Source organism: Ostrinia nubilalis, chromosome 8 (assembly GCF_963855985.1).
Source record: "Ostrinia nubilalis chromosome 8, ilOstNubi1.1, whole genome shotgun sequence".
Classification (NCBI taxonomy): Eukaryota; Metazoa; Arthropoda; class Insecta; order Lepidoptera; family Crambidae; genus Ostrinia; species Ostrinia nubilalis.
Window position 1 is genome coordinate 4,117,299 of NC_087095.1, and position 288,358 is coordinate 4,405,656.

Here is a 288,358-nt window from a genome sequence, read left to right on the forward strand (position 1 = left end):
GAAACCTAAAGAACATAAACCCAAAATTCTTTAGCCTTACGTAAAATTAAAATTGTTTCGTTTTACAGCCAAACAAGTCACTGAAGTCGTAGCTAGAGCTATCGGTAGCAGAGATTGTAGCGCTTGGGCTCGCTAACTAGTAATGCTTGGCTTCTAACCAGGTATTTCGAGAATGTCTATTAAAACGTTTTGTACTTTATTAATAATATATTACAAGTACAACAGACCATTACCATCAGTCTGCAGGGGTAATTTCTAAGGAAATATAAACTAAACGTATTGCTTCAAATTGATAGTTCCTTTTTATTTACAAACAAAATACAAAGGTGATCTCAATCCATTAATCTTTGACTAATACAAACTACTATTATTATAGTTACATCAAACTTTAGTCTCCGCACAATCTTCGTTGATTTATTTAATAAAATGGATGACCTTACAACTGTCTGAAATTGATGATACATACAAGACCCCCCACGATTATTTTGTATTAAACCGGGTCTCAAGTGAAATAAAACGTTCAGGAAGATCTTGATACTTAACATTAGGACAAGGGTCTAGTAATACATTACTAGTAAGCGAGGGAGGCTGCTCAGATGCAAACACACACATCTATTGACGTAGCTGCTCATGTTTTGTAGGGAACCGGTTACAGAATTAAACAGAGAGAAATAGAAATAAATTGAGCTTGGAACGTAATAATTAACTAATTAGAAAGTAATTAAGTTTAGTATTAGGCTCGGTTTCCACCGAGGTGGAGCGGAGCGGAGAAATGTTTTAAATAACCAATTTTCATTCAATCTGAATGACATTCGATTGGTCGTTCAAAACATTTCTCCGCTGTGTCTTGGTGGAACCCTAGCCTTCGTGATCACACGAGGGTTACATGCTGAAGGCATCATGCGAGATTGAAGCGGGAAGTAACAGCAGAGTAAATACAAATGAGTAGGTCATCTTCATAGAAACGCACCGAGCGCGGTTTGTATGTGAGCGCGCTAATATACGTATGCAGCGCGCACGCACACACTGACAAAATTCGGCGCAACCACGACTGGCTCCCCGCTAATCCCCGCTAGTCAGTGTGTGCGTGCGCGCGGCATACGTGTTGGCGCGCTCACATGCAAACCGCGCCCGTGCGTTTCTATGAAGATGACCTACTCATTTGTGTTTACTCTGTTAACAGGGTGGGTGCACCGGCCACAAGCAGCTATGTTGTATGCGGCGCTCAGTCGATGTACTGCGCGAGCCAGCGGAAGCCCTCGCCGTAGCCCTGGCGCTTCAGCACCGAGCACATGAACAGCTCCAGCGGCCGCCCGGGCAGCTCCGACCGGGACACCTTGCCCTGCAATAAGGAAAGAGATCGATTCATTTTTTGTTGAGTTTGAAGGTTCGTTCGTTTCAGCCGAAAGACGTCCACTGCTGGACAAAGGCCTCCTCCAAGGATTTCCACAAAGACCGGTCCTGCGCCGCTCGCATCCAGGCGCCTCCCGCGACCTTCACCAGATCGTCGGTCCACCTATTGGGAGGCCTGCCCACGCTACGTCTTCCGGCTCGTGGTCGCCACTCAATAACTTTCCTGCCCCAGCGGCCGTCAGCTCTACGAGAGTTTAAAGGTAAATTGGCAAAAAATGCCTTGTGGTATTAAGTTCGCCTTATGTACCAATTTATATGGCATTATTAAATAAATAAGTCGAGGTTCTAAAGTGGTAAGTTCTAACGAGAGACGAGACTCAACAAATATCTACGCGAGGCGCGACCTACTTATACGTCGCATCCTATTGGATTGTTATTGCACAAATTACTAATAGTCCCGTTAGCCCCTCATACTAAGCTAAATATGCTTGTGTCACGAGTGAGCTCACCACAATAGTCGAGCGGCGGCGGGGACCGAATCCGCGTTTCCCGGATCACGAGTCACGACCAATGGTCCCTTTCACCGCTCGGTTATCGTGGCTCTATTTTTGGGGGAGGCTTTTGTCTAGCAGTGGCCGTCATATGGCTGGCTAACGATGACAGTTATGAATAATTTCTGACCTTTCCAGTGGTCTGCTGGTAGAGGTTGAAGAACTGCCGCAGCTCGTCCTCGCTGGCGGCGCCGGGCTTGTCGATCTTGTTGCCGAGGATCAGCACGGGGCAGTTGCTGAGCGTCTCGTCTGTCAGCAGCGAGTCCAGCTCGGCCTTGGTAGAAAAGGTAGTTTTATCACAAACATGCTAATATCATCAGACCCTGTTCTCAGTGAGGGAACATTTTTAAAGTTGGTGGTAGAGCTTATTGCACCTAGATAGTCATCATAATAAAAATAGAAACAGGTGCCAGACCCAGAGGTCCCAGATTCTATTCTCAGTGAGGGCAACATTTTTGAAAGCTATTGGTGGCAGTTTTAAATTCAGGCTAATTTAGCTAGTTAGCTACCAATGTAAGGAGCATTGTTGTTTCGCTAGTTGGGAGGTAGGATAGCCAGTTCTTCTATGATTAAGAATTCCACCTTATGCCTAATTATCACTTTCCATCAGGTGAGATAGGGTAAGCAAGAGCTTCTCTGTTGTGGGAAAAAAAGGTACATAATGTCAAACAGTAGCACAAGAACGTAAAAAAGTGGCAATAATTCGACAAAGACTAATACTTTTGTTTTCGAATTGAAACGCTTTACTACAGCTTCCTGGTTTCGCATGATGCACCTACGCTACAATATAAAAACGTACCTTGGACTCGTGCAAGCGCGGACGGTCGCAGGCATCGACCAGGAACACGATGGCGTCGACGGCGGGAAAGTAGTCGCGCCACACGCGGCGCGCCTGTTGATGCCCGCCCAGGTCGAACGTCGTGAACCGCATACTGCCTATAGACAGCTCCTCCGATGCTGTGGACAATGCCAAGTACTATTGTTTACTTTGTTACAGTCAAAACAAAACAAAAATGTTTATTTGTGAATAGGTAGCAAATATGTAGGTGTTAGAATTTCTAACACCTACATATTGCCTAATTTCTAACTTAGAAATTAGGCAGGTGGTATCACTGTTTGGCCCAAGGTTGGAGTGCAAATTTGGCATATTGAGAAAAATTATTAAAATACATAATGTCATAAGTCATTTGACTTCTTTTCACATTTCTCGAGGGAATCGCCTCCCTCAAAAATTTCCACAACAAACAGTCCTGTGCTGCCTGCATCCAGTTTATTGTTTACTTGTTGTTAACTTAGCTGGTAGAAACCATGTAAAAGGACAAGAACATGTGAGGCAATTTAACTGCAGTGATGAATCCACAAATAGAGTGAGTGAGCCTTTAATGCCCATAATATTCCAACGTGGGTAACGTCAATTTTACAAAATAGTTAATATGTTGTATGTTAATTTCATCAATAAATAAAACTCATTGTATCAGTGAGATAAAGTGTTGTCAGATGTAGATAAAATCACCATCTATTAGAGTAATATAAGCGTTAAATTATGTAGATGCATGTGTGTTATCACATAAGTGGGCAATATTATGACACAAGGATGTTGTTCCAAATCATGAAAAATGGTGCTGGGTTATATTTAGTTTAACAGTATAGAATATTTTTTTAAACAAAAATAAAATATAAATATACAGAGCTGAGGAAAGTATAAAAATACATGCCATAATAATAAAAACAGTGTGATTGCTTTCAGAGTGCTAAAGTGGTTATCAGTTTTATTTATGACTACTGAAATAAACATAATGATAAAAGTAATGCTTCAAAATCATGTCAAGGTGGTACTGACATGTTTAACCCGAACAGATCTCAGAATAACTTATAGGGGGGGTCAAATGTCAAAAATAGAGGATCCAACATCGTTTTTTCATCACTTATCAATAAGAAAAACATTGTAAATTATTTTTGAGAATTCAGACTAAAACTTTTATTTTACTCTCAAATTCCCTGCTCAAAGACAGACCATCAATCATCAATAGGCCAGGGAAAAACCAACACCATGCAAACAGTTACCCTGTTTGTCCCCATATTTTTTGTAGATGTTATATTGGTATACGAATAATATCGAAATAAGATTTATACTCACTGGGATGCAGTGTTGGCACGTGCTGCGCTAATCTGTCATCCTTCAACATATGCAGCAGAGTGGTCTTGCCCGCATTGTCTAGGCCCAGGAACAATAGTTTACCTGATTTCTTCCACAAACCTGGGCAAACACAGATTGTAAAGATGAATTTCACAAAGATACCAGTAAATAATTTTGACATTATTCTAATCAGATTATCTTTGAGATAAATCTGAACAACAATTTCCAAGTTGAATTAAATTGTAATGATGACAGACAAATGCTACATAAAACTGGTAATGATAATACACATGGGTAATTGTATAAAATTATACAGCCAAATATGGATTACTCATGCCTCCAAAGGTCAGATTCAAATTTTGGTTCCTAGTTTGGACATACTCATCTTCAAATTAAAGTTCATCAATTGGGCACATCACAATAGATGAATACTCACCAAGGAAGCCGAGGACACCAGTGAACCAATCCAAGATAAACATATTGAATCTGAAATTGATGAATGTGTAATAAATAATCAGTTCATCTTCACAAAGAAATAGTTGCTAAATAATGACTTGCAAAAGTCTTTGTTATCTACTCCGATTTGTCTGGCAACGAACACCAGACACCCGAGTTATAAGACAATGTAAATATATTACGATCTTGCAAGATTACACCAAAAACGTAGTAAGAATGTGATATCGAATTGAGTAACATGAATGACAGAACGTCATTCGAGTACATGCAACTTTGATCCACAAATTCTATTTGTTCGCAGTAAAATTACTCACTTATTAAAATTGAACTAGATTAACTAATACTAGGAGAAGTTTATCACAATATTTCGCACTTATTTGCAATATGTTACGCCGCTAAAACCGACGATTTTTCTCAGCAATGTAAATGCGATGGAAATATGAATCTGTTGGCAATGACGTATACTACTTCCGGAAGTTGTCACTGTGAATAAAGCTGCGTCCACAGTACCACGCCTTTCATGTTGTTGAGCTCATAGCTCAATGTCTACAATGAAACTACATTCACCCTATTTCAAGGAAGGTGACCATAACCATAAATAACTTTGACATGGGACATCTAGCAAAACAAGATGCGGTATTTTAAATATTTATAAGATATTTAAACTCAGTTGAATTTTTAAAGTACTTAGGAAATAAACTACGACTTATAAGGTACCGGTTCATTTACTTTAATATACCTTGTGTATTATTCCTTTACGTTCCTCATGAAATTCTCAATAATGCTTTTGGTTTCTTTGACTTTCTCTGACTTTTTGGATGCTAAATCATCATTTAAAGTATTTAAAAATGTATTTTTATGGTAGAATTTAATGTGCTTACTGCTGAATGGTAACAAAAGGAAGTATATTATTCCTATTCATAAGTCTAGTAAATAACCGTGGCATTATTTTCATGCTCTACAAAAACCGGTTTTAATAAAGTATGGCAACATTGTACAGTTTGGAATATTATTGACATTTCGACTTCCGGTAGTTCTTTCTAGTTTTGACAGCTTTCAAAAGCAAAGGTATTACGGATTTTTGTAAAAAGTGAATGCAAAAGTGTGTTAATTGATGAAATATATTGTGTAAATCGTGTATTATTGTACACATAACCTGCTTGAATGATTTTTAGACAAACTCTTTGAGGATTCACTTGATTTTTGTAGGTTACAATAGTGCTCAGTAGTGTTGTCGTTTTCAGGCTGAACCATGGCTCCCAGGAAAAACAAAGTTGCAAAAGAGGAGGTCCAAGTGACCCTTGGTCCCCAGCACTTGGTCGGCGAGACAGTGTTTGGAGTCGCCCACATTTTTGCTTCCTTCAATGACACATTCGTGCATGTCACCGACTTGTCTGGTCGGGAGACCATCGCCAGAGTCACCGGTGGCATGAAAGTCAAAGCTGATCGTGATGAAGCTTCACCCTACGCCGCTATGTTGGCCGCTCAGGTACTTGCATCACTTTGTTTACACTTAGAAACTTGCGAATTATAAAGAGTTGTTGTACTTTGAGGTTATGTTTTGATGGTGTTTTTAGGCTGTATTGTCTTTGAAATTCAAACTTAAAACCTACAAATAACATAAATTATTACATACATCACTTTGATGCTTTTCATCTAAACCCTATAATCTATTTATTGTGTGTTTAAATCTGAAACTAAAAAATACCATTACATAGTTGAATATAACCCTAACTTCTGTGATTTTATGTAGATAATGTAGAATAACTTATGTTTTTCATCAACTTACTTGAGGCTTGGCATTAATTACCATGTTTAACTGTTTCCAGGATGTTGCTGAAAAATGCAAAACTCTTGGCATCACAGCCCTCCACATTAAGCTGCGTGCTACTGGAGGCAACAAGACCAAGACCCCCGGGCCCGGAGCCCAGTCGGCCCTGCGAGCGCTGGCCCGTTCCAGCATGAAGATCGGCCGCATTGAAGATGTGACCCCCGTGCCCTCAGACTCTACCCGCAGGAAGGGAGGTAGACGAGGACGCAGGCTGTAAATCTTTAGCTTTAAGCAACTGTGGACTTCAATAAATAAGTTTACGGTTACATTGTCTTTTTATTTTATCTTTATATCAATATGTTTCCTGCTTATCCTTCCTGCTTGCTACCTATTTTATTCAAGTAAAAAATACTGATTTAGATCATCTTTGCACTGTTTTTGGCCACCCTATAATTTATGCTAAAATGTATGTAAAGAATGCTCTATGATGGAATTAAAACATATATTTTTAAATTAGGTACTATGAATTTTCAATATTACATTATTTTTGATACTCATTAAATTTCAACCTAAGTGGTGGTGATTTGTGATGGCACAAACAGTCTTCCTTTATGTTAAAATAATGCGCACGCATACGATGCGATGGGTCCCTCCCAGATCACGCGGGACGTGGGATGCCTAAAATGACAGTGCTAATTCCGGAGACTGCTTGCTTGCCGAGATGCAGGCTTTCTCTTCACTCAAGAACTCGTTCCAGCCGGTAATGCTGCTGACATTAAAAAAAAAATAATCCTAATAAAAGTTTAACAGCAATAAAACTATGTTGTTGTATTGCTCCTTATTTTTATACAGGATTTACCTATTTATAAATCCTTGAGAGAAAATATGTGCCGATTTTAAACTATGGACCACACAAAGAGAGAATATAAAATAAGGGCTATCTTACTAATATTATAATTGCGAAAGTTTGTGTGAATGCGTATGTTGCGCTTTCACACAAACACTGAACGGATTTTGATGAAACTTTTTGTTTATTATATCGATATGTGACAAGCTAAATTTTTTATATGTGCGAAGCCGTGGGCATAAGCTAGTTCAAAATAAAAATACCATGTGCTGTGCTTTTGAACTTTGTTGTTGTACATTGGTCTTGGACCGCGATACTTTCAAATATGATCCAAAACTAATTATATCATTTTGATAATACAGGGTGACTGGAACTGAACCCGCCATAGCTAATACGCGTATAGAGGAGGTCATTTGCTAATTATTGAACCTTACTTTCTATGGCTAAAGTTTTATAATTTAGGAGATATGTCAATTTTTATACTTTTTTCAGATTTTTCCGAAATTAGACCTAAAAACAATTCTTCTTTCCAATGATATATCACACGTTGTAATTAGATATTGAAATTCGTCAAAAAATCAAAGTTTATGGAAGAAAATGGAGTAATAATACAAAAATTATCCATACAAAGTTGATTTAGAATTTTTTTAAAGCTCTTTTCTTCATAATATGATTATTATTTTTAAATTCATTTTTCAAAAAACATACAAAAATAGTTATGAAAAGGAGTATAGCAGAAAATATGAGATGTTTGAAGAAACTTTGTATGGATAATTTTCGTATTATTACTCCATTTTCTTCCATAAACTTTGAATTTTTAATAATTTTCAATATCTAATTACTACGTGTGATATATCATTGGAAAGAAGAGAAGCTAGAGATATTTTTAAGATTATTGGCAATCCATTATCACCATTAGTTTTTTTTTTAAATCGAATTCGAACTTGAATTTTTTATCGTGGTTTGTACTTTTGTTGAACTTTGGCGGCTCGTAACTAGTTCTAGATCTGAAATTTATTTTATTTGACTAAAGGTTTATTCGATATTAGTATCAAGTAAAAAAATCGGTTAAAATCATGCGAAAAAAAATAATTAAGCAGTCTTTAGCAGGCCTGGCTCACTCCGCGCGGTACATCCGATAATTACCTACAGCGAAGCGCCCCGCCGGCGGGTATTATATCAGTCGAGTGTCACGCGCGCGCCCGTCAGGACGCTGGCGTGCGTTGTAGTATGATTATAATTCTATGATCGAAGTATTATTTAAAAATGGAGCTAAAGAGAAAGAAATATTGTGCGGCGTTCGGGTGTTTAAATTCGAAAAGAAATCTACCGGATTTATCTTTTTTTTTCGCTTCCCAAAGATGCTGAAAGGTATGTTGGCTATGTAGGTAATCAATAATTCTTAGGATAGTATAGGTACCTAACCTACTATGACTACTGCTCAGAATGCGTTCGTTCGTTTTAGCCAAATGACGTCCACTGCTGGACAAAGGCCTCTCCCAAGGTTTTCCATAATGAATGCATACTTACCTACTTACGTACCTCATTACAAATAAGTAGATTAATTATTTTTTCACTAGACAGCAACCCTAACAGTGTAAGAAGAGTTCAGAGGCACGCGATAGAAAGAGACAAAACTTGTAGGTGAATAAAATTGTAGGTACGTAGTGCTGTGCGAGCTGAATTCCACTGTATCGCGTCGTAGCAAGACTCGCATTTATTTAAATCGTCTTGCGGAGTAATCCTTCTGTACCTGTACTATTACTTATTCTGTGTCTTTAGGTCAAATTTCGGAAAAATCTGAAAAAGTATAAAAATTGACATATCTTCTAAACTATAAAACTTTAGTCATAGAAAGTACGGTTCAATAATTAGCAAATGACCTCCTCTATACGCGTATTAGCTATGGCGGGTTCAGTTCCAGTCACCCTGTATAATAATGTAGAATAAATTATTTTTCCGTTATCCTACTAATATTATAAATGCGAATGTTTGGATGTCTAGATGTTTGTTACTCTTTAACGCAAAAACTACTAAACGGATTTTGATTAAATTTACAGTATTATTGTTTATAACCCATAATAACATATAGGCTATAAATAATTTATGACGATCTGTGACAAACTAAATTTCACGTGGGTGAAACCGCGGGCAAAAGCTAGTGGTATCTAAAATCATAAAGTATTGCATTAATGAAATAAATGAAAATGATTATTAATTTAGTCATTACCATAGGTACAAAGTTATTAGAGGCAAGTTCCGCTATAATCTACCGTATGGTCATACGAATTTTTAGACAAGTTCCACAAATATTTAGGTGTGACGCAAGTAAAGCAATAGAAGGTTGGGAAATAGGTATTCAATTAAAGATAAAGGAAACACAAATTATACTAATTAAATTTTAATTATAGGAAAATAATGCAATAAAAATACTAATGTATAGAAAATTTCTAAGTAATAATTTTACAAACAACACCATGTCAAAACTCTTTGTGAAAATAATATTGAGTCAGTTTTAGTGCAAAGGTATGGGAATGCTTCAATAAATAAATCAAACAGGAAAGCAACGAACTAACGTAAATGAAACATTGCATTACAAAACTAATGATCGATTACTATAAAATGTGTCTGAAAATGAGTTATTTACAATCTGCCAGCTATGATATTGCACATCAACACTTAAAATTAAATATAATATTGCATGAATTCATAACATTGGTAGATGGCAACCTGTATTAATATAACAAAATTCCTTGTGCTATCAAATTACACATTTTCATAACACCTAATACATTTCTCTACGTCCAGATCTTACAGGCTTCCTACTTCTTTTTCTTACATTTTTCATTATAAATTCCTTTAACAACATTCGTCCTACACGCAATGATACGACGGTTCATGGTACGACTGGAACCGTCCGCTCCGCCGTATGGCTCCTACACGACACGCATGTAACACGCGACGCTATGTGAGGTAATATCACATTGGGGACTATATACTTTTATCATTATTAAATAAATTATTATACTAACTAATTTATCGCGTACGATTTCATTCTCGGTCTTATACTATTACTTATACTTGAGTTTATAAATATAAATGATTTAATATGGACAGATTATAGGTATCATGTTATCGAAGCGAGTTCCGTGTGCGGTCGGAGCATGAAATCGCACGCGGCTGTCGTACGAGCTAGGGAGTGTATCGTCGTGGTCGAGCGAAGGCGCGCTGTGGTGTTCCGTAGACCTAACCTACGATACTATACAGACGTACAAAACGGCTCAGGCACAACGTGGCATCAAGTTATGTTTCAAACGCTAATAGTAAGTGCTACGCGTACTAAATGCAAACTCAGCTATTTGGTAACTTAACCTAACATTTCATCACTGTTGAGATTTTCATAGCGATATACTATTAACATACCGTATCGATACATAAATTCAGGAGAAACGGTAGCTTAGATAAAAATCATTTAGAGAAAAATATATTACATCAATAATATTAATAAAAATCGTCAATGGAAAACAGTAGCGAGAACGAAGGCGTTTCAATACATCAAAACTTTAAATTAAAACTATGTCTATGTAGTATACATGAAAACGTACACATCTAAAACATTAATATTCAGTAACAACAATGATTTATATATTTCAGATATTATTTACAAATGTGTTCAATTTTTCTTAAATCTATTGATTACTAAAAAAGAAATAGAAAAATTATAGTTAATTGGGTACTATCAGTAAAACTTTTGATATTGTCTTATTGATAGATAATCACACGTCAGCTCTAAATTATTCGTCCACTTATATTACATGTTGAAAATCACTTTGGTACGTAAAACTAGGTATCATAGCCTTTTCTATTCTACAAACGAATGGCATAAGAAAATACTTGCTCACTAGCTTTGTAGGCCCTTATCCCGCTGGCGTTCGAAACTTGGGAAGTTGTACGAAAAACGTCGCGAGGGTTTCGGATCATAATCTTTGTGTTCCGAACGAAAGCGAGATGAGGTTTCGGAGTATAGTTCAGTGCTGTGTTTGACCCCGGAAGATGGCTCCCCGCTGGTCTGGTGCTTAGTTCATCCACTTGCGGCAGTTGGGCGCTCCGCACATGCACATAATCTTGTGTGCGTCGTCTTCAATGTCGAATTTGTAGTCGTATGCCAGCTGCGAGAGGAAAAAATGTTATCATAAATTGAGATTTATAACAAAAGAACATCGTGCGACTCCTGCCGTATAACATAACGAGTGATGTTTGTCAAAGTCATCGTTTATGAAAAGTAGCAAGGCATTATGTGGGTGGCACGTGTCTCGAAGATTTCATCTCCTATTGTAAATGAATATTTACACCATCAATTATGAAAGCAGTAAGCTAACTCGCGCATGACACTAAAAGCTTTACTCATACATGATATCATAATGTACGAGGCACGCCCCTTGATGTCAAATGATCTTTAAGACTCTCCAAATACAGACAGCTATTAGTCGGCTGATACCAAATCGGTGTAGTATGCGTACTTCCATTTCTTGATAGCGATTAACAGCCCAACCAAACTACCAATGACAAAAAGTCTGTGTGTAGCCTGCGGGGTGTCTTCGCGTTCTCTCAAGATACCCATGAATGAATAACAAAACGACGGGCTGGAAAACGTAACGTGGGTAGGCCTCCTACTAGGTGGTATAGGTCGCGGGAAGAGCCTGGATACGGGCAGCGCAGGACCGTTCATTGTGGAAAACCTTGGGGGAGGCCTTTGTCCAGCAGTGGACGTCATTTAAAGCCTGGTCCGTGAGCACGTAGAATTGTGTCCAATGGCCCCAAGCAACCCGTCCTTATCGCTCGCGCGTAATTATGTTGCTGTCGCGCTCGCACACTCACTACGGGCGCCCGTCGCACAGTCGCGACAGCAATGAGGGCTATCGTTTTTATACTTAACAGTTGGCACCCCTGGCGATTGACAGGACCTTACTCTACAGTGGCGCCATCTTGATGAGTGCAAATGCGATAGTCCTCCTACCACTTTAGCGCTCACAAGTTGGCGCCACTGTCTTCGCTACTAGCAAGTGACAGGACCTTACTCTACAGTGACGCTAACTGGTGAGCGCTAAAACGATAGCCCTCATTACGCGTGAGCGATAAGTAAATTAAAGAGTCGAGAGCTATCTACTGTAATAATTTTGGTGCTCACGGACCAGGCTTTAGCTGAAACGAACGAATAACAAAGGAAAGCATCAGCTCACCTCCTCCCCCCTGGCGATGCGTCGCTTGGCGAAGATGACGATGCGGAGGTGGCGGTCTACCTCCACAGTCTCGGCCACGCAGTTGGGCTGGCACGAGTGGTTGATGTAGCGCGCCAGCCCGCCGCTCAGCGTGGCGTCGATCACGCGCCGCTCGTCCAGCCGGAACATGTAGATGCCTCGGTTCTGGGGGCATATAACGTGTGAATAAAACTTAGACTGAGTTGCACCAAAACGTCAAATCTGTCAAGCTCCATACAAAAAATACCGGTTGTGGTTATAGTTACGACGGTTAAAGGTGGTGCCTCTAGTCAACCGAAAACTATAGATACTGTCGTCTGTGATCTGGAAAAACGCTGTTTCTAAAGAGTATTTGTGTGGAAATATGTACGTTTGAAGTCACTAAACATAGGAAGTTTTAGTAAACTGAATGAAAATCTAAAAAACAGTTGGCTTTTCACGCATAATTTAAAAAATCGTTTATAAAGTTAGTTCATGGTACTACTTTTGGTTACAATTTTCGGGTCTAAATTGATGTGAGAGTTTCCTTTTTTCTCAGGAAGCTGCCAACATTTTGAGACGCGTGACATACTAGATCACGTAACAAAAACAAAAGATCTTAATTTTTTTTGGACTAGCACAATTTATAAACATTTACAACAACACGAAAAGAATAAAAGAAAATTAATGGGCCACTGCACCAATAGGCTCCCGGATCCCGCTCAGCATTTATCTTGACATGCTCGAAAGGGTATGTCTAGATAAATGCTGTAATTCTTAATGCTATGGCCTATGACTCACCTTGGCTTCGTATTGCTTCTCCCGGATCTCCGAGAGCTCGGAGCGGATGATCTCGCCGATATACTCGATGACCATGGTGTGCTTCTCGAGGTCGCGGGCTGCGTACAGTCCGAGCCCTTGGATTTTAGACCTGGAAGAGATTTGGGATTTATAGAAGCCGTTTGTGAGAGAGGTTGAGGAGTGTTTTATAAAATTATTGTTAGTAATTTATGCACGAGATGATGAAACGTAATTTTCCAATATAATGTTATATTCTAATTTTAGAACAGCGATTTAAAATTTAATAAAATATTCCTAGAGTACTTGAGTGTTAAGAGGGGATTTAAAACTGAAAATGTCTTTGGGGAAATCTAATAATTAGGTTAGTTATATTTACATTGGTAGGTATGTATTAACTAGGTATTGATGAAACAGCTTAGGTTAGGTTAGGTTTTACGCGAATGACATCATGGTTGTACTATTGATATAGCTAGATGTTTATATGTATTGTTTCCAAATAAGCTAAAAAGATAGAAATCAGCTCTCTAATGCTGAAATATTAACCAAACCTGCGCAACATCTATTTGCCTAAAGTCCGGTCGCCGAGCAGATAGAATTTCGTCCAATGACCCCAAGCTACCCATCCTTATCGTTCGCGCATAATTATAATATTACTGTGCGACCGGCGGCTGCAGTGAATGTGCGAGCGTGATAGCAATATAATGTCCTAGCTTGGGGTAATTGGACGAAATTTTATGTGCTCGGCGACCGGATTTTAGCTACAGCGCGTGCCCTAACTCAGCCTACCGCCATACCTGGCCAGATACACGTTGTTCCGCCACTCGAGCTTCATCTTCTTGTACTGGCTGCTCTTGGTGTGCACGAACTGCTTGGAGTAGGGGCAGGCGGGGTGGTCGGAGGGCGAGGGCGGCGCGGGCGTGGGCGTGGCCGGCACGAGCGAGCGCGTCACGCGGCGCCACGCCCCTTTACAGCGAGGCTCGCTTCGAGCACAGCCCGATGGGTTCACGCAGAGACCGCCTTCGAGTAGCGCGGAACGACCGAACTTGAATCGGTAGTCCGTCAGCGTTTCAATGCCTGCGAACGCGAAACGGTTCGAGCGCGGGTGTTTTGTTTTACGGGAGATTTGTAGTCAAATGACATGGGAACAAGACTAAAGTATGTAAATAAAGATACTCTGGAATATTGTCTGACTATCGAAAAGTTTTAAAGATACGCATGATATTCTAATGTTAGTAAATGAGCTGATGAATTCGAATGAAACAAAACAATTTTGAAAAATAAATATTAAAGTATGTAAAATACAATTTTAATCATTTTTTAATTCGTTAAACATTGCTAAGTTTGAACGAAGATGGTAATGTAGTTTTAGAATTTATAATTCAACTAACCTGGCAAGCTTTCTAGCACCCTGACGACGGCCGGCTCGGTGAGGCCGAATAGATCTTCTCCCGTAACGTAGTTGGGCCACAGCTTCAGCACTCCGTCTTCGCCGCGGTTTTCTCGTAACGCCGCTACTGCATCCAGAACCTAAATCACCAAAAATTACAATTAATCTCCAGCTTTTACCTAGATAGGCGGCTCGCGTTTTAGTGTGATCTGGATGGGTTGGAGTAAAAAGATAATTACAAATCAAGCGCGAACGCGAACGAGGAAAGCACGAGTTTTTGTGACGTCAAACGTCAACGAGACTTCAGATGTGCTTCAGACTTGTATGATTTGTCACGTCTATGTCACCGCTGTGCCGCTCTTATCGGCACTTAGAGGCGACCTGCCCTGCTGTGCCACATGTGGCCCACTGACCTCGGCCCAGGCGGCGCGCGGCGTGGCGGCGGCGCGCTCGGTGCGCGGCTCGTCCTGCGCGCGCACGTGGAAGCGCGGCCGGCCCTCGTCCTCCGAGATCCAGCACAGGTAGCGGCAGCGGCTGTTGGCGCGGCACATCGACCAGTAGAAGCGGACCTGCGGACATAGTCAACCTTTGTAATGCGCTAAGGAAAGCTAAGTAAGCGTTCGGACATTTTGAAGTTCACTCTAGCTAGTCATTTTAGGCCGTTTTCTGATTTGTCAGCGCGGCAGCGTCACGACATCTGCACGCTCGGCATACGCAATACCGAAAGCTTACCCAGCGCCTATATTTCAATGGAGCGTTCTTGATTGGCGCGGCACAGACTCAACCAGGAACGCTCCCTTGAAATATAGGCGCTTGGTAAGCCTCAGAGTATAATTATTTTAGTAAGCTGTCTGTATCGCGTATTCCGAGCGTGCTGAAAAAGAAAAAAAAGTAATATCGCTGTTAGCCATAGACGGCTTCCGCAGCTTCACCGGTCCAAAATGATTGCAGTAGATAGCTCTCGACTCTTAATTTAGTACCTATTTGCTCCGCTCTGGTTTTTGTTAGACACTATAGTCTGGTCCGGGAGCACGTAGAATTTTGTCCAATGACCCCAAGCTACCCATCCTTATCGCTCGCGCGTAATTGCTGTCGCGACTGTGCGACGGGCGCCCGTAGTGAGTGTGCAAGCGCGACAGCAACATAATTACGCGCGAGCGATAAGCATGAGTAGCTTGGGGTCATTGGACAAAATCCTACGTGCTCCCGGACCAGACTATAGCTAGTCTAACTCTAAACTAATGTAATGCGTCACGAGTACTCACGATCTTGTACCCCACAGGGTAGATGTAGTTGGGCGTGTGGAAGGCGTGCAGCTGGTGCGGCGCTCGCACACTCACTACGGGCGCCCGTCGCACAGTCGCGACAGCAATATAATTACGCGCGAGCGATAAGGATGGGTAGCTTGGGGTCATTGGACAAAATCCTACGTGCTCCCGGACCAGACTATAGCTAGTCTAAACTAATGTAATGCGTCACGAGTACTCACGATCTTGTACCCCACAGGGTAGATGTAGTTGGGCGTGTGGAAGGCGTGCAGCTGGTGCGGCGCTCGCACACTCACTGCGGGCGCGCGTCGCACAGTCGCGACAGCAATATAATTACTCGCGAGCGATAAGGATGGGTAGCTTGGGGTCATTGGACAAAATCCTACGTGCTCCCGGACCAGGCTTTAGGCTAAACTAATGTAATAGTACTCACGATCTTGTACCCCACAGGGTAGATGTAGTTGGGCGTGTGGAAGGCGTGCAGCTGGTGCGGCAGCAGGTGGCCGGGGCTGAGGAAGATGAGCCCGCCCACGCGGATGAGGTGGTTGGTGTCGGAGTGAAGCATCACAGACGCCACCTGCCGCTGCTCGTCGCGGGAGACATACACGCGACGTTGGACGCTTAGTGTGGTCAGCTCGTTGTCTTTTTCATTCTGTTGGGATGTACAGGGTACATTTTATTGACCTTCTAGAACGTAAATGAGTCTAAAGTACGGTCGCCGAGCACGTAGAACTTCGTCCAATGACCCCGTAATTATATTGCTGTCGCGACTGTGCGACGGGCGGCCGCAGTCAGCCCGACAGCAATATAATTACGCGCGAGCGATAAGGATGGGTAGCTCGGGGTCATTGGACGAAATTCTACGTGCTCGGCGGTCGGACTTTAAAAATAACAATGGATTCGACAATTTGGCTATTTAACTAACTCAAATAAATATTAGTTTACTTGAAGACTTGTGTGAGATATTATTTATATTATAACATCTTTTCTTTCGAGTTTAACTTCGAACTCCTACGTTCTTCTGATTATTTTCGTTGCGGATGAAATGACAGTTTAATTTTTCCCCAGAACAAACTTGACCTTCACTGTTTGAGTTTTTATTGGCGATCAAGCTGTAAATCCTGGCTACACAGGAGTTGAAGCGGTGGGAACAAGTGGTGGAAAGAGTCCCGTTTTTCGAGTTTAATCATAAGGTGCTCGAGTAAAACATGAGACACAAAAATATAAAAACCATAAAATAGTCATTTTTATTACCTTGGGTGCATGGGAAGAGCAGAAGGCAGTCTTGTTCTTGTAGAAAACACAGCTGTCCTTGACCGCACACCCCAGATGGTAGACGCTGCCGCAGCGCACCTTGAAGCACCTCACAGTCGCGCCCAGTCTCCTGCAAACGGCGCAGGCGGCCGTGGACCCGTTAGCAAGAGCAGTCTCAACGTTCATCAGAGCCCCGCTAACAGTCTCGTACACGCCTTCTGACCACAGCGCACAGTTCAAGTGCACCCATCTATCTACGTCACAGTTCAGTAACCTCGACACTCCGTCCGCCACGCCGTCACCCTGTATACCGCACAGTTCACACTTCCTAGTATCTTCGTTAGTCACCGGCATTATAGCAACGCCTGTCCTGAACACTAGCTCGGTCAACTCCCTATCGGTGGGACGCTTGTATTTCGCGGGCGGCCCGATGCAACCGGGCGACCACGCCTTGTATCGTATCCCCCGGTACTTTTCGGGCTCGGTGCTCTGGTTACTCTTCTCGTCATGTTCCACGCTCTTCAAATCCTCGTCTAACGCGCTGACGTCGTCGCCCACTTCCTTCATCAGTTCGTCGTTGTCTAAAGAATCCATGAATGATAAATCCATCTTCTCGTCTTTGATGTCAGGCTTGATATCCAAATCGTCGGTCTCCATGCTCTCGGTAGACGCGGTGTCGAAATCGTCGCGGTCTTTCGATAGATTGGTTTCGACGTCAGACTTCCTATCCTCTTTGACGGTGGTCTTCGATTTACCATCGAGGATTATGTTGGTGGGACGCCAGGCGAATCTTTGGTAGCATTGCGTGCTGCAGAAATATAGCTCGGAATCGCTGTCGCACAGGATTTCACCAGCGTTTCCTTTGTTAGCCGACAATAGAGGGAATTCGGATGCCTTTGCTCGGACGACTGAATCTAAAATTACGACATCGCAGTGTCGGCAGAACTTAGCAGCACCATTCAGAATGCTTTGAATGTCGATTGGTGTTCCCTCTTTGCCGTCTTTTCCCTTTGATCTGTACAATCCCAGCTTATGTGATGGGGGCGTGGCAGTTCTTTCTATTATCTGGTACGCGGTAGGCGGAGGTATGTGTAATATTCCGGCGAGTTCTTTCAGCACTCCCAGTATATCTTCAGCGGCACCGGAGGTTAAAGTGAGCGTAACAGTGACGTTTTCATTACTTTCTGTACTACCCGGAGAATCTACCATCTTTGGTTTGGCAGGAGATTCCGTTTCGAGGCATTTCAGAGGCTTCTGGACTTCTTCCTCCTCTTTGAGCTGATATAATGACACGGGTTTGATTCTGATCGGGACCGGCGCGATGAGAGGTATCACAGGAGACACGCGACCCGAAGCAGAATCACTATCATCGTCTTCTTCGTCGTCTTCGATAAGTTTGAGCCCAGGAAACCGATTTGCAGATTCGATGTCGAGGCATTCAGGACTAGAACAGCTAACAATACTGTCAGGTGTATCTGTGTCTCTTTCTTTGCATATGAAGTCCAGCTTTTTGTCTTCTGGATCGTCATCAAACATAATGGGCTGGAATTCTTGGTCATAAAAGCCTCTCTGTGTCGACGCAGCCTGTTTTTCAGGCAGCGGTTCCTCATCCCCGAAAGGTTTTGTGTTGTAATAATCGGCAACATTCGGTATTTTGGCGTTACCAAACTCCCCCAGAAGGTCACCTTTCAGAATGTCATAATCTTTATTTTTAAGTTTAGTCAAGTCACCCGAACCAAACAGTGGGCACACTGCGAAGTTGGTCGTCAAAGTGGGCTCTTGTATTTGCATCTGAGGAAGTAAGCGCAGCTGAGTCATCAAGTTATCAATAAAAGTGTCATAATCTTCTTCGTATCTGGAGCCTTTTCGAGGCCTCTTTTTAGCGTTGGCCGCGTTCAAATTGTTTTCCGCAGCCGCTTTCATGTTCAGTTGCATCTGCTTTCGTTTCTTTTGTTGGTACTCTCGACGTTTGCGCTTCTTAGCTTCAGATGGCGTTTCAGGTGCGTTGACCTCCGACGAAGGATCCATGTTAACGGTTTCTGGAAATTCTTCTTTCATCGGTTGATCTAACTTGCCCTGATCTGACGCAGTTGAAATGCCAGAGGTTGCGGATTGCTGCGAGCTCTCATCTAGTAGTTCTTTTTTAACATCTAACGGAGTAAAGGGTCTATGCACAGGACTCTGCATTGGAGGAGCGATCTCTTTCTTTATAGCTTGTTGAAGCTGTTGATTTTCGACGCTCATTGGGTACATGGGCAGTGTTTTCATCGTCGGCGAACTCTCTGGAAGCGGCGTAGTCTCCTCCTTCGTCATTATCTTCATAGGCAGTTTTCTAACATCCATCAAAGATTGCGTCGAGGTGTGCATCAACGGTGATATAGATGAAGTGGGTATCGATGTTTGCATGGGTCGAGATGTGAACGGTGAATTTACTGTGGTATGTATATGCCTAGGAGAGTTCTTTGGAATTTCCACTTCTTGTGTTAAAGCTAGCGTAGGTGGAGGTATAGGCGGTCTAGCGAGCTGCGCTTCGAGCGATGGGATCGTGCCTAGCGCGGGCGCCGTCCTCTGTATAGTCATGGTGCGTTGAGGAACAACATTCGCGGCGGTAGTCGTAGTTTGTAAAAGTTGCTTCAGCAATACATTTTGCGACTCGTCATTTCTTTGGTTTGCAGAGTTCTGCTGTAGAATTTTACTCGCGTCAGTGTTTGCGGCAGACGTATTCGGATCGTCAGTCTCCATGGGTTCCGATTTGACAACGACAGCTTCTACGCTGTGCCTTTTTGTAGGCTGAATATGGCCGACGATAACTTCACTTTTAGGTTCGTCTGTCGACTTGGATCGTTTCAACGGCGACGTTAGCTGTGTGTGTAATAATTTTGACGACGTTATAAAATTGATTGGTCCCGTGCTCGTTTTAGCTTGCATTTGCCCCATTCCGGGGCTCGCGATATGCGTCCTAACTGTAACATTAGGCGGCGGTTCCTTATTACCCATCAATGGCCTCGAAGTCATCACTAGTGCCGGGGGCTGACTAGAGCTTATACTCTGTTGACTAAAAGGCAAATTATTGGTATTTATTTGTCTACTCGGCTGAAGCAGCGTGTGGCCCAATATACTCGTCGGCAAAGGCGGCTTTTGATAACCACAGACGCTCGTGGTGATTGTCGTATTATTACTCGAGTGAATCATGGAGGGCGGAGTGCTACTGTGTATTTTTGATAAAGCAGGCATTTGTATTATTTGCGAAGACACAGTTGACACGGTTATTATATCTTCGGGTTGGCTGAAAGCTTGATTTGATATTAGCGGAGACTGCGCAGGAGATTTCATCATCGTATTCTGCATGCTCACGGGGGAATTTATCGGTGAAACAGTCGGCGATTTTCTAAGCTGAGTCATCGAAGATAGAGTATTGACTCGCGAACCGATGACTTGAGCTGCACTCATGGGCATACTCTCCGATGATGGCAGAGATGTCATAGGCTTTTCTATTCTTTGAACTGGTGAGGGCCTAGACGCAGCCACTTCTACTTTGGACGAAGGCAACAAGTTTTCGAAATTCACTTGGGTAGGAGTCGTCGCATCACTGTTTTTACGTATCATAGACATTGTTTGAGATTCTACTTTGGAATTGTTGGTGTTCAGCGATGACATTATTGTACGAAGTTGTTGCGAAACGTTAGCCATATTAGACGTCAGTTCCGCGGGTTGTGACAACGGGGACAGCTGAGGCACTGTCGCCGATTGTATATTTAGTCTTTCAGTTTCTCTCTTGGGGAATGTCATTTGCTCCTGAGTTTCTTTATTGTCACTCTTCGCTGGTATATTCACGGGAGGGTTAGGCGGTTTTTGATTCGTTTGCTTCATTCCATACGTTTTGGTGTCTGTATCCGTGATGTTTTCAAACATACAGAGCATATCTTCAAACTCGACGTGTTTCGAGTTTCCTTCCACGGCCTCCTGATGTTCTTGCATCGTAATATCATTGAGGTATCTCTCCTGCGATGGAGTCGGTGACGGTATAGATATCTGAACCGACTCCTGCGAAATGTCAGAAGCTATTTGCATATTCGAGTCTATGACTTGATTGGCTATAGCTTTGATGGTTTTGACAACGTTTTCCTCAGGTTTAGTCTCCGGCAACGGTGGATTCTGCGCCGCCTGCTGCTGCTCGGTAATGCTTTTACTGTAGGAGAGCAGTAAATTGCTCTGAATGTTGTCCTCGGGCTTATCTTCATCGTCGCCCTCCATAATGTTATCGGGTATCTTCTCGGGAATCGGGTCCGGACTCTTTATATCCGCCTTCCCCAGAAGCAGAGGCGTTCGGTCAGTAATACACAACGTGTGGGGAAGCTCCGTCTGCTGACTGATCTCCGTCTCGATATCTATGTCCTTGTTCGGCTCCTTGATGATGGGCGCCGGGCGGTGGTCGTGAGACGTGCCCTGAGAGGACATCGAAAGCATGTGGTGCGACGACGACGAAGATATTTGACTCTGCAGCTCTTTCTCGGTATTGCTTTCCGGGGGGACCGTGCTGTCCGGCGACGCGGCCTCGTCCTGGAATATCTTCGCGGGAAGAGTCGCGTCGTGCGTGACGGACAAGCTCGAGAGTTTGGTGTTGGAGAGCGACAGCGCCATGGGCTTCTCGATGGTCTTGACGATCTTCTGCTTGACCTGGTGCTGCGTGAGGATGGAGACGGGCACGCGCGCGCCGGCGGCGGAGGTGACGATGACGGGGTTGACGGGCGAGGGCTTGGGCACGTTGGAGGAGATGACGCTGATGACGGGGCCGGGCAGCGCGGGCGCGAGCGGCTTCTTGAGCGCGGGCTTGGGCGCGCCGGCGTGCAGCGGCACGGCCAGGCTCTTGAGCACCGGCACGGAGATGGTCTGGTTGGCGATGGACACGGAGGCGACGGTGGCCTGCGAGACCTCGTCGAGGATCTTGTTGGACTGCTGCAGCACGGCGGCGCTGAGCACGGGCAGGCGCGCGAGCGAGTACTGCTGCAGCGCGGGCTGCTTGGTGGACAGGCTGATGACGGCGACGGTCTTGGTGGCGGTCTCGGTGCGCGTGGCGGGCGCGTCGTCGTCGGGCTCGTCGTCGGGCTTGCCGCCGTCGATGAGCTCCTCGAAGTCCTCCTCGGTGGCGATGCGCTCCTGCGGCGAGGCGGCGCCGGGCTCCACCAGCACGATGTCGTCGTCGTCCAGCGGCGCCAGCGCGTCGTCGCGGAACTCGCCGTCCTGCGAGTACAGCACGTAGTCCTCCGCGCCCGCCGCCGGGGCCAGCGGCGCCGCCGACAGACGCGGCCGCGGCGGCGTTCGCCGCTTTAGGATCGACACCTGACAACAAATGTTCAGTTATAGTCTAAAGCACGTAATTATCTTGCTGTCGCGCTCGCACACTCACTGCGGGCGCCCGTCGCACAGACGCGACAGCAATTTAATTAACGCACAAGCGATAAGGATGGGTAGCTTGGGGTCATTGGACAAAATTCTACGTGCTCACAGACCAGACTATAGTCCAGTACCATATCTTCCAACTGTTACGCTCTAGTACCTTCGCGGACAGTAATATGACAAAACGTTTGCTAACGTCACAGTCCATAGCACATATTTCTCGTGACGCATTTTGCCCACACCCATAACGCAACACATGTGGACAATAATACGTATATCAATTTGGCTAAGAATTTCATTTTTTTATTCATCAACTCTTGACATACCTTGGCCAGGTGATGCAGGCGGTCTTTAGCAGGCCAGACGGGCGCGCCGCCCATTAATCCAGGCTTGGTGTACCGGTAGCCGGGCGGGAAGGGCGCGGCGTGGTGCGGGCCGCCGCCGTGGTCGTGGTGCGGCGCGGGCGAGGCGTGCGACGAGCGAGAGAGAGATGGCGAGTATGAGGCCCCACCCATTTATTAAACTTTGTCTACATACCTTAGCCAAGTGATGCGGGCGGTCCTTAGCAGGCCAGACGGGCGCGCCGCCCATTAATCCAGGCTTGGTGTACCGGTAGCCGGGCGGGAAGGGCGCGGCGTGGTGCGGGCCGCCGCCGTGCTCATGATGCGGCGAGCGGGTGAGCTACTGAAAGGACGATGTCTCGCCCATACATTATCTTTAGTCTACATACCTTGGCCAGGTGATGCGGGCGGTCCTTAGCCGGCCAGACGGGCGCGCCGCCCATCAGCCCGGGCTTGGTATACCGGCAGCCGGGCGGGAAGGGCGCGGCGTGGTGCGGGCCGCCGCCGTGGTCGTGGAACCGAGCGAGCGACGCATGCGGCGAGCGAGAGAGAGATGGCGAGTATGAGGCCTCGCCCATTCGTTACGTCGACGTACCTTGGCCAGGTGATGCGGGCGGTCCTTAGCAGGCCAGACAGGCGCGCCGCCCATCAACCCAGGCTTGGTATACCGGTAGCCGGGCGGGAAGGGCGCGGCGTGGTGCGGACCGCCGCCGTGCTCGTGGTGCGGCGCGGGCGAGGCGGCGGGCGAGGCGTGCGGCGTGGGCGTGCGGGCCACGTGCGGCGAGCGCGAGAGCGACGGGGAAGATGGCGCCCCGCCCATAGGGCTGTATTGCTGGCGTTGGAGCATTTGCTGACGCTAAAACAAAAGATACACTGTCAGCATCATCAAAGTATAAAAAATCCTATAAAGCCTGGTCCGTGAGCACGTAGAATTTTGTCCAATGACACCAATCTACCCATCCTTATCCTTATCGCTCGCGCGTAATTATATTGCTGTCGCGACTGTGCGACGGGCGCCCGCAGTGAGTGTGCGAGCGCGCGTAATTACGCGCGAGCGATAAGGATGGGTAGCTTGGGGTCATTGGACAAAATTCTACATGCTCACGGACCAGGCTTTAGACTAATAAATAGTGCTTAAAACCGTCAATCAGGTCATTTGGTCTCCGGATTCACTTCATAGACACGACCCTGTATAATTTAATAGAAATGGGGGATCGAGCCTACACTTCCCACACTACCCAGACTGGAGATGCCTAGTTCAGATTATCACATTACTTTAGTGACGGTATCAAATCTTCCAAAGCTTTTCTTTACCAAAATAATACCAAGGTTACAGATACTTGCTACGTTAGAACATGAAATGAGAAATGGGACACTCATTTCAGTTAGTATTGACGCGCAACATTTATGACGTCAAACTCGGCAAAATAATACCTAAAATTCAATAAAATTATGTTCTGCCAATAGGAAACTACTTGAAAGTGATATGAGAATGATAATTAAATTATACAAAATAACAAGTAAAAAGTACTTACCGCAATCTCGGAAGCCGGGTTGCCGGGTGACGGCAATGGCTGCGGACTGCCGAGTGGAGACGTTTGCTGGCGGCTGCCAAAAGGCACGCCCACCCTCATTCCTACAACGAATTGGACACATGAAATATCTTCTCCACAGAAAGAAACTGATTTCGATCACCAAAACATATTTGAGGCTGAGTTGCATAATCTTACTTTAACTTTAACAAACGTCAAAAGTCTGTCAAACTCCATATAAAAACACCGTTGACGATTATAGACACAGTTAAAATAAGGTGGTGCAACTCGTTCGTTCGTTTCAGCCAAATGACGTCCACTGCTGGACAAAGGCCTCCCCCAAGGTTTTCCACAATGCACGGCCCTGCGCTGCCCGCATCCAGGCTTTTCCTGCGACCTTTACCAGATCGTCGGTCCACCCAGTAGGAGGCCTGCCCACGCTACGTCTTCCAGCCCGTGGTCGCCACTCGAGAACTTTTCTGCCCCAATGGCCATCGTCTCTACGAGCTATGGTGCAACTCAGCATTAGTGTATATTTACATATAAAATGCTGTCTAATGTTACCTTGCTGATGATGCGGCGGCCTGGCGAACCGCGTCGGCAGGGGCGAGCATCCAGGTGCCGGCCGAGGGAACCTACCCGTTGCGTAGTCACTCTGCTATAAAATGTAAAAAGATCCCAGTCAAATATTGATGAATATTTCAGGTAAATTATCACTATCACGGGATTTGACAACAAAACACTTTTTCATTTTAGGTAGTATACAATTAGTTAATTACAGCTTTCTAGACTCTAGTTTTGGCTATGGCATAGAACTTACGTTTTGTAATTGAGGCGAGTGCGACGCTACAGGACTTTGGATTTGTGACTGTTGATAAATCTGTAAAGAACGATTAATTAATTTAATATTTTAAAGGGAAAGGGACTGTTATTCACATATTTAAGACCTATAGAGAAATGGGAATGGCTGAAAATTCCTGAGTATTCTCAGACAGCATTAGCTGAGCCACCTCCAATTGCTTTCTTATATTATGTCAATCAATCAACAATAAATAATTATAAAACTAGCTAAGTAAGTTGTGGAAGCAATAAATACATTTATTATTATTATTATTTATATTCACAAACAAACCTGTGGACTCCTACTGGGAGTAGGCAACTGCGGACTAGTCCTCTGCGCTTGGAATTGTTGCAGGAAATGTTGCGGCGACATCGACGACTGCATCGGGCTCTGTTGCGTGTGCATCGGGCTCTGCTGCATATGCATCGGAGACTGCTGCGAGTGCATCGGCGACTGTTGCGAATGCATCGGCGATTGTTGCGGGTGCATCGGCGAGTGCTGCGTTGACATTTGGCCCTGCTGATGCATCGGACTTTGTTGCGGATGCATCGGGCTCTGGTGATTGAAATAAGATGCATAAATCTCTAAGATCTGCTTTTCAATAAATTGACAAATCTTTAGGGTGATATCAATATGCACTTGAATATTGATTCCTAAAATCATGTTGTATTTCAGAAAGACATGTTATTATGAAGAAACTGCATAAGATTGGTAATTCATTTATCATAAAGACTGCAAACCCTTGAAAAGGAGGCTGCTTCTTCCCAGCACTGGCCCATTTATTGTCTCGAAGCAGTGGTAAGGTTAATAATAATAAGTAAGGGACGTGTAAAAGTGCTTTTTAAAAGCCTACTTGCAAAAATAAATGACTTTTATGAGTTTTTTTTTAAAGATGAACAATTCTACATTATGTTAGCATGCGGTAAAGATGTTTCAACGCTTACCTGGTGCATCGGCGACTGCTGCGGATGCATAGGCGATTGTTGCGGGTGTAGAGGCGACTGCTGAGGATGCATTGGCGACTGCGGCACGTTAGACTGGGAGTGGAGCGGCGACTGTTGCGCGTGCAACGGCGACTGCTGCGAGTGCAGCGGCGACTGCGCCGAGTGCAGCGGCGACTGCATTGGCGACGTCAGATGGTGCAATGGCGACTGCGGCGCAAGAGGATGATGCGGCGACTGAGAATGCGGCGATTGCACGTGTAGCGGAGACATCGCGGGTCGCGCTCCCGGCGGCCGCGGCGTTTGATTTCCCGCTTGCATCGCATTTCTAACTCCGGTTATCTGCTGCTGACCGAATTGAACTATGCCGCCGACAGACTGCGGTCTCTCTTGCACGCCTAACTGCCTCACTAGCTGCTGCTGAGGAGCCCCGGTCTGCTCTATGACCAATGTCCGCCCGCTTTGTAAAATCCTTCCTTGGGTATTGAGTGGCGACGTGACCAATCCTATCCTCTGCTGTGTCATCGGTTGGCCGTCGGAGTTCAAAACTGTTTGCTGAGTTCGGATCAAAGTCTGTTGCTGTTGCAAAGACCCCTGCAGTCCCAGCTGCATCGGTCTGTTAATCGTCTGCTGCTGCATTTGCTGTCCTTGTCCCATGTTTTGGTTTTGTGCGAACACCGTCTGGTTCGACGAAATCTGTTGCTGATTCATCACGTTTTGTTGAGCTAACTGCGGATTTTGTTGCCTCTGCTTTGTCTCATATTCCTGAAACGTACAACTGTTTTACGGACCGGAACTTTCAAAATTGGAATAGTTCTTTGAGTACATTTTATCAACCAAGCTGGCTCAAATATTACGTTTCATAATATCATTAACTACACCTTTATTGCTAGACTACGTCAATATATTGTATGAACGTTGTCCCCAGAACGGTAGCACTTTAATACCTACCTTATCCTACTAATATTATAAATGCGAAAGTTTGGATGTCTGGATGTTTGTTACTCTTTCATGCCAAAACTACTGAGCGGATTTTGATGAAAGTTTGCAGTATTATTGTTTATAACCCAGAATAACATATAGGCTATAATTAATGACGATCTGTGACAGACGAAATTTCACGCGGGTGAAGCCGCGGGCAAAAGCTAGTAATAATATAAGATAGGTATCAAAGTGCTACAGTTCTGGGGACGTTTCGTCCCATTGTTCTTAACCAATTTCCTACGCCATACCTGTATCAGCATGGTGTGTTGCCGCGCCTGCTTGCGCGCGGCGTCCAGGTGCTTCTGCAGCGCCTGCTGCTCCGTAGACACGCGCTGCAGCTCAGCCGCGTCGTTGGGCTGCAGCTCGTTGCCCGACTTGCGCAGCTGCCGCTGCTTACTGTTCAGCGACTGCAAAACCATCAGGGTCTCGGAGACTGGCAAACGGGACGAGCGACAGAAAAGCTCCCGGGAGGCGGAGGGGGGCGCGCTACGCTACAACTGCTACAAGCCCACGAACACGAAAGCGTCTACGGCTCACCTTGCGCATCTTGCGGAGCTTCTGGACCTCGACCTCGTAGTAGGTCTGCTGGTCGGCGGCGTAGGCGGCGAAGCGTTTGAGCCACTGCTCGTAGAGGAGGCGCGCGTGGTGGTCGGCGTCGGAGAGCGGCCGGTCGGGCGGCGGTGGCGGCGCGGCCGGCGGCGGCGCGGCGTACAGCGGCAGCGTCGGCGCCGGCGGCGCGGCGGGCGCGGGCGGCGGCGCCGGCGCGCCCCACTCGCCGCCCTCGCGCTCCTGCTCCCGCTTCTCCTGCTCCAGGAGCTCCTCCAGAAGCAACGGTTGCTCCTGGTTTACGTTCTGACGGTTAAACGGCAATGCCAGATTTTGTATGGAATGTGGCGTCTTTTTTTTTTCGCGCGGCCATCGACCAAACTTTGTTTTTTGATTACAAAATAGTGTAATAAACCAAACTTACTATGGCATGTATACCTCTTAACTCAGTCTGAACTGAGTTACGAGCATTAGAAGTTTGATGATTTTCATAATAGATTTGCTTTTTGCGCGCAAGTTTTGTAAGAAATTGCAACAAAATATTGCGCTATTTTTTATTGCGCTGATTCTGCTGCATACTGATGTCTGGAGCCTTTAATGGGTGGTATTGTTTGTTCACACATACAATGTCATTATTTTGTTGCAATTTCTTACAAAACTTGCGCGCAAAAAGCAAATCTAGTATGAAAATCATCAAACTTCTGATGCTCGTAACTCAGTTCAGACTGAGTTTAGAGGTATACATGTCATAGTAAGTTTGGTTTATTACACTATTTTGTAATCAGAAAACAAGGTATGGTCGATGGCCGCGCGAAAAAAAAAAGACGCCAATTTCCGGCATTGTCTTTTAGCCTTTTGACGTCGCGGCCGCGGCGACGTCGTCCGCCGCCTTCGACCGTTGGCCGGCCGACCGATCGAAGCGACGATACGTTGTTTGCTACTTTTTGTTTCTATTCATGTGCCTGTCTCATCTAGGGTCGAGTGATTTTAATTTATTGATCTTGGAGAACGTTCATTCGAATTTTACTGATCGACCTTAACTAACTTTTACTGTCTAGCAAAATAAATACTGACATAGATTTACGAAATAATAAGAGATTTTACGTAATAATTAAACTAATTACAATATTTATAGTAAGTGACGATAGCGATAGAAATATCTAATAGAAGTGTGCATAAACTATGAAGACTTAGGCGGAAACAATTAGCTACAGTAAAGGTGCCCAAATTAATTTCTACATTCCGCTGCAGAGATAACTCATGTCCATAGCAAAATAACTGACTACAATAATCGAAGAGACTAACTTTACAGGATGAATTATTCATGTGTGCATGGTTGGCTAAATACCAAACTGTAAGAAAAAGCGAAAAATGGTCAAATGTTCTGAAGGTCGTTATTGATAGACTAACTGAATTCAATAAATAGAAACACCATGCCTGTTTGTCAACAATATCGCTATTACTGACTGGGTATTTTTAGAAATACGGCAAACTAAAAGAAAACATGGATTTTTACAGTAATTATTTTTCAAGTTTTCATACAGTACATGCAAGCATATTCTGCATTTAGCATCACACTTAACAGCATACGTTCTAAATGTTTGATAAGTCAAAAGTGAACACAAATTGGTGATTCGTAACTCGAATATTATAGATATTAACTCGCTTTTTCATTATGTTTCGTATTCTGCCAACCAGGCATTCTAGTGAATTTCAATCTGTATAATAAATGTGCTTGTGTCTGGCTAAATGTATATTACACGGGCATTTCTTTATTCTCTAAACAGTGTACATTTTGTTGCTATCAATGGCTTGTCTTGGAGATTAAAACTACACATAGAATAGTGATAAATAAGCATACACCAAACTAATTTGTTTTCGTGTCACTTACATTTGTATTGTTCAACTTTTTACATCAATTGTACCACCACCTCCTTCAATAATATGATACCATCGACTATACAAATCTTAACATTCTCAGCGTTGTCCTCATCCCTTTTAAAGCCATTCATTTATTAAATGTCTGACATCACAAGAGTCCATAACCAATGAGTATCTCCACCACCATGACACTCCAAGATGAGACAGGCAATTCTAAACTTTAATCTTAGTTTATTGAGGTAGATAATAAAATAACGGTTGATTGTTTAATTTATTTATGTTTAGTGCTATTACATCGTTAGCTATAGTTAGTGTAGTGTTAGGAAAGATGCTGAAAAGGATCAATGGTTAGTCAGTAGGCATGCGTGCGAAGCGAGCAAAGTAAAAAGCTGTAACGGACACGTAAATGTTAGCGGTGACGAGGCCCTCTATGTCGACACAACGCTACAACTTCTCTGATTGTTTCCAAAAGACAATCAGAATTTGATCAGGTCAAGTTGGTAGCACTGTCATCGCGAACGTCATCTAGGCTATGGAAGGTCGGTAAAGGTTTGTGATGCAGACAGGATAGGATAGATGGAGATATAGAAACTTTTTAGCATATGTTATTTATTTTTGAAGTAGAGTGTTTTTAATAACACAGTTTTGGATGCTACATTATACTAGTAGATACGGTAGGTTGACGATTGCTTTATATTTTAGATAACTATTGTTTTGCTTTTTATCTCAAAATTTTTTAAAGTAGGTATCATAAAAAGAAAGTAATTTATATTTACACCATAGTTCTACAGGAACAGGTTTCTATAGGAAACAAAGAACAGCATGTCAAGGTTGAAATCCAGTCGTTTGAACAGAGAGGAGAACATTCAGACAAGGACGACATTTGAAGTTAATCCTTGGGCTGTAGGTAGATATCGTGAAGGAAGCAGTAGAGGTGTTCGGGTGCAGGCATTCTATTTGAGTGATTAGCCGAATCGACCTATTTTAACTAGAATTGTTAAGGCAATACAAATCAAGTACTTTTCGCAATGTGATAATACTATAATGGCCTCTTTTAAAGCCCGATGTCCACCAAGGCGGAGCGGAGAGGACAAGTGTTTTAAATAACCAATCAGATTTCATTATTCAGGAAACTAAGAAATCTGATCGACCGATTTCTTAGGTTCTTGAATAATGAAAACTCGGTTTAATTGCAATTTGCATTTTTTTCTTGATTCTTTGCTTTCACGTCTCTGTTACTCACACCACAGAAACTCGCATAAGTGACACATAATTGAATAGCGTCGAAATCATTTTACGTTTACGCATAGCTTGAAAACTTAACGACCATAGCTAGTCGTATAAGATCATAAATCATGTCATGAGATCTCATCGGCACATCACTATTTACGGTGGTACTATAGGGGGGAGGGGGGGTGGGCTGTGTCTGACCTGGAGCAGCAAGGGGCGGCGGTGCAGCCAGTCGCCCCAGTCGGCCGCGTCATAGGCCTGCCGCGCCAACAACCAATCACCGACATGCAAACAACACGCCTGTACTCCGCCGTCATAGAACCTACAGCGATCTGGCTAATGTGCGTACGAGTTGGTTTGTTAGATGTTGTTAAAGGTAATTTAATTGGTAAACCAGATATGTATGTGTATATATTTTTATTTGGGTCTTGGATTACTTATAACAATTATTACTTTTTTTATTTACAACGACGAAGCTCTTAACCCGCATCTCACATAATGTCTCACATAGTGTTGATTAAAGCCACATTTGTTTCCTTATTTATAAAATCAGTATTTAGAAGAATTGGTATTTAATTGACAAGTAAGTATACTAAAATCAATTACAAGTTAATATAAGTTTGTTTCATTACAACCTTCTGTAACTTTGATTGCGCGATTGATTTTAATTTGCGTTATATGAAAGGTATCGGTTGATTCATTTCATTACTCAAGTGAGGGTTATGGTCTAGATTCTAGAAAAATGTATTTCATGGTTTTGGCTAATTTTGTATCAAGGCTTAAATATCTGGAATACCATTTACCGAAAGCACTATTTACAGTGTCAATTATTGAATTACATATAACTCGTACGCTGTTGAAGCCAAATCCCTTATACCCATGCAATATTAGTCTTCTAAGCTTGTCATTAATGATACAAGCATCTTTGAATCGATTGTGTATTTACACTTGAACGGACCTCCACCAAAATTTTGTCGATAAAACAATATTGCCATGGATATGGTTACGTAAATAAACTCACATTGTCTGCGATGCGATAAAACTGAAGCAGTATGAACGACATAATGGGTTCACATTTAAGGACCATATAAGTCACAAAAATGCGAACCCAAGCTTTTACGGCATACACTTAAAGCTGGAATTCGCTTTGACAAAATCAACGCGAATTCGTACAAAACATGTAGATAAAAAATATTACTGCATGCACGACAATGTATCGAAAAATTCTCCAAGACAAATTAATAATATGTAAAACTATCAACAGTGATTGATCGTTACTTATTAGTATTTCGCTTTATTTCATTCTTTGTAAGTAAATTATTTGATGATTATACTTTTGAGATTACTTGATTTTCTTGAAATCAGAACGAATATTGTATCTTTCAGGCGATTCTATAAAAGTAAACCAATTAAGTAGTAATATTAAAATTCATGTAAATGCAATAAAGATTTGTTTCCCGCAACAGTAATGCAACTTATGTATCTATCTATAATAAAAAGTACTTGGCAGTGGTTGACCTAATATAAGATGCCCATTATTATGTAATGCAGATGTCATTTATTGTAACATGTGATTTACTCGAAATAAATATTTGGTCTCGATAATTATCTTCAAAGTTCTTAGCACTATCCCCCTACAATACTAGTCTTGTTTAGTTTACAACGGAATGAAAAGGTTCGTCAGTTTTCAAATTGATTCCTTCAACGAATCGCGAGCACATATTACCTTTTGAAACTATGTTACAGAATAATCTCGAGTTAGAGAAAATAATCTTTAACTGTTCGTCAGTAAAGTTCAAAATTATTCAGATCAAAGTTGTTTGACGATTTATCTTGTCAAGAAGATTATTATGATTGATAAACTAAAACCTTCTTGTTGGTTCAACCTGCCATTATTATTTCTTATAAAATAAAATAAAACTATTGTCAATTGGTCAATGTCATCATTGCATTGCACTGATGGGATAGAAAAATAAACAAGCAAAACCTTATTCGTTAGCAAACGTCATATTTATTTAAATGTTAGCAGCACTGTTTCTTGCACTGTTATGTTGGCAGGTTTGACTCTTACAGTACCTACCTAGTGCAAGCGAAAACCGACACTAAGGTGACGAACCTTTTCATTCCGCGACTGTACACAAAATACTCCGCATTATAAGTTGCATGACCGCAGCGGTAGTGATGTGACGCGCGACCGTCGTTACCTGCGGGTAGGGCGGCGGCGGCTGGGCGGGCGGCGCGGGCGCGCGGAGGGTCCCGGGGTAGGGCGGCGGGGGCGGGGCGCGGCCGGCCACGCCCACGTTCACGCCCACTGCTGCTGAGGGGTAGCGGACTAACGGTGAGGTTGATAGCTTGGTACCGTTCGAATTGTTTAGTTGTAACCATAAAGTTAATATTAAATAATATAAAAAGAGTAACAACCACAAGTTGTTAAACGGAACCGATTTTGGATGACTTTTGATGTCATTTGTGTGTCAGTGATCAGGATTATTTCACTGTTTTGTACAATAAATCAATCACTGAACCAGTCACCACGTTTCTGACGCATCCACGATTTCACTCACGTAAAAATCTGTAAATATCTCAGTTCAAATTTTCAGCGCGCCACTAAGTGCCTCTGAACTGTCAAATAGTTGCAAAAAAGGTTCTGTTTGACGTGACGGCATCACGCATCTCTTTTCATCACGCAAGTGTTGCTGCTAATGACATCTCGCTCGCTCAGTTCTTTGTTGCTCTATGTCGCCAGGTATATTAAGTTTATAATTGCTGCTAGTGACATCTTGCTCGCTCAGTTCTTCTTTATTGCTCTATTCCCCTAGGTATATTAACTTTATGGTTGTAACATGTTTTGCCCGTATTTCTCTGGTATTTTTTCTCAGACAAGCTTTTTTTACGCTATGAATCACTGCAGCTGTTTGTAAAGGTTACTATCCCACAAAACACATTAGATATAAGCTTCCTCCATTTTTTTACAGCAGCTCGCAGTCCTGTAAAGTGCTCACGATTGGCGGAGTCACTATGCTCTGCGTGTGATTTGAGTTCGTACTCAAAACTGAGTCAGTCAGAGATGACTCACCGCTAGCAGAGTGCGGCAGCGTAGCGAGCGCGACGGTGCGGTCCTGCCTCACGACGCCCACGGCTCCGTCGAGGCCGACGAGGCGGGTGCCCGGCTGGATGGTGCGGCCGGCCGCTAGCGCCGCGTTCACTTGAGCGGTCATCGCGTTCACTATATTCAAAACTGAGTCAGTCAGAGATGACTCACCGTTAGCAGAGTGCGGCAGCGTAGCGAGCGCGACGGTGCGGTCTTGCCTCACGACGCCCACGGCTCCGTCGAGGCGGGTGCCCGGCTGGATGGTGCGACCGGCCGCTAGCGCTGCGTTCACTTGAGCCGTCATTGCGTTCACTATAGTCAAAACTGAGTCAGTCAGAGATGACTCACCGTTAGCGGAGTGCGGCAGCGTAGCGAGCGCGACGGTGCGGTCCTGCCTCACGACGCCCACGGCTCCGTCGAGGCGGGTGCCCGGCTGGATGGTGCGACCGGCCGCTAGCGCTGCGTTCACTTGAGCGGTAATAGCGTTTACTATGCTCTGAGTGTGAGTTGAGTTCGTACTCAAAACTGAGTCAGTCAGAGACGACTCACCGTTAGCAGAGTGCGGCAGCGTAGCGAGCGCGACGGTGCGGTCCTGCCTCACGACGCCCACGGCTCCGTCGAGGCCGACGAGGCGGGTGCCCGGCTGGATGGTGCGGCCGGCCGCTAACGCCGCGGTCACTTGCGCTGTCATAGCGTTCACTATAGTCAAAACTGAGTTAGTCAGAGATGACTCACCGTTAGCAGAGTGCGGCAGCGTAGCGAGCGCGACGGTGCGGTCCTGCCTCACGACGCCCACGGCTTCGTCGAGGCGGGTGCCCGGCTGGATGGTGCGGCCGGCCGCTAGCGCCGCGTTCACTTGAGCGGTCATAGCGTTCACAATAGTCAAAACTGAGTCAGCCAGAGATGACTCACCGTTAGCAGAGTGCGGCAGCGTAGCGAGCGCGACGGTGCGGTCCTGCCTCACGACGCCCACGGCTTCGTCGAGGCGGGTGCCCGGCTGGATGGTGCGGCCGGCCGCTGGCGCCGCGTTCACTTGCGCGGTCATAGCGTTCACTATAGTCAAAACTGAGTCAGTCAGAGATGACTCACCGTTAGCAGAGTGCGGCAGCGTAGCGAGCGCGACGGTGCGGTCCTGCCTCACGACGCCCACGGCGCCGTCGAGGCCGACGAGGCGGGTGCCCGGCTGGATGGTGCGGCCGGCCGCTAGCGCCGCGTTCACTTGAGCGGTCATAGCGTTTACTATGCTCTGCGTGTGCGCTGAGTTTGCGCCACCCTAGGAAAGGTGATGTGAGAGTTAAGGTAACAGTTGTAACTGGTTCATAGATTTATAAGTGATTTGCAGCTGTGTTTTTCCTAAATAAGATAATTTATATAACTGTAACTTTACCTATTAAGAAATTAATAAATAAACTCAAATTTTTATTCGTTATCTTGGGGGTCACAACCTTGAATCTTGATTCAAAGTCTAAATCATCTTTATCAAGTACATAATATCAGTCTGGAAATTGAGTCTTGATGGGAAGTAAAATAATAACGCAGCAAAGTGTAACAACTATAGGAGTAAACTTCAGGGTTAAGACAGAGGATATTTAATAACGAAGACTGATGAGGGAAACATCACCAAAACTAACGTAATAAATTGCTACGTCACTATTCGCTGGGTGCGAAGTACTAGGTGGGGGTAACATAATCTATCGCAGCGCTCATGGTGGTCAAAAGTAGAAATAATGTAAGCTCTGTCATCAGATGTATCTGTCAATGGCAAAGCGATTCTACATAATACATTTTAATATCATTAATTAATCGCATGAAAAGAGTCCTACTGGGAACTTAAATAAAAGAGTGGACTGTATTTCGATAGGGCTGGTTTAATAGCCGTTTACAATTTGGAAATAACTAGACTATACAACGTGGTAGTACAAAAATGAGTCACAGTAGTTGTTGTGCACAAATGTTTGCCTTATAATGAGAGCGTGAATTATTGAACTCTGCCCTTGTTTTGTTCTCAATTCTTCTACATCTCGAACTTGTCCAGCCAATACCAACAACTTTCCTTTAAATACGGTTTGTGGTTGGAATTTGATATTGTAACACTCACAAATCAGGTCTTCAAAACAATACTCATTTCGATCTGAAAACGATATTTAATTTATTACTAGCGATACAGGAACATTCAAATACATTTACTGTTATATAATGAAACCGTTAAAGTAGCTTTTTCTTTTTGTTTTACTGTAAAACTACAACTATAAATAAAGTAAACAAACCCTGACACAATCAAAATTAAACACACTTTTTGGACTTACCTCATTTGATTTGAATGACCAAAATGATTTCAAAACCTTTTTTCCACCCAAATCGTGGTATCACAACAATTTATTAGTCGAAAATATTTGTTATTTTTTCATTTCGATATTTTTTCACAAATATACGACCTAAATGTCAATGTGACAGAACCCACAAAGTTGTGGACGCTAGTTGGCGCTGTAATCGTGCACAGAGCCAATAGTCTGGTCCGTGAGCACGTAGAATTTTGTCCAATGACCCCTAGCTACCCATCCTTATCGCTCGCGGGTAATTATGTTGCTATCGCGCTCGCACACTCACTGCGGGTGCCAGTCGCACAGTCGCGACAGCAATATGTCGCGCGAGCGATAAGGATGGGTAGCAAGGGGTCATTGGACAAAATTCTACGTGCTCACGGACCGGGCTTTAGTGTAACATAATAGTTGTCATCAAACCTGGAAGTGCATGGGGTGCTGCGCGGTGAACTGCACCTGAGGCCGCTGCACTGGCTGCGTTTGCTGACCAAGCTGCTGCTGCTGCTGCTGCTGCCCGTATTGCGCCCACTACGAGGAACAATATCACATCGTACAAAAGCTAAACACTGCGACATTTTATGTATTTAGGAATAAGTGCTATTTTGCAAAATAAATATTTTTAATGTAATGTGCCGACGACTGTAAATTGTGCTGATATAAACAGTTTTAGATGACTATTGTAACTCGGATTTTTTGCGTAAAACCATAGTACAGCACTAAAGCCCGGTCTGTGAGCACGTAGAATTTTGTCCAATGACCCCAAGCGACCCATCCTTATCGCACGCGCGTAATTATATTGCTGTCGCGACTGTGCCACGGGCGCCTGCAGTGAGTGTGCGACCGCGACAGCAACATAATTAAGCGCAAGCGATACGGATGGGTAGCTTGGGGTCATTGGACAAAATTCTACGTGCTCACAGACCAGACTATAGTTGTAGCAAGAATAACAACGAATAAAATGAATATGATCATTGAAAGTAAGTAATCGTAACAATGATACAATAAGATTATTTATATCGATATTTCCCCATCACAAGGAGTTATCGACTATTATAGGCTTTTGTATTATACCTGCACAGGTATCTTGATCCGCTGCTGCGCAAACATTTGCTGCGGGGGCCGCTGCGGCGATTGCACGGCGTTTCGCAGCGCTTCGTTTTTGTCTTCGCCTTCGAGTTTCACCTCCGCCTTGATCGCCTGCATTGCCGACTGTATGAAAAAAATCATATTTAATAAATACTGACATTCACGCTGATCTAAAAAATCGTCTTGTATTGAATTAGTTCAAGGAATTATTCGTGAAAGCTCGTCCGGTCATGTATTGTTAATCTTTGATGCGAATCTAATAATCCCCTTACACTACCGCGCGCGTCATAAATCTGTGCCAGGTTTTTACCTTAGGCTGGTTTTAGAATCACGCTGACGCACGCTGACCGTCAGCGCTGATAGCCGAAATTTATGGAGCGTCGGCGCCGAGCGATCAGCGTCACTCAGAAACGTTCCCTTCAATTACATACATTTTGATTTGTCAGCGCCGACGATCAGCGAGCGGTCAGCGCGATTCTAAAATCAGTCTAAGTACTTGAGTCACAGCGCACACGAGGGCCTTTTGGCAATGTAACCAAGGCTTACTTAAGCTCACGTGTATAACTAACCTGTAGCGCCATCTGCTGATTAGTGCTAATGATCCTCTGTACGCCGTCGGAGAACATCTGCGTGACAGTTTGCTGCGGACCGCCCTCGACTTTCACTTCGCCCTCTTGTTTCACGTCCTCCAATTCCGATTTCACCTCCTTCGTGGCTTCAATGTTTTTGACTGCTTTTTGGAGTTCCGTATCCATTTTTGTGTCCGGCTTCTGGTCCATATCATCCCTATAACAATAATATTTATATCAGTACTAGCTTTCCGCCCGCGGCTTCGCCCGCGTTTTTGTCTGTCACAGAAAAACCTTATCGCGCTCGTCCCTGTTTCAAAGACCGGGATAAAAACTATCCTATGTCCGTTCCCGGGACTCAAACAATCTCTATGCCAAATTTCATCAAAATCGCTTCAGTGGTTTAGGCGTGAACAGACAGACAGACAGACAGACAGACAGACAGACAGACAGAGTTACTTTCGCATTTATAATATTACTATAGATATCACATAATAATGAGTTATGTGCACCTTGAATTAATCGATTAGTCCTCGAGTGGTGACATCGTCTTCTGATCAAAGACTTAATTAGGCAGGCCTCCCACTCTATGGATTATTCGATTTAGTGAAGATAGGACCTGGATACGGGTAGCACAAGTTCAAAAGTCATGAAAATCCTTGTGGAAAGCCTTGTTCAGCAGTGGACGACCTTTGATTAAAACGAAATATGTATAAAATATGACTCACTCTGGATGTATCTTGGCGTGCCTCTCCGCCATTCCATCCTCAGCCAACTCCAGGCCATCCAGGATGTGTTCCGCATCATTGAGCGCTGCCAGCTCGGGATCAGCGTACTCCAAGATGTTGAACTGCTCGCCGATTTCCGCCGTCAGCGACTCTAAGAGTTCCTCATCATCCTCACCCCCTAGACCCGTTAGGATGTCCACCTGGGTACAAAACAATTAGGTGGTTAAAGTAAAATAGTAAGACATGGGTCTTAACGCGACGTTTATTAATTGTTTATAATTAATTATTACTTGAAATGGAACGCGAAAGTTTAAAATCTTATATTATACGTGGTTAAAGTAAGCCTGTATAATAAGTAAGTAGTCCTATCCCACTTTTGCCATTTGGCTAAGCAAAGCCTACTTGTAGACTGATATCAAAAATTCATTATTGCAAGAAAATAGTCTTAGAGGATAAATGGAAAAGAAGGAAGACATGAAGATGTTATGAATAATATGATACTAAAAACGAGAGTACTTACTTCGCCAATATTCCCAGTATCCTGTTCCAGTTTATCCATGTCTCCCATATCCATTTCGTCAGTCCCTTGGTCTTGATTGGATTCTTGTTTGGTCTCGCCTCCTTGACCTGTACAGAAATTGTCTATTATAAAGAAATAAGACTTTACAAGTTAAATTAAACATTATCAGCTTAAAAATGTAAGGAACAATTATTAAATTCGCATCACGGAAACGAGAAAATCTCATTGGAAGCGAACTTCTTATTAAACATTTCTGAATTCTGTACTCCACCATTAAAGCAAGCTGACAATGCCTTGTATCAACTTGTAGAACGAAATGGAGATCGCAATTTTCTAATATTGTATCAGAAAATATGTGTTTAATTATTGTCTGATGCATGTTGATTTGCCACTTTGAGTCATTGCTACATGAAAGTAAATAGAAAAATAAGTTACCTCCTTGCTGTGACATGACATTCTGTTTGTTCTGTTCCATTTGCTGCTGCGCAGCTGCGTTCGCGGCATTCTGTTGCATTTGGGCGTTATCCGCTGCCACTAAGCGTTGTTGCATTAGTACTGTGAACAAATAAAAACACTTGAGTATTAATACTCAACTTTAAGTGCATTGTAATAAGGTTCAAAACTTACTCTGATGGTCCGGCCTTTGTCCAGGTTGCAAAGGTGTTCTTGGGCGTAAGCCTACTGGCAGAGGATGCCTAAACGGTTGTCCTTCTACATTAATGCCTTGTATTGAACCTTCTTCGTTGTTAGCTTCTGTTGAACAAATAAACACATACATTAGCATTTTATTGTATTTTACAAATGAGTGTCTGCTAATAAGCTCATTATCTAATTTGGTAAATCAGCACTTTGTAATAGTTGAGCGAGCATACAATACTCGAAGCGATTTACAATTATTGTGAGAGCGTATTACTAAATCTCGTCGCTAGTTTTAAAAACATGTTTATTAAAGTTTAATGAAAAATAAGTGTATCATCACTTACGCGGCGGCCACATCTTGTCCGGATGCCGCTGCAGCAAGTCCCTAAGTTGTCTATTGATGTCTTCATTGTTGGTGTAGTGTAGCGGGAAGCGTTGCGCGGGGAAGGCACTTCTCGGCGCCTCAGCCGTGGGCCCGGGGGGCGCGCCGGGGCCCGCAGGGGACGCCCCACCTGGCGTGGGCGGGGCCCCGGGCCCTGCTGCTGCTGGCGACACGCTGCCGTCCGGCGCTCGTAGCCTCTGAATAGCTGCTTTCGGGAAGCAAAAAGGAAATAGGTTAGTCATGTCAGATGATGAATGAAATGTATCATCTCATCAAGACAGGCACTGTGTGGCATATTGTAATAGGTGCTATTTAGCAATATTTTTATTAAGGTAAACAAACAGTTGCATAATAAAAATTACAATTCAAACCTTATGTAAACAGTTTAAGTAATTATACAACCAACACCGTTATACACAAGAGGACTGTAGGTATAATGTCTTTTTCCCTTTGTAGGAGAGCAGTACCTACTAGTATAAGGGCACTAGCAGCTAACGCCACTGATTTCACTAGCTGGCGTCAATACGCTATTATCATTGACGTAGATTGTGCCATAGAGTTATCTACATGATGCGCAAACGCATGTACACGAACTAATTGTGTAAGATTTGCTTCGCCGTCTTTACCGGACCCCATAAAGTAGATATAAAAATTGTTCACTCACACGTACCGTGCATCCGCTGGTCGTGGATGATCTGCTGCTGCTGCTGCGTCTGCTGCTGGCGCTGCTGCTGCAAGTGCTTCCACTGGCGCTCCTGCTCGGCCTCGCGCGCGCTGCGCTGCTGCCCGCAAGTTCGCTCCTGCTCCTACGTCACAACCGACACGTCATCGTCTGCGCTACGCTGGGGTATCACGAGACGTTGGCTGAGCCGTACACTACCCCGAGTAATCTAATGTGCGACTTGATAACTGCTAGGTATATTTTTGTCATTGTCAATGCCAAATACAGTCTAGAAACATCATACTTAAGTAATAATGAATACTACTCATTTTAAATTGAAAAAGCAGTAAAAAAAGTAATTGAAAAGGCACACAATTTAAGACTGCTATTATTAATAAGTATGTGATTCGTCTATTTGATATACGTCTAAGCCAAAGTGTCGTTCTCAGTATTTTTAGAGCATTAGGCATGCTGTAGCTTCGCATGCATATTTATTTTATTTCAATTTGTACAATTGATATTTTACCACAAAACTTATACCGTTACTGTGCCTACATTTGTACAGTTTGTTAGTAAATCAACTCTAAGTATACCAAAATTATATCATCTGAATTAAAAACGACAAAATTACAACAGGTCCCGCATTATAAAACGACACTTAAGTATGAAACCGCACCTCAGAATAAATTGAAGGCTGTGTTTGGCTCAAAATCAAATAATGAAATCCAATTTAATCACAGTCCTGAATCTACGCCTAGGTTTCATTTTAAGGTTCGTCTCATAACAGGAGCCTAGGTGACTAATTCACTATTGTGAATACATTGGAAATAATTATAAAGTCTAACTAAATACCTGCCCTCTTATTGAAACTTCTCACATGCGAAAAAACTACATTAAGTAAATATTGAAGTGTTTGAATATTTACACTATATCTGGTATACAGTTTTTATACAGTGAATGAGTACTATTCTAATATTATTACTTTTTACCTTCCGACTCCACTCATGCTTGATATTTATGTTATTGCTAACTTAACTTCATACCATTTTTTCAAGTAACTTTCATAATCTTTAGAAATTAAAAAACCAAACCAATACAGATAGATAAATTAATGAAATCTTTAGTATGACATCTTGTTAAAACATCTTTGTTAATATTTTTACACATTTTAATTAAGAACGCATAAAATTTTATTCTTGCAATGATTATTCTTGTTGTAGTTATACTTAAATATACTTATTAATATAAATATTATGATACAACTTAGTAAAGACGAACAACATTACCTGCAAACTTACAACTAACATTAAGAAGCTGTGTACACCAGCGTAACAACGCAAATGAACCAACTACACTGATCAATGTTAGAATTGTTAGCACACCAAACCAGCCACCGAATGCGTCGTTAAAGCCAACACTACCAAGGCGAAGCGAAAATAAAAAAAATATCAACATTACGGAAACAGAGGACACGAGTCCGGGAGGCGCATTTGTTTTCGAGAGATGTCTTGTTTAAAAAAAAGAAGCTGAACGAAAAATAAAAAATAATCACACAGCTTACAACGCCATCGAACAGCCAAAAAGTTTCGTCGGGTGACGGGAAATTTGGAGCTAAGCCGATCGCGAGGGAGCGCGGGTCACCCGACGCGAGACTCGCGTACACACCGCGTGCGGGGCCGTGCCGACGTCTCGGGTCACAACAGTGCGGGACGTGCTGATTTTACATTATTATCATCAAACGTATCATTTTTAATGTGTCAATGTTATTAATTAATGCACGAGACAAGCACACGAGAAGCGCGAAAGAAAAAGTATGTCGCTGATATAAATTATAACAGACAAAATCGTTTTCAATATGGAAGGCAAAAGAAAAATGAAACGATCTGCGGAAGGAGTGAAACAACTGAAACGGCGGTCCGCCGCGAAACGCTCGGGAGGGTAATAGGCGGTGTGTAGGCGAGCACGCAGCGCGCGGTACCGTGTGGCGGTCGTGCACGAGGCGCGGCAGCGTGCGCATGATCTCGGAGGGGGTGAGCACGCGGATGTGCGCGTCGGCCTCCAGGAGCCCGGCCGCCGTCACCGTGACGTTGGGCGCGCGCACCGCCGGGCCGCCCGCGACCGCCGACCCGCCCGCCGTCCCACCCGCCCCCGCCGGCGGCGTCGTCGGCGCCCTGCAGCTCTCCGCCTCGCTCGCCGCCGCCGCCGCTCCGCCGCTCGTCTATCGTAACCGTTCGCTTAACAATGGCCGGGGCCGAACCGCAACGCGTTGCGAATCATCCCACATCGCTGTCGCAGTTTGCGCGCCGAATGCAGAATATAATATACTTGTGTAAACGAGGCAAGTGTCTGGTTGGACGCGTCACTTGTTTTGTTGTCGAATGTAGACTTTTTTCATTTAGTGGTGGGTATAAAGATCAATCATTCTACATCGCTATCTCACGATATCTAGTTAGCGATATGTGATTCAGACAGGATAAATTAACTAGCTTGCGTCATCTATTTAAATACATATTTCTGGAATCAACACACATTAAAGCGAGCCACATGTGTAACAGACCGCAACACACAGATTGTCTTACTTTTTCTACTTTTTCGCAAAATAGTGTAGACAATTTAAAATCTATGTCTTGCGGTTCATTGCAAAGCGGCTCTAATGTGCACGAAATAGTTCACCACACACGACTAGTCACTAACCGCCGCCGCCGTAGACAGGACGCCAAAAAGCAAATTTTATCGATGCAGTTTCACCCTAGCAATCCCTACCCCTAACTTTAAACTTCGCGGAATACTAAAATGTATTGGGAATTTAAGTTATTTACAGCTGTGCTAAGTTTAGCGGTTAAAATCTACAGCACCTGTGCAATCTATTGGCACTTAAAACATCGAATTTAAAGTGAGCCCACTCGAATGTCACTTGTAGCACGGTGCATATGAACTGTACAAACAGTAAAATTGTCCCAGCGATTAGCAATCTAAACAAATATGGCGACGGAGACAAGGACTCATCTTGACATACCGAGACAGTGCGGGCAGCGTGCGACTGGTCGTCGCAACTCGTGCGTAGCGTGGTTTACGGACATGAGGCGTTGCTTATGTAATTAAAACTAGCTGGTACTTTAAATGTTCCATTAAAATAATTTGGAGTGAAAACCTTTTGTTCAATATTTAGGTTAATATCAAAAGTAAATGTTATTCAAGCGAAACGATATGCGTAAGTCACGATCATCGTCTGCGTACTTCAAATTTATTTTACTCAAATAGTAATGAAGACATTTGGAATGTTTTAGAGATAGAGCTATTTTCGTCAATATAGTTAGTCAGATGATTGACTTCCGCACATCTCGCTACTCACTGAGTCAACACTTCAACAGCGTTATGGAATTCACTCCAAAACTGTAAGTGTGGATGACACACAGTATAACACAGTGGTAGGTGAGTCGGGTTAGCACACACCACATCATATAAACCAAACGCCTTACCTGCTGGGCTTTCTTCATGCGGATCGCGCTGCGGTTGTCTCTAGCGCGCTGGAGATAAGGTGCTTTTTGCTCTGAAGGCAACGCGCGCCACTTCTTCAAGATTTGCTTGCAGCGGTCCACCCAGTTGGGGAACTCGGTTTTCCATTCCGGGTGGTTGGTGTTGGCGTATAGAACGGCAGATATTGTCGCCGCTGACCCTAAGCCTAGTGAAAGTAGTGAAAATGGAAATGTTTTATTAGATTATGCTTGTAATATATTGCATGGTGATTAAAAAAAAAATAACAAAAAGTATCGCTGTTTAAATTTGTTGAAAAGCCAAGATAATTTTAATGTGTCCCCCACTGGCAAAAAGTAAATCAAACAAAATATACTTCATTTACCAATGTAGACTTATTTGAAACAGGGGTGTTAAGGATATGAAGTTTTGGTTATGGATACGTATACCGAGGTTACGGATATGAAAACATTTCGGATTATCCGAGTTTCGGATAATTTCGGTTACGAATATTAGAATTTAAAAAATGTAAAATTCAAATAGCAAGATGCTGCGCATAGCCACTTTATGTACCTACTATAGCGACACCTATGATAAAGGTAAAACAGGCGGGGATATTAGATGGTGCCAAGGAATGCCAGACAAGTAGGTGACAAATATTAAAAAATATTTAGATCTAAACTCCGCCTTTATCCGAAACTATCCGTAACTTTTGAAACGGTTTCGGTTATGATTACGGATTTTTTTTATTTCGGATATCCGATAGTTTCGGTTACGGTAACGGATAGCTATAACATCCCTGATTTGAAATTCCCGTTTTCCCTTCGAGCGAAGTTAAACATTAGGTTTTTGCTTGTCGACCCCTGAATATTGAGCCATTGGAGCAGCATCCTTATTTAATTACTAAATACTTACTCTCGTCAGCGCGCATCTTATCGGCGCTCCGCTGGTTGTAGGACGGCGGCGGCGCGGGCGGCTGCTCGGGCCAGGCGGCGGGCCCCGGCGTGCCCGGCGTGGCGCTCCCGGGCGTAGCCGCGCCCGCGCCCTCCGAGAATAGCGGGCTTAGGGCGCTGTTGCTACGGAAACATTAGAATGAGGGCTATCGTTTTTATACTTAACAGTTGGCACCCCTGGCGATTGACAGGACCTTACTCTACAGTGGCGCCATCTTGATGAGTGCAAAATTGCAAATACGATAGTCTTCCTACCACTTTCGCGCTCACCAGTTGGTGCCACTGTCTTCGCTACTAGCAAGTGACAGGACCTTACTCTACAGTGGCGCTAACTGGTGAGCGCTAAAACGATATCCCTCATTGGATTAGCTCTGCAATATTATAATATTGCCGTGTGGAGCCGTGTGGTGACGGCAGAGTAGAATACATTTGTCACCAACCCCTACTCTTCCCGCGGGTGTCGTAAGAGGCGACTTAGGGACTACACTTCAAACAGAGAACGGGCAGCAGCGCTCTCTGACAAACATCAATCTTTTAAACTGCGATCTCCAACCCGCCTGCCAAGCGTGGGGATTATGGCAAAACCCTCCACTATAGTGGAGGAAGCTCATGGTCCAGCAGTGGACTGTAAAGGGCTGTTGATTATAATATTGTGATGCGTCTACCTCAAACCTCTGCAAGTCGAAACTTCTATTGGCACAGTACACTATGCGGGAAATTGGCAGAGACGAAGCGCGAGTACGCACAACGAAGTATGGGTGACGCACGGCGAAACTAACTGAAGTGCATGTTTACACAATGCCTCCATCAATTTCCCGCATAGTTTAACTGCGCCATATAATTCGAATTTTTTGGTGTCTCCCTTCAAGTTCAACTAAGGCGGCGGCGTCGTGTGCAGGAGCGCTTACAGAGGTTCTACTGTATTTGCAACAAGACGACGATTTGGCGTGGTGGTTAAACTCAGTCCACGTGGTCCCCACTGACTATTAATGCATTACAAAACATAAAGTAGCCGTAACGAATGGAACAAAAGGTAAATATGTGCTACGTAACGTAAATAAGACATAATACGTCGTTTTTAGGGTTCCGTACCTCAAAAGGAAAAAACGGAACCCTTATAGGATCACTTTGTTGTCCGTCCGTCCTTCTGTCAAGACCCTTTATCTCAAGAACGCGTGAACGTATCAAGCTGAAATTCACATGAAATACTCAAGTCTATTGTCCCTTTAAGCTGTGAAAATATCAAACTTCTAAGCCAAGCCAATCAAAAGATACAGCCGATTATGTCGATATTTTCAACAAATTTTCGACACTCGCAAAGGAATCAAAACCTACAGGATACTTCCCGTAAACTCAGAATCTTGAAATTTGGCATAAAGCATTGTCATATAATGCAAATATAGGAAAAATTGCGAAAATTACATTTTTTTAGTTATATAATATAATAAAAATATTTTAATAAAATGAAACTTACTACCTTATTTCTCACGAACGAATAAAGGTATCAAATTGAAATTTATACCAAATACCTAGATCTATTGTCCCTTTAAGAAGTAAAAAAATCAAACTTCTAAGTTAACGCGATCAAAAGATACAGCAGTTTATACCGACACCTTAGACGAATTTCCGTCACACGCTAGGGAATCAAAACCTACAAGGTACTTCCTGTGAACTCAGAATCTTGAAATTCGGCACGAAGCAACGTTATATATAGTACAGATAAAGGAAAAATTGCGAAAATGATAAATTTGAAGTTATATAAAATTTAAAATATTATTTTTGCTTACATGACATAAAATATTTTTTTAATAATTATAAACTTACTACCTACCCTTTTTCACATGAACGCGTAGAGATATTAAAGTTGAAATTCATATCAAACACTTCTTAAATCTAATTGCCTCTAAACTGTGAGAAATTCTAAATCAACGCAAAAATTCAAAACGCTGAGGTAGGTACCTACCTATAATGCAAATATAGGAAAAATAAATAAATAAAAAATAATCATACCGCATATTTTTTTTTTATAAAACTCCGGACTTTGACGTAATTTTGGTTTAAGTGAAATGAATGGTGTCCATTGGCATAGCTACAGGTTTTACCTTAGAATACTTGTTTTATATTTGTAGGTAGTTACCCTGCCTAAAAAAAAACCCTAGCTACGCCAAAGCTAGCGTTATTTGATAAGGATCAGATATAAACACAAAATAATCTTGCGTGCATACCAATGTTATTTATACCATTTTGCAAGGGGAAAGAGATTTGTGGTTAGCCCTGACTACTTAAGGACAGGAAAAAATCAAATGATACCGCGAGCTAACTACGAACAGCGCCATCTATTGACAACCGTGCGAACTACGTAGTGTCGTTGCTCGGTGATAGGTGTTGCTGATTGCAGCTCATTGTTACAATACTTTTTATTAAAATCGGATTTTATTCCGGAGGTTTTACAATTTCTTACTACTTTCGCAATAGTAGGGAATTTAGTGCAATGATTTGTATGGAGACCCCTCCACTTTGGTATAGAAGGCTCATTTTTGCACCAGTTGTTCTTTGGGTGCTCCTGAGTAGATTTCCGTCGGTAGACATCGGGAGCCCCCCCTGTGGTAGCAGGGGGAGGGGGGGCAAGTTTCCTTCTGCCGCGCTTCATTTTAAGGCCCATATCTTCAAAACTATGAGTATTAGGGCAAGTGTGGTGTCATTTTCGGATAATTAAAGGATGGCGAATTCATTTCTAGAACAAACTTTTTGCCTTTTCATACAAAAAAATAGAAATATGGAGTAAAATTCACAAAAACCAAAAAGTATGCTGAATGGGAAAGCTCCAACGATATAAGCCTCTCCAAATCATTCCTAAAGGGAAATACAGGGTCATGAAGAAAACTTTTCAAAGGTATGCCCAAGCAATTACAGGTACGCAAACTGGGCATTATGGAACGAACCACATGTCCCACAAAATGGGCCTAACAACAGAAGCTCTCGAGCATGTGGAATACAATGTGGAGTCCATGAAACACTTAATACTGTAAGGATGGGTCTGCTTGGGTCAGCATATCCGGCATCAGAAGACTTTTAGGTGGCTTTCACTCAAACGCTTAATTCACTTAACTAATGGATAGGATTTTTTTGTGATGATAGGGAATAAAAAAGGGAGAATAAAGATCCTAATGGGTCGCTGTGGACTACGCTTAGATGTGACCCTACATAAAATAACCCAGACAGCTTTGTATCAGCATTGGCTACTGGCAGTATATCAAGGAGTTCGCGTATAGGATCAGTTGCAAGCAACCGACTCAGTCTTCCCTTTATCCGACTGGTTAGGTGTGGACCAGAGTCGATAGCAACATGGAGCCTACATGGACCGATTTGCCCGTAGCTGCCGAAGCTTGCCTGGAAATGGTGAGATGTAAGTGCAAGAAGTAGTGCAGAAGCTGGTGCTGTCTGAAAAAACAACTATAATGGTCACAGCCGTAGCCTTTGTGTTAAAAATAATCTCCCGTACTATGATAATATCAATCCTCACTTTCCTCACACTTACCTTTCCGTTATCACTGGTACAATAGTATATGTAGAAATAAAAATGTTAATTAAAATAATAATAATAATCATTAGACGTTTAGACAAATTCAAGTTCTTTATTTAGTGCTTTCTTCTTATGATATTTTCAATAATACAATGCATTTAAACTATTTTCAACCTTATGTCTTACACATAGAGTTCAAAATTAATTGAAGAAAAAATACAAATCATGGTAGCATGATGTGCCAGGAACTCTAAATAAATTCTAAAATAATAATCTTTACTTGCTTATGAACCAAATAGTATGAATTCATGGATAAAATAAAGTTTTTTTTCCGACGCGCATTAAAATTCGCCCGCTGTGTCCTGAAGAAAGATTTTTTTTCACCTACTTTTTTCAAAAAAAGTACCAAACAATGGTATATATTTATAATCCTGATAAATGTAGCTTTCAGTACATATTTTTCTTATTAGATTATCTCCAATGGTTTAAAAGTAAACGACGTTTATTTAAAAAAATACTTTTTGGTTTTTGTGAATTTTACTCCATATTTCTATTTTTTTGTATGAAAAGGCAAAAAGTTTGTTCTAGAAATGAATTCGCCATCTTTCAATTATCCGAAAATGACACCACACTTGCCCTAATACTCATAGTTTTGAAGATATGGGCCTTAAAGTGAAGCGCGGCAGAAGGAAACTTGCCCCCCCTCCCCCTGGTACCACAGGGGGGGCTCCCGATGTCTACCGACGGAAATCTACTCAGGAGCACCCAAAGAACAACTGGTGCAAAAATGAGCCTTCTATACCAAAGTGGAGGGGTTCTTGCACTAAATTCCCTACTACAAATCATTACAAATGAAGAAAGGAATTTACGGTGTGGTACCCTCAATGTACAATTAGATTTCGAGCGATACCACTTTTGGGCATTCTCCTTTTAAGTAGTTACTTTCCCCATTGTAATGTTATGAATTTCATTTTGCAATAAAAATACCATAGTTATGACTCGATTGTCGTAATGAACGAACTTTGTAAACCTTGCAGGTTTGTACGGAACCCTCGGTGCGCGAGTCCGACTCGCACTTGGCCGGTTTTTTATTAGTTACAAGAAAGCACTTTTATACGAAGTGTTGTGAAGAACGAAGTGTTTACATATTTCAATTCAAGACAACAACATCAAAACATACCTGCTTCCAAATTCAGTGTGATGGTAAGGCGAGGCGTACTCCATAGGGCTCTGCAACTGCTGCCGCTGCTGCGAGTACGGCGTGCCCGCCATCGAGTTCACGTACGATACTGACGACTCCTGGGACTCCTGGAACAAAGATTAAGCATCAACCTATTGAACTCACATACTTCATTTTGAATAATTGATCTAAACTGAACGGAAACGCAAATGGCCGACATAAAAGACGCATAACGGCCGTTGTTTATTAATCTATGGCACGTAAAATCAATCTTCAAAAAAATAATTAAAATCGAAACAAAAGAAAGATGTCATAAAATACAAACGGAAACTACTGGCACAAAATACGTTTATAAAAAGAGTTTATATGCGTCAAAAAAGCAATACTCAAAATACCCGGAAAAAAAATAGTGACGGAGACACGTTTCCCTACCAATTTGAGAGAGGGCTAAATACAATAAGTCATCAGATTACTGACAGGCGCGGTCTACTTAAATTGGATAAATACCTGCGAGTCATCAGTGAGCACGCCCTTGAATATCTCGTCGACGTCGTTGCTGTCCATATCGGGAAGCGAATCCCGCACCATGGCGTCTAGGTTCACGCCGAGCAGTAGGTCATCTTTGGGAGATATGGTGGACGCTTGCGATGACCCGCCCGTTTCTGTGAAAGAAGGTGCTCTTTATACTAGTCGGACACGTAACCACTATTTACTATTAAATGATCGACGGAAGTCTTCACAGTCACATTTTAGCCCGAATTGGAATGATAAAAATATGATAGAAGAAATTAGAACACACCATGTATGTGGCAATAAATCAACTATAGCCTGACCAGGAACATAAAAACCCTGGCATAGAGGCGCGTCAATTGCATTTGATAGTGCAACACTGAGTACAGTCGTACCTGTGTTAAATTAATAGGCTAACTTTATGTATCAGGATTCAGGATTACGGGCTAATTTGATATTTTCATAAATTAACGAAAAAATATTAAGATAGGTAACCTGATTTAAATAAATTAAATGAAACCATCAATCGAGCTAGTAGAATTTATTTTATTATTCATCAATAATCAAATTCAGAACTTGAATATTCAACTGCAATGTCTGCTGATGAACGCTTCAAACTCAGTACTTCTTTCCCAATCCCATAAAATTCAACACTTAGAAAGTGACAAAAAATTTTAAAATAGGTAGTTGAAACAAACCCCAGCTAATTTTCATAGTGGACTGTACTATACGATAAACATGTCAGTCAATTTGACAACCTTTGTCGGAAACATTATTCAATGAAAATATTGTCCGAACCCTTAGTATTTCTCTTCGACAAATACTTTAACACATTGTGAACCACTTTTCTTTCACGACTATAAAAATATTTTAGTAATTTAATTCATAAAACCAATGGACAACACGCATAAGTTGTAATATTAAGTTAAATTATGACTTAATTTAAAGTTTAGATCACACACATTACACTAGTTTTTATTTCACCTCAATCCATCCAGTATTACCGAAGATAGAGCCTCGAGAAGTTTACGGACTTTTTAAAATTTTCAAAAATTTCCAATACTCGCGCGTGACGTCACAACATGATTTTGCAGCCCCCGCACGTTAACCCATTTACCACTTTTTGCCTTTTTCCAACTAAAATAAAATTTTACCTAACTGACAACTGTTGTTAGTTGTCATCGTTCAATCACATTTCAAACTAGGCGCTAAAAAAGTAACCATTATTATGCCACCTATTGCCAATTTTGTGCAATATGAAGCCATTTTTACATTTATGCACTTAAATATAAATTTTCTGGAAAAATAATTAAGTTTGTTTCTCTGTGCTCAACAACGAGTAAATAGTCCAGTTATTTGTTAATTTTACTTGGAAAGTTTTCCGGAATTTTTGAAAATTGGTGAATAAATAGATTTCGCTATGTTCTTTCCGAATTTTGTGACCTCGTTTATAGCCGCGCGCGTGCCCGCCTTATTAAAAAATATCCGCCTTAAAAAAGGTTTTTGACAACTACTTTTTTCATTTTATAATTTTTGAGACATAGACAAGCTAAGAAGCTTTGACAAATGTGATAAATTTCATGTAATGTAAGTTAAATAGATTTAGAGTTGTGAAACAGTCAAATTAATGTACCTGCTAAATTGCGAGTTCTTTTTTCTTTGATCATGGCAGGACACGCTGCCGGGTGTCCTAAATATGCTGAAGTATAAAAAAATTCGCGTTGCTGAAGTATACATTTTTTTTGTCTTGTTTGTTTCTACATTACATAATTGTATCCTACTAATATTATAGGTAAATGCGAAAGTTTGGATGTCTAGAAGTTTAAAATAAAGTAAAGTAATGTTTATTTCTCACCAACATAACAGATAATATTATGATAACAAACAATCAGGAAAAACAAAAAGTAAGAATGTTGGTGGGTTGATACCTGAATTAGGAAGATTCCTGTGTCTCAGGTTTGTTACTCTTTCACGCAAAAAGCACTCAACGGATTTTGTTGAAACTGTACAATATTATTGTTTGCAACCCAGATTAACATATAGGCTATAATTTATGCCGATCTGTGACACTAAATTTCACGCGGGTGAAGCCGCAGGCAAAAGCTAGTCGTGAAATAAATAGGAAAGTTTAAGGTTCTGAAACGTGGTCGCTTACTATGGGCCTCATAAGAAGGCTCAAGGTCACCCAAAGGGTGATGGAGCGGGCTATGCTCGGGGTTTCCCTGCGTGATCGAATCAGAAATGAGGAGATCCGCAGGAGAACCAAAGTGACCGATATAGCACGCAGAATTGCTAAAATCAAGTGGCAGTGGGCGGGACACATAGCTCGTAGAGACGATGGCCATTGGGCAGAAAATTTCTTGAGTGGCGACCACGGGCTGGAAGACGTAGCGTGGGCAGGCCTCCTACTAGGTGGACCGACGATCTGGTAAAGGTCGCAGGAAGAACCTGAATGCGGGCAGCGCAGGACTGTTCATTATGAAAAACCTATGGAAAACCCAAAGGATTCTCGCCTTTGTCCAGCAGTGAACGTCATTTGGCTGTAACGACGAAATAGGAAAGAATGTAACTATCAAAAATCTTCTCTAAGGCAGCATTTTTCCAATTTCGCAACGAGCGCGGCAATCACACTTAACTAACAGACTAACAGAGAGCATAGCGAAATCTATTTTAATCACCAATTTTCAAAACTCCCGGAACACTTTCCAGGTAACCACGTTAATTTGTACCAAACGACTGGACTATAATTTAATTGATATAAAAATTTGGGTACATCTTCTCAAAAACAAAAGAACTGGTGCTAAAAGGGTTAAGTGACGTTTTGACATTTGTAGAGGGCCTTGTAGAAGGGGAGGCTATGGTGCTGAATGTGGATTAACTCGAGTGTCATAGTAACTTATTAGACTGCTAAGCTTGATGATAAAAAGAAAAATATTTTATTCAATGTACATAGTCTGGTCATAAGTTCTGTCATATGATAATAACTTTTGAATTTTGAAAGAAGGTTTCAAAAACATTTTTTACTGAATTAGAATTAAAAAGAAAAAATGTGCGATAGTTCAAATTTTATTGTATGTGTAGTGGACGCATAAAGAAGTCCGAACTGCAGTTGTCACGTTGCATTGCTACGCGCCAAAGCTGATTTTCGTTGTGCTGAAAAAAATTTAGTTTATCTTTTCATTAAATGATAGGTATAGATGTACCAGAATCTCATGGCAAACAAAAATATTGGAAAAGTGTGTCTTTCATATGGCAAATGTCTATGGATTTATTGTCACCTATCAAAGTAAATCAAGTGAACTGTCAGTCGCTGCAGAAATGTAATCTCTTCATGCCTATTTGTTATTTTCGTGAAAAAGTCGAAAAAGCTCAAGCAAGTCATATTGTTTTCAATGTGTATTGTAAAATAAGGCATAATTTAAAGTCAATCTTTGATTTTAAAGCGCGTCGTTGAGTTGACAGTAAGTTGGAGTGAAATTTGATACATTTAGTTTATTACCTAACTGCGTCAGAAGGGTTTTTTTAATATTATTCTTATAATAGCTGCTTTATCGGGGGTTTCAGGTGTACCTCACAAATTGGTGCAGAGGAATGGTGAAAATGTTATGACCATGTAAATAAAATTGAAAAAGATTTCATCAAGTAAGATGTAAGATAGAATAACTGAAATGGTGGAAGAGCAATTTATAATTAATACCTCTTTATCTTGATCATCTATTGAAGAAAAGTGGAATCCTTGGAATCGTTTTCTAGTTCTGAATGAAGTGATTAGTTATAAGTATGATACATAATAAAATTAGTTACATAAAGTAATATACGATTTACTTATTTTTCAAGACATTTTCCTATTATTATTACTGACGGGATTGCTACCATGTACCTTAGTTTTGAGTTTCCAATATTTCGGCACTGTTGCAAGCGCTATGGTCACGGAGTAACTGAAGAAATTAAAACCAGACATCGTTCAGATGTGCGTTCAAAAGACCTGAGATTTAAAAAAATCCCACGTTTTGTTTTACAGTAAGCAAAAAAAAAGTGACTTGAAAATGGAATACAAAATGATAAGGTATGGTAAATGGATAAGTCTTTATCAATGAAAAAGCAGAAGTTCAATTTCATGTGTCCTCCATCTAGGCTAGTTTCCATCGTCACTCAAAGTTTGGCTGCGGTCTCAAATTTGGGCTTAATTGAGGTATTTTTTGGGTGAGAGGCATAAGAACTAATGCCGTTTTATATCAAAAATTCATACTTAGAGGTAATCAACCAGGTACAAAGTATTTCCTTGTATGTTAGTCTGCCACTCTTTAGTAAGTCCCGAAATCCCCGCTTCGGCTCCCCTACTAACCATTCTAACCATTGTACACAGATAATATCTTACATGCAGCTTTTCATGTTACTACGTCACATTTTCAAAATCCGCGCGGAAAATCGCTCCTAGCGGAAGAGCGCACTTTGAGCTTGAATATTTCAGTCATTTTTAAAGATATCAAAAAAGTAAAAATACAGTATTCATTCTAATTTTTTGTAGTTTTTTTTGGCATCTTCAACAAAAATTGTGCGCCATGTCCATTGCGCACATTTAAAATAAAGTTTGTTTACACTTTGACAGCAATAGACTGACATGCAAGGTGACATGTCAATGAAGTTTTCAGTTACTGTTGCCATTAAAAGAAATTAGTACCATTAGTTTTCCGCAACATGGCGAGGGTTTTTAAGTTCCTGGTCAGGCTATAATGAAGATATCCTAACTTTTAGGAATGGACGTGGAATAATAACAAAGTGTTGCATAATTTGCCCGATTGAAACGTGTTTTCCTAGTTCTCGGGCCTTCTCTCACCAAATTAATTCAGTACAGTGAAACAAATCTTTACTCTAACTTACCGCTGCTAACAGGCTCAGTCTTCGTAGTATGCACGGCGGGTATCGCCTCAGGCGGCGCGGGCGCTTCTTCTGGCTGAGGGCCAAGTATAGCGTTCTTCAACGCTGTCGAGTCTTCCGTATGCTTTAGGTTCCCGTCTTCAGTCTCAGTCTTGATCTTGACTGTGCCGTCTGAGTTGGTGGCGGTTGAGTCGTCCTTTTCTTCTTTTGGTTTGAGAGAGTTGAGGAGCTCGATTTCATCCTGCAGCAATAATGATGATGATAAAATGTATTGAATTGACCGCTACCTACTGTTGTATGATACAGTAATAGAAGTTATATCTGAAGTTCTGAGCATCAGATTCAAGAAGTAGAACAAGTTATTTTTCTGAAAGTAATTGAAATCATAAATATAAAATAAAACCAGTGACGAACTACATACCGCATTTAGCATAATGACAACCGACTGGTCCAAGTCATTCACAGCATTCAGCATAGAAACAAAGTCTTCCTCATCGGAATCAGAGTTTTCTAGATCCAGTTTGAAGTCCCGAAGTTCACGGTATCCCTCTGGAGTGCCACCGCGCACCGATCCTCCGGGACTTTCAGATGGGTTACCTAAAATTACACACACTCGTATAAACACTTTAATTCATAACATCGAAAATGAATGGAGTATAAAACAATGTAGAAACAATACCTGTAGACGTGACTGTAGGCTTGCTGGGTTCCAAAAGCTCTTTCCCAAAAAACGCTTCTTGCATGTATGAAGGAAACTGCTCCATCAGTTTTGATCGTGGCTTTCTTCGTGGTTTGCGTTTATTGCCCGGCGACTCTACAAAAACAACATACATTGTCGAGAGAATTCATAAGGTTAAGTTTTAGAAGAATGCATTATTAAACTGTGCTTTTTAACACTCCAGAGTTAAAGTCGTTATTGGTTAACGATCTGCAGTCTTTTTTACTCATATGATACGCCTAAAAATGATCTCACTTGCAACATAACACTTGATTTTCCACAACAAAACGCCCAACTCACCTCCTTGCGTGCCGTCTCCCTCCTTCTCATCCTCGGCTTGCGCTTTCAACGTCGCCTGTCTCATTCGCACCACAAAACCCCCGATCCCCAGCTTGTTGAGGTTTCTCTGGCGTTTCCGTCGCAGGATAGTAAGGCCGGCGTCGTTGGTGCATATCGTGAAGCCCTCTGGGGGCGGGCCGTCGGTCGCAACGTTCCAGATTATACCCTCTTTCAGGCTGGCGCTTGATGGTATACCTAAATTGAAAAAGACAATGCCGGAAATTGGGGTTTTTGTTTTTTCGCGCGGCCATCGACTAAACTTTGTTTTTTGATTACATTATAAAAAAAAATAAAACCGCCTCCAAAAAACCTACACTAAAAAGTAGAAAAATAATTACTAATTACCTACTTATTTATTAGGACGAATTATTAATATTTATGTAGGTACTAGCTTTCCGCCCGCGGCTTCGCCCGCGTGGAATTTTGTATGTCACAGAAAAACTTTATCGCGCGCGTCCCTGTTTCAAAAACCGGGATAAAAACTATCCTATGTTCTTTCCCGGGACTCAAACTATCTCTATGCCAAATTTCATCAAAATCGGTTGCGAGGTTTAAGCGGGAAAGCGTAACAGACAGACAGACAGACAGACAGACAGACAGACAGACAGACAGACAGACAGACAGACAGACAGACAGAGTTACTTTCGCATTTATAATATTAGTTGGGATACCATGATTGATACTTCTGGAGTCGGTGCCAAGATTATGAAACATGTAAAGTTTGCCTGCACCGACTCCAAAAGTATCAATCATGGTATACCTACATAAATATTAATAATTCGTCCTAATAAATAAGTAGGTAATTAGTAATTATTTTTCTACTTTTTAGTGTAGGTTTTTTGGAGGCGGTTTTTTTTTTTTTATAAAATTTTACTTATTTCTTGCTTTTTAGTTAACTAATTATTACCTTGATGTTACCACTGAAGGTAGGCAGTACATTGAGACCATATTCTTAATGTATATTATAAAAAAGTTCATCCCCAAATTTCCACCCTTGGGGGTGAAATATTTTCTTCAAATTCGCATGAAACCACCCTTTTGATAATACCTATTCAACAAAAAAGTAATCGTTCTAATTTATTTATAATCGGCGGAGATATTGCGTATAAACAAGTTCATCCCCAACTTTCCACCCTTGGGGGTTGTTTTTTTTATTATTAAATTTAAATGGGGTCCACCCTTGAAGTATTACCTATACGCTGAAAAAAGATTTGTTCAAATCGGTTCATAAATGGCGGAGTTATCGCGTAACAAACATAGAAAAAAAAAAAAAAAAAAAAAAACATACGGGTCGAATTGAGAACCTCCTCCTTTTTTGAAGTCGGTTGAAAATAGTGTAATAAACCAAACTTACTATGACATGTATACCTCTAAACTCAGTCTGAACTGAGTTATGAGCATTAGAAGTTTGATGATTTTCATACTAGATTTGCTTTTTGCGCGCAAAGTTTTGTAAGAAATTGCAACAAAATAGTGAGATTGTATGTGTAAACAAACAATACCATCCATTAAAGGCTCCAGACATCAGTATGGAGCAGAATCAGCGCAATAAAAAAATTGCGCAATATTTTGTTGCAATTTCTTACAAAACTTGCGCACAAAAAGCAAATCTTGTATGAAAATCATCAAACTTCTAATGCTCGTAACTCAGTTCAGACTGAGTTTAGAGGTATACATGCCATAGTAAGTTTGGTTTATTACACTATTTTGTAATCAAAAAACAAAGTTTGGTCGATGGCCGCGCGAAAAAAAAAAGACGCCACTTTCCATACAAAATCTGGCATTGCCATTTGGAATATTTATTGGAGGTCAGTGGTTTGAAATTGAGTGCACAGACCTTTATTGATGAATCATAAATTCGACGAAAAAGACAAGAGCCAGTGATTCTATCGAAGAGTTAAATAATAGTTTTCTTTATAAATCCACTAATGGCTCCTAAAGAAGTTATCTAGTGTGGTTTAAGTGTAGGTTTATGTCAGTCTGTTGTACTTTGTAGGTAGAATTGTTACGGTGAACACTCATAGAAAAGTACAATATAGGAAATGGTTTAAGGCACACAATTTCAACCTAATCTAAGGGAATTTAGAATGTTTGAGAGGTCCGGACTACATTATAAGGTTACTACAAATACAAATCACTTACCAGGTTCCTCTTTAACTTCCGCAGTGCTGTCTGGCTTCGAGTCGTCAGTCATCTCGACGTCGGCGTTCTGAACCACTGTTTCAATAGATGCCATTATTTCTAATCCGACATGACAGCGACAAACACAAAAAACTCGCATTAGAACATTGTGCTCACACAATATTGCTAACTACGCAAGCGGCGGTTAATTTACACGTGCAAAAGCATTTATAGCGACAAAAAAAATGTTTTAGGGAAGTAATGCGTTATGCTTTTGAAATAGTTTTTTACTTTACTATCTTTATCTGATAACAATAAGTCATTTAATTAACCTCTTACCTACGGCAGGCACCTATAGTTGCCAAGTCAAAAGTCACTCACGGTTTACGACAAAAAAACAATAAAATTGCAAATTAAGTGTAAAATGCGCTTGTAATTATGAAACTACATTAGTTGCAGACTATAATATTCCAAATTTCAATACCGTAAGTCTCATACTTTTTAAAATATGTTAATATAAAGTGGAGCAAACAATTTTATTGGTTAAAATACCCCGTATTGAGAGGCGACTTTGGTTTCCAAGGGCCCGTAGGTAAAGGGTTAATAGGAGAAAGTTTTAACAATTTTAATAAACTACCATTAAAAAAAAACCGTTTTGTAATTATGACTGTCAAATCATAGAATCAAAAGCCTTTTAGAATTAATTAACCCGTTAAAATGTAGCACTGAATATCACATTAGCCTTATAAAAACCGAAGCAAAGATCACCCAGTCAAACAGCACATCAAAATCCCACAACCACCCAAACACCCAACAAACCTGCGTCTTTCTCAGCGTTGTCATTCTTGAATCGCCTCTTCCTCCTCGTATGGGTTATTCCCAAGTCAGCTTCTAGTTGCTTCATATAGTGTGCGCCGTGTTGGGACAAGCAGACGTCGTCGACGTAATACTCGCCGCCCAAGCCGAGGGCTAGGGCAGGGCGAGGTGGGGGGCGCGGCGGCGGCGGCGCCGGCACGGGCGCCGATTCGATGGCGCGGGTTAAGTGCGGCGGCGGTAATTCGCGCCCGCGGCATACTATGCACTTGTACCTGGCGGAGATAACACTAGAGTAAATACAAATGTAGGTCATCTTCATAGAAACGCACGGGCGCGGTTTGTATGTGAGCGCGCCAACACGTATGCGGCGCGCACGCACACACTGGCAAAATTTAGCGGGGATTAGCGGGGAGCCAGTCGTGGTTGCGCCGAATTTTGTCAGTGTGTGCGTGCGCGCCGCATACGTATATTGGCGCGCTCACGTACAAACCGCGCTCGGTGCGTTTCTATGAAGATGACCTACTCATTTGTATTTACTCTGATAATACTGCTGTAGACTACTCTTCAACGACTTTGTACTAAACGGTCTCGATAACATTGTAAAATATAGAATAGATAACTAATTTCATACAGTCCACTTTTTTCATTTATAAACTTCCACTACACACACTATCGAAATAACATATTGGTCTATCGCTTAATTGAGTGCCTGAGGTATGGGTGTTTTTTGTATCGTCAAGTGTCAGCGAGACTTCAGATTCGTGTGCTCTCGTCACGTCATAATATGTTAATGTCACCCCTTCCGTGCATATCCCATACCTCAAGCACTGTCTTAGGCACAAGCTGTGAGAATTTACTCACAAGTAGTGATCCAATTCTTAGACTTCACAAATCAATGTGATCCACGCCCGTATACACAAATATTACTATGAGGTCTCACAGTGTGCGTGGACGCACAGGGTGACATATGAACCAATCGCAGAGCTCTATTCAATGCTGTGAATTTGATTTGCTGCTTCACTTAAGCAACCATCGTTTGTGAATACGGGCGTAAGTGTTTTCCTGTTTACTATGAAGATAAGCGTATGATTCATACATTTAATGGTCCTTCGAGCCGGATCGGAGACTATCCGTAATTCGCATTTTTTTTTTATCTGTAGGAACAACTGTACAAGAGTAACACCTCAAATACTGTTAAACTGTCAAGCTCACCCTGCTCGGCAGCACGTCTCGGCGTCGCCCTCGCTGCGGATGGAGTCGCAGGAGGCGTGCAGCCAGCGGTTGCAGGCCTCGCACTGGATGATCAGCTCGCCGTCCGAGTACGGCTCCGAGCACACGCAGCACATCACCAGAGACGCGCACGGGGCACACTCTGGGGGGAGACATTGGAAATTAGTACAAAAATATAGCTGGTTAACACTTTTCCGGATAGTACAAAGACAAAACAAAAGTTTATTTATTAAAAATGAAAGCTATAGCAGTTCACTGTCCGGGAAAGTGTTAAATATTGCGCCGCGTTTCGTCACGTAGTGCTCCTACGTCACAAATATTATCAACTTGCGCATGGGGAGCAGAACATGCCGAGGGGAGGCGGAGGGACACAGTGAGATAGTACGCGGGTTATTTGTGTGCCACGTGGTGGCGCGTCGTCAGCACTGACAAATTATTGTTTTGACGACTTGAGCCTTCGTCAATGTGGTTAACCCACTGCACGGCGCTTCCAACACAAATTCTAACTCACGCAGCGGCGGCAGCGCTCGCAGCGCCACGGGCCGCGCGGCACGTCGGCGAGCGGCGGCGCTAGCTAGTGACGTCACGTACCCGTGTAGTTGTCGCACCAGGCCAGCGTGTCGCGGGTGCCGCACACGAGGCAGCGGCGGCAGCGCTCGCAGCGCCACGGGCCGCGCGGCACGTCGGCGAGCGGCGGCGCTAGCTAGTGACGTCACGTACCCGTGTAGTTGTCGCACCAGGCCAGCGTGTCGCGGGTGCCGCACACGAGGCAGCGGCGGCAGCGCTCGCAGCGCCACGGGCCGCGCGGCACGTCGGCGAGCGGCGGCGCTAGCTAGTGACGTCACGTACCCGTGTAGTTGTCGCACCAGGCCAGCGTGTCGCGGGTGCCGCACACGAGGCAGCGGCGGCAGCGCTCGCAGCGCCACGGGCCGCGCGGCACGTCGGCGAGCGGCGGCGCTAGCTAGTGACGTCACGTACCCGTGTAGTTGTCGCACCAGGCCAGCGTGTCGCGGGTGCCGCACACGAGGCAGCGGCGGCAGCGCTCGCAGCGCCACGGGCCGCGCGGCACGTCGGCGAGCGGCGGCGCTAGCTAGTGACGTCACGTACCCGTGTAGTTGTCGCACCAGGCCAGCGTGTCGCGGGTGCCGCACACGAGGCAGCGGCGGCAGCGCTCGCAGCGCCACGGGCCGCGCGGCACGTCGGCGAGCGGCGGCGCTAGCTAGTGACGTCACGTACCCGTGTAGTTGTCGCACCAGGCCAGCGTGTCGCGGGTGCCGCACACGAGGCAGCGGCGGCAGCGCTCGCAGCGCCACGGGCCGCGCGGCACGTCGGCGAGCGGCGGCGCTAGCTAGTGACGTCACGTACCCGTGTAGTTGTCGCACCAGGCCAGCGTGTCGCGGGTGCCGCACACGAGGCAGCGGCGGCAGCGCTCGCAGCGCCACGGGCCGCGCGGCACGTCGGCGAGCGGCGGCGCTAGCTAGTGACGTCACGTACCCGTGTAGTTGTCGCACCAGGCCAGCGTGTCGCGGGTGCCGCACACGAGGCAGCGGCGGCAGCGCTCGCAGCGCCACGGGCCGCGCGGCACGTCGGCGAGCGGCGGCGCTAGCTAGTGACGTCACGTACCCGTGTAGTTGTCGCACCAGGCCAGCGTGTCGCGGGTGCCGCACACGAGGCAGCGGCGGCAGCGCTCGCAGCGCCACGGGCCGCGCGGCACGTCGGCGAGCGGCGGCGCTAGCTAGTGACGTCACGTACCCGTGTAGTTGTCGCACCAGGCCAGCGTGTCGCGGGTGCCGCACACGAGGCAGCGGCGGCAGCGCTCGCAGCGCCACGGGCCGCGCGGCACGTCGGCGAGCGGCGGCGCTAGCTAGTGACGTCACGTACCCGTGTAGTTGTCGCACCAGGCCAGCGTGTCGCGGGTGCCGCACACGAGGCAGCGGCGGCAGCGCTCGCAGCGCCACGGGCCGCGCGGCACGTCGGCGAGCGGCGGCGCTAGCTAGTGACGTCACGTACCCGTGTAGTTGTCGCACCAGGCCAGCGTGTCGCGGGTGCCGCACACGAGGCAGCGGCGGCAGCGCTCGCAGCGCCACGGGCCGCGCGGCACGTCGGCGAGCGGCGGCGCTAGCTAGTGACGTCACGTACCCGTGTAGTTGTCGCACCAGGCCAGCGTGTCGCGGGTGCCGCACACGAGGCAGCGGCGGCAGCGCTCGCAGCGCCACGGGCCGCGCGGCACGTCGGCGAGCGGCGGCGCTAGCTAGTGACGTCACGTACCCGTGTAGTTGTCGCACCAGGCCAGCGTGTCGCGGGTGCCGCACACGAGGCAGCGGCGGCAGCGCTCGCAGCGCCACGGGCCGCGCGGCACGTCGGCGAGCGGCGGCGCTAGCTAGTGACGTCACGTACCCGTGTAGTTGTCGCACCAGGCCAGCGTGTCGCGGGTGCCGCACACGAGGCAGCGGCGGCAGCGCTCGCAGCGCCACGGGCCGCGCGGCACGTCGGCGAGCGGCGGCGCTAGCTAGTGACGTCACGTACCCGTGTAGTTGTCGCACCAGGCCAGCGTGTCGCGGGTGCCGCACACGAGGCAGCGGCGGCAGCGCTCGCAGCGCCACGGGCCGCGCGGCACGTCGGCGAGCGGCGGGCGCGCGCAGTAGGTGTGCCACGTGGTGTCGCAGTCGTCGCACAGCAGCAGCAGGTTGTCGTCGCCGCGGCTGCCGCAGCCCTCGCACACCGTGCAGTCGAGGCAGCGCCAGCCCAACGTCACTATCACTTGGGACACCTGACAAAAAATATTTTTTAGGTTGGTTCTGTCGTTGCAATGAGGGTTTTCGCGATTGAAAAATCCGCCAGATGGCAATACGTAGACGCGGGGTCCAAATGCTGTATGATTGGTTATTTTTGACGTGACATTGACAGATATGTCAAAATCCACCAATCACGCAGCATTTGGACCTCGCGTCTACGTATTGCCATCTGGCGGATTTTTCAATCGCGAAAACCCTCATTGATAGCGCTCCAGCAAGCGCTGTTTGATCCAAAGGTACACACTAGCGTCTTTCGAGCGTTATCGTATTACCAGCGCCCGCGCAGCGTAATCGCGACGCTGGCTCAATGTCGCCGCGACACACGCAATGCTAAGCGGGGGGTTTACTTGTCCAAGAAAAAGTTGCGTTTTTGCGGCGCAGGCGCTGACGACGATCGAAAATCGCTAGTTTGGAAAGGCTAAAATCTATTACAATGAGAAGTATGGGGTTGTTTCATTGACGTTTTACTGTGCGCGTAAGCTCCATTTAAACACAATAGTTTCCGAGTGTTGACATCCCAATACATACCTTAATGTTAACGCAGTAAGGATGATACGTCTGTCCGCACTGCGCGCACGCAATGAGGCAGCCCTCGGAGTCGGTTCCGACGGCGCCGCACATCACGCACACGTCTTGCGTCAGCACGAACTTGTCTTTGCTCGAACAGAGCACCAGTTTGTTCTCCATTGCTGTAACATAAGAAAAAGTTATAGATGGATGCATAACATTTTAGAACATATTGACTCATGTTCACTACTATAGATCGTTTCATCCACGAAGACGCGCCCTACCACTTTTTGGGCGAGGGAAGCGCGGGAATTTCGTAATGTAATCTCTTCGTCGGAAATTTCAGTCACTGTACTTACAATATTCTGTGTTCGTGTAAGGCTGCCCTTCAGGGCTGCTCTAATTCGTTTTAATGAGGGTTTGACATATCTGTCAATGTCATGTCAAAAATAACCAATCATGCAGCATTTAGACCTCACGTCTACGTATTGCCATCTAGCAGATTTTTCATACGCGAAAACCCTCATTTATTTATTTATTTCCATGACCAACGTCGCCAATTAATAAGTCTTCGTGGATGAAACGATCTATAAAAACAATGGTCGATGACCCATACCTGGATCGTCTTCAGAAGTCTTATTGTCAGGCGCCTGCGGCCTTTGCAGCCCCAGGCCAGGCACTCCAAACACCCCCCTCATTTTAGGCTTGGATCCCCTCTTCCGGCCAAAATCGAGCACCGAGCGCTGTCGCTTCTGGAACCCGAGCTTGCCCGCGGGAGGGAACCCACCCTTCAACTTGTAACCACCAATTTTCTTCTTAGCTATCTTTGAGGACACTGAAAAAGGCTTGCCTTTTCCTAGACCCACGTCCGGCTGAAATAGAGAACATTTATTTTATACGCGTCGAAAATTTCCATAAAAAAGAAACTTCGTAAAAGGAGCTGTTACATACTTTAGGTTCAATAGCAAGGGGATCCGTTTCTTGCTGCGAATTTTCATCCCCAAATGAGGAGTCTTGGGATGTCGACGCTGCAGTGTCGTCGTCAAAGGCTGCAATAACACATTCAATGTTAAACTTGCTTCAAAACAAAAATTAAATATAGCCTGACCAGGAACATAAAAACCCTGGCATAGAGGCGCGTCAATTGCATTTGATAGTGCAACACTGAGTACAGTCGTACCTGTGTTAAATTAATAGGCTAACTTTATGTATCAGGATTCAGGACTACGTGCTAATTTGATATTTTCATAAATTAACGAAAAAATATTATTAAGGTAACCTGGTTTAAATAAATTAAATGAAACCATCAATCGAGCTAGTAGGATTTATTTTATTATTCATCAATAATCAAATTCAGAACTTGAATATTCAACTGCAATGTCTGCTCATGAACGCTTCAAACTCGGTACTTCTTTCCCAATTTCATAAAATTCAACACTTAGAAAGTGACAAAAATTTTTAAAATTGGTAGTTGAAACAAACCACAGCTAATTTTCATAGTGGACTGTACTATACGATAAACATGTCAGTCAATTTGACAACCTTTGTCGGAAACATTATTCAATGAAAATATTGTCCGAATCCTTAATATTTCTCTTCGACAAATACTTTAACACATTGTGAACCACTTTTCTTTCACGACTATAAAAAGATTTTAGCAATTTAATTCACAAAATCAATTGCGCACATTTAAAATAAAGTTTGTTTACACTTTGACAGCAATAGACTGACATGCAAGGTGACATGTCAATGAAGTTTTCAGTTACTGTTGCCATTAAAAGAAATTAGTACCATTAGTTTTCCGCAACATGGCGAGGGTTTTTATGTTCCTGGTCAGGCTATAAATAAGAAGTAAGGATAACTTACATCCGGATTTGACACTCGGCAGAGGCAGATGAGTTTTGCATATTGGACAGTTGTATTCATACAGAGGATTTTGATCCTTCTTGAGCTTGTGTTGCTGCGGTTCCGCTTCGGGGTCACACGTTCCGTGGACATACCTAAAATGACAAATGGGATGAAATCCTTTTTCGTAGTAAAGATAACAACAATAGGCTAGTTTCCTAAAAAAAAACTTTTGGTCCGTCAATAATAATATCGAAAAATATTAAACACGTATATTTTTATTTGTCAGTCAAACAGGCAATTACGAAGTTATGGTGCGTTAAAATTTCGCGAGACGGCACAAAGTGCTACATTATTAACCACGCTTTGCCGTCAGAGGCTCTTCTTTTGAACTTTGGTGAGCTTTAACTCTTGCAATTTTCATTACTTTAATAAAGTTAAAAATACGTGCAGAGTATTTTTTAATAAGTTAACTGATGGACTAATTCAAACTCTTGCTTTTTTACCCAGAAACATCACTATTAGAGGTTATAGCGCGTAACTATGTTTCTGTAGTAGAAGAGTGGTGCCAACCAAAGGGTGTTCTTGTCTTGTTACTCCAAAAGATCAGCGAGACTCCAGATGTGCTTCAGACACGAATGCTGTTACAGCTTGGATACGTTATGTCACATGGAATCACCACCACCGCACGACTTTACACGGCTAAGTAAACGGTAAACAGTAATCCTGCAGTACCCCTAGACAAGGTGTAAATTTTTCATCGCTCCAAAAATTTAATCGTTCACAAATCACAAATTTGTCGGCCGTTTGGTGTAGTGGTTCCAAACGGACTACTATTCCAGAGGTAGCGGGTTCGATTCCCGCACAGTACAAACATTTGTGTGCATGAACATATTTGTTTGTATTGGACTGGGTATTTTCTATGTATAATAAGTATGTATTTACAAAAAAAAGTATTTAAGTATGTTTATATCCGTTGTCTAGTACCCATAGTACAAGCTTTGCTTAGTTTGGGACTAGAAGCGAAGTGTAAAATGTCTAAGGATATTTATTTATTTATTTATAATCTCCGTAAGGCCATACAATAAATGCCGGAACGAAGGCCTTTCGAAATGACAACTGACACATTTTTCCATTTGTTTAGGAGGGGAGCTGTGTAGTGTTAGTTACCTCTTGCAAGTGATGCAGCGGATCATATCGCGGTAGGCGGCGGCGCGGTAGGCGCGGCGGCAGAGCGGGCAGCAGGAGCCCTTGTTGCGCTGCTGGTAGCACGAGTCGCAGACCGTGTAGTGCGCGTGCCAGCGCGACGACGGGCCCGCGCCGGGCGAGCGCGCGCCGCAGTCGGAACACACGCGGCAGCACTGCGGAATGTTAGGTGGTTTTGGTTTTCCACACAATAGTCAACGTTGGAAGATGTGTACCGGCCAAACGTTGCCCGGTTGGACGATGACGAACACTACCAGTCGCAACACAGTTTTTACTTAGCGGCGGGTAGGGGACGGAATCTGATACATTTTGCCACCCTCATTATTTGCTTATTCAATAGTACTTTTTACTGTTAATATAATTTATGTAAAACTAACTATGTGTAAACAATTAATGCAAACTTACTGATAAGTTATGTTTTTGTTGATTAGTTAGTAAGAATAATGGATGGCTCAATAAAAATATTTTTGATTTTGATTTGAACTTATGGACTTGATTTTTTACTATCAATACTCTTTTTTAAATGTGATCCGACGACCTAAATATGACAAGCGATAGAGAAGACAGGATCTAGTATCTAAGTTAAGAAAAGGTATTTTTATAAGGGACCTGACTGAAGATCATGGCTGTGGCGGATTTACCAGCAGGCTGAGTACGCTGAAGCCTAGGGTGGCAAATTTTAAATGGGCGGCAGATTTAGTTCGTAGGTAATTTATTTCGATTTACAAAATTAATAAAAAATACACACAAAACACAATTTCGGAAATGGGAGAGAAATTAAAATATTGTAAGGAACTGCCTGGCTACGTCATCAAACTACCGGGCGTCGTTTATAAAAACCAACGCCGCGTGTACCGGAGCCCATTTGCTTCTCGGCGCTCGGAACGGACGGTTGTCTGGAGGAATCTCTGTCGGTCGATTGAAGGTCACGTGAGCTATTTTTATTTATCTCTATTTCTTGTTAAATAAGTGTGCAATTGTTATTTTTATGTAATTAAAATTATTTTGAGTTGTTGCAAATAAATGTTTAAAATTAATAAACGGGTTTTCTATTGAATTTGTTTTTTTTTAATTAGTTTCCACTTTTGAATCTTATATCAGAAGTGGGATAAAGGACTACTTTCGCCCACCTGTACATGTAAATGATTTACTAAAGCTAATTATAAGAAAATCGTATCTGTTTTCAAGTAACAAAGCAATTGCAAGCTTATTAAACTACCTGCTTTTTGTTATTTTTTTTTGTTTTGTGAATTTTGTTCTGTGAGTGAGTGATACAATGGTGCGTACTGGATCCCGTAACCGTAAACGAAAGCATACTCGAGGTCGGTCGCGTAAGCGTCGTAACTCTCGAAGTAGGGAAGTCTCGCAGAGTAGGTCGCGTGATCGTAGTGATGGCGTTTCGCGACATAGCTCGAGTAGTGCACGGCATAATTCGCGGAGTGGCTCTCGTGTCCGAGATCGGCGTGATTCCTGTAGTGCCGAAAGACACCGTTCGCGCGGTAGGACTAGGCATCGCTCGCGTAGCGATTCGTATTCTCGTCGTCGGTGTCGCTCGCGATTTAGCCGTTGCAGGTCTAGGTCGTTGTCGTGTAGGAAATCACGTAAACGAAACCGAGATCGATCACAAAATTATAGCAGCGATAGATCGCCTCCTATTTCGCGTAATGTTTCGAATAACCATGAGCATCAAACGCGACCCGAACGCGATTCTACACCTAGGGAGCCAAGCCCGTGTGCACCGCATCGACAGGCCTCGCTAGGCTCGGGTGTCGCGTCCTCTGAGGCATCCACTCTTGCAAATGCTTTAATGCAAGCTATTAAAACCATGCAACCTTCGAAGTCACAAAGCTATTACGTGTCTAATTTCGATCCTCTGATAAATAACATTGAGGCATGGTGCGAAGAAGTGGATCGCGCCAGAGACGCGAACGGCTGGAACGATCACGAGTGCCTCTCGCGTGTGGCCTCATGTCTAAAGGGTGATGCCAAAGTGTGGCTGAGCGAGTGGGTTTCGAACGATAGAACATGGTCTAACTTCAAAAAGGAATTTGTGTCTCTTTGTCCCAATAAACTCGACTACGCTAACATTTTATTAGACGCCATGAACACGACGTCAGACAAATATTCGACTTAATTGCGGAATACGCGCGTCGCACTTTGTTACGCCTAAAAATAGTTCAAGGGTTAAGCGATGAGTTGAGGACACTCATTGTTATCCGTGGAATCGACAGTCCACAAGTACGTGCGGCAGCTGCTAATGCCAATCTGACGCCGGACACTATCGTTTCTTTTCTCTCAATTTATACCAAACCCAATACTGCGAAGCGAGATAACTCTACAAATGCTAAAAAACAAGCCCCGGCTCGACACAATAATCGGTTCGGTTTAAAGTGTTTTACTTGCAACCAACGGGGACACGTCAGTCGTGATTGCAAACGACCGAAATCCGATACGACATCAAGCGCGAAACCAGGTCCTAGTAATCTGTGCGCGTTTTGTAAGAAGCAGGGACATACTGAGGACAACTGCTTTGCCAAGGCACGATCGGAGCCGCGGAATCAGCGTAACGTAAACCTTTGCTCTCAAAGACCGGGATCTTTCCAAAACAATGATATTACTCCTGCGGTGGTAGATGGGGTACCGGTGGACGTACTTCTTGATAGTGGTGCTCTCGGTGTGTCTCTCATTTCTTCAGACGTTCTTAAATACATCTCATGCCAGCCTAAGCCGAAACGTTGTGTATTAAAGGGCTTGAGTGACAAAGAGTTAGTGACCACGTCATATGTCACAGTGACCGTAGAATTCAGTGACATATCAATTGAGGTAGATCTGTTGGTAGTCCCAGCATCTTTCATGAACGCCCCTATTATAATAGGCACCGACGTAATGAACCGCGACGGAATAACGTATGTGCGGACCAAGGATAGACAGTATCTTACGCGTAGCACCAGCTTCTCTGGTCAAATTAACTCCGTGAAAACAGAGGAAGTCAAAGTGAATACACCTCTTCAAGGTGACGAATTGGAAAGCCTTATGTCTGTCATCAATGAGTTTTCCAATTTCTTGATTTCGGGTACCGCCGCTACGACTGTGCAAACGGGCGAAATGGAGATAAAGCTTACCGATTCGACACCTGTGGTATATAGACCGTACAAGCTCTCGTATGATGAGAAACTTAAAGTTCGGGAGATCACCAAAGATCTTTTAGACAAAGGTGTCATTAGGCGTTCAAAATCGGAATTCGCCAGTCCGATTATACTCGTTAAGAAACGCGACGGTTCCGATAGGCTCTGCGTCGATTACCGAGCGCTCAATCGTATCACGGTAAAAGATCGCTACCCGCTTCCCCTAATAGAAGACCAGATTGATAGGTTGGGTGGTGCTAAATTCTTCTCAAGCCTGGACATGGCTACCGGCTTTCACCAAATCCCTCTTAAAGAAGAGAGTATTCCTCTAACTGGATTCGTGACGCCGGAAGACCATTTTGAATACGTAAAAATGCCATACGGCTTAGCCAATTCACCCATAGTGTACCAACGTATAATTAATGACACCTTACGCGAACATATTGACGCCGGGAACGTTCTTGTTTATGTCGATGATGTGCTCCTTTTAAGTGACACTGTAAATGAGGGGATCGAGCTATTACGTAAGGTACTTAAAACACTCACTACGGCCGGTTTCTCGATTAATCTTCGAAAATGCTCATTTCTCGTAACCGAAGTAGAGTATTTGGGAAAAGTTATTAGTCAGGGTCAGGTTAGACCGAGTCCGCGAAAAGTAGAAGCCTTAGCTAACACCACGCCACCAGAGAACGTAAAACAGGTTCGCCAATTACTTGGGCTAGCAGGCTACTTTAGGCGGTACATAAAAGACTACGCCACCAAAACTGCCCCCATTGCTCATTTGACCCGTAAGGACGTAAAGTTCGTTTGGACTCCTGAATGCGAGGCTATCCGGCAAGATCTTATAAAACATCTTACGAGTGAGCCAGTTCTCGCAATTTTTGACCCGAAACTTCCTACTGAAGTCCATACGGACGCTAGTAGCGCAGGTTATGGCGCTGTCCTCTTGCAAGTCCACCCAGATTCTAAAAAGCGCGTAGTAGCTTACTTTAGTCGATCTACTCAAGGGGCTGAGAGCAAATATCACTCCTACGAACTGGAGACCCTTGCCGTCGTTAAGGCTCTTCAAAACTTCCGGCACTATCTAGTTGGGTTAAAATTCGTAGTTGTCACTGATTGTAACGCGCTAAAATCCACCGAGCGAAAGAAAGATTTATTACCCAGAGTTGCCCGCTGGTGGATCTATCTCCAGGACTTCAACTTTTCTATCGAATACCGCAAAGGGGTAATGATGCCTCACGCTGACTATCTAAGTCGCAATCCTATAGCCAGCGTCAATCAAATCTCAAGGCCTCGCAATTGGGCACAAATAGCTCAGTCAGCTGATAACGAAACGCAAGACCTTATTCAAAAGCTTCAGGATGGCAGCTTAGATGCCACTAAATATTCCGTCCAAAATGGTGTCCTGTACTATAAGTATGTCCCGGTAGGTGAGCAGCCCCGACTGCTGTGTTACATTCCTAAAGGTCACCGACTCAGTCTCCTTAGAGTGTTTCACGATGAGCATGAGCACATTGGAGCGGAGAAAACTCTCGATCTTATTCTGAGACACTTCTGGTTCCCAGGCATCAGACAGTTTGTCGCCAAATACGTAGGTCATTGTGTCATATGTATTTCACAAAAAAGGGTGCCTCGTGCCCATTTGCAAAACATTACTTCATGGGAAAAACCAGATGCCCCTTTCCATACGGTGCATGTTGATGCACTAGGTCCCCTACCCGTATCCGAAGGATACAAATTTGTTCTCCTCATTAGGATACAAATTTGTTCTCCTCATTGTGGATGCTTTCACTAAGTATTCCCTTTTGTATCCCATCTACAAACAAGATGCTGTAGAGCTGAAACGTGTGGTCACACAAGCTATTTCGTTGTTTGGGGTGCCAAAGCTTATGATTACGGACAAAGGGCGGATGTTTGAGTCAAATGATTTCGTAACATGGATAAATGAGCTAGGTTGTAGTCTTCACTACATAACCCCCGAAATGCATCACGCTAATGGTCAAGCGGAGCGATATATGCGGACAGTACTTAACATGTTACGTATACAAGCGAACCACAAAAACGTACCGTGGTCCAGCACTTTGTGGAAACTTCAACTTGTGCTTAATATTACAAAGCAAAAAACCACACAAGTCTCTCCGTTAAATCTTCTGATCGGCACGGAGGCAACGACGCCTATTATTCGTGCATTGGTGCGCGATGTGGCTGTCGAAGGCTCGTCACCCAACCGGGAGGCCCTGCGGGAAATCACCAGGGACAGAGCTCGCCGGCTGTTAAGAAGCAACCAAGCTAAGCAAGACGAACAAGTTAACCGACGGCGTCGTCCACCTCGTCAGTTTAACCTTAATGATGTTGTGTTCGTCATAAAGTTTTCGCAGTCTACGGGGAAGCTTGATCCCGGCATGCGCGGCCCTTATAAAGTGGTTGACGTGCTGCCTAGCGGACGTTATACGCTTCGCTTGCTGAGCGGAGGCTACGGCAAGACTACGCAGGCAGCGGCGCAATATATGGTGCCGTGGCACGGCGAATGGTGCCCAGAAACGTGTGCTACATTTTTTGAGAGTAAGTTTTCTCATGGCATTTGTTGCTTGCAGGCTTTGGTCATATGGTGTAAGTGCTGATCGCTGTGGTATCAGACACTCAGGCGTGTGTCGCTTGGCGTTTGTCGCTGCACCATGATGTTGTGGATGGCTCTTGAATGGCTTCAAGTAGCTAGTTGTCATAAGTTCACCAGAATGGTCAACTTATGGTCCGAAAGGTCGGACGGCTCACACGTATGATTATGGTCTACGTGTTGGGCAGGCTCACGCGTATGAATACGGTCTGCGCGTTGGGCGGGTTTGCACGTACGAATACGGTCTGCGTGGCAAACGACTTGACGTATGATTATGGTCTGCGTCAAGTCATGTTACAGGAGCTGAGACTGCAGGCGGCCAGTTGGACGAGGGAGTCTTGCTGGAGAGACTACCTCAGTGTTGGAGAGCAGTCTGCATTGGGTTCGACTATTTTAAAGAGACGTCTCTGACTTACCTTTATGAAGATGGATGTATGAATGAGCGAACTAGAGGAGTGTTTATTAGATTGATGTTTGAATTAATTGACTGGTTGATCGAGTGAAAGACATACGAGGTCGTGTGTATTTAGTTGTCCTATGTACTGTTTCTCATACAAATGTCATTTCCAGACGAGAATTCTGAAGATGACGACACCACACCAGCAGCATCTACTCGTCCGGCTGACCCTTCGATGCCCCTGCTGGACGCTGACCCAGAACCTGAACAGTCGGCGCCAGGCGTAGCAGGTCCCAGTGGCACCACCCGAAGAACATGTGTCGAGGACGACACACAGTCAGGAGAGGCCGTGTAAGGAACTGCCTGGCTACGTCATCAAACTACCGGGCGTCGTTTATAAAAACCAACGCCGCGTGTACCGGAGCCCATTTGCTTCTCGGCGCTCGGAACGGACGGTTGTCTGGAGGAATCTCTGTCGGTCGATTGAAGGTCACGTGAGCTATTTTTATTTATCTCTATTTCTTGTTAAATAAGTGTGCAATTGTTATTTTTATGTAATTAAAATTATTTTGAGTTGTTGCAAATAAATGTTTAAAATTAATAAACGGGTTTTCTATTGAATTTGTTTTTTTTTAATTAGTTTCCACTTTTGAATCTTATAATATTACTAGCGGCCGCCCGCGACTTCGTACGCGTGGATCTCGTTTTACCCCCCCTTCATCTATCTTACGCGGTTCAGATTTTTTCATACAATTTTTTTTGCCCGCTAACTCCCGTTCCCGTGGGAATTTTGCAATATCCTGTTGTAACTAAGCTTTAAGTTTACTAAGGTACCTGCATGCCAAATTTTAAGCGTCTATCTTACGCGGTTTAGATTTTTTCACACAAATGTTTTTTCCCGCTAACTCCCGTTCCCGTGGGAATTTTGCAATATCCTGTTGCAACTAAGCTTTAAGTTTACTAAGGTACCTGCATGCCAAATTTCAAGTCTATCTTACGCGGTTTAGATTTTTTCATACAATTGTTTTTTCCCGCTAACTCCCGTTCCCGTGGGAATTTTGCAATATCCTGTTGTAACTAAGCTTTAAGTTTACTAAGGTACCTGCATACCAAATTTCAAGCGTCTATCTTACGCGGTTTAGATCTTTTCATACAAATGTTTTTTCCCACTAACTCCCGTTCCCGTGGGAATTTTGCAATATCCTGTTGTAACTAAGCTTTAAGTTTACTAAGGTACCTGCATGCCAAATTTCAAGCGTCTAACTTAAGCAGTTTAGATTTTTCATACAAAAGGATTTTCCCGCTAATTCCCGTTCCCGTGGGAATTCCTAAGTATCCTATAACCTGCCCAGGAGTATGAAGAATAATTGTACCAAGTTTCGTTAAAATCCGTCGAGTAGTTTTTGTTTCTATAAGGAACATACAGACAGACAGACAGACAGACAGACAGACAGACAGACAGACAGACAAAAATTTTACTGATTGCATTTTTGGCATCAGTATCGATCACTAATCACCCCCTGATAGTTATTTTGAAAATATATTACATGTACAGAATTGACCTCTCTACAGATTTATTATAAGTATAGATTATCATCAAAAATCGAACTGATTAGACTGGCCTAGAAAGCTTTATTCATATGTTATTCCCCCCTTGAACAGCTTACAGGCGGCAAATTTATAAATTCGCCACTATATTATCACATTCATTATGGCTTGAAGATTCATAAATTGCAGTGCAACGCATCAGCAGAGTGAAAAAGCGTTGCGTTGGTACCACGCGGACGTTAACCCGGCGCCGTCAACGCTGCACAGGCACTGATAAAACGACGAATTAGTGTGGGGGCTGTCTTACCTTGCACTTCCAGCCATATTTAGGCACAGTGGCCATAACGGGGCGCAGACACAGCGCGTGGTAACTTGTCGCAGAGCTCGTAAGCTCATGGCATAATTATCTTGGGCTATTTTTCAGGGGGGCAGCAGCGCGACCTAGCTCCTACTATACACACCTTGCACTTCCAGCCATATTTAGGCACAGTGGCCATAACGGGGCGCAGACACAACGCGTGGTAGCTGGTCGCAGAGCTCGTAAGCCCATGGCATAATTATCTTGGGCTATTTTTCAGGGGGGCAGCAGCACGACCTATCTCCTACTATACATACCTTACACTTCCAGCCATATTTAGGCACAGTAGCCATAACGGGGCGCAGACACAGCGCGTGGTAGCTTGTCACAGTTCTCGCAAGGCTAATGACGTATCTAGGGCTATTTTTCAGGGAAGCCGGCCCTTGACATAATGCAGCGGGCACGACCTAGCCCTCACTATACATACCTTGCACTTCCAGCCGTACTTGGGCACAGTAGCCATGACGGGGCGCAGACACAACGCGTGGTAGCTCGTCGCAGAGCTCGTAAGCCCATGGCATAATTATCTTGGGCTATTTTTCAGGGGGGCAGCAGCACGACCTAGCTCCTACTATACATACCTTACACTTCCAGCCATATTTAGGCACAGTGGCCATAACGGGGCGCAGACACAGCGCGTGGTAGAGCTTGTCGCAGAGCTCACAGACCCATTGGCGTGTCTAGGGCTATTTTCATAATGGCCTTGATATGAAGCGGCGCTCGTAAGCCCATGGCATAATTATCTTGGGCTATTTTTCAGGGGGGCAGCAGCGCGACCTAGCCCTCATTAAACATACCTTACACTTCCAGCCATATTTAGGCACAGTAGCCATAACGGGGCGCAGACACAACGCGTGGTAGCTCGTCGCAGAGCTCGTAAGCCCATGGCATAATTATCTTGGGCTATTTTTCAGGGGGGCAGCAGCACGACCTAGCTCCTACTATACATACCTTGCACTTCCAGCCATATTTAGGCACAGTGGCCATAACGGGGCGCAGACACAGCGCGTGGTAGAGCTTGTCGCAGTGCTCGCAGGCCACGGCGCGCGCGTCCGCTGGAGACGCCTCGCCGCGGCACACCTGGCACACGCGGCACATGCGGCAAGACCAGCCGGAACGCACCCCTGGCACATAACAATCGTCTTTATTAGGTCAAGTCAAAACTCAAGTACAGGAGGACGATTCTCTCTAATTTCTCAAAGGCAAAATCCTCCAGATGAGTTAGGCAAACCTGATGTTCGCATATTTCGTCGAGCGATAACATTTAATCTGGAATAACGATAACGTGGACGCCTCAAAATGACTACGACCGCTCTGCCAAGAGGGAAACGACTTAAAGGAAGAATCTCTTGGACCTTACAAATCGGCGCGCGAATAGTGACTATTCTCATCGCAAAACGAAATCGCATCGCCCTCTTGCACACGAACAGAAGGTTGTAAGACAACATTAACTGTATTGAAAATAATTATCAAAGCAGCAGCAATCCGATTTATCACACCCACACACCTTTTTAATGATGTCATAAAAAATAAAATATAATGAAACTTTTTTTTTATTAGGTGCGTAAACTGCTTAGTAAAGACCTAATGTACACTGTGAAATGCAATAAAGAATTGAGTATTGAGTATAAACCCCTTTACCAATCTCCATAACCCACATATCTATGGATTTCAATTCGGTCAAATAAAACCACTAACAAGTACCTATTCATGTTATCAACACAGTTCTGAAAGTCTAGTAATTTCCTGGGGTCATTGACCTAGTTGCTTTAAATTCCAATTTACAGCACCGGCGGTATTATGCGTCACGTTTAATTATTCTTACTGGAATCTTCCTCAGTAAAAGTGCCTTGAATATTACTAAAATATTTTTGGGCACAACTTTCCAAAGACATACACATATTAATTATCATCATTTATAAATAAATAAAGCCTTTTTTATATCTAATCATGTAACAGCCATAAAACGCCAAACAAAAAACAAATATGTACTACATATATCAATGGTGAGTAGTTTTTTGAAGCAGTAACAGAGGTCAAAACGATCATTTTTTTTTTGTTTTTTATTATTATTATAGCTTTATAAATCCACAGTTATTACAGTTTTATTTAAAATTAATTAAGTATTTCTCTTGATTGTGGCCCCACTTGGGTAAAAGAATTTTTTTTTGTTATTAAACTGAATCATACCTGGCAACTGGGCTAAGCCGACGCAAGTCCCGTGATAGTGCGCGCCACACGTCACGCATGTCATGAGGTTGGCTATATCGCCGATCGTCCTACACGTCCTGCAGTCGATATCAGCGGGACCTACCACAAAACCACCATGTTATCTACATATTTTCAATAAAAAAATAAAATATACGTGTGAAATAATACTCACAAACAAGTGGCACTTGATACAAATGGTCCTTGCAGAAAGAAGATTTCGTCTGGAAGTCCATGTAACCCCCAGACGCGAGAACACACGGTAGGTGGAAGTACTTACTGCAACTCATCTGCAAACAAATTCAAACAATATTATTATAAATCAGATAGGCTCTAAGGCCCGGTTTCCACCAAGGCAGTGCGGAGCGGAAAAGCGTTTTGAATAACTAATCGGATTTAATTATTTCCACATCTTTTCTCGGTGCCGCCGCCGCCGTTAAATTCTCTAGAAAAATTCCTTCTCCCGACACATCTACTCTCTGCTCCGCCTTATTGGAAACAGGGGTTTAACCTTCGAATAAGTTTTGTCATAGACCATCTAACCGTCTTACCTTACAAGGAATACTAGCACCATGTCGCGTACAAAAGGCACATTTCCTCGACAAGGCAGCAGTGACTATGCCCTTGACCCGGGCCTCCTCCAACTGATCTTTATCTTCGTCAGCGTTGGCGACCACTTGGTCGTGGAAGGGCGGGCTGAACTCAAGGCAGCATCGGTGCAGGTAGAAAGCCCCGGAGGACACTACCCCTGCTAATTCTAATGATTCTACATGTCCAATTATTGACAGTTCGTCAGTATGCTCCATGTTGTATAGAGGTGTTCTGAAACAAGGTGTTTTGTGTAGATTTTTTACATAAATTGACGGTTTGGAAAACAGAAACAGTAAGTCTAGGCGCAGACCACCGACTTTTAGTTGGCCGATAGTTGGGCCCGGTTTTAATTTGTATAAAGAATCGGCCAATGCATCGGTGTAGTGTGCGCACTTTCATACATGCCCATACTGATTAATAGCCCGACCCAACTATCGGCCAACTAAAAGTCGTGGTCTGCGCCTAGGCTTAAACAAAAGTATATAAAACGTTAATAAAGGAACATAATATTATGCCTCTTGTTACTCACTTGCATTTGGCGAAAGCCTTCTGCCGTCTGCTTAAAGGTAGTGCTGCCGGTTGTTGGGTAGGATCTACAAGTTCCGGGGGCGGGGAGGCCAGGCCGGGGGGCACTGGGGTGGACGGGGTGCTCGTGGGGGTCACCGCGCTGGTGGGGGTCGCGCCCCCAGAGTTGGACACTCCTGGCGTGGTGCTTCCATCTCCTTCATTGATGTTGCACAGAATCTGCCTCATTTCGCCTTGGCCCAGCTGACTGCGCTCGCTAAGGTTGCAAAGAGCGCACACTTTCCCTGGCCTAGAATAGAGAATGTGATGAGATTTTTTTTTTGTGATATAATGAATTTGAGAAGTAAGTGAAGTACCAACCATTTTTCAGGCATAAAAGGCGGTTCTTCCGGAGCTGGCATGGTAAAGTCGTCCTCTTCCATCCCTTCCTCGAGAACATCGTCGCGGCTGCCGCGGTGTCTCTTCGCCCCTCTCACAGAGCCAGGGTTTCTATACCTAAAAAATAATACTCATGAGACTTGTCCTTGTCATAAAAATCGTCTAATGAATTTGAGCAATAAATTCAAAGTATTTATTTAAAAAGAATTAATAAAACTTCAGCTGTGGCCTATTTTTCAACCGACTTCAAAAAAGGAGGAGGTTCTCAATTCGACCCGTATGTTTTTTTTTTTTTTTTTTTTCTATGTTTGTTACGCGATAACTCCGCCAATTATGAACCGATTTGAACAAATCTTTTTTCGGCGTATAGGTAATACCTCAAGGGTGGTCCCATTTAAATTTAATAATAGAAAAAACAACCCCTAAGGGTGGAAAATTGGGGATGAACTTTTTTATACCCAATATCTCCGCCGATTATAAATCAATTTGAACGATTATTTTTTGTTGAATAGGTATTATCAAAAGGGTGGTTTCATGGGAATTTGAAGAAAATATTTCACCCCCAAGGGTGGAAAATTGGGGATGAACTTTTTTATACGCAATATTTTTAATTTTTAGTTTTTTTTTGTGTTCACGCATTTGAAGTCGGTTTTATTTTTTTAAAAAGTTAATTATCTGATTTTAATTCGTATAAATCAACAAAAAAAACAGGGCAGGCTCTAGAACTCAGTTGCGTACTTTCAATCAGTGTACTTGTATGTGCCTGACACAGTCACACTCACTCACAGCTCACTATTATTGTTACTTACATTAACACACATAGCACTAAGGCCTGCTATACACGGACAGCTTAAAGCAGTTAGTGTCGGCAGCTTCAAGCTGCGACTGCATAGCAAACTACGGAAACAGTTGTAACTGCTCGAGCGGTTCCGTGTATGTGTGTACGTAGTGTACTGTAGTTTGCTATGCAGTCGCAGCTTGAAGATGTCGGATACTAGCTGCTTCAAGCTGTCCGTGTATGGCGAGGCTTAATGTAATCTATAAAAGAAGTAAAGTAAAAAAAAAAATAAAAGTTCCAGTCACCTCCTAACAATCTTGCCCTCTTTGACCAACTTGGGGCCTTCCTTGCGCGGCCTGCCGGGCCCCCGGCGGGCCGACGTGAAGAAGGGCCTCGCGTAGGGCTGGTGGTGGAAGAACGACGGCTGCGGCACCCCGCCGTGCGGCGACGCCGGTTCCTCGCCGCGCGGCGACGAAGCGCACGAGGTCGGCGTCGACCCCGGCCCTGCGTAGAAATCTGTCGAGGGGTTAACATGGGCTAAAGCCCGGTCAGTGAGCACGTAGAATTTTGTCCAATGACCCCAAGCTACCCATCCTTATCGCTCGCGCGTAATTATGTTGCTGTCGCGCTCGCACACTCACTGCGGGCGCCCGTTGCACAGTCGCGACAGCAATATAATTACGCGCGAGCGATAAGGATGGGTAGCTTGGGGTCATTGGACAAAATTCTACGTGCTCACAGACCAGACTATAGCTACGATAATTGACAAACACTACAGCTAATGATTTGATGTTTATTGTCCGTGGTGCATATCTTTTCATAAAGGTTACTAAACCTTTGTTTGTCACCTGACATCTGCTTTGCAATGGAGCTAAGTTGAACCTTAACTTCGAACTCATGCTAGGTTCTTCTGATTAATTTTGTTGTGGGTCCAATGACAGTTTAACTTTCTCCCGGGACAAACTTGACCTTCACTGGTTGGGTTTTTATTGGCAGTCAAGCTGTAGATCCTGGCTACATAGAAGTTGCAGCGGTGGGTACATATTTGTAATTTTTGTGTGGTGTGAACCCCGGCCCTGTGTAGTAATCTGACAGAAAGGTTCTTAGTGATAAGACTGCCTACCTAAATTGTTGTTTTAATTTACTGGAACTGTTGAGTATGGTTATACAAGTTGAGATATAGAAGGTTAGTTTGTTTCACCTAGGCTTACTATTTACACATAAAGTCAGAGCAGCATGCTCAATCAAAATATGGGAAAAACTATTCCCACCTCTCATTCCCACCACTGCAACTCCTGTGTAGCCAGGATCTACAGCTTGACCGCCAAAATATGGGAAAGTAAAAAGTTTGTTGTATGAAACATATTTTTTATATTATGATAGGTATAAGAATAAATAGATACAGGTACCTATCAGTTGTCTCAACACCCTGCCAACAGTTGCATCTAAACAACAATTTTACTAAGAAATTCATAAAAATCATTCAGACTTTTATTCAAGTCAGGAAGATACAATATTTATCATTTTAATTGATCATCTTTTGCACATAATCATTTCACAAGAGGTTTGGTAAGACTAAGACAGTGACCACATATTAATATTCGTAATCACCATTGGCTGAAATCCTAGGTACATAATTTTATTATTAATTCTTACGAGCTCCCCAAGATTATATCATTTAATATTAAATGTAGTTAATTATTTGTATAGAATGAGATCCAAAATTTCATAAAAACAAGGTACCTACATGGCTTTTACATCTATACATGACCTAAGATATACTTTGGACAACTACATATCTAATTCTTTCAGTACCTCATGATGACTTGGTGTGATTACAGTGATGACCTCATTTACAGCTAAACTCAAAAATATTGGAGTCCAAGGACATTAACAACATTGGACCACACAACTGAATATGACAAATTAATCTTCAAATAAGCATTTCCTCAGCATATTTTGATCTGGACATGTGAAAGAGGTGAAATAATGTAATGTCAAACAAGATAGTAAACAAAGTTGGTGGATTTTTCCACAAAATGTAATTAAAATATTCATCATCAAAATTCTTGACATGGGTATGATTATCATCAGTCACCCAAAGTTAAACAACCAAAGTGCTCAAATAAACAATAGATCAAGGGCTCAGGCGATAGGGAGTGGAGTTATCTGGCGTACCTGAAGACGGCGGGGCTTCGCCTTCATCCTCCGAGCCGTCGTCACCGAGGAGTTCTACATCCAGGACACCCTCATCCGGTACGTCCATCTACGACACAATTTCGCTTATAATACACAAAAACATACAAACACTACAAGTTTTTTGGTTATGACGAAATTATTTCCCAAAGCATCAAAGTAATGTAAATGAAGACCGCCATAGTGAACGACAAGTGGATTCCAAACTAAACTTTGTAACTCACCGCATACGATTGCGACGGACGCAAAATGAGTTAACTTCACGAAAATAAACTTGTTACAGAAGTAAAACGCATCGTTTAAATATATTTTACATTACAACACAAAAACTAATGAAAATAACGCGACATTCGTCGTGATTGCGAACGAAGCGCACAATATAATAGTGTTGTACCAAAATTATCTCATTATTGAAACGATTCGATTTTAAATCGATTAGAATAATTATTAGTTTTACGTGAAAACAAGGTAAAGATGTTTTGTTTATGAATAAATTTATTCATTCTTTATTGGAATCTTATAAAAATAATTTTAATTTTATTATTTATATAAGTTAGTACTTTGTGTTATTCGTAATAAATAAGACTAGTAGGAAACGGAACGTTGCTGGGATCGCTGACGTGTTCACGTTTCCCACCACAACAACAATGGTTTACTTTGATGTGTCAATGTGTGTGTAGTTTGAAGAGATTCAGTGAAATAAAAACGTGTCATTTTATAAGCTATAAGAATTAATTTTCTCGTATAAAACACAATGAATTATTTAATTTTTGTAACGCTTATAATATCTTTAATTACCCATAGTAAATGTACATTATTTGAGAGTGATTCTTGTTACTCATTTGGCAGTGGCAATGTTTTTCCCGGTGGAGCCAGAAAAATAGATCATAAACTTCAATTTACTAAAGCTATGAGTGAGTTATATTAAAAGGTTTATTTTTATGATAATATAAAATATGTACATGCAATTCTGAGTTATTTTTATTCTTGGTTCTCAACTTAAATAATGTTTTCTTTTATCTCAGTCTCAAAGCCGGCACCTGAGTGGGAGGCCACAGCAGTTATTGATGGGGAAATAAAACAATTATCTCTATCCAGTTTCAAAGGAAAATATTTAGTATTCTTCTTTTATCCTTTGGATTTGTAAGTATTTAGAAAAATACTTGTTCTAGTCAATACCATTGAATTGCATAGTATTAATCAAAGAGATAAAAATATTTTATCACAGTATAAGTAATTATATTTCATATTATCTGTTATCACAATAATTTTGATTATATAATTTCATTAACTTCCTTTTTTTCAGCACATTTGTGTGTCCTACTGAGATTCTCGCATTCTCAGAGAGAATTGAAGAGTTCAAAAAAATTAATACTGAAGTAGTAGCTTGTTCTGTTGATTCACATTTTACACATCTGGCTTGGATCAACACTCCTCGAAAAGAGGGTGGGCTTGGCAAAATAAATATTCCACTTTTAAGTGATCTTACTCATTCAATTGCTAAGGATTATGGAGTATATTTAGAAGATTTAGGGCACACATTGAGAGGTTTATTTATTATTGATGAAAAAGGCATTTTAAGACAAATAACCATGAATGATTTACCTGTTGGGCGTTCAGTAGATGAGACACTCAGATTAGTACAAGCTTTTCAATATACTGACAAGCATGGAGAAGTGTGCCCAGCAGGTTGGAAACCAGGACAAGACACGGTGAGAATCTCATATTATCTTAGTAATAAGTTTGCTATATCACATGGTAGGTACATAATACTAGCAGCAAATTAGCTCCATTAACTAATTTGGTATTCTACTAGCTACTTAAATGACTTCATGACTTTTCGTCAAATTAAATAGTGTTTGGTTAATAGTATGATGAATTCCTTATAATCTACACGATTTCTAAAATTAATTGTCAAAGGGAAGATTTATTTTAAAACATTTTTTTTTTTTCAGATAATTCCAAACCCTGATGAGAAAAAGAAGTATTTTGAAAAGGTGGCTAAAAATAAACAAGCCTAAGATTAAGTTCTAAATCTTTACCCACCCACATAGATTCATGATCGAAGCTGTTTTGACGAAAATGAAAAAGGGTTTGGGAAATTTAATTGGTATAATTAATTTTGTTCATACTTTGTATAAAATCAATCCAAACAAAAAATTACAGGATATTCCATATTTTAGCAGATTTTGGTCATAGAAACAAAATTAGAATTTTATTAGTCTTAACTTAACTATCCAGCATAAAAACATAAGTTATATATTTTTGAATGGGGTGTTTTGTCATGAGAGTTAAAAGGGCTCATAATAACGTAAAAAGGTGCTATACATTCTTTAAAAACATCACTGTTATTATCTTAGTATTTTTTAGACTATCAGTTTTTAGAAGTAAACTATACATAAGATTTTTTCTCTTGTTTATCGAGAGCTAATAGATCAAAATAAAACATTTCAATAAGACTGACTCCAATATTTTTTATTTTTGATACCATTGAGATTTAATAAAAATATAAAGTTGGAATACAGCTATTTATGGTTATTTGTTTTTAATCTCTAGTTACTTTTCTACCCAAATTATTTTATATTTTTACTATCATATAACTCATATTATAAATCGATTTCAACGATCATTCGTAAAACACGTATCGACTTTTATGGCACATCCCTAAAATGTCATGTTGTATTTTTTTTTATTACTTCACTGCCTTGGAAGTTACAGAAATGAGCAAAATGGGTGAGCTCCAGTGATAGCTCAGAAGCCTAGGCGCAGACCATCAAACTTTTAGTTGAGCCCGCTTTTAATTTGTATGAAGAATCGGCCAAATCAAATCGGTGTAATGTGCGCACTTCCATACATGCCCATACTGATTAACTGCCCGACTCAACTATCGGCTGATGAAAAATCTATGGTCTGCGTCTAGGCTAGTAATAATTGAGTCGTATAAAACCAAAGGCGGCCATCTGCAGTTTGACTCATTGTCGGCAAAATGAAAAAAACGTTGTATACGCTATATTTACTTTTTACAACAACAAGAACATTTTTAAAATATTGCATTTTCTACGAATATTCAATGACACAACGTAAATCACATAGAATATTATAATTATAGACAAAAATCGTAATTATTTAATTCAGATTGCCGCCTTTGTCATTGAAAAATGAAGATTGCCGTATTTGGTACTGAACTAAGAGCAGAATGCCGTTTTTGTTACGAAGTTTTAAATAGGCAGCCATTTTGAAAATAAATAATATGCAGGGTTGTCAATCAAACAAAGCAAGAAAAATAAACTCATTGTTTATTTAATAAAATAAAAATGTTTAGTCACATAAATGAGCCTCAAATTAGACTTTCTTAGAAACAGTAATAAATTACTTTTCTCATTACAAATTTACTTATGACCAGACGATTGTAACTGTGAGTCGTATTTTCAAATACGCAGTTCGCTAGTATCAGCCAATAACTCTTCACAGTAATTAGTTTCAGTAGATGGAGCTGAATACCTGTGGAGATTTTTATGAGTTCAAAAATAGCATGTAATTCATCAAAATAAAGCAAATAAATTATAGTTTCATAAAAATAAATAATACACTGTTAAAGATATTATATCGGACTTGTCAATTTAAACCAAACGAGCCAAAACTCAAAGGGATTAAGAAGAAAGCTCTTCTTCTTCTTCTTCTGAAAAGTTCCCCTTCTGGTTCCATGATTAGATCAGCTCGATTGTACCAAATTATTGTATTGTCATCCGATTTACATACGATCTCTAAGTTTCAAATCGATACGATAATTAGGAGTAAGTTATAATCGATTTCCTAGATTTGTTTACATACTTAGTTAGTTACTTACATACAACGGAATTATATAAGAGTCTTAAAAAGCCCAGTTGTACCAACACTAGCCCCCTAACGCGAATTTAAAATGGACAACCCTAGATTGAAACTAACCTCATTTTTTTGGCCACATTCTTCTTCCAGTTTTCTGTGTTTCTTCGCCGCTTTCTTGTGTATCTATTAGTCTCTGGTATTGGGTGACTCTCCATCTTCACTTTTATTATAAATTTAACTAAATGCAATGATTTAGACACCTATAATTCACTTTAAAAGGCACTGCAAATTAACGAACTTTCCGTAGATGCGCCATACTATGACGTGTAAATTGAGGGCTTCCTATTGGTTGAGAATACAATATTGCCATCTTTGTTTCTAAGTATCAGAAGATTGCCGGATTTGGTACTAAGGGCCATTTTAAACAGTTGTAACCATGGGAGATAGCCGTTTATGATTCCGAGAGAGTAGTTTATATAAATTTAATCAAGATTTCCAGTGTTGCCACTACCATAACTCAATTTTGACCAAAACGTCAGATTGCCACCTTTGGTTTTATACGACTCAATTAACATCGAAATTTAAATTTACAATAAAGACGGCCTATTTGAAATGGATAGTACAACTTGTAACTCTCGATACACGGTTGTAACTTGTCAGATGCTGCTTTATGTTACGGTCCCATTCAGTAAAATCAATAACTAACAACTCAGACACCCATTATTGATAGCAGCGCCCTCCTGTATTAGAAGTTGCCCAACGTGGCAAGAATCAGAACTAATAATCCAGAGCCCCGATTACGGTAACTTTTATAACGTCTACAATCCAGACGCGTTTCTGATTCTGCGATACGATTGGTCAAAACAGCTGACGTACGCTGTTGAACGACCAATCGTATCGCAGAATCGAGAAGCGTGTCTGGATTGTTGACGTTAAAAATTACCGTAATCGGGGCTCAGTATTGATCTAAGTATGGATAGTAGCGCCTGTGCACTGTGGTAGCGCTAGCGCCCTTGGGCTTGGGGCTTGGGGCTTATACCCACAGCCATTGTTTAAAAAAAAGTGACTGGTTGTCAAATTTTTGACAGACAGCCACAACAAGTGAATTCTTTGATTTGCATTTGAAACAAAACAAATCAAAATTCGTTTTTGGTTCATTTATATTTCCATAAATCTGTTTACTTACTACCTTATTTCTCTGCTTCCTTCCAAGTTTCTGGTATAATATTTATATTCTCTTTTTAGTTCCATAGGTGATTAGGGTGACTGACGAATAGTTATGCGAAAGTATTTTGTTTACATGATGGTCATGTCCCGTGCTGCAATTTATTCTGCGCAAGACACGTCAGCTTTAAAACGAGCTTTGAGCCTCATAGCAGACTCGGACAAAAGTACCATTTTTTACAGTATATAATTTATTTATATTAATTTATCAGTCTTTCCTACCTCTTCACTGTTTAACAATCATTGTTATCAACTATTTAATATAATAAATAAATTGTTATTTATTTGTATATAAATACATTTTGTGTATGGTCACTAAAAACATTTACAATATACCTAATTACTTACTGGAATTATTCTATCCTTCCAATTTATTTTAACATTGTTTGTTAATTTTATAGAGCTCAAAAAACCTGTACCGCCAGTATCTTTGACACAATTTTCAACAAATAATCAAACCCTAAATAAAATGGTTGATCCCAAAAGAGTTGTAGGCTATGAGGACATGTTGAAGGTTATTCACCAGCCTGAGAAAGTGATCATAGATGTCCGCAATCCTGATGAAGTTAACGAAACTGGAAAAATACCTTCGAGTATCAACATTCCATGTAATGTTTGAATTTGATCAAGGTTTACATTATGTAACATTTGTAAAATAGTATTCACTTATTCCCTTTTACTTTTCCAGTACATACTGTCCAGGATGTATTAACTAGCATGTCCGATGAACAGTTCAAGCAGCAATACCAACGCAACAAGCCATCATCATCCGATGAGCTCATATTTTATTGTAGATCTGGCCGTAGATCAACAGAAGCTTTGGATAAAGCTTTGAAACTTGGATACGCAAAGTATTACTCTCCATACTCATTATTATCAAAGTTTTACTAAATTATTTTCAATTTAAACTTACTTATTTTTATTTTACAGCTCTAAAACATATCTGGGAAGTTGGAATGATTGGTCCAGCAGACAAAAATGAGGCTGTGTTGTTGTGCAATAAAATCGTGATGTATAGTACATTGTTTCTGCATAATATTTCTGTAATAAATTTCTGGTTATATTACACTATTGTTATCTTTGTATTCAATAGAGCTGTTTGCAATATTTATTATACACGTCTATAGGTAAGTAGGTACCTACTAATGAAATTATGTTGCACCAAGGTTGAAACATAAAATTCTTTATTAGCAAAGGTATAAACTGATCATAAAATATATAATAATAAGCAAAGTTAACATTTCATAGTATCTGACAATGACTAGGGATATTCAATGTCCAAAGCTACAGCTAAATCTTATGCCATTGATATTTGTATTACTGCGACTTAGTTGCCCAATCGGTCCAACTGCCAAGATAGTTTTTAACACTGAAAAGAAAAAAAAGTTATTAAAATAATGTTAACATTTACAATGGTTTTATATTTCTCCAAAATGTTTAAAAACTACTTATAACTTACTTTTTATATCCTGCATTGATGGCATTATGCTGGGCCTTTCCAGATCTTTTTCCAATCATGCAGTAAAAAATGATCTGTGTGTCTTCAGATGGTTTTGGTCTCTTGTATCTTTGTTCAAAGTCCTTATCTGGCATTGTGCAAAGCACTGATGTGACGTCACCCACTACAATATTTTATAAACATTATTTTGATGATAAAGATGTTTTATCTGGGCTTTGTATGTTATTATGACATAAAAAATGATATAATAGAATGGTAGCCCCATCAAGCTTTGATACTAGCATTTATCCTTATCCCAAATATAGAACTGTTTATTTATATGCAAAGTAATTATGTTATAAAATGAAACTTACATGGAATGTTGATGCTGCTGGGAATCTTCCCGTGCTCTTTTACTTCATCTGGTTCTCTAACGTCTACAATTAAAATACTACTATCTGAAGTAGCTTTCTTTACATAATCAAAGTCCACAGTCATGTCTTCTGGATTTGTTTGTAGGGAGTACAGACGATGGTTAAGATTCCATGTAAAAGCCGAATATTCTGTAAGAGATAACCAATTTATTAAAAATACTTTTCTAGTGAAATTTAAACGAAAAGTAGATAAAATTCCAACTTACTAATATTTGAGTTGATAACAGATTTTGAAGTAGCCGCTAACGTTTGCGTTAATCTTAGTGCGGGTATAATTCCGCGAAAAGCAAACCTTGGTAACATGATGTTTTTTATGCCTGCCTTGAATACTGTTTACTTAGATTAATAAAACCTAGATAGATAGTCAGTGCACGAAAGGTGAGGCAGTTTTTAGGGAGCCGGCACGGCTCACCCGTAAACGTCACATGAACTGTCAAAGTGAAAAATTGGTAAACACGTCCGACGAATTTTAATTAATTAAAACGGTTTGTGCTGTGAAAGGGTGTCTAAAATACACCAGAAAAACGAAAGAAAGTGACCAGTGTTACATTTCATAAGTAAGTACTACAATTCGACGCGTATTTTGCTTGAATTTGGCTTTCAAAAATTAAATACGGGAATGATACCAGTAAGAAGAAAATTTATTTCCCAATTGTTCGCCGTACAAATACACTTCCTTTTTTTATGAAATCGAGACTTTTAAGTCGATTTATCTTATTGTTATTAGGTAGGTACTTTGAATTCAATAAATAAGTAAGTACATGACGCGTTTTGTTTTTGTTAATTATAAAATAATTAAAAACGTATTAAAAATTTCCCTACTTTCGGGAAAATCGCCTTCACTGTCTACACTCCCCAACAAAATTGACACTAATGACATAAGATTTTTGCCTCACTCTTGACGAAGCGTTTGTATGAAGACTATCCATCTAGGTTTTATTAATCTAAGACTGTTTAATATTCCTCGAACTTTATGCAAAAAATTAAATCTTCCCACAAAACAAAATGGGAAAGATTGATTTTTGAATGACAGACAGACAAATCACAAAACTGACAGATACGGTGAAAATTATTTGACCGAGTGGTTGGGTTAGTCGTATTGAGTATTGGGTTAGTCAGGATGGTAGCTCATATTATAGCTCACTTGTCGCACTGATATCAATTGGCAGTTTTGTAGACATCCAAGACAAAATATTTAAAAAAAAAATAAAAAAGTTAAAAAAAGTATACATCCATCATCCATCAAAAAAGTCAACCAGAAGAATTATTAGCAATTTTTCAATGTTTTTATAGAATAGGAAATGTGATACATCAATAATTTGATTACCTATTCGTTTCCATTAACTCCTGTTACATTGTAAGTAAGGATTATGTACAAATAATCCATCAAAATACCCATGAATCCCTCGTTCATGATTGCTTCAATGATGTCAAGACATAACATGCATTAAATTTGTTTGAATCCTGTAATAAAATGCTTGGTTTTGTCTTGTACATTTCTATTAAATGTGTCAATGCTTGTTTTAAATTTTCAGATGTGTAAAACTTTAACACAGGAACATCTATTATTGAGACATCAATGTGAGATGATTTCGTGTTGAGATCTGTCAGCAGACCAATATCAATAATGGGATCCATGCGACCTACTGGGAGGTTTCTATCCTTCACCAACAACATTCAAAGAACACAGAAACAATCTGGTATGTGTCCTATTTATTTGTAGTTGTGGTCAAGTTAAACCACATTCCATTGCTATGAATCATGTTGCAATGCAGTGCCCTTGTTAGACATCCTTGTTGCACACTGTGCAATACTTTGGAATTTGCATGCTTATTGCATTATTGTGTTGAAAAATTTGATGGTTACAATGTCTAGTCAAGTATAGCAGTTCATAATTTATGGATGATATAAAGCTATTTTACAATAAACGTTGTTAAAATTGAATTGAATGCCTGTCTCATGCAAGCCATGCAATATGTGTTAATATTAGCTTATGTAAACCTTCACCTGCTTTCTCCCTTAAAGTTAGGCTTATGTTTTAAAACATTTTCCTTTTCTTATTACAGTGCCTAGTGGATTTCCACAAAGCTTATCTGGCAGTGAGACTGATGTTTCTACGTCCAATGAAAATCTGTCTAGAGAAGAGCGGTATGTGGTGCGCCACACAGCCCGCGTGGAGCCCCAAGGGCAGGAGAACCAGAGTGAATCCAACAGCAGTAATAATAACAATCGAAACTCTTTGAAGGTGCCATGCATAAATTTAATTTCAGCGAATTTTATGAAGTAAAATAAAATGACAAAAAATTTTGAACACCTTTCATAGATGAAGTTGTTGTCTCAATTTTTTAAGTTGCTGTGTCTGATACTAATGTTGTATATGCATGAACAGATTTTTTTTTGTATATTAAATGAATTTTGCAGAACATGATTAGATTGATTGCCATTTGAATATGGAGGACTAAATTGAGCGTTAATATTTGTAGGAAAGTAACAGCAGCAATAGAAATTCACTCAAAGACTCTGTTGGTGGAGGCAACAGTAACAGGAGCTCTCTAGATGTATCATCTTCATCATACAACACACTTATCATCCACAACCAGGATGATTCCTGGCCTCCTCGACCCACTCCAATTCGGTTAGTATACCTTAACACATTTTATTAAGTAAAGTTTATTCTAAAGTCACTAAAGACTATTGGTACTACTAGGGAATATCTAATTGCTATCTATTTGACAGTAAAATATTGTATTTATATGTAATTTTATGAAGTTATTGAAAAACTAATTTTTTAGGCCATGAAAGTATGTAGTATTTTAATAATATTGCCATTCAGTAGCCTATTAAGCAATATCAATCTAATATTTAGAATTATTGTAGAGAACACGAACGAACAAGCAGTGAAGTGAAACACAACCCCACTCAGTCTTCTCCGTACCACACACTCAAGAAGAGCGAGGTTGGGAAGAAGCCCAGTGGTATTCCGTTGCCCAAAATGCACAAGGAGCAATCGGTGACTACGACAGCAAATTATATCGACATTGGGGGACAGCGGATATACACCAGCCCTCCTGATCATGGAGTTCAGGTAAGTTTGGTAGAGGTTACTGAAGATAAATAAATACATGATAATGTGTGTATATTCATAGAACTGATGCTCAGTAATTGCATCAACTTAGAAACTCCTCAAAATAAAATAGTAATTGCATACCCAATAGGGACCAGTAGGTCTCATATTATTTATTTGCTTTAAGGTTTTACAATAAATTGTTGAGCATGCAGATTGCAGAACTTAAAGATATACTGTCATCTTCTCTGATTCTTCATTTCATTTCTTCTAATTAAATAAATGCTAGGCGCAATAAGGATTACTGTGTTGGCACCAGTAGTAGCCACTGTAGAGAAAGATCTTGTCGCTCGTTAATCGCTAACAGCGCTTTTACATTAGGGCGTTAGTAGCGCGACAGCAGCGCGGCAGCGGCGTTTTTGTAATGTGAAGGGAGGCATCAGCTGTCACATAGTATGGAATTTTCGGCAGCGCGTCGGCCGCGCGTTTGTTGCGCTACTAAGGGTGACATCAGACGGACTGCATCGCAGCTACCTGTGGCTGTGATGGCGGCCTAAATCGCCTAATGTGAAAGCGACCTAAGACAGTAGCGCCAACTGATAAGTACCATTTTTTAATGCCAACATTTAAGAAAAAAACCTTTTTCTGTAACATGTAGGAAATAACCGAGATCCCAGACGACTTCCTAAACCAGTCGTCGGTGCTCAAACACCTGGCGAAGGAGGTGGCGCAGTCGCCGAGCCCGCGCGGGCCCACGCCGCCCGCGTCACCGCGCGCGCCTCCGCAGAAGCCTAAGGGCAAAGCCTCTAAAGCTAAGCTGAGCAAGGAGAAGCTTAACTTGTCGAGGTCCCAACCCGATCTGACTAGGTGAGTTACTTATGATCATTTCAGCTATAGGACGTCCACTGCTGAATGTAGGCTTCCCCCAATGATTTCCAGACTGGCTGGTTGCTACCGGCCTGTATCCAGCGCCTTCCTGCTACCTTTATGAGGTCGTCATTATTACAGAGCACCATTCAAAACTCTATTCAATCTCTGTCAGATTCTGATATGTTTAACCAATCAGAAGCTTCAATCCATGCTTGAATCAAGTTTAAAACAAGGGCACATCATTCTACGCCCCTTTGTTAATTATACAGTTAGATATTAATTACATAGTACAAGCTTTGCTTAGTTTGGGACTAGAGGCGCAGTGTAAAATGTCCAAGGATATTTATTTATATTATTTGCTTGGAAATCAATAAATAGTCAATTGAATTGGCAACCAAATGTCTCATTAAAATACAAACATATTGGCATAAAAAGGAAAATTCGCATTCCGCATAAACGTTTTTTTTTTGTAACGTAGCAGTTAGCAGCAACTGCTTCGTGCTTTTGATCTATCAGTAAATTCGAAACGCATGCAGAGGGAAGTAACATTCTGACCCACAATGTTTCCCAGTGTGGGCGTTCGCGCGGTCCCCGGCGGATCTGAATCAAGCGGCTGGTGCAGCGGCGGCGAGGGCTCGGCCGAGGAGCCCGACGATGCCTTCGCTGCAGTACTAGACGCCCTCGCGGCAGAGAACCACCAGCTCAAGCGACAGCTGGCCGACGCGTGCGAGCGGGTCGCCAAGACCACCAAGGTATGTGGTCATGACCATTAAGTCATTTCAGGTTCAGAGTCCAGCGGCGCCGAGGGTTCGGCCGAGGAGCCCGACGACGCCTTCGCTGCGGTACTTGACGCCTTCACTGCAGAGAACCACCAGCTCAAGCGACAGCTTCCCACCAAGGTATGTGGTCATGGCCATTAGATCCGGCTCAGAGTCCATAGGCTTGTCTAGTAGCGGCGAGGGCTCGGCCGAGGAGCCTGACGACGCCTTCGCTGCAGTACTAGACGCGCTCGCGGCAGAGAACCACCAGCTCAAGCGACAGCTGGCCGACGCTTGCGAGCGGGTCGCCAAGACCACCAAGGTATGTGGTCATGGCCATTAGATCCGGCTCATAGTCCATAGGCTGGTGTAGTAGCGGCTGAGGAGCTCGACGATGCCTTCGCTGCAGTACTAGACGCCCTTGCGGCTGAGAACCACCAGCTCAAGCGACAGCTGGCCGACGCTTGCGAGCGGGTCGCCAAGACCACCAAGGTATGTGGTCGTGGCCATTAGATCCGGCTCATAGTCCATAGGCTGGTGTAGTAGCGGCTGAGGAGCCAGACGACCCCTTCGCTGCCCTATTGGACGCTCTTGCGGCAGAGAACCACCAGCTCAAGCGACAGCTGGCCGACGCTTGCGAGCGGGTCGCCAAGACCACCAAGGTATGTGGTCGTGGCCATTAGATCCGGCTCATAGTCCATAGGCTGGTGTAGTAGCGGCTGAGGAGCCAGACGACCCCTTCGCTGCCCTATTGGACGCTCTTGCGGCAGAGAACCACCAGCTCAAGCGACAGCTGGCCGACGCTTGCGAGCGGGTCGCCAAGACCACCAAGGTATGTGGTCATGGCCATTAAGTCATTTCAGGTTCAGAGTCCAGCGGCGCCGAGGGCTCGGCCGAGGAGCCCGACGACGCCTTCGCTGCGGTACTTGACGCCTTCACTGCAGAGAACCACCAGCTCAAGCGACAGCTGGCCACCAAGGTATGTGGTCATGGTCATTAGATCCGGCTCAGAGTCCATAGGCTTGTGTAGTAGCGGCTGAGGAGCCCGACGACGACGCCTTTGCCGCAGTATTTGATGCGCTCGCGGCAGAGAACCATCAGCTCAAGCGACAGCTGGCCGATACTTGCGAGCGGGCGCCATGACCACCAAGGTATGTCATCATTACCATTAAACCTGTGATGGATAACAAGTGATGGAGTCCCGAAATAGCGTTATTAAATACGAAAAAAGCTATTTTTTTCATGTAATCCAGAATACTCACCATCTTCCTAAAAAACTGGATTAATTGAAGCTATGGTGAAGTCACATTTGATTCATCCATCAACTGCCACTCAATTCACATTAAACATTCGCTCTCATTACTACAACATCTAGAGACCAAAGCTTTAACCTTGACGTGTCCTTTTATACTGTTGCAGCTGGAAGAAGAAGTCGAGAAAGTTCGCACCGCCCACGAGGAGCTAGTTGGCTCCTGCGAACGTCGGGAGCGCCTGGAGAGGGCCGCGCGCGTGCGACTGCAGGCCGACTGCCGCCGTCTACATGACCTCAACCGCGCGCTCAAGCAGCAGGTAACAAATACTAGCGGCCAGCCGCGACTTCATCATCATCATCATCATGTCAGCCATAGGACGTCCACTGCTGAACATAGGCCTCCCCTAATGCTTTCCACGTTGATCGATTGGTAGCGGCCTGCGTCCAGCGCTTCCCTGCTACCTTTACGATGTCGTCGGTTCACCTTGTAGGTGGACGTCCCACGCTGCGCCTTCCGGTACGCGGTCTCCATTCCAGAACCTTGCTGCCCCATCGGCCGTCAGTTCTGAGTACTATGTGCCCTGCCCATTGCCACTTCAGCTTGCTAATCCGTCGGGCTATGTCAGCGACTTTAGTTCGTTTACGGATTTCCTCATTTCTGATTCGATCTCGCAAAGAAACACCAAGCATAGCCCTCTCCATAGCATGCTGTGCAACTTTGAGCTTCTGTATAAGGCCTATAGTAAGAGGCCACGTTTCCGAGCCATAAGTTATCACTGGTAACACACATTGATTGTAGACTTTCGTCTTCAGGCATTGGCCGCGACTTCGTACGCGTGAAAACATTATAGCACTTTCATTAAACTTCCAACCCCTGTTTTACCCCCTTAAGGCAGGCGCGGATCCAGCCGTCAAAAAAGGTTGTGGGCACAGCCACCAAAAATGAGCAAAGTGAGAGTTGGATCACTACATACCCGGACATACATGCATGCCTATCGATCTTATCAATAGATCATAATTAAAACAAGCAAATTAGGGTTGTGGGCATGCCCACAGTGCCCACAACGGTGGATCCGCGCCTGCCTTAAGGGTTGAATTTTGCAAAATCCCGTCTTAGTGAGCACCTACGTTCTAAAAGGAACCCCCATGCAAAATTTGAGACTCCTAGCACTTGTAATTTCTGTGTCAGTGACTTTTCGCTTTTATAAAAAGAAACTGGGGAAAGTCGCAGGCGCATTTGTTTGGAGAACCTCATAAAATGTTTCCACTGTTCATCTATTGATTCGCGCCCAAGAATGGATAATTTTTAGAAAGAAAATCACCACCTACAATGATATGACCCCAATCAAATAGGATACCCAGCATGTAACATGGAGCTGGTGAAAGGCAGGCGCATTTGCAATGTTCATTTATTGGGCTGCGTCCCTATTTCTTATAAAAATCGCTGCCTGTACGGCCCCAACCGCGCGCAGTAGCAACAGGTAACGGAGAGCTAAGTCTGCGCAGGCGCATTTACTTTGAAAATAACACAACACTACCACATTGATACCACAATTTTTATCTATTTGTACCGCGTCCGTATTCCATCTAAAAATCAATCGTCTGTCTATCTTCAGGTGGATCTCCTGTCGCAAGGCGTGCGCGCCGAAGGCGACAGCAATGCTGAAGCGCTGCGCAAGGAGCTACAAAATAGAGAAATGCTCATCGCCCAGCTCATCACACAAAGTAAGCATCTAGAATCATTGCTCGAGAGATTGGAGCGTTAGATTGAGGCATCTGACAACATTTAGGCTGGGTTGCACCAAACGTCAAAAATCTGTCAAACTCCATACAAAAAGCACCGGTTATCGTTATAGTTCCGGTTCAAGTTAGGTGGTGCAATTCAGCCTCAATTTATAGCTGTAGCGCTTAAGCGCCCCTGCACACGACGCCGCCGCCTCGCCTTTGCACTGTTTATACGCGCCGCATGAAGCCCGCTGCCGCGCCGCCGCCGCGCCTTTACAATGTTCATACGCGCCGCCGCCGCCGGCGAAATTATGCTTTGACGGTGCGATTGCGGTGCGGCGGCGGCGTCGTGTGCAGGAGCGCTAATTGAGTCAGTCATCGATCAGTGCCTAAGGCATGGGGGCGGCACGGGAGTATTTTTTGTTACATAAAAATTTCAGTGAGACTTCAGATTTGTATGCTCTGTCACGTCATAATATGTCAAAATCACCCCTCCCGTGCCGCTCCTATATCCCAGGCACTGTCTCAGTTAAGCGTTAGATCTATAAAATATAGCACCTCTTACTATAGTCTGGTCTGCGAGCACGTAGAATTTTGTCCAATGACCCCAAGCTACCCATCCTCATCGCTCGCGCATAATTATGTTGCTATCGCGCTCGCACACACTGCGGGCGCCCGTCGCACAGTCGCGACAGCAATATAATTACGCGCGAGCGATAAGGATGGGTAGCTTGGGATCATTGGACAAAATTCTACGTGCTCACAGACCGGGCTTTAGTATATAACATTCCGAAAAGAGTACTTAATACTAGTGACGTATCCACCACAGACAAGGAGCTGGCGTGCGCGAAAGAGCGGCAAGAAATCGAAATGTCTGCGCAGCGGGCAACACTGCAGGAACAGCGCACGCACATCGACATCCTCGACACCGCGCTCACCAACGCGCAGGCCAACGTCGTACGCCTCGAGGACGAGGTACGAAACTATTCCCACCTCTAGTTCCCACAGCTGCAACTCCTGTGTAGCCTGTACCTCTAGCATGAACAACTTTCGTCTTCGAATCGTTTGCGTATTCGACAAAATTCGATACTCAACTTTCGAATTAAACGATAATGTGACAATTTTGATTGTCAAAATAAGTTTCGTGCAACCATTTCTCATACTAAGTTCACTTTACGACACGTTTACAAGGGCTGTTGTAGTTTTCGTACTAAAAATTTCGTTCGGCGATTCGAATACGCAAACGATTCAAACTCGAAAGTTTTTCGTGCTAGCCGTACAGGATCTACAGCTTGACCAGCAATAAAACCCAAACAGTGAAGGTTAAGTTTGTCCCGAGAGAATGTTAAACTGTCATTGGACCCGCAACGAAATTAATCAGAAGAATATAGGAGTTCGAAGTTAAGGTTAGATTTCCCTCCAGTACAAAGCGGATGACAGGTGACAAAGCAAAGGTTGTACACACACGTGTAGTGTACTGCTGGTAGGCAGGAGCGAGATGGCACGCTGCAGGAAAGAAAGAAACATTTTTATTTGGTCCAAAACAATTATTAACAGGAGGCACTGTTTTACTCTAAATGCACTACTAGATAATGTCTACAATAGAAATTGTATCACAACGCGATGCTTTACTTGTCCCTGATTCTAGTATCCTTCGTATGTCAGATTTTTCAACAGAATAATTACTAATCTAGTGTCGTCACGCGAGCGGTTACGTGGAGCGCGTGATGGGCTTGCAGCGAGCGCTGGCGTCGTTGCAACAAGCGTCCGACCGTCGTGAGCACACCGAGAGGAAACTACGCGCGCAACTGGAGAAGGAGTTGCAGACTTTGAGGTAAGATCTTTAGTCAATATTAGCTATTGTATAAAACACGCATTTTGTGGCAAAATATTCATTTTCATCAAGGTATAATAAGTGTAAATGGACTACAGACGCAACCGCAGGCGACACAGCAGCTTGTTGCGGTTGACTACAGTGCTGCCTGAAGTCATGGTTGTTGCTTTTTATTCCAAGCGTGGCGTTATCCGCGACTGCACAATGCATGGATTGCAACAATGCCTCAGTTACTCCCATACTTATGCGTTGTACGTGTGAAGTGTGAACTCTTTGCGGTTGAATAGTTACTGGTGTTGCGGTCTGCGCTGGTCGGTGTTTCGATGCTTGAAATAAATTTCATAGTGACTGAGAAACCGTCGTTTTCAGTTTGCAGTCTTTGACTTGTACTATCGGCCACAGTTCTAGCTACCCATTTCTGTTTTTTCTTTCGCTCTCATCAGATGGTTATTCTTTGCGATAGAACGAGATGACATGACCAGAAATGGGTAGCTGTGTGTAGTGTGTACGCACCTACGTACGTGTACGCATCCTTTCCCTATATTAGGCATAAACCACTAGCTAGTATATAAACTTAGGATAATCTTCATCATATACCAGTGGTTCTTAACCTTTAAGTTATGATGAGGGACCATTTTACCAAATTTCTGTCTTGTCAGGGACCACCTTATAGGCGGTTAAAACCAGTTTGACTGCAAAATCAGTTAAAAGTGGTTTTGACCAAGGTGTGCAAGTGCACATCGTGGACCACTTGGAATGCCTCTTTGGTCCGCGGACCACTGGTTAAGAACCACTGTTCTATACGAATAAACCTACAGTGCTCACATCCAACTGTTTCATTGTGTCTCCCGATCGTCACACATTACATTGGAACTGACCGACAGTACCTTCATGTTTGTCTCTTAGGAAACGCGAGTGCTACTGCGGCGGGCCGGGCGCCGGCGGCGGGTCGGGCGGCGGCGACGAGGCCGAGCTGCGGCGGCTGCTGCGCGAGCGCGACGAGCGGCTGCTGGCGCTCGAGGGCGAGTGCGCCAAGTGGGAGCAGCGCTACCTCGAGGAGGCCGCGCTGCGCCAGGCCGCCGTGTCCGCCGCCTCCATCCCCAAGTGAGTGCAGTCGTCCAGGCTGCGGCGGCTGCGCGAGCGCGACGAGCGGCTGCTGGCGCTGGAGGGCGAGTGCGCCAAGTGGGAGCAGCGCTACCTCGAGGAGGCCGCGCTGCGCCAGGCCGCCGTGTCCGCCGCCTCCATCCCCAAGTGAGTGCAGTCGTCCAGGCTGCGGCGGCTGCGCGAGCGCGACGAGCGGCTGCTGGCGCTCGAGGGCGAGTGCGCCAAGTGGGAGCAGCGCTACCTCGAGGAGGCCGCGCTGCGCCAGGCCGCCGTGTCCGCCGCCTCCATCCCCAAGTGAGTGCAGTCGTCCAGGCTGCGGCGGCTGCGCGAGCGCGACGAGCGGCTGCTGGCGCTCGAGGGCGAGTGCGCCAAGTGGGAGCAGCGCTACCTCGAGGAGGCCGCGCTGCGCCAGGCCGCCGTGTCCGCCGCCTCCATCCCCAAGTGAGTGCAGTCGTCCAGGCTGCGGCGGCTGCGCGAGCGCGACGAGCGGCTGCTGGCGCTGGAGGGCGAGTGCGCCAAGTGGGAGCAGCGCTACCTCGAGGAGGCCGCGCTGCGCCAGGCCGCCGTGTCCGCCGCCTCCATCCCCAAGTGAGTGCAGTCGTCCAGGCTGCGGCGGCTGCGCGAGCGCGACGAGCGGCTGCTGGCGCTCGAGGGCGAGTGCGCCAAGTGGGAGCAGCGCTACCTCGAGGAGGCCGCGCTGCGCCAGGCCGCCGTGTCCGCCGCCTCCATCCCCAAGTGAGTGCAGTCGTCCAGGCTGCGGCGGCTGCGCGAGCGCGACGAGCGGCTGCTGGCGCTGGAGGGCGAGTGCGCCAAGTGGGAGCAGCGCTACCTCGAGGAGGCCGCGCTGCGCCAGGCCGCCGTGTCCGCCGCCTCCATCCCCAAGTGAGTGCAGTCGTCCAGGCTGCGGCGGCTGCGCGAGCGCGACGAGCGGCTGCTGGCGCTCGAGGGCGAGTGCGCCAAGTGGGAGCAGCGCTACCTCGAGGAGGCCGCGCTGCGCCAGGCCGCCGTGTCCGCCGCCTCCATCCCCAAGTGAGTGCAGTCGTCCAGGCTGCGGCGGCTGCGCGAGCGCGACGAGCGGCTGCTGGCGCTGGAGGGCGAGTGCGCCAAGTGGGAGCAGCGCTACCTCGAGGAGGCCGCGCTGCGCCAGGCCGCCGTGTCCGCCGCCTCCATCCCCAAGTGAGTGCAGTCGTCCAGGCTGCGGCGGCTGCGCGAGCGCGACGAGCGGCTGCTGGCGCTCGAGGGCGAGTGCGCCAAGTGGGAGCAGCGCTACCTCGAGGAGGCCGCGCTGCGCCAGGCCGCCGTGTCCGCCGCCTCCATCCCCAAGTGAGTGCAGTCGTCCAGGCTGCGGCGGCTGCGCGAGCGCGACGAGCGGCTGCTGGCGCTGGAGGGCGAGTGCGCCAAGTGGGAGCAGCGCTACCTCGAGGAGGCCGCGCTGCGCCAGGCCGCCGTGTCCGCCGCCTCCATCCCCAAGTGAGTGCAGTCGTCCAGGCTGCGGCGGCTGCGCGAGCGCGACGAGCGGCTGCTGGCGCTCGAGGGCGAGTGCGCCAAGTGGGAGCAGCGCTACCTCGAGGAGGCCGCGCTGCGCCAGGCCGCCGTGTCCGCCGCCTCCATCCCCAAGTGAGTGCAGTCGTCCAGGCTGCGGCGGCTGCGCGAGCGCGACGAGCGGCTGCTGGCGCTGGAGGGCGAGTGCGCCAAGTGGGAGCAGCGCTACCTCGAGGAGGCCGCGCTGCGCCAGGCCGCCGTGTCCGCCGCCTCCATCCCCAAGTGAGTGCAGTCGTCCAGGCTGCGGCGGCTGCGCGAGCGCGACGAGCGGCTGCTGGCGCTCGAGGGCGAGTGCGCCAAGTGGGAGCAGCGCTACCTCGAGGAGGCCGCGCTGCGCCAGGCCGCCGTGTCCGCCGCCTCCATCCCCAAGTGAGTGCAGTCGTCCAGGCTGCGGCGGCTGCGCGAGCGCGACGAGCGGCTGCTGGCGCTGGAGGGCGAGTGCGCCAAGTGGGAGCAGCGCTACCTCGAGGAGGCCGCGCTGCGCCAGGCCGCCGTGTCCGCCGCCTCCATCCCCAAGTGAGTGCAGTCGTCCAGGCTGCGGCGGCTGCGCGAGCGCGACGAGCGGCTGCTGGCGCTCGAGGGCGAGTGCGCCAAGTGGGAGCAGCGCTACCTCGAGGAGGCCGCGCTGCGCCAGGCCGCCGTGTCCGCCGCCTCCATCCCCAAGTGAGTGCAGTCGTCCAGGCTGCGGCGGCTGCGCGAGCGCGACGAGCGGCTGCTGGCGCTGGAGGGCGAGTGCGCCAAGTGGGAGCAGCGCTACCTCGAGGAGGCCGCGCTGCGCCAGGCCGCCGTGTCCGCCGCCTCCATCCCCAAGTGAGTGCAGTCGTCCAGGCTGCGGCGGCTGCGCGAGCGCGACGAGCGGCTGCTGGCGCTGGAGGGCGAGTGCGCCAAGTGGGAGCAGCGCTACCTCGAGGAGGCCGCGCTGCGCCAGGCCGCCGTGTCCGCCGCCTCCATCCCCAAGTGAGTGCAGTCGTCCAGGCTGCGGCGGCTGCGCGAGCGCGACGAGCGGCTGCTGGCGCTGGAGGGCGAGTGCGCCAAGTGGGAGCAGCGCTATAGTCTGGTCCGCGAGCACGTAGAATTTTGTCCAATGACCCTAAGCTACCCATCCTTATCGCTCGCGCGTAATTATGTTGCTGTCGAGTTCGCACACTTACTGCGGGCGCCCGTCGCACAGTTGCGTCCGCCGCCTCCATCCCCAAGTGAGTGCCACAAATAGATGAAAAAATGGTCCTTCGAGCCGAATTTTTTTTTATCCACAACGAGGAAGCTCTTGGCCTGTATCTCATCTGATGGTAAGTGATGATCAGGCCGAAGGTGGAAGCGAGCTTCACCCGGAATCCTCAACCACGGACGAACTGGCTATCTTACGTCTAACTGCCGGAACACAACAATGCTGTTAACATTGTTGTTATGGCGACAGACTTAGGTAAGATGGTGGTAGCTAGCCAGACAGAAAAATCTGCCCCCACTGGGAATCGAACCCGGGACCTCTGCGTCTGAAGCAGGTGGTCTTCTTACCACTAGACCACAGAGGCAGTTGGCGGCGGTTGGTTTCATAAGAGAATTTTAAAAAATACTAACATTACCGTCCAGCTATAAGCTAAATATAATGCTTGTGTTAGGAGTGGGTTTACGACAGTATTAGTACATCGAGCAGCGGAAAATGAACCAGTGTTCCTCGAATCTAAAATTTGCAGTCAGACACCAACAACGATGGACCTTATGGACAGATTGATTGAAAAGTAACGGGTGTACTTATCTTGTTTTCTTGTATCATATTGCTATGAACTGACGTATTGTTACATCAACAGGGACGCGAAGATAGCAGCTTTAGAGAAGACTTCAGCAGAATCGGAGCGTCTCATGGCGGAAGCGCGTAGCGAGAAGATCCGCCACATGGATGAACTACACCTCGCGCAGAAGAAAGTCGCCGACCTCGAAAGCAGGTAGGCGACAATGTTTCAAAAACCTTTCAACACTTTAAAAGAGCATGTGAAGGCGCTGTGATCGGCCACTTCAAATTCAAAGTACAAGGGCTTGATGTTTCTCCAACGCTTGTTTTGCCCTACACAATCAACAAAAACATGTAATTTTGTTAGTAAGTTAAGTTTTGATGATCTTTAATATCACTTTGCATCACACCGTAGTTTATTTTCTGAATCTGTTTCGAGAATAGGATAAGTGCGCCAATTTGTGCGTATTTCAGCTCTCCAAGTCTGATGACAAAAAATTAAAATCAAATAACATTTCACTACTGGACAAATGCCTTCCTCAAGTATTTCTACAACAACCGTTACCACAGTGCCCGTTTTCAGCTTGGTACTTTTCGTGACCTTTACTAGATCTTCGGTGAACGTAGAATTAATCTAAATTTAATGGCTATGTTATTTACAGAGTCAAAGAGCTGGAATCGAAGGTAGCAGAACGCGACGCGATGATCAAGGTGCTGCAGAAACACACCAGCTCCGCCTACGATAGCGGCGCGTCTCTCAGGAACAACTCTAGCAGGGAGGAACTAGGTAAGCGTAATATTAAAATAATATGAGTAATAATAAATAAATAAATAAATAATAAATATCCTTGGACATTTTACACTGCGCTTCTAGTCCCAAACTAAGCAAAGCTTGTACTATGGGTACTAGACAACGGATATTAACATGCTTAAATACTTTTTTTTGTAAATACATACTTATTATACATAGAATGAGAATAATCCTTAAAATTATTGTTGATCTTGTGCCCTGCCCACTGCCACTTCAGCTTGCCAATCCGTCGGGCTATGTCAGCGACTTAAGTTCGTTTACGGATCTCCTCATTTCGGATTTGATCTCGTAAAAAAACACCGAGCATAGCCCTCTCCGGCCCATGGGGCAGCAAGGTTCTGGAATGGAGGCTGCGTACCGGAAAACGCAGCGTGGGACGTCCACCCATAAGGTGGACCGACGACTTGATAAAGGTAGCAGGAAGGCGCTGGATGCAGGCCGCTACCAACCGTGCGATGTGGAAGTCATTGGGGGAGTCCTATGTTCAGCAGTGGACGTCCTATGGCTGAAATGATGATGATGATGATGATGACGTACTCTTCTTTCCAATCCGTCTAGCCAGCATAAGGAATGTAAAACAATCCGCTATTTGCCTGTGGTAGTAGATTAGAGAGACGTGCTTTTGCAGTGGAGACTAAATGACTTGATCATCATCATCATCATTTCAGCCACAGGACGTCCACTGCTGAACATAGGCCTCCCCCGCCTCCCCCAATGCTTTCCATGTTGATCGATTGGTGGCGGCCTGACTTATAATGACTTGATAATGATAATGAATTATATGACTGACGTACCCGTCTAGGTAGTGTGGGGAGTGTATACCAAATTCCTTACTTACCTTTGGTATCATGATGAGTCATAAGAGACGTCGTAAGAGAACGGGCAGCAGCGCTCTCTGTTAAACATTAGTGTTTTAAACTGCGATCTCCAACCCGCCTGCCAAGCGTGGAGATTATGACAAACCCCTCTAAGGCTCGTAGTCCAGCAGTGGATTGTAAAGGACTATTACTTGTACAGCCATAGGACGTCCACTGCTGAACATAGGCCTCCCCCAATGCTTTCCATGTTAATCGATTGGTAGCGGCCTGCGTCCAGCGCTTCCCTGCTACCTTTACGATGTCGTCGGTCCACCTTGTAGGTGGACGTCACACGCTGCGTTTTCCGGTACGCGGCCTCCATGATGATGATATACTTGCTATGCTCTTTATGTATGCATGTGATGACTGTACTACCCTACCATTTACACATGTAATGCAAATAAATGATTTGATTGCATGATCATATCAATGCGTTTGTTCCAGTGGGCTTGTCGTCAGGCGCGTCATTACTACCCTACCATTTACACATGTTCGTTCGTTCGTTTCAGCCGAAAGACGTCCACTGCTGGACAAAGGCCTCCCCCAAGGATTTCCACAAAGACCGGTCCTGCGCCGCTTGCATCGCGGTCGCAGGAGGTACCTGGGTACCTCCCGCGACCTTCACTAGATCGTCGGTCCACCTAGTGGGAGGCCTGCCCACGCTACGTCTTCCAGCTCGTGGTCGCCACTCAAGAACTTTCCTGCCCCAGCGGCCATCAGCTCTTCGAGCTATGTGCCCCGCCCACTGCCACTTGATTTTAGCGATTCTGCGGGCTATGTCAGTCACTCTGGTTCTCCTACGGATCTCCTCATTTCTGATTCGATCACGCACTTCGATTACACATGTAATGCAAATAAATGATTTGATTTCATGATCATGAATGACGTTTGTTCCAGTGGGCCTGTCGTCAGGCGCCTCATTCTCTAGCGCGGAAGGCGTGGGTGCGGGCGGCGTGGCGGGCCGCTACCGGCACCTGGCGCGCCGCAACTACTCGCCGCACAATGACAACTCTAGCGGTATGTACTTAAGGACCACTTTTGTTTGATAAGAGAAACGTTTGATTCAAATGTGTATATGTCACCGTAAAATTGTGAATTCCGTCAGATTACAATCTGACGTAGTTAAATTACAATCTAACCTAACCTAACCCACTGTTAGTTTACAATCTAACGCGTTATATTATAAACTGACAGAGTTCACAATTTCACGTTGACATACAAATTGTACCAGTAAACATGGGGGGCGTTTGGAGCAAAATAGCGCTAGCAAGTAAAATGGCGTCCTTTAAGCGGTAAGTGCTGTCACTTGTCAAAAAAATCTGTGGGAAACGTCACTTATGAAGTCTAGCAAACGTGTCCTAGCCAAAATCATGCTAGTTTTCGACGGTTCCCATGGCAATCGCCATTTTCGGCTGAACGCAGCTATAATCTCCCAATAGTTGTAGCGGGAAGAACCTGGATGCGGGCAGCGCAGGACCGCTCATTGTGGAAAACCTTGGGGGAGGCCTTTGTCTGAAACAAACGAAGTCGTAGCTGTAGTTCATCTATGCTTATGTAGTCCATGTATTCTTCCTTATATCCATTAATCTAATAAGTCCACAAGATTTGGGATTTATCAATTATTCTGCGATGAAAAACTATTCCCAATTTTTGTCGTCGTCGTTGTAACTCTTGTGTAGTGCTCAGCTACATATCAGCTCAGCAGATCGATCTACAGCTTGATCGTTAATAAAACCAGATGATAGAAGACTAAGGTAAAGTTGAATGATCATTGAATAAGTCTAATACGATCGCGACAGCTTCCAAAATTAATATCTTATTTGAAAAACTTGTATGACTTTCGCAAGCCGAACTCCCCTTATTGGACTATTTTTTTATTATGAGTTCTGCAACTTGGCAATCTGTGTTAACACAATAAGCCATTCAGATGAGGTATCTTGATCTTGTCTTGACAGCAGAAGGAATTCCTATGAATCCCTTTCATCTGGTATCCCCAAATCTCACTGTAAGTGTGTGGACACTATGCCGTTTCAATCTGGAGTGTTGGACTATTAACAGGCCTGTTCATCTCCGCGAGTTTACATCGAAAACAAAACACGCACGATGGCCCACCTACAGGATACTATTCGACAAGGCCTCATATAATACGAGCGAACATTGACTCACGCACGCGTATTCTTGTGTATGATGGAAGAAAATAAAGAAAATGGTGTACTAAATACTGTGCAGTATTTAACTGCCTAAATAATAATAAAAACACAGAATATACTTTTTTAAGTTGCCTCAAGACACTGAGAGGTAAATAAGTAGTTAAAATATTATTCATGATAATTCATGCTAAATCATGTATTTCCTCCGCCATTTTCCGCAGTTTGGCACCTCACGTCACATCATTTTACCGAAGTCAGCCCTATAGCTTCGGCGCAGTGCCGATCACTGACGTTTGTCAACAAAATGGTGCTTGACTCTTGAGACAGGCTAAATTACACCATATTGTTAATGACATTGAGCATGCATTTTTTTTAAATACCTTCGCGAAGTAAAACTTCTGAACGTAGTACATAATATTATTCTGTGCTATTAATAACTTTTGTTGAATTTGTCCCCAGGCTGCGGCTTCGACAGCTCATCCTTACGGCTGGACTCGCAGTTAGCTGCGCTGGAGTCGCGGCTGGAGCGGCCCGTGCCCGCCGTGAGTTACCCCGCCCCCCTCCCGCAGGGCCCGCCCCCGCCGCACTCCAGTCCCCGCCCACACGCCAGCTACTACTGAGCTGGCCAGTGTTTAGAGTAGGCGCACACCGTTGATTTTTAGTTGGCCGATATGAAGAATCGGCCGAATCGAATCGGCGTAGTGTGTGCACTCCCATACATGCCCATACTGATCAACTGAAAGAAAGAAAGAAAGATACGTTTATTACAATGGACATCACACAAATACAGGCAATTACATAGACATGACAGTGCCACATAATAATGGAAGAAGAAAAAATAAAAACAAGAGTAAACTGAGCAGTGCCACCCGACTAAACTATCGGCCGACGAAAAATCAACGGTGTGCGCCTACTCTTAACGATAAACTATCGACGGTAAAAGCAAAACTAATCGTATCGAGCCATAATGTGTCGATAGGTCATTTTGAGCAAAACTCTCGATAACGGAAATACTATCGATAGTTTTACGCCCTGTAGTATCGACAGTTTTTGATTATTTCTGTCAGTTTTTGAAATAATATGAATATTATAACACGTGGCGATATTATCGATAGCACTATCGATGTACTGAACACTTTCCGAATGAGGGTTTTCGCGTATGAAAGATCCGCTAGATGGCGGGACGTGGATGTGGGGTCTGACTGCTGCGTGATTGGTGGATTTTGACATATCTGTCAATGTCATGTCAAAAATAACCAATCATGCAGCATTTGGACCTGGCGGATTTTTCATACGCGAAAACCCACATTCAATTATCGATAGTGAAACTGTTGATGGTTCCGCAACACTAAATTGGGAGATTCTCATAGAAATCCAAATTCAAATTATTTGGAACAAGTGGCTATTGAGAAGGTCCCACTTGCACCCCAGCCCCCGCCAAGTAGTTGATAATATTATAATTCAGTAGTACTGCAGAATGGGGTCAGACAATAGGAACACTGACGGTTTGGCAAGGAGTGTAGATAGGCTCGAATTAAAAATAACACAACCTACTCACTCAAGACATGGCACGAATATTTTTGGGAAACAAAGACCTAATAAAATAAATGATGATTAAAATCACATAATATACAAATCTTACGAATTGAATTGCGAAAAACTATTAAATGAAACGAATATCTGTGCCTTACTGTAACTCTAAGCTCGACGTAATTTATTTGTATACTATACCTCTCGCTTGCACTTTTAGGGTAAAAGTGAGAGGCATGGTTATGCCTATATCCATTAACAAAACAATTTTTAATCTGCTCAATAACGATATTCTATAACTCTTCTAGAATCTACATTCTGTAGGATGTTAAAAACATTCCGAGTATATTCCGTTTCCTCTAACATTCCTTCGTCGATGTACAAACGAACAATCACAATAACGCTTAGTTTTTGTGTTTTGTGTGATTATAGTATGTGTGAAGTGATTTACGCCTAACAAAGCTTTCTAACCAAAACTGTATACGTTGCAATAATAGAGCTACATAACATAATTATTATACAAAATTGAGTACATAGATATTCTGAGAAGAAAATATATAAAACTTGTTTTTATTAAAAGTTTACTGGTGTCCGGGCATTGTCATTGGCTAAAAATATTTAAAAAATTGCTAAAAACTCCTCAACTACTTGTCATAGTGCCTTAATAGTGTCTTAAATAAAACACTTAATACTGATGGTGCCAATAAATAGTTACAGAAGTATATTTAGGAATCTCTAATTATGATATTCTATTGGATTTATTCTCCACTAGTTACGAACCTAGTCTAGTTAAGTGTATGGTAAGGTGCTTCTAGCGATATAGGCCAAAAATCGGAATAACCGTATTTAGTTGAGGGCGAAAAATAGTGTTCATTAAGTTTATGTTCATATTTAGGTTTTCTGTTAGCCGATGTAGAGTCGGCAGCTGAGTGAACCCAATTTGAACATAATCTTACTAAAAATCGCTTAGTATTATGGATGTGCCAATTTTATAAATAAAAAATGGCGATTGTGTTTGCGTCAGTTACTTTGTAACTATGATGTTGGAAGGTATTTTTCGTCACCAACTCGCAAATTTAGACACAGCTCCTTTGATATCCAAAGGAGTTCCATTCTTGCCTTCAATAATTCTCAGAAAATCAAGCACCTGATAAAATAACAGAGGCATGTGTCACAAAAGTATGCCAAAGTTAGAATAAACAATGTCTGGCCTTTTGTAAAAATGTTATTTATTATCGCGGTCATGATTTTTTGTATTATACAGTTTACTTGCGTGTAACAATTTTGTTTATTTTTCTATTTATTTTTTTAGGTTAAGCTATTAGTCGACAACATCAAATACTGTACTAAGAAAGTATTTTGATTGCAAATCGAATTATTGTTAGTACATATCCACATAAAATGTTATAGCCCTTGGAATTGTGTTATTTCTCTGTTATTTAACCTAATTTATCTTTAAAATGTTAAAGCTAAAATTATGGTGTTGTAACAACAAGTATTACACTAGCAGATATACATTATTCTATACACATGAGGCTTGGCTTACAATAAGGATATTTTAAGTAAAAATAACACTATTTTTGTAAGATGTATTCTGTGTGTATTTTCAGAAGCATGTTTAGAATAAAGATTATGTTTTGTTTGTCGTAGTTTTACTTGCTTTACCTAACCCTAAGCGAACTGAGTGTTTTGCGTGCTCACAAGAATTAAAAGTACATTTTTAACAGCGTTAGCAATGTAACAATTTTTGTTGGAGTGTGTCAATGATCCTGCTAAAGATGTTTATCACTCTAAAATCAGCACACTACCCATAATTTGATTAAAAAATATGTTTAATCAGTGTTTGTTTAAAATTTTAAGTTATTCAAAATTTTTAAAAACCTATAGTGCTTGTATTAGAGTGGTGTCGTTATACTTTCTTCGGGCGTCGACTTCCGTGCCAGGTAAGAACTAATATTGTTTGTATTGTTCATTGTGCCAGTTCATTAACTCGGTAACTGAGTAGTTGCTCAACACCTGTTTTACATATAACTACATTATGTGATTGTTATTGCTTTAATAAAACATTGAAATGTAGAGCAGACTTTTTGGATACATTGTTTACGAAGCACCCGTCTGGGTTACAGAATACAGGCATTAATTTCAACTGAAATTATTTATTACTCTTTTAATTGTTACTGTTTTTACCTTTTATAGTTACACTCGATGTAGTAATATTACAACAAACACAAACTGTACTTCGACGTAATCACGAAACTGTACATTTTTTCATAGTAGACAATACATTATTTACATATTTATTTTTCATAATTCCTCTGAATCGAATCAATATTTGGACTAGTCAGTAATTGTAAAGTTATGAACCAAGGAATGTAAATGTTTTATCACTTACACTTATATTACAAACATAAAATGCCACAGCGTGAATCTTGGTGTATTGTCTGAACAATTTACCTGTTTATAGCGAGGTCTCTGCTGCTTCCCCGGACTCAGTACGGTGGGGGCCCGCGGGGGCAGCGGGCGGGGGGAGGAGGCGCTGCTGCTGGAGCGCCAGGGCCGCGCCTCGCAGCAGACGCGCTCGTCCAGCCTGCCGCCGCCGCCCTCGGCGCTGCCTCGTCCGCCCAGGAAGCCGTCCGCTAGGAACACCAGATACGAACGCATGGAACACAGAGACGCACGAAAGGTAGGCTCATCCAGATTCGTTCGTTCGTTTCAGCCGAAAGACGTCCACTGCTGGACAAAGGCCTCCCTCAAGGATTTCCACAAAGGCCGGTCCTGCGCCGCTCGCATCCAGGCACCTCCCGCGACCTTCACCAGATCGTCGGTCCACCTAGTGAGAGGCCTGCCCACGCTACGTCTTCCGGCTCGTGGTCACTACTCGAGAACTTTCCTGCCCCAGCGGCCATCAGTTCTTACGAGCTATGTGCCCCGCCCACTGCCACTGTCAGTCACTTTGGTACGTTCAATACGAGCGCATGGAACACAGAGACGCACGAAAGGTAGGCTCATCCAGATTAGGGAAGCAAATCTAGCGTCTTGAATGACTCTGCCTGTCTGGGTGGAGTAGCCCCACAGATTCGTGTAATAAGGCTTTGCTAGTAAACACTCGTCCAGCCTGCCGCCGCCGCCCTCGGCGTTGCCCCGCCCGCCCAGGAAGCCGTCTGCTAGGAACACCAGATACGAGCGCATGGAACACAGAGACGCATGAAAGGTAGGCTCATCCAGATTATCGACAGCTTCAGGCTGCGACTGCATAGCAAACTACGAGTACATTATTCTACCTACTTACATACACGGAACCTTTTGAGCAGTTGTGACTGCTTAGAGAATCAAATCTAGTGTCTTGAATGACTCTGCCTGCCTGGGTGGAGTGCCCCACAGATTCGTGTAATAAGGCTTGGTAGTAAATGCTCGTCCAGCCTGCCGCCGCCGCCCTCGGCGCTGCCTCGCCCGCCCAGGAAGCCGTCCGCTAGGAACACCAGATACGAGCGCATGGAACACAGAGACGCACGAAAGGTAGGCTCATCCAGATTATCGACAACTTCAGGCTGCGACTGCATAGCAAACTACGAGTACATTATTCTACTTACATACACGGAACCTTTTGAGCAGTTGTGACTGCTTAGAGAATCAAATCTAGTGTCTTGAATGGTTCTGCCTGCTCGGGTGGAGTGCCCCACAGATTCGTGTAATAAGGCTTGGTAGTAAACGCTCGTCGCCCGTAGAATTTCAGGCTTGCCAGAGCCTCTGGGCAACTTTATGTCTGAGTTGTATTAAAAAGTTCAGTTTCATTATAATTTTCATTTTCTCTCGCAAAGAATTTTGGTACGAAATTTAATAGCTTTTATTTAAGCTAAATGTGCGTGTAACGTCTCTTATCTTACCTAATTATTATTTTATTTCGAAAAAAAATTTGGCACGAAAGTTGAAAGCTTATTTATTTATGCATAACGTGAATAACGTCTCTCTCTATCTTACCGTAGTTCGTGGTAGCTTTTGTTCTCTTTAACAAGAAAAAACAAACCTTTTGTCGGCAAGAATTGGAAGTTAATTACATCGCTCTGTTGGATTTTAACCTTACAAGTCAATTCCAACTTTTTATTGAGGTAAAACCATCAGGAAGTTAGTGCATTATGAATTATTCAATAGCATTTATTGAAACAATAATTGCATTTATTTTTTACTATATTTTTTGTTGTTTGTTTCATTATTACGATATTTTATACAGTCGCTATTGAATGATCGAAGATAGATTAATAAAACGTTAATTGATATTACGATTGCCTTTAATTATATTTTGGACATCGACGGAATCGATCTTCCTATTCTTGTTACAGGATTCCGATGGATCTGGGTCCATAGCGTCGAGCGCCTCCCGTAGCTCGCCGCTACCCTACGACACAGTGAGGAAACTGCCCTCGGTCCCGACTTCAGCGTCCCTTCCCGCGGCGGAATCCCGGGAGTCCCTCGTGCGGCCCCGGGACTCCAGCCTCCCTTCGCCCTCCAAGCTGGCGGTCTATGCCGCTGCTAGAAGGCGGTCGGCGGAATCTGCGAAGGACAACAAAAGAGGACATCACTACAGAATTCAGTTCTAAGCTTGTTGATTTAGCCAATGACAGATAAATTAACACACCCCCAGGTAAAAAGTAGTCTTCAAGTTTTTTCTAGAAAACTGTTTTCTTATGTGCAGTCCTTAGAAGCCAATAAAGTTTTTTTGAAGAAGTAACACTGATTCCCCCAGTGGTCAAAATTTTAAGAAGAAAAAGAAACTGGAAGCTCAATCCCCATGGCTAAGATAAATGGTGCCGAATATGTAAGTAAAACGACAAGTTGCGCTTTTCAGACTAAAGACAGCTTGGCTCGTGTTGGACGAGTTAAACGAGTTAGCCGCCTGTGGCCGGGCTACTTTTACTGCCTATCCGTTTAAAGAGCAGGTTCAGAGTGGAACACTTGCAAACTTCTTGACGAACAATGTATTGTGAGTAGATAAAATAACTTGACTTACATGTATATTCCAAGATACGGGGTAACTGCCCCTTTATTACTAAATTTTTCAGGAGCTATAATTTAGCTGTATTTATATCAAACAAATTAATTAAGTAGCACACAAAAGTGTCCACATTTAAGAAGGAAGCTGATAAAATAGTCAATGGTTATAGAACAATAGTAAGATGATGTGTTTTGACCAATCTTCATGCAACCTCGTTATGAATATTACGAGTAGAATATCCTAGAAAGTAAAGTAATACCACAAAATAGAAAAGTAGTGATACGTTTTGGGTATAAGTAAAAGTAAAATTAAATATTAACGTGTTTTTGCGTGTTTGTATAAAAATTACATCTATTTACTTTGTTAACAACAGGTCCTGCTAAAATTGGTTTTAATTCAGTTAGCAATGAACTGGTTTGGGTAGCATTTGAATTTGTAATGAGGATTTAAACACTTCTGGCCTGGTTAAAATTAGTCTAGTCATTAATACGTCCATAAAAACCTCGGATGTAAATCGGTTGTACTTAATTAATTAAAACTACTTTAAACTTACAAAATAGTAATTATTTAGATAAGTATGTAGAGGATATTTTGTTCAACAACCAAATAACAAAGTATATTTTATTATAACGCATTTAAATTGTCAAAATAGCTCAAATAATAATTAAGTTTACAACTATGGTATTATCAAATAAGACTTATGATGAGTTCGAAGATCGTTGCATCTATTTCGAAATGAAATTGTTTGTACTACGGTGATGGCTCTAACACCTTGACTTGTCTATATTCGCACTGTGTATATTCCCATAGTAAGTAAAGCTATGTAAATTAATTAAATATATTTCAGAGAAAATTAAAAAATACTTCAGAAAAAATATAATTTAAAATTGCTAAAGGAAAGAAGAACCACAAAATATCTTGTGTTAAACTGTCTGTTTCTGAAAATATGTAAGTTATATGATTTTTTATACAAATTTTAAACACATTGTGCGTCTATAGATAACGTCCTGACTGACAAGATATCTGTAAAATACTGAGCTCATTTTAATCATGTAGAGTTAATCATGCTGACTCTACATTTATCATACATAATTTATCAATTTGGTTGTTGTGAACTTCATTGTGTGGATTACATGTAATGTAATTATAATTTCATGTTTTTTCAAATTAGTTTGTTTCTCGTCCCACCTTTTTATGACAGAATGTGTGGTTTTATAACAAAATTTGTGTATTGCAAATAAATGAGACAATTGTGTTACGTAGTGTTTATTATTTTTAACAAATTTAATAAATTACGAATGCGAAAACGATAGATGTTATTTTTTTAATTTCTCAAAAAGGATACAGACGTGTGCACGAATGTCAGGTTTACGGCGTGCAAGGCAGCCTTGTAAGGCAACTCTCTCAAGAGAATGTGTCACGTTTTACCAACAATAAACTTTTGTTAAAAACATCAAACAATTTATTTAAAATCAAGAATGTAGTAGTTGAATAAACTGATCCGTTGCTATTCATAGTGGCCCCTCCGTTTTTGATTGAGCTGTAGTAGGGAGTTCATTCTGTGTATTCTTATGGTAATGATCTACAGCCTTGATCCTGACATTGCGCCTGCACGGCCTCGATCGCTCGCGCAAGGCAACGTGTCGTGGCAATATTTGCACAATTACTTATTTACGGCTAGAATAAACTGTATTAAAGAAACGTGCAATACATTGTTTCTAAAAATAAATAAAACGTAACGCTTGTTATGAATATACTACCTTTTGTTTAAGGCTGAGTTGCACCACCTAACTTTGACCGTAACTATAACGATAACCGGTGCTTTTTGTATGGAGTTTGACAGATTTCTGACGTTTGTCAAAAATAAAGTAAGATGGTGCAACCCAGCCTTTGTTGCGAAGTTAACAAGTTTCAAATCTTATTGGTTTCTGATTAGGGGTTTTCAATGAAATTGCTGAATAGATTTGGGTGGAACTTTTAAAGAGACTCAAAGCAGTCAAAAAAAGTAAACAATAGCTTCCGCAAATCTTACTTATCTCAAAACATTACGTACCTAGTGCTTAGGAATAATCTAATTAAAAATACTTATGATGTGAATAAGTTCAAGAATTTGAAGATTTTGGCAGTAGGTACTCCGTTAGTTGGTTACCATCCATTACATTTAATTTTAATCGGCTGAATCGGCAAAAAAGGATCGAAAATATTTGAACACCATGATAAAGATAAAATTCACCGGAATTTGGTCACATGTTATCAACGAATCTGGCGCATGTGTGGTCTTGCCCCGGGTTTATTTGTGTTCTGATATTTGGTCTGTCAAAATATTATTATCCGATAAAATGTTGTCGTAAATATTTACTTAAAATATTTAGTTTATTCTGTAAAACTGTATCGCCAGGGAGAAGCCTTTTCTTTGGTTTTTTGAACGCTTTCAGACTCGGTTAATCAAATTACGCAATAATCAAAGTAAAGTTAATATTAAATGGAATAGTAATAGTAAATCTAAGGATTGACCCGTATTTTAAAGAAATATGCATTTAGAAATACACAGCAGTAGAGCAGGCAAGGTAACATTTTCAACGTGTACCGTTAGCCTTATATTAAAAGTATGGTTTTACCAGTAATCAAGTGGACTGAACGTGTAATGGTAATTACAGACGATTCGAAAACACAAACAAGCTAAAACGTTCATAATTTCCGCGATACGAGAAAGAAAATAACGTCGGTACCTAATTACAGAGCTCTACCTATAGCGGCGAATGCTTCGCGCGCTCGACTTGGTGCCATAACACACTTTTTTCGAACACAAAGTTCGAATGCCGCTATTAAATTAACATTGTCGAATTACCTTTTAATAATTCGGTCTTTTAACTCAAAATTGCTGAAAATTCCCGGACCTTATCGTTTTATTATGTGGTGTGTAACTAGGTATGCGGTAAAGGCAAGAAACTGAAGCAGTTTGAGAGTGATTTTCAAACCATCAAATGGGTGGAAATCTGGATACAATCAGTTCTTAGGGGGTTAGTCTTGGAGACAAAATGACAACAAGAACAAAAACTAAATCTTCATCCAATCTGTGTAATTTTTTGAGAAATAAATTCAACAATATTTTTAAAAGTTTAGCTATTCTCACACATTCGCATGTTCAATGGCCTCTCCAAGTGTGTCGACACTGGCGACCTACGATTACTTCGGAACCGGCCAAGACCGGTTTTACGATTCGCAAATGACAGCATCGAATGCTTACTTCGTATGTACTTAGCTGAATAAACGCGTGATCATGACTGACTTTCAATAATTTTCCGCTGAAATAAACTCGTAATCCGTCAAAAACATGCAGCTAAGTTTATTAAAGTTTAACTAAAATACAAGATAGAGAAAGCAAGTATAACATCCGTTTTAAGCATCCAAAAATTCTGAAGAAAAGATGAACAGGTCTAAAAAGCTCAATATTTCAGCTATAAAAAACTTGATGGTAAGAACGCATAATTCTTTGAAGACATTAGTACCAACCTACAATTTAAGTTCTGTAGATGGCGCTCGCTATCGTACGCTTCGCTGTTCGTTCATTTCGATCGATGCTCGTGCAATTATTTGGTCAAGGGTCTCAACTTCGTTGAAACTTGAAAGTGCAGCATGACACTGACACCGAATAAAACCTTAATTGGGCAGAAGATGTTTCTAAAATGGGCTACTGTCATAACTCGCAGACCGCACAGATATAACGGCACGCAGACCAGTTTCTCTGACCAACTTTCACTCGCTGATGACGTGCTAATTCTCATGTGCACACTTAACTCTGCTGCAAGTGTTGCAACCTTCTAGCTACAAACTAAATAGACACGATTTTGCCATTCTTGTAAATCTACTCACAAATTCGTTATGGATCATTTATAACTTTTAGAAAGAATCTGAAGAGCGCCAAATGTTGTAACCGTCTTGAACTCTATCCTTTTACTTATGTGCTAAAAATTCCGTAAACGGAGAATTTGTCGGAAACTTAATCTAGATTTTAGTGGGAGATGATGATGTGTGGTTTCTAAGTTACCTAACTGCCAACTATGATTATTATAATTTAACTAAGGTAAAATTACAGTAGGTTCCAACATTGGTACCTTCTTCCCTTGCATTGTAAATTTTGAAAACTGGAACTGGAAAACTGGAAAGTCAATCATTGCAAAATAAAACGAGCAATTAGTTTGTAGTCTAAAATTATAACTAACAAGTATCTTCCTACGTTTAATTTTGCGTTCGAACTACGCGGTCACGATTAATTTCCTGTAATAAAGTCGATTTAATTGCAAAAGATGCATCCAGAGGAAATTATCTTACAGATTTCTCCATGGTAGGAGACAAACGAGTTGGGATATAAAATTAAATGCTCTCTGTATTTTTGAACTGTTTAAGAGTGGTTTTACTAGGCTCTATTTGTTTACATTTGCTAGCCACTTACCTCCAGTTATTCCCAGTTAATAAGGTCGGTGTTGTATAACGCGTCCGACAACTAGTGTGGTGATCGATTCCTCTTGACCCACATGCGGTGGGTCAAAGCCATGTCGCGGCGTCTCGGCGGCAGAATAACAATGATCATCTCGCACGCTTGGGCCTTTTCAATATGCCCTTTAAATAGCCCTATTATGTTTTTCCCTATTTATATTAATTACAGAGGATGGCAGTAGGATTAAAAGCCCTGTAAATCATTGTTGTCGTCACATTTTATCTAAAGGTGGACATACAACCGCATCGCTACAAATAATCTTATTTCTTCGAGAAGCTGAAAAATACATAATAACAGATTCAATCTTCTTTGACCTTAATACTATTTTCAATGATGCAGGGTGTTGTCAATCATAAAATGATATTTCATTCAATTTATACCTACTTAACTTTACCTACTTAATAAAGAGATAAACTGCGAAGTAAATTAAAATTGACCTCTAGATAAAGACTACGCAATCTACTATGAAATACGTAGGTAAGTGATATTATTTAATTTGTGAATAATAAGAATACAGGCTTTTTTCTTGGAACTCGCACAGATAGCGCAAAAGTTCGTAACCTACTTTAGGAACAGCGACTCTACCTGAAAAAAACTGAAAATTCTCTTTAATAATATCAAAAGCAAATAATCGTTTAACTGATTAACGATACCACCACCACCTCTGTAACATTATGGATGCAATAAAGAATTGAGAATTTAATTAACTAAAATTAACACCTTCCAGTCGCTATACCTGATTGACAATGTTTAATCTCTTCCGATATGCTACGAAACTACGAATTGCTACGAGCCTACGATCTGCTGAATTTGGATTATATAGCATAAATCACAACTAAGGATTTAAATGACATCACATTAGAAAATGGAACTCCGGATTGATCCGTATGTGCTACGTATGACTGCAAAATAATTAAGTAAGTACTCGTAGTGGTTCGAACTCAGGCAAGACAAATCTTCGCAGATTTCTTAGTTTCTTTGGAAACATTGGACTACGCACGTTCAATACTTATTCAATGTGACTTTATTTACTCAAGCGTGTGGAAATCTGCCAGTCTAGACGGGATTCTGTACGAAAATTATGTAGAGACGCTGCTCTCGCCTCACCACTGAAGCCGAAGTAATACGGTCGTAGAAGGACTTAAATGTACCTACCTTGTTTAGTTACTGTGTTACATAAGTTGTAAGAGTTAAGTGATTAGGTGGTTAAAGGGTGTCGTGACAATTGAGAAGTAATATACCGACATAACCGATTAATTAGTTAAATTCGCAAATCAGCTCGATACTTCTGGAAAGAGTAGTGACAGGGAAAATTGAAAGGGACCGATGCCCGTTTTCACCATCAATCCCTAATTTTTAAGTGACCCCTATTAAAACAAAATGCCTGTTATGTGTTACCATATGGGTCACTTAAAAATTAGGGATTGATAGTGAAAACGGGCATGAGACTTATAGAAATGGGCTGTCGAAGTATTGAAGAGGAGACTATCCTGAACACCGCAGCAGGATGAAGAAGTAACGAAACAGAGTGTAGATCTGGCCTAAACGGAAGTAAACAGTCGTAGATCAACGATAAGTAAGAGCGGGCAGACGCGGTGCCTCGCGCAGCTAACCCAATTCCGCGGTATCGGCTTTCACAACGCGTTGCATCACGCGGCACAACGGTACAATGGCGCTGGTACGCGTACGAACTTGAGCGGCGCGCGCGCATATCAATGTTGCCGAGAAAAGTTACTTTCGGTGGAGCTGCCACGGATTCAGTGAAAAATAGAAAACAATAGAGCCCAATTTAGGTATACATAATTCTACATTTAAATTGCGCGGTGAAAATTCATTCATAAAAATGAACTTCATACCTTACGCTACGCTGTTGTAAATGTTGTATTGTAATATATACAGTAGTTAATCATAATACCTACATGTTAAATATTATATTAATAACTACTTCTACTATTTTACGAAGTTTGTACTTGTTTGTTTAAATAAGCTTTTTGATTACCTAATCATGAGAAACCAACTCGTGACGAACTACTTCAAGTTAAGTAATAAGGGTTTATAAATCCAATTACAGACTTAATTGTTTTAATTAAGATTAATGAATCTTGGGGTATGGACGGACAATAAACAGTTATGCGCTAAATGTCGAATTTAAGGGATAAAAGCTCGACTCGTAAAATAGAGTTAAGAAAACTCAATGTGCGTAATATAAGTCGAAACTCGAACTACATTTCATTGGAAATTGGATGAATCATTAAGGGGCTGATCCCATCTTTTGCCTGGGGGTGCTTAGGCGTAAACAGAAATTGTAATTTCTTAAAATCTCAGACAGATTTAAGTCGATATAACCTATTGACCTTTTTGTGTATGGGTGTATTGAGTTCTAGAACATCAGTGGGCGGCAATTTTAATACCTTCAAGGGTCTTCGTTCATAATAGATATTTATAAGGACTTTTATTACTTAGAAAAATCAAATTTATGAGATCAAAGCTTTGGAAATATATAATTTAGGTATGCCGTGGTTTAGATTTTCGTGTCACCTGCTATGTATGTATAAGTAGAGACGTAGAGACTTTTACAAGTGGTCATCATTACACTTGTTCCTTCTGAATTTTCTGCAGTCATGACAAGCATATCTCCTAGACAAGACATTAGATAAATTTCAGTTGACTTACGACCAGGTTGATGCATGGTACTTTTATTCAGGACACTTAATATTATATTTATAATAGGTCATGTACTCATGATGTCCATGAGAGTGGAGATTATGGCAAACCCCCCCATTAAAGTGTAGAAGGCTCACGTCCAGCAGTGGACTGTAAAGTGTAAAGGGCTGATGATGATGATGGCATGGTGCCAAAATAAATTATGATCAAGCATGGTGTACAAAATCCCCCGGTTTCGGAATTGAGACTTAATTCAAAATCATTTCAGCAAAAGTACCTCGACTTCATGAGTTAAAAATAGGAGTCCTGAGGTGAATAGCTTAGACTTTCTAAGAAAACTACCCGCAGAAGCCTTATCTACTAACAATACTGAAGTAAATGAAACTTTAATGTAGGTAATTTCTTTAGTACCTACGTTAATAAATGCTCTACTTTAGCAATTGCAAGAAAGTAAGTAGGTACTTAAGTTGTTTTTATTCGTTCAAGTACGTCAGAAAAACTTATTTTTATGTAGAAATATCAATGACCTATTAGTTCAATGACATTCGTTAAACCTTTGACTTTCCGATTAGTTTGTCTCTTTCTTTTGAGGTGTTTTTTGGTAACGTGGTGTGGCTTTATACAGCTACTTTAATTCCTATATGTGTGCGTTATTTATTTTCTACAATAATGGCCCATGTTTTGTACCGATGGAAGATATAATTTAGATTTATGCAAATAGAACAACACTTTCTTTTGTACGTTTATATTTTTGTGTAAAATAGCATGTAGTATTTAAAATACTTGTAGTATGTTAAGATTGAAAGAAATATGACGCGTACTATATACGTACGACCTTGTCGTATAATTACTCAAGTTTCATGCCAATACAATGGTAAAATCGACAGTCAACGAAGATCGCTCCTAATAAGGCCACAGAGGCACTGTTAAATGGAGTTATAGCAGTTAGTATTTGCCTTCTTTGTTTCTCTTGCTACCTTTGAACTTAGTGATCTAATACAGTGTGATTTAAGAGTTAAGACTATTCTGGAGTTTCACTAGTCGTGAATTTTAATCATGAAAAGAAAACTATGAAAAACTTTCAGATTCCATATTACGTCCTTCTTCCGAATCTTTTCCTTTCACGCATATTGCTTTTGTTCCTCCTAACTCAATTTTATACCTAAAATGTATTAAAGTCCATATAATGAAAGTAAGTATTTATTAACCTGTAAATGTAGAGTGCTCTCACTCTATCAAACCCAATGGATAAGGAGCGGGAATAATCAATCAAACCGTATGTAGGCTACCTACTTAGTAGTAGGTAATCATAGAATGCTAAGGTCTTATTTATTCAGCTCAGAAAGTGCCAATACGAGGATAATATTATCAGCAATGGCCATTTCGTTGTTAGTATAGCTTTTTGTTTTAAACACAAAATTGTTTTACGGAGACTTGATGACGTTTCATCATCGAAAGATTTAAAATTAACTAGATACCTACTTAGGTATTTCATACATCTTGCAAATTGCATGTTTTATCTATCTCTACAGAATGTTATCAGTGTTGCATAAAGAATTATTGTTATGAGTTGATAATATATTACTCGTATGTATTGTAACATGTATGTATTTAGGTGTTATATTCACCAGTCACGTGTTCTACCATGCTGTACTAGCTATTTTGTTGTGGTAATACCTCACAGGTGATAGTGAGGATAGTATTACATTGTATGACGTAATCTACACATTCTGTCAATGTAGCGCATTAATGACAGGTGAGTGTAGAGTAACATTCCATTTTACAAGTGTAATTACTAATAATTAAGTACCTATACTAATATAACCTACGTGTGGTTTTGCATCGACAGAAAACTTCTAGCAATGGCACAGAACAAGTAGGTGCCAGGCGATGGTGAACTGTCATTAATTTTTGCGTGCGAGCGTGGAAGTTGTGTGATGTAAAAATGTAGAGCACTCGAATACATAAAATATTAATAAATTTTAAATCAATTTACCTTATGTATGTAGGTATTTACCTATTCATTACTCATTTATTTTGCTCGTGTTCATTCATTATTATTACGTGATTTCAGTTACAATTTTATTTAAGAATTATCTTCGGAAAAGTTACGTAACAGCTACAAGTAGGTACCTCCCCTAGATGAGAGTTTAGTTACTTTTTATTATGTAATTTTACCCAGACAAATTAAAAAAACCGGAATATTTAAAGTTCAAAGAATACCAAAAATAACTAACTTTAACATAGGTAAGTTAAGATAAATAAATTCTGTGGTAGGGGGTTGAACAAAGTGTTCCAACTCTTTACCAGAAATTATCGACAATGATGCAAAAATACGCAGAAAACGGCAACAAAAACACGATCTGTTAAATTGCATCGAATGTCAACACGGCACTTCGGAAAATGACATGGAAACACGGAACAAAAACGGCGAGTTCCCACGTGCGCGAGCGACCGCGAACAATCGCTCGGAAAGTTGTGCGAACCGCGCGATCTCGCGAAGAAAGTCCGGCGATCTTTGACGAGTAAGGGTTGGCTTGCATCTGACAGCAGAAGAAAACTTTCCCATTCTTATACTTCAAGTGTATGTATATGCGTTAGAGTTATAGGTATATTTTTGGCGAATTTGACATAGCTAGCTAGCATTCTCAAAGACTTGGGCAGATAGTTAGCCTGCTGTTTACCATGCGGAAACGTTTTGCAGTAGGTAAGTACATGCATTGGTATCGTAGGTAGAGTACCTATCAAGTGTCTGTGGGCAGGTTACTGAGTCATAAAAGAATGAATGGAGTTTCATAGAATAATATTATTTATTTCAAGAAGAATCTTAGTTCAATTAAGATCTTAGACCTCTTTACCTAAGTTGCATAAATTACCTACATAAGACTTATGATTCCCTACAAAATACATGCCACTATGTTGATTTGGGATAAGATTAGATCAGAGAGATACAGGAGAAGGTAATAATAAATTAAAAACTTCTTTACATATGTATGTTACTTTATCAGTTTTCCATCAACCTTTACGCTACAAGAACTCTCTAGATAGAGACAATGCTATAATAAACTCGTTAAGGTGTCCCGCTCTAATGTGCGGGAATAAAATAGCGTAGCAAGCAAATATCCCTATGCGGAACGCGAATCAACCGTGAACCGCGAAAAAAACGCGCGGAGAAATTTCCTTCGTGCGTTCATGTTTTTGTTGCGTGCGAGTGCCTTGCCTTCGTAACGGAGCCTTTTTTGCTCATCGATCGATATTAGTGAGCGCATGAATTCAATTGCTTTTAGATTTCTTGTTACGAGGCTTGCTCCATCCTTTAATATTGTAATTAGATTGCTGGTATGGAAGCAAACGTCCAGCGTGGTAGAGCCGTGTTTGCTATACTTTCTTTGTCACATTGCGAATCAAATCCTAGCTAAGAAATCAAGTTTTCAGTAACTTAGTAGGTATTTAATTTGCCAATTCGACGCCATCATCATCATCATCATTTAAGCCATAGAACGTCCACTGCTGAACATAGGCCTCCCCTAATGATTTCCACAATGGCAACCGGCCATTGTGGAAATCATTAGGGGAGGCCTATGTCATCATTAGGTGCCGACGAATTCGACGCCCTACTTATTTTTAATTTAGCTTTTCGGATTGAAATTTATTTTCTGTAAAAAAATTAAAGCAATGGCCCAGTATGCTGCCCTGTGGTACACCAGACAAATGTATATTACGACTGTACTAATTCGCTTATTGACTTAAATCTCTTCTCACAGTTAGCTTTTTCCTTAAATAAAGCGAGTACCTACATACAAACACATTAAATTATACCTACTTTCATGATAAAATTTTATATATTTCTGAATGTAGAGTCATTTTATTCGATTTATTAAACAGTAGGTACGTTGCCTATTCGTAAACTCGGCATATTATAGTCCATATTATCTCATTGGTTGGTTGATTAATATTTAATTAAATAAATGAATGTAAAAGTAATAACTTTGCATGTTATATTAGTTTCATTTACTAAACGATATCCTTGGACACAAGTAGGGTAAAGACCCCCTTTGTGGGCACTGTAATTTGTTTTTGACCTGTTAAGGTTGATTTACTATAAAAAATTCTGTAAAATGAAAATTATTTCATAAATAGTTAAAACTGGAGATTAATATTGGGTATACATAATTTTTGAAATTTTTCTTGTTGGAGAAAGATAAAGAACCTTTTGTTGGCTATGATGGCATGGAAAAATCTGTCCAATATTTTTTGTGTGAAGGAGGCCAACATTTATACTTCCTCGCAAACTTTTGCCTATGTTATTATAATATAAGAAGAGTAGGGTAGGTAGAATTTTTTTTGTAACTAAATATTTTCATTTTAAAAGATCTTCATTACAGAAAAGTAACCTGAGTGAGATAATGTGGGTAAAGCAAACTAGTTTCGATTACTACGTTTGTTATTTTTATGTAGAGTCCCTTGCGTAGCAGGTAGCCATGCACCGCCCGGCCGACGAGGGTGGACAGCCCTTAACTGCACGTGCAGAGTGCACCCTGCGATGTGAACTGTGAGTGATCACGAGAATAACTTCGCAGCTATTCGAGTGATACTCATACCCAAGCTCATACCGTAGCGTGATAGCGGGATTAGCGGGTGTTCTCGGTCACACTCGGATCCACTCGGCTGTCTTCGCGCCCCTACTCTATCGCTGTTACGAGAGTGCGAGAGCGAAAGAACGAGACCTCGTTCGTCCCCCTCTACTCTGCCGGGCCAGACTGTACGAACTCGACCAGTCTACCTCGAGCATTCGTAGGTGTACCCGCTGTCGATTGTCGGCGCGATTTCATCCGTCTTTTAATTCGTGTGTTCCTCGAAATTAACTTGTTATATCTCAAATATTTATACAAAAACAGTACTTTTATACCTTCAGTTCTGGACGTGACTGAAGCCAGTGAGTGTCAGATTGGTGATAGTGAAGTTGGGCTGGTCGCGCTACGTCGTCGTGCCTGAGTTGGCGTCGTCCCTCCGATTCTCGCGAGGTAAATGCCGAGACTCCTACGACGAGAGCGATCGCATACGTGGACAGAAACCGGATTGCGGTGTAGTGCTTATAATGCAATCTATTTTCTAATAACTGTGGAAACTAATTCGATTTGTCGACAAGAAGCGTCGTGCTAAGCGGAGTTGGAAAGAATTGCAAGTAGGTACCGTTAGCTGACGTCGCAGTCAGTGCTTGCTCGTGCTCGCAGAATTACTTTTTGAAACGCACAATTCTTTAACGTTAGTAAAGTTTTAACTTTTAGTTTTCCAACGAGCGCACTTGAATTGAAACTCATCGAAAATTACGGAAATCTCGACGCGCGTTAGCGAGTTTCATTGCCACAATCTTGATAAAAGCGGTTACGTATGCGGAAATAGAGACGCGCAACTTTATTGTTCCTCAATCACCGAGTGCCGGCCATCTGGCCTTTGTTTAAAAACTTTCAATGGCTCATTTTGTTCCATGTGACTTGCATATCGGAGTCGCTGCAGCAAAAGAGAGTTTTACTGATTCCTTGATTGCTGATCCTCCAATTAGGAATAATTGAATATTTAATTATGGGATGTTGATTAAAAACGCTCCAGCTTGTCTACGAGCGTACAAGGGCGTGGCAAGTGGCCAAGTGCTCCAAGGCTCACTGGGACCGCTTTTTCAATCGTGCTGCATGTGCCACTTGACAAATTTCGACATCGCCAGCGCTTGGGTCATATATTCAAACAGTTCTTTCCACTCTTCTTGTGGTCGGGACTTCGTGCTCAATCTGTTCAACATTACGGCGCAGGAACTGAAAAAGCTTCCAGATGGCATGACTTCACGATTTATGACTTCAAATAATATTCGAGAAGCGTCTAGTTGCGTGATTTTCAAAGTTGAAACTAGTTGTGGCTCAAACACCGATTCCAATTCGAAAAAAATAAGGTAGTGGGTGTAAATTTTCAGTTTTTTACATGTAGTGCATGCAGTTCGGCATTAGTATAATAGTTAAGTTTTAATTTAACTAAATATGGTGTTTTGCAAAAATGTAGAGCTGTGACCACAATTTTACAAAGCGAAGGTCCGTTATTTCAACGAAATTTTCCGTCGAAGAAGTTACAAAGAAAACATACATTCAGAGACTCTACATTCTCGTAATTAAATGAACCGAATGCTATCGCTCATGCTTTCTCAATATTGAATCTATAATTAGCCGTGCGATGGTGCCGCGCGGGGGCGACAACTAGGTCGCGATATTATTCGCGCTACCTGAGGACGTGCGCCGGAGATGCCTAGCTTCAATGCCAATTGGACGAAGGACTTGATAAACAGACATTGAACTGTTTTTGATGCTACCAAGTCAAAAAAACGATAAAACTTTTGATTCCGCTCATTTCAAAGCGACCCCGGACTGCGAAGGCATCTTCGAAGATGCACTCTTTGTAGCTTTCGAAGAATTCAAAATAAACAGGTCAAATACCCAGAATAGCATGAATCGTAAACGTGATTCACTGCATTCGCATTATTATTAAAATGCAGACGATAAACATCGAATTTACTGACTGATGTTGAACTCCGTGTAAAAAGAAATTTGTCGGCGATAATATGATTATGTTCAAAGTAGCAGTAGGAAAATCAGCAGGTGTAGAGCAAGCAATTAGCGGGGTCTGTTGAGTTCGCGCGGGGCCCTTCCACCGTGACGAAGGAAGGACGTAGACGTAGGCAGTGAACGACCGAAATATGGCGTGAAAGATAATTTCCCCGCAGTTGGGCGATGTCGTCAGCTGATAGCCGGGGTCAACGGCCGCGACTTTGTCTCGATGCCCGCGGCCCGCGGCTCGCTCACTTATCGTCCTATACGTTGCTAGGTCGAAGGGTTATCGCTATATTTTTCCAGATTAGATGTACGATTCATCTCGTACCTACATCGGTAAAAAATCTTTAATCCGCTTCTAAAAGTACCTACACTGCCATTCCAAAAAAATACATTCTAAATTATGAATCAAATCTTCAGTTCCAGGAAAAAATAAAATGAGAGAGATTTAAACCCAAGTGATTATCATGGCAATTTAATAAAACATAACAGTAAACAACAAAATTGAGTTGACGTAATTACTAATTATTATGAATAATAATAAAGAGTCCTGTAATGAGTGTAATAAAGACGAATGTTTTCCGGCAAAACATTAAGTGGAGGTATAATCATCCTCTCAAGTAAGAGTGCTTTGCTCAGGTAATGCCTATTAAGTTAATGATGTTTTATTTATTTACACTCGAAAGATATTGATTGATACGATTTTCTAGAAAAAAATACGACGATCATTGATCACTTAAATGATAATTTGCGAAATTGCTGCTTACTTTAGTGTGTGAGTGAGTGTTACTTAATTCTTTCAATATTTGTGTAAAACATGTTCTATACGTTCGTCGACAAACACTAACTCGAAGTGGAACCTCTTGCATGTGAAAAATAAACGACTGAACGTTTTTCCTAACCTCCTGCTCACGGACAGTAATTGACCAAGATTGGATGAGCGTCCGCGATTTATAATGCAAGGCGGGAATTGTCCGCCGCTTGATTTATGTCGGCTAATTCGCAACTCGTGGGCATCAGCGGCGTATCTCGTGAATAGCTGTATTGTACAAACCGGCCATTATGCCGAAATATTAAACTCTTACTTTATTTATTGATTATGTTAAAGTCACCTTGTAATCGACGAATAAGAATAGGCAACTTCTAAATGCTCGTGTAAATTATATTTCCATAAAAATTTGAAAATACATTCATAAAAGCTAAAGATATAAAATCTTTTATTTAACATTTTTGTCGCAAAATAGCGCCTATTACAACTAGGTACATCATAATTTAAGATGGCCGAAGTTTTATACGTTCACCTTAGTCGATATTTCAGACCGAACTTTCGTAGTTTCGGAAATTCAGATCAATGTCAGTAAGCGAAATTCCAATCCATTCTTACTTCATCAAAAGTTTTACCCACAAAGAAGTTTAAATCTAAAAATAAATTGCACGCATAAGTTATATTGAGAGCACGATAGTGAACAATAAGTATGACGTATTGTGAATGATAAGATATAAAATATAACGTTTTATTAACAATAATTTAAGAAGATACTACATAGAAAAACGATGCTGTAATCATCGGGCGCTACATAAAGATAAAAATGACTTGACTGATTCACAATAATACTATAAAATAAATAAATAAATTATAAAAGAGTTGCGGAATTTTTTGTAAGCAGCAAGTACTCACTAATTCGAGCTTGATAGACAAAGAGCGTTTCCCTTCGAAAAGTAAAGTTGTTGTATGTTACGTTCATTGATATCGTAAATGACATTATATTAAAGAAAATTGTGTTATGATACTTTGATGAGATACTGTAGGCTCACTTTGTACCGAGGAAAATGACATTATAAGGTACTGTAGTGTAGACAGCAGACCCTTCGAGGTAAAGCAATTAGTCTCGGGACTAAACGATGTTTGCGCTTTCCATTAGTGCGGGACTGATTGACTCTATAATGTACTATATTTTTTGCAACTTGTACATTATATCACCAAAATTGCTTTATCAAATCAATTTACTCTGAAAATCTAAATTGTCAACCCTAAATGATATATCATGGACAAATTAAAACAACTCTTATATGTTTTGATGAATATCAATGAGACTAAAATTGTTGAGTAATTTAGTACATGATATTAAAATAAAAGCTCTCATTAGGTTGGATGTAATGACTAGTGTACAAAATGCACTGAAATTGGAAAAACGAATGGAAAATAGATGAGGCGGAGTAGATGGTCGATATCTATTCCATCTATTCCTAGCGAATCATGAATAATTTGTATAAGAAATGTGACTTTACAATGCACGTTGTGATTTATTATTGACGCACATGCGCCGGTCAGCTAATGTATCAAAGAGTATTGTAATTTATTTGAAGTGTATAAAAACACGCCTTGAATTTATTGACTCTACATTATAATAATAACTGTACTACATATTTCTTTTTTGACCTCAACCTTTTATTTATTGTTAGCAGTCTGACACAGTATACTGTAAACGAGCAATTTTAAAGAGAAATCGTTAGTTGGGCATGACATAACGTTACTTATATATGAGATAATACACGCGGAAGAGCAGTTACAATAGCGTGTAAGCACAGTAGATAAATCAAACAGTACGGAAGCTTCATACAAACGCTCGAAATCAGACTCACGCACACAGACGCACGCTTTACACGAGCTCTAAGCGAACCTCGCAGTCCATCCGTCGCGAGTGTCGCGCGCGTTGTGGTTTTAATAATAATTTTATTGCATGCACTGTCTGCTGTATTTTTAAAAAACATGCCACGAGTGTATTGCGTAGTATACGGCTGCTTGAACTCGGCATCTTCAAAACCAGAACTTTCATTTTTTAAACTTCGTAATAATTAGGAATTGTAAAAATGATTAAATATTACTTTTTAAATAAAGTGCTTACATCTGATTTTGTAAAAGTTCTTTTTAAATTACGTAATTACGCTTTTTAACAATTTATGTGTTCTATTTGATAAAGTAATTTGCTCCGCGCGCTTTTGTACTAAGTGATGAAATGTATTTAAAATGAGGCAATAGCTATGTGAAAGTAAGTATCCGGTATTTTATTTATGAGAATCTACCGGCCTCTAATAGTACTTAATCAATTTATTCGATTATGTATTCGATCATTATAGAACCTAATTAACGTTTTATTTTTTTGTTAACTACTTAGTCAATTAATTTATTCCATTAGGTATTTGATAATTAAAAAACCTAAATAAACGTTTTAATAAATAAGTAAGTCAGAACCTTATTAATATTATAAAGATTAAGAGTGCCAACCCTAACACTCAGTTGAAGTGTAGGTATTTAACTCGCCGAAAGGGCTAAGTTTCCGTACTGCTTTAGCTCATATATCTACTGTGGTGTAAGTGCGTTGATTGCGCTACATCGCAGCATGCAACTCCGGATGTGCGGGCGCAGTTTGGAACAGCGGCTCTTTCGCGATCAGGGTCAACGGTATTTCGCTATATCATCTGATTTTTCTTATCCCAACTAATATTATAAATGCGAAAGTAACTCTGTCTGTCTGTCTGTCTGTCTGTCTGTCTGTCTGTCTGTCTGTCTGTCTGTTACGCTTTCCCGCTTAAACCTCGCAACCGATTTTGATGAAATTTGGCATAGAGATAGTTTGAGTCCCGGGAAAGAACATAGGATAGTTTTTATCCCGGTTTTTGAAACAGGGACGCGCGCGATAAAGTTTTTCTGTGACAGACAAAATTCCACGCGGGCGAAGCCGCGGGCGGAAAGCTAGTAAGAGTATATTTCATTGAAATCTGAAAAGATCCTTGCATTTACCATGCCTTGTTTTGTATAAGTTAGCAAACTTAGCAATATAAAGCCAAATACTGACACAAATACATTGCTTAAATAAGGCATAAATAAATTATCTCCCGTTATTGGGTGGTAGAGTTATTTCCAGAGGTCTGATTTCTTAGAACTCCAAATTACTGCTCTACATTTATATTTTACGAGTACTATTAACAATATCAACTCGTTATTATTAGGTCATGAATGTAGCGTCTGAGATTGATTGTAATGACAGTAGCAATTAATTAGGAAGTTTCTATTTCCTAGTATATGCATGTAAAGGCTGCACCGTGAGAAACTGTTGTGGTTATATGGAAGACTTCTATTCAGATTCTTGTGGGAAATTATATAATCGAAGTTGCGCAAATTATGCAATCAGACTTGATCTCGCGCCGCAGGTGGGCGAGGAGAATGTCATACATTCACTGCGTACAACTTGAAGTTAACTTAAAATATAGAAAGTGTGCTCAAGTTCTTCGTAAAATTAGTTTTTAAATTATGAATATATATTTTCATAGACTTTGTAGCAGATGTTGCTCATAGCAACCGAGATATTGTGAACTAATTTCGGAATAATTATAATCTTACTGAGCAGGTGTACTAGATTATAAAAATAAGAACAAAATAAAATGGCTTTCCGTCCCGTCCTGTCTCTACTTTCAATTAAATGTGGATAGTCAGTTACCATACACACATGCAGAAATTTCCATAAATTAATTAATTGATTGGGGCGGTTTACCTTATTCGATTTAATCGGGATGATGAATCGTTATTTCATAATTATTTCAGTATGGCCATCGAGAAGATGGTCTTTTCCCGCTACGTTTGTCCCCAGATTCACTACTGGTCAATTAAATATAATTTTCTCAGTGTCCGCCAGTTACAACGGGTTGTGCAAAGATTAGCGTCGTCCGCGCCGCCATCGGTACCGGCACTTTCACCGGCCGCGGCGGCCATGTTGTCGTGCGGTGCGCAAACGCCGCACATTGAAGAATTAGCACGCCTATTGTTATGCCGCTTTCTGACGTCACCGACAAGAGCTGTCCTATAACGGCTTTGTTTTTACCAAATGTTTTTGTAAAACTCATCAATGTAGTTGAAAATGAAGACCCAAATACATACATTCTATAACATTATTGGCGTTAGGACGGTAAAGTAAGAAAATATTTTAAAAATTATGAATATCTGAAAAGTCAGAAAACAACGGAAAAGAAACTATCCAATAAAACAGTCAGTAAAATTAGCACGCAAGAGTAAAGAGATTGCTCTCGAACAGTGATCCTAATTGCTGAACCAGGAAAATTCCCTCAGGGCCTCTTTAATCGCTATTAAGGCCACGAAAATGGCAAGAATCGTTCGTTATTGGTGCAAGATAACTTGACCTATTTTTTCACGAAAATGCAAGTGTGTAAAGTTAATTACAAATTAACTGAACGTGCAACAAGTTTTACAATTAAGTTGCGTTCCACGTTCCAACTAGACGTACGGCTGAGAGCGACTGCAGACAGCAAGGCCGATGGCGACATAGATTTCTTTGCGTTCGTGCTATTCTCATGCAGTTAGCATCTATTGTCTGGTCCAAGGACGCGAGATTTTTACAGTTTTGTAATTGTTTTACTAATTGAAATACTTTATGCTTATAACTCAGTCCAGCACCTTTAATCCTTGACAGCGGAATAGTTTATGAAGTCTTTGAATGTCACGTTCAAGCACGATCATTTTTGGCAATTAGGAAAATCTCCAGTTTCCAATTTTATTGATGTTAGTTTCGCTCAATCGTTGCGAAATAGAAACATGAAGTGTGTGCTGTTTTGTGTCATATTACTGTACACTGATCAATCTTCCCTTGTATCTCCGATGAAGTAGATTGATAATTTAAAGGTAATGTTCCGCTCTCCTGCGTCGACGCCCACAGCGCTGTTTATGAGGCCATTTAACCGATCTTAAATTTGCGGTTCGACGACCCATGTGGCCCCATGATTTGCATCGATGATCGATTACAAACCAACGTTTTTATAGTTTGTTGTACAAGTTTCACGACGACAAAAAAGGAGTTACGTTAAAATGAGGTCTCCTAACCTTCTGCATGAAGCTTAGAATATAACAATCATCATGATAATTTTAATTTCCAATGCCGTTGTTCTTTTTGTTACTACGCATACTAGTAGACCTGTCTCTACTATGTAGGTAGAGTATTGTAGATGACCTTGTAGACAAAGAAATCTGATTTAATGATGAAAACATCGTAGAAACGATACATTTGCCTTAAAATAGACTTATCGCTTTATAAGTAAAGTAAGTAACAAAGTATCTGTCTGTTGCAGGAAATGCGATCGGCCGCATAAAACAACGTCTCCCGAGTGCCGACCACAATAACGTAAGTATTTATTTGTGTGGGACGCCCACTTTCCTGGCTCTATGCCAACAAGTTTGAAAGTTTTAAGGAACTGTAATACTGTCCAAATAATTACCCGAAGGTTCATCACGCGTCTGTAGTACTAAATATAAACTTCTCAGCACGTTATAAGTTTATTTTAGAGTTAGCTTTTGCAACTACACACACCGGCAGATTTAGAGGAACGGAAAAAAAAGCATCAATATCATCATTATTTTAGGAAAAAAATGCCTAATTATGACATTATTTTTTAATTTAATTCTAAATATGAAAAAAATAATTGCCAACAGTATATTTTTTTAATTATTTTGTTTAAATTACCCCATCAACAGTTTCGTTGAGTGTTTTGAATTGAATGAAGCTTTTGCTAATTTGGATTTCTTTTACGTGAAAGATGTTTTTTTTCTGAGAATTTTGTTGTGTAAGCATTCAGTTACTTATAAGGGTTTATTATGCCCAGCTTAGCACCGTCAGAAATCATTAAGGCAGATGAAATGAGAAGTAACGGCCATGCATACAAATCGGCTGCCGTAAGACGTCGTTGATCAGTATCGACCACCCATGGCAGTAACCAACGGTACAGATTGATCATTTCTGTCGTTAGGAGGAGGGTTCAAGTCAGAAAAAGGCGTACTTCGCGACGGGATGACCGTTTTTTACAACTTCGAGTTTTCAGAAAGTCGCGGTTACCTGCTGTTCAAGCCAGAAATAACCTTAAAGACACTCGAGGAGTAAGAGTGACTGAGCCCACAGTTCACAGGAGATTTACTGAAGTTGGTATAGGGTCGTGCATACCCGAGAAAGCTCCAACTTGTGACACAGCACCGAAAAAACATATTGAACTTTTCACGTGAATATCGTGATTGGGTCTTGAACGACTGGAGGCATGATCTCTTCACTTATGAGTGCAGAGTTCTCTTAAACCAGATCGATGGAAGATAGCGAATATGGAGACACAAAGAGAACGTAACATTTAGTCTTCATTTTGAAAATATCGTGGTTTATGGAGGTAGCTTAATTCTGGTGTGGGGAAGGATTTGTTTGGGAGCTCGCACGGAGTTAGTGGTGGGTGATGGAGGAAATACGACTTCTGAATGGTACACTAGGAACATTTTAGAAGAACATGATGTGCCATTTACTCCATTTATTGTGGACTCCTTTAGTTTAATTCACGATAATGTTCGTTTTTACAGTGCTCGCTCAGTACAGGCACATCTAAACCATTTGGATATACCCATGATGCAGTGGCTGGCAAGATCCTTAGACAAGAATCCTATAGAGCATGTCTTGGACTTTCTTAAAAGATGTGTTAAATTCAGAATACCACCGGTGGTGTTGAGAAACGCGTTACTAGAGGAATGGCAGACATTGCCCCAAAATACCCTTCATAACATTAACTGCAGCATGCTCAGATGAATGGAAACCATCATCAGAGCAAGAGGGGGAAATACCCATCATTAATTAATTCATTTGGTTAGTGATAAGCTACCCTAATTTTTAATCTGGCCACAATTTCTAATTTTTGTTCAAAACTGAAAAATTGAAATTTCGTTTCGATGATTTTTTATTAAATAAAAACGACTAAATATTTAAAAAATCTATGTTATTTTATTTTATTTTAATTATCTCTTTATTTTGTATAATAAATATTTCATTGATCAGTAGTAATTTTCCTTATTTTCATACTTTTTTTTGCGTTCCGCTAAATCTGCCGGTGTGTGTATTCTGACGAAATATTTTAAGATCGATGTTATCTCATCTATCACCGATGATTCAGAACCAGTTTGAATAAAACATATCGTTGTAATGTAGTCTACAGCTAACCTCCTTAGAGCGAGATGTTCATTGTTCTATGATAATTGTTTGTGTGCAAATAAGTTTAGTAGAGAACACACGGGCGAAGTTCATGTTCGACGAACGGTACTTTTTGTTTTTTTCTGGCATAAATAATATTATTTGGGTTTTTATGACGTTTCTAGCTTACACGTGTTCATTGTCCTAATATTCATCCTTGACAAAAGCCGATTAGTTAGTGTCTCAAAGACATACTTAATGCATTTTAGCAGCTAAAAATTATTGCATACTTAGCATATTGCTATCCCATAATTTTCTTTAGAATTTTCATATCATTACTGACAAATATTGGCTCCCTACTCCAGATTGCTTTGTCTACCAGAATTACCAGGTACCTAGGTAGGTACTACTGTTTGATAAAATGGGTGAAGTTTTAGAAACTAACGTAAATCACCTCATTTTCAGGCGTTCTATTAATAACAAAGTTAGAAATAAATTGCTCTATGTTTTCAAAAATATCACTAGCGAAGACGTCAACGTTCGGCCTTCAAACTTCAAAGAACCCTGATCAAGCTTCAGAGAAGCGTGATTACTGGTTAGGTAGAGCTGGGATCCATTACTTATTGTGCCAGGACCACTGCCAACAAGGGTGTAGGGTTTTAACCCCAAACACAAAAGGGTAGTTTTCAAAGGGATATGTATTTACAGGCTTCTTGGGGCTAAGTCAACGCTCCTTTCTGCCATGAATAGGCTACCGGTAATTCCATGAAAGTTCTTAAATATTAAGTAACACAAAATTAAACGGTTGTGTAATGAAAATCCGTGGGAAAGCAATTGAATTTGTATTTAAGAAATGATTTGATAAATAAATTTATAATTCTCGATAAATTACTATCGATAAGCTGTATCGTCGTGTCGTAATTGGAACATTAATATTCAGCCTGCGCGCGCGCCTCTACCGGCCGGCAGATAGACGATAGTGGACGTAGCTGAGGAAACAACGGCAGATGTGTTGGCAGTGATTATAAAACGAGATTTTGTTAGTCCGACGATAGTTTTTTACCCCATCCCTTCGTTTTTTAAAAGGACGTTTTATTGTCCTTTGTTGTTAGTGGCCATTTTATGGTCTCATAGCCCTTCTCAACTATTATTTCTGAGACATTAAAGTCTGTTTATCACTACATTTTACAGACCGTAGGTACACAAAGTGCGTTGCGACTCGTCAAACTAAAACCTTATGCTAGAATTTTATTAAATAGTTAAAGAAACCGCGTCAATGCACATAAACGTAACAAGCATTAATGTAGTTTTTATCGCAGCTCTAACTAATCAATGTAACTAATTAATAAATTAAATAAAAATAAATCGTAACTTGTTTTGATAAAGCAAAAATAATTGTATTGGTATTGACGTTAGCGAGTTTTTCTCGAGCCCGACGAAGTACGAACGCCTACAGTTAAACCACCTACGGCCTGTCATTGACAAGCGTCGTCGCGTTAGTGTAGGTATTGTTAGCTGAGCGAAACAAATAAATCTCTTTAAAACTAAATACATAGGTATGTCTTTGTAGTAATCTGGTGTCGACATCAGACAAAACTCTACTGTCCATACCATACCAATAGACCTTGGCATTCTTGTGAAAATCTCCTAAAAAGATTGGAAGTTAAGAATCAAGTGATCTCAACGTAATTTCACCTTACAATCTTTGAGCAGTCATTCGTATCACCGAATAGAAAATTATAAGTCTATTACCAATTGTATGGGCGCGGACTTTAATCATTACCCAGTTTATATTTGGTTTGATTTATCGAATTGTACAAATATTTCCTTATTATTACTAACTTAGTTATTTTAATGTATTGAATGTTAATAAAAGAACAGTAACGACCTTTTTGCGACCGTTATTAACGTTCAGGGTCCGTTTTATTTCGGCTCCATGAAAATGTAGAGCAGTAGGCAACAATTAATAATTCCAGATCTTAATCCTTCAAGTCATTTGAAGTAGCTCGGCGTGGCGCGTCTATAAAAAACATCCCTCCGACTATTTATCTTTCAATAATGAACTTGACCCAGCGACTGGCCAAAAACGTGACGCCTGTCTGTGTCAGCCAGCGCGACCTTCGGGAACTTTGTTTTATTTGTTCTGTATTTCCAATAGGCAATTTTTGTTTCGACCTCATTCTGTTTCTCTTTTGTTTTAAAACCGATAAAAAGTTAATTTTCGGTTTTTAAATCAAAAGAGTTTTACTTTCAGGTTTACTTTCAAAATCATATCATCATCATTTCATTACAATCAGCATAAGCAGGAGCACTCTGCAAGTGTAGTCCCATTAAAGTTTTTCCCGCGTGAAATCGCGTACCTATGCGTTTTTTTACCCTGCCCTGGCAGAAGCAAGAGGTGCCTTGACAAAAGTCAGCTTTTAATACCTGAAACTTCTGAAAAAAAAACATTTAACTTTTATTTGCAAAACTTCTGATTCACAAATAACCTTACGTTAATAAAGTTTTATCCTCAGTCAGAGAGGCAGAGCAGGAAAAACTACAAGATTGGTTGCATACATTTTTCACGGCAGGAAATGTGTTATGCACAATGCTCTGTGCTTTGGTTATGCATATCCTTTGCCTTAGGAGAAAGCAAGACGTGACAAAATGTTACAGGTATAGGCTCTCTCAAAAACTTTTGGTGCTCCGTGCAAAAGCGTCTGATTCAGTGCAGCAATACAATGAAGTTACGGTTCGCGCGGGTGTCGCGCCAGGGCGAGGGGCGGGGGTGAGGTCAATGACGCGCCCGTCTGGGCCCCGCCCCGCCCGTCCCGGCTCGCCTGAACCAGTTCCCGGGCCGCCTGTAGCCTGTAGCTCACCATCTCTTCAGGGTTGCCAATCCAGGGGGTTTCCCTTCGATAAACAGGCAAATCAGACGATCCTCATAATACCGGTTATGTTTTGCATTTGGACAATACATTTAGCATGCCTAAATAAACAACATGTCCGATTGCCTTCGGGTCTTACCCAAACTTAATGAATCACCAGTCAAGTGAATGATGTTCTTTATGCATTATTTTAATAATATTGCAATTAATCTGCATTGAAGTGTAGAGTTGACACCCCTATTCTATCTCGTTTACTCTGGGATACTACAGGGATACTGTAGTTACCTGTCGAACATTCTTGTTAGGCTGCATTCTGCCGACGAAACAAGGGGAAACGGACTTATGCTCGAGCGACTCGAGAGGAAAATTATTACCAAAGTGTGTAAAAATAGATGTTTGATACGTATGAAGTAGATAAGTAACAGAAAAATCAATGAATCCCATACGAGTATTCTTTTTGCGAGTCCCACGCAGTAACGTCTCTACAATGTTTTGTGTAATTCATGTAGGCACTTACCTATTTATATTTTTTATAATTCAGCACATTTGTGTCGTCTATAATGACTAATACAATATCTACGTGTATTTGCTTAGGTTCAACGTGGTTCAACGCACTTTATGATTTCATAACACTGTTATTTATACCTACTTCGCTAATTTCGACGTATTTTTCACTTTTTTCCATGAAACACGTTTGTGAGGCTCGTGTCTGGCTACGTTTAGGGGACTCGCAAAATAGGCGTAATATTTCTTAAAATAACTATTTCAGAATTATTTTTTTATTTCTCGTTGAGAAGTAGAGCTCTCCTTAGTGAAAAAACAACGAAAAAGATATTAAAAGATGCTCATGAAAAGTAGAATGGGGAAATGTTTGACGAGATTAGTAAAGAAAGACTAAAGACACACACTACACTGAATTAACTTCATGCAAACTAATTTTCATATTGTGCCCGTAACATGCACAATTGGACTATCAATCAAGCCATGACGGACGTTTGCATAAGCGTCCTACGCTTTTTTTTTCATTATTTTTGGATGATTTTAATCCAAAACTCATTCGCAAACGAGTATGAACCCCTATAAATGTAGATTCGTGTGCGAATTACAATTCGAATGCTTTGAAAATCCGTCTCTACTTCTCGCGTGGCGCAACCATCGCTTTCGCAAGCGTGTTGTAACCACTGCTCAAAATAGTCGAAAGTTTTTTGGCCACGCATGGCATGGCTCGTTTACCGTCACTTCTCGTTCTTTTGCCACAAAAAAATTTTTAGCTAATGGCTGAAAATCACTTGAACTTGGAGAACACTTATTCTGGTCTTTCGTTGGTGTTATCACCTATCATATCAGCTATCATCTATCTATGTAGAGCACAGACACAGCATTAGAACCGTCGAATTTATAATGACCAGTGTACAAATCTCTTGATTTATCTTATTACATTAGACACTGAAAAAGCAATAGATACCCCTATGGTTATGTAGAAATAGGCCTACCTACACAACACTGTTGACCAAACTGGGATTCGAACTGAATAAATCATATTAAAATGTACTAGGTAGTCACACTGCGATCGCATTCAACGGACCGGAAAGGGTGGACATGATTCAGGGGCTTTCGCCCTACGGGCCACGAACAGACTTTGAATAAATAATTTTATGTATAACAACTTTAGTAACTAGGTCAGCTACTGCCTCTATGGACTTCACCTAAAAGTTATATGAGGTGGGTCTTGAGAATTAAAAGACTGTACCTTACAAGTTAGTATACTTACCTATTTATGGATTCTAGAGAGTGAAGTTCTAAAGATGTAGAGTTGAATTTTGATAATTAAATAACTTCAAGCCCTCTTCAAGTTTAATAAGGAAAAAGCTAAGAAATATGTTCTAGGATTGCTTAGTATGGTTTGTAGAAGTTGTCGTACTTGTAGTTAATTATAGATTTGACCTCAATTTAAGTTGAGGTCAGCGGGGGATACCAGGAAGGAAACTAGGCTGACCAAAAATTTGTGCCTTGTTTATTTAATTTTATCCTGTCACAAAATGTAGCCGCGTGATCTAAAAAGTTTCTACGTCTGCTGTACGAGTACATAACCAACCAACACTGTATCATAATAAGTTCTAAAGAAAAACGTACTTTTCCGTTGCGAACATCTAAGTAAATAGGTATCTACGAATATTCAATAATAATAAAAAAAAAGTTCAATCACACTGGAAATTAACGGCCGAATACTCTAGAATCAACTACGAAGATCCATCAACAAGTCAACATCTTTACTAAAGGTAAACAACTTATTCTAATTTACGATTTGTCTCTCCGCTTGACATCATCGCTTGTACACACAAACACGTTTATTGAAAAATTGTTGCATCGTTAATTTAATCATTTTATTTAGTTACTTAAGCTGTATTTTTGTCAGTAAAATAGTTATTTAAAGCGCTCGTTCCAGGAGAGAGGCGAGAGCTCGAGAAAACGCTTCAGGTTCGGATAATTGGACGGGCAGGTTCGTTAAAATAATTTTACTGAAATGGGCATGCGGCCTTTCGAAAGGCTAATTAATTTATAGTGCGTAATTACAGAGGTTGTCGTGCTCTCGTTCGGTGCATTATCCTGACGCGGATGTGAGGCTGAGGGGGTCAACGGTTCTCCTTGGCGGGGTGTTCACTGGCCGACCTCATTCGGCCACGTACGATACGCTAAAACGACTAAATAATGTGCTCACACAATACACACACCTTTTAATAGCCTCTGATTCAGGCCAGCTACAGGTTGATCATCATTTAAGTCGAACAATTGAAGAAGCACGATCATTTTAATGCGGGCGGAGCGACAACTAATATTACAGAAGATTATCAACTTAGTAAACAACTTAAAAATAATTGGATGATTAAATTACCTTAATGGTTAATCTTCTGCGTTCTACCAAGTTACTAGTTATTTCATTTTGAGTTACGAGAACGTTACGTCTACACTCGTATGTGTACTGTACAGTTCTAAAGATGTCGAGTGAAACTTCTAAATACGGGTCTAACTAAATTACGTTTGTCGCAAATATCCACAGTCGATCTAAATGACTCAGAATGGTATAGTTTTACTTGTAATAGCCGCGAGTGAGGCACCAAGCTTGTGATTACATCTTGTCGCGGCCCAGGGAGTTCCGTTCACATACTTAAACAGGAAAATTGTTTGTTTCGTCACGGTAATGGGTATAACTATTACTCGTAGACAAGTAGAACATAAATTGACTTTTTCAAAGAGTAACCTAGCCGATTGTAAAGTTACTTAAGTTAAATTATCTTCTATAGCTCTATGCTACAAAGTAGTGAGGATTTTCATCTGATTCGTTTATAACTTGGCTGCGATTACGATCTACAATCAAAGTCATCTTCAGGCACTGAAGTCTCAACTCAAAAAACATGTTTTATACTCTTTGAACAGAAGCTCTCCCTTTTTTCAGCGCTTTTGTGTGGTGAGAGAAATGTAGAGCTGAATATGTTGAAATATGGGGTAGAGAGACCAAAAATCTGGCTTAGTTCTTTCGGCTTTCGGGTACCTACAAACTATAACAAATAGAGACCACGTGCGCCCGAGCGTTGACACACTTGTTTGGAAACTATGCCGTGTTTACACGACTGAAACACTGCGCGTATTGAAGTTTTTACATTGTCATGCGGTTCATTAATACAGACTATTGTTTCTGGGCCGCTGAAATGGTTCAATCGCACAGTTTTTATTAATACATTATTTATATCTGCTCCAATTCGTGGTATTTAACTTATATTATTCGGCTGAAACGAACGAACGATCGAACCTATATTAAACTAGTTCTGAAATATTTAAAATAAGCAAATCAGGTATACAAAGATGTATGTAAATACAAAAATAGCTCAAAGGTTACTTACGCGACACTAAGATAGTAATCCGCCTTCGTAGTTTATTGACATTTTCAGGATAGGTTATAAAATAAATTTCCCGAACTGTTCGATCTTGAAAAACTTGATTTCTTTGCAAGGCGCGTTTAGTTGAAAACCTTGGAATAACCAATTCCGCGAATAAAGGTCACCGTGTGCAAATCGTGGATTATATTCAGATTTATGTCGGTATAACGACCTGCAGATAAAACAGTATCGGGCAGCGAGTGTACGATAACGTGCAGGTAAGCTGTCGATTGCTTTAGTTTAATGAATATTTATATTAATTTTCTTGTAGCGTTGGATTCCGTTGAAGGAATGTTTAAATTTTGAAGTACTTAGTTGAGTATAGCGTGGTCGCGCTCAAAGCAACCTTGCGCGCGCCAGGTCAGATTTTTCGAAGGTCGATGACTCGCGGCGGTAATCGCCACTACTTATTATTATTTGCCGCGCACCCCGCCCGCGCACGATGTTTCAAATAAGAATTTGCCTGACAGTCTCGATGCGCACGATTACTATTTGACTGATTTTATCCGACAATGTTGACATCCAATTTGGCATGTGGCTTTTCTTGTTTGATTCGAATCAGACATGTGAATCACATCCTAACGACTTAATTGAGGTCATTGTGGGCCTTTGGAATACCTATTTACATAGTCACTAAAGAAAATGTAAAAGTTAATTTTAAGATATAAAGAAAACTCAACTGTGTTATTGATGAACGACCATCACTGGGTAGGCGTAAATTTTAAGGTCACTCATAAGATTTCTTATTCAAATTCCACCCACCTCATTTACATGGCAAGTCTGTCTCAAAATTGTCTTCAAAAAACAAAAACCTTGCAACTTACATTTAAGCGCACAATGTAAGCTGCAAGTGTCAAATTCTCATACACTCATGATTTCAAATGCGTGGTGTAGGCAGGTCGAACGCGACGTCATCAGGCGACATTGTCCCGCTTGCGCAACATCTGGCCCATTCCGCGACAAAAAATTAGATGAATAGCTCCCAATGATCCGGCCCCACAAAGAATTGGGCAACGAGACGGTTTGTGTAACTTACTAGCTTTCAATACGAGCTGTCACGATCGTGTTGGTTGGTGGTTAAAGGCTTTTCATTATCAAAAAGCTTGATTATGTTGCTTGTTACGCTAAATTGTTGCTATAAACTACGAAGTCTACCAAAACTTGATTAACTTGCTTATTGAGTATTTTTATGAATGAGTAATTAAATATTTAATTGAGGTTGAAAAACGTCAGAGAATGAACTACTACTCGTATTAAAGTAAAACTATTTGGGTTGCACTCGTATTAATTGATTGTTGAACTAATTAGGTAATTTAGGCCAAAACGTAGTTTTACAACCGTTGTAAAAAGTATTGCTGCATTATAGGAGTTTTCGTTCGTTCGTTTCAGCCGAAAGACGTCCACTGCTGGACAAAGGCCTCCCCCAAGGATTTCCACAAAGACCGGTCCTGCGCCGCTTGCATCCAGGTACCTCCCGCGACCTTCACCAGATCGTCGGTCCACCTAGTGGGAGGCCTGCCCACGCTACGTCTTCCAGCTCGTGGTCGCCACTCAAGAACTTTCCTGCCCCATAGGAGTTATGGTGTATTCTTTTTTAATTTACAACGAGGAAGCTCTTGGCCTGTATCTCACCTGATGGTATGTGATGATCAGGCTGAAGGTGGAAGCGTGCTTCACCCGGATCCTCAACCACGAAGGAACTGGCTATCTTACCTCTTACTTACTTACATTTAGATAAATATTCAAAGCGTTTATTTTTGGTAGAGGTCATGAGTCAGGGTTTTAATAATACAACTTAGGATCGGTAGAGAGCACTAGAGAGAGACCACAGATCACGGAATAAAGGTTAGGTAGTTGCTTCTTTTTATTTTCTGAACAAATCCAAAATCACATTTTCCATAAATTTAATTTTTAATAAAAGATGAATAAATAAAATATAAATCTACGATCAAGAGCTCACGCGGACCGCGATTTTACGCTACGCGGAAGTCTGCGTTAAAAACTCGTGACTAAAATTTTTATGTGCGGTATGATTTATTACATCGTCTTAAATGTTATTACTTATTACATTGAGTGGTTATTATTTCTAGTCTATTTTGGTTTTGGGGAATTCCTCCTACAACTCCTCCTACTTGTCATCTTTATTTGTTTGTGTGCCTAGTCTTTAGTAATTAATTCCTACTTATAGTGGGAGGAATAGGGCACAATAGTTCGACTTTCATTTGTCATGTTTATTAGAATCATTCATGACTCTCACAAGTTAAGGGTCACATGCTTTAGTAAACTACGTTATCATGGTCTAAATTCTAATACACTTCTTATTGTAAATTACATACTACTACCCAATGTGAAAGTGTATCTGCTTCGCTTTATAGTACCTACCTTACGCAAGTCACCTTTTGAAAGAAAGGGCGGAACACGTGGAGAATTCTATAGATTTTTTTCAAGCAAAATAGTAGGGGAGAGGGGGGCAGCTTTGGACAGGGGCAGCTTAGAACAAATGAATTTAAAAATCACTGGTTTAGGCTACAATGGTATAAATCACAATTTATATTGCCAGCACTGATGCGCATAGCCGTCACATCTCATTTTTAATATTGTAAGTTAACCGGTAAAAGTGTTTTTTTGTTTTTGACTGCCAATTTCGCACTTTTTTATTTTGGCTCTAAGGATTTTGTGGACGTAGTTTTATAAAATAGTAAGTGGTTTGTTTACTATATGGAAGTTTAAATAGTTTCAATGGAGATTTAATAAGAAATTGCAATATAAAAGTATGTTTCGTTATTAAATTTATGTTTTTTTCTGGAGATATACCCATGGGGCAGCTTTGAACGAAATGGTTGGGGCACCTTTGAACTTTATTAATATTCTTTTTTAAGTGGTATTATGAAACCTTAAGTTTTCTAATACTTCGTAGAAGGTTCTTACACAAAAAATAAGCAGATTGCTTTACTGTGACAGATAAAATTTCAAGCTGGGTGAAGTCCGGGCAAAAGCTAGTTTTAGTAGTTGATTGATATTTTTAAATTATGCAGTTTTCTCTTTGATGTGTCATTAAACAGAAAGTTTATTAGTATTTAGTTAATTGATTTATCTTATATTTACTTTTTTTTAATAATATCCCTTAGTTTTGTGTTACTTTGTACAGAGTGATGTTAAATAAAATAAACATGTTAAATTGATCCCAAATGACACTGATCATTGAAAATTTTGTTTATTAATTATTTAAAAAATACACTTTCATAAATATTCAGTTTCATATCATTTTAAAAAATACTAATTCAAAACTGCCTCAGGCGTGTTCAAGGCTGCCCCGACTACGGGGCAGTTTTGAACGTTTACAGGTCTGTGCAAAAATCTAAATATCTTAATAAGCGTTCATGAATAATTAATAAGAACATCATTATTTTGTTGTGTGATAACCATGACCTCTATCTAGGAAGAAAAAATTAATGAAATTAGTCAAATTTCGAAGATATTTAATAAAGTATAAAAATTGTTCAAAGCTGCCCCCCTCTCCCCTACCCGTGACCAAATTCAAAGGGACAGAGTCAACTACCTGCGATTAGAAATAAATAACTCGTTGGATTTCAGATAAAAAAAATCTTGATGGATAAATTCAAAAACTATGAGTATACCTAGTGTGTAACTTTACATTTAATTCATATTTTTCATGTGATTCTGTTAATCTTAGCTTGAGCATTCTACTGAACGGATTCCTTTATTAAACTTAATCGTAGGAAATGAGAGGTCTTGGTTGACTGGATATCTGAATGGAAAACAATTTCCACATAAGTACATAAAAAGTTGCGGACACAAGTTATAAATAAAAATTGAGTATTGAAAAAAGGTCATGGTCATGCGCTTTGCAAAATTGAATTTAATAACAACGTTTTAATTGCATTATATCTTGCCAATCATGAAGGTTGATTGTCTGGTTGATTGTTGTGCTGCTACAAACAAATTGTAGAATCGTGTGCGAAGCGAAAAAAGCGCAAATTCGCTGACCCAGTGACCCAATTGCCGCGTCCACAGGCGAAGGTCAGGCCACTGCCGACTGCCGCTGGCGGTGCAACGTGGCCCGTGTCGTTCCAATGCCATTATAAAGCTATTATGAAACATATGTGACAATATCGGTAAAATAGAAGACATTGGGTCGATACAATCAAGCGGTGACGGTCAAAGTAGAGTACGGTGAGTTGGAGTAGACACTGCGCTCGCGACTCACGTAGCAAGATAATAGGTAATCGCAAATATTGTTCAATTCATTTACGATTGTATTATGTATAATTTGAAATAATAGCACAACTTACGTACGTAGTTATACTTATATTATCTGTGGTTATACCTACTTAATAACAACTCAGTAACCAAGAAAGCGTTCTCAGAACAGAATGTAAATTTTGAAGTAGGAATTACGATCAAACACCATAAGTTCGTAGACAACGAAAAGGAGTCTGAAATAGTTGAAGATTTATTTTGATATTGTTGATTAATAAATATTGTACTGATTAATGACGCATTTACGCATCGCAAAATAATAATTGGAAGAAATGAAAGATAATTATTTACCAATTTTTCCTATTGCTATAACTACGAGTATACACGGTATACGAGTATCAAAGCTAACGGATGTGAATTTAATGAACAAAAGAATAAGCAGAAGAGGATAGCAATTAGTTATTCTATTATTAGAAAGAAAATTCACGCCTGAAGAATTACTTACGAAGGATTACTCCTACATATTTTCGTATTTATCTTCGTTACATGATGCTATCTTAAAGATATTATAACATTTATTCATGTTATTATACATTAAACCTTATTCATATACAATTTTACTAATAGCCTGCAAATTGAAGTTACAAATCTGCTCTTAAAAATAAACCATAAACGGATTTTATATTCAGAAGAATTTGGATTCGATCCAAGCGCATAAAACGATATTGATTCCGGTCGAAACTTTAGTTTCACTGCTATCAAAACAATCCCGATGCCTTGTGGTCTGAAAATGATCGTGAATATTATTTTTCAGTGTGCTTTTAATCCAATTCTACAGATATTGGTCGTAATGAAAATTTTCAGAATTTTCTCTGTAGTTTCTTTGAGTTGTCACTAGCTAGGTAGGGTAAACCAGAGAGTGATTGCCCACTGGTAGTGATTGCCCGCTTTAAGCATAATATTGTGAGGTGCTGACTTTGAATCACTCTAGTTAGATTTGAATTTACTAAGTAGATGGCTCCGAGATCAATGTACAGTAGATTTAAAATTTACAATAGAAAACACAAAAAATATGGCGGATTTTGTCAAGACTGGTGAAAATGTTACTCAAACAGGTAAAGACTTTAACAATTTTACTAAGGAATTACTTGCTTAGAGGTTAAATTTTTTTTGCAAGTTATTTATTAATATTCAACTAATGGTGTATAGTCATGATGAAATTATAAGTGTTTTCTCCATTATCAATGAAAATAACTGATAAAATTTGATTTCTAACGGTCATTTTAACGGTGGGTAATCACTGCACGTAAATCTGTATATTTTTAGTTATTGCCCACCATCATTTCAGTTATTGCCATATGTTAATGTATAGTTATTGCCCAGGGCAATTATTATTAGAGTGTTGCCACCATGCAGTAGCAGTGTTTAAGTTGCTCATTGCTAGACTTGTTTTGCAATTTACAGGCATAAATATTGAAATGGCTTTTAATGTTTCACTTTCAGTATGCCAAAGACTCCAAAAGTTCAATATAGCATAGAAAATTTGCAAAAAGCGATCGAAGCTGTACAAGATGTATCCAACAATTTATCTACTGAAATTGCTGAAAAATATGGTTTGGCTTAAAAAAATTGATAAAAATTCAAACGCAAATACAAAAAATGAAAATCCTACGTTAAATCTACTAGTGAAAATGTTAATTGTAAGGAAATAGATACAACTTTAGGGAAGAATAACCAACAGCTAATTGAACATTCTGAGCAACCACTTGAACTGATATCAAAGAAGATAAAAAAATAAATACATATAAAATTCAAATTTTTGTGTCATCTATGTTTTGAAATAGATGATTCTGTCTCTACCGATTCTGACTCATCAACATCAGCTCAAGAAATATTTGATAATATAGTTAATAAGGCCAAACGCAATTTATTTTGTAATTTTGAAGTCTGTACTACTAGAATTTAAGTTTAATGTTTTGTTTTGTTTATTTAAAGCCAATTTTGTCATTTTAAAATTGATTATTTTGTTTTAAGATACTGGGCAATTACTGTGGTTTGATGTGGGCAATTAGTGTAAGTAATGGGCAATGACTGTACTTTTTGGAGGATTTTAAATTTATTTCAATATTTTCTAAGTTACGTAAGTTTTAACTAAAAACTGTTAATATTCTGTTTAACAGTTTATTGAGTTATAAGAAAAAAGTCATAAATGGTCGATAATTAAAATACTTTCTTTAATTTTTCATCTCAATGTGTTTGAAATCTTTAAGTGGGCAATAGCTATATAGATACGGTTTACCCTACGTGTATCTTTCCATAATAATTCCAAAAATTATTCGAGTAAGTAATAATACGAGAATATTTGTTAAGAAGCTTAAGTTCTTTGTAAAAACATACGAGAGTAGGTATTCGTTACGAAGCAAGTTGATTCTTGAGTTCTGGCGACTCTACATCGAAATCTCACGGTAAAACGCTTGATAATGCCAAAAATGCACAGTTTTAACTGTAACGCCAAATTCACCAGCTACGTGAATCACATACTGGTATATTCATTACGGTTTGAGCGGTGTGAATACGTAAAAGAGTTTTGTGGGCCGCGGGTTGGTCAGGCCGAGCGCTCGCGTAACGGACCGCGGCCACCGTTTCTGAACCGCTCTTATTCCACAGTAAGTAATCCAATTTCGGCCACTTGGGAAATACCGATTGTGCTTTTTTGCGGCAAGTGCCGTGATTACAGAAAAGAACTAGCATTTAACTCACTATAAATGTATACCTACTCCAGATTAATCCATCTGATTTTCGAATTATATTTTCAATGTAAGAGGATCCAATACCCTCCCACATCTCTTCATCCTAATTACTAATACCTGTGATTTTCTAATTCCATTTTCAATGATAAGAGGCTTCAACACCCACGTTATATTTTTTTGTAAGAAGCCTCGTGGAAATTTAGGTAATATTTTTGCAGAATAACATTAAAGCCTGTGTGGGCGACACGTTAAATCTTCTCGTGTAGGCAGGACTTCTATAAGTCTCGTTTGATTTCACCTTTGATTTTTTTAATAAGAGTATTCAATACCTAAAAGATTGGGTAAATAATCCGAGATCAAAATCCTTTGAAATACCATACCTTACCTGAAAAGCAGTCTATTGACTGCATGACAATGTAACTGAAGTTACTAATAGTTTCCCTTCCAGGCAAGATCTGCAGAATCGATACATAGGGGATGGAAACGTGTGCCAAACCAAAGTACCTACTTACTTGGTGACATGGAGTCGTGTAAAAAGAATCCCATCAAAAACAATAAGTACTTGTCAAAAAAACCAAGTCTCGCAACTCAGTTGTTCTACGGTAAAAAGTTGTGAGATCTATGTAATACCAAGTCCAGGCCAGAAAATCTTTAACGTTTTACATAAATTATTGACTTGGCCATCGCACTAAATAATTTAATTTACACGTGTTTTCATGTGATTTCGATTTATCTACATATCTCTTTCAGTGAAACCGTCTAGCCTCCCGAGATAAGAAATAGAGACAAGTATATAGACGAGTAGGTATTGAAAATAATCTTCTCTCAGACTACCTTGAGAATTAGCAGCGGCGTAAACAGAGGGTCATTACCTCTGATATTCGCCCTCCAGGACGACCGTCGCCTATTCACTTCGGTTCGACCTACAATGTATGGCTGCGACCCTCATTCGATCTCTAAACCACCCCTGTCTTATTTTTATACTGCAACCTTCAATAAATGACAAGGCCCTGTTCTTCTCTAAAAGCCTACTCGTGTCGTGTATTAGTTATTTTAGACACAAAATAACAAGCTCGGGTAAATTTTTCATAACTTGACTAGACTTTTCAATTTGGGCATGAATATTCTAGTCATAGTTCTTACTAATCTAGGTACATAGTTTGTATTTTGCTTTGTTTATTAATACATTATACTCGTATTACTCGTAAATCATCATAATGTGTAGAATCACAAGTAGAATATTCCGCAATACCTAAACAAAAGACGTGGTTAAATTGTGTTGACAATGTCAAACTTGTTGACAACACACAAATGAATACGCGCATTTACATAATATATTTGAAACAAGTGAAAACTGTTGCTAAATCGATGAATGATGAACTTTATGTTAAGCGCGACCTCGTTGCGCAAAAAAGGGGTAACGGTAGTGACGGTAGTCTGCGGGCTCCCAGCACCGCACCGCACGGACCAAACCAAACTCGTCGACTTCGGCTTGGAAAGTAATCGCTTGGAAACTGGCACTTTCTCTAGAACAGGTCCCAGTCTCGCCGGCCGCGGCAGAATGTGCGCACACGCCGCTGCAACGCGAACTCATTGCAAATAGCTCGAAAAATACACGGCCGGTACGTGACCAAACCGAGATGGTTGCGATCTTGGTCAAAGCGCGTACATGGCAACTTGAGTTCACCTTGTGTTTCGTTTAACCTTTTCATCAACAGTTTTGCAATCAGAGTAGCATCAGCGACTTCAATTGTGAGTTATTTTCATCAAATTCTCTTCATATTCCTCAACGTCTTTAACAATCGAATCTGATTGATAAATTTTACATCCCAACTTAATATTATAAATGCGAAAGTAACTCTGTCTGTCTGTCTGTCTGTCTGTCTGTCTGTTACGCTTTCCCGCTTAAACCTCGCAACCGATTTTGATGAAATTTGGCATAGAGATAGTTTGAGTCCCGGGAAAGAACATAGGATAGTTTTTATCCCGGTTTTTGAAACAGGGACGCGCGCGATAAAGTTTTTCTGTGACAGACAAAATTCCACGCGGGCGAAGCCGCGGGCGGAAAGCTAGTTTTTTTATAAATTTTGCAATTGCCTAGTCGATTGACGGTCATTCAGTGAAAGGTTCGGCAGTTTTGCCACGAGTTGTATGGCGGCCATTAAAAATAAAGAACTGGCAAGGCGATGACTTGGCGTAGGAATGAAAAAAAACTCGAACAAGCGCGCGTAAGCGAGATAGACTGACAACCAAACAAGTGCGTTACCCCCACGAAGATTATCCAAGTCTTTATTTTTATTTATTTATCGTCGATACGTAGCGGTTCGAGCTTCGGAGCAATATGGCACGGGTGAACCAATAATATGCATCACAATCACGATGTTTGTTAATCGAAATTATTTCGTTTAACTTTTTCTTCGTTCTCTACTTAGACTTACCTATCGTTTGTTAAAATATTATTTCTATTTTGTAGGATCATCATTACTTAATGATGATGTGCTATCAGCTAATGAGTATGCATCAGTCCTTGGTCATTGCGCTTATCATTCTGTACATTAGTTTTATCTCTATTAACTACTTCCTCAATATTTGTTTTTATTTTTATCTGGTTGGTTACAGAACTTACCGTTATGTTTATGTATTAATTAATTCCGTGTTAATACTGATCATTTCTTACTTACTCAACTTATTTGATATTCTTATGTCATATTCTTTGACATTGTCTGACATTCATTCTGAATAATTGTAGCCAATAATGTAAATAACTATCAACTAATTCACTAATCAAGCTTTATAACATTGGAATTAAACAAGGTAAATTAGACGAAAGCTGGTAGGTAATCTAAAAAAAGGTGTAACACATAGGCATATTATAGAAAAGAGAAAAGAAGAAGGAAGGACCTACGTAGGTACATTGTTTGTTATCAAAAGCATCCATCCATGTGTGTCTTTTCGCACAAAATTGGTGCGTTTCTTTCGTTATCTCATATTATCAAACATGGTTTATCTTCTTGTGGTCTTTTTAAGATATCTATCCTTATCTAAAAGGGCAAAACTTAGAATGATAAAGCATCAACATTGTATCAACTTCTGGCTATTAGAATTTGTCTGTTGATCAAAAAGGCACTCGCAATTCGATAAGCATTGTTGCTGCTAGCTGTAGCAACAGCGAGATGACCTTTACGCTCGAGCGCGTGGCCATGAGAACTCCTGAAGGTTGTGCCTACTTCTTGGATGCTCGCGCAGCCAATTCGCAATTGCACAGATCTATCCTTCCTTAAATGTAACACTACACTAGAACAGATTATTATAAATAGTAACAAAGTCACAGATACTAATTTTATTACCACAAAAACTTCTGCCGCTTTTAACAAAGACAAACTTTGTACATTAATGTCGCACAAAAACTGCCTACAATCTTCTGATACTGCGGTAGTGTGTGTGTCAAGTCAAGCTAATAGGTCGACCAACCAGTCGACCAGACGCTCTCCCTCCCTCTGTCCTCCGTCTGTCCCCTCCCCGGCTCCCCCATTGCGCCAACCAGAACCAGTCCGCGTTTCGTCGGCGAGCTGTTCGTACGTCTCGTGCTTCCGTTACTCGGCACTTCTTTACGTCATACTTCATTTTGTGCTCATTTCTAAATTCAAATGAGTTCTCAAGTCAAGTAGGTACTTTCGTGTTTTATCTTCTTGCATTCAATAACTAATATAAATGTGTTTTGTAATCTTCGTACAAGTCGTAAAACTTACTACCGCTTTGTCTTGTTACAGGTACCTAGTTGGAACTGGGTGTGAACCCAGATACGGTGTGTGGAGTTTTATGTAATCAGAATAATATTATTGAAGAAACTTTTAGTGAATAAATGACTTTAGTTGTGTGTGTGAACAACGGTAAATTTTAGTGAATTTATTTTACTGATTTAAATAGTGAAGTGGAACATCTCAGCTCCGACTGTTATTATGACCTAAAATTGTTCAGTGATCAGTGTTTTTCTTACTGGATTGTTGAAATTTGGATTAATCACTACTACATGGAAATTGTAAGTATTTTAATTTTTAACTTTACAGTTAGGAACTGAACCGTTCAATTTGAACATTCAGGTCATTAGATCGTCGAAACAGCATTATTGGATGGAAATGTAAAAGGACTAAAATCTTGAAAAACTTAATCACTCGAACATAAGCAAGAAGAAAATATTGCGATTTGAAATTCTTACGATTCTGTTACGACGAGAAAATGTTACAAGTAGAACAAACATTAATTCTCATAGTTTTTGTAAGGGACAGCAATCCGATTGTGATTCCAGAGTTGAAGCAGGTGCTTTTGAACATTCTGAGAATTCTCACGTCCCGCCAGAGATTATGTGCACACGCTTTGTTGGCCTTCTGTTTTATTTGCTATGTATTGTAGATAATAAATCGCTTATTGTGAATTGTTGAACAAGGTTGTGAAGCTAATGAGACGAGATCGCGATCATACGGGCGCCATCTTCACGAATTGACTGACGCGCATCACGACCTCGTGTGCAAGTTCACTAAATTTAGAACACGGTTGACATTTTGTGTTCTGTTGATTTAAATATTTGATCCGTGCTCGCGAATCTCGCATCCCGTTCGCGGTCTACGGTCGCTTTCTTTGTAGATTTTATGACATTTATTTTATAGTACCTAGTTAGTTCTTCTTTTAAACGGTGTAGTTAGTTTTGCTTACTATTTGATTTCCATTATTGCTTTATCTTTATCAGTAATTTTCAAGTAGTATTTTGTGATTGCTTGATTGAATAGTTCCCTGACGATGAAGATAACGATTATGACATCAGTGTGTTTATTAATTGCTTTATTCATGTGATTCAAGTTCGGTTGAAAAGAGTGTTTTGTTGTTGGTTCTTCCGTAAATTGATTCGTATTCCATCGAAGACAGTCGACGAAACACGAAACGATTGCATCGCGAACTTGCGTTACGGTTGCGAGAGCGCTCGAGCCTCGAGGTGGTGCCAAAGTGGGTCAAGGCACGCTTGCGGGCGGCCCGCGTTTCCTACTCGCCTCGCCGGCCGACGATATAAGGAAGACACTCGTTATTCATACCTAAGTCAAACTCTATTAAGACAAACTGCTTTTGAAAGACTTAACAGATAATCTCCGGTTATGGACGTTGCTGCAGTAATCCCATTTAATTGAAATTCTCAACTGAAATTCATGATTTTACTCGTATGTTTTGTTGATGGATGTTTAATGATGTGATGATCACGTATTATACTTCCTTTATTTAAAATGCTTTATTTGTCTGCTCTCTGACACTATTTATATGTAGGTAGCTAGTTCTTTACTTGAACGATAGAATTTTAGTCTTCCTTCCGACTGATAATATGTATCCATTGAACAAAACTAGGCCACTTTGTATTATCTATTCGTATAGATAGGTATTATTAGGTCAAGGATCCAAGATATTGGAAACTTAAGCGCGGTCCGTGGAATTGATGCTATTCACATAAATATCTAGTTGATTGTGAAATTTCATATCAAAGAAGCGAAAAAACTGGATTGATTTGGGGTTTTACGGCCAATCTAAGGTGTTTCGGGGAAAAGTCCAAAATTTGTCATGGAAAATAATAAATATCCTCTTTTTTGGATTCGGTCATTTGGTGTGGAATGTAAACAAACAAAACCAAGCTAAATACGCACACAGATAAGAACAGTTTGCTCTAGTTGTGATGTGCCTGAGCCGAGTACCGACCCACTTAGATACGACTATCACAAACACAGTTACGATAACGACCGACCACTTTCTCTAGCTCGTCCCATTTTCTGGAAATGTTCCTCGATGTTGATATTTATGTTACGGTCAAAGTGATAAATGTGAAAATTATGAATAATCGCCGGTTATTATGAATAATTACCGCATGATTTGGTAAATGTGATTAATATGAGGTCATTTAAGTGTGTATAAATCTAAATAGGCGGCTTAGGGGTGGCCCAAGGGCCACCCCCGCCGCACCCTAACCTATTTTTCACTTTAAATCAAAACATTATGTTATGGGCATCATAGAAAAGTAATATTATGCAAGAAACATTCCAAACTCATTATGCCAAATTATATTTATATATGATATCAAAACGTTCAAAAGTTTGGTTGTACACGAGCACGTACACAAGATGTTGCTCTCTTTTATTAAATTTGTTACCTACTAAGGTTGAATTATTAAATAATCACTGTTAAATGTGATTAATTTATCACTTTTACCGCGACTGTCGGTAATTATTCATAATAACCGGTTATTATTAATAATTTTCAATTTATCACATTAACCGTAACATTTATATGATTTACTGAGCTCCTTTCTGAAGCAACTGTTCCAAACCCACGAACTTACAAGCTACTACGACTAATCTGTTTATATGCAAGTTCATTTTTGATGTGAGCAGGAGATGACTAAGAGCCATCGAAAGAAATATTATTGTGACTCATTCCTTTGCCATCTCGACGCACTTACGCGAATAACTTTGAAACAATTCTGGGTATTATTTCGCAGGTAATCCTGCTTCGGATTAGGTTTGATATTTTTAACGTTAACATGGTATTTATTAGTACCTATATTTATTATTAGTATTTATTAGATGCTATTCGTAATATAAAACGTCCACATTGTTGTAATTACGTAATGAATATCATAGTTTAAAATGTTTGACCCGGTTACTGATGCTTGACGGTTGACTCCGCAAATTCCATAGCAGTAATATGTGTGAGGTGAGCGAGCGAGCGTCACGATCATCGAATATAACATTGACTTTCACATTTTGTGCCGCGGGTCGCTGATGTAACCGGTGCCCGCTGCGCCCGCGCCGCGATTAGGTAAACGTTGCGCGCGCCGCTTTCACCCCACTTTCACCTCCATTTCCGCGTTGCTTCTAACAGCTCATTCGTGATCATTTGCAAAAATCACAGCATTTTGCAACTTTAAAATCTTCAGCACTTGTGAATTAGTATTGGGATGTCCCTTCCTTTGTAAATAATGTGAAATCTGGCAAGTCTGAGCTCGCCCACAATTTTGTGGCTCGTGGCGCGTCTCTACTAGTTGATTTTATTAATACTTTTATTTGCTTAATTCTTCCTTACACAATTTTAGTTTACTAGAAACCCTTGATACTTTAAATCGATGTTATAATGAAATTAAGAGATATGTAATAGTTACTGCGGATACTCACTGTTAATGCGGAATAAGATTAGCCAGACTTAATTTATTTATTTGTATTATCATCAACAGATGGAACATCGTCTATTTGTATTTGCAGATACTTATCATAATATTCTGCGTTGTTTTTGTGACATAACTTCAGGGTAATGTCATGTGTCATAGAAGTTATCATATAGATAACACTTTGTGGCATCGCTTCCGAGTAACTTCGTGGTGATTTTAACTAGCTCACTGGCACAATAACCAGGCAAACTTGGCTGAGTTTTATACCGCTGCTATCTAACACATAAACTTGTTTCATACTGCGAAATTATATGTCACGGTCGTACAATTTGTGCGGGCTATTATCCTCTAACTTATGTTATGTGGTTTATTTTACACACGTTATTGTAGAACACACACAGACGCCATGATTAGCTGTTCGTAGAACCGACGACGTTGGGTTTAATTCCGACAACTTTGTAAGCGTGCTCATGAATCATCCATTTTTTGTTGCTAACCTTTACGAGAAATTCTGCTGTTGACTCTCGGGCATTCAATATCTTTCCCGATGACGTGGTCTACGATAACATTTTTAACGTCGTTTCAAGTCTAGTCGGTTGTTGGGTAAAGAATATTAAATAGTGTTTTGTTACAATTTAAAACATCGAATTTATTAATCTTTGTTTTGAAATGAAGAATGCAAATCGAATTTACAATGACGATGCATTGAACTTGAAATTGTTACAAATCTCGTATCGGGTGCGGAGTGAAGTTCGAAAGAGCGCAGGGGTCGGTAGTGAGCGTTGTGACATTGCCCTACTGACCCGATAAAATTGTTCTAGTCTGTCTGGTTCGCCATTCGTTTGTACAACTGCACTCCGTAACGCAATACGTTGTAAATTGTGTTCGTATGCCACTTCAGTTTCATTTATTGCAGTTGGACAGCGGTTTTAATTCATACCCATTACCTACCCATAGTACACATTTTAGGCCATGCTACGTGTATGACATCATATCCTTACAATGTGTTAGTTAGTACCCAACCTTCGTGGTTAATCGCTAGTTACAAATGCATATAATCAGAGCATGTCAGAGCATATACGGGAAGTCACGATAATATTCATATATGGATGCGTTGAGTTAGCAACAGCTATCTGATTAGCGACGTGCCTTATCTTATTGCATTGAATTAATTGAACATCAATGGGCAGATTGTTGATTATTATTATAACATGAATTCTTATAACAGTGTTGGTAAAAAGCCGTGTTCGCAACCGGTCCACGAGTTGTTTGCAAATTATCAGCTCGAGTCAGCTATTGACCTACTGACACACAATCAACTTGAAGGAAAACAACATAGGATTGCGTGTCTCAAACTCGGGCTTACACCAGATTTAGATTACTTTCGACTGCGAGCGGCCCATTAACAACATTCCTATTACCGTCATTACCGTGACCAATTAGATTCACGAAAATTACGTAGTTACAAGATTAACAAACTTGCAATTATTTGATTGGTGAAAATAACGACGTCAATTAATACAATTAAGAATTGTTAAGTTAATGATCCGATCATCTGACTTACCCCTTTAAAACGTTTTAATTCTCTGTTATTTATTTACAAATGGAAAAAGTGGAATCAGTGCTGAAGCCGAATGCTAAGCATGAACATTTTATGCGCAATGTAGGATGTTTTTTGTACCTATGAGCTCATGTTCTATCTGAACCAAACCGAATTATAGGCTGTGTTTGAACCAAATGTAGTTGAAATGCGGCCAAATAATTATTTAAATTTTATATTACTGTCGAAGACTGTTGATGTCGTCAGGCACCGTCGAATGAATTTTAAAGAGCAATAAAGTTGAGATAAAAACCAACATAGCGCTTCAGCGTCGCAATATAACTTACATTATGTTTTCGATTTCTTAACTTCTCCTTTTATATTCTCTTTTTTTCTTCTAAATCGAAAGCAGATAATAAGAATAGGTCAAATACAAAGTATATACCTAGTTCCTAGCACAATACTTATGGTGTCCCTCAAGGATCAATATTGGGGCTACATCTATTCCTTATTCCTTTCCTCGTGAATTATTTCAAAACGGACTAAGATCCTCATATTCCAATAAGTTTGGATGGTTTCATAAATCTTGACATATAATCGCTTAATGCATTTAAACTAAAATTGATAACAAAAGGGATGCCCAGGTTCATTTTCCAAGTAAACGTTGGAGACATTCCAATGAACGAGCTCTCGTTGTTACAGATCTCAAAATAGAACCAAATATATTATCGAGATCTATTTCTGCACAGCTGTTGAGTTTTTTACTACAGTAGAAGAATATATTATTTTCGAATTACTTACCTTTATTATCATAAATGTTAATTTTATTTGTTAATTTTGTAATATTTACTATTGGCTTTACCTAGCATTATGTTTGGGGTTTTTGTCTGTCCTGATATTTGGGATGTGTTGTTCATGTTTTTCCTTGAATGATTGTTTTGGAATTTCAGTAGTGTAAGGAAACTGCCTATTTATTTATTTTAGACTTGATTGTAAATAGTTTTATACGAACAATGTTCTTTGATGCATTAGAGCAATTTCCTCACCATCCAAAAGGAATTGAAGAACAAATACAGGAAGCTGGCCGTATCATGTTAGTCGGTCGTCGGCCATAAACAATGCGGATCTAATTATAGAGGGCGCTAGCCGATTGGAAATAGAACGCGAATGTGGGCCACAGCCGCGCCCGCGCATCACCGTCCTCTGGAATGAACCTAGCAGACGATGGGACGATGTATTCGGCATAACGTGCTGTTGGATTCATTGACATAAACAACACTCAAAATACTGACCCAGTTTCGTCTCAGAAGAGAAATGTTAATGGTTTCTCTCGATCTTATTTATGAATAGGGGTGGATATGGATGGATTCAATTTGTCACAATCAAACTTTTCTCAGGATTTCCCGAACTTAAGATTGTTTGTGTTTGAAGCTGATCTTGACGGCACGGTCACCCGCATCGCATGGCACTGACTATGAGCAAATCCCCGTAAAGGCTTTCTAGGCTTTTGATGTTTCTAACGAATGAGTACGACGACCTACCTCGTGAGTCACACACATCCATGGCATATTATTATAGTTTTATGAAGCTAGGGAAATATCTTGTGTAAAGAGAGTCCTTGTTCCAATTTAACCACATTAAAGAGGAGAGATAGAATTCCTGTTAAATCTCAATCAAGTCTGTTGATCATCATCACACACATGATCACACATCCATCATACATCATCGAGGCGGTGATTGTGATTGCCTTTGTTTGATCCTAGGGGATATTTGTTTAGTAAATCAATTACTGCGTGCCCACGACAGGTGCAATTCGCGTTAAACTGGAACTAGGGTGAGGGCGAAGCGGCATAATTTGGTTGCGCGCGCCCCCGACGCGGCGGCACGCGGCGTGAAGGGACACCGTTAAGGCCGGGTAGCAGAGAAAATGGCGAAAATGAGGTTTTCATTTTTCATTTTTGAGGTCCTAAACAGTAAAATTAAAGGCTAAGATTTTTTTTGGGCATAGTTGAGGATATTTTCTAGGGCTATTAACGGATGGAAACACGATTTGATGAAGTTGACTCGATAGAATAAATTCCCAAAGTTACCTCTATTCGTTTTCTATATATGGTTTTATTTTTAAAATAAGCGATTTGAGATTGTGAATCTTTTACTAAACTAAAGTTCAGAAATAACTTGAGGGCTTTTAACGGATGAAATTTTTATATTGCGTCTTATTTAGTTACTATGTTAAAAAATGTGGAAAAAATCGCCCATGACGGCTTGGACAATCTCAATCAGTCGCGCGGTGGCGCTTACGGAGGACGGACGTGTGTCAGTTTTTTGGCTGTGACAGTTCGCGATTTGTCAATATTTTTGACAATGATGACTTTGATGAGTCACAGTATAATAATATCAGTGTTACTGGAGAAAGTTAAAATTTTTGATAATTAAGAATTATGAATTTTGTCTACCTATTGAAATTTAAATCGTTGGCATCCCTTTAAACTAAGACTCTACTCATGATACATAGTACATTCCTCAAATATGAGACAAAACCAATGAGTTAAAATTACATTTTAATAGTACCTACCTAGATACACTCTTTAGAAGAGCACACTGACACAAATAAATAATAAAAAATTAGGTCAGTGGGTCAAATATAGGGGCAGCTGCACGTCACTGAAAGACGATTCTGTTTACTCGGCATCTGGGCTGGAGAATATGAATCCTTGCTTACAGATGCAGATGTAAATAGAGTTATAAATGGACAAATTTTACATGAAATGTTTAACAGAAATCAGTTAAAAGACACGTACATGGAATACCAATAAGGTTGCGGAGGGAAAGCTACCTATTATAAACTAGCGGCCGCCCGCGACTTCGTTCGCGTGGACCTCGTTTTGTCCCCGTTAGATATGATGTTTTACCTCGTTTTACCCATGTTGATAGATGGCGTTTCACGGCTTCTCCCGAATGAATATTTACGAACGTCTTACCGTAGTTTGTCCAGTGCTGTAGATTTTAACCAATGACGATAGATGGCGCTTTTTAGACACGTCTTATTTATTTATTGAACTTTATTTGCCACATATCGTCATAATGTTAATCTGGGTTATAAACAATAATACTGTAAAGTTTCAACAAAATCCGTTCAGTAGTTTTTGCGTGAAAGAGTAACAAACATCCAGACATCATGACATCCAGACATCCAAACTTTCGCCTTTATAATATTAGTAGAATATTTCACAATCCAAACTAATATTTACTATTTAGCATTTACTTACAGTAAATATTACTTTGGATTGTGAAAGATTTAAAATAAAAAAAGAATAAAACAAAATAGGGTTTCAAATTACCTATCTATATCTAATATTATAAAGAGGTAAAGTTTGTGTGTTTGTATATTATGTGTTAAATTGTAAGGGGTAATCTACTGAACTGATTTTAAAAAATCTTTCACCAATAGAAAGCCACATTATCTGAGTGTAATTGGTTATATAAAAACCGAAAAATTCCAGGCGGGCGAAGCGGCGGGCGGAAAGCTAGTTTATTTATAATATAATGTAAGAGCATAATTATTAAAGTCGAAGTCAAACATTCTTTATTTGTGTGGACCTATATTAACGAGAGATTACAAGGCGTCAAATATTTCAAGAAAAAAATTAAAAACAGACTATTATAAAGCTAAATTTTGCTCTCATGGAGCCTTTACCTACTCTGACAAATTAAGACTTAGAGAAGAAACTAATAATAAAACTATTTAACTGTCCTGCAATGAAAAGCTTGATCGGGTACAACACCTCAAGTTATTTCAGAACTTAATTTCATTAACAGACTCCGAATATCAAATCGCTTAGGTATCTAAAGTCAAACGTTTCTGAAATGTCAAGTGGCATAAAGTTGGGACTAATGAATAACCCATTAAGATAGTAGCGCCCTCCTGTCAATGACATACCTGGAACGATAGAGTATTGGACAACTAATAAAAATGCTTTGTCCTAAATGACTGACGGATATCGTAGAGACCTGAAAGTTGGAAGGTGTGTTCTTTGTATGACGTAGGCATCTCATAAGAAAAGATTTTCCGAAATGGGGTCATGAAATGAAGGGGGTGAAAAAAGGGGGCAAAGTTTGTATGGGACAAAGTGATTCCTTGGTTCAATGTACTTGAAATTTAGCTTAACAATTCCTTAAAAATTCATCAAAGACGTGTGGAACGGGTAGAAAGTAATTTTGGCAGTCATTTTCTTCGAAGTTGATATCAATACTACCTAGTTAGTGCCTTTGATTTAATTACTTTTTATTTTTACAAGTGTTTGAAAACTCCATGTCAGATTGTGTACAATGTCAAGTGAAATCTCAAATTGAAATGTCTCAATCTCAATGAGGAGACTCTGTATTTATTCCTAAAATTCCCCTAACACCCTTTCGAATTCAAGACAGTGCAGTTTCCCCATCAGTCTGCTTCGTAATGACTATAAACAAAGCACAAAGTCAAACTCTAGGGACCTCTGCTTAAACTCCCATGAGTGCACAGAGGTACGCAGGTAACCGCGTGTGATGCTCATAGTAATTTTCGATACAGAACCCCGTACATACGTCATACATATTATAGAAAGAAAACACCCAGACCAATACAAACAAATATGTTTCTGCAAAATTTTAGTATGATATTTTTATTTATTAATAAACAAAGAGACTGCACAAAATTGATGCGTGTACTGATTAATGTTATTAACCACATGCAAAGCTTCGTGAATTGCAACAACTATAATTTATTATCCAAGCTCCAAATAATCGCTACTAAGAGTAACTTATCATAAAATGTTTTTCCAATCGCTCAAGCTCCCAAGGGCCTACCGATAGATCGGGTGACGTAATCTTGAAATTCTTTAAGCCGGCGCAGTACTTCCAGAAGGTCGGGCGACGCCACGGCCCCTTTGAACCGTGTTTACTTCTGCAGTTATATTTTATATTTATTCGATTCTAGAATATTATATTCCCAAAAAGTCTGAAAGTTGTTTTAATTTGTATCACTTGGTGATGATTTGTATTAGAAAGTGTTGTGAGTGTGACGCTTGAAGGGAAGGAAGTCAACTTAACCTAACCAACTGCGTATTTCTATACTGTGTAGCTGGAAATTGTGGCGGGAGCTCTTTGGCGCGCTGTCTTCGGCGAAGAATTGCGCGCGCAGATTTTGACAGCGCGAAATACCTACTTTAGCAGAAATACCAAGCCTTAATGCCGCGGGAATGTTTTAGGGTTGCTATGTTCTTGTAGGTATTTACTCGTAAAATTTTTATCCAAGTATCTAAGATGAAACTAAACAGGGTCTGTCCCTTGCAGAACAGCGAAGTGATACGATCGCGAGTTGACAAAGCGTGGCTTCCTCATTAAATATGATACAAACAAACAGTATGTACTCAGTAGAAATAAATGTAAACAGCACGCAAAATACGAATTCTCTCTTCTTAGTCGGGCACTCTTGTCAGAGTGGTCGTGGTTGCGCTGACGAGGTACATGGTGGGGTGATATCATCTCCGAGGGTAGCTCTCCTGGCGATGTGCTTCCATTTATGACAGTTAGAGGCGTCGTGAGTACACTGGACCATGGTGGACTCAGTGGCCTTTGTGATGGCGTCTATCCAGCGGGTTGGCGATCGACCGCGTGCTCTCTTGCCTTCCACCTGGCACTGAATAACCAGTCTCTCCATCGAATTAAATCATACAATTATATTAAGCATGTATTTCATCCGAGAGCTAAAGTCTCAGCAATACCAAATCCTTCTGCGCCATTTTTATGCATTCCGGGATCATTTTTTATCTGGCAACCCTGAGTGCATGTTTGCAAAATGGGTTCAGAGCTGCAGGAAAGATTAATCGACTTTGAAATTGGTTCGTGTTTATTTCTCTACGAGCATGCGTGTCCCTGCATTAAAAGTGCTATATTTGATACAATAGGTATGGTTAGATCACTGACCCCATCGCAACTGTGGGGTGGTTTGGTCCTGTTACAAATATTCTAAGAAAGGCAATCATTGGTATACCGTACGTATTTATCGTGTTTTGTTTTCGTACTTACTCAATGTTACGCACTCAGTCTTGTATAAAATATACTGCATTATTGATATGTTATCATAATTTAAAACGGATGTAAAGAACCAGTTGAACCATTATTGTTAAATAATTTCGATACCTTTTGTAAAATTTAAAAAAACTTTATGTTAAGGTAAGGAGGATACAATACCATGGTACAATTACTTATTCTGTGACAATACCTAATACCTACTAATGAATAGTCAAACGGATACCTCTGACTTTACAATTTACCTAGAGCTACACCAACAATGATTGTAGGTAGTAACTTACTACCTACAATCATTGTTGGTGTACTTACCTTACTACTAGTAAGGTTCTGTACTTGTTGATGTTATTCAGTTATTGGATGTTATTGTTATATAAATTATAAATAAATAATACAATTGTTATCTACAACTACCTGTCTACACATTATGGTAGTTTATCTTTCTTATCGCATGAATAATTTCATTATTGGTAGCTTAAAAATGCACGATCATTTTGGCCCTGTTGTTGGACTCGGTTATTGACCTTTGCGTCATGAAAAATAACAAAACTATTCTTTTTACTCTTGATTAAAGTTCAAACACTGGACCTGCAGCTTATAGAGATATTAGATACCTGCTCTAGATGTTCTCACCATAGATTGATGATGTCATACGTTAGCAATTATTTGTAGAAGTTACGAAATACAATACATTGGAGTCGCATTACTTGGTGTCGCAGACAAAAAGTCAGTGCGGACATTGCGATTCACCTTGTTTCGCGAGTGGCGGCCATTGACCCGCGCCCCAGCTGTGCGCGTCTGTGTGTGTACAAATAGTTTGCACACGTGACCGCTTTGTGGGTGTGTGCCAACGAAAAACTAATCTCCTATTCCCTTCGCCAACACTATGCCCCGATGATTCGCTGCAAGTGGAAACAGTGTGCAAAGTGCAATACTATGCAAATTAGTTCCGGGTTGTTTATACACATTTTAATTATAGGTTTATTTTCGGTACCTTACTATGCTTAAATGTTTGGAAGGATAGTCAACAACATCAACATCACACTGTATTATTACATTCTTGTTTCAAATTGCTGTTTATCTTCAGTACCTTCCGTGGTAGGCAAAGTACTGTGTGGTTACCGTACACCTTTTAATTAACGCCACTCAACTCAAATAATCACATTAGGTTTAGGTAGTAACCTCCTATTACCAGAGCTATTACATATTCTGTGAAATACGATACTTTTAATACAACATTTTTTGTTATTTACACTGCTAAAAAGCACCTGTACTCGTCATTTTGCAAATATGTACAATTATACGGTCAGCAGTAACGTATTTTATTATGTAATCTATAATTCCTATACAGCTATTGCATAATAAAAGTAACCTACTTCCGTGAATATGCTTACTGTAGTAAAATGAAAACTGGTGATCCTAGAATACCTACATCGATAATTCGATACGTAACAGGTTAATATTATTGTTGTAACGATATGCTTCAAGTAAAAAAGAAAGTATATAGGTAGTCATGGAATTGCAAACTTTCAAAATGAAAGTTAACTATTCAAGTTGTTGTTATCACAAATAAATCAAACGCACTAATTTAGCAAAATTATAAAATGATGTTAATTAGTTTTATTAAAAATTAAGTTATAAATACTATTCTTATAATCGTAGTCTATTAAAGTATACATAATGTATGTTCAGTTCAATAATGCAGCCGTTTACGTAATCCAAACAAAACAGTGTGCGTCAACAACACAGCGGTCGCCTATTTTGTATATATTTTTATTCATCAAACGCAATTTAAAAGTCAATTCACATGATGTTCTGAATCGTTTGTCAACGGATGTCGAATCTGGGTCAATGTCCAAGCCTCGCGGTGCAATCATTCGTCAATCGTCATAGACCGTCATTCATTCATCACCCGAGATTTGATAAAATTGAAAGTACCAAAAAGTTATGTGATAAGGGTATTTTAACATGAAGAAAGAAAACTGCAAAATTACACGAGCACTGTCATATAAAAGTTTAAACGGAGATCGTTAATTTACAAGCACACGTAATTAATTGCAAGAATGCATTTGATCGAAGACAGATACAAATAAATAATTTAGAGTTAATTATGTAGAGAATAGAGAAATGTTCTTTCTCTACATACCAAGACCGTTTATAATTGATTTATCGTAATTCTATGTAGTTGATTCGAATGATAATGTTTTGCATTTATAATTCGCATAAGTATGCGTCTAACAAGTTTAACGCGAAGTTTCATAAATATTTTTTGTTCGCAGGTAGTAAATGCAGTAAAACCGGAGTCATGAACGCGAATAAAGGCTGTCACTCGCATCAAGCTGGGTAGCCGATGTCAAAAGTAAGTAATTTTAAACAGTAATTACTTTTTCCGACCAGAAGAAGACTTGCTACCTTCATTGTTTAAAAGAAAACCGTTATCGTTCCCAAAACCCAAATTGAGTTTTCATGTTCATTCTTTTCAAGCGATTTCTGTGTTAGAAGTTTGATAAATTCAGTCTTTGTTAATATTTAGGTACTACTTATCCATTATTAAAATTTATTTATTAGTCTTCGTCCTTAGAGCACTACTGCTCAACTTTCTCATTGAGTTGGTCCTTAGCTATTCTCTTCTAACAGCTACTTATCAGTCAAGTTGCGCATATTGCTGTTGTACTTCTTGCTTGAACACTTCATTCGGCCATGAACAACTCTTCGGAAATTCCCTATCAGTTCTATTGAAGATAATTATAACTAATCATCATAGAATTTACCTTGTCCCTCAGAAAAATTTCGAGCATAGCCTTTGTCGTAGGACGAAGTTACTCAAGATTTATCTTCGATCATCCGAATTTAATAGATCAAACAGAACAGACGCAGAAGGTCGTAAAACTTCGTAAGTACTTCTTGCTTAAGAGCGTAACACTTCATTTGGTAGTCGTGCGTGAACAACTCCTCAGCACTTCAGTTCAACGACGGATAGAACCGCCGCGTGTCCTTCAAATAATTCGAGCATAGCTTTACTCAAGATTTCGGCAAAATACTCCACATTTTGAAATCGTAAACCAAATTGAATAGCTGAAACAGATGCAAAGGGTCGTAAAACTGGGTAATGTACGGAACATAAACATTGCCATCGCTAAGTAGATTCAACCGGGGCTCTCGTAACGGCAGCCCCGCAAGTGCAGCACGGGTAATTGCATATTGCAACGCATGGATGCGCACTGCCAGCTATTTCATAAAAAAAACCCGCAGAAAACTACGCGCGGTGCGTCGCCGTATCGTATTCCGCACGCTATAAATGTGTGAATTTATGTCCCATTGTCCATGCAAAACTATTTTGATGTTTGTGGGAAAATAAATCCTGCATTGTAATGAGGCGGATCTAATTTTAAAAATAGCATGAACTTTTAAAACTTGGCCTGCTCTACACTTCTCGGATGAGCGTATCAAATTGTTATTTAGATCGTGTTATTACAAAATTAATTCAACCTTCTAATAGAAACTTGAAAGGTCATTTCAATATTTTTTATAATTTATGCTGACACTATTGTCCAATAAGGTCAGTAGTGACAAAAATCATAGCTTGGCTACGCAATGTGATTTTTACCTCTATTATACTCTCGCAGTGGTAGAAGGGGACTGACAATAAAAAAGATCAGGTAGCAAACACGCGATGTTAGTAAAAGAATATCAAGTAAGAAACGAAGGGATACATTTATTAGAAACAAGGACGGAAAAGCCGAAATGCTTAAACATTCTGCAAGATATTTAATTAACCGACTAAAAGTACATCAACAATAATTATTCCGAGTTGCGGTTTGACTGCATAATCAGTTTAATGATTCAAGGTTACACTAATGATAGTCGGCAGGAAATTCTTGTTTGGTCTTTAGTTTCGTATCTAAGTTACGCCGGCTGGCTCTGCGGCTCTGACAACAAATGATTCTATTGTTATTGTTACCTATTGCATAACTTTATTTATAGTGCATTGCAGCTAACAGCTTATTGAAATGTGTTTTTCTTTGCTGATTTTATTCAGCCAGTAGGTATTTGCGGTTGCAATTTATTAAATTGTTAGTTGTTACCTATTTTGTTTCCTCGATTTAACCACACGACAATAACAAAAACAGTGTTGTGGCTGGGGCTTAAGTTTTTTTTCCTGATGTTTATCAGGATCGATTTATGCAAGAATGTCAAAATGTATAAATTATAAAGAGTAGCGTGGCGGATTTTGTTCGAACTTCGAATACTTCGAACGTGTTGGCGTTGTGCCCAGCTGGGAAGGTATTGTTTCGTTCGGGCCCGCTATCTATTGCTCGGCGCATGTAAACATCTTACATTGTAGCACCTTATTGTGAACAGATAAGTGCATAGTTTCACATTTCCCTTCAACATAAATCAAATTGAATTACCTACCTACATTATTTAACAAGAAGTTATAATAGAAACACATGTTCATTATTAGGATAGGTACTACCTATTAGGTAGGTACCTCCTAGGAAGGAAGAAACGAAATGAACTAAAAATGATTGATTGTTGGAGATTCGACCAAAAAATGTATTTTCACAAGAACAATTTTAGGAAGTTTGATTTTCTGGATCATGAAAGAATATCATAATAAAATTTGATAAAATATATTAAAATGGCCACCCTACACATGTTTAGCGAGATGGAGCCGTCAATTCCGCGGCTCGGAATAGCACCAAATTGAATGGTGATGGGCGGGCGGTGCACGGGATCGATAACAGCCCGTTGCTCCGGAGACAGCGGCCCGGGACCGCCCACGAGTTGCACATCACCACGTGGGAGAGCTCTCCCCTACGCTACGCATCATACGTATACGCTACATACACTGTGATGTCTGGGAAATTATTGGCTTTCACTAATTTATTAACTTCAGCGTAGGAAAATCATTTGATTTTACTTTGGATTGAGTGTCTTATCTCGATCTTGGCGTCTACTATGTACCTGTAAATGAAGTACCTAACTATAAAATATGTTGCGACTTACAAAATAGGCATACCTACCTACTTATACAACTTCACATTCGTAGGTATGATTCTCAAAAAGGTTTAGCATTCAATCAAGTGAAGGTCAGCAAACTTTTTGGTAGCGTACGGAGCGTCACGCGGAAGTTCCTTTGTTGTGTGCGCGAGCCTGTGTGTGTGTTGGGGGCGAAGTACGCTCAAGGGCATCCGCCGGGTAACGACCCCACCACGCACCTTCGGCAACTTCGCGCTCGATACGATATCGCTCGCTCGTGTACACAAGATTGACGGCCTCTTGCGTTTGTTTGCTTTTTACGAGTACGTGCCTATCTTCCTACATTTTACGTAGATTACTACTTTAAATTATATACCTATTTAACCAGCATCATTTGTTTGTTTCAGGAGTTCACTGCAGACGGATATCATAGTATGGATGTCACTTTCAACAATGTACTGGAAGGGACGCGTCAGTACTTTTTGGGAGTGCCGAAGCCGGCTCAGCCAGAGGGCTCCGGACAGCCGGTGTGGCCCGCGGGCGCTCCGCCGCCCGAGGAGGGCGCGCCGGCCCAGTCGGGCGCCCCCGCGCCTTCCTCGCGGCCTCCCTCCGCTGCTGCCGCGCCACCGGCGGCTCCGCCGACTGTAATGGCGGCCGCCGTTCCGCCAAGACCACCTTCGGAGCCGATCGAACCCGAGCCGCACATCATTCACAAAGCGACAGTGATGAGAGAGGCCGCCGAGAAAAGGCGAGAAATGCCGGAGGTAGAAGACGAAGAGGACCCGATAGGAACGCTTTCACCTCCCTCGCATATTATTCGAAAGCCGCCTCGCACTTTGCCGTCGCCCGCTCCGGCGCCGGCCGTGCCTTGTCCTTCGCCGGCACGACCCCCGTCTGCCGCCCCTCTGCCTCCGGCGCCGGCTCCCGAAGCCCAGCTAGAGCCTCCACCGCAGTACCGTACGCCTCTGCATCGGGTGCCTACTCCTACAGCGAGGCCCCCCGATCATTATACTCCCGGTAGACCACCAGACCCGTATTCATCGTCGAGGCCGCCGGAATCCTACATGCGTTATCACTATGAAACGAATCTTCAGGATGGTGGAAGAAGTTCTCACGGAGCTCCAAATGCTTCTCCCCAGCCGACGCTGCCTGCACGACATAGTCCCCAGACGTATGCGCGGCTATCGGGTTCTTTGCCGCAACATTCGGCTTCAAGATTACGGGATACTGCTGCCCAAAGTCCACCCACACAGCGCTATGTGATGCCGGTACCGCAACCGCCACCGCCGCATAACGATCGGGTTCCGCCCATTCACCATCCACAGGCGGCACTTCCGCCGCAACGATTAGACGTGCGTTCTACGCAACCTTATTCTTCTTTACAACATCGACGAGAGCCGTCGCCTTATGGACGAGTCGCATCTCATTACGATAGACATCCAGCAGTACCTACACGTAAATACGACCCGCAACAAGCATATCCTGGCTATAGACCAGCACCTACGACATCGCAGTCAGTTCAAAACCATCGAATAGAACCCCATCATTCTGTAGCATACAAGCATCCCTCGTTGGATGTGATGAATGCTCACTATCCGACGAGACCTACTGATCGTATGCCTGCACAACCTCAGCTGCATTCACATGATAATGCACGACTGCCACCCAGGGCTGAATACCCGAGTATGAGTAGAACGGCAGACGTAAGGAGTGGATACCATTATTCGACTCCTTCGACGTCTACAGCTAGATATCCAACGAATGCTCAGGTACCTGTTGTTCAAAACACAACTCATCAATCGAGATCTGCGCACAGAGAAGGTGCAGCTCCGAAGACAAATTATGAGTACTCGACGTCGAGCTCCGTCCAAACTTCTCCTGCTCGCTCGGCGGTGAAACCGGGGTATGCGAATCAGCAGACACGTATGACTGTATCTGTGACTTCTATTGTAAATCAAATGAATCAAACCAAACAGAAACATGATACACCTGTTGCTGGACCCTCGAGCACGAGTCAAATCGGGCAACCAAAACAAAAGCGGGAATCACCCCTTGATTTGTCTGTCAAAACTGTTAAAAATTCTGCGGATTCTTCGACAACTCAAGATGATGTCATAGATTCAGCATCAATGGAAAATAAAACGTTACCATTACAAACACGACCAGCATCTAATAGTAGACAGATTGTTCCACCTACTCCTGGCTATATGTCATCACATAAGGTGGATTTTGCCCCTAATTTTACTCAGTATAGAGAACGAAGCGTTAGCCAAGCAAATATCAGCATGGCGGCACCAAGTAGTCATCCAGTGAGGTATAATGGTGCGTATGAGACTGCTAGGCGGCCAGTAGCTGAAACATATCCTGTTGAATCTCAACACCATACTTACCCTGAACGTAACAAATACGGAGTTCCTCCTGCAAGGCCTGACTACGTTCATAGAATAGACCTTACAAGACCTACCACTGAACAACGCCACGATGGTAGAATTCGTGATGATCGGCCCTATACTGATGAAAGAAAACGTCAGGCAGGACCTATTGTTAGTAACATTCCCGAAAAAATTGTCAGATACGAGACATGGACTTCCGACAGCCGGATAGAGCAGAATATGAATCAGTTGACTCGAGAACAAAATGAGTTAATTAGCCGTCCTGTATATAGCTATAGTAGTTATAAACAATTTGAAGCATACCAAAAAGAACAAAGGAGACCTGGTGCTCCTCATGCTTACCATGACCACCATAATAATGTTAACCACAGGTATCCCAATCAACCAGAGGCAATAAACCATGAAACTAGTGACTATCATGCTCATCATTATCACGACAGAAGCCTGCCTAATAGTAGCCGTCATCATGTTATACAAAAGATTCCGAACCATAGAGATATACACCCTCATCATTTAGAAACTCATAGTGGTGTTCCCGCTGATAAAAGAGTTCTAAGTATACTCAGAAACAGTTTGGAAACAAAGCAAACTGGGTATGCAGAGGCAGCAAAACCGCCTAAACCAATTTGTGATCTCATTATAATAGATGATGTAGATGACTCTGTGATAGAAATAACTGATCTAACAAAAGACACTGATTCTGACCCTAAAGGTGTTCTTAAAACCAGTCAAAGTCAGGTAGCTCCAAATATAAGCAATCACATTCAAATGCCTAGAGCTGTAGATTCAATTATAAGAGAACCTGACCATCAAAAACAGGAAAATATTGATTCTAAGAGTAAATCTCCCGAAAATGACGTTGCTTCTAGAATAAGAACAAAAGCTGAATTAAAAGTCATGCCTCCTTCACAAGATAATAATATCAAACCTGATGTAAAGCAAAATATATCATTTGAGAACGATAGAGCTAAACAACAGCCTAAATCCCAAAAGCAACATTTGTTTAATCAAATCCGCGAAGATAACCTCAGATTAGAGTCTGTCATAAAGAGTGAAAAGCCAACTGAAAACATTATCCCAGAAGTAAAATCAGAACCAATGAATATTGATGAAATCGAAAAAGATGCTGAGATACCAATTAAAACAGAAAATATCCTTGATGAATTAGAACCTCCAGCCAATGATGCACCCGTGGAAGATTTAGATTGGGCCAATGCTTGTGATAGTTTTATGGAACAACTTAAGGTTGGATGTCACAAAAAAAGGAATAAACGACGTAGAGATACCATGGACCATGAAAGTGAGCAAAAAACACCTAAAAATAAAATGGCATGCTCACCCAATGATAAACCCTCGGAGGAGATAGTGCCTAACATTGTTATTAAGCAAGAACCATTAGATTTGGATGAAAGTGAACCTTTAGCTACGATAGCACAAAGTAGTGCTTTACAGGATGTGACTGACAAATCTACTCTTATAGATCAGCAGCCGGAAATCATTACAAAAGAAAAGGAGGAAGATTCTATTCCTAAAGATAAAAAACAAGAAAGTAGTACAAAAGACATGAAACAAGATCCAAAGTTGAAAGATAAAAAGCAAGATTTGTCAACAAGAGACAAAAAGCAAGATTCTACGATGAAAGATAAAAAGCAAGATCCTACAATAAAAGATAAAAAACCAGATCCTACTGTAAAAGATAAGCAACAAGAATCTGTAAAAGATAAAACACATCTTGTCAAGGATAAGAAACAAGATTCACCTGTGAAAAACAAAATACAGTCAAGCATCAAAGAAAAGTCACAAGATGGTAGTTCGAAAAACAAAATACAAGAATCTAAAATAAAAGAAAAGGCAGAAATTAAAACAGAAAAAACAAAATACGAAAAGAAGAATAATAAAGACGGTGAAAAATCTCAGAAACTCAAATCTAAAACTAAGTCTAAATCTGAGAAAATTGATACAACAACTCCGATATCAGTGAAGAAGGAACCTAAAGAAAAGGAACCCATAAAAACGGTTATAAAGGAAGAAGCAGAATCCACAGATGATGATGAACCGCTCATCAAAAGTAAACTGCTCAAGGAAAAAGAAAAAAGTGATCAGTTGAAATATCAACTTTTAAAAGATTTGTCTGAAAAATCGGCTTATGTTAAATTAGAATGTTGTGATGTCGACGTGAACAAAAATACGAGGAAATCTCTCGATTCTTCAATCAAAGATAAAGAAGACAAATTAAGCAAAAACAAATTAAATAAACAAATCTTAAGATCAAAAGGAAAAGCTTCGTCGGTAGAGAACAACAAAGCTGAAAATGACAATGAAGAATTAAGTACTGATAGTGACGACGATGATCTAAGTGTAAGTGTAGCGAGTAGATTGCGTATGCGTAAAATTATTAAATCGGAGGATGGCAAGCCTAGTTCAGTAACGAAGACACCGGTCAAATCGTCTCCGCAGAAGAAGCAAGAAAACAATAACAATAATGCAAGTAGTAGTTCAACCCCGATTCGAAAACCAGGTTTTGGAGATGGTTCCGACTTCCATCCGGGTTGGGAAGAAGAATTATATCGTTACAAGCGTTCTCTGCGAATGCCCACTCGTCTTATTGCTATCCCTAGAGGGCGCTCGGGCGGACCGTTCCCCAAGGGATCCGGAGCTTTCTTTACTCGAGGTTCTACATCATTACCTGATCTCGATCCCGCTCCTCTTTCTCCGGCACCATCCTCTGCGCCATCGGCGGCCACGGACGATTTGTACGCGAGGCGTCCTGATAAACTTACGCTTGATAGTGACCTTGAATCAAATTCTAGTTCATCCGCTGCAAATAGGCTGCATTATGATTCAGAAGCATCTACATCGACTGTATTCTCGACATCTATAATTAAAAAGAAGAGCTCTATAGTGGACGTTCTAATACAAAAATGTGGCTCTAATCGAAAAGAAGATTCCAAAAAGAAATCAAAAGAGAATAAAGATGACAAAAACACTCCCAAAGTAATACCTAAAAGTACTAATCCATCTGAGCTATTACCGACACCTAGTTTGGGCCTTGTAAAAAATGGTAGCAAAGGAAATCTAAGTGCAAAGAAAGAGAAATTAATGGAAGACATTTTTTATTTGGGTGCATTTAGAAAAGAAACAGTATCAGCTTTTAGGAACGCCTTTATAAACAATACCGATGGCCTGATTGGTGCCACAGAAGAGTTTTCACCGGTGGTTTTGAAGTCTAGAACTCGAACTGAGAGCAGAGTATTAAAACAGAGAGCCACAATTAAAGAAGTATTTGGTGACGAAAGACCAGCATCGGCACCTCCTAGTTCGTGTCGCGAGGAAGAACCACAAGAGGAAGATAAGGACAAAGAAATTGAAATTAAAAAGGAACCAGACACTAAACCAAAGTTTAAACCCAAAAAAATTGTCAAAGACAAAATGAAACGCCGATCCAATTCGATAAGAGACGGTCTTAGAAGTACAAAGTCATTAAAAAGAAACGACGCTAAAGGTCGATTACTTCGTTTGAAAAAAAGAAATAGTTTGATGAAATCTTTGGCAACTAAGCGTATAAAAGACGGCTCTGGAAGCAAAATCAAAAAAGAGAACAGCCCGAATTTAGAAGATAAAGATAATAAAAAAGATGAAAGTACTTCTTTACCTAATGTAGACGGTACGAAAAGGCGTTTGAAACGTCTTTTTGGCAGAAGAAAGTTTAGTTCTGGATTTGATTACATAAGAAAGAAGAAAAAGATAATTCGTAGGGAGGATGCCAACAATACCAACAAAGTCCGTCGACTAGCAGCTAAGCCAAGTCCCGAATCCATACATGACATACATAAGGAAATCAAGAGTTGGTTTATTAACAAGAGCATTGGCGAGACTCATCTTCATCGTGCAGCTCGACTTGGTTACACGGTAAGATCAAAATCCAATGAGTAATTTATAAATGCTTTAACATTAAATTAAGGTATTAAAATATTGAATTGTCTTTCTAGGATTGTGTTGCATACTGCTTGGAGAAAATGGAGGCCGACCCATCGGCGAAGGATAACGCAGGATTCACACCTCTGCACGTAGCGGCTGCTAAAGGACACGTGAGGATCGCCCGACTTCTTCTGCAGTACGGGGCCAACGTGTCAGCGGCAGCCCAAGGAGGAATTAGGTAATATTTTTGAAATAAATGCCAAAATTGAAAAAATCATAGAAAAACTGGTTTGATACTTCTAAAACTGAAAGTGTTTCCAACAAGACAATCACCTAACGTAAGACGTAACTATCATTTCAGGCCTTTACACGAAGCTTGCGAGAACACCCATGTAGAAGTGATCCGTCTCCTGCTCTCTTACGGGGCGGATCCTCTGCTGGGAACATACGCGGGACAGACTCCGGAGGAGCTGGCAGAAGGCCCGGCGGCCATGCTTATCCGTCTACACCTATCTGACGTCCAGGGCCACGCTGTTGAACCCTGGAGATTCCCTCATCCTGCTGAGATCATCGGTAAGGAATCGATTCCCTTTCATTCATTCATCAGTAGTTAGTTTTTTGCAGGGCAATCGAAACTGCACTTAGCCTCTTGACTGGGCTATTTATTATGCACGGTCGTAGTATTAGTCCATTGCTGAATCTAGGTTTCCCGAAGTTCTCAGGATAATAAAAAGGAGACTCCCTTAATTAATGCTAGCCGCTTCTTATCGTACGAACTTATACCGTCACTTTATTTTACCAGAAGCTTCAAAATAACAACTGTGTATCGATCGAAGATGTCTCTTTTTTGCAGTATTTTATTAATGAACACTCATTCCATTTGTCATCAAACATTCCATACACTACACACAATAACAAATAACATATCTTGACGTAACACGTGTTTGGCTTTCGTGTTTACGACGCATTGCTTGGCTGTAGATTAGCGCTAGGTAGGTACCTATACTTACCGACCATCTTACGCATTGTTTCATGATATTGGTGCATCTATACGAAAATTATAATCGAGGGTGCCAAAAATTGAATTCATATTTGCATTGGCAAGCAAACTATGAGTCAACTAGTTTTGTACACTTGTTGTGTTTCAACCGTTATCTTCATAGTGAATGACTGATAACGATGTCTAGTCACAACAACATAATTTTCCTATTTAACCTAAAATTGACCTTTTCACCTTAATCCAATTTAGTACGTTTCAATAACATACGTGACTAATCAATGAGGGCTATCGTTTTTATACTTAACAGTTGGCACCCCTGGCGATTGACAGGACCTTACTCTACAGTGGCGCCATCTTGATGAGTGCAAATGCGATAGTCCTCCTACCACTTTAGCACTCACCAGTTGGAGTTGGTGCCACTGTCTTCGCTACTAGCAAGTGACAGGACCTTACTCATTACTCTACAGTGGCGCAAACTGGTGAGCGCTAAAACGATATTAGCCCTCATTAAGTACTGATGCGACAAGATAAATAATGTAGGTACCTACCTCTAAATATTATGTTGCTTGCAGACCGCGAAGAAATCGGCTGCGACCCGCTGTCGTCCCCGCCGCCGTGCTCGCCGCCGCCGCCGCCGCCGGACGCCACCATCGAGATCCAAACCACGGACGCGCCTCTTCCGCCATTCTACACGCTGCGCACCGCACCCGGCCAGCCCGGCGATGGCCTTTGGTGCCTGCTGCAGGATATCACCAACTTACTGCAGGTAGGTACAGTATCTGTAGAGGAAAAAAAATAGATTAACCATCTACAGTAATTAACTGAAAGATCACGATTATGCCCGAAACACTGGCAGGTGCGCGACGATTTCGACTTTAGTTTGGTCAAAGACTCAAAGTTATGTCTTCTGTACACTTCTTAATCTTATTGAAGCTTATTGTTTTTGGGATGTTGTGTCCGCTTTTACAAGCTATCATTGATTAAAAAACTAATTTGAAACATTTATCTTTACAGATAAAGTCAAAAGACAGCTTGCTTAAGCAGATCCACTGCGGCTCTGGGTCGCCCAAGGAGCTTCTGCGTGAGATCCGCACTCAGGAGTTCCTCGAGCGCGCGCAGTGCCAGCAGTTACTGTGCGCTGGAGAGAAGGTCAACGTGCGCGCCTCCAAGGTTGCGCTCGTGCGCGTCACCGACAAACTGCGCCAGCTGCTCAAGATTGAGACAGTGCTCGTCAGCTGACACTAACTACGCGAGCACCAGCCGTGTAACAAATTTTTAAAAAACGCCGTATAACGGCTGAGTGTGAATGAACGTCTAAAAACGTATAAAAACAAAAGATAGAGTCACACTTATTAGGGAGTGTCGCCACCGGAATGCTTTCGAATAAACGTCGCAACGGTTCTCTCGGGAAATATAACTCTGGTGGAGCCAGAACCCAGACAGAATAGATTTCTGTCTATACCTTCGGACCTGGTGTTTAAGGGGAACTGCCTGATAATGAACTTGAATTAATAAATGTGTTATTATGTCAGATATGCCTAGTTTTGAGGGTTTCGTATGGCACAATACATTTGAAGGATATCGGCTTCACGTATCGGTGACATCCACTCTCAATGAGCGTCGGATGACCCGCCAATGATTGAGTACTCAACCGTTTCACCTCTTGTAAGGTTGGTGGAACCGTTTTGATAATTTTATATGAGTAAATGGAAAAGAGTACTGATCGATGGGAGGTGCTATTTTATGAGTAGAATGCGTGTTATGAACGATTCAGATTTTAAATCCTTAATCTAAATGATGGCCTAAGTCAATTTGGATGTAACGTTGCGTCTTAAGTGATGCTTTATATTATGCTGAATAAGAATATGAGACAATTTTTATCGTGAAATGACAAATGGTGAGAAAAGATGTATACGGCAGACCGACGGCTCAACAACGAGATCTTATTACCTAGTTCGACTGATTATTGTAATCTAAACAAAAATGTATCTCATTTAAGAACAATGTAATAAATAAATATTCGTTTCATGAGACTGTTTATGTTAAGGCAGCCATTACATAATCGATTATTATCACAGCACTCGAGCGTCTGGGTGAAAGTTCTGTGTTCGAGTCTTTAATGTATTACTTGTATGAACAACTTTTGTAAATATTGTATATAGATTTATTATTGAGCACATTTTGCGTTTAATTCGCTTTAAGTGTATAATATTCTCATGGGTGCTATTTAACGTCGGTGTATGGTAAATTGGGTTAGATAGGAATAATTAGTCGAAGTGCGGAGCAGATTATGTTCAGTAGATTAAAAATATTAATAGGAAGTTTAATAACGAGATAAAGTTACCACATTGTAGTTTAAGAAGTTAGTAAATCATATATTGTGTGTGCAATAGAATATGAATGTGTTGTGTTGTAATTGTGCGCGTGTATGTTTGTAGTAGAAAGAAGCGATGGCAGGTGAAGGTATCAGACACAGGGTTGGACGATGCCTTAAGCACACAATTCCTGTACTTAACTCATCTTGCATGAATAAGTGCAATATTATCGTTATAAATTTAAATTGCTTCTCTTTAATATTATTCTACAAAAAGTCAATAGTTTGAGATTATCCTACTTATTCACCATTCGTCTTCATATACCTGCCTTAACTTTGTTTATTGTTATGTTTGATAATGTCTGCCCGAAATATTAAGTTTATTATTGTACAATAATTATTTTGCTTAATATTAAATCAAGTTATGTTTTTATTTATACACGATTGTATCAAATTAGTGAAATTTATGAAATCATATTATGCATATCGCAAAATTTTATTAAAATATTGTATATAAAAAATATGTAAACAAATTACTTATTTTATAAATTATTTTCAAGCTCTATCTTGTCTGAATGCCAATAAATTAGCTGATTACAAAATACAGGCATTTTGTTTGGTATAACAGTTCGTTTCAGCCAAATGACGTCCACTGCTATATGCAATGCTTGGTATAACAGTACCTGCAAGTATTTTTGAACATTGTATGATCCGTAGCAATTTTGATACATACTCTGTAATTTAGTCACGTTCCGCCCTATTTATATTATTACTTTGTGGAAACAAGTAACGAAGAAGTACATGAATAATCTGTGATGACATAAACTAGACGAATAATCTTGCTCGCGGAATATAGTGTGAAATTAAGGTGTAAATGGAACTGACAATTATACAGCATGTATACTTTTCTGAATGAGAATTCTTGTAATACCTATCTGTTATTAATTAGCAGTACCTACAATTAAGTATTATTATAATTATTGACACATTTCTTGTTGATAACAATGGAAAATAAAAAATGTGAACAAATCATCAGTTATTTTAATTAAATATCCTAACATCTTGCTTTAAAGACCTTCCGCTGCGTGCAGCTACGTCGTTATTCTTGGATAGTGTGTTTATTTTCTCCACCATGCTTAAATTAATCCCTTTTGATGCACTCATATTTTACTCTTTCTTTGACTGCACTGTTCTCCTGTTGCATCGTTTTGTGATAATGGTCATAATACCCGGAGCACGAATAAATATCATTCGTTCTTGGTATAGTTGAATTTTTTTTTTATTTACAAAACAAAACAGCGCGTCGCTATACGGTTCGTGCTCAAGGTACAGTGAAATATCGCTTCAAATTCTATCAAGAAGTCTGCGTGAGTTTTCAGTAAAGTTTCACATTATCATGATCTTCCAAAGAATTTGTTTTTATTTTATGTGCAAATCGTCGCACGCAGCCAGCCTGTGTAGCCAGCCCTATTGAAAAAAAAATCGTGCACAGACCTTTGCCCTCACACGACACGACACACCCAATAGATGAATCACAGAATGACGTTAACCGTAGCATTTTATTTCTGAACGAAATCATAAATGTCATTTTTGAATGGCATAGTTTTGTGACGGATTGGGCGAGGCTTTCTTTCGTTGAATTTGTTTGTGATGAAGTTATTTTCAAATTAAAAACAATTAATGTTCGCTATATTAAAGTATGTATCTCATAAATAAATGTGTCTAATATTTGTTATAAGTTACTATTAAAACTAACAACCAATCTTTTTTTTGCTTCTGAAACAGAAAATGAAATACTACTTGTTACTCCTGGCGGTAACGAGTTTCGCAGAGACTCAGGATCAGAACCAATTCAACCCCAACTATCCGCAGCCACAATACCCACCTGACGGCAGCCAGAATGGGTCGCAGTACCGGCCCAACCCACAAATTCCTTACGGCGCCTTCGCTGTCAACGGAAATGATTACAGCCAGGGACAAAGCTCGTTTTACCAATCGGCAGACGGTTACGGCTCTGACAATTTCAACTACGAGAATGAAGTAGACTCGCCAAACAGTGACGGATACGGTGGGTACGATTATGAGGAGCGATTCAGGTGTCCTCCCAATTGGATACGCTACAGAGAATCTTGTTACCGTTTTACGAAGTCTCCGAACCGTCCACGAAATGAGGCTCGTAAGATATGTCAAGCATATGAAGCAGATTTAGCAGCAATCAGTAGCCCGGAAGAACATGGGTTTATCATAACTAGTTTAATGAGGTTGGATCCCCAAAAAGGCTCATGGTATGTAGCAGGTCATCAGCAGTCTCCTGGATATTGGACTAATGATGTAGATGGTTCACAACTCACGGGACTAGATAATGCTTTCTTTGATGATAAGCGCCAGTTGATACAAACCAGTTACAATATATTGCCAAGGGATTATTTAATATACAGATTTTCTCATGAGGAAGGACGATGGGGCCTGTCTGCTGTAGAAGGTACGCAATATACTCATTTTATTTGTGAAGGTCAAATACAAAGGCTTCAATATCTTAGAGAAGAAGAAAGGTCCTTTACTTATGGGTTGGATACATATGACCCTGAAAAAATTCCACGTGGTCCCTTCTTCATCAAAGAACCAGTAGATATTATCTATGATCCGTTAAGAAATCATTATGTTCAGTTGACCTGCATAGCTGGTGGCTACCCATCCCCAGTTTACAAGTGGTACAGAGAAGACTATCAGGTGGATAACCCAGTTTATATTGAAATAAACCCGCTGAATGACACAAGGTTCATTTTGAGTGGTGGCACATTAATGATATACAATCCCGATGCAGATAAGGATAATGCTAAATATCATTGTACAGCTGCAAATAAATTTGGCTTGATCAGGTCAGAATCTGTTAGATTATCATTTGGTTTCATAAGAGAATTCAATCAAAAAAGACCTGTTGAAACTGGAAATCAATATTGGGGCAAAGTGATGTATTGCGATCCACCATCCTACTACCCTGCTGTCAATTTCTTATGGGCTCGTAATTATTTCCCCAATCTTGTTGAAGAGGACAAGCGAGTGTTTGTGTCTTATGATGGTGGCCTTTATTTCTCAGCATTAGAAACAATTGATAGAGGAAACTACAGTTGCAATGTTATGAGTAGGGTTTCAGATGCTGGACGTAATGGACCTTTTTTCTCACTATCTGTCTATCCCCATTCTGATTATCAGCAACTCAAATTTCCCAATAATTTCCCTAAAGTTTTTCCTGAAGCTCCTATTGTTGGTCAAGAAGTTAGATTAGAGTGTGTCTCCTTTGGTTACCCAGTTCCATCTTACAACTGGACCAGGAAAAATGCAAACATTCCTAGGAAAGCATTTCTGAGCAATTTTGACCGTGTTCTCACAATTCCTAATGTCGGAGTAGAAGATGAAGGAGAATATATTTGTGATGTCAAAAACGACCGAGCACGCATATCAAATAAGGTTTATTTAAAAGTTCAAGCAGAACCAAACTTCACTATACCATTATCAGACAAACATGTTGATAATAGAGGAGAATTGCATTGGAACTGTGAAGCATATGGTATCCCTGATGTAAATTACACTTGGTGGAAAAATGGCCAGAAGCTATCAATGAATACCTTGGAAAATGAGGATAGAGATAGATACATTATTCAAGATAATGTTTTAAAAATTAAACAATTGGATCCCCAAAGAGATCCAGGCATGTACCAATGTGAGGCAAAAAATCAACTGAAAGCTAGATATTCTACTGGCCAGTTACGTGTTTTGTCTTTGAAGCCATCCTTCAAAAAACGTCCTCTCGAATCTGAAACTTATGGGTCTGAAGGTGGAAATGTGACACTTAAATGTAACCCTGAAGCTGCTCCAAAGCCTACTTTCACTTGGAAGAAAGACAATATCATCATTGGTGCAGGTGGAAAAAGGTTTATCTCAGAAACTGGGAATCTCATAATTCGGCAGCTCTCTAGAGATGATGAGGGAGTTTACACTTGTGTAGCTAAGAATCAGTATGGATCAGATGAAAGTCGCGGTCGTCTCATAGTGTTACGGACTCCGCGGTTCCTAGAACGACTACCGCCGCGAATAACTACCCAAGTCAATGACGTAATCTTTTTACATTGTAATGCTGAAATTGATCCTATCCTAGATACCGCATACTTTTGGAATCACAATGGCATACGCATAAAAGATGCTTCTGATTATTATGCAGACAAAAGGATTAAGATGGATGGCGGTGAACTTACTATCTACAATGTGAGCCTTTCGGACGTAGGTGATTATGAATGTGTGGTTAAATCAGCTATTGGCCGCATCTCATCGCACACCCAGTTGCGTATTGAAGGCCCACCTGGTCCTCCGGGCGGCTTACAAGTCCTCAATATTCAGCGATCAGCCGTCACTCTCGAATGGACAGATAGCAATTCCAATGGGCGTCCTATCACTGGATACATAATCACAGGTCGTACAAATTGGAATTCAACATGGATTGTAATAAGCGACAATGTACCCAACGTTATAGAAGTCGATCGGTACAACGGACGCAAACGCGCTACCGTTACGGCCAACCTTTTGCCGTGGTCCGTGTACGAGTTTAGGGTCCAAGCAGTGAACTACTTGGGCGAAGGAAAACCTTCTGCGCCTAGTCCGCAATTTTCTACGTTGCCTGATAAACCGCACCGAGCTCCCGCAAACGTGGGCGGCGGTGGAGGAAAAATTGGGGACCTTACTATCACTTGGAATCCTTTGCCTCCATCTCTCCAAAACGGACCTGGAGTTCACTATAAAATATTTTGGCGTCGCAACGGAACCGAGGTCGAATATCAGTCGCTACTCCTCAAGGAGTACGGGAACGTGGGCATGCACGTTGTACACGTATCGTTGACGTATTTCTTTACGCCCTACGATGTTAAGGTCCAAGCTTTCAACGATTTAGGTGCAGGACCGGAGAGTGATGTCGTGAGCATCTACTCGGCCGAAGACATGCCGCAGGTGGCGCCTCAGCAGGTGTCCGCTCGCTCTTTCAACTCCACTTCTCTGAACGTGACGTGGAACCCGATAGACCAGTCGCGCGACAGACTCCGCGGCAAGCTGATCGGTCACAGGCTCAAATATTGGAAACAGGCGAACAAAGAAGAAGAATGCATCTACTACCTGTCGAGGACGACTAGGAACTGGGCGCTTATTGTGGGATTGCAGCCTGATACCTACTATTTTGTGAAGGTAATTTTGTTTTGGTATGAACAATAATGAACATCTTACATCACTATCATTACGTTTTCTATAATTGATCATTTGATCATTTCTAGGTAATGGCGTTCAACTCAGCCGGTGAAGGTCCTGAGAGCGAGCGCTTCTTAGAGCGAACGTTCCGCAAGGCGCCGCAGAAACCGCCGGCCTCCGTAAACGTGTGGGCCGTCAACCCGAGTACTGTACGCGTGGTGTGGCGCTACGTGCAGCCCACTGATGAGGAGGAGCCGCTCATTGGTTACAAGGTCAGTGTAATAATAACCTATTAAAGTGTAGTGACGATGATATAACTGCCTGTGAGTACCTTATGCGCGTCTATGTGTAAGTGTTTACAGTCAACCACTGGTTATAATCGGGACCTTATTCTCAGTGGTGACAACCGGGAATAGATGATGGAAATCTACACAATAACATTTTATCATCATCATCATTTCAGCCATAGGACGTCCACTGCTGAACATAGGCCTCCCCCAATGCTTTCCATGTTGATCGATTGGTAGCGGCCTGCGTCCAGCGCTTCCCTGCTACCTTTACGATGTCGTCGGTCCACCTTGTAGGTGGACGTCCCACGCTGCGTTTTCCGGTGCGCGGCCTCGGTTTCATCAAATAACATTTCGTTTATGGAAAATCTGAGATCTAAACCAAAAAAGTGTACCTACCTAACTTTTTGAAACAGTTTATTTAAGTTTCCGTACACTTACCTTGAAATAACTTGTAAGAAACCGGTTTCACTCGAACGATCACTAACACTGTGCACACAACCTGTCACTACCGCTGCACCGACAAGACTGCGCCGAAATCGAACGCCATTTTAGAAAGTTCGTTATTTAAAAAAACGAAACATTTTTTAAAGTTTTCAATTTGCACAACTTTATGTTACTTTGGACATTTATAAATTTTTCAAGTGCCTACTTGGTGGAGTTTTTTATTTTTAGGATTTTTTTATTTAAACGTCGCGGCGTATCTCTTGCAGTTTCGAATCCTTCTGATGATCCATAGCGAACATTACTAGGGTTGCGACAACAGGTCAAATTGTAATGATTTTACTGTTTCTACAGGTGAGAGTATGGGAAATAGATCAAGACATGAGCACAGCAAACGACACGATAGTGCCAGTGGAACACAATCTAGAAGCGTACGTGACTGCCCTCACTCCCGGCAAGACCTACAACCTTCGAGTCCTGGCGTACTCCAACGGAGGCGATGGCCGCATGTCCTCGCCCGCCATCACCTTCCAAATGGGAGACTACCACAGCGACTCCTATGGATATTACGTAAGAGGTTCGGCAAGCACAAATCGACTAGCCCTAGGAATTTTAATATTAATGGCAGCATCTCTATATTTGCAGATTTCGTGATATCTGTAACATCTTATGACAACATATCTATGTATTATATTTATTAAAGACAAATTATATTTTTACAATTATTTCGCGTTCGCTTTTTATACAATTGTTTCTGTATATTTTTGTACTATCGCATAGTTCGGTTGTGACGTTTTCCGGCCATTTATTTTCTTGCATTTTTTATTTATAAACCTAAGTACTGGAAGTTTTAGAAATGCTTTTTTATGTTAGATTAAGCTTAAGTTTAGCTGTTAATACATAGCTTTATCGATTTTCTACTTATAGATTTATTGATCTTCTAATTATAGATTTATGATCTATTTTTATATTATATTAATATAGTATGTACCGAATGTCAAATTTTGTTGACAATAATTAATTAAGTATGTTGTGATTTCACAATTTACATTATATTTTACGAAATTATTTCTTCACGTCCACTCCTCAGAATCTCGTAGTTTTAAGAATCTCTTCTCTGCTTATTTGTATATTTGGGATATACACCACCAATCCGAGCCATTTTCATGATGTAGTTTAGTATAAGATGACATTTTACATTTAAGTGGGCATATTTTTGATGTACAATGCAGAAATGCTATTTTCACGTATTGAACTATTTACCCTTACATCTACTGTGATTTGGGGCTGGTAGAGGTTCCAGGTTAACTCTTATAAATGTATTTCTTCTTAACTCCCTATTCGCCTTATTTCGATCGCTAGAATTACGAATGGTTCAGAAGCCGACTGGACCACAGTATGTGTAGACATTAATTTGCCATCATGCATACGTTTTTTTTTAATTTGATACTTGGCCTAGACCGAAAGACCGACTAGAAATATGCGTACAAACAAGTAATGTGAATTTATTTTATAAGCAAGTACCTACATTTAATTTTTATATTCAGTGTCATTAGCACATACGGCGGTCGACTTCCGAACGATATCTTTGTTGGGATACAATTATATGGGCGACAATATGTATATTAATATGGAAAATTGCCTTATAAATGTTATAAATCTTTGTACGTAACATAGTAATGTTATCAATAAAATGACCCACAAACTAAATTTTGTTTATTTCACACATTATAACGTTTCAAGGCTCAAATTAAGTGAATATAGAAAAGGCCCTAAAAAGACAAAATTAAATGAAGGTTAACTGGCACTCACCAGTTGGCGCGCCCAATGGCATTGACAGTGGGGCGCCACCGTCTATACCGGATCGCTAGTTCTGATTTTTGCCATGTTGGAAACCATATAATAGTTGAACGATGGTAGCGCCCCCCCTGTCATTGAGTTTGGTGGGACAGTTCAGCGTGGGTCATCTATACGCGCTGTACAATCCGTCATACATTTTTTGACGCGCTCACTAGTCGGCGCGTTTGATGAACTCACACTCAGCTCAGCCCTCTGTAAGCTTTGAAGCAGTGAGAGGACTATCGCATTACTTGCAATTTCTAGACTGGCTTGACGCAAAGTATAGGAGCTTACTCAACAGTGCGCCAACTAGTGAGCGCAATTAAGGAACTCACATTTAATTGAAACAAATGAATATTTACTTTAATTTATTTGAAATAATGATAAAACATCAGAATTTCTTATATTTCACCTTGCGTTTTAAACACTTCGCGTCACCGTTATCTAATAGGTCAACATCAATAGAGCTTTTTCGTTTTAGCAAGCTTGTGTCTTCGGACACCTGATCTTTTTTTAGCGGTAATAGTCCGACAGCGTAAGGTATATCTTCATCTAGAGTAGAATTTATATTCTCATCATTACATTGTTCATTCTCTTTGTCGTTTTCATTTATTAGTTCCCATTGATCGGGCTTAACGTTTGAATCGGTTAGGTCAATTACAGACTCGCCAAACCGATTCTCTGAAGTGATTGTATCTACATGATTATGCTGATTGCAGATTTCATCGTTTTCGATGTTTTCTTCATCACAATTATTGTCCTTACTGTTAATATCTATGTTATCCCACCGCAAACCGCTAGACGTTATGCTAGGAGATAAGTTTTCTGCGTCTTTGTCCTTCGTAGGGCTTGCTTCTGTTTCATTGTCAAGCCCTATATCTTTCAAGGAGTTCACATTGAAATCTTGAACCACATCATTAGAGTTTATATTATCATCAGTTTCAGTCTGATCATTAGCTTGTGATATATTCATTCGATTTTCTATATTCATTAGGTCTTTGATAATCTCATCCCTTTCTCGATTTGTCTTATCGTCTTCATCAGATTGTTTCGGAGTAGACATTAAGCAATCGAGAGCATCTTCTTTGAAATCCGTGGTTTGAGGTAATTGGAGACCAAAATCGTCTTCAGGGTTCAGTGGATTATACTGCTGATGTAGATTTTCATTAATGTCAGAAGTTTTAGTGTGTAGCAAAGACATGCTGAAGTTGGTGTCTAAAGAAGTGCTGACGGGACAAAGCTGCTCCATTACTCTAGCATCGTTGAGTTGTTGTTCCTCATAATATTTCTTAACATCGTCACTCATCGATTTGGTGAAAAACTGCATGTCGCTGTCAATTCCAGAAAAGTCGTGTGCGTTCGAATGATCATTGCCTTCTTGTAGACGAGGGTCTAGCACCACATAATTCTGTTGCTCCCCGAAAGATTCTAAAGTATCTGGAAGAATAGCATTTAAGCTATTGATCGCTTCTTCTTGTTGTTGACTGTATTGGCTATCGTCCTTTCCATAATTTGATGCAGAAGGGTAACTTTTGGATCCAAGCATCATTTCACCTCTTTCTATCGATTTAGAAAGATCATCGATGCTCTTAATTTCGCTTGGGTCAGCCACTTTTTCAATAATGTTCGGTTGCTCTATGACTTCGTATTGGATCTCACTGCTTTGGACCATGTCAAGAAGTACTTGTTCGTTGACGTTTATGTACGAACCGTCTCCGGATTCAAAGAGTATGGGTAGATCGGTGGGCAGTCCAGCGCTTTTGAGGGCGTTTACATACTGGGACATGGCTGTACCGATGCCGCCGTTGGAAGCATCGTTTCCAGAGCTGCAAATAGGGGTGTTGGAGTAGCTCGATGTTATGGTTTCGTTTCCAATGGAGTGTTCTTTGCTGTAGGAAATGGTGGGGTCAAGGACGTTCGAGGACACCGTCTGGTCCATGTACATCAGATCGTTGTCGATGTTCATGTAGTTGTGGCTGCTGGAGGTATCGGGGCCGCAGATGCTGTTCACTGCTTGCGACAACGTCACTCTGTCCATGTAATCCTGAAATAAAGAACAACAATTGGAATTATGATTGGATTATGGTTGAGGATTTTTTTATCAATTTCATATTATAACGTAGTTTGTCTACTATAGTTCATTCACCTGCATGTGTCGCGTCTGCAAGTGCTTCAGCTGATGGATGGCTTTCCGCGAGTCCTGCTCTCGCCGTAATAGAGCCCGTTCAGCCGCTCGCCCCAGCACGCCCGAGGTATCCCAGCCACCAGTGCGCTGTAATAAAAGTATCATCATTTTTTCGATCACTAGTTATTTCGGCGTTTACCCGTGGTCCCCCCAACATGTCCCCATCTATAATATTATAAAAAAATCTATAATTAATATAGAAAATAATTATAGGTAGGTACGGCACTATAATATCTTTATACTATCTTCACATCACACATGTGGGTTAAAGTCACTCATATCCTTCTCGGCGTTTGATATTTCATTCCAGACATAGGTGACATGCAATGTTTGCCACTTAGTGCGGTGGGACCATGGTTAAAATAAATTACCCGTAGATCCACTGGCAAACACTGCTCAGAACGGTGGGACAACGGGTAAAAAAAAATTACCCGTGGACCCACCAGGGGGACATGTTGGGGGGACCACGGGTAAACGCCGAGTTATTTACTACTGAACCTAAACGAGCAAATCAGTGCGCTTGTTTCATCTTCAAAAACTTCAGAGTCATGGTTCTACTCTTCGGACGGATATATTGCGTGGAAATTGAAATGGTGGAAGATGAAAGATGAAACGTGCTCATGGATGCTATTTAGTTGTCATTATATTATCTTTAACTGTGAGAATATCTACACAAACCACTCATGGGCTAAATCATTATTGAAATATCAGCTCGTCTAAGTATAACCCACCCTTACACTAGGACGGCCACGTCTGGGCTTGATGGCGCGCGGGCCATCGTAGTCAACTCCACCCGCGCCGTTACTGCCGTTCTCGATATCGAAGGGAATCCGCACCACCGTGTCCTGAAATATTCTGATCATTTCATTCTGGGAAAATAAATTTGTCTATTTTCTAAAGCATTTCATAAATATTTTAAATTAGTAAAATTTAAGCAAATAAGTTAGAAGTTGAACCTTGTTAGTCCTCGATAAAGAGTCGACTGAAGGAGTACACGTGCTGGTCTGCGGTGGCAACTGAGGTGGAGGAGGTTTCGGCTCGTCCTTTTTGGAAATCAACAGTTAGTATTTTCGTGAAAAATTTAAGTTATGTAAGTAAAATCGGCACTTTCCCCACCAATAGACACTAAAAAAATAGGAAAACCTATTTTTTTAGTGTCTATTTATCCCTTTATCGCTTAGATACGTATGAAATAAGAATAGGTAGATTCATCCTTAAAGATTAAAGAACATTTAAAGCGATCGTGTACCGTGTTAAGTAATAATGATTTCAACCAGGTACCAGGATCGCATAAAGATTAAGGAGGTAGTTATCTAATACTAATTCAGTAAGATGAAAAGGCATGAGTGTCACTCCATTGGAGAAAAAGAGATCGACTAAATACTTAATCGTAAAGAAAATGTGTAAACGAGATAAAAATATGTAGGATAAGGAAGGCTTAACGCTTTTGTCGTTTGTTAGAAAGAAACGGATAATTTATCAATGGGTGATGCGCTGCGCACAACCAGTAAATTTACTAATACCCACCACCATTCTACTTATGTTCTCCTGGTACTTGGTGCAAAGCAGTGCCTAGGTTGTTCGCTCGTTTGCGCTTTTACAATCAAAACTCCTACGCATTAAAGAAGCAGTAAAAGTAAAGAAGTGATTGCACAAAACTGCCGTATTAAAGTAATGAATTCAACCAAAGGTACCAGGATTACATAGAGAACGAGGAGGTATCTAATATTAAATGACAATTCGGTAAGATGAAAAGGCATGTGCGTCATTCATTGAAGAAAACGAGACGGATTGCTTGATCCTTCTAACGAAAATGACATGTGTAAATGGATGAAAGATAAGGAAGGCATAACACGTTTGTTGTTTGCTAGAAAGAGACGAACTATTACGGTGAAGCATATTATGTCTAAAACTAATTTTATACTAATACCCACCACCGTCAATATTATGTTCTCCTGGTACTTGGAGAACGAATTATTACAATCTGTCACAAGTAGTTGCGCTCGTTGGTAAGTCGTAGATCTTTAATAGTTTTGTGATTTTACTAAATTCGTAGAAAAATATTACCTGTGCATGTAAATCAATAAGCGACTGCGGTGGTCTATTGATTACCACAGGAGGGGTGAAAACCGGCAGTTCACCTACAATAAATTGTGCTTTCATTAAAATTAAAAAACTATCGAAAATAGTGGATAGGCATGTTTCGCATTATTTAAACATATTAATAATAACGAATTAGTTATGTACTTACTGTGGTTAGTAATCCCAAGACCTTCTTTCGTGACTTTGGACAGCCCTTTGATTTTAAGAAACTGAGCTGCAGATACAAGCTCGTCTAAATTTTCTTCCAAACATTGAGTTTTTCCACAATACATAAACTCTACGAGGCATTTCAGCACGCTGAATCGCATTTTCAGTATAATAAGTGGTTCGCCAGTTTGTTTTTGCAATACTTCCTGAGAAAGAAATCCAAAATTGGCTATTTCAGAAAAAAAGCTTTGTTAACACAAGTAACTTAGGTCGCACGTAAAACCTTTTAAATAAATTTACCTGAAAATAAGCGCTACTCGCGGCTAGCACTGCTTTGTGCACACGCAAAGTGTGCGAACTGCACATAAGTGTCATGTCCACCAGTGATTGCATTTGAAGCAATTTTCCAAACCTGGACATTAAGTGCTCAGAGTAATCCTCATAGTGGAGGCTATAACGTATTGGGGCCATGCCAAAGCAAAACCCTCCGGAAATATTTACATGCACGTAAAATGGCTCAACAAGTTCAACAATAAAAATATGACAGCCGTGTATAGGAACTTTGAGAGGTTAAAAACAAAAGAAAATCGAAATTCAATTTAATGTCACTTTTAAAAATATTTGAATTTATCACCAGCTCTTCATATTATCAATGAGTATCAATGTGAAATCTATGGTCTATGAAGATAAGAATGAACCATTCGAGCTTTTTTTTATTGAAGAACTAGCTGACCCGGCGAACTTTGTTCCGCCTTAATGGCAATAAATAAGCAGACTTTTTTTTAATTTCGAACGGGATAAAAAGTATCCTATGTCCTTCTCCTGGCTCTAAACTACCTCCCTGACAATTTTCAGCTAAATCGGTTCAGCCGTTCTTGAGTTATAAGTGGTGTAACTAACACGACTTTCTTTTATATAATAGATTTATAGATAGAAGAATCTTCATCCCTCAGGAACTGTTAAAAAACTGTAAATCACTGAAGGATTGAGTAGCCTACTAGAATGTTACGATTAAATCTGTAGTTCTAACATTGTTTTATCATTACAAATATCAATATTACATAATTTGGGAAAATAAAACGGTGGCTGTATTGGAGTCTTTTAATTCTTTAAAAATGCAGAAAAAAAAGTAAAATGTTAGAAAATGAATTTATTACAAATTTGTATTTATTGTAGATAACTATGTATTAACAGTAAGTCGTATATGATTAATAATACTAAAGCATGAAGAAGACAACAGACATAGACTGTAAAAACATACATATTCTATCACAGACTACTTAATTAACGAATTTAAGTACAGAAATACGTAATAGGCAGAATAATGAATCAATTAAATAAATATCATCATTTGAATTTGCCAGCTCATGTAGGTCTTTGTTATAAAATCCATGTTTTGATATTGAGTGGCATAATGTTGAAAACAAGTAAGATAGTTTAGTTTAATATACAGTTCGGAATGTGTTTAGGAATGCGATGAATTTTTCATAAGGCACTTGGAACAAATAGAATGAGGTCATGGTCAGAAGTTGTTATAATCAGACATAACACTGAAGTCACGATTAAAATTATTTATAGTTTAAGAGAGAACAAATTAATTACGCATATCCTGGAATTTTTTCTAAGATATAATTTACATTAACTACAAAACCATTAAATAGTTCCATAGAATCTAACCACACTTAGTTTAAAATTCATATTAACATTTATTTGAATCAATTTATTGTTCAAGGAAGATTAATAGGATAAATACATTTAGCTTCCAACATATTAAATGAATGCTTTCAAGAGTAATCAAATTTAAAAATACAAATTTGTAACATTTCCAATACTTTTAGTATCGTCTTAGAAGTCAGTTTTTTCTATACAATAGCCATTAGCTTTTACGTTTTACCCTTACCTCCCTACGACAAAGCTCATATACGCCGTGTCACAGCCGCATAGCTTTCGTGACACTGTCGCACGATTCACAAAAATACTGGAACACATTCTGAAAAATATCTGAGATAGAAATGCTATGTAACTATTATTCAATTTATTATACGAGTATGTACCACTGTGCGATGTACTTTTACATGTACTTTGTTTAAAAAAAAATGTCATAGACAAACCAAAAAAATAAAAAATTAGGCGGGAACGTAACATAAATTTTCATAATATTTATCTAACATCTATACAGCGTACTTTGACAGCGTTATCCACAATTATTTTAAATTTTAATACATGCACTACAATATTGTCACTAAGATAGATTCCATTAGTAAAAAAAATCCATCCCAGATATTACAGAACCCACATTTTTTATAACTGACAGCTGCGCTTATAAATTACGTACGGTATGTTATTTTTAATTCAGTTAGTTTTTGTTAATTCCAATATTTGTAGAAAAATATTCATCAGTGAATGTAATTTACGTAATATTTTAATAATCTGAAGAATTGGCAAGAAGTACTTATTCATAGGATTACAACTGTTTATTTAATGCTACTCTGTCACGCTGGGTGAACTGAACCAGTAGTAACCAGAGTATGCATTATTTCAACATTAATTAAGAGAAATCCTATGAAATAACTGCTTACCATTTTCATTGTTACCTTAAACAATTTGTATTCTGATTAGTTCGGTGTATCTGATAATTAATTTTAGTTGAAATATTGACACGTTAATTGACGACTATCTAAATTAATCATAAGAAAATGTTACAAAAGTTAAAAATAATAATCACTTGATTTGTTCAATATTGGCTTAAAATTATAAAAAATAGTTACTTAATCGTTAAATTGAAATAAAAAAGAAATGCTAAAGTAAATACTAAAGTAATCGTACATGAACACTTTACACAGGTATGAGTAAATTTGTACAATACATAGCATGTAGAAAAAATAGAGATTCATTTATAGAGATCATTCAGTGAAACGAGACCATTGCTAGTCACGTGGCGCGGGTCACGGGGCTGAGGGTTTTAAAATAAATATAAAATAGCAACAAAATCAACGTTGGAAAAAATCTATACCTAGGTTGGGCAAATACTTACGTATTCGGTTCGATCGCACAATCATGTTATGAGTATTCGCTCGACATCATCAACACGCGTCCCGTTTCCCAAACAATAAAAGATAAATTCATAAAAAAATATGTCCCCGGAAAGACTGAGGAATGGTCCGTTTCAGTGGCAGGTTACATTAGTCTTAATATAAAAAAGCAAATTACAATATTTACATCGCTCGACGCGCGACTCGCTCACAATATACACATCAACGGAGTCCTCGCCCGCGCTCAGTCGGGCAGCGCCGGGCAGGCGGGCGCGGGCGCGGGCTCGGCGGCGCTCGGGGCCGCGTGCTTCAGCTCGCCGAACGTGCAGGCGCCGCGCTGGCGGCCCGCCGGCGCCCAGCAGAAGGCCTGCCGCGGCTCCGCGCCCGCCGACATCGGCATCGCCAGCCGCACGCGCGAGCGGCACAGCTCGTTGTCGCTCAGCTGCCGCTTCAGCCGGCTCTTGCCCACCACGAGCTGGAAGCCGCGCACGGCGTCCGCGCCCAGCTCCGCCTCGCTCAGCTGGCGCCGCAGCGCCGCGCCCGCCGAGCTGCCCGACGAGCCGGCGTCGGAGGCGGCGGGCGCGTGCGGCCCGCGGCGCAGCGACTCGATGACGCTGTAGAAGTGGTCGAGCTCGGCGCTGCTGCCGCGGCGGCGGTGGTGGCGCGCGCGCGGCAGGTGCGGGTGCGAGGCCTGGCGCGCGACGGGCGGCGCGCGGCGCGGCATGCGGCACGAGGCGGGCGCGGGCGCGTCGTGCGCGACGTTCTCGTACACGTGCGCGTGGTCGTCGTCGGGCGCGATGAGGTTCTGGCGGCTGTCGGTGGTGTCGCGGCGCTGGCCGACCGAGTTGCTCTTGCGGTGGCCGGCGCGCAGCTTCACCTCGAGCGGCTTCCGGGCGAGCTTGCAGTCGCTGGCACTGCGCGGCAGCAGGTTGGCGTAGCCGTGGTCGCCGCCGTCGGGCGCCGGCGCCGCGTCCGGCTTCGGGAGGCCGGGCGCGGGGTTGTCGACCCTCGTCGAGTTGGAATTTTTCTGGTGCTTACTGGATGGACTGGATTTGGCGAGTTCCGCGGAGATGGTCTGCGCGGGCGGGGCTTCGTGACGCTTCCTGTCCACGTCGGGCTTGGAAGATTTGTCGAGGACCACTTTGGTTTTGTCGCTCTTGCAGATTTTGACACTGAACCGGAAGGGTGGCTTGAACACGACCTGCAGCCTCGCCTTCTCCCCCGTGAGGAGGTTCGTGGCGCTCTTCGAGGGCCGGGTTTTGCGCGTGCCCTTCTGCACCTGCCTGTGAGCGCGGTCGGTGAGGTTGACCGGGATGGACTTCGACTTGGGGATGACCGTCGGCTGCGGTGAGCTCAGTAACCATTTTTGCACCTTGGTCAGAGCTTCGGTGTCCTTCGTGGGGGACGAGGGATGCTTTTGCATGGAACTGTAGTCTATAGTCTCCTTTTTCATTTTCGTTTTCCGCTTTTTAACTTTGCCTTTGTGTTTGGATAATATCACGTGTTTCGGGGATTTGCCCTCTGCATTCGTTACGATTGCAGTACTTTCTTTAGTAACCTTATGGGTTTCTTCTTGTTTCGGTTGAGAAATTGGCTTCTGAAAAAATAAAGTTGTGTAAGTAACCAGTGTTATGTAACGTATTTAACTTATTGTAATATCTCTGTATATTTTCAAAACTTACTCTCTTTTTATTGGCACTGTGAGACGGAGACGCTTTGTCCCCTAATTTCTTGAGGTCCTTCTTGTTGCGATACGCGCGTGTGCGTAAGGCTACTTTCTTTTTAAGAGGAACTTTCGACCTGGAAAATATGAAATATAAAATTATAGTGCTGAATGGGGAAATAATCCAACTGTAGGTACGTACCAAATAACTACCTACGTTTTTTTGGTAAACCCAAACATTTGCTTACCTTACAGCTGTATGTACAATGAGGCCTTGGTCGGCCGCGTCGGGCAGGCGGACGGTTTCAGTGGTGGACGAATGTATGATGGTGACGGACTTGAGTTTCTTGCCGTGCCGGCCGAAGAAACGTGTGCTTGCAAACTGGAAACATATTACCTAGGTATTAGAATCTTCAATTTATTGTTTGTAATCGTAAATACGATGAAAGGAAATCAGATTTGAGGGTAGGAAGGATGAAGTTTTACTTGGGTTACCTACGATAGCGAGCGATATGTGTACATAACGATATTTTAGCAAGTGATTTTAATAACGTGTTAAAGTAACCTTTACATAGGCACATGATAATGAAGCGCTTTAATGAAGGATTTTTCAATGTAAAGGAACCAACTCTGAGCTTAACAATCGTGTCACACTTCAAGCTTACATTCGCGTCAAGTGTAATATACCTGTTAAACTAAAGACACTAATGTTTAGTGTCAATCTTTATGCCAGCGTCTAGGACGCAGCAGCAGCGCTAATAAAAAGAAAACAAAATTTTAAATAACATAAATTATTACATAACCTTCGCTTTCATCATGAATTCCCAAATCAAATTGTAGACAAAAAGGCGAAGTCCTTTTCCTTGTCACAAAAAAATACAGAAAAACGGGACGCGACAGCAACGTCGGAACGAGCCCGCTCCAACGGGGTTATTCCGAAAAACGCTATCCGAAGTTTGGATTGGAATATTTCTATCCCTCTCACGCAAAGCCAGAATGCCGGCATGAACAACAGTGAACGGGTCTATCACCCGTCCGTAACCGTGAGCAACGTTTTGGAGTAGCTCTCCAGCACTCACCAGCTGGATGTGACTTGATGCAGGCCGCCACCAACCGTGTGATGTGGAAGCCATTGGGGGAGACTAGGGATGTTATGGATATGTAGTTTCGGTTATGAATACGGTTACGGATATAGGAATAATATTATATCGGTTTCGGTTTCGGTTACGGTTACGGATATTTTTTTATTTCGGATATCCGAAAGTTTCGGTTACGGTTACGGGTATCTGTGCTTTAGAATGCAATTTGTAATAGTTGTCCAACACGATTCATTCATGGCCGCACACTTTACATCGAATAAAAGTAATAAAAATCGATACTAGATGGCATTATAAAGGTAAACCAGACTGTTATGCCTTTACATAAATAATGCTATACAAAAAACAATTTAAACTGCTTACATCCGAAACTATCCGAAACTTTTGAATCGGTTACGGTTTCGGATATTTTTTTATTTCGGATTTCCATAACATCCCTGGGGGAGACCTATGTACAGCAAGTTCTGTGGCTGAAAGGATGATGATGACTCACCAGCAGCGCGATGACGGCAAGCAGGATGAGCAGCACGGCGTACCAGTGGCGCAGCACCCAGCGCTTGAAGCCGGCGATGCTCTCGTCCGACAGCAGCAGCTTGCGCAGCGTGGCCAGCGGGCCCGACGGGTCCACCTCCCGGCAGCGCTGGAACACGTCGCAGTAGCTGCGGGGGATACGGACTTATTAGTTTTTGTCATAATTCTAATTCACAAATTGATATCGCGTTCAATAAAACCGAAAAAAAAATGATTATTAACGCCCGTTCCCTATATTCAATCCTTGTCCAAATCCGGATTACCTGTCAAATTGAATTCAGTTTTAGATTATATTTCCAAAATGTTCGATGCATTTACTTACACTTTAATATTGTTTAAGTCTTATAAATAATATAAAAATGTAAAAACATCAAAAACCGCAGATATTTTGGCCAAAAACATATTAAAATTTGACAGTTGACAATCCAAATCCGTCCAATTTGGATTAGGATTGAATATAGAAATCCAGCATAAGACATTGGCGCCAACTGGTGAACGTCAATTTGCATTTATATAGCAGGTTAGCGCTTACTTCGACCAGACCACCACCAGAGATACCTACCTCATTGAAATTCCACGTGAGATTATATAATAAAAATAACGACAGGTTCATCCAGTGTTTAAGGCGATTAGAGTCCTCAATCCGCGTCAAATGGGCATTTTGTAAAGCCTACTCCTCTTTTACTGCTGGACAGAAATAGTTGAAAAAAATATATGTTATACAACAGTTCAAGGACTACATTTGTGACGTTTGAATTTTCGCTACGTCTCTTTGTTTTGGATTAAAAAAATAAATACGGGACATCGATTTTTTACTTAAATTCCCTACTCCTCCAAAACGGCTATGTTAATTTAAAAGATTTTTGCACGAAATGATTAGGAATTCTTTAATCTTTAAATGACACGTTGCGTTTTTCAATCGAACATTACTTTCATTCATAAATTTTACTTTTGATAAATTCCGAACGTTTTGCTGTTGAGGGGGCCTTCGCGGGGTGCGGGCGGCAGTCGGCCGCTGGCCTTCAGACGGGGAGGTTGTGTCACTCGCTGCAAACTGACATTAGCGATCAAAATGAATTTTTTCTTTGGCTGAGTTGCACCACCTGACGTGACCTAACTTTGACCGTAGCTTTGGCGATAACCGGTGTTTTTTTGTATGGAGTTTGACAGATTTTTGACTTTTGTCAAATTTAAAATAAGATGGTACAACCTAGTCTTTGTTTGACAATAGTTTTTATGTCAGAGTTGTTCATAGAGCACGTTCAGTCAGACGATACGATTGAATTAAGGCATGCTCGGACGCTATTATCTACCTAAATAGAATCTATTAGTGTAAAAAAATCGACTCCAAAAAATAACGGCACTAGATAAGTAAAAGTTGAAAATATATTCCGTTATTTATTTAACTAGGCCTTTGCAATCAGTATCCAAATTAGGAGCGAGTCAGAATCAGTAACTTAATCGATTTACGTGAAGAAAACAATTTATATTGTTCATACTTAGGCTCGGCGCAAATGGGCCATAGAATTAGATTTTCAATATGTTTCTTCGCGAAAATACCACAGTTAAAAAAAATAAGATAAAGTGGTATTGTTAAATTGTTCTATAGAGCTTATTAAAAAATGTGGATACTGATTACAAATGCCCGTATATCATGATTGATATTTTCGGAGTCGGTGACAGCCTACCCTTTGGTGATTCGTTTTGAAGTTGGTTTTAATTTTTGGTGAAAATTAATTTATTTCATGGCTTTAGTAGACTATAGGTACTCAATAGACCTTGTTGTTGCCACTGAAGGTGCATAGGTACACAGTATATTGATACCAGATTTTTCATGTTAAGTGCAAATAAACTTTCCTAAATAACCTAACCATGAAACGTACCTATAGGCTATAATAATTAAAAAGTTTCGTCGATAAAAACTGAAATCCTCTTATAAGATGATGAATTTATGGGAGCATGTCATGAAACTAAAATTATTAGCATACAAAAACTTGTTTAAAAAAAAGGTTTTTTCTTTTAATTTGTTTTTTTATTTATGATGCGGAATTTGCTGCGGCGTAGTAGCAAAGATTTTTCGTTATGTAGCTCGTAATAATTTCGAAGAATAGGGATGTTTCCTGGGTAAAGCAAGAGTTTGAATTAGTCCGTCGGTCAACTTACCAAAAAATACTTTAAATGTATTTTTCACTTTTTTAAACTTATGAAAATTTAAGGAGATAAATCGCGCCAAAGTTCAGAAGAGGCCCATGACGTTAAGGCGTTCTTAAAATTGTTGCGATTTGTGACGTCACGCGGAATTTCATCGCATCATAACTTCGTAATTACTTGTTTGTTGACAAATAAAAATATCCCGTGTCCAATATTTTTTGATAGTGTAATTGACGGACTAAAAGTGTTTTTTTAAGAAACTAGCCTATTCCTACGGCCACATTCCAGCTCCATCATCAGACCCTGTTTGCCTTTGAGAATTGAAGTAGGTAGGTTCGTGATTTTTAAAGTAGCTTACATAATATTACTTACTTATATTTATATAAATAAATAAATACAAATCAAACGAGCCTAAACTCGATGGAATCGTTTAATCCCGGAGTTGCTATGGGGCCACTGGCATTCCAGCTCTATCATCAGATCGACTCCATGTCATCACAATATTGCATTGTCATCCGAATTACATGTATATCCAAAATTTTAACTCAATCAGCTGTTGAAGGATTTCTAATAAAAAGAAGAGATTAAACACATTTTCAGTTTATTCTTCATAAGTGACACAAAGAGAATGACAATAGACAAAAGAAGAAACATTTGCTTTTTTAAACCATAGATAGACAATACTACTATGTGTTCCAATACCGACAGTTGTCGTCAGGAAGTTGGTCTAACAAATTCAGCTTGCAAGATTCCACCCGAAGTTACTTACATATTACATGTGTTCAAATTTCGAGAACGGCTGAACAGACAAAAACATTAGAAAATTTACATAATTTTTTTATAAAATAAATAAAAAATATCCCGTACAAAATGTTCATGGATTGTGTTATTTTTATTAAATACCTTTACGCCTGAGTTAAATGACACCGACATCAAGGTTCATCAATTCAAGTTTAAAATAATAGGCAGTAATGTCATGGAAAAAGAGCTTCTATTCTGTATCTACCTATGCCCGTGTAATTTTGATCGGTGTCACATCGGAGTTTTCGTGCGGGGTGCGCGGGTGTTTCGCGCGGCGTGAAGGTCAAACGCCCAAGGTCATTGAGGACTCTAATCGCCTTAAGTAGCTCAGTTGGAAGAGCAGTCGCCCGGCAAGCGGCTTGCGGCAGCACGACTTCAGCCCAAATCCTATCACGCTCCGGCATTATCGTCAACACACCCTAATGATGATTTCAGTTAGAATAACTCTTAGCTGCACTCACCCGTTGTAATCGTTGCAAGGCGTGCCCGGTTTAGCATACATGTCGGGCACATCATAGGGCGGCGCGTTCCAGTGGAACGAGGAAAGGCAGGGCCCGCCCGGCTTGCGGCAGCATCAGTCCACTTCCCATTACGCTCCGGCGCTATCGTGAACACACCCTATAGAATACTTTCATCTCTTATTTGTACTCACCCGTTGTAATCGTTGCAAGGCGTGCCCGGTTTAGCATACATGTCGGGCACGTCATAGGGCGGCGCGTTCCAGTGGAAGGACGACAGGCAGGGCCCGCCCGGCTTGCGGCAGCAAAGTTCGCAGGCCGCTCGCGCGTCGTCCGCCCGGGCCGCGCATTGGCACGATTCCAGCCCGTACGCCAGGCAGATGGAGCCCGTGCACTCCTGTAAAGACAGATAAGAATGAGTTGCTTTGTTATAAGTCATCATCATCAAGTCATTTTAGTCTCAACAAGACAAAAGGATTTGGCCTACACTCCCCACGCTGGCCAGACGGGTTGTTATAAGTAACTGCAATTATTCTGTAGCAGTCTGGTATACGCAAACCGTAACAACAGTGACCCTCGTAAAAACGTTATCTGAAGAATGTTGCCATTCCCTCTCACGCAAAGCGAGTTGTCAGCGTGAGCGACTGTGACAGATGGACCCGAAACTGTTTAACGTAAGGTTTTGGAGTAGCCCTGCAGTCTCGTATCCGTTACGCAAAGCCTTTTTTATTACAATGTGATTGGTTAAAATATTTGTAACAAAGCATTTTAGCTTAGCTGCAGTAAACGAGTCCGTTAACAATATAGCGTATTTTTTTTATTAAGGTCCATTTAATTACTTTATGAATAGCTGATTGGTAAAACTTACTCCCATGTAGCAAACCAGCTCCTTGTCGCAGCGCGTGCGGTTGGGCTTGTGTCGGCTAGCGGGGCAGGCGGCGCGCTTGCCGTCGCAATGGGCGGCGTCGCGGCAGCCGTTGTCCGAGCGACACTTGTCGCCGAACTTGAGCGTGCAGGAGGCGGTGCAGCAAGGACCCTGGGAATGAGAAAATATTTAGCTGAAACTATGATAGGTAATCTTTAGGCAACATTATCCGAACAATTGACTTTTTACAGTTTTACACTAAAACCGCCCTGGGACGATGAATCGGCTGGTGCAGAGAATATGAAATCAACTCACTATGTCTTTGCGAACCCATGATCTCTCACCTAGATATTTCTACAGTCCCACCCACGTTATTGTCAGGCTCTGGTTAAGATCATCGGGATTAGTGGACACCACGATAAATAACCCCGCTCTGTTTCGGAAACCAGATCTGGATTAACAAGCGGCTAGAGCGAAACCGAAATGGGTGTATCTACTTCAGCCATGTCTCTGCTGTTTCCACAAAGGTAATCGTACCTTTCTAGGGCTGCAGACGCTGTGTTCAATAACCGTGCAGTACTTGTAGTTCAGTCCTCTAGAGCTCATCAAAAATGACTGACCACAATGATTCACAAAGGACCGTTCGCACCTGGCTAGGGTTGCAGACACTGTGTTCAATAAGCGTGCAGTACTTGTAGTCCAGTCGTCTAGAGCTCATCAAAAATGTCTGACCACAATGATCCACGAAGGATACGTTCGTACCTGGCTAGGGCTGCAGACGCTGTGTTCTGTAAGCGTGCAGGGCTTATAGTGGGGGCGCGGCGCCTGCGGCCGACAGCACACGTCCGTGCACTCGGAGGCCCAGCCGCAGTCGCACTCCTCGCCTTCCTCCACCACGCCGTTGCCGCAGATCGCTGGTTGAGGTTCTGGAAAGTGAAGATGACGTTATTTCTTCAACTATTTACGACGAAAGTAAACCTGTGTTCCACATGTGAATATGGAGAAGACCTGTATGTTCAACGTAAGAAAGAACTAAATATTGAAGCAAGAGATCTAGATCTAATTAATCTTTAGAATTCAGATGATGGGATCAACCATCACAAGTGGAAAATTTAGTTACGATACCTATCTAAGTATCGCCTCGCACCGGCTTGACTCTTTACAAGAAACACCCTGTATAAGCTGCTAAGAAAAAGAAGTCATTGTGTGAAGCCAAAGGTAACCAGTGAAGCAGCCTTTCAGTGAGCGCGCCTTGTTGTTACCATCCTCGCCTGTCACCGTTAGGTATATCAGTTTAGTATGACAAAAGGGTTAAGGTAACCTGTGAAGCAGCCTTTCGGAGAACGCGCCTTGTTGTTGAGCACCGGGTCTATAGCGCGGAGCGAGCAAGGCGAGAATTTGTTGTTGTTCTTCCGATCGCCGCTGGTGGCGCGTGCGAACATTATGTAGTTGCCGTCTTCGCCGAATGGCGTACACACCTCAGGGTCGTGCTGGAAAAAAAAACTTATTTAGCGCACAATCATGGAAAAAACATTCTTCTAATTCTAAAAAGAAGATTGTATTAGGATAATCTGTTATCTCAATGAAGTAGCATCTTGTCACATACAACATAATGGATGATCAGATCTTATAAGGTCACCATCAGGTTCACAAACCATACAAAACAGGCACGAGTCAGATCTAGGATACCTGCCCGCAGTTTGCGGTTGCCGTGCTTAGAGTAGCATAGTGGTTTGCCACCACACGTTAGGTAGTATTCGCGTCCACACTCGCCGCATGACAAATGCACAATCAATTACTGCGGGTTTTTGAGGTGGACTTTTGAATTCGAAATACATATTTTGCTAAACATGTTGTACTTAATTAGACAAATATAGGGGAAAGTAGTACGAGATGATCCCCTTAAGCGGGAATCGCTGTAAAATACATATTTTTCAAGATAAACCAAAAATAAAGACGATTACTACTAGTATATTTATCTATCCAACTTTCCTTATACTCAAAACCAGAAATTAATTGAGGTTTCATTAAAATATTTCATTTTTTGCAAAACCTTACAAAGTGATCATCTTGTACACCCCTGTGGGTAAGATGATCCCCCAGGTAAGGGTAAGATGATCCCTATGATTCTATTCTATGATCTATTCTTTTCTGGTTGTATTCCTTTCGGAGTACCTAATTATGCGAACAAATCGTTAAAAAGTTAGAAAAGAAAAACATTTACGAATTTAATAACGAAAATAAGTTATTCTTTCTTAGTACCTGCTAAAAAGCGTTTAAATAATTTAAACGCTTTTTGACTGAAGCTGTGTTGCATATATTACAAATAAATTCACCTGCTTCATCACCCTCTACCCCAGCACATGCTTTATGGCCCCATTTTCCACATGCATAACATTTTATCCATCCGTCACCCTTGGTATCGCTTGAAAATTTTTCTGTTCAGTACAGCCACTCAGAATCATCTTCTTCAGACTCAGGTGAGTTATATGAAGTTCTCTTTCTTTTATTTAACTTCCCTTTACCTACTCCATTGACTTTTTTGTTTTAATTCCCAGGGATCATCTCGTACATATAGGAAGGGATCATCTTGACCCAAGTCCCACTTTTTGTTAAATATTTGCTAAAATAATCTACAAGTACGCGGCCATGTTTTTATGGCCAAAATATTAAAATTAAACATAATAGAAAGCCTAAAGACAACAGTAATTACATTTAACTTTGTTTGAATAAAAGTAACATAAGCTCAAAGTCATGCCTATTTTAGATCAGAAGTACGCAATTTTTCTTTTTTTTCGTCAAATTCGATGTATCGCTCACGCCACCATTACGATTTGACTGAGGCGGGGAGGTGTCCAGAGCTATGTTTTACCAGTGAAAGAAACTAAATGACGTTAGTGGTTTCAGCACAATCGCGAAAGATCATCTTACCCCAGGGGATCAACTCGTACTACTTTCCCGAGTAGAAACTAGCTGTTCAGCAGCTTGTTACATTTGTTTGTTTTAAAAAAGTATCACCATCGTTTTCGTGTATAGCAGTCACGATCACGAACCACTACAACCTTGAAACATTTACAAACGTTTACTAAAAATATTTATGAAGATTTCTACTTTTGGGCCCGTGAGACAGTGCTCAAAAATCTATCAAAGACAGATTGAAGGCTTTCAGAATTGAATATAAAATATTTTGCGGTAAAATATTTTTGCCAATCACAGACTTTTCCTTGCTTGAACTTTGATTAAGAATTCGGGAATTTATTTTTATAATAATGGCCTAATAATGTTAACACAACTTTTTGGAGTAGGTAAACAACTACAATGAGTAATATAAACAAAACAAATTAAATACAGATCCGTACCGCATGTAACCAAACAACTAAATAAACAGAGAACGGGAAATATTTTCATTCCACGAATCCTTGCAGTTTTCAAACGAAAATAAAATGCGTCCCCTTTACAAACCTTTGCTTTGTCCGTGATGTTTCAATAGGAGTTATCCCTATCGTTTAATCCGGTAGATCAGATTTTATTCTTTTATTCCCTTTTATGGACACCTAAACGTGCAGTTTTTAATCCAATATTTTGTATTCACTGGTTATTGCTGTATAAAGTAGAATTGTTGAACAACCAACGCGTTTTTCATAATTTAATTTGAATATTGATAATGCCTTAAGAGAATTACTTCTTCATTATATGATGATGAAAGCTTTTTAAATGTCTTACCGGAGAACCGAAGTTGTGACCAATCTCGTGCGCGAGAGTGACGTGGGATACCGCTGGCGGGACATGTTTGCCGTAGTTTAGTAACGTCACTATGCCTGTGTTTAGCGACTTCATACTCCCTCGGTAGTGCTGTAATAATACAACAAACATCAAAAATGTTCAAAGTAATGAGGAGAGGAGAATCAAGAAGTTATAATCAAAAAGTAAACCCACCCCATTCTTTTCGCAGACGCCACCAGCATTCTTGAGATCGCCCGTCCAAGCCAGACCCAAAGTGCCCATCTCAAAATCTCTGTACGTGAACATGTATGCCAAACAAAATGCGTCGTAATCTTCTTCTGCAATAAACAAAACAACGGAGTTATTAAATTATAAAATAGGTATTTGCTTTTATGATATCAAAGTTCCTTCACCTCAAATCCTACGGGATAAGACGGTGGATCGAAGGTAACAGCTATTATATCAAAATAACTTTATTTAATAAGATCCAAGAAATTTCCACAATCTACATTTTAATTAGATACCGTGGAAAACTTCAATTACCTGTATTTATTACGGTAGTAGCTCAGTGAATAGGCCCCTAGTGGGTCGTTCGCTTCACTGATTGAATGATACCTCCCCATAAAGAAATTACTTACCTGAAAAAAGCTCTAAGTATTTCTCAACGCCGTAGTTGTTGGGAAACCTATACGAAGGCTCCTTTAATGCGTCTAACGTATGAACCTTTATTCTTTTGATCATAAAGGTTATGTTGTCGGGCTTGCCGTCTTGATTGAAGTCTAAAAGAAAAATTACGCTTTTAATAGATACGCCACTCACGCCATAATCGATTCTAAAGGTTAAGCGTAACAAGGCCTTACCCGTGACTTTGTATATCGCGTTGACTTTTTGTACATGTCGAGTCATGACTTCTATGCAGGCCTCCTCCGATCCGTAACGTTGAAAAAACATGTGGTCGGCTTGCAAGTACACTAAACAAGTTGTTTTCCTAGGGTCTACCGTGGCTCTCTTATTTACATGGCGGCCGTCGTCGGTCCCGTTGGCCGACAGCACTGTATATCCTACTGGCTCCTTCTTGACTATATCTTTACTGACTGTCACGACTCCTGCCTTCGTTTTGATCACTTCGACGTGCGTCTTTGGCTTGCTAGGTCTCGACTCTTCAGAATCGAGCCGCACCTTAGTTATGAGGTTACTTTTGTCGATTTTAGTTTTTGGTTTTCTCGTGCTGAACTTGTCAAAAGGATCACTATTACTGGTGTAAGGGACATCTAAATCTAAAGGTAATTCGGGGTTCTTCTTTGGCTCGTCATCTTGCATTTCGTCTTCGGGGAGCCATCTCTTTTTGCGTCTATGTATTTCACTATTCAGGTCTTCAGAGCGGTTGTGGGGCGACGATTCTTTATCTGGAAGGTTTGTGAAATTGAAAAGTTCTCCCTGACTCCCGAGAGTTCTTTTGACGTGCAGCAGGTGGGAAGCACAAGGCGTGGCTCCGCTTTCATGAGGATGATCAACATCCGACTTTCTGTATATGACGCTGTGCATGGAAGGATGGTCTACGTTGTAACGGGATAACGGTTCCACATAATACTCTTCTGTTGGTGTCCAGATAGTTCCATCGAAGAGACCTTCCGCTGTGATGACTCCATACACGTGTGAAGACTCATCATCTGGAACAAGTAAAATAAACTTACTCATCTAAACTTCAAAGTTGTTTGACGAAATCATAATTAATTAACTTATAAATTTGTTCAGTATATACTTTGCTGTAGACGTCCTACACTTAAATAAGCCTTTGAAATACAAACAACCCGGGAAGGTCTAATAAATGGCTGGCAATATTTTATGTAAACTAATTCGAGGTGCAAAGAGCCCGGGGACTGCGAATGAATTAAAATCACAACTTGCAGTCGCGCGGGTGGGGGATGAAAACCGCTCATAAATAACAGTGATTACCCACCTCGCCCTCCACCTTTCTTTCATTAATTCTCTGATAAAAGAAAATCAACTGCGGAAAATACGATCTATGCGCAGTCTGGGACAAAATACCTGACGAGCGATTTTAATGAGGTTTGACGTTTCTATAGACTCCCCGGAATGGCAGGTAACATCAAAGGAACGGAACGCTCGGCTGGATCGAGATTAAACAAATGACTTTTGATAATGGGCCCATGTGTAATTTGACGGAACCCTCCTCGTCATCCCCGATGGGATTTGATCTTTGTATGAATTTCATCTAAAGAAAAGCAAAACGTTATTAATGATGAAATGTGTGCTTTCGTAAATTTGGACCAACATTAATAAATAGCATTCTTGGTTATTAAATACAGACGATGCCAATGAAATAAAACAGGTAAACTACTTCGTAAATTTTCATCATAACTTATATCGTTACTCGTTAAATTACAATGAGGGAATGCGTTGAAATTACTTCGCATAGTCGGTAATTAATTCCTTTGATCAATATGTTTAAGTAGGGAGATAGGCTCTCGCATACATACAATACGAGTTAAACAAAACTCGAGACGTATACTCCATTAAACTTTTGTGAAGTAATTTCATCAAAATTCACTTTGTCGCCGTTCGTTCCAGCTGGGTCGCGGGACATAAATCCGTTTTATTAACTTAGTCACAGAATGTAAGACTTTCTTGGGCTCATGTTTAATTGCTTGTTTTAACGACGTGGAAAATAATCGCTTAGCCGGTGTAATGACGTAGGCGCGTAGAGCTGTAAAAAACGTGTTGCTGTCCATTGGGGAGACCAATAAACAATGGTAGAAGTTCATCTACGGAGAACTAGAATGTCAAGTAAGGTAAGTTGAGGAAATGGAATAGTTTGAAACAAACTACCAATTTGGCAGGTAGAGTCATATTTTATGCGCTTCCGAATATAAATAATATTATGTAACTGTAATTGCATTTTAATTGTATAAATACTTAACAGCTTATGTCATCCAAACAATCGTTATGAAACGAATAATGTATGCAGCCGTACGAAGACAAAGTTAAGCTATAATACTCGTAATTATAAAACAAAGGCGCGGGAATGGGGTGACACAGCGACACAAACGCTTAAGCGAAATGTGGGCTAGTTCCACACAATGAGCAAAACTAACAATTTAATTGCTTAATAACACTGTAGCGACTATGCTTGTCCGGAACATACTACACTTAACGGACTATAAAATATTTTCAAAGCAAATCAATATTTTAAATCATACTTAATTACTTATGTTTGTGGTTTTTTTTATATCTAATAGCTAGTGTAGCACTAGCTTTGCTTAACCGTTACACAATACGCGATAGAGCTGCGTTCTGCCGGCAACGACACATCCATTATAAACAGGTGATGTTTGAATAAAAAACCGTACCATAGAAACTGGGTCTAGGTACCTAGTACAGTCAGCGTCAAATAGTTTAGAAACCCAAAGTTGCCAAAAGGTGACAACACAACCTTATTCTAATTGTATCAAAGACGTGCAGTTGAGATTGCGAACTCTTTGGCTACTTTGGGTGTCACGAACTATTTAATGCTAACTATACCAAAAGTTAAATAACAATGCAGCCATGATTCAAGCAAATAGTTTTCTAAATAAAAAGACAATCTACACTTACAGTGTGCACTGAACTTTGCCGAGTTTAAATTGTTTTACCAACCGAAATAAACGGGAACACTTGCGTTCACACAATCCAATAACCCTTTTATTGGATTGTGTTTAACAAAATACAATTACGAAAGCTGCAAACATTTACAACCATCTGTTGAGCAAGCTATATATCTAGCTACACTATGTGACTTAAAATAGATATTCATACTGTACATACGAGTAGATGTAGAGATCGATCGATCGCTTAATAAGTTATGTATTGTTTATTCGCAAGCAAGAAAGCCTTCTGGTTATTGGGTTTTGGTTGCCTAAACGTGGTTAAGGTGATACAAGTAATTTTCCGAAACATAATTGCGCCCCAAACTTTGTGGGCCGCTTTGACCTTTTCTTTTGTTTTGAGACTTTGATAACAAAAAGTCTGATTCAACAGTATCTCCTCCCACAAAAAAAAATAAAACCGACTCCAAAAAACCTACACTAAAAAGTAGAATAATAATTACTAATTACCTACTTATTTATTAGGACGAATTATTAATATTTATGTAGGTATACCATGGTTGATACTTCTGGAGTCGGTGCCAAGATTATGAAACATGTAAAGTTTGCCTGCACCGACTCCAAAAGTATCAATCATGGTATACCTACATAAATATTAATAATTCGTCCTAATAAATAAGTAGGTAATTAGTAATTATTATTCTACTTTTTAGTGTAGGTTTTTTGGAGTCGGTTTTATTTTTTTTTATAAAATTTAACTTATTTCTTGCTTTTTAGTTAACTAATTATTACCTTGATGTTACCACTGAAGGTAGGCAGTACATTGAGACCATATTCTTAATGTATATTATAAAAAAGTTCATCCCCAATTTTCCACCCTTGGGGGTGAAATATTTTCTTCAAATTCGCATGAAACCACCCTTTTGATAATACCTATTCAACAAAAAAATAATCGTTCAAATTGGTTCATAATCGGCGGAGATATTGCGTATAAAAAAGTTCATCCCCAATTTTCCACCCTTGGGAGTGAAATATTTTCTTCAAATTCGCATGAAACCACCCTTTTGATAATACCTATTCAACAAAAAAGTAATCGTTCTAATTGGTTTATAATCGGCGGAGATATTGCGTATAAAAAAGTTCATCCCCAATTTTCCACCCTTGGGGGTTGTTTTTTTTATTATTAAATTTAAATGGGACCACCCTTGAGGTATTACCTATACGCTGAAAAAAGATTTGTTCAAATCGGTTCATAATTGGCGGAGTTATCGCGTAACAAACATAGAAAAAAAAAAAAAAAAAAAAAAAAAAAACAAACATACGGGTCGAATTGAGAACCTCCTCCTTTTTTTGAAGTCGGTTGAAAAAACATACGGGTCGAATTGAGAACCTCCTCCTTTTTTTGAAGTCGGTTGAAAACCAGTACAAAGGCAGAGTAAAGTAACCCTTTAAGGAAAACAATTTTTATCCGCGGCTCGAACAATTACCGAAATGGCCAACATAAAAACGGATTTTAGCAACTGTAATAATGGAGATTTACAAATCGCTCCGTTTGTTACCTTGTAATTTTTGCGACCAGTCGAATTACGGAGCGGGACCCCTGGAGAGGGAAACTTCAAAGGTTTTATTTTAAACGAATTGTTAATCGTAAAAGCACCTCACTCTTTCTAAAAAGAATGGTAATGTTTATTGAAACGTCAAAGTTGAATTGTTCTGAGGTTTACGTAGGTGGAAATTCTACAATATTTTTTGGCGATATTCATGTTTGTATCGTTCAAATTTATTGAAAACAAAAACTCTTCCTAAATTAATGCCTTTCTTCTTTTATTTAATATTCAACACATAATGTTGGGACTTGGGAACCTATTAGGTACTAGCACAGCTAGCTGTTAATGCTTTGAGATGGACTATCCGACCATGGTAATATAATATTCAGTATACCAATGTGAATGTGCACTGTGCTGTGCAGAATAGGAGAGTGCAGTGCATTTTGATAAAAAATGTATGGTGCCTACCAGGAGCACGGTGATTTATTGATGAAAATCAGTCCTTTAAGTATGTTAATTATGCTTTATTCGAAAAAAAAAAAGGAATAACAAAACACTGAATTTTTTTATGCAGGTATTTGTCTGTAATCGTACCTACCAGGTGTTAAGTAATCGAAATTAAATGTTCTTTCTTTTTTTATTCAATTTTGACTAAAAGTTGCATTTTAAGGCGAAAAATGTTAAGAAGAAATCACCGAAACAATTTGTTGCCTCGGATTGGTACAGAAGGCCGTCTACCACATCCTACGATATTATTCAACTAAATCTTCTCTGAGAATTCAATATAATATTAGGATTTATCCATCTTTATACTCGGTTGGTTCCATCTAGCCGACAAAAACAAAGCGTAACAGCCGACATTTCACTTATTATACGTGTAAGAATATACTGAAGAAGTAGAAGTTTCATTTGTCACTTTGTCGGCGGACATAACGATTCTGGACAATGGATTTAGGTTAAAAAGGACATGATAGCGTCTCCTGAGCGAAACTGAATTGATGTAATGAATTTGTCACTGGAGACATGGTTAGAACACTTTTTAAGCGAGTCGTTTCTACAGTGGAAAAACGCTTTTTAAAAGCTTATTTGCTGAAAATAAATCACTTTTATGACTACCTACTATTATTTGATTCCATTCTATTTCTTTCCAGAACATAAAAGCAAACACTTTGAAAGTATTGCAGTTGCACAACAATAAAATAACTGAAAATAATATTAATATAGGTAACTGAGTATAATTAGGAACCTGAAGGCGAATCACTTAATTATATCAGTTCTCTTTTATACTGGTATGTAAAAAGTAGAGCCGATTATCCTTTATATTTTTGCCATATTATGGTATAGTATCGCATACTTAGGGAAGATAGTTTTCTTCCACAATGATTACGAAGACTATATCGCCCAATCAGTCTGCAAACAAGTTGCTCAACCAGCGGTTATCCATCTGATGGTACCCACGAGGCGCGGACCATTATGTGAAGCTTCATTGTCTTCTATCTGTGTTTACGCGGTAATTATAATGCTCTTTCGTCATCCTACATCACTGCTGAGATTATACTTAATTAATAGTTTTATATAACACAGGAATCAATCCAACAGTTAAGAACGTAGCTATGTAGGTAATTAGATAATGTATAGCAAAAAGTTAGATCAGCGAATCTTTATTGAACTAATGTTCGAATAATTGTAGGTGTGTAATTCGATAATTACTATCGAGGATTTGTATCAGATATAATTACTATTACGTGACTTGGTAATGCTATTATGATACTACGTGTATTGAAGAGGTTCCAAACAAAAAAAGGTAATAATCGGTCGACCTTGCATACCGGCTAATGGTTTCACAACTTCATTTCTAAACTAAAGCTTCAATAGTCAAAGATTAAAGCATTAAAGCTCAAATCCTAACGAACACACTAGAAAATTATGTAGTATGCTAATAGTACCGATTAGTTGCCTGCGTGCGCCGTCGCGCCGTCCAAATATCGTTTAGTTAATTTTTTGTTATATTTAATCTAGTTGATGATAGACTAATTTATGAAATGACTACAACTATTATTTTTAAAGTCTGGAGGTTTTGTAACCTTTTGCGGTTTTAGGTTAAGATTTACAAAATCATAGCCCCTGGTGAGTTTGTGCAAACATATACGAAAATTTCTTCGCAGCGATTAAAAGAAAATAACTGAGGATCGAGCTTGATGGCGTGCGCATTGGATGTAGGTATAAACAGATTGTCCGAAAAAATTATCAAGCCAAAACCTAGAGGTAGAGCATCGCTAGGGCTACCCTAATCGCATAAATATGTACCCCATGTGTTCCGCGATTTTTGATAGTTTTTGAGTTATGACTTTATTAATTTCTCTTCTCTGAAAAACTTCTTATTTGTGTTTAGCTTGACGTGTCGTCTGTGCATATTGTTATGATGAATAAATTACTATCATTAGAAGTAAATTACAAGTGTAGTTACCTTCGAGCTTGCCCGAGTAGACCTGCGCGGTGTTGTAGTCGAGCGGGCCGGATGACGAGTGGAACTGCACGCCCTCCGCGTACACGGAGCTCGGGTCTGGCCGCAGCACCAGCTTGAATTCCCTGCGACAAGAATACATGAACGTTTACTCATCAAAAGATAAAGACAAAACACAGAATAAAATTAAGTATAGAAGACAAGGGCCACCGGCTCAGCGTAAACGGTAAGGCCAGTGCCAATCTTCTGCAGAGTACTTGATACAGTTTTACACAGATGAATTATATTGATGATTAATATTTAGGGGGCCTAATAGACTTCTCTGTCAACAAGGATGTATGGTACGAGTATACGGAAATTTGCTCCTGAAAATATTAATTTGTACGCCTTATTACCTACTTATAGCTATTTTTAAACCTACAGGTCATTACGACACACACAAACATTTTTGATGATAGTAGTACCCGTTACAGCTACATAAAATGTATGAGACAATATAATATCTTCAGAATATCTAATAAAATGAAATTAATCTGAACGAAATTTCAGCAAAAACATTGATTAAAGAAAACAAGAGAATCGGGAACAAAGCAGGTAAATAATTAAGCAACTGTCGCAACTGCTTGCCGAAAACTTTCTGAGACGTAGCGTGAGAGAGAAAATCATTAATGCGTTACGGGGCTAAGGTCGCTTTTCCACCGAAGATGTGCGAGGAAAATATGCGAAAGATGTGTAGCGGTGTGTAGCAGAGCAGCGAGGTTTCGTAACTGAAATTCAGCTGTGTACGATAAATACTATACCGTACATATCCTTCACACATTACTCATTCGCACCCTTCCCTGGTACACCTATTCCTCACTCGCATCTCTTGTACCTACGCATTTCTCACTTATTTTGTACTAGCTACCGCGGCTTCGCCCGCGTGGAATTTTGTCTGTAACAGAAAAACTTTATCGCGCGCGTAAAAACTATCCTATGTCCTTTCACGGGACTCAAACTCTATGCCAAACATTCAAATCGGTTCAGTAGTTTTGACGTGAAAGCGAGACAGACAGAGGTACTTTCCCATTTATAATATTAGTATGGATGGATGTTTCTTATAGGTCCATGGTTTCTTACATACAAAATTGAGGAATGCATAATGTGGCTACAATCAAACACAAAACATCCAGATTGATGCAAACTGATATTTTATGCATAAAAATTGTATTGTGATGGAATTGAACTTCTGACGTATGTTACATCGGTACACAAACCGCCGGGCCACTGCCAGTAAATAAATATAAATAATATTATCTTCCTAAAAAGTATTGCAAAATATTTCCCGCGTAGCAGGCACGTAGTGTAAACGCTTCCTAATTCTTGCGCTGTTACCTAACTAAAAACATTAAAGGTCACGTGGTCCCAGTATATCAGGGCTCCACATGTGATTTATCGGCCATTATATGGTGCTCTACTTTTTAATACCTAGAGTTTAGAACTCTTCGCTGTCGTAAATCATAATTAAGCCCCCGCCTGGGTGGCGCGATATATTTTTAGTACCATACAGTGATTACAATCACAAAGCACCCTGTACTGTAAATTGGTAACGTTTATTACTTTTTTATGACCACTTGAGCTTTCGGCTGATGAAATTGAAGTAAGTAGGTACTTATCGAGAGTTGTTACAGCAGTTTTATTGGAAAGATTTATTGTCTTGAAAATACAAAATGTCAACTGCAATTGCGCATTTACTTACGTCATGTGTCCTGGCGCATACGTATTTATCAATCTAAGTAGAGTTCCGTTTGTATCCTTCAAAAAGCCAATAATTCCATAACTGTATAGTGACGTCATGCAGGTGACGTCGCTAACTCTATAAAGCTCGGCCGATGTAGAGTGACGCTAACGAGCAAATCAAATGGCGATCGGATTGGCACCAACACCGCAAACGGCCTTTACTTCATTTGTCAGAAGAACTTCGTTATCGAGAAACAAAAGTATAACGATGTTATCTCCATTCTCTTATTTACCTGTTCCAGCCATTAATGTGTCAATGATATACATATTAAATAAGTCAGAAAGCACTTACACTACACTAGATAATAATACATAATTAGAGGCGAGTCTATAAATAACTTATTTATCGATTGTCTCTAACTTGAAGTAATAAAAAATAATTCAGTACCCTTTGTACTACTATCTGAACTCTACCAATCACTTCTTATTTTTGGAAATAGTTGCTTCGCTCCAAGAAGCTATGACGAGATTCACGCCCGTATTCACAAACGACGCTTGCTTAAGTGAAGAAGCAAATTGAACGCACAGCGTTGAATAGAGCTCTGTGATTGGTTCGTGTGTCAGCCTGTGTGTCCACGCGCACTGTGAGACCTCATAGTAATGTTTGTGAATACGGGCGTGAAGCAGTTACGAAAGTCTCTTTTTCTATGAAGGCTGTTGACAGACGTCACGTATATCCATAGGTGCCTGACGGGACCAGAGAGACACGGTTTGTAGCACGTAGCGCTCGAAGTAGGTATTTCATCGGAAAATCAAGTTGATTCGAGTCCTCAATAATAGACTGACTGACGTAATTCAATAATATCACAGATAAGTCGATAGACGAGGACAGTAACAAGCGGCGTGTGCCAGCAGACGCCGACTGTCCGCTACGAGTATTTGTAAGACGCCGACTGTCCGCCGTCCGCTATTTGCCCGCCGGAACTTCGTTAGGAACTTCGCCGATTCCTCCAATAAAGCCGATCATGCCTATTACTGTCGCTTGTCGTGTGTGATCATCATTGTCGGAATTTCGGTCGTACTTAACTTGCAATTTGACGTAAGCCCCCAAAATGCTTCGAAGCAAACTCAAATTGTGCCTGTATAATGTTGAATTAATTAATTTAAAATAATCAGGCGTGGCTACAATCCAGACGATGTCATGGAAGTCACAAAATTCAAATTTTTGTTACGAGTAATTTGGATTAATATGTTGCAATTTACTCTAAGTGCTGTGTATTCCGGGAAAAACTAAGACTGATGCGCGAAAACAGTTTTCCGAGATGAATAAAATCCCACGTTGGAGAAGCAATAGAATCACTGTATCTATCACTAACAAAAACTAAGCGTGTTCCACGTTGACTAGCATAATAATAATAATTGATTTTCAATTTACTAACAATTAATTAATGATAATTGATTCGAAATGAAAATCGACACCGACGGTAAATTAAGTGTTAGAAATAGTCGGGTCGTAATTAACTATCTGTATGCTTCATTACAAGTAAAATCGGCACATTGTTAATTAAGGTATAGAGAAGTAGGTAATTAATTATAATTACTTACTGGAATTTTTTGGTTTGTTCCCGGTTTGAACTCTGGGATCTCACAGGCTCGGTTGTTTGCCGGGTGGATTTCTAACTTGATTAGCGAATATTAATAGCCTGAGTAATGCCGTTGTACTCCCGGGTATTAACAGGTAGGTAATACGGCAAAGTTAAATATGACAAGGGCAAACATTGACAAGCAAAAACGAAGTTATAGGTGCTTGTAGTCTGAACAGAAACTGCTGACATGCTCAATTAGGAACTAATGTGTATGTATATTGTAGACGGAATCTACTTACATGTAGGTAGGTATAGTAGAGTTACGGTAATTGTAAGGTAAGTACCTAGTTACCGACTCAGAACACATGACAACTTGTCTATTAAAATAACCCATTCCAGTGCCTTGAAAAGTATAAATAGTACCTAATGACCGGAGCTTAACTTAAGTATAGGTTTGAGTCTTGGACGAATAAGGTTTGAGTATGTTATTTAAAAGGTGTCTTCAAGGATATACCTGAAATCTTCTTTTCAATGTTTTCTCGGTTCTTTCTTACTTTATTTCGTTACTTTAAGTATAATTAAAAGCTGCCATGCTGCTAAAACACCATGGTTGCAAGAACATTAAAATTATTTGTTTACAGAAATCCCAAAGTAACTCGATTAATCCCGTAAGTCTTTAGCAAACAAATCTATTTGAAAAAAGTAAATATTTGAAAGCTCGCAACGTTGACAAAATTCAACAATCGCCGACAGTGATTAATACGCGGTCCTTTAAATGAAAACAAAGTATCTGCTAAAACACGTTGAAGTTTTATTGCGAAGTTGGCCCATATCCGCGCTCGTCCATCCTTATTTGCCGGGGGTGAATCAGAGCTGAAAACTCTGTTAGAAGTTATTAGCGAACGCAATTTCCAGAAGCCATTACTCATTTTCTGGTGGCAAACACGGCGGTAGTTGTGAGCCGTGAATGTTGAGTAAGCGGCCGTGTCAGGGCGGTAGCTGAGAGCCGTGAATGTTGGGCGGCAAGCGACCGAGTCACGGGCCCGCACGCCTAATGGAGCGACGCGAGCGAGATTCGATTGGATCCCATAATTGTATACAGTGCCTCTACCGCTTATTATGAATTTATACGTGGTGCGTAGACACTAATTAAACAAAGGAATTAATATCCATGTCGTGTTAACTTTGGGGAATGTGGAGTCTGTTAAGCTCTTCTTTGGTTTACATAACAAAGCTTTTTTATGACGCAGTTAAATGGAATAATACTTGGTTTATCAATAAAAAAGTTTTCACAAAAGATTTTTAGGCGACCGTTTGATTGAAAGTCCAGACACAATCGTTCGCCCAAACAAAAGTTACCGATACAGACGATTGCGTTAATCCGACGTTTGACGAAACTTCGTGGGCGACATTGTTAAGAGTTTGGGATCGTCTTTTAGTCCGAAATGCAATTAAAGTTGTGGTCAGTTCGGAAGTCAAGCTAACCTTCGAGGGTCCCCGAAGACAGCGCACGAGCCGTTCTGCTATCCGCCTTCCAATTACTATCCGGAATTTTGGAGTACAAAAAGGCTACAAACATGCGAGTTGGTGGAATTTAGATTGTATGACAAATGCGCATGGTAAAATATTTGTCAATTATTTATCTAACAGATAAATTATGTGTATCACATGATTTCTCATACGTGACTAAACAATATGTATTCTTAATAACATATTCTACCCTACCTTATTTTCCATCTCTATTTAAGTATGCGAATATTGAAAATATCATAAAAAGGACCGACGTGGCATGAGGGACCCATGTCTTATTTTTCGAAGCAACATGAACGGTTTTCACTAGCATGAGGTGAGGGTGAGGCCATCATATCTATCGCCGTGGACGATCTATTAATCATTCGCTTCGGTTAAGCGTTAAAATATTATTTTACCCGACAAAAACATGAATGTCAGCCTTTTTATGCTCGTGATAATAAATACATAGTGAGTTATAAAAATATTCAAAAGTTTTTTGCGTTACGCCCCTGGTGGGCAAAAGGTAGCTAAACTCGCCTAAATCGAAAACGGTCGAAAGTCTAATTTGAATAATCCACAATAAAATGGGTCGTCACCCTTCGTTACAAAAGTTCAGGTAAGCATCCGCAGGGGATTCTCATTTCTACATTAAAATTTTAATCTTACCCCGAACCCGGGCTTTGGAGATTAGGTCTGGTGTGGAATACATTTAGGATGAAACATAATCAACAACAGTTACTCGTACATTGGAAACTAAGTCAAGTGGAAAGGCGAGGTGTAATCTAGTTTTAGGATTTTAGGAAAATTGTTTTAAACATGCTCTCATAATAAGTTTGTTTTAGTTTTGAATTTTGGTATAATTATTTCAGTACTTTCAGCTTAGCAGGTGCTGTTCATTGGAGAGGCAATTCGCAACACCACGAGAAATGAAAATAATAATGTCAATATTTATTAATACCAATTTACGAAGCTTACTTCGTAGTCAAAAAAAAATTGTCTATGATGCCGGGTAACAACAAATATAATATTTATTTACTGTTTTAGAAACAGTTGTTCCAGAGTTTCTCTCTCCCAAACATATTTGCATATAACTTGGCTCTTTAAAATATTATACAAAATGCTTGGGTACCAGCTGTTGGATCCAGAACCTACTATCATATTCTACGAGCGTATTATACATTTTCATGTACAGCTTAGCTACCAAAGGAGATACGCGCAAATACGCGTTCAGGACCTGCGATGCCCTTTTAGTACTTACGTCTAAGACCGTCTGATCTCAGCTCGGAGCACAACGGGCTATAAATAAACCGGCGTGAAAATACACGTCTATTCCGAACTTCACATGTTCAGATTATCCGGGTTTTGCTGCCATTTCAATACAGACGGAATACATACTTGAGTTTTGATGTCAGTCGGGGGATGAAAGTGTGGGTTCAAATAACAGGCCAACTGAGAAATCGATGGCTCCTACGTATAAGGGCGAAACTGCCGCTTACGCCTTTTTCCAATTATTTAAGCAATGATTTCACTTTGCTCTAATCTATAATATCAGTAAGAAAAAAAATTTTTTTTTCCATTAGATACAAAATAAAATTTTAGGCAAATAGGCGTATGTGCAAAACTACGCCACGTATAAAGCCCAATCATACGATTCGTCAATCTATACGAGTAGTTGCTTACATAAACATATATTTTTTATAATCCAAATCTTAAATAAAGCCATGAAAATATTTAGCAAATTGTTTTATTTATAAATTATGACACATTATATAGTTATTTAATTTTTAGCGTTAAGAGTCGCATCTCAAACTAATTTGAAAATTATAAATAACTTGAAAAAATCGAACTGCCTAAGGCATCGTGGGTTCAATTCCCGCCTTAGGCAATTCGATTTTTTCAAGTTATTTATATTTTTTAAAAATATGACACATTATGTTAAAAGACCTAACTAAATCTCGAGCACAGTATATGGGCGTATTTGCGTTAAAACGTAAAACGGTACATTAAACGACTTTTTCTAACTGATTTATTATTGATATAGCACATGATAACAATTAAAATAATTACATGCATAAATAAAGAGAGTAATCGTTTAAAATATTATATTTACATTGTCATTTAAGTCTCTTTACGTTGAACAATATACATGAAATTATAGAAATATGCCGACGTAAAAGGGCAATGCGTAAAATCTCAAAATATATAAGAAAAATATAAAAATTGATAACAGCAGTAGCAAAAGCATTACATGTTAAGGCTAAATGTGAAATTTCATTAAATTCGTTTTAGTAGGTCAGAAGATATGACCCAAAAATATGGTTCTGGCCACTAAAATGGCTCTCCTGTAAAATTTACTTTTTTCACTTACGCCAGTATACGTAGGAGCCATCGAAATAAGATCTGGAGACGTATTTTTGAACCATTGGAATTCTTCGGAAACGAAATCGTAGAAGAATTCCTAACCGTTTCTTTGTATTGAATTTACATCTGAAGAGTGCATTGCGATCTACGAGGAGCTCTTTGTGCGTATAGAAACTACAGTTTAACATAAAATAAATATTGTCTGGATCGTTGCCTGCAGGTTATTGTTCTGACTGTCGATAAACAACAACATATCGCCGAATAACATATTGAAATTACGCCGCATTGACAACCTCACACACAGCCTTCAGTTTACGTTATAGGTATTCTTTGCCAAGGCCGAAACAACTTGTTATTAAATCAAAATACACGGAAGCCGTCACGACGACAGCCACAATAGGCTCACAACGAGCGTGACGTGTTATTTATTATTGTGTAACCCTTTACACTAACATTAGTCGGAAATCAAATTACAGGCTTTCCAACAAAGTTTGTGCGGAAAGCCAAGCAGGCATTTATTATTAAAATTGTCCACGGAATAATGGGCGTTGTGTTTATGCCGCGTCGCCTTGCAATGCATGAAATAATAAACTGGAGAAGCGACACAAGGACCTGATTCTGAGATCTTCAATATCTGTAATAACTATGAATTTTCAGTCATAGTAACGAACTATGGAATAAATTACTCAATAATCTACCTGATTCTGAGATAAAGATCTCTAACCAACAAAGTAGGTATTTCAAGTCATGCGGTTTTGAAAGACAAAATGATTTATTCAAAAAGCAACACGTATCACTATCTCGTTAGCTAACAGTATTTTAATGTTAAGGTTTTGTGTTGAAAAGAATCAAATCAATTGACAAAGTTATTTTATTGCTATCTTTGCTCAATTTTATTGTCATTTTTACTGCTGTGAGTACAAACAGAATTCACCAATAAACGACTAAATACAGTACAATATTCCACGTGAATAGGTGCTCGTGTGCTTCAAATGTCTATTTTCGTAATAGGTAGGTTTTAAAGATGAAAGAGCATTGTATTCCAGCGCTCTTACATGGAAATCGTTTTTAATTGGTGTATTATTAATTAAAATGTTCGTTTCTATGATAATGACACGTGTCACGGTGTGTTGACTCCTTTGATGCGATGGTAGCTTCATCTACGTAAAGCTCTGTTTTCGCTTACAGCCTATTCCAATTTTAAGCTCGGATGAGGTTTACGTAATGTGAATAAAACATCGTATCGACGTGTTTGACGTTGTTTAATTAAACAGCTTTGGAATTAGTTAGCTTCGAAATTATATGAACCACGCTCAATGTAAATTTGACTAAGGAAGTTTTATCGCATAATTATAGTTTTTACCCGACTGCATCAGGAGGAGAGTTATGTTTTTAATTATTACTTCGTAATATTTAAAAATACATCACTTGATAATATGAAGGATTTTAATATTACAAAGTACTCGTATTTGTATTTTATATGATAAAACAGATAAACACAAATAAACATTTTCACATTTGCTCAATTTTGTATTTTATTCGGGATTTTTTTTTTTTTTTTTTTTTTTTATGTGATAGGAGACCGTAGGTGAGAGGAGTGTGTAATTTGGCATGTTTGATGTTGTAGTTGAAGCATAATTAAAGAGACTGATAAAATGTTTCGTAAAAACTATATCCACAAAATATGAACTAGGACAGTAGTTATTCAAAACTTTATTAAATAGGTACCTAAAAAGCTACTTTGTAAGCGTGAGCTTCAAATTAATTTTCAGCCCCAACCAATATTAAAATAAAGCTGTATAATATGCAGCTACGTCGTAGACAAGTGCTACGAAAGCGCTACAGCGCCCGTAGCACCGTAGCAATGAGATATTGTTGCACTATTGTTTTGTTCTGTTGCTATCTCTACAGCAAAATTTAATTTCAAATACGACCGTAATTCACTTCATTATTTAATGTTGCTAGAGTAACATAGAATAAGAGAAAGCATTTTCCGGCAGAGAACAACATATTAAAATGTATTTTGGGTCATACGAGCAAAATAATGAAGTATTCGTATAATGGTAGCAGAATTTTCATAAAAGGCAAACTGTAACAAAACGAATAAGAGGGATATTTTTTATAATTTGGTCCTTTGCAAAATAAAAATACCCTAGGCTCAATAATAACCATAAATTAGCTAACATTTGCACATGAATTGAGTACCTATTTATCTTAATTTTAGAGCACTGGTCTGCACTGTACTAAAGTCAAAAAGTAGAAAGCTAGAAAAATATATCTCCAACAAGGGAGTTCTGTCCTCTTCAATGATACTAGTTTCAAATGTCCAATGACTCCGACCGCGTGGTGAACGAAATACAGGGTGAAATTGTGCGAAAATTTTTCACATCTATTTATTTGACATTGATTAAAGACAAAAGTTCTGAGGATTAATAGATGGATTTTGATGAAACTTAACAATGTTACAGTTAGCTTATACATCAGATAAGAATAGAATCTGTAAGTCGAGTAGTTAGACTTGGTTATTTTTGACCAAAATCTATGCCGACGAAATATCACAAAAGTTACAGTTTAGGTACTAGGTCTACTTTGCGTGACATCTACACTCGCGAGCAAAACTATGGAATCACTTACATGAAGTTGTTTCCACGCGAACTTGTGTACTAACGAATTTGTTAGGAACAAAAAAAGTGGCACCATTTTAAAGATTAAACTTTTATCTTTAAATTGATACCAAATTCATTTAAATCACACCAGTATTTAAAAAGATATCCCGGCTGATGAGAAGAAGTAACGAAAAAGACATGTATGAACTGTTTGATACGTCGCGAGTTGCGGCCTATTTACCCCCTATAAAAGCACGCGTTTTCGGATTTTTGCTTTCACACGTTGATTCATACACATCTCCGCTTCTTTTGACACTTTACCTGGGATTCTACACCTTCAGAAGCAGCACAAATCGTTGCACTATTTCAAGAAGGGCTCAGCCAGCGGGCTGTCGCACGTCAGCGCCACATAAGCCAGTCCTGGGTTTCGAAAGTTTTAAGACGCTTTCGGGAGACTGGTGGCTTTATCCCGAGACCAAGTTCTGAACAGCGCCGGCGCACATCGCAGAGGGAAGACCGTTTTTTCATGTCAACCTCTCTATGAAATCGCCATTTGACTGGAATCGACGTCCAGTAAGAGCTCAGAAATGTTCGTAGGATAGCTGTTAGCGAGTAGACAGTTTGTCTCAGACATAAGCAATGGAATTTAACTCCAAAAAGGCCTGCCACAGGCTCGAAACTGACGGCAGGTCACCGATAAGCACGCTTTCAATTTGCTCGTACACATCTCGATGTTAAGTCGAGCAAGCCACCCCCATAAGCCACTGTTTCAGCGAACCAGCACTGCACAAATCGCTCCTCAGGCCGCCTATAAACCCGACCTCTTCGACTGCTGCCCTGCAAACACAGTTTGCATTCATCGGAGAACAGAACTCGCCTCCATTACTCGCCTTCTCATCGAGATGTGTACGAGCAAATTGAAAGGGTGCTTATCGGTGACCTGCCGTCAGTTTCGAGCCTGTGGCAGGCCTTTTTGGAGTCAAATTCTATTGCTTATATCTTAGACGAACTGTCCACTCGCTAACAGCTATCTTACGAACATTTCTGAGCTCTTGATGGACATCGATTCCAGTCAAATGACGATTTCATAGAGAGGTTGACATGAAAAAACGGTCTTCCCTCTGCGATGTGCACCGGCGCTGTTCAGAACTTGGTCTCGGGATAAAGCCACTAGTCTCCCGAAAGCGTCTTGAAACTTTCGAAACCCAGGACTGGCTTATGTGGCGCTGACGTGCGGCAGCCCGCTGGCTGAGCCTTTCTTGCAATAGTGCAACGATTTGTGCTGCTTCTGGAGGTGTAGAATCCCAGATAAAGTGTCAAAAGAAGCGGAGATGTGTATGAATCAACGTGTGAAAGCAAAAATCTAAAAACGCGTGCTTTTATAGGGGTTAAATAGGCCGCAACTCGCGACGTATCAAACAGTTCACACATGTCTTTTTCGTTACTTCTTCACATCAGCCGGGATATCTTTTTAAATACTGGTGTGATTTAAATGAATTTGGTATCAATTTAAAGATAAAAGTTTAATCTTTAAAATGGTGCTACTTTTTTTGTTACTAACAAATTCGTTAGTACACAAGTTCGCGTGGAAACAACTTCATGTAAGTGATTCCATAGTTTTGCTCGCGAGTGTATATTTTCCACGTTTATGGTACATACCTCTGACACCCTGTATGTTAAAATTACACTGAAAACTTTCAGGAATTCAGCTCGACTCTTCAGCGCACCTTTGTTAACATGGATGACATGCAAAGCGTTCTGTTTGGCGCTCTATGACATCTTCGCAATTGAAATTGAAATTTCTCGATATTACACCTACGCGAGGTACAGTCAGCATCAAATAGTTTGTGTCATCCAAAGTGACCAAAAAGTTGATACAACCTTATTCAAATTGTAACAAAGACTTGTTACGAATTTTTTGAATACTTTGGGTGTCATGAATTATTTGACGCTGACTGTACGAGTAAAAAGAAAGAGTTGACGACGAAAGGCAACAAAAATGTATAATCTGATGTGCTATCGTCTATACTTTTTTATCTTTCCGTGTTGCCGGATATCTCGAGGATCATTCGTCACTTTTCCATTTTCCATGGCTTGTTACTGGAGAGGTACTCTAGCAGTGGGGTAGATTGGGCTCTCCAATGTAATTCAACAATGTTTTAACTTTTACTATATTATTATGGTGGTAGGCTTTATTTACCTTTTTTCGAACAGCGCTATCTCATTACAATAAAACTATGTATTTGCCTGTTAATCACAACATTACGTACATAGATAAGATTTATGTTTAAGTTACCTTCGTGAAAAATATCTGCTACTTACTAATTTGAACTTACATGCCACCATGGTGACAGGTTTCTAAAATAAACGTTAGCACAAATAGAGCAACGTACGTTGAAACAATAAAGCCCAAACAAAAGGTCTCCAAGTTTATAACTTTAAGCTTGGCCGAGTGGCAGCGGTCATTAATCTGGCAGCATAAGTGACTGCTCACAAAACTTCCTCAATTGAATAGTCTAAGACTGAGAGCCCTTACAAGCCGTATGCGGCACATCTGAAGCGTGCCACGGCTGGCACAGTACACACTGATACGGTAGGTTTACTCTGTCTGTGCTAGTGTGATATGGACTTATAGAAACCGCGAAAATTAGAGTAAAATTACTAGTCGTATAGTGTAGTCATAATGCTTTAGATGTAGGTACCTAGTAGTTTTAAAGACATGGACTGAAAATTTTAATAGGGGAACCATTTTTGTTATACTTAAAAATAATACTTTCGATTAAAACTTGTTGGACAATCTCTACCATTATCCCATGAAGGCAGTTTCACTTTTTTGTATAAGCAATCTGCAATAACTAAATGTAGCGCATGAAACATTTCTTTATAGTTTAAATTGAGCATTGATTCAATACCTTTTGCTTGTTTTATCTCTAACCTGAATTTTAGTCAATCACAAGAATTACTCTTCCTTCGTATACTGTGGCAATGCAGGAGTCATTACCCCCTTCAGCATTCAGCATAGCGATTAGCCTAGCTCCAGTTCCGAACTAATTGTATGAGCCACCCCGTTCTTGAGATTTGCGCTGAAATAAGGCAACCCTAAGGGCTCTCGGTACAAGCTGTACTATGAGCAACGAAAAGCATTGTTGTTCTACACCAGTTCATACTCGTACAAAAAAAAACACTTTTTGTTTGTAGATTTGATTCGTAGTTGCAGAGGAAAAAGCCATTTAATTTTAATATAATTTTCAACACACTTGATGGCGCTACTAAAAAAAAATGTCAACAAACTTATTTAAAAAAAAAAAACGCGACTTATTCGTGGTTTCGGAATAAGATTCGTCCTATACTCGTATGCCCGGAGCTATCCAAACCTGGTCAGATCATTGTTTTTCTTAGACTAAACTTGACTTTCCAATCAATCAATGGCATCACAAATAGAATACGAATATCCCAATACCCAGAGCGCCTCAATATAATTGCCGACCAAACTGCTTTATGCCAAACTAAGTGTTCTCGGTGAGCTACAATCGAGCTCAATGTCGAGCTAAGTGCTGAATGGTCCAGGTGAGCTGCATACAAGAGCACATGATATCGAAACATTGTGCTATCGTCATAAGCCTTAAAATTTAAAGATTTAGGTAATGTAAAAGCGCTTTACAAACGCCTATTTGATGAAAATAAATTACTTTTATGACATTTTTATGCCATATTGTTATTGGAATGCTCTAAACTTGATCTACTTTAACAAGTAGACCAATAACTATAACTATTATAGGTTATTTTTTGATACATGGTAGTTTTATAGTGAACAAACTGGAACATGTAAGCTGACACTCGTACATGTATTATTAACGCGCTCGTCACCGCAATGCGTTGATTTATTTTAGAATCAGGCTAGGTGTAATTTTACTGGCCCAAATAATAAATAATAATAAATAGATTCCAGTTCTATATTTGTGATATACTAATTTTGTGAATGTGAAAGATTATAATGCTAAATCTGATCAGTAGTTTTAATAAGTCATATTAGTTACTTTAAGGCTGGGTTGCACCATTTTACTTTAACTTTGACAAACGTCAAAAATCTGTCAAACTCTATACAAAAAGCACCATAAGGTGGTGCAAGCAACTCAGCCTAAGTCATCAACGGTGCCAGTCGACAGCACATTCGACTTTACATTTTTCAAATTCAAGTATTTATTTGCACAATTTTGTGTATAATGGTAAATTTTGTTGCAAAATAGCTATTACAACTAAATAAAATGCTGTGTTTGACTTGATGTACCGTCGTCTTTACATAGGCTGAAGTAAGGCGACGTATTATCGAAGCCACAGGCAGAAACTAGGCCATATTTAGTATCATTTAGATCGACCGGTCGATCGCGACTATTAGTCCAGTCGATCGTGGCCAGGAAAAAAATACTACATGATTGTGTACTAAACTATGCTGTTTCATTTAAGATTTCAAGAAGTATGTAAGTGATAGATCACCCAGGGTTGCGTTAGTAAACAGTAGATCTTATGTCTAATCAAGTTGGCCACCCCTGATTTAGAGGATTTCATAAAGAAGATTACTAAACGTCGCAGTGTACCCTCTTCTCTAGGTCTTGGTGTGCCGCAGTGACCCGCAGCCCTAACATCCAGTATCCAGTATCACCGCTCAGTGGTCACTTATCGTTAACTCGACCGTTCCGACGCAGTTTGATTTTAAACGACCAAGAATTTGGGATGCCTGGCGTTTCTGGCTGAATGTTTGTCAGCCAATTTTTTAATGGTAAGCCACTAGGGGAGTGTAAATGGAGCTAAAAGGATAGTATGGCGTTATTTGACGTTCATATTTTTAGTAAACATAAAAACTAGGAGATTCTGGAAATTTTCAGGTGTGAATACCCAGTTAAAAATATAAGTTTTATGAACTAAATTAGAGGTTATTTATTAAGTATGTTTAAGTAACAGAATAAACATTAATCTAAATGTTTTAAGTTCCTGAAGTATTGGTCTATGTTCAGCAGTGGACATCTTATGGCTGAAATTATGTAATAATGATGATTGAAAGGGAGTATTAGCTTAATGTAAGTCACGTAGGCTGTAGCATTAGCACCAGTCAGCAATTTAATGTTTGCGCTTCTTGAATAGCCATTACGAAATCGAAATAAATTACGTGGCCGTTTGCGGTAACACGGCGAACTTGGCAGGCTCCACCGCCATGACATAATGCCAGATTTTACTCTTTAAATATGCAGGGCAAAGCAAGTGACTTTTTCCTCGTACAATTTTTTTATATTATGACAGAAAACATCCGCATAACAATAGAGGAAAATTTCAGAAAGGTTGTTGATTTGCTGATAAAAAAGGTTTGTGGTTAATGATTCTAGGTACCTACTTTAAAGTGTGATTTCTACAAATGAACATCATGTGCCTTACTTTAAGGTTCAATTCATGTACTTTTAATTTTCTGTAACTGACCAGTGATAACACAGTATAAATACTGACCACGGGGTATTACACCCTGTGTGACCATAGCACTACGCTACCCGCGCGTTCTCACTTGTCGTAAAATTATATGGCCCCGACTATTTGGGAGTCATTCGGACCCGTACGTCTGCGGTCGGCGAAGCTTAGAAAGAGTGTCATTATTTTGAAACGACTCGGGAACTGTCCGTTAACGCCCCTATGGTTCAGTGGTTTTAGTAGATTTCGCCCTTTCGAGGTCACTGGTTCGAGCTGAAATGCGCGTTTTAGATTCCCTGTTATGGGCGGAGTTGACTTGATTTGAAACGACTTTATCGTAATACTATAACATACCTATACGAATATAAAAAAATCCATCAAATAAATACGACAGATCTTCGATTGACTTTAAAAAAATAGGGAGGGTCGTAGTCCTGTAGTAGACTAGGTATAACCTAATGAGCCATGATAATGATCAAATGAGAATAAAGTGGTTAACTGAAATAGAGTCATGAAAATATTCACAAACAGGAGTCTGAAATTTATTTCAAGAGAAGAAAACCACCAAAAATGTGGATAAGTTTAGGAGGAAAGGACAGAAATATAATATTTATTTACTTCTCAATCAAAAAAATAAGAAAATAAATACAAGTGGGTAAGAACAGCGCAATTTAGAGAAAAAAGTACAAATTTAGAAACGGTGACGTAATAAGTAACAGAGTAATCAGTTTATTGGCTTCCACCACACTGAAGTGTAATGGCATAAACAATTTAATCAATCACGGCCAATTTGCCACAAATAAAGGAATTAAATTGGTATTCGCAAGGATTCTGCCGCCGAGGCTTTCAAACAACATTATTTTGTGAACGTAATTTGGTAAATGTATACAGCTTTTATGTTTTGTCGTGTTTTTGCGTCGAGAAACTGGCCAAGTGCGAAGTATACTCTCGGAGGGTTCCGCACATTTTGATGGTCTCGAGATGTATTAAACTCTCTTGTGATTAATGTGCTGATTCTATGTCGTCAATTGGGTACTTAACAACAAAGCAATAATATGTATAATTTGTCATGCCTTTTAGCTGTTAGAGATTCATCTTCCAACGCAATAGGAAAACTAATTTTCTGTTAATTGTAAATTGACAAATTTTTCAGGGCTTCATAAGGTAAATTGTTTGTTAGAAGTGGGTTCCCTACTTGTTATCGAAAGAAAAGTTGTAACTATCAATGAATGTTAATGTGCATTACCTGCCCAATAGTTATACTTGCTGATAGAGCCTGTGACTACTGGTTGTTGATAATATTTTTATAGCTTATATAAATTATTTTTGGAAGCTGTAGGTGTCTTGGAATTATCAGTTAATGACGTAATGTAAATACCGGTGCGAACCAGTTAATCGCGTCGAGCAGTGCTGTGGAGTGTCGCCTTGAGCGCCAACTAGTTAACGAGTCTTCAGCTGAATGGTCCTTCCGAGTTCGCGGCGATCGCCGACCCACTTCGGAATCAAGAGATATCCTGCACACGATTGTGTTGACGAACTTCGGAAATTATGTTTTGGACTTCGGCATTTTTAAATTGCCATTTTCAAGAGTTAATTCTTTTATGGGTTCGATTCCCGCACAGTACAAACATTTGTGTGCATGAACAGTATGTTTATATCCGTTGTCTAGTACCCATAGTACAAGCTTTGCTTAGTTTGGGACTAGAAGCGCAGTGTGAAATGTCAAAGGATATTTATTTACTTTTATAATGACGTACTGGTATTTAAAGAGATCCTTAGTAAATCTTATTTTTCCCTTCATAGGGGGTACCTCCAATAATACGAATTCACGTGTATGTATTTATGAATACACAATTCCATCTTCATAAGCTTTTGAGATCAATGATCTTATTTTAACGATTTTCATTCATATCAAAACTCCTTTATGTATTTATGAAATACGAAAAATTTTGCTTAGCGGATTCAACAGATACCTACGACATAAAAATAAATAATACCTACCAATGTAAATATTAGTTCAGTTTCCTAGACTCAATTCGGTTGTGTTGTGATTTTATATCATATTCTATAGACAAATATCAAATAATACTTATTCTTTATAACTAGGAGAAAATCCAGGGACGTTATTCCACAAGATTAGGATGAAGCTAAGTCCCTCAATAGAGCTATGTAGACAGTATCAACTAATATAAGAAAGCCGTCTTTAAGTACAGAGGTTTTGTAGCTTTATTGATATTAGACTTGTTCCACTGGTGACCTTAGGTATGACTGACATTGTATTTCAATTAAGATTAGATTTTAAAGAGGCCTAGTCTTTTAGTCAAAAGCCTTCAAAGGAGATTCTGCGACTCGGATGACATTGAAAAAAAAAAACACTAAATTAAATTTTAAAATAGCATTTACAAATAGCCATCAATTTCAGAATCTGTAAACAAAAGAAACATAGCCGGTTAAAACCAGTAAACCACTTGGATTAATAGCAATAACCTTACATCATCAAGATTGGTAAGCAATCAACGCAATGTAAAGAAGCGCGTGTTTTAATTAAGGAAATGCTCCAGCAAATGGATTGGTCTGGGACACGTTCGGTTAACGGTAGTCGGTAACCTACGACGTGCACTTACGCGGTTATACATTCTTTGTAAAGCTTGTTGCTTTATTTCTTGGTAACACAGTAGGATAGGAAGGTGAACTATTTTCGTGTAAAATGGGAAAACTTCGTAAAATAGGCACGCATAAAGTAGGATGGACTTTGGCAATCTTGTGTAGGTATAAATTTGATACAAATATCCTTAAATAAAGAAGGAACGTTCACAGTGATTACCGATAATCTTACTTAGCATTCAATGATACATTTGCTCACATCAATGACAAATTGTTACAACAGTTTTATTCCATAGTGTAAATATATGTAAGTCGATAATTATAGATCTTTAGGCATGCCTTTCTTGCCGTGTAAGTAATACACTTACTTATCATGTGTATCATTCGTATAACCACCTAAATCCATTCAAGTGTTTTTGATCATTTCTGTAGTCTTAGCCAACACACCCTTTTCCATATAAATTGCTCCAGAAACTAATGCAACGATGTAACTCTTTCAAATGGACTATAAAATACAAGGCGCAGTATTTACTTTAGTGTAAATTGTAAGTTATGGCCTACACAGAGTGTGCCGTTTGTGAATCTTTAAATTATTGCAAATTACAAAAACATTTATTTAGACTCCAATTAACCCATCTATTGAATAATGTAGAGTCATAAAAGAAAAAGAAAGCTATAAAGAGTAAAAAATGTAATCCTTTCCCATTTTATCACTTTAACCACTTTTACAACAATTAAATAGAAACAGTTATTCAACACTTAGTTTTAAGTTATAGCCACGTCATTATTTACAAATTCAGTACAAACATCGATCAATAAAAAGGACATTAGCGAAAAAAATAGCAAAATAGAAACCGTCAAATCACTACAAACAGGCAAGTTCCATCCATCTTCGCCTAGACGCGGTATTACAGTCATTATTTCCTAATTCAGTTGATCCAAACAGATGAGTATGTATCCAGTAGTTCGGGGAATGATTGTCGATAGTTTGACGATAAATAAATAAAAGTTCAGAGCTTACAAACTCGGCTAAGTCTGAAGGCATTTAGTTACAAATAAAGTTATTTCATAGACTCTACAAATGCTCATATGTACAACAATTACCTCTAGCGGGATTCAAACCCGCAACCACTGATGAATTTGTAGACCGGTTACGCGAACCATCAGATCTAACCACCGAAGAATTTGTAACGTCATGTAAGAGGGAGGGAAAACGTGCAGTATTTAAGCTGCAAGAAGACACGAAAAACCAACGTATTAGTTGAATCAAATTAGATTTGTGGAATAGGAAAATTTAATAACATTTAACACTTTACTGTTTAATTTTGCGTTCACTTTACGCTCTATCTCAAACATGTTTTTTTATCTGACTCAAGGCTTGGCTCATTTATCCTTTGTGGCCACAACTTTTCCGTGTATATCGATAACCGACGATCAACAACACTAATTCCCTGTTTCAGCTGATTCAAACAGATGAGCCCAGGCGCCTATTCGGCGCATAGGTAGACGCATTATAGTTGTTTAATTGGACCTGATACCGCCATTACTCATGTTTTATAGCCTCTTAGTACGGCTGGTCATGTACAGGATCGATTAATTATCAATATCTGATGCTATAACTGTACAGTGTACATATTAACTAGATCTTGCCCGCAGTACTGGGCAAGTGCAATTTGGTTTGCCTTATAGTATGTGGGAAAGTTGAAGCGCTGGACCGTTCATTATGGAAAACCTTGGGGGAGGCCTTTATCTAGCAGTCGACGTCATTTGGCTGAAACGACGATGTCGTAAGTAACCTTCGCTTAAAATCATTTATTCACCACAGTTTTTTTAGTGGATGGATTCAGACCCATTATTTACATGCATTATTTAATTATTTCTTTGTTTGTAATAATGAATAATACTATAACGTATCCAAAATACTTAACAATATCTTTAATGATCTATTTATAATATCACTTAGGTATGTTATTCAGATTGAACGTTGAAATACAAGATTTGTTGGATTTAGGAAAGATCGATAGATTTAAGAATAACAGACTGCGTTGTTGCCCAGGTACTAGGGCACTATTTAAGTTGTGAGCCTCGACAACATAACGTGTTGTTTGACGACATCTGATACTTTTAATGAAAAGTTTGACATTTTTTACTACAACCTTATTCAAAACTTTTTATCATTTGAGCACGTTTTGTATTATTAACATTGAATTGAAAATTATCTTGACTACAAAAACATGGAATTGACTTGCGGAAATTTTCGCGCGAAGATTTATTATGACTTTCGACGTGGTTAATCAATACAAAACTGAAGCGGTCAGCTAAATTTCACTTTTGGTAATTAAGATCTGTCCTTTACCATTGTAAAATGCTTGTTTAAGAAGTATAATATTGTATGTCATTGGCTCACCAGTGAACTTTGCGAAAGTCGTCCAAAATGACTAATAGTGGCGGAAAACATTGATGTTGTCAAAAAAATGGAAGAGAAACCTCGTCATGTGATATATCATAGGATTGAGATAATCCTAGGCATTAATTCCACTAGCAGTAATAAAATATTGTATGACCATATTATGGTTAATACGTTTTTTTCTCGCTGGATATCACAAAATTTTTCAAACGCTCAATAGGACGCTTGTGTCGTTTAGTCCTTGGAAATGTTTGATAAATACGTTTAACAAGCTTTAAAAGCCGTTTTTAAAATTGTGACAGTTGACGAATTAAGGATCTATGCATAATGATCCTGAAAATAAACAGCTATCGACTATGGAGGTGTTTTAAGATGAACCAATTCCAACAAAAGTCCCATGCGCTCGGAACACTTTAAAACTTACGGTCGCCTATTTTTCCAAAATATCCGATTATATGATAGAAACGTCACTAGAGAAATTTAGAATGGTTAATTCTTAATAGTAAACAGCCACTTTTTTTCCAAAAGTCTTCAGTTTAATAAGGGAAATTGACCAGCATATTCGAATCGCCATTCGTGACGAAAATGTGAGCTTTTACACGTCTCGTCAAACAACTGACTATTTGAACACTCAAAATATGAAATAAACAGGTCCAACGCTACAAAATTCTTGCTTGGAATCTAAACACTTCTTTTGGTACCCATATATTAAAATTAAATGCGTGAACAGCGATTTATGTAGCCAGAAGCAACTGTTGGTGCGGTCAAAAACCATGCTTTGGAGGTACCTCAAGCCGAGTGGAAAAAATGCTATGAAAAGTGATTCGGACACATTAAAAAGTACACGAATCATGAGAGACAATACCAATAAACGCAATCAATACCATTTTAATAATAAACTACTTTGTTTTCATAGTTAGGCTTATATATAACTTAAATAGTGTCCCACGTAATACCAATATTCTTAGATCTCGGATTCCGAGAATTTTCTTAATCAAAATCTATTTTAGTGTGAAGCTTTGGTGGAAATGGCCTACGCCCGTAATCACAAACGAGTGAAGCAGCAAATCGAACGCGCAGCGTCAAATAGAGCTCTGTGATTGGTTCGTGTGTCACCCTGTGCATCCACGTGCACTGTGAGATCTCATAGTAATGTTTGTGAATACGGATGTGAATATTCGTAGTTTTGTAATACAGACCTATATGATCTGATGATGATGATGAAGTATCAGGATTAGGTTGACATTATAAGTAAAAATAACTAGCGGAACGCTCGACCCAAGTCGACGTAGTATCGCGTCGTGCGACTCACTTCATTGACCTACCTACCGCCCTCCTATAATATTAATTTTATACTATTAGCTATTGCGATGTATGTGCAATGTCACAACAAACATTTTTATGTTTAGTGACATAAGAAATGTTAGATTATAAATTATAAGCCTAACCTTGTAATTAAATTAAATAATAAAAAAATATGATATACACACTATACTTTAATAAATCTGTAGAGAGGTCAGTTCTGTACATATTTTCAAAATAACTATCAGGGGGTGATTAGTGATCGATACTGATGCCAAAAATGCAATCAGTAAAATTTTTGTCTGTCTGTCTGTCCGTCTGTATGTTCCTTATAGAAACAAAAACTACTCGACGGATTTTAACGAAACTTGGTACAATTATTCTTCATACTCCTGGGCAGGTTATAGTATACTTAGGAATTCCCACGGGAACAGGAATTAGCGGGAAAATCCTTTTGTATGAAAAATCTAAACCGCTTAAGTTAGACGCTTGAAATTTGGCATGTAGGTACCTTAGTAAACTTAAAGCTTAGTTACAAAAAGTCATTCCAGAAATTCCCACGGGTACGGGAATTTTTGGGAAAATCCTTTTGTATGAAAAATCTAAACCGCTTAAGTTAGACGCTTGAAATTTGGCATGCAGGTACCTTAGTAAACTTAAAGCTTAGTTACAACTAGGGATTGCAATCGAATATTCGAATATTCGAATATTCGAATTTTCATTTCAAATTAGTATTCGAATAGTAAATTTACATGTATTCGAATATTCGAATATTACAAAAATAAATAGAAAATATAGAAAGAAGACGACTTAGTGTTTGCAAATACAGTCGGAGGCATCAGATACATATCACCAACTAAAAGAACTAGTCATTGATGCTTCCGACTGCATTTGTGAACACTAAGTTGTCTTGTTTCTATCTTTTCTGTTCATCTTTACGTAGTTGTGTTTTTTGTTTTTTTCAATCATATTTTTATTATTCGCAACTTTGATACAAATAGTATAAAAGAGGCGATAGAGCGAAACCAAGATTCCAAATAATTTGAAAGAGACGACTCTATTGAGCAAAGTTAGCTGACGATGCTGAAGATGGCGGACGATAACGTCAAACAAAAGCCGAGGTACTGGGTGAGATCGAAAAGATTTATGGACAGCTAATTACCTCCAAACCTGTTAATAGCTCAGCAATAGACGCAAGAGCTAGGTTAACGCGACACTATACCAAAGACATCCCGTATATCAGCCTATACGAGATTAGGAAGGCTCTCAAACAGCTAAAGAACAACAAGGCACCAGGTGATGACGGAATAACCTCGGAGCTTCTGAACGCAGGTGGAACATGGAAACTCGTTCAGATACTCTTTAACTCCGTCTTACTTCAGGGAACAACGCCAGAGGCATGGGATAAAAGCGTGGTGGTGCTCTTCTTGGACTATGAGAAGGCCTTTGATTCGATCGAGACTTAGGCAGTGCTGCAGTCTCTCCGGCGAGGGCGATTCCTCTGCGGCGATGCGTGAGATAGGGTGATGTTATATCTCCGAAACCGTTGACGGTTGCATTGGAAGACGCTTTCAAGCTCCCTGAATGGAAAGAATTCGGCATAAATACCTATCAATGGCAAATACATCACTCAGCTGCGGTTTGCTGACGATATTATGGTCATGGAAGAATCGCTTGAAGACCTCGGCACAATGCTCGAAGACCTTAATCGAGTCGCCCAACAGGTAGGCCTTCGGATGAACATGGAAAAAACGAAGCTTATGTCCAACGTCCATGTTTCGGTTAGAGCTCGATCCTCGAGACAGTTGACAAGTATGTCTACCTCTGAAAAACGATTCGGCTAGGTAGATCAAATTTCGAGAAAAAGGTAAATCGTCGAATCCAACTCGACTGGGCAGCCGACAATAGAATAGGCCTTATAAATAAGCTCAAAGTTGCACAGCGTGCTATGGGGAGGGCTATGCTCGGTGTTTCTTTACGACATCGAATCAGAAATGAGGAGATCCTAAAGATTTCTTTCTTTCTTCTTTCTTAAACGAACTAAAGCCGCTGACATAGCCCAACGGATTAGCAAGCTGAAGTGGCAATGGGCAGATCACATAGTACGCAGAACTGATGGCTGATGGGGCAGCAAGGTTCTGGAGTGGAGGCCACGTACTACAAAGCGCAGCGTGAGACGTTCACCCACAACGTGGACCGAGGACCACATATAGGTAGCGGGAATTTAAGGCTCTGGATACAGGCCGCTGCCAACCGGTCATTATGAAAGTCATTGAGAGAGGCCTATGTTCAGCAGTGAACGTCCTATGGCTGAAATGATGATGATGATGAGAATTTTATAACTGTTTTAAAAACTATATTGTTAAATAGTTAAAATATTCGTTCCTAAAGCAATAAAAACGTTGATATTTTAAGTGCTTTTTATTTTTTTGAAAATATTCGAATATTCGAATAATATTCGAATATCACTGAAAAAATATTCGAATATTCGAAATGGAAAACTATCGAATATTTGCAATCTCTAGTTACAACAGGATATTGCAAAATTCCCACGGGAACGGGAGTTAGCGGGAAAAAACATTTGTATGAAAAAATCTAAACCGCGTAAGATAGATGAAGGGGGTAAAACGGGATCCACGCGTACGAAGTCGCGGGCGGCCGCTAGTAAAAAATAAAAAGCAAACAAGACAGGGGTAACACATAAAACATACAATGGAAGAAAAAGTAAACTGAGCAGTGCCACCCTGTCGCACAGCGATGCCCATCGCAATGGGACCCCACTCAGCATATGCCGTGGCCCCCCGGTGAGGAAGGCCACGACGCTGGTTTTCAGTGTGCCCCATTTCATTTGTTTGTTTCAATGTTTGTGAATACGGGCGTTAATATTCGTAGTTTTGTAATACAGACCTATATGATCTGATGATGATGATGAAGTATCAGGATTAGGTTGACATTATAATTGATCGGTTGAGGGTAGGTACGCACCTGTTGTGAGCGCGGAAGGTGATACGCAGCGGGTGCGGGGGCGGGGGCGGGGGCTGCGCGGGCGCCGCCCTGCGCCGGCGCAGCGCGTGCGGCGGCTCGTACGCGGCCGGCTGCCAGTGCCGCACGAACGGCGTCAGCGACAGCCCTGAAACAAATGAAAAGGAAATTAGTAACATCATCATCATCATCATTTCAGCCATAGGACGTCCACTGCTGAACATAGGCCTCCCCCAATGCTTTCCATGTTGATCGATTGGTAGCGGCCTGCGTCCAGCGCTTCCCTGCTACCTTTACGATGTCGTCTGTCCACCTTGTAGGTGGTCGTCCCACGCTGCGTTTTATTAGTAACATATCTATACTAATATTATAAAGCTGAAGAGTTTGTTTGTTTACTTGAACGCGCTAATCTCAGGAACTACCGGTCCGATTTGAAAAATTCTTTCAGTGTTAGATAGCCTATTTATTGAGGAAGGCTATAGGCTATATACCATCACGCTAAGAGTAATAGGTGCAGAGCTAAAAATAAAAATGTTGCGAAAACCGGTTTTCACGCGTACGAAGTCGCGGGCACAGCTAGTCTTTAATAAGAAATTACCTAATACCTATTATGTACAGACGACGGCACGACAAGCTTAACACTGTGGGTTCTTATTTACTTGTAGTAGGGGTGATTTTGCAACAAAAATGTGTATGTTGATGTGCTGTCCTCTGTACCTAGGTACTAGCGGCCGCCCGCGATTTCGTACGCGTGGATCCCATTTTACTCCCTTAGGGGTTGAATTTTCAAAATCCCGTCTTAGTGAGCACCTACGTTCTGAAAGGAAACTCCTAGAACTTGTAGTTTCTGAGATTTGAACAATACGAGTATGTAGGTAGAGTGAGTCAGCCAGTGACCGTTCGCTTTTATTGATATAGATTTATTATTATTACTATGACATAAATTACACAAAGTCATAGCCAAACTCCCTAGTACATAAAACATAGTAGAGGTCGTAGAGCAAACTCCACTAGTGCCTATCAGTGACTGTTTAGTGATTTTAAAACTAGTACAAAATTTTTTTATAATAAATTAAAATCTAACTAACATTTTATAGCACATACCTACCTACGATAAAATATAATAAGTTAGAAAGTGAACTGCCTGTTTTTATGAGTATAAAGATACTTTAAACCGAAGTTAAGGAAACAATTTTAATCAATGCCTAAATTGATCCGAAATGGCCTGTCTCTATGGCGCCAGTAAACTCTATCAACTTCGAACGGACTACAATAAAATGTTGAATTCTGGGTGGCTCCAAAACCGCAAATACCGCAATTTCAAACTTCTGCAATTAGACCTTAGCTTACTACTCCTTCACAAGATAGGTATTAGTTTAGGGTTAGATTCTCAGAATGTAGTGAACATTACACAACCTACAAAACTAAGGGTTGCACCATCTTACTTTAACAAGTGACAAAAATAGACAAACTCACACACACAGCTAGGGATATGTTATTATGTAAACAAACAATATGTGGAGAGTCGGCAATAAACCTCTTAATTAAATTATTAAAAGTCATAAATCACTGGTTTTGTAAATGGGCGTGTAACTAAGTTACCTATGATGAAAGGTTCCGAAATCACTTGTCACTCAGGGATGAGGACCCTCATCACTGCTTGCGATTACGTGGGTTCCGTAGCCTCCAGCCTATTTCAGCCTAGATCACCGTTCGAGCCTATGGAGGCTTGACACTTATTACATTATTTATTACCTATAATTGTCACCTTTTTTAGAAGAGTAATGAAACTTGTAGTCCATGTAAATGATAAAAATAGCAACTTAGATAAATTTATTCAAAACATACATTTGCATGTAACACAATATCTGTATTGAAGTTTTCGGCATGTTTTTATTTCTATGATTTATTGTTGTTATTTCCATCACTCAATATCTAGGTTCGTTCGTTGCCTACTGGTTATGGATTTGAGTTACTTAGGTTGGGTTGCACCATCTTAATTAATTTTAACAAACTTTTTAAAGTCTGTCAAAATCCATACAAAACATCGGTTTTAGTAATAGTTTCGATTAAAAAACGGTGCAACTCAGCCTTAAAGACTTGACAAAAGTCTATAATAGACTGACTAGGTCTATTTTACCTCAAAGATACAGCGCTACATCTCTAGTAATTACGGAATAAGCCGTTCCCAATGTTCACCCGGTGTGTAAAGTCGAGAGGCGATAAGGAGTTAAACTTGGAGCTGAAACTTCAGGGTTTACCTGGACTAAGTATGACATGGATATGGTTCACGCTAGTTTATCTTTGAATTATTTATGTATGATAATGTAAATGTTAAGTTCTCTAAAGTATTTACCCGTCTATTACTAGGATAGAAATATTAATTTATTTTCGGACAATTAAGTGGATTGCGAATCAATACACTTTGTGGTGTCCCATGGAAACCAAATCTCTACACCAACTTTTATTAAATGTAAAAGAAGAAAAAGAAGAAGTGATTATGAACCCATATTTATTTATACATAATAAATTCTTTTAAGGCATTACAGTATAGTCCGTATATTGGGATTGTATTGTATTTTGCATTCTTTTCATAATATTAATAAGTGAATCAAAATTCCAATTTCAGCATTTTAAATTCGCGCGCTCACTCACTTCAGGTTTAAATATTTTCAATTAATTAAGGCATAAAACGGGACCAAATTTATATTCGTTGGGGGCCATATTAAATGGCACGACTAACTTATTATATTCAGCTGAAAATGGCTGGAAATACGGTTGAATTAAATATAACACTTCCCAGCTGCAGGCGTGACGGCCTGCTAATGGGACCATGGCTAGTTTTTAATAGCTGTCATTTTTTTCAACCTGGTGAAAAAATACAACTAAATTGAATAGAATTTTACCTTAAATTTAGTTTTCAATACATTATTACCTTACTACAGTCACATAATAATTAGTAGTAATTCGTCTACAACATAATGTGAAAAAAAAACTTAAAAAAACAACTAACATTCATTTAGTAACTTTTGTCGTTTATAAAGAAATTGGGTACGGACGTTTAACAGTGACTGGCAGCTTCTTTTAATTTTTTATTGGTTGAATTATATTCATACGAAGACTTGTGAAGAAGGCAACTAATTAACCTTCATATATGCGTGTAATAAAAGCGTTCAGTTATAATACAGCAATAAAGTTGAATGCCGTAAGACTGAATTGTAAAGGCTTACGCTTATAACGAGTTACTATAGAGACCATGAAGCATGTGACTCACGGTCAAAACGAAAGTTAATGCAGTGACTTCGGATGCGCGTAAAATAATTATATGACAGCAGATGATAATGCAGATAACTCATAGCAATAATTGCTATGAGTTCCTGAATTGAATTGAATTGAATTATTCACTTTGATTCTTCAGGATCTGTTGTCGAACTCTTTCGCCGCACCTCTGTCCCAAGCTAGAAGAACTCTCCAATCTAAATATGGCTGCAGTTCCGGGCGTTAGACACACTAAAGATTAGTGCAATGATGCACATCACAAGCGTGCTCACCCACGGAAATAAGATTAAGCAACTTTGTGTATCTTTTTCAAAAACAATAATTATGATAGTTAATTAATTCTTAGCGTTAAGAGTTGCATCTCAAACTAATTTAAAAAAATGAATTATGATCATAGCAACCTCCTGATCGTATTATTGTCACGAGTTTTAAAGTCTTCAACTGAAGTTTGAAATTAAGTACTTTAATAAGATGTGGGGGAGGCCTATTTTCAGCAGTGGACGTCCTAAGATGTGGTGAAATGTGTCTCAAAGTTATGTTTATAACTACAGGAGAATTTCCTATGATCTAACAAAAGTGATTTGCAAATTACATGACAACGATTCGGGCCCACTGAATCAAGCGCAGTTGTAGTCATAGTTAGAAAAGCTTTTAAAGGTTATGAAATAAATTGGTTTCATTTGGAGTCCCCGTGTTCTGCACACGAACGGCGATAAATTAAGAATTTAATTACTTCGCCAACTTCCAGCGTGTGAACTCGAATAAGTTTCTTGCGAAACACATTTGTATGGGGAGTCACATTCAATAACATCTACGCTTTGAACTCTGTTGTTTATTACAGACCGCTGAGACAAAGAAGATGAAATAAAAGCTTCCAGAAATAGCTATTTGCTGAAAACATTTCAGTGCCATAATTTTTAAATTAATAGTTTTCGTGAGTCGCTTTCTCAAAGGTTTGTTTTAACTTTGTCGTCTACCATCTTCATTTACTTCTGATTAATTTCGTCGTCCATAGATAGCTAAATACTCCTCCGGGACTAACTCAGCTTTTAGTGGTTGGGTTTTATTGATATTGAAGCTAGGTTTAGGCTACTGAGATTCAGTTTGATTGAGACGAAAGCTGGGAACAATCTCTTTGTGATTAATGTGATATTTTATGTTATCTACACTAATATCTACACTAATATTATAAAGAGGAAAACTTTGTTTGTTTTTTTGTTTTTTGTTTGGTTGTAATGAATAGGCTCAAAAACTACAGGACCGTTTTTAAAAATTCTTTCACCATTCGAAAGCTACATTATCCACGAGTAACATAGGCTAAATTTTATTTTAGAAAAAAATAAGGTTCCGTAAAATATGTAGATAATGTAGTCAACGCGCGCGAAGCCGCGGGCGGAAAGCTAGTGTTGTTATATTTGTGTTAGACTTTTTTGAGTTGTTAGAGGCATATTAACGAAATATCAGAATATATCTTTGTTAGATTCATCCATTGTCCGTGACTTAATTCAGTGGGCTAATTCAAATGCATTTGTCGAGAGTAGAAATCGTCTGTCAAATAATTTTCTAGTAATCAATTTTGAACTGATTGTCAAGGTAATACAGTTGAAAATTGAATATCAAAGCCAGACTACGCCTAATGTCAGATCAGCCGATGGTAGATGCCAAATTTCCAATATCGCGTACGAAGACGGAGAACTTTGTCAATATAGTGGTACATAAGGGTCATAATTAGTGGATGCCGACGATTTTCGCGCTGTCATCTCAACGACTGCCCACCCTTGTCGTTAGAGCAGTCGACTGGATAGAAAGCATGGAATTAACATGGTGATTGATAAACTAGGTGCAAATAAGCATAGGTATTTTATAACCACAGAATGCTTTTTGCTTAAATTTGAAAATAAAGGATATTGTTCTGCGTCCATACATCGTTCGCCCCAAGACCCCCAAGCAATGAAATAATGATTTTTATATGTGAAATTACTTAACGATTGTCACCTTATACTCCACTAGCTTTATAATCGCGGCTTCGCGCGCGTGGCCTACATTAGGTACCTACATATTTTACGGAACCCTATTATTTTCCAAAATAAAATTTAGCCTGTTACTCGTGGATAATGTAGCTTTCGAATGGGGAAAGAATTTAATAAAAACGGTCCAATAGTTTTTGAGTCTATTCATTACAACCAAACAAACAAAGTTTTCCTCTTTATAATATTAGTGTAGATACTTAAAGCACGGATAAGCGGGAGATTCGTTACAATAGGAAAAATGCTTCAGATTTTGAGGTTATTAGCATAACAGAAGTACATTTCCATTTTCTATCTTCTATAGGTACTTATAATAAATCTGTAGAGAGGTCAACTCTGTACATGAAATATATTTTCAAAATAACTATCAGGGGGTGATACTGATGCCAAAAATGCAATCAGTAAAATTTTTGTCTGTCTGTCTGTCTGTATGTTCCTTATAGAAACAAAAACTACTCGACGGATTTTAACGAAACTTGGTACAATTATTCTTCATACTCCTGGGCAGGTTATAGTATACTTAGGAATTCCCACGGGAACAGGAATTAGCGGGAAAATCCTTTTGTATGAAAAATCTAAACCGCTTAAGTTAGACGCTTTAAATTTCGCACGTAGGTACTTTAGTAAACTAATTCCCACGGGAACTGGAATTCGTGGGAAAATCCCTTTGTATGAAAAATCTAAACCGCTTTAGTTAGACGCTTGAAATTTGACATGTAGGTATCTTAATAAACTTAAAGCTTAGTTACAACAGGATATTGCAAAATTCCCACGTGAACGGGAAAAAACATTTGAACGAAAAAATCTAAACCGCGTAAGATAGATGAAGGGGGTAAAACGGGATCCACGCGTACGAAGTCGCGGGCGGCCGCTAGTTGCTAATAAAACTATTTATTGTCAAGAATTATATGTATAATAATGCGAATTCCCGTTCCCGTGGGAATTAGTTTTTCATACAAAAGGATTTTCCCGCTAATTCTTGTTCCCGTGAGAATTCCTAAGTATACTATAACCTGCCCAGGAGTATGAAGAATAATTGTACCAAGTTTCGTTAAAATCCGTCGAGTAGTTTTTGTTTCTATAAGGAACATACAGACGGACAGACAGACAGACAAAAATTTTACTGATTGCATTTTTGGCATCAGTATCACCCCCTGATAGTTATTTTGAAAATTATATTTCATGTACAGAATTGACCTCTCTACAGATTTATTATAAGTAGGTATAGATAATTATGTAGGAGAGACGTCTTAATTACACTTTAAATCGTAGATCGATAAAGAACCCCTTTGTCAAACCGTATGAATAGCAGCAAATAGAACTTTGCGTATTGGAAAAATAGGAATGCCTACGGAAAAGCCAAACATTTTTTAAAAAGAAGTTAATATATTTTACTTACATTTAAATCCAAAAATATCTTTATTCCGACCCAAGGGTAAGTAGGCAGTTATGTAGGTATAAATGAAAATACGTATGTAGGTACTTATTATTTATTAATGGTCATGTTCTACATTTTCTATTAAATATGGGCCCAATACATCAATGATGTCGCCATCACAACAAAGTACCATAAATGGTTTAACGAGATTCCGATATTTGTATAGGGAATAAGTTTTTTTTTGGTATGCATAATTGCTACTTTTTTGCACATAAATGTATGTATGTACCATCCATGATGACAATAGCCTTTCTTTGTGGTAAATCGTTTCCTGGCTTCCCGAAAAGAGACTGGAACATAAAGGTTTCTTTGGGCTACTTCCTCTCTACTAATATGTTGTAACCCTAAATGTGCTGGTACGAAATGTTCCTCCATCATACTGCGTGCTTTCATTACATATTTTGTAAGAGTACTCCTTGAAATGCCAAGTAATGTAGCTATTCTGTCATCTGAATCACCGGTCCTCAGCTTCATTAAATAAGCACCAACTGTAGTAATTCGTGCTCTCTGATAGTATCTATGGCAAAGAAGATCTGAAGGACGAATCTGAAAATAAAATAAAACATCAGATTCACAGTTCAACAATAAGAAGAGCAATATTTATATAGGATTAACGACTTTTGTGTGTAACGGAATAGTAAGATGAGTGATGAAAGATAATTTATGATTTGAACGCTGAATGATGAGGAATGATTGGTCTATGGAGGAAACGAAAGGGATGAATGAGGAACGAGGATTGAGAGTGAGAATAGTGGTAGTTTAAAAGAGTAGTCTGTTGTTATGCAGGAAGTATAAATAAAACTTTACTGAGTTTATTTGGCTCAGGGAATTTTTAACTGGCTTTATAATAGTAAAAAATATGTTTAATATTATGTAAGTAATAATATTGCAATATTTTAATAATATAAGTCTATTTGTATTATACAGGGTGGAAACGATAAGTGATCTATAACACTTTTAATATTGTGTGGCTGGCATACATTTAGTATGGAGGCTGAAAACATTGAATTTTCGGATAGATCCAGTTAATTCTGTAACTATTTACTGATACCGTTAGAAAGAGCTCGTGAAGCACTTTCAGGATGAGTAACCAGTTTTTCGATATCTTGTGTAGTTTAGAAATAATCGAGTGAGATCACTTATCGTTTCCACCCTGTATAACCTGTATGGAAGAGAGTAGTGGCAGATTGAAAGCAATGGAAGGAGTTGAAGGATGGGAAGGCTGATTTGGAAAAAACCTTTTTTATTATTATAATAAACCGGCATAATTATTTTTATGTATTATAAAACTGGCAGGGCTCTTACCTCTCTGGGTTGAATCCAATTTCGAACAATGTTTAATATATCTTGATTATTCTCTGTATCCAAACAATGACTTCAAGTTCGCAATAATGAACAACCACATCCAACACAAACTTGTTGGTGACCTACCAGGGCACCGGTTGGCATATCTGGAGAGTCTTGTGAAGTAGGTGTGGTATCTCTTTGCAATAATGAGTGACAAGCCCCACAGATGTAGTCATTTGCAGTAACCTGTTTAAAAATAATAATAATTAGAAATAAGTTTAAAAAAATTATCAGTTTTTTAATGTCCCGCACTTAAATTATTTTATTTTAGTATTAATTTACAGAAACCAATAACTTTACAAGAATTAGACTGATTGTATAGCCAATAACATTTTATTAAATAAGGACTTTAGCGTGCATTACCTCTAATGGAGTTAGTCGTTCCACAATTATGTTCCTGATGTTAATATGATTTGAGTGTTAGTTCTCAGGGACATGAGCTGATGTGAACGTGTTCTAGGCTCTAGTGTTCTACTGCAAAGCACACATTTTCTGCTAAGATTTGAAGTAGATGCATTTGTGTTGTATCTTGGGCTTGGGTCCAACATGTTGTGCATATAAGATCATGAGCTGTAACCTGTAAAAATAAATAGATTCATTGCATGCCATGCCACACATACTCCTGTGCGTTGAATAAATTGAGCCGCAAACCATAAAAAAAATGATAATTCAATATTATGTGCTGTTAGTAGAATTTTGGGTCAGAGGGTAGGGTTAAACAGCTTTAGTAAATAAGCATTGTTGTTATAATAATTAATTATGACGTGTTACAAACTTAGTTACAAAAAATAATAATCTAGTAGTCTTAGTTCCAAAAAACAAAACAAAACAAGCTTTCATTGAGAGCAGGGAGATAGTGTCAAAGTAAATAATTCCTTAGATTTACACCAAAACCAGCTGGATTGTCAACATAATTGTTGTTTCGCTCATGCCTCCATTGCGCTGTACCATCGACTAGTTTCTTACAATCGAATCGGGCCTGGCTGTCCACACTGTCCAGGGTTGAACCACAGATAATAGCGGAACATTCATTTCAAGACAACCCGCCATGAGAATGGCAATTCAGAAGTTTGGCAAGGCTAGTACTTATTCATAAGATTGCAGAGCAAAATGTAGGTACTTACCGATCGAGGTGCTGCCCATTGTTGTGTATAATCTTAGATTAATAAAACCTAGATAGATAGTCAGTGCACGAAAGGTGAGGCAGTTTTTAGGGAGCCGGCTTACCCGTAAACGTCACATGAACTGTCAAAGTGAAAAATTGGTAAACACGTCCGACGAATTTTAATTAATTAAAACGGTTTGTGCTGTGAAAGGGTGTCTAAAATACATCAGAAAAACAAAAGAAAGTGACCAGTGTTACATTTCATAAGTAAGTACTACGATTCGACGCGTATTTTGCTTGAATTTGGCTTTCAAAAATTAAATACGGGAATGATACCAGTAACAAGAAAATGTATTTCCCAATTGTTCGCCGTACAAATACACTTCCTTTTTTATGAAATCGAGACTTTGAAGTCGATTTATCTTATTGTTATTAGGTAGGTACTTTGAATTCAATAAATAAGTAAGTACATGATGCGTTTTGTTATTGTTAATTATAAAATTATTAAAAACGTATTAAAAATTTCCCTACTTTCGGGAAAATCGCCTTCACTGTCTACACTCCCCAACAAAATTGACACTAATGACATAAGATTTTTGCCTCACTCTTGACGAAGCGTTTGTATGAAGACTATCCATCTAGGTTTTATTAATCTAAGTGTATAATTAAGTTGCTCATTTTCTAACACCATAGAACCACCAGCCGAGCCTTGGCCGAGCCACACAAAAACAGTAAATCCCAGGCTGAGTATGTCGTTATTGCAATCAATCAGAGTCCGTTTGAATAGCCAAGTTTGTAGTTAATAAAGTTCCGAAAATAAAAGCTAAAACACAAACGAATCACAAAAAAGGATCAAGCAAGACAGCAACACAGCAAGAGTGAGTGAGAGAGAAAAGGTGATGCGAGTGAATGACAATTTGACTAACAAATAGGGATGTCCATTTAGAATAGACATAATCGATTAAATTGATCGTTTTTGAAAAATTTTATTTTTAAACATTGTGTTGCTATAAATATTTATTTTATTTATTTAATAGGACAACCAACAAGACATACACTGGAAGACAATCAATATTTACAACGTATTTAACTTAATCTAAGTGCTGCCTTAATTATAGGTTGCCACGGCATGCAATAGTGGACTTATACATAAACAGTGTCTACACTTAAGAGCCATTTTACATTTTCGTGCGAATTTCTAAGATTTTGGAAGCATGAATTACTATCTTAAGCAACACCCAGAGATTATTTAATAACTGCGAAAGATAGGTCAATCCTTGGTGTTGACCATTAATGAAACGGATTTACTAAAACTCTTTTGCTTAATTCACAGTGCCCCATCTCCCACAACCATTTTATGGAGAAATTGCCGCAGACTCATTTTCAAAGTCCTGTATCTATTATTTATGCTCATATAATAAGCTTAAAAATATATAGTAATCATCGGACATATATTCTTGTAGTCCATTAATGAAATAGATTCTTGAATTTCATTACCATTATTGAGTAAAATCTAAAAATAATTTGGCAAATTTGAAGATTAACGTCACATTTTGATCGCGGTTTTTGGTTTAAAAACACAGCAATAACTGCAATAAAAGTATCCCAAAATAAAGAATATTCATTGTAGAATTGATTTCTACAGTTATTGTTTAAATATTAGTAACCACTTTGTCAAAATATTGATGTGAATATCAGTATAAATTACAATACGCAAGCCGACATCGATTAGTATGGCGCGAGCGCCCGTCAAGGTAGGACCTGTGTCATTTTTCCCGCCGTGACGTTTACGTGCGTTCGTGTCGTGAAGCCGTGATTTGTACGGCGACCAAATGCATTTGATACTATGCCGAGAGGCTGTTTCGAGTCGGCCGGCCGAGCAGAAATTGAAATGATGAATTTTAATTTCTTTGACGGATCTGGGTGTAACTATGTATAATATGTAGGTACCATGTATTTAATTTAATAAATAAATTATAAAAAAGCTAGCATAATGGATATACCATTATGCTAGCACCCTTAACACAAGCATATTGGTTGCCTACTTTTGGACTAGATGGCGCTGTGAAATTGTCCAAAGATTTGTTTATTTATTTACCCGCTTTGAGTTTTGTTTCGTGAAGAAGAAAAAGAAGCGTTTTGTTTCGAGAGGGAAGCTTTGTTGTTAAATCTATACTAATAAAAGAGGAAAGATTTAATTGTTTGTTTGTTTGTTTGGAGGCAATAGGCTCCGAAAAAAAATTCTTTCACGATTTAGAATCCTAATTTTTTTCTATGTAGGCTATAAAATATTTTCAAAAACTTTAGTCCAAAATCTTTGATAAAATTCGACGTTAAATAAATAAATTAGATAACATATTATTAATACTTTTTTTTTTCAGTACGATTTTAGTACTTGTTTTTCAGAAATTCTACGATTTAACTAAACTTCTTAAGTGTTTATATTTTATGCATAATTTATTAACTTCTAAAATATACATATATCCTATTGATAGATGACGTGCTTCGTATTTTATTAAAATTATTACCTGACTAGGTTAAAAAGGTGTGGAATGTTATTTTGGAGATAACTTGGTTCCATAGAAATATAGAGAGATGCTAAGTAATGCGCTGAGTTCGAAACTCAGTGTCGTATTAGAAATTCACACACACAAAGAAATCAAATTATGTGCTCATTATCCACTGTGGTATCAGCATTCAACGTTCGAATAATCTTTAGTGCTATGCAAGCAATATAAACTGGAACATATTGCTTGTGAAAGCAATGATGACAGTAGCGACGTCATTATGTAAACAGTTTATATTGCTTGCATAGCACTAAAGATTATTCGAACGTTGAATGCTGATACCACAGTGGATAATGAGCACATAATTTGATGTCCCTTGTCACATTTCCCTTTAGTTTCTGTGATCTGTGCTTGTTTCTAAGTTGATATCAATGAAATATTCCTTAGTACTTTTGATTTAAATTATTTTTTTTATTTTGACACGTGTTTGAAAAATCAAGGTCAGATAACAATAAAATAACAAGTGAAAACGTAACATTGCATTGCAACTCGCAATTTCGCAATATTGATGAGGAGATTCCATTGGAAAGTCTGTATTCATTCCTAGGATTCCCCTAACACCATCAAATTCAAGAGAATTTAAGAGAGTGCAGTTTCCCATCTCATGCTTATGGACCACGGTTTAAAATAGTGTGGTTGCATAGAGCCTGCAACGGGCAACCGCGTGCGCAGCTGCTCATACTAATTTTCGATACAAAAGTAAGTGTTGGCGCCCTCACGAGTTTTAGCGGAGTTCTATATGGTAGCGGGAGTAGACTTAATGGAAATCTATGCTTCTCCGACGACCAGTTGTATGTGGAATACTTCAGAGTATGCGCACACAATAGCCTGGTGATTTTAGCACCTGAAGGAAAAACAAAAAAACATTGTTTACAAAGAAATCTGCGGCAGGTGTAGTGTTTTAATTTTGTTTTAGAAAGATCTCATAATTTTGTAAGTATTCAAATATTTAAACATAATAATTTGTAGATTTTATATCAAAAAATATAATCATTTAACAAAATTAATTTTCTTAGAATATTTTAATTCTATTAGAACCATTTTCCACTTCATCGCAGAAGAAGTCGCGGGCAAAAAGCTAGTATGAAATATGTAGTATTGTCCGCGGCTTCACCCGCTTGAAATTTAGTTTGTCACAGATCGTCATAAATTATAGCCTATACATTGTTATTCTGGTCGACGCCAGGGATGGATGAGCGTCGCTGTCGCTGGCGACAGGGTCTTCTGGTTCAGGGTTTATGGCGTAGGTCTCAGTCAAAATGAAATCCACTCGTAGAAATTAATAAACTCAGTGTATTCACGAAAATGATTACACACAGCACTAGAGTCGTATCGGAACTGAGTGAACCAAAGGTCTTGCGATAGGAACGTCCGACCCGAGTGATAGTTGAACACAGACTGCCTAGTACTGCTGTACTGTACTGTAAAGTTTCATCAAAATCTGTTCAGTAGTTTTTGCGTGAAAGTGTAACAAACACCCAGACATCCACACAAACTTTCGTATTTATAATATTAGTAAGACTAGTAAGAAGTAAGATAGTAAGATGAATTATTTTAGTTATTTGTTTACTTATAATAATATTTATTTATTTCTTTCTTAGCTCTGTCTGATCATGGATCTGGAGGAGATGCAATGGCCACCTCCGTAACAAAACAATAGAACCCTATGGAGTTTGGGCTTGTGTGATTCGCCTTGACGAATAGTTCGTATCCAGGGTCCGATGATGGAGCTGTAAGGGGGCAGATTTTTTTTTCACTATGTGACTGTCTTTATTTTGTACTTAATATATATTTTACATATTATACCTATTCGTGTTTCATTATGAATCGAAATATAAAAGACTTAATAAACTCTATTAAACATTTAAATTAATTTATCAAGTTTGAATACCTCATTCTACCTTAAAATTAATAACTTAAATCAAGTCTTAATACGGTCACGGCTCAAGATTTTTTTGTCCATTTCAGCGTTCTTTTTACTCTTTTGACGTTGCGTTGACAGCTTTTACCTAAATTCGCGCGGAATATTTTTGTGAAATGGCTCTTAAAGAAAAGAGTAAATATGTAAATGTAGGTAAATAAATGTGATTAAATATACATAAAATGCAATAATCCACTGAAGCGCTGCGGGCGCGGCGGATCTGCGCCCGTCTAAAGGTCTAATGATTAGACTCTAGTCTAATCGATCATACCATTATTTACTTAAATCGAATTAAAAAAGCGCATCTCTGTCTCTGCTCTGTCAATATGTCGGTGACTTTGATTTCGTTTAAATACTTTTAAAATATTTTTTCGAACTGCAACTTGTCCGATAGGTTTGGACACTTGCAAGTAAATAAATAAAATATACATAAAATTATGGTACATACTAAGTCTTTGAAAATCTTAGGGCGATTTTTATCAATGTCCTTTGTCTGCTCGATTGCATTGATGGTAAGGAGCAATGGTATTATCTATGTATAATATCATTGGTAAGGAGGGACTGTTCTAAATACATATTATGATAGTTGAGATGGTTGAGAATATTTCCGGGTCGATCGCTTCCACCTTCGGCCTAGATAGTACCTACCTACCTACTTATACGCCAAACTATCTTATGATTGTTATGCATTGTTAAGTAGGGTTATAATACCTAATTATGATTGTTATGCATTGTAAGTAGGGTTATAAATAATTATAATTTACATAAGCAGCAGGTCGGTTATTTTTATTTAGGCAAATGTAATATTTTAAAAGACAATACGTACGATCAGATATTAAGATCAAAGATAAAGATTTCTGCTGTGAAAAAAAATATAAAACAGCTAACTTCTATATCAAGTTCCAACGTCGCTATACGTACCTACCTACTTAATGCTACTGGATTATACGTTCATAGCTCAGAAGTTTAGTCCTTTTTCAGCAGTGTTTAGTAAGAATATTATTACAAATGGGCTTTTAGGGATTTTGTTCACATGGAATAAACGACAAAGTTCTTAGTTACTTATCCAATAGGTAGTAGTAACATATATGTAGAAAACAGGAACTTAGATGCCAACGAAAGAAAATAGGCTATCAAATGTTGTTTTGGGGACTTACCTTTATAAAAATATCACATTTAAAAATTCATACCATTTGTTGTTATTTAAAAAACAATGTCAATTTTGACGATTAACTGAAAGTCTATTATCTATGAATATAGTAGCGATATATGGTATCCAGCGGCAATGGCAGTGCAAAATTTTGACAATGACTGTAGTTATCATACTTCGAGTTTGTCCATGGAGACGGCAAAAGTCCTTTAGTTGGCCATAAAGTAAACTTAACGGAAAATGTTACTTAATTGATACCGAGGCGCAACCTGGAAGCATTGCTAAGTGTGCTCCTCGTTACTGGTTCATCGTTCGTCATCGTCATTGTTCGTAAAAACCGGGTCGCGGCAGGCAAATAATAAAATTAGTCTTATGTCTTCTCCCTTATTAACTTCGATGGATAAATAGCTAAACCTCCTTGCGCGTAACTGACGTTTGTTGGAAAACCGATTTTTTCAGGCCATCGGATTTTAATTTCAAAAGTCATTGACCAATCCCAGTTCATATAATAACTATTATGACGTTTTCTATTGGCCAAAAGATTTAACTCTCTAAAAATCCGCGTGCAACCATATCCTGCTTAAATATTGTGCACTTTATTCAGCACAGATTAAACAAGCTAAATGACAAATAGAATAGATTGAAATGACAGATTGCACTTGAATTACCCTACAGTTTACAATGCGAGTGTGTTCAAATATTTGCATGTAACTCGATCCCTACTTCCCCAGGTAGCAGTTAAAAGTCTGACTTCAAATAGAACATTCGTCGAAGTGGGAAATATCTTCCGACTACTTTCATGGGAAATATGTGGGAAGTTATATTTATGTTCTTTGTTCAGTTTTACGTTGTAGTGTCACGTGAGTTTGTTATTATTGAATTTTCTAACAGAATAGTGACAGCGAGGCTGCACCGCCGTGGCGACGGACACTAACTAGTTTTATTTTATGTAGAGGAGAGCCACGTTCGTCTCTGGAAACATATTTCTCAACAGTATTTTATGATAGGTGGAAAGCTCGTTGCAGCATTTCTTTTGGCCCAGGCATGAGAAAAGAAAGGAAGAGTACAAAGCTTGATAGAATCATGCTGTGGGGCAGGCACACTTACTAAAAGCCGAGCTTAGGTAACTAATAACCGGTTTGTGCATTTCATAACTGGTTTGAGCCGGATCGGCCAGTGCCAAAGCTGTGGGTTTCCAGGTCAATAAATAGTATATGCCTCAATTTTGAAATCTTAAAAAGCTTTATCTATGCTTTCAAACGTCTTGGATCGTTTTTTTACTCATGCATGTGGCACAGGTTTATGAGAATATCACCTAATATTCCCACTTAATGGAAATATTCCAGAAAGTTTCGGAAACTCTTGCGGTATTATCTGACCCGGGAAATGTTGTCAGGATCAACGCATGAACCCAAAATATAAGCACACAAGCACAGTGTATCATCTTTAATTTTTAAATTAACAAAAATGAATGCTTAAAATTAATTTATTGAGTCACTGAACACGCATTAACGGTCCGTGGAATTATTCCATTGACCAAATAAATTACGAAACACAAAGTTTTAATTATCGTATTTTTCATAAAGGTCGTTTGTAAGCTTTTATTAAAATTTTCGCGTATTGGATGCACACTTAAATAATTTATTAATGGATTCATTGCTGCCGTGGCAGGTGAACGACATTTGCATAAAAAGATCGTTAAAACTGAGCTTACTATGGACTTTTAAATTAAAACCACCGAAATACGGAACTCCCGCTCCAAACTGTTGATTAATGGTAAATTAATACGGCTGAAGAAAAATCTATCTTATCTATAGGCACATAATTACTTAGTTGGAATAGAAAAAGGTGCCTGATGAATTATAAATCAACTAACTTCTTAAGTATAAGTCCCAATGTTGTCTATCCACAATGAAAGTTAGAATTCCATTACATTTATTAAGAAGCTCTCTAATAGTTCGAAGGAGCAAGAAGCCTTAAAAACTAAAGAACTGGCTACGAAGTCCAATTACCTACAAAAATAGAACTGGATCTTATTTCTTTAGAAAGAAAAGCGGGAGTCGATTGCTCGATATTTTATTTATAACGGTATGATTTTCTATTGCCATAACAACAGTTCTTCTTCATTTAAGTTTGGGTTGTAACAACTCATATTTTAGTCCATGTTTCTATTGTTTCATATACGAATTCACCCTTCTATTGTTTCATATACGAATCATATTTACGATTCGCAGTCATGACCGCACGATTACTTGGAAGTAGCGCCCAATACCGTCCGTATCAAATCAGTAACGTCTAATCAGTAATTTAACACTCGGTACCGAATCTGCACCGTATCGGATCTGAACTCCCAATTTAGCAACCGAAACGGAAATATGAGCCCCAACTTGGTCCTAATTGGAAATCAGGGGCTATATATCACCGTGTGAGCGTCCGGGGGGAAGCCGCGACAGTACGTACTACGGCTACAAGTTAACCAACGCTGACTCGAATCGTATTTGCACTAATGCTTGGGTTCTCAAACTTGCTGACCCACCTGCCCATATTAAACATAAAAGAAACGCAGATGAAGGAGATATTTAGCGAGATTTGAGTCATCACAAAATGCAACGTAGATACGCCGTAGCATCCACGTGAAACATTCTAAGGCCTCAGCCTCGAGTTTAGCGGGCAGCGGGGCGGAAGCGGCGGCGGCGGCTTTATTTTAGGCATATGTGGTTGGCTAAATTCTAAACTAGTGATGAAAGCTATTAAATATTGTGGCGTAAAAAACCAGAACTGCATTTTTAGAACTTCAGTGTGCCTACCATGAGTTTACGTTAGGTGTGCTCGCTAGCGACTGCGTAAAAAAATGACATTTAAATGTATGACATATTGTGCAACGCCCCTAGCGGCTACTTTCAAGAAATAAAATCTTCATAGAATTTTTTGACGTATTCGCTAGCGAGCTCACCTAACGTAAACTCATGGTAGGCACACTGATGTATTATGTCACGATACCTTAGATTTTGAAACCACAAGCGCCTGTAGTATCGGTAATGTTACCTGTACGAAAATAATCTTGTCACGTAAGCTCTTATGGGCTTCCGACTTTCCTTAACTTTGAGAAGCTGTGCACTGGAGGGTGTACCTTACCTAATTCGCCACTTGTCACACTGAAGCCAAACTTAACATCGAGTACGTGTGTACTACCAGCTCCATTCGGGACTTAAATCGTTTGTAGTTTTGTCATGGATTGCTTTTAGTCATGAACTGCTTTTTGTTCTGTTATAAAACAAGGAATGATATCAAAAATCTTATCGCAGTGTGTTTAATGCACCAAACAAAACGTGGATTGAAATAAAAAAACTTCACCAACCACACTAGAGCACGTTTAATATAAGGACACAAGTAGGTACACGTTTTATAAAGCTCACGAAATGTTAAAGCAATTCGTTTTTCCGAATTAAAAAAGTTAAAAAGTCCATATGAAACTCCCAGTTATGAGGCAGAGCCGCGGAATTTACTAGCGCATAAGTTACGATGCGCCGTGTGAGCTCGCAGTATAATTTTTCGGGCCATTTGTCTAAGAGTCAGCGGGAGCGGACGTGACCATGCTCAGTTAATATCTCTATATTGACCTCAGAGGGAATCGAATGCGTGTACCAACTTAATATAACTAGAGAGGGACGTGTCAAGGTTTTTGTGGAAGATTTAATAGAGATACATCCCGTAAGTAAGTTATTATAAATTACATTTGTTCGAGCAAGGATTTTGCTACTTTTCCAAAGAATCCTTTTGTTAGAAAAGGGTGCACAGAAATCATACAAGACAGAAGAAGAAGTGTTTTCGTGTATGTAGTGATAATACTAATATTTTCACCAAGATTACATAGACATTATGTTTCCATCAGTCGATTGGAAATCCTAAGTTAACAGCGTCAATCTATTTTTTTTACAACGATGATGATGATGACAGCAGCATTCCGATAGCGTTAGAAATAGAGATAATTATGCAAAATCGGTATAACGACAGGAAAAGTGATCGAGTTGGGGGCGTAACTTAATTTAATCGAGTCGGCGTAGTCGAGAACTCGAGATGATTGACAACGAATGAACAATGACTTTCTCACGTTTCACTTTTCGCTTTGTGACACATTGGAAATGCCGAAAAATATATTTTTATATGACAGTAGACACTCTGGCGACTGACAAAGCAATATGAAAGTGAGTTGCACACATGTGCAATGCCTATATGTATAATACTTATATGATTGAAGGCGAGAAATTACTTAAAAAAATACTTATTATCTATTTTATTTAGTAAACTAGCTGACCCGGCGAACTTCGTACCGCCTTAGCGTAGAGATTTTCTTTATATTTTTTTCCGTAAAAACCTTGTACAGAGTATTAGAAAACTACGAAAAAAAAAAATCAGCCAAATCGGTCAAGCCGTTTTCATGTTATGTCGTGACAACGGAAAACGGGTTTCATTTTTATATATACAGGGTGTCCCGTAATGTAACGTCAAGCCGGAACTGGGTGTTGAGGCAAGTTGTGCTGGTTATCAGAAAAATATAAAAAAAAATCTATGTGGCATATTTTAAAAATAATAGGCATTTAAAAAAAATCAAAAAATTCTACTCCAGGTGACGGTCCTTTTGCTCGTGTTGCCACAAATCTTCACTTTTTCCAAATTTTTTTTTTGTTACGTAACCCTGAATAATGCTTCTCTAAATTGTTATCAAAATTACAAAACCAGCTGCTCCAGCTTGGATGAAAAAAATACATTATTCTCAAAAAAAAATTCAAAATAAAAATTTTGCCTAGTTTAAACTGACTGTACTGAAAAAAAAATGTACTACGCGAGTGTGGCAAGTGACGTCATAATTTGGCGCATTTAGTAAGGATTCCAAAATGGTATAACACTTGGTAAATTTTTGCTGTAATTGTCGACAATTTTTGTTTTTTTGGAAATAGTCCCGTTTTTAACTTTATTTACCTTGGTTAAAAATTATTATTCTAATGTGCCCAAAATTCAAGTTTCTGGCTTAAGTGAGGTGGAGAAGCCATTTTAAAAGGTATGAGCGGGACGGAGAGGGCCATCTTACCAAGCAGGGATGTTATGGATATCCGTAACCGTAACCGAAACTGATTCAAAAGTTACGGATAGTTTCGGATAAAGGCCAAACTGCAAAACTCTATGAAATTTGCAGTATACACGCCGCAGCTGCAATGCCGCGCTGCCGATTTCATAGTTTTGCATAATCGGAAATGATTTCATATCCGTGACCGTAACCGAAACCGGTATAATATTATTCTAATATCCGTAACCGTATCCATAACCGAAACTTCATATCCTTATTATCCCTGTTACCAAGTACAAGTGCAGGCAGAGCAGGTAGTAAAGGCGCGCGCGCACGGGTGACTTTTGTCACAGTATGTCAACTACTAATTACTGTCATGGTGACAAAAGTTTCTGTGACTGACTGTACGGTAGTCAGTCACAGAAACTTAAATTTTGGGCACATTAGAATAATAATTTTTAACCAAGGTAAATAAAGTTAAAAACGGGACTATTTCCAAAAAACCAAAAATTGTCGACAATTACAGCAAAAATTTACCAAGTGTTATACCATTTTGGAATCCTTACTAAATGCGCCAAATTATGACGTCACTTGCCACACTCGCGTAGTACATTTTTTTTTCAGTACAGTCAGTTTAAACTAGGCAAAATTTTTATTTTGAATTTTTTTTTGAGAATAATGTATTTTTTTCATCCAAGCTGGAGCAGCTGGTTTTGTAATTTTGATAACAATTTAGAGAAGCATTATTCAGGGTTACGTAACAAAAAAAAAATTTGGAAAAAGTGAAGATTTGTGGCAACACGAGCAAAAGGACCGTCACCTGGAGTAGAATTTTTTGATTTTTTTTAAATGCCTATTATTTTTAAAATATGCCACATAGATTTTTTTTTATATTTTTCTGATAACCAGCACAACTTGCCTCAACACCCAGTTCCGGCTTGACGTTACATTACGGGACACCCTGTATAGATAATACGTGAAAGCGCATAGTCTAATTTCCAGAAAAGATGGTTGGTGTCATATTTTAGGATTCCGTAGTCCTGACAAGGAACCCTTATTACATTTAGTGATGACAAATAGAATTACTATTCGAGATTTAGTATTACGTTTAAAGTGTCCTTTTAATAAATAGAGTCTACTAAGTGCCCTATTCGATTGTAGTTCATTGTGTTTACGAATGATCCACCTAACAATCGATTTAAGAACCGGTCGCTGTGACTCTTGAATGGGCGCCTCCTTGATTCACGTAATGGAACAACTCTGTTTCCAATACGAAACGAATCGGAAAAGCGAATAACAAAGTAGAGAAAGAAAACTCATTTTTCCGCAGCGCCCGAGGAAGCTCGGAAGCCTTTGGACGCCACGGAAACCAATAGTGAGGGCGGCGACTTCAATGAAATACGTAGAATTCCCGTTACTGTTGCGAGAGTCGGCGCTCTTACCTATTTACCGTGGAATAAATAAAGTACGGCGGAAGTGAATTGGGTTTAGACCCGCTCAGATCAAGTCGAGTGGCGGCTGCGATGAATGTTGCAGATACGCTCATAATCCAGCTTCGGAGGTAAATGAAACGTAAGGATGAACGGGCGTCGGGATTCCCGTGATTTTGTGGAAAAGCTTTATTAATTGCTGTCGACCGAGACAAAGAGGTGTAGTGAGTGAGGCTTCTTTTGAAACCTCAGCGGACGTTTGGAGCAAATTTACCTTTATTACACGAGCTGAATAAAATCAATAGCTTCTCCCGGCTGCCGTGACTTAATGAAGGCCGCTTGAATCCTTATTAGCTGCGGTGCTGACTTCGAGTAAAGAGGTTTATAGAAAGAGGATCTGCCTCGTCAGCATGCCGCCATTAGTCCTCTGATTAATGCGTCCCGCACGTCTTCCTTTGATTTCAGATCGCTATTACGCTGGATCCTGTCCTGGGTAAATGTGGTAATTAAAAGGATTCCACATTTTTATTTTCCTTGCAACGGACGAGTACGGCTGTCTGGCGCATTAGGTCTGCTCTCAAAGGGTGCTCTGCGCTTTGTAGTATAAAATCACGGAGGTAATCTTTATGAAAAACGTAGATTAGGTTCTCATCAGTGTAAGATGTGGTGTCAAAGTAAGACTGATGTCAAGATGTCAGACAACTACGCCGTATCAACCGCTGATGGGATTTATTGAAAGACGTGTTTTAGCTGCCGAATGCTTTATTGCACTGATTATAAAATGTTAAACTACCAAAGTCCCAAATGTAGGTCAGGCGTAGCTGGCCAAAGTGCATGAATAAAATGCAAGTTAACAATAAATTACTTAGTAATAAAAATGTGCGAGTTGACTCGTACATATTGCCAACTACAAAAAATATCAAAAACACATAAAAATAAAAATAAAAGAAGAAAGTTAAAAAAGAGAGTTTAAAAACAAACATATAAAATTAATTGCATAATTAGTAAGGTATTTATGGTTTAGGTAAATTATCAAATTTAATTGTTCTTGTCATAGTTGGAGAAGTGGCCCTATCCACACTTAACACGGATCCACTCATGTCACGACCCATCGACACTATTGTGTTCGACCTTTGTTCACTATCATGCACTGCACTGACACTATTAGCACTGGCACTGACAGCCTGGCTGCTTCGCAACTCGAGGATGACAGGGCGCTCTTCCTGCGCGCCTCTGTCCCGCCAGCTCGCCAACACGCACCGGCCCTTCAGTTTGCAGCCGATGTAAATGACGACGACGACTATCAGCATCGCCAGTATAGCGTAAATAGTAGAATAGTGTGTGACACTGCTGTTCTGTAGCAGTTGTAAATCTTGCGATTTCAGCACTTCTATTCTTTTGTTTATTTCATCAAATAACTGATCATGATTCTCCAGGTTATCTAGCACCTTTTCGTTCATGGAGGTATTTATCATATCGTTAAGAGATGAGGTATATTTAGGCAGGACCGGTATGTCAATGTCCTTATGTATGTACATTTCATTGTAGTAGTCATGTTGAGCATGTATTGTAAATATGTCACCTTTTAGAACGCAGCCTTGGCCGATATCAATGACCCCGTTCCCTTGTAGGTACTTAGTCTCGAGTCCAGCTGGGCACAAAATGCGAACTGAGCATTCTCGGCAACACGAGTACCTATAGCCACGCGCCAGACGATTGTAATTTGATCCACCTGTCGGTACATTGCCTTATCTCTGAACGGCAGTAAGTTTGTTTATTGTTACTTGTGAACAATCTCAATTCACATAATGATTGATCAAAGTGTACATTGTAAATGGGATGAGTTTCATAGCATAGTAATTTTGAGTTTTTGAATTTTATGCATGAATCCATGTCATTGTCATTTATAGGCATTATTAAGTCCTTTTTCATGTTAAAGGCAATGTAAGTGGTAGATGGGATGTTGTAAACAGTTCTGTCAGATTTTATCCATGGAATAGGGATTATTTTATTAAGCTCGAACAAATCATGACTCAGAAGTGGTATTTTGATTTCTATAATTAAATACCTTTGTGTCACTTTTACGTGGACTTGTAGGAGTTGATACAAATCTCTTATGTTGTCAGTAGGTATAACCAATTCCCCTTGTAATTGGCCTGATATGATGTTCAGCTGATTCTGCAGTTGACTCGGTGATATCAGATGTATGTCAAGTTGCCCATGGTAGATGTTTGTTATGGTGTCAATAAGTGTTTCTTGAATACGTCTCAGGTTGGAAATGATGACATCAGTAGATAAAGCTGTAGTTATAGTGTAGAACATTTTGAGATGATGTGCATTAGCTAATTTGACGTCATTCACTTCTTGGGACAGATTCTTCAAAAGCTGATTGATGTATGAAAAATGTTGATTCATGACGACTTCATTTCGTTTCAAAATATTGTTTTCAGCTTCCAGTATCGAAGTTTGGTTTTTCAACATTAGTGTCCGACCGAATGTTCGGTTTCGGTTTCGTTTTCGGTTGAGTTTCGGTAAAAACACGAGTTTCGGTTTAGTTTCGTTTTCGGCGGCAAACTTGCCGAAACTACGACCGAAACCGAATGTGCATTCGGGAGTTTCCGCGCTGTTATCGGTCATGTTCGGCGCGTTGAATGAGTGAATGAATCCGATCAAAGCCAATGTCGTGATTCGCTCGCTTGTTTGTTTGCTGTTAGTTTTTTTGTTTTGTTGTTTTCGAGTGATTTATTTTGAATTTGGTAAGTTTTATCTCGTTATAACATAAGAGCGGGTAGTAAACATAAAAAAAATCAAGTTTAATCTAACCTATAATTTTTTTTGGTTCGCAAATTCTATTCGTAAACAAATATTAGTTAGGTAGTTAGTAATGAAATAACTATAGTGCATTTGTGCAGAGTTTCAAAGTTCATTTTAGTATTTATCAGCAAGGTATCCAAGTGGCAAGTACAGTAGATACTAACTTACATACTACCAATTTTGTTTTGAGAAATTATTAAGGTAAAAGACCCGACCATGGGACGGGTTATGTAGATGTCCTGAATATTGCGAGTAATTAAAAAAAAATCTAGACTATAAATCCTTCTTTTTCTTTTTAATACATAATTTGATACCTTTTAGAGTGAAAAGGCGCTTTATAGGTACGTTCAATTTTAATGCCATTTAAAGAGAAAACAATAAAGACTGACTGATTATAATAACGTTTTCTTTATTTTTCCCTCAAAATATGAGCCTTGTAAGGAAGTTTCGGTTTCGGTTTCGGTTTCGGCCGAAATAGACACCGTTGCCGAAATTCGTTTTCGGTTTCGGTTTCGGTCGTAAAACTAGTTTCGGTCGGACACTATTCAACATTTTGAACAGATGTTTTTCCGTGTTTCTTACGGCTTCAATATCTTTCTCGTACTGCTCAGCAAATTTGTCATCAAGTACTCCAAACAATGAATTAGCTATATTCCCAATCGCATTAACTAAACCTCTTTTAACACGATTACTCGCTTTTGTCTGTAGTAAGTAATTATAATGTGTCATTTCGTTTAATTCGTGGTCAAATTGTGAGAGTATAGGTTTAAAAGTTATGTCATCTTGGCAAATTGTTTTTAAGTGTTCTACGTATTTGTTGATGTCAGTCATGCTTTGCCAATAATTTGTCATGTTGTAGAAGACGATCATCTTCCACTGCTCCTGTACTACTCTCATGTCAGCTACTTTGTCAAAGTATAAAGTAGTGTCAGTCCCTATCGTCGTAACGTTACTCATTTGTTGAACAGTCGGCGTTATAAATGTCATAAGCAACATGAGTGCTGCTACTACAAGGTTAGGCCTTTTCCTGGCTCTCCTACTACGACTTTGAGCTTTGACGTCGTCTTGTTGTCACTGTCAGTCTTGATCGAGTCACGAATGTCAATGTCACATTCTTGTCGCACAGGGAGCTTTGTCAATTTAACAATAGGGCGTTTTATGATCCCATTTTTCGTTTTTAATGTCACTACGCGAACATTCCCATCATTACCAGGATGAACATCAACAATTTTTGCCAATGCCCACTTGGATGGTGGCATGTTGTCCTCGTTAACCAACACAATGTCATTAATTTGTAAGTTAGGTCTGCCCAGATGCCACTTAGTGCGTTTTTGCAGATGATGCAAGTACTCAGCTGACCATTTATGCCAAAATGACTTACGCATTTTTTCGATCAACTGCCAACGAGTATGCGTAGTCATGGGCTCTTCTGGATCAGATAGTGGTGCTGCTAGCAACGGTCCACCGATCAAGAAGTGACCTGGTGTCATAATGTCATCTTCGATATTTTCAGACAGAGCAAACAACGGCCTTGAATTCAAGCACGCCTCTATCTGTGTCAATAGTGTGTAAAATTCGTCAAATGTCAATTTTTGTTCTCCTATTACCCGCTTGAGGTGAAATTTGACGCTTTTTACAGCAGCCTCCCATAGACCTCCAGCACTGGGCCAGGCTGGGGCATTGAAGTGCCATGTCACGCCCATGTCGTTTATGTCACTTAAGCACTCAGTATTGATTACTTTCAATGCTTCTTTAAACTCGTTTGTCAGGACTTTAGCTGCGCCGACAAAATTTGTACCGTTGTCAGAGTACATATGTTTAGGTACTCCGCGACGGGCACACATTCGCTTGAATGCTGCAAGGAATGATGCAGAACTTAAGTCAGCGACGAGCTCTAAATGTACAGCTTTCGTGGAAAAGCAGACAAAGACGGCTATGTAGCCCTTGAGTGTTTTTACACCCCTACCTTTATTTGCTTTTACATCGACAAAGCCTGTAAAATCGACGCCTGTGTGGGTAAAAGGCTTAGACGGTGTCACTCTCGGCTTGGGTAGATCGGCCATCAGCTGATGCTGCCCTTGTGTGTTAAACCGCTGACACTTCGTGCATTGTCTTATTTGCTTTTTTACCGCTCTGGTGCCACTTACGATCCAGTACATGTTACGACAGTGGGCTAATGTTAGCGATGCACCACCATGCAGCGTGGCCTTGTGGGCTTCGCTGATGATGAGACGCGTCAAGTGTGAGTCATGGGGCATAAGTATAGGATGCTTATTGTCATATGATAACCTTGACTGTTGTAGTCTTCCCCCAACTCTCAAAATGTCATTGTCATCCAGAAATGGGTTTAATGTCAATATAGAACTCTTTGGCTTAAGGTTTTGTTTGGCCTTGAGTCGTAAGATGTCCTCGCTGAAATGCTGCGCTTGTACGGCCTTCACTATCAGCTGAAGCGCCGCTCGCATTTCATCTGAGGTAAGGTGTTCGCTTGTCACTACGTCAGAGCGTCGAGTGCGCGCGATGAAACGTGACACCCAACATATGACTCGGACGGCGTGTGTCAATGAACTATGCTTATTTACGATGTCAAGCACAGTGGGCGATGTCATTACTTGAACTGAAAGCGCTTGTTTACGTTTCATGTCAATTTTCGGAGTTTCACATATTTTCATCTCCGGCATGATGTCATTTTTAAGCCATGCAGGGCCTTCCCACCACAATGAGTTGTTGGTAAGCTGGGAAGGTGCTATTCCTCTCGTGGCACAGTCCGCCGCATTATCCTCGGACTTTGTGTGTCTCCAGCAAGATGCTGGCATGACGTCAGTTATTTGCTTTACGCGATTGGCAACAAACGTCTTCCAACGCGTAATGTCACCTTGCAACCACCCAATAACCACCATGCTGTCTGTGTATCCGTATATTTGTAATTGAATATTTGTAGGTATTGATGTCATAATTTTCTGTACTAATTTTGTCAACAATACGGATGCACAGAGTTCTAGACGTGGTAAGCTGACTGGCTTTTTGATTGGTGCAAGTTTTGTTTTGGCGGCAAGTAACCTAATGATCACTTGACCATTGTCATCTATAGACTTAACATATACTGAACATGCTAAAGCCTTTTCTGATGCGTCCGAAAACCCATGTAATTGAATAGTCCTTTCCGTATTTCCAATCCATCTAGGTATTTCGAACTTGTCAATGTTTTTTAAGTCATCTCTCAATTTTCCCCACTCGATTTGTATGTCATCCGCTATGACGTCATCCCAACCAATCCCCGACGACCATGCACCTTGAAACAGTAATTTCGCCTTGATAGTGATTGGCGACAACCATCCCAAAGGGTCAAATAGTTTGGAGATATCGGATAGCATCATGCGTTTTGTGTACTTTGTCACATTCATGTCAATGTCATGATCAAGTTTACTTCGGAACTTAAACGAGTCCGTAGTCGGTTCCCATCTAAGCCCTAATGTTGTTGTAGACTCTGCATGTTTAAAGTTTACCACACTTGGGTTTAACTGTTCATCAGATAAGTGCTCTAGTAGCTCTGATGAGTTGCTGGACCACTTTCGTAAGTTGATTCCAGCACCTTGTAACATGTCAATCAATTGCAACTGTGTTTGCTTTGCTATGTCAAGTTGGTTATGACCTGCCAAAAGATCGTCTACATACACGTTGTTCAATAAAACTTGTGATGCTAACGGGTACCTCTCGGCTTCGTCATTTGCAAGCTGTTTCATAGTTCGTAATGCTAAGAATGGGGCTGACTTAGTCCCATATGTCAAAGTACATAGCTGATACTCTTTAATGGGATCCTGTGGGTGATCTCTCCATACGATCTTTTGAAGATGTTGATCACTTTCATGGACCAGTATCATGCGGTACATCTTTTCACAGTCTGCTGAATAAACGAATCTGAATGTTCTCCAGTTTAAAAGCAGGCTCTGAATGTCATTATGTAATTTAGGTCCGCACTCCATCAGGTCATTTAAACTGTATCCTGATTGAGTTTTAGCTGACGCATTGAATACCACACGTAACTTTGTCGTTGTGGATTCTTGTTTATGAATGTCATGATGTGGTAAAAAGCAACTTGGCTCTGTTTTATTTATGCATTGTTTCATGTGCCCCAAAGACACATATTCCTGCATAAACAGTTTATAATTGTCATTCAAATGTTCATTTTTTAACAGTCTGGACTCCAATTGCCTGAACTGTGCCATGGCTTTTGGTTTGGAAGCACCAAGACGTTCGTCAAACTTATCTGTCATAGGCAGCCGTACTTCGTACTGCCCGTTCTGTAATCTCCTTGTGGTGGATACATAAAAGTCCTCACACCACTGTTCTCGTTCTGTCAACCCACTTACGTTATCTGTCACTTCCTCTATCTCCCAAAATCTGGACATATCTTCAACATTATTAGTTACAACATGACAATTGAACGTAGAAGATACGTTTCCAGACAATATCCATCCCAACTTGGTTTGCTGGGCGATAGGTTCATTTGGTTTACCTCGTAACAATCCACTCATGATTATTTCCGAGTAAACTTTGACGTCAAGTAAAATGTCTATTGGCTTTGAAATGTGATACTTTGGATCGGCTAATTGAATATTTTGTAAATAAGAATATTCAATGTTCGATAATGATGTATTTGGCAAGTTATTGACGACCTTAGACATAATGAGGGCCTCTGTAACGAACTCATAATTGTCATAAATAGATTTACAATCCAATGTCACTTTCCCTCTGCCTTTTTTAGCCGCAATACCCACTCCACAAATGGATGCGTTGATTTGTTGACGGCGTAAACCTAAACGTTGTACTGCATTCTCCGTGATCAATGTAATTTGTGACCCTTGGTCTAACAGAGCATTTAATGTCATATAGGAACCGTCATAAGCCTTCACCCCTATCTGTACTGTTGTTAATAACATTTCATCACTCTCACTGTCAACATGATTTGCATTCTTTTGTGGTTGCCCTGTAGGGCGAGATGATGAAATATTATTTGTTGAGGTCGATGGCTTATTAGTGTTACAAATAGCATCGTGCAGTAGTGTGTTATGTGCAGCGTTGCAATTTCTGCACCGATTTACTGATTTACAAATACCTAATTCGTGTTTAAATAAGCAGTTATTGCATACGTTATATTTCGCAACAATGTCAAGTTTTGCATCCGGTGTCATACTAATAAATTTTTTGCAATTGTATAGCGCATGATCAAAATTACATAAAGGACATTTAAATGATTTGAAATTTGTATGATATGCCCTTGTAAATGTAGGTTTTTTAGAGTTAGAAAAGGACTTATTTAATTTATTATAGTCAGTTTTGTCATTTTTGTTAGTCATATTCTGTTGTTGTGGTTTAGCTATAGGTTCTAAAGCTGTAAATTTAGTTTCTAAAAACGTCATTAGTTCGCCTAAGTCTGCTAATTCTCTCGGTTTTTTCCTCGACTCTTGGTAGTCTCGATAGGTATCACTATCTAGCTTCTTGCATAGCAGGTGAGCAAGAAGTGGACCCCAAGTGTACGTGTCAATCCCAAGGTTGTCAATGGCATGAAAGCATTCTTTGCTGATGTCATGCAACTTTCTGATCTCATATGAAGTTTGCTTTTGAATCGATGGCTGGTTTAGGAATACCTCGATCTGTTTAGTGAATAGCAATTGCTTATTGTTATAGCGTAGGCAAAGAATGTCCCAAGCTGTGTCATAATTGTCAGCCGAAATATGCAGATGCTGAATAAGACGCTCAGCTTCACCTTTCACCTTGCTCTTCAGGTGCTGCATTTTCTGTGACTTGCTTAAAGTGTTATTGAAGTGAATGGCTTCCTTAAAAAGGTCATAAAAAGTAGGCCATTGAGTATAATTGCCAGTAAATGTAGGAATCTCCATCTTTGGTGTGGATTCCTTAAGATGAGCATTAGAAGACAACTTTTGATTCAATTGTCGCTTTATAGTTCTATATCTAATGTCATTTTCATTATACTCCTCCTCATAACCATGATCCGCCTCCTCTAACAAGTTGTCAATCTGCCAATGTAATTTATCAATAGTTTCCCAACGGGCTTGAATACTTCTCAATTCGTCCTCAATCTCCCACTTTTCCTCTAATTCATCTAGTACACAATAGTTGATTTGCCTTACAAATGCCTTAAAATTTGTTCTTTGTTGACTCATAAGTTTTTTCAACAAAGATGTAGATTCAGTTTGCTCAGAAGTGAAACATTTTGTGTCAGAAGTACCAACTTTTGGCTCAAAGTTAGCAATTAAGTTTCTATTGCTATGATAATATTCCCGTACTCGATTAAACACCCCTTTTGTGTAATAATCGTGGGATTTATCTACTGCTGTCATAAGATACTCGTGATTATTTTGGAAATCTTTCCAATGTACATCTAATGCCTCTAACCTCTTAGCGATATATTCTGCTGTCTTTCTGTCACCTGAATCTTTTTTGAAGTTTGAGTTAACTTTTTCAATTAACGTAATAAGTTCCTGTTGTTTGGCGATAATAGCCTCCATTGTAGTCAATGATCAGTTAAAAATAATAATATGGAACAGTCTTACTTGTGTATGCTGCTGTCACTGCGGCTGCTGATACCTTGGCGATGCTGATTACCGTAGCTGGTTGCACGCTCCGTCCCGTGGTGTCGACGTGCTCGACGACTGCAGACGTGGTATGCCGCTCTGATGTCAATGTCTTGTGCCTCGCAACTGATGGCGAAGCTACCCTGCTTGTCACGATGTATTCAACCCCTCTCCCGAAGGATTGCACACTCAAAATGTCAAATTGTCAAATGCACTGTATAGTACACATGTCACTGGTATACTTTACTAAGCCACGTACACGAGTCACTCCCGTAACGCAAAGTTCAGCAAAGTATTCTATCGCCGAAATGTCCCGAATTTGAACTCCTCGCGCGATAGACCAAACTCTCGAAGGACCAATGTAAGATGTGGTGTCAAAGTAAGACTGATGTCAAGATGTCAGACAACTACGCCGTATCAACCGCTGATGGGATTTATTGAAAGACGTGTTTTAGCTGCCGAATGCTTTATTGCACTGATTATAAAATGTTAAACTACCAAAGTCCCAAATGTAGGTCAGGCGTAGCTGGCCAAAGTGCATGAATAAAATGCAAGTTAACAATAAATTACTTAGTAATAAAAATGTGCGAGTTGACTCGTACAATCAGTGAGTGGTAAATTGTAAAAGAAATCTAAAAATAGTACGTAAAACTAAGAATTACAAATGTATAAGTTCGTTCGTTCGTTCGTTTCAGCCGAAAGACGTCCACTGCTGGACAAAGGCCTCCCCCAAGGATTTCCACAAAGACCGGTCCTGCGCCGCTTGCATCCAGGTACTTCCCGCGACCTTCACCAGATCGTCGGTCCACCTAGTGTAAAAAATTAAATGTATAAGTACCATCGACAGATTCCCAATCTCCCTTTATGAATCAAATATTAGTAGGTAGTTCCTTTAACATAAGTTGCTATACCTAGTAAAGAATCGTATGCGTGCTCTACAACTTGAAATCGTAGTATCACGTTATCTTTATTATACCTACAGATTAGGGTGGTCCTTATTTTTCGACTTTTGAATTATCCCCGGGGCACTTTCTCATTCGATTATATACCTCTAAATATGAAATTAGCTTTTTTTGTTTTTTTTTTTGGTTAAGATTTAGAGGTCGCTACCAGCTGTCAAAATATTTACAAAAGCTTTGAAGATCTTAAATCATGGTTTCATAATTTTTTTATTTAAGTGTTTATATAACATTTTACGTGCAAATGAACATCGCATAGATAGAATAGACAATCGCTTCTTGTCCCCTTCTCCCCTCAACCCCTCTTCTGTACCGACCATGGTGCCGACGCGTCGAGATACTAACAAGTAAACTCTTATATCTTAAAAATAATTGATTCAAATATGTACATTGTACATAATATCTTAGTTCATAGCTACAACAATAATTTTGTAATATTTTTATTTGGCTTTGCTTTAAAAATAAATGAATCTAACAAATACAGATTTTGTGTTTTTTCTTAAAATTCAAACCTTGGTAGCGACCCCTAAATGTCTTTTAAAAATTAAAAAAAAAATTATGAAAGACTTTCATATGGTATATATTCAAATTACGTGGTGCCCCGCAAAATGTAAGAAAAAAAATTTTTTTCGTAGGAATAAGGACCACCCTACTACAGATATCATTTATTTATACATAAAATTTGAAGAAGCACTGCATAAGTCATGAATAGTATCAATATCGACAAAAAATCAAATGAAAACACGAGTCGAGGGGAAAACTCGAGACTAGAGGAGTGTCTGCGCCCAGAAACTGCAGAGCTCTCGCGGCTCACTGGTTCCCACGTGATAACTCTAAGAACTTTGGGATTTTCTGAAAAGTGGGCGGCGGGGGAGGTCTCATTAAGTTGGTCGGAGTTAGAAGAGAAGCTCCGGTTCGACATAAATGGATTTTCTATTAGATCCTGCAGCGAAAAGTATATTAAAGAGTGGTTTGAATACATTCCCAAGGCTTACAGACAAACATGACTCGTCTGGTTCCAGAACTTTTCTTCAGGGTTACTTAATGAAATACACTCAGTGGCATAAAATTCTTAAACTTCATATTTTTATTTTATACTTTGAATATTATGTCCACAATTTCTAACCATTAATTGACGTATAAATCAAATGTTCGTCTATGATATACTGTGTGTGGAATGGGAATATTTATAAGAAATAATATTTCGACTTTTAAGACGCTGAGTGTATTTAAGTACCCTCATTAGGATATTAAGACGGCCTAAGTATTTTCAGTATAATATTGAAATGCTTTCAGCGAGTTTGAATAAATTAACGAGAGCCTTCAATAAACATAAAACTGCTAAGTGATGGATTGTTTGACAACTTTAAACTTGGATACGCTAAGGCGGGGTTAAAGAAAATCTGCTGGATCATAAAATTTCAGGATTGATCGGACGTAAGTTTGCGACAATATTTTGGGTGCTATTAGTCTAGTTACTTTAGGATAAGTAATTAGTAAGATAGATACAATTTAGGGCACACTACATAACAATGAACAATTAACCCTTAAATGCATGATTTTTTATTTAGTTATGAAAAAAATATTTCAATTAGATTTTTAGTCACAGATAGGGGGAAAAATAATAAAAAAAATCTTAGTACGAAAAAAAAGTATATTTTTGAAAATTAACAGTATGTAGCCAAATGTCTACACCATGCGTTTGTATGCCGTAAAATTGTTCTATGGTTTGTTTATTTGGCTTTTCTTTTTAGCATGTTTGGCTCGCTATCTGAAAAGGAAATTGAGGCAGCTCTTGCTGCTTTAAATGATGGTGCAGTCTCAGAAGATGATGAAAATTTAGATGATGATAACATCGATTATTACCCAAACATACGGGATTTATTGCATGATCGGGATGAGGAGTCCATAGATCATAATCTACCCTTGGAACATAACGAAGACCCTGGAACATAACCCTCCCATAGTCTATGAAGAGGAGCATATATAAGATCAGATCTTCGTTATGTTCCAAGGGTAGATTATGATCTATGGACTCCTCATCCAGATCATGCAATAAGTCCCGTACGTTTGGGTAAAAATCGATATTATCATCATCTAAATTTTCATCATCTTCTGAGACTGCACCATCATTTAAAGCAGCAAGAGCTGCCTCAATTTCCTTTTCAGATAGCGAGCCAAACATGCTGAAAAGAAAAGCCAAATAAGCAAACCATAGAACAATTTTATGGCATAAACGCATGGTGTAGACATTTGGCTACATACACAAAAATCAAGTCGAAGGCACATTCGGGATAGATTACCAAAAAAATAAGTTATAATAATGAATTCTTACATTATTTCTAACACGTATGTATTTTTTTCCAATCGTTTTAGCAATTAATTCTCACTGAATCCGAAATTCAAATACCACAAATTTTAACACTACCAATTTTTTCTCTTTCGCAATCGCTACGTCAAATATCGGTTAATTTTTTTTCAAATCTACCTTCATTTGCGTTTTTTTTATTTTTATTATGATGTTTTCTATGATATTAGCGTACGTTCAGAAACGCTTATAAAATGTGTTACCTACTTTTTATAATTAAAAAAGTACTTCGTAGACATATGGCAACACTATGCATTTAAGGGTAAGACACACAAAAGGCACAACAAAAGGTTAGAAATTGAGACAATTGCTTGAAATAAAAAGGTGAAGGGGAAAAATTTATCAAGTAACTGAATAGTCGCTTCCACTACAATAAGGAGGTACTCGTACTTATTAAGCTCACTTTCCTAGAAAATAGTTTTACTTTGCTGAAAAAAGAAAAAGTGGTGTCTATTGTCATTTTGATACAAGCAGCACCAAGGTCTCCTAAAAGCACTGAACGTTTTACTTGAAAATTGTGCTTAGTGCAAATTTTATTACCACATAAAAGGATCATATTATACTATTCTAAGAAACCAAGTGTATCAGCAGATACCGCTGCTCCGTGATTACTTTTATCCAGGTCGAAATGTATGGGCAAAATCGATAAAATGGCGTGATAACCGCTTATCGCGCGCGCATCTTAGGCCTACTGGTTCTTTGCTCTTTCACTTTAAGGCTGGGTTGTACCATCTTATTTTAACTTTAACAAACGTCAAAACTTTTCAAACTCCATACATACCTAAATACCGGTTATAGTTAGTCACCATTAAAATAAGGTGGTGCAAGCTCAGCCTAAGACATTTTCGAAACGACAAACAGTTTAACTGAACTGTTTCAGTATTTCGATATAATCTCCAGAGCTCTCCCCATGTTATTCCGAGGGGCGTTAGATACTAGCCCCTAATACCCCATGACCCCATCCCATTCGGTGGACACTTCCCATACTGACTGAAACCCTCCATTTTCCTTATTGTTACTATTCCCTTTATCTGATTATTCTTTATTACGCAGACCCATTACGGTTTCGGCGGCAGTAAATAAATACTTATTATAACTTTCTTTATCTCATTACGTAATTCAATTTGCGAAAGGTTGTTTTTCTGGAAAACGAAACAGATTTCTTGTTTTATTTGTTTACTTAGAGTAGGCGCACACCGTTGATTTTTAGTTGGCCGATAGTTGTGCCCGATTTTAAATTGTATGAAGAATCGGCCGAATCGAATCGGCGTAGTGTGCGCACTCCCATGCATGCCCATACTGATCAACTGCCCAACTAAACTATCGGCCGACGAAAAATCAACGGTGTGCGCCTACTCTTATTGTTACACATAAACTATTTTATTCAGTATTTTTAGGACTGACAACAAAAATAATGAGAGATAACTGACAGAAGTAATTTCTGCAGGAATTAACAAAAAATAAATGATATTAAACAATTACATAAGCTTTAACAACTCCATTATTACTGACAAAGATTTGTTAGGTAGCCTACGAGCTCGTCTTCAAATGAATGAATCTCCTCAACAACAGATATGAGGAAAAATATTATACTCCGAAAAAGCAATATCGATGAAGCCCTGTTAACGTTTAGATCTATACACGAGTATACATGGATATGCGATTACATTCGCCATCGAAATTGTTTCCTCCCTAGTTTGCTATGCATTGAAAGCCGTACGAGATAAAAGTAGACAAAAGGGAATCTCATCGAAACTAAAACTGGCTAATCTCATAAACACCAAACAGTAGTGCAATTATTTTGAACCTCGGCCGAGTTTAATTGAATTGTGCGAACAAAGCTCCGCGCTGGAAGGTTAATAAAAAGTGTGACGTGCTCCTGTGCGCTAGGGCTTAACTTTGAACCTGGGTCTTATGTTCTGCTGCAGGGTTTTGGGCGTCTGATTAAATGGTTTGCCACCAAGTGCCAGAAAGTATAAATTGCGTGAACAGAAAGAAACTCTTGACTATTTTTTTTTACTCTAGATTATTAATAATTTCAGTGTTGCCAGTCGGGTCTTGTCAGAAATTACCAGAAATATAAAAAAATGTGATGACCTTTTTGAGTAAAAAGTAAAGGGGGGGGGGGTGCGATTGATATCATAAAGCTGATTCGTACAAACATCTTTCATCTTCGATAAGTTGAAAGTGTCACGTTTCAATTTAAATAATTTTTAAATTGACACTAAGTACATATTAATATTTTTTACTGAATAACCTGTAAAAGTTAATTCTACAATTTCCGAAAAATTACCTAAAAGTAACCTTTTCATTAGTGTAACCTAAAAGTAACCAATGCAGCTCAAAAATCACCTAAAAGGTTACAAAAGTAACCTTCTGGCAACACTGAGTAATTTGTGCAATACAAATAGTCCCGATAGCCCCTCGTGGTAAGCTAAATATGCTTGTGTTACGAGTGGGCTCACCACAATAGTCGAGCGGCGGCGAGGACCGAACCCGCGTTCCTCGAATCTCGAGTCGGCTAGTCCGGCCCCTTCACCGTTCGACTATCGTGGCTTCATTCAGCCTGTTGTATGACTAAATTCTATTTCAAATTGAGACTTCTTCAATTTCATTTTTGACCAACCACGGGGCAGACAGAATCTATAATAGAGACAAATTGAATCGAGTTTTGAGCGGTGTTTTGTAATACGATCCTAAGTAATGAAGTTGGTTGGCAATAATCCCCAAAAAGATTAACAATTCAACCAATAAAAAAAAAAATTACTAGGAAAAGTTTAAGCAACACTTACCTAGGAAAATAAACAAACCGCTATCAGTAAATGGCAAAATTTGAAAATTATAATTTGCATGCTAACTGACACTGGCTAAAAAGGACTGAAATTCTGATAAATTTTGATAACCATCACCATTTATGTTTTTACCCTATTTACCTATAAGCAAATAAAAAATTTGAATTAAACATTGAAATGACAATTGTAGAGCTTGGCAGCCCTAGGCAGTGCAAAGATCGCCGTTGTTCGACATGCGTTCGGTTTTTGCTGGACGTCTGAGCGGACAAAGAACCAAAGTAACTTCTGTAAAGTAATAAAGAACACTTTAATAAAAGAAAATGTTTTGAGATAAAAGATTGCATTATTTTTTGCTGTTAAGCAGATTTTACTAATGTTGTTCGTTTACGTAAATGAGGTTTAGTTTTCCTAATGTGGAAAATTGATAATATTTATTTGTAGGTACGATCTATTCCCAGGTTGTCAGAAATATAAAGAGATAACGCCTGAATTAAATTCTGCAATTACATATAAAACTATTTTATTATATTTCCGAGCAGTTCTTAATCTTAAACATTTCAAATCGTTTTGCTAGCCGTTTCAAGCCACAGAAAAGCTAAAATATCATGCTTGCAATTTGAATAAAATATTAGCTACACTATAGTGGAGGAGGCTCATAGTCCAGTAGTGGACTGTAAAGGGCTGTTGATGATGATGATGATGATGATGATGATTAGCTACACTATTCATTATTCTGTTGCTGTTATGAAAAACTTTTCTTTCATACTGTTATGAACCAAATTATAATATACAGCAATCCGCTTTGCTAACTGGAAATATGAAAACTCAGGGCAATATAGAAAAGTTGAAATTCCCATTCACCGGTTTAGTAGCTCCGTCCCATTTCAGGGAGAGCTAACAGCGGATCAGGGTTGCCAGCTACAAAAATAGGTTTTCCCAAGAATAAGCCACCCTTCGAATTAAAGGAAACTTTGTGACGATTTTAAAAATAATTAATTAAATTTATTTGTTAGTTATCTGTACCATGCATTTATAAACCCGAAAAAGTGAGTTATCGAAATCCGCCCAGCATTTTTGTGTGTAAGAGTAGACTTCACACAAAAATACTGGACGGATTTCGAGGAAACTTCACAAAGTTAAAGCTTACACATCACACTGCACATATAACATAATTAGGCTTTTTTAATGAAGTACTTATGATGAAGACGTGGTCCGTCGTGGGGAAATATTAGTTACGTATACTGGTAACCCTGCAGCGGATTCCTAAAAGCTACTCTGGTGCTGTCAGGCGCCCGGGTTCCGCACAAATACCATCGAAATACCCGGCTGTTGTCGTTATTTACGATAGAAACGTCTAACTACATTTTTATCATGTATGTAACACTTTCCAATATGCTCCATGGAAGTCTATATTCTGCTAACGTGTTTCTCAGATATTTTATTTTGAAATAAAGTTGAAGTTCTCTCAGAAATGGATTGCGTTAAAGATAGTATTTAAAAGAAAATACAGGGTGCAAACTCAGCAATCGCTACGTAGCAAATTGTCGTAGGACGACTGGACTCGTTTAGATAACTAAATCAAAAGCTACAGGGATAATCTTGATCTATGACTTTAACCAAATGTGTGTATGTATTTTTTTTTATCTGACAGGGCATCATAACCAACTTATCTCATGAAAGCAGAGCTATAATATTGTGGCAGTTAACAGATACATAGCCTCAAAACTCTTTTATATGGTCCCCAGCGAGATCAGTGGGTCTAGTCAAAATGCCATCGCAAACCAATGTGAAGTTTTCACTAATGTCAGTCGCCGCGTCACCAGTGATTCGATTCGATCGGAAAATGGCAGCCAAAATGCACATTGAACCACCAACGACGCGGCGATATAAAAGTTCATTCAAAATCGAATAAAAGTTAAAAAATGTCTATGACTTTGCGATTGTTTTTACTTTTTCTAGCTTTTTTTTTTTAAATTAGTTTCTTCCTTCTTTCTGCTCTCTGTTTACGTCTATGCTTCGCTGTCAAACTAGCTGTCAAAACGACATCGCGATACGGATTTGTCAAAACAGCCTTAGGGTGGGTTGCACCACAGAACCTGAAACTGCATACTGGCACTTTTCAGTACGCGACCAACAGCCACTGTTAAACTCATTAAGATGGTAATTAAAGATGAAATCATACAGAATTTACGGTTGGCCCAGTAAATCGCAACCTTCAAAGTGACTCTAATATACGCTACAAAACCCGACAGTGTTGTGCCAAAGATATAAATCTTTAGATAGGCCTTTACCATAGTTTGACCGCGCCGTAAATAATAGTATCAGTAAAAAAGTGTGAGTTCACCCATACTAATAATCTGTGCTCATCTGAACAAAGTGACATTTGGACGGTGCAAATTACCACTTTTGCAAGAATAAAAATTCAACGTTATAGTTTAAAATATTATTCTTTGAGAAGTATCTCAAAAGGTATGCTTTTTGATAGTGAACTAATAAGTCTGAAAATTGGTGCACATAACGTCACGTCAACTGTGGTATCTTATTTGTACCTAAGAGGGTTTATTTGGCAAAAAAAATGTAGTCTGATGACAAATAAAGCTAGTGATATGTGGGTCTAGTCAAAATGCCATCACAAACCAATAGGAAGTTTTCACTAATGTCAGTCGCCGCGTCACCAGTAATTCGATTCGATCGGAAAATGGCAGCCAAAATGCACATTGAACCACCAACGACGCGGCGATATAAAAGTTCATTCAAAATCGAATAAAAGTTAAAAAATGTCTATGACTTTGCGATTGTTTTTACTTTTTCGATAGCTTTTTTTTTTAAATTAGTTTCTTCCTTCTTTCTGCTCTCTGTTTACGTCTATGCTTCGCTGTCAAACTAGCTGTCAAAACGACATCGCGATACGGATTTGTCAAAACAGCCTTAGGGTGGGTTGCACCATCTTAGTTTAACTTTGACAAACGTCTAAAATCTGTCAAACTCCATACAAAAAACACCGGTTAACGTCATAGTTACGGTCAAAGTTAGGTGGTGCAACTCACCCTATTGGTTTTAGATCGAATCGAAGCTTATCACCGGGGTTTTAGTAATCGCAATGAAAATGGCGGGTGTTGCGATTCGATTCGATTTTGATTGAGTCTTAAATGCATGTTGGCTAAGCCTTTGTATGGGAAATTTCAATCCAGTCTTTCGATTATCGATAGGTAGGGCTTTGCGATTCGATTTTTTGCCGTTTGACTAAGCCTTTTTTGTTATCGACCTCTTTTGCGATTTGTTTATTTGTTTGCGACTGGTTTGCGATGGGTTTGCGATTTTAAAGTGCGTTTTGACTAGACCCGATGGTATATCATTTCAATTAGGTATTATCTCAGATCATAGAAAGAGAATAGATATGAAGTCGCGCGTAACTACAACGAGAACCAGTGTCCCCACATTTCCCCCACCACAGCTCCCACACACACATTCAACTGTGTAAAAACAAAGCGACTGAGAGTCTACGACAACATGTGCAACCGGCTTAAAAGTGCTGTGATTGGCCAGAAGGCGTGCCTTATGGCCAATCAATGGCCGCGTGACGTGACGCACACTTTGAAAAAAGCAATTAGAGAGAAGAAAGATAAAATGGAGTCGATAAGATATCGATACTTTAAATCCTGGGGGCAAGGCTCGAAATTGGTTTAAAAAATGCTTGTATGAAAACCTTTTTATTATTATACGTTATTACATGGACCTATAAAAAAAGGCGGACGGAACTCGCGCTACAACAAAACTGTGACGCAAAATTTTGGCGTTTGTCTATTGTGTGAGTGAATTTAGGGATGCCATGTTAGCCAAAACATTTTACCCATTTATCTTAAGAAAAACATAGATGGGCAGATATGTTACTTGGAAATGTAGACGGAATTATATCGTGCCATTTGAAAAGGATGAAAGATGAATAAGTTGAGGTAGACGCGAAATTTTCAAATTTTCTTACTTTGTTTGTAATCCTGAATCCTGATACATAAAGTTAGCCTAAATTTAACACAGGTACGACTGTACTCAGTGTTGCACTATCAAATGCAATTGACGCGACTCTATGCCAGGGTTTTTATGTTCCTGGTCAGGCTATACAAATTATCAATCTTGTGTACCTACGTAATCATAATCTTATGTATCATCAATTTTATTATCTCTGATAGATTTTCCACGCCTTTGGGAAGGATCAAATCTGCCTACAAAAATACATCCCAATAAAACACAGTTATTATGATAAATTATTTTATTTCAATAGTATGCGTAATAAACACCTAATAATAAAAATAAACTTTTTTAAAAACAAGCTTTTATTCTGAATTTCGAAAATTTGTATCGCGCATGGAATTTATTCCTCTTTTTCTCTGTTTGCGCTACAAGCTTTCGAAATTCAGAATAAAAGCTTGTTTTTAAAAAAGTTTATTTTTATTATAATTTTATTTTACACTTTTTAGTTATATCTTAATCTCAGGACCCTGGACATTATCTAACACTAAAGTGCTTGAAAAGACAAATCCAACGAACCCAAACTCGATGAGTTTCCGCCGTTTTGTTTAGGAGTTCCTATGGCCACCTCCCGACTCCATCATCAGGCCAGCTCAATGGTACCATAATATTGCATTGTCATCGTATTTACATAAGTATACCAAATTTCAGCTCAATCGGTTGAGGAGAACTGGTCTTAAATTCAGTTGCAAGATTTGTCCCACACATACTAACAAGTGAAGTCAATATAAAGCTTGTAAAAAGTCTTAAAATTATAGATTTCCCACTTCTCGGGTAATTTTCCCACGTAAATAATTGAGAACACTGGCCTTTGACGTATTATTTTGTCGGGTAATTGACGTTTGATTTTAATATTTTAATGTTTATAAAATCGGGGAAATAAGTGATTAGATTATTAGTTTACCTGTGAAATGTGATTCCTTGATTTTTGTTCGTTCGATCAGAACGGTTTTTACACAATTTCACCACGCAAGACATGTCGTATTTGTGTTTTTTTTTCGCCGCGTAAATGTGTCAACTGTGTGAAGTTTGCACTCGAAGTGGTGTATCAGGGTATGAATGTGTGCGTGCCGGCCTGTATGTACAGGCGAGCTGGTATATCCTAATGTCACAGTATTTTGTTGATGAGAATCCGTCCGACTTTTTTTATAGGTCCATGCGTTATTATTATGTTCTTTAACGATTTTTGCATAAAGGAGTCAGTTCCATTTTGTATGGACGAAAAACTCAGAATCAATTATTGGGACTAAATGAAGTTACCTTATATTAATTTACCCCAACCAAAGCTCAATGTCGTTATTGTGTGAGTGTGTGGCTGAGTGTTATTTGGCAGTAGAAGAATAGAAGATAGATTTTTTTATAACAGTAGGAATACACAATGGATAGCTCTTATTATTTTCCTGACACAAGTGACAATTCACCAAACATTGTTTCCATAGCAACTTGAATTTACTTATAACGCCGCTTTGCTTGCCAGCTACATTAACATCTTCTCTCGGCGTGTATGCCTATAAGTTGCAAGGTCTTCACTAATGCCGGTCTAGCAATTGCCTTCGTAAACATATCTGCCAACTGCAGAGTACTGGTTACCTTCTTTATTTTTAGCTCCCCATTTGTCACGAGTTCACGAACAAAGAAATGTCGAATCCTGATATGCTTTGTCCTTTTGTGGAACTCTGGGTTCTCTGCTAACCTTATAGCCGCCTCATTATCCACCTTAAGTACTGGTGTTGAAACATCCCCATTCGTGATGTCCTTCATAAGTCGTGTCAGCCATATGCACTCTTTAGCTGCTTCACTTGCTGCCACGATTTCGGCTTCTGTGGTTGATATAGCCACGCTGGATTGTCGCTGACTCATCCATGATACAGCACCTCCTGCATAGATGCACAATACTCCTGAAGTTGACCTTCCAGTAATCATACAACCGCCATGGTCTGCATCAGAATAACTTTCTATCATACCTTTCTTATAATCTCGTTTGTAGATTATTCCAGTATCAGGAGCATACTGCAAGTATCGCATGATCCGCTTAACTCGCTTGCAGTCTTCCACCTTTGGATTCTCAAGGTTCCTAGATACGACACTAACAGCATATGCAATATCAGGTCTGGTCCCAACCATTAAGTAAGCTAATGCTCCAACTATCTGTCTGTAGTTCTTCAGAATCGCATCTACATCCTTCTCTGTGTTATCAGTATCCTTTACTATAGGAGTCATCACTGGTCGGCAGTCTTCCATACCAAACCGCTTTAACACTTTCTTTGTATAAGATGCCTGAGAAACCTTAATACAATCTTCTCTGGTTTCAATCTCTAAACCAAGGAAAAATGACGCTGGTTTCGTAGTTATCTTAAAATAACCTCTCAAGTCACGCATAAACTCGCTAATGACCTTTTCATTTGTACCAGCAACAAGACCATCATCGACATACAGGGCGAGTATAATCCTTTCTCCATTACTCATGTTCCTCAAGAAAAGACAAGTGTCCGCTTCACTATTACGGAATCCCATTTTTCTCAGAACATCTACGATGCGTTTATTCCAGCATCGAGGTGCTTGTTTTAAGCCGTAGAGGCTCTTATTCAGTAAACAGACTCTATTCGTACCATCTTCAAAACCTTCTGGCTGCTTCATGAAAATTTCTTCTTCCAGGTCGCCATATAAAAATGCTGTAGAAACATCAAACTGTAACAGTGACAGACCTTCACTAGCTGCTGCACTTAACACAGCTCGAATTGTTCCCATTTTAGCAACTGGACTGAATGTCTGATCATAGTCCACACCCTTTTTCTGAGCAAATCCCTTGATCACTAACCTGGCCTTGTACTTATCTACTGAACCGTCAGCATTCTGTTTAATTTTAAAAACCCATTTACTTGGAATTGCTTTTCTATTTCTAGGTAATTCAACTAAAGTCCAAGTCTTATTTTCCCTCAGTGAATTCATTTCACTTTGCATGGCTTTCTGCCATAAAACTCGATCTGAACTCTCAATAGCTTGACTGTATGAGGTAGGTTCACTACTGTTGTTCATGTTGTTCGCAAACTGCATCACAAAATCTTCGAATTTCTGAGGTGGCCTCAACTTAGAACGATCTCTCAGGACTCTACCACTATCATCAACTGATCTTTCGTCGTTCGCATCATGGTAAACTTGATCGCTATCATCATCAATTTCTTCCAATATTTCATGATGATCCTCGTCATTATCTTCTTCATCATTCTCTTCCCCCCCTAATTCGAGATTTTCTTCAGTTCGACCAACATCTTCCTGAAACCTGTGCTCTCTTACATTTTCATCAAAATTATCAGAGTTTATTCTCAAATTTTCCTCCGGAGCTGTCACTGGACTCTTGGAACTGGATGGTGCCAATGAAATTTCAAATTCATTAAATCCTTCTTCATTGTCATCCTTCTCCAGGGAAGTTTCTAGAGGTTTTTCATCAAAGGTGACATCTCTAGACCTTATCAGACTATTGTTTTGTCTGTTCCACAGCCTGTAACCGTCATCGTTGTCATAACCGATAAGAATGCATTTTACCGCCTTTTTCTGCAACTTTTTCCGCTTTTCTTTCGGTACGTGCGCATAGCAAGTCGATCCGATAATCCTCAAATGCTTTATTCCGGGTTTTTTATTATACCAAAGCTCATAATGGAGACTTGTTTTCCACACTCGGTCCTGTTCTATTTAAAATATATACAGCCGTCTGAACAAGTTCAGCCCATAGCATCTGAGGTAACTCCTCATGAGCATGCATCATCGATCTTGCACATTCAACGATAGTACGGTTATCTCGTTCACAACACCCATTTTGTTCTGGTGTGTAAGGCATAACCAGCCTTTGTTTTATGCCATATTTCTGCAAAACTTTGTCATTATCAAACTCGCCGCCGTTGTCACTCAGAAGTTCCTTCACCGTATGCCCAGAAGTTCTACATTCTGTCAGCATCTGACTCAACTTCTCGTATACTTCTGACTTTTGCCGCAGAAAATATACATGACGGTATCCTGTAGCGTCATCTTTGAATAATAAAAAGTATCTGTATTTAGAAATACTCATTGGGAATGGTCCACAGACGTCTGTATGAATTCTTTCTCCTGGTGTCTTTGCTTTCTCTCGCACTCCAAATTTTTGCCGATGTGCTTTCCCGAAGATACACCCTTCACACAACTCACCGTCTCCTGTGACCTTGATACCCAGATCACGTTCAAGAACCTTTCTTACGTGTCTTTTGTTCTGATGACCCATACGTTCATGGTATACCTGTAACATGTTGTCTTCATGTACCATATTGATTGTAGCATTTTCCTGAGGAATGGCTTTGAAGTCCAGCTTATACAGCCCTCCAAATCGCTGTCTCATTCCAGTAGCTGCAACTTTCCCATCAACTATGATTTGACAACTTGTAGTATTTGATTTGAAAATACTCCCAGGATTTCGATCCTGTGCAGCAAGTATTGAAAATAGATTCATTTTCACCTGGGGAACGTACCAAACTTCATTTAGCGTCGCCTCTTCTCGCTTACCATCAATTACAGCTGCGATTTTGACTGTTCCTTTACCTTCTGCACGGATTGCTGTTCCGTCTGCAGTTGTAACGGTATGAGAATCTCGTAACACATCAAAGCTTTGAAATAAATCTTTCCGCATTGTGACGTGATGCGTTGCGCCGTTGTCCACATACCAATTATTTTGGTCTATAGTGACATTCATGGAATAAAGCGGCAACATCATGCTCACTCCTGCATTTGTTTTCTTTTCAACATCACTTTGTCTCCTTGGGCAGTCCCTTTTCAAATGACCCACTTGCTTGCACTTGAAGCATTTCAATTTGCTTCCTTTGAAGTCTGTACCCTGTTCCTGACTTTGCTCTTTCCTCAAATCCTTTTTCTTGGATTTCAAAGCAAACGCCCCAGCACTGACTTCTCCTTCCTTGCTATTAAGTGCCTTTTCATGAGAACATAACTGACTTGTTATATTGTCAACCGTCCGGTCTTTGTTTGACATCAACAGCCAACTCGCCTTAAACGAAAAATAAGATTCAGGCAAGGTATCCAATATCTTGCAAATTAATAAAAGCTCTGGCAAATCAGCACCAGCTTCCACCTTTTTCAATTCTTGTCGCAATTGGAACCAAAGATTCTTTAATTTCGATATATGAGTCGCCATGTCATCAGAATCCGCCTTGGTATATCGGAAAAAATCCAGACACAAATCGTAAACTTTGTTGTCATTTACACCATCATACAGTTTGTGCAATTCTTCCCATACCTCCTTAGGTTTCGACAGTCTTATAACTTTGTCCAATGTCTCATCGCTTATATTATTTGTTATGAGAACTAGAGCTATGCTTTCCAATCTCCTGTGCTCTTTAACAGCAGCAATGTAAGTTGCCAACGACTCTGCCGCACCCGCTGCATCTCCCGCAGCTGCTTCAGGTCTTACCGGCTCTACTGCTCTACCTTCAACTATATCCAATAGTCCGTCAATGCCCGATAGTACCGCGGACATCCGGTACCTCCATTGGACCCAGTTGTTGGTGTCCAACTTTGCAATTTGTACTCTCGTCAGATCCATCTTCTAACTCGAAAAATCTGGGCCCATAACCTGTGTGAGTGTGTGGCTGAGTGTTATTTGGCAGTAGAAGAATAGAAGATAGATTTTTTTATAACAGTAGGAATACACAATGGATAGCTCTTATTATTTTCCTGACACAAGTGACAATTCACCAAACATTGTTTCCATAGCAACTTGAATTTACTTATAACGCCGCTTTGCTTGCCAGCTACATTAACAGTTATCGATGGAGTATAGAAGCTATAGACTGACAAAGTTTGTATGAAAAGTCATGGGTTAAGTAGGTACTTGCGATTTTTACCAGTATTTACAATATTGGTAATATATTATTATTTACTTTAATAATAATAACAGGATCACTGTAATTATTATTAACTACTATCGCGCATTAACTTTTTAATTATGGCGAAATTCGTACCGCCTATGTTTATCAAAAATAATGCCTATATTAGGCTTTCAACTAGCTCTTATAGTAATTACATAGTTGACAGTTACTAATCCCTTCTACTATTGTTATTGTTTTTGTAAAAACTTAAAAATCGCAAGCAACTCATGATTTTTTCATTCAAAATTAGAAAATAGAAAATAATAATTTACTTCTATTTATCGATAATAGGAAACCGTATTAGAACACGAGCCCTGCACTATGTTACGACCGGCACATGCGGCCGTACTGTGTATTTTCACGCGTCAGTGGATATCGGAAGAAATAAAATACATTGCGCAGTAGTTACGCATGACATAAAGTGGTTGCTAACTAAATCGTCAATGTACAACGTGTTTGAATTTTTATCACCACTAATTTCGATATCGCAGTAAATGTCACGGCACTGAATTCGTTCGTAAAAATGTTTAGTTTTTTTTATTTATAAGCAAAATACCAATGGATTTGCAATACTTACATGTGGTAAATGACTTCATTGTTCCTGTAGTTCTTCGTTTCACTTATGTTATTGCACGTTACGACGCATTATCCAACAATATCGGAGAACATTTCCTCAGTACGACTGAATCGCGACTAACCTGGCGTCGCGGGTGTTAGAATATATATATCTACATACCTGATTTATATTAATATTCCATGGTAAATATGTATAATTGGTACACTATTTAACTTGTTAAACACTACACACACAAAACATTGCACAGCCGCCATATTAACTGACAGATTGAAATTCAGATTTATATAATTCGTAAATTAGAATTTATTGTAAGGTTTTTGGTTTCTTAATAATTCAGAATTTAATTAAGATCTCCGATTCTAAATATGAAAGATAATATTACCCTATTTTTAATATATTGTAAAATGAGAAACTCCAACTTCCGCTTCCGAATAAAAATAGTTAAAGATCCTGCGCCGTGATTGGTCGACTGTTCTGATTGGTCGTTTTAAGCCGACCAATCGGAGTTGAGTAAAAAGAGGGAGAATTTGTGTATAAATGGATGGAATTTCTCATGGAGAGGTAGTCTGAACGGATCTTTGAGGTGATGCTGATTGCTGACCAAAGTTAAGTATACATTGTTATTTGGTACTATTATTATGCTTGTTGTGTAATTGTATTGTATTATTGTGATATTGTATTAACACCTGGCTATGTGGCTGCGCCAGGCCTATTATATTGACACCTGGCCAATTGATGGTGACATTCCACGGGGTCGGGTCGGTAGTTTGATGACCAGTATAAAGAAGGACAATGCTTATAGTTGCCGGTTATGTTATGGTATAAAACCTAAGTCGTAACCTAACCTAAACCTAACTCTTAACCTAACCTAAATCTAAGTCTTAACGTAACCTAACTTACTTGTGTTCTGTGTATTTGATTATAAATACTGGTTATACAAAATACCGTCAAAATGTTAATAATAAATAAGACGTAATTACTGCTAGATTACTCATTTTTATATAAGTTATAACTGGTTGGAAAAGAGGCTGACAAAGGTGACTGAGTTTCTTCCGCCACTTCTTCTCAGCACCAGCCCAAGTTGTCCCGAAGTGGTGGTAGGGCAAGCTATATTTGGGACGTGTATAAGTGCCCTGGAAAAGGGCTTTATACTGAATAAACCATTTGAATTTATAATTGGATTTTTAATTTGGAACTTGCTTATTTATTAAACTACAGTATTATAGTCCTATATATTTCCACGATATAATACGATATTATAGGAATATAACGTAAAGTATTTTATGCTAGATTTTGCTTAATTTTATTCTTCTTTTTGTGGTAACTTTATTAATTAAAGAATCTGCTTTAATACATTAATATTTCCTAAATTACGAATGACTAAGGTCCAAAAATCTAACATCAGAAGTGGGATTCGAGCGTTTTTGCTAATACTTCCTTGTCTAAGTTTCAGAATGGCACCAGCTTCCGGAAACACCACAAAACCGAATAATATGCTGTTTTCCCGAATCGAAGACCTGATGAAAACGCGGCGCTACAAGTCATCGAGTCAACAACCAGCGACAACGGTGCAGAAAGGTGATGAACATCGAAGAACGATCGATGGAATTTTGATGAAGCAGCTTGGCGACCATCGCGAAGGCCGGTAAGGCCCTTTAGGGCTTTTCTTTAGTATATTATGTATATTAAGTCGAGAACCTGTAACACCTCTCTGAATTGATATCATTGTAGTTCACAGCGAGTTATATCAAACCTAAGATACGTCTCTCAGAGCAAAATTATACTAGTAGTAAATCTTTTTAATAGAAGTCTAGTTAGCAGTGTAGAGTATGACAGTGTTGTTTAACTTGCATAGAAGGTCACCATGGTCCTAAATGGGAGGGCTATTTCGTCGGATTGAAAAGACAATGCATAAGACATTTATTCCAATAATCAAAATACATTGTGTAAGAAAACATAAAAAAAAAATAGTTTTCATATAAATTTTTCACATGGTTACTTAAATAAATACAATTTAAATTTTAATTCTATTGCAATATTACAATACATTTGAAAAAATATATTATATCTGATGAAATAGGCTAGTAAAGTTAAATTTCAAATTCAACTCAACAAAAATATTAGCATGATCCACTACGCTATATTTTTTTCTTCTTTTTTTCCGTAAGAACATCTCACCGCCCCTAGGTATTCTTTCTTATTAGTTTTTCCTTTTTTTGTATTCTATTCGATAAGTCTTTTCTTCTAGTCTCTTGGCGTTTTTTCCTTTCTCTTCTGTAGTCTGCTGTGTTAACTTTTCATGCCGCTCAGACTCGTAAAATCCACGGAAGGTTGTAGACATAATCCTAATTTTGGTTAATGGTTTTTCTAAATTTAGTTTACTTCTACTATTAAAAACACGTGGTTCATTACATGATTACTACCGGTACATCCATCAAGTGGAGCGTAGTATTTGTACTGTCTCTGACACATATCCAACACAATAATTGTAAACCGCAACGTTGGAAGATGTGTACCGGCCAAACGTTGCCCGGTTGGACGATGACGAACACTACCAGTCGCAACACAGTTTTTACTTAGCGGCGGGTAGGGGACGGAATCTGATACATTTTGCCACCCTCATTATTGCTTATTCAGTAGTACTTTTTACTATTAATATAATTTATGTAAAACTATATTGTATAAACAAACAATGTACACATACTGATAAGTTATGATTTTGTTGATTAGTTAGTATGAATAATGGATGGCTCAATAAAAATATTTTTGATTTTTTTGAATTAAATGTCAGATTGGCCGAACGTATTATGAAAAATTTAACAATAAAATAACAATACTATTTCTAAGTCTATAGGTTTTTTACAACCTTGTTTGCTAAAAAGCATTGAGACAAATAACCATTATATACAATAACCGTTTAATGATGGACCTATTCGGTAATTATTATACATTGATGCATTAGAAACGAATAGCAATATAAACAAACACTACTATACACGATTATACCATAATCATTTATGTTCTCTTAATATTTGTATATTCCACAACTTTGTTCCCACATTAACACAAATATGTAATATATCTTTGAAAACAACCTACCTTAGATAAATATTTGAATAATGAAAATCATGCTAGTTGTTATACTGCCAAAATGCAAGTCGTAGATAATCTGTCGATTCACTTATTTAAACGGCCCTAATGATAAATATAAATAAGGCCATTATTATTTTTTCACCATCTGTAGTACTTGTTATTGAATATACCGCATAAAGAAAAGCGTTTCAATTTTCTTTATTTTGATGAGACTACAACGCTCATTTTGACGAAAAAAAATTATACCCTGTAGTCGGTGTAGTTGTACCTTTTAAGGCATTGGTTTAATAATGAAGGAAATGTGTTTATTATTAGTATCTAGTTGAATTACCTCGGCGATTTTATCGGTACTTGTGTTGATACTATAATTTAATTCATGAGAGGATTTGTCACTGGTACAATTTCACTTCATTTAACCTCATGAGGATTTGTCACTAGTACAATTTTCTTAGTTATTGTCAACAAATATACCATCTCGCATCTTTTTTTGATCATCTTAAATAAATAACCAAAATAAAACAGTTCAACTTTCTTTCTGGGAAAGGAGAAATAAGAATATTTTTGATGGACAAGTACAATCGATTAAAACAAAATGTAATTATATTCAAACCATTTTAAATGTAAGCTACTTAAATGACAATTAATGACTAAACACAAAACAATCGTGTAAAAAATATATATCTCTGATAGCTGTCGATGATAGCTGATGTTATTGCATTTCGTATTGTTCTTGGACAATCTCTTTCTTGTTAGTAGCTAGAATAGAAATGAAAAAAAAAAGACATGATATTATTAAACAGGAAACATTTTTTCACATTATGATCAGGCTACTAGTTAAGTATAGATTGTTTATCTATTACTTGACCTCCCTTTTTAAAACTTTTAAATAACTCAGCATACATATTATTATTGCTAAATTCGGCACAATTTTTAGTAATGGTCTGGTAATTTTAAGATATTATTCGATATCATTTTTGTCTCCTTAGACAGGGGTCCAATTTTGTATGAAATGGTTTCAGTTTCCTTTACAAGGCTTTTCGAGACAATATTAACATTGCAAATAGGTGATTTGGTATACTTACGTGTCCCAAAACCATTGGTGAAAGAAGTTTTAGGTATCTTAAAATTCAAAGGACCTTATTTTATTTTTAATTTCAGTAATAATATTGCATAGTCAATATTTATAATATACCTTATTGTTTTGCTCTGAGAGGAATGAAAATTAGTGTTAATTATAGTTTCATAAGAAAATTAGCGGTATTGGCCCAAGGAAATGATTGATAGATGTCAGGGCTGACAGAGCGATTGTGGTATTTTATAATTGGTAATTATTATGTATGTGCCAAACGCAAATGTAATGTTCAATAAGAAACTCTGCCTGTGGCTGTGCCTGTGGCTAAATACTTGTGCCTGTGGCTGTGCCTGTGGCTAAATACTTGTGCCTGTGGCTGTGCCTGTGGCTAAATACTTGTGCCTGTGGCTGTGCCTGTGGCTAAATACTTGTGCCTGTGGCTAAATACTTGTGCCAGTGGCTGTGCCAGTGGCT

The 288,358-nt window shown here is 39.9% G+C and overlaps 11 protein-coding genes and 3 long non-coding RNA genes across 24 annotated transcripts; 7 read left to right on the forward strand and 7 right to left on the reverse strand.

The window, feature by feature from the left end:
• Positions 1-279: 279 nt before the first annotated feature.
• LOC135073743 (GTP-binding protein SAR1b) lies at positions 280-4,976 on the reverse strand. 2 transcript variants are annotated; one of them, XM_063967908.1, is made up of 6 exons: positions 4,871-4,976; positions 4,478-4,527; positions 4,042-4,161; positions 2,704-2,861; positions 2,035-2,178; positions 280-1,342 (listed from the first exon to the last, which is right to left on the reverse strand). In XM_063967908.1, the coding sequence occupies exons 2-6, from the start codon at positions 4,518-4,520 to the stop codon at positions 1,226-1,228; spliced, it is 582 nt and encodes a 193-aa protein (XP_063823978.1). In that variant the 5' UTR covers positions 4,521-4,527; positions 4,871-4,976; the 3' UTR covers positions 280-1,225. The 2 variants fall into 2 exon arrangements, with proteins under 2 accessions (XP_063823978.1, XP_063823977.1); XM_063967907.1 differs by having other exon boundaries at positions 4,812-4,974.
• A 498-nt stretch (positions 4,977-5,474) lies between these two features.
• LOC135074114 (small ribosomal subunit protein uS11) lies at positions 5,475-6,594 on the forward strand. 2 transcript variants are annotated; one of them, XM_063968421.1, is made up of 3 exons: positions 5,475-5,565; positions 5,742-5,986; positions 6,327-6,594. In XM_063968421.1, exons 2-3 carry the CDS (start codon positions 5,750-5,752, stop codon positions 6,543-6,545), a joined length of 456 nt encoding a protein of 151 aa, XP_063824491.1. In that variant the 5' UTR covers positions 5,475-5,565; positions 5,742-5,749; the 3' UTR covers positions 6,546-6,594. The 2 variants fall into 2 exon arrangements, with proteins under 2 accessions (XP_063824491.1, XP_063824492.1); XM_063968422.1 differs by having other exon boundaries at positions 5,515-5,599.
• Positions 6,595-9,500: 2,906 nt separating this feature from the next.
• On the reverse strand, positions 9,501-81,926 carry LOC135074137 (histone-lysine N-methyltransferase 2C-like). The gene is made up of 54 exons (XM_063968440.1): positions 81,790-81,926; positions 81,548-81,635; positions 79,675-79,885; positions 78,574-78,708; positions 78,218-78,502; positions 77,649-77,919; positions 77,273-77,387; positions 77,080-77,199; positions 75,841-76,013; positions 74,839-74,922; positions 66,812-67,002; positions 65,663-65,796; positions 64,748-64,845; positions 64,413-64,668; positions 63,818-63,978; positions 63,021-63,264; positions 60,477-60,636; positions 59,268-59,536; positions 58,470-58,544; positions 56,289-56,522; positions 55,950-56,084; positions 55,692-55,867; positions 55,274-55,511; positions 50,390-50,544; positions 49,883-50,010; positions 45,142-45,302; positions 44,232-44,434; positions 40,762-40,897; positions 40,054-40,296; positions 39,698-39,823; positions 39,506-39,625; positions 39,071-39,177; positions 38,551-38,750; positions 37,823-38,039; positions 37,239-37,376; positions 36,588-36,695; positions 34,936-35,119; positions 32,960-33,066; positions 27,636-27,938; positions 27,347-27,505; positions 26,118-26,879; positions 25,465-25,728; positions 25,153-25,212; positions 24,897-24,990; positions 24,336-24,436; positions 23,396-23,656; positions 17,063-22,402; positions 16,242-16,460; positions 14,954-15,109; positions 14,542-14,680; positions 13,948-14,227; positions 13,154-13,283; positions 12,356-12,538; positions 9,501-11,284 (listed from the first exon to the last, which is right to left on the reverse strand). Exons 2-54 carry the CDS (start codon positions 81,633-81,635, stop codon positions 11,192-11,194), a joined length of 14,730 nt encoding a protein of 4,909 aa, XP_063824510.1. The 5' UTR covers positions 81,790-81,926; the 3' UTR covers positions 9,501-11,191.
• LOC135073762 (uncharacterized) lies at positions 35,695-36,295 on the reverse strand. The gene is made up of 2 exons (XR_010257709.1): positions 36,153-36,295; positions 35,695-35,977 (listed from the first exon to the last, which is right to left on the reverse strand). It is a non-coding gene; the product is annotated as an uncharacterized LOC135073762 (long non-coding RNA).
• A 272-nt stretch (positions 81,927-82,198) lies between the features above and the next one.
• LOC135073756 (peroxiredoxin) lies at positions 82,199-84,028 on the forward strand. Its single transcript, XM_063967929.1, has 4 exons — positions 82,199-82,479; positions 82,591-82,708; positions 82,872-83,277; positions 83,521-84,028. Exons 1-4 carry the CDS (start codon positions 82,320-82,322, stop codon positions 83,584-83,586), a joined length of 750 nt encoding a protein of 249 aa, XP_063823999.1. The 5' UTR covers positions 82,199-82,319; the 3' UTR covers positions 83,587-84,028.
• A 2,433-nt stretch (positions 84,029-86,461) lies between these two features.
• LOC135073745 (rhodanese domain-containing protein CG4456-like) lies at positions 86,462-87,680 on the forward strand. Of its 2 annotated transcripts, none has more exons than XM_063967910.1 (4): positions 86,462-86,609; positions 87,016-87,222; positions 87,303-87,465; positions 87,545-87,680. In XM_063967910.1, the coding sequence occupies exons 2-4, from the start codon at positions 87,084-87,086 to the stop codon at positions 87,594-87,596; spliced, it is 354 nt and encodes a 117-aa protein (XP_063823980.1). In that variant the 5' UTR covers positions 86,462-86,609; positions 87,016-87,083; the 3' UTR covers positions 87,597-87,680. The 2 variants fall into 2 exon arrangements, with proteins under 2 accessions (XP_063823980.1, XP_063823979.1); XM_063967909.1 differs by lacking the exon at positions 86,462-86,609 and adding an exon at positions 86,616-86,781.
• A 101-nt stretch (positions 87,681-87,781) lies between these two features.
• LOC135073746 (rhodanese domain-containing protein CG4456-like) lies at positions 87,782-89,542 on the reverse strand. Of its 2 annotated transcripts, XM_063967913.1 has the most exons (5): positions 89,436-89,542; positions 88,693-88,814; positions 88,427-88,615; positions 88,074-88,236; positions 87,782-87,983 (listed from the first exon to the last, which is right to left on the reverse strand). In XM_063967913.1, the coding sequence occupies exons 2-5, from the start codon at positions 88,787-88,789 to the stop codon at positions 87,932-87,934; spliced, it is 501 nt and encodes a 166-aa protein (XP_063823983.1). In that variant the 5' UTR covers positions 88,790-88,814; positions 89,436-89,542; the 3' UTR covers positions 87,782-87,931. The 2 variants fall into 2 exon arrangements, with proteins under 2 accessions (XP_063823983.1, XP_063823981.1); XM_063967911.1 differs by lacking the exon at positions 89,436-89,542 and having other exon boundaries at positions 88,693-88,819.
• Positions 89,543-89,629: 87 nt separating this feature from the next.
• Positions 89,630-106,802, forward strand: LOC135074138 (rootletin-like). Its single transcript, XM_063968441.1, has 29 exons — positions 89,630-89,843; positions 90,022-90,186; positions 90,553-90,731; positions 90,970-91,121; positions 91,364-91,571; positions 92,209-92,417; positions 92,992-93,172; positions 93,285-93,500; positions 93,542-93,670; positions 93,712-93,840; positions 93,882-94,010; positions 94,598-94,747; positions 96,047-96,155; positions 96,985-97,130; positions 97,850-97,989; positions 98,896-99,093; positions 99,259-99,366; positions 99,406-99,534; positions 99,700-99,828; positions 99,994-100,122; positions 100,288-100,416; positions 100,582-100,710; positions 100,876-101,004; positions 101,170-101,298; positions 101,464-101,592; positions 102,444-102,578; positions 103,027-103,151; positions 104,930-105,049; positions 106,642-106,802. The coding sequence occupies exons 2-29, from the start codon at positions 90,114-90,116 to the stop codon at positions 106,800-106,802; spliced, it is 4,029 nt and encodes a 1,342-aa protein (XP_063824511.1). The 5' UTR covers positions 89,630-89,843; positions 90,022-90,113.
• Positions 106,803-111,141: 4,339 nt separating this feature from the next.
• LOC135074115 (uncharacterized) lies at positions 111,142-113,960 on the forward strand. The gene is made up of 2 exons (XR_010257749.1): positions 111,142-111,228; positions 112,050-113,960. It is a non-coding gene; the product is annotated as an uncharacterized LOC135074115 (long non-coding RNA).
• Positions 113,961-124,653: 10,693 nt separating this feature from the next.
• On the forward strand, positions 124,654-178,678 carry LOC135073749 (uncharacterized). 5 transcript variants are annotated; one of them, XM_063967915.1, is made up of 9 exons: positions 124,654-124,888; positions 132,596-132,648; positions 152,007-152,275; positions 165,320-165,399; positions 168,431-174,325; positions 174,406-174,572; positions 174,696-174,907; positions 175,907-176,100; positions 176,349-178,678. In XM_063967915.1, exons 4-9 carry the CDS (start codon positions 165,391-165,393, stop codon positions 176,571-176,573), a joined length of 6,702 nt encoding a protein of 2,233 aa, XP_063823985.1. In that variant the 5' UTR covers positions 124,654-124,888; positions 132,596-132,648; positions 152,007-152,275; positions 165,320-165,390; the 3' UTR covers positions 176,574-178,678. The 5 variants fall into 5 exon arrangements, with proteins under 5 accessions (XP_063823985.1, XP_063823987.1, XP_063823989.1 ...); XM_063967917.1 differs by lacking the exon at positions 124,654-124,888 and adding an exon at positions 124,967-125,049; XM_063967919.1 differs by lacking the exons at positions 124,654-124,888; positions 132,596-132,648 and adding an exon at positions 149,807-149,988.
• Positions 178,679-179,234: 556 nt separating this feature from the next.
• LOC135073747 (contactin) lies at positions 179,235-185,318 on the forward strand. The gene is made up of 4 exons (XM_063967914.1): positions 179,235-179,345; positions 179,434-182,877; positions 182,964-183,149; positions 183,963-185,318. Exons 2-4 carry the CDS (start codon positions 179,437-179,439, stop codon positions 184,260-184,262), a joined length of 3,927 nt encoding a protein of 1,308 aa, XP_063823984.1. The 5' UTR covers positions 179,235-179,345; positions 179,434-179,436; the 3' UTR covers positions 184,263-185,318.
• A 490-nt stretch (positions 185,319-185,808) lies between these two features.
• Positions 185,809-190,756, reverse strand: LOC135074116 (protein tramtrack, alpha isoform-like). Of its 2 annotated transcripts, none has more exons than XM_063968424.1 (7): positions 190,183-190,756; positions 189,884-190,088; positions 189,700-189,773; positions 188,589-188,675; positions 188,370-188,477; positions 187,594-187,719; positions 185,809-187,491 (listed from the first exon to the last, which is right to left on the reverse strand). In XM_063968424.1, exons 1-7 carry the CDS (start codon positions 190,351-190,353, stop codon positions 185,839-185,841), a joined length of 2,424 nt encoding a protein of 807 aa, XP_063824494.1. In that variant the 5' UTR covers positions 190,354-190,756; the 3' UTR covers positions 185,809-185,838. The 2 variants fall into 2 exon arrangements, with proteins under 2 accessions (XP_063824494.1, XP_063824493.1); XM_063968423.1 differs by having other exon boundaries at positions 188,364-188,477.
• A 2,402-nt stretch (positions 190,757-193,158) lies between these two features.
• On the reverse strand, positions 193,159-237,114 carry LOC135074145 (uncharacterized). The gene is made up of 15 exons (XM_063968452.1): positions 237,102-237,114; positions 236,356-236,500; positions 211,823-211,944; positions 205,064-205,873; positions 204,842-204,982; positions 204,417-204,541; positions 204,204-204,332; positions 201,802-201,970; positions 201,243-201,406; positions 200,484-200,651; positions 199,810-200,012; positions 196,168-196,333; positions 194,826-194,959; positions 194,597-194,714; positions 193,159-194,511 (listed from the first exon to the last, which is right to left on the reverse strand). The coding sequence occupies exons 1-15, from the start codon at positions 237,112-237,114 to the stop codon at positions 193,159-193,161; spliced, it is 3,960 nt and encodes a 1,319-aa protein (XP_063824522.1).
• A 6,005-nt stretch (positions 237,115-243,119) lies between these two features.
• Positions 243,120-245,657, reverse strand: LOC135074118 (uncharacterized). 2 transcript variants are annotated; one of them, XR_010257750.1, is made up of 4 exons: positions 245,568-245,657; positions 244,807-245,020; positions 244,402-244,629; positions 243,120-243,642 (listed from the first exon to the last, which is right to left on the reverse strand). It is a non-coding gene; the product is annotated as an uncharacterized LOC135074118 (long non-coding RNA). The 2 variants fall into 2 exon arrangements; XR_010257751.1 differs by lacking the exon at positions 245,568-245,657 and adding an exon at positions 245,330-245,386.
• Between the last annotated feature and the right edge of the window lie 42,701 nt (positions 245,658-288,358).

Bases quoted from the DNA above. Each gene is read 5' to 3' on its own strand.
- LOC135073749 (XM_063967915.1), top strand. The intron at 174,573-174,695 runs GTAATATTTTTG...CTATCATTTCAG, and splicing joins GCAGCCCAAGGAGGAATTAG to GCCTTTACACGAAGCTTGCG. The intron at 174,908-175,906 runs GTAAGGAATCGA...TGTTGCTTGCAG, and splicing joins TCATCCTGCTGAGATCATCG to ACCGCGAAGAAATCGGCTGC.
- LOC135073745 (XM_063967909.1), top strand. From the start codon at position 86,670: ATGCGAAAGTATTTTGTTTACATGATGGTCATGTCCCGTGCTGCAATT. The intron at 86,782-87,015 runs GTACCATTTTTT...TTAATTTTATAG, and splicing joins CATAGCAGACTCGGACAAAA to AGCTCAAAAAACCTGTACCG. The intron at 87,466-87,544 runs GTATTACTCTCC...TTTATTTTACAG, and splicing joins TTGAAACTTGGATACGCAAA to CTCTAAAACATATCTGGGAA.
- LOC135074138 (XM_063968441.1), top strand. From the start codon at position 90,114: ATGGGATCCATGCGACCTACTGGGAGGTTTCTATCCTTCACCAACAAC. The intron at 100,123-100,287 runs GTGAGTGCAGTC...GCAGTCGTCCAG, and splicing joins TCCGCCGCCTCCATCCCCAA to GCTGCGGCGGCTGCGCGAGC. The intron at 101,593-102,443 runs GTGAGTGCAGTC...TTACATCAACAG, and splicing joins TCCGCCGCCTCCATCCCCAA to GGACGCGAAGATAGCAGCTT.
- LOC135074137 (XM_063968440.1), bottom strand. From the start codon at position 81,635: ATGGACGTACCGGATGAGGGTGTCCTGGATGTAGAACTCCTCGGTGAC. The intron at 59,537-60,476 runs GTGAGCTTGACA...TATCTCCGCCAG, and splicing joins GAGACGTGCTGCCGAGCAGG to GTACAAGTGCATAGTATGCC. The intron at 33,067-34,935 runs GTGAGTCATCTC...CCTCAGCAGCAG, and splicing joins GCTGCCGCACTCTGCTAACG to TGGGCGTGAACGTGGGCGTG.
- LOC135073746 (XM_063967913.1), bottom strand. From the start codon at position 88,789: ATGTTACCAAGGTTTGCTTTTCGCGGAATTATACCCGCACTAAGATTA. The intron at 88,616-88,692 runs GTAAGTTGGAAT...TATCTCTTACAG, and splicing joins TGTTATCAACTCAAATATTA to AATATTCGGCTTTTACATGG. The intron at 88,237-88,426 runs GTAAGTTTCATT...AAAATATTGTAG, and splicing joins CAGCAGCATCAACATTCCAT to TGGGTGACGTCACATCAGTG.
- LOC135074145 (XM_063968452.1), bottom strand. The intron at 201,407-201,801 runs GTTACCTTAACC...TTCACTTTCCAG, and splicing joins TCCGAAAGGCTGCTTCACAG to AACCTCAACCAGCGATCTGC. The intron at 194,512-194,596 runs GTAAGTTTTGAA...TTATTTTTTCAG, and splicing joins ACAGTGCCAATAAAAAGAGA to AAGCCAATTTCTCAACCGAA.
- LOC135073747 (XM_063967914.1), top strand. From the start codon at position 179,437: ATGAAATACTACTTGTTACTCCTGGCGGTAACGAGTTTCGCAGAGACT. The intron at 182,878-182,963 runs GTAATTTTGTTT...GATCATTTCTAG, and splicing joins ATACCTACTATTTTGTGAAG to GTAATGGCGTTCAACTCAGC. The intron at 183,150-183,962 runs GTCAGTGTAATA...CTGTTTCTACAG, and splicing joins AGCCGCTCATTGGTTACAAG to GTGAGAGTATGGGAAATAGA.
- LOC135074114 (XM_063968421.1), top strand. From the start codon at position 5,750: ATGGCTCCCAGGAAAAACAAAGTTGCAAAAGAGGAGGTCCAAGTGACC. The intron at 5,987-6,326 runs GTACTTGCATCA...AACTGTTTCCAG, and splicing joins CCGCTATGTTGGCCGCTCAG to GATGTTGCTGAAAAATGCAA.
- LOC135073743 (XM_063967908.1), bottom strand. From the start codon at position 4,520: ATGTTTATCTTGGATTGGTTCACTGGTGTCCTCGGCTTCCTTG. The intron at 4,162-4,477 runs GTGAGTATTCAT...GTGTTTGCCCAG, and splicing joins TGGTGTCCTCGGCTTCCTTG to GTTTGTGGAAGAAATCAGGT. The intron at 1,343-2,034 runs GTCAGAAATTAT...TCCTTATTGCAG, and splicing joins ACCAGCAGACCACTGGAAAG to GGCAAGGTGTCCCGGTCGGA.
- LOC135074116 (XM_063968423.1), bottom strand. From the start codon at position 190,353: ATGGCCCCAATACGTTATAGCCTCCACTATGAGGATTACTCTGAGCAC. The intron at 189,774-189,883 runs GTAAGTACATAA...AATTTATTGTAG, and splicing joins TCTTGGGATTACTAACCACA to GTGAACTGCCGGTTTTCACC. The intron at 187,492-187,593 runs GTGAATGAACTA...TCTTTATTTCAG, and splicing joins TGCAGACGCGACACATGCAG to GATTACATGGACAGAGTGAC.
- LOC135073756 (XM_063967929.1), top strand. From the start codon at position 82,320: ATGAATTATTTAATTTTTGTAACGCTTATAATATCTTTAATTACCCAT. The intron at 82,709-82,871 runs GTAAGTATTTAG...CCTTTTTTTCAG, and splicing joins TTCTTTTATCCTTTGGATTT to CACATTTGTGTGTCCTACTG. The intron at 83,278-83,520 runs GTGAGAATCTCA...TTTTTTTTTCAG, and splicing joins GGAAACCAGGACAAGACACG to ATAATTCCAAACCCTGATGA.